The sequence below is a fragment of the Ovis canadensis genome, chromosome 8 (assembly GCF_042477335.2).
Source record: "Ovis canadensis isolate MfBH-ARS-UI-01 breed Bighorn chromosome 8, ARS-UI_OviCan_v2, whole genome shotgun sequence".
In the NCBI taxonomy this organism is placed as follows: Eukaryota; Metazoa; Chordata; class Mammalia; order Artiodactyla; family Bovidae; genus Ovis; species Ovis canadensis.
The window spans coordinates 67170378-67458735 of NC_091252.1; the positions used below are offsets into that span (position 1 = coordinate 67170378).

The 288358-nt window shown below is 39.6% G+C and overlaps 2 protein-coding genes, 1 non-coding gene and 1 pseudogene across 28 annotated transcripts; 3 read left to right on the forward strand and 1 right to left on the reverse strand.

Moving 5' to 3' along the window:
• The first annotated feature begins 9292 nt into the window (after positions 1-9292).
• SMLR1 (small leucine rich protein 1) lies at positions 9293-25387 on the forward strand. Of its 3 annotated transcripts, XR_011446627.1 has the most exons (4): positions 9293-9515; positions 16374-16538; positions 23870-23966; positions 24354-25387. XR_011446627.1 is itself a non-coding variant. In XM_069598444.2 (2 exons), exons 1-2 carry the CDS (start codon positions 9389-9391, stop codon positions 16457-16459), a joined length of 213 nt encoding a protein of 70 aa, XP_069454545.1. In that variant the 5' UTR covers positions 9293-9388; the 3' UTR covers positions 16460-18723. The 3 variants fall into 3 exon arrangements, 1 of the variants encoding a protein (XP_069454545.1); XR_011446628.1 differs by lacking the exon at positions 23870-23966; XM_069598444.2 differs by lacking the exons at positions 23870-23966; positions 24354-25387 and having other exon boundaries at positions 16374-18723.
• EPB41L2 (erythrocyte membrane protein band 4.1 like 2) lies at positions 22486-233307 on the reverse strand. 24 transcript variants are annotated; one of them, XM_069598409.1, is made up of 22 exons: positions 233106-233304; positions 127843-128306; positions 126886-127101; positions 104138-104242; positions 90884-90926; positions 84804-84879; positions 82729-82947; positions 81072-81159; positions 76704-76856; positions 76111-76208; positions 71593-71765; positions 66433-66605; positions 61659-61721; positions 59621-59767; positions 58184-58285; positions 51887-51940; positions 51112-51678; positions 49126-49248; positions 47267-47365; positions 45532-45612; positions 40940-41045; positions 22486-23742 (listed from the first exon to the last, which is right to left on the reverse strand). In XM_069598409.1, the coding sequence occupies exons 2-21, from the start codon at positions 128290-128292 to the stop codon at positions 40941-40943; spliced, it is 3135 nt and encodes a 1044-aa protein (XP_069454510.1). In that variant the 5' UTR covers positions 128293-128306; positions 233106-233304; the 3' UTR covers positions 22486-23742; position 40940. The 24 variants fall into 24 exon arrangements, with proteins under 24 accessions (XP_069454510.1, XP_069454519.1, XP_069454506.1 ...); XM_069598418.1 differs by having other exon boundaries at positions 51358-51678; positions 126886-127104; positions 233106-233268; XM_069598405.1 differs by having other exon boundaries at positions 126886-127104; positions 233106-233268.
• On the forward strand, positions 24415-25420 carry LOC138931581 (histone-lysine N-methyltransferase SETMAR-like; annotated as a pseudogene).
• Positions 233308-254753: 21446 nt separating the features above from the next.
• Positions 254754-254826, forward strand: TRNAE-CUC (transfer RNA glutamic acid (anticodon CUC)). The gene has a single exon. It is a non-coding gene; the product is annotated as a tRNA-Glu (tRNA).
• Positions 254827-288358: the final 33532 nt, after the last annotated feature.

The following is a 288358-nucleotide window of genomic DNA, read 5'->3' on the forward strand; positions in this document are numbered from 1 at the left end:
ATCCACTGTCTGGATGGCAATCTGCCCTGCATTCCCCAAGAGGAGGGCTGGGAACTCTGAGCAGCTGGATGGATGCCCATGAAAGACTGTCCCCATCTCTGCTTTTTTTTTTTTTTAGGGGCAGTGGGCAACGCAAAATAGGCCTGCCAGATGGCTACAACTCATTACTGCCTGGCAGCAGGCTGGGGGAAATGAGAGTAAATTAATCAGCATTCAGGAGGAATGAATGGCAAAGGGGTGATGTGTATTGATGCTATTTTAACGCAAGTCAAATTAAACCTGTAGAAATGACAACATGCATTAATCTCCCTATTGCCTCCAATAGCTGTGCAAATGAGCTCCTAGTTTCTTTATACAAACAGCTGTTATTTTCCTGTACCACCTTGGCCCAGAATTCTACTAATGACCTGATAGGTTAGCCTTAGTGATTAATACAGACTTGTGCATTATAACGACTCAGCTGCTAAGGAAAGAGCTTCACCTATGTTGTAACAGTGAATCTCTACACTGCAGCTCTCCAACAGAAAGCAGGGCTTGTGCAAAATGATAGATTTGTCAGTCAACTGCAAAGTCCTACACTTTAATGAACACTGGATTTACTGCTTGTATATTGCTGAAGTCACAAGGAATTTTCTTCTAAAGGGAATCAGAAATAAAATTTTTTTTTAAAAAAAAAGAAAATTTAGATTTATATATTAAAAGTTAGCTATAAAATCTGCGGAATGGCATTATGTTGGATTATCTTCTCTGGAATGTTTCTTTAAGTATAATACTATATTGCAGGAAAAGGATGACTCAAGCTAAAACAAATACATAAGATTGATTGACGATATCTGGGTTAAACTTCATTCTTGCTTGGGTAAAGCTCATCTCTGACATAGTCTGCAGTGTCACTTTCACCACCTCCCTCTAACTTACGAGGCCCGAATAGCCAGAAAGACCAAGGAGAAGGGGTCAGTATCCTGAAAAGATGGCAAGAAGCATAAACTAGAGAATTTAGAGCAAGGTCCTTCAGTACTTGTCTCAAGCTTTATTCTTTAGGAACATTTCTCTTCTTACCAGCAGCAGACCCAGATAATGCAGGTCTATAGCATATATGTTTTCAAAGTCCCCAGAGAAAAGAAGACAAAATTGCAAATACAAAATACTGGATGAAAGTGAATATTTACATAGATTGGGAAATGAAATAAATTACAGATTTTAAAAAGCTAACAAACTTTGTTTTATATATATATATATATTCTGAAGCTTCTGTCAACCCTTCATTTTTTTTTTTTTTTTAAATTTTGGCCTTCACTGGGAAGCTTCCTTTTCATCATATTTGACTTTTGGTATAATCCATCATTTTGAAACACACAAAAATAATCTGAAAATAAGGCTTTCCATGAGGAATTAAATGTGCTTTTAAATTGCCATTATAATGTGCTATATAGTCATATAATCAAATTTCCTTATATTACATACCCCAAACTTTCATGAATATATATTTTTGTTATTGGAACACGGGTTTCCTTAAATCCCAATTCAGGGGTCTCTTTTGACCCAAACTGCCACATTTTGTCAAGATAAGATCTATCGTACACCCTAAAATATAACCCAATGCTTTGGGATCTTTAAAATGTACAATATCACACAAAGATGCACTTACTATTTGTAGTACTACTGCAAACACAGGAGCTCTGGCAAATTCTACTCTACTCAATTAACATCAAAATGTAGCTGAATACATTGCAGGAGAAAACTTTCCTTTTGACAGAGCAGGAGTGAAATTCAATCTTGCACTTATAATTCTACATGCATGAGGTTTGGAAGAATCTTCCACAACAGAATCTGACTCCTAACATTTCAAATCTGATTGCTCTCCCACTTCCCACACACTGATGAAGTTGAATGCATAAGACACGTTTAAATTGTGATACGACATTTTGCCCCTGAAAATTTGGGTCACAAGGTGAATTATAGTACAGGCAGTGGTATGAGTATCCCTGAAAGTCATTGCTGCCCTAAGACAACTAGCTACCACTTAACTGTATACAGAAATGGCTGCAAAACACACAAATATTCCCCTAAATCAAAATTAAATGTCCCTATGCGAAGAGTTGACTCATTGGAAGAGACTTTGATGCTGGGAGGAATTGGGGGCAGGAGGAGAAGGGGACAACCCAGGATGAGGTGGCTGGATGGCATCACTGACTTGATGGACGTGAGTCTGAGTGAACTCCTGGAGTTGGTGATGGAGGCCTGATGTGCTGCGATTCATGGGGTCGCAAAGAGTAGGACACGGCTGAGCGACTGAACTGAACTGAACTCATCTTTTGGAGAAGGCAATGGCAACCCACTCCAGTACTCTTGCATGGAAAATCCCACGGACAGAGGAGCCTGGTAGGCTGCAGTCCATGGGGTCGCAAAGAGTTGGACATGACTGAGCAACTTCACTTTCACTTTTCACTTTCATGCATTGGAGAAGGAAATGGCAACCCACTCCAGTGTTCTTGCCTGGAGAATCCCAGGGATGGGGGAGCCTGGTCGGCTGTCATCTATGGGGTCGCACAGAGTTGGACACGACTGAAGTGACTTAGCAGCAGCAGCAGCAGCAACTCATCTTTTCCCTAGATCTGCCACCAAAATTTCCATGACTGCTCTGACACTCCCTGACACAGAGTTTGACAGACAGGAATTTGAAGTGGAAAGATATAAATTACAGTTAATATAACTTTCTTTTGCAAACTTGACAAAACATGCGACCACGTGTATATATTTTCAGTGTCCCTCCCTGGGTCTTGGAAGGATCCATGAAAATAAGGGCACTGAAATGTAAACTTCACTAGCTCTCAAATTAGCATAAATCACTCTCTATTCTTATCACTTATTTTATAATTGTGTTGATTGACCAAAACATAATGGATGAAGGGAAAGAAAAGCTGCATTGAACAAGAACTTCCATCTCTTATGCCCCAAATTTATTCAAGCAACAAGTAATTTGGGGTGTCAAAGTACCCTCTTCTCCCTGGAGACCCTGAGGTGCAAACATTCACCCTTAAACGATTCCCAGAGAGCCACCCACTCCTGTCATAGCCTGTTAGTGACCAGAAACATCAAATTGTTGTCACCATCCCAGATATGATGGGATTATAGGTAATCTGTTTTAAGTGGGTCTGTTCCAAGAACCATTTTCCTGTGGAACAAAATAACCTTGAAAAAAGTTCATGAATGAGATAAGAACATTTCCCTATCAACAAAATAACTATAAAGTGGGGTGGGCTCAGCTGATACTTGGAGAATTTAATGAATAAGACATTGTTGATGCTTCTTGAACTGCTGGGCTCAATCTGTACTGGTACCATCACAAAAACAAAAGCAAAAAAAAAAAATCCAACATACTTTTTCAGAATAATTTGATTCCTATCTGTTGTTCTGTACCTAAGGAAACCAATCCTATGTGATGATATTTGGGCTTTCCCAGTGGCTCAGCAGTAAAGAATCTGCCTGCAATGCAGGAAATGCAAGACACTGGTTCAATCCCTGAGTTGGAAAGGGTTCCCTGGAGGATGCCATGACAACCCACTCCAGTATCTTGCCTGGAGAATCCCATGGACAGGGGAGCCTGGCAGGCTACAGTCCATAGGGTCACAGAGAGTTGGACACTACTGAAGCAACTTAGAACATATGCACAACTGATACTTAGGGGAAGGCTTTATGTTCAGAGCACCTGGAAAAATCTCCTTACCTGGTTACCAATACCCAGAAGCATGTTCTGCAAGCCATAATCTCCTGAGATTCTTCTGGCAAAAAACCCTCAATGGTCCAGTAAGTCTGAAAAGACTCATACTGAATCCCTCTTGAAGATTCACAATGCACTCTAAGAAACCTTGCAATAATCTACTTACCCCAGTATTCTCTACATTTATCCATTTCCAAGCAATGTCTAATAATCCTGTGGGCACATTTTCTTGAGCTACCATCAATGTTGTCCCATTTCCAGATCAGAGTTTCTCAAAAGTGTGGTGGTGGTGGTTTAGTTGCTAAGTCATATCTGACTCTTGCAACCCCATGGACTGTAGCCTGCCAGGTTCCTCTGTCCATGGGATTTTTCAGGCAAGAATACTGGAGTGGATTGCCATTTCCTTCGCCAGGGGATCTCCCCAACCCAGGAATTGAACCCAGGTCTCCTGCATTGCAGGTAGATTCTTTACTGACTGAGCTATGAGGGAAGCCCCAAAAGTGTATCCTCTACCAATTTCCCCCTTTCTCAGTGTGACCCAGTCACAATGGGTCTACTTTTGCACTTCCTTTCAAGCTGAAAACAGTCCTAACTCAGGGATTTTGTACTCGATGTTCCCTCTGCCTAGAACTCCATGCTTTTACGTATGCACATGGGCTCCATCTTTCATTTCATTCAAGCCTCTGCTCAAAAGCCTGCATTCCAGAGAGATCTTCTATAATTGACTGAATTGAGTACCCACCTAAATTCATATGTTGAAGCCATAGCCCCCAGTGAGTTTATTTGAAGATAGGGTCTTTCAGGGAGGTAACTAAGGTTAAATGAGGTTGTAAGGGTGAGACCCTAATCCAATCCTTATAAGGAGAGGAAGAAACACGTGGGTTGTCTGAGCTCAGAGAAGAGGCCATGTGAGGATACAGCAAGAAGTCAGCCAGCCATCTACAGAGAGATCTCAAGAGAAACCAGCTCTGCTGGCACCTTGGTTTTGGATGTCCAGTCTTCAGAACTGAAAAGATTAATTTCTGTCATTTAAGCCACCCAGTCTGTAGGATTTTGTTACAGTAGCTCTAGAAGGCTAATACTCCTTCCCTGACCACCACCTAAAAGTAAAATTTCCAGTTATTCTCTTCTCTCCTTGTCCTGCCTTCTCTCTCTCTCTTTTTTTTTTTTCCTGCAGAGTGCTTATCATGACTTGACACTATATCTCTAGGAGGTTGAGAGGCAGTAGAGTATAGCAGATAAATGTTTGGGTTCTGGGTTCAAATTTCAACCCTACCACTTCATAGCTGTGTGATCATTGATGAGTTATGAAAGTTTCATGAGCTTTACAGAATTGATACCTGCTTCAAAGGCATTGTTATAAGACTGTAATGAGATAGAACATGGGAGGGAACTCCCTGGTGGTCCTAATGGACTCTAGGTTTCCACTGCAGAGGGCCTGGGTTCAATCCCTCATCTGGAAACTAAGATCCCACAAGCCATGCAGTGCAGCCAAGGGGGGGGGGGGGGAAGACAAAATAAAAGTAAAAAAAAAAGAGATAGAACATGGAACTACTATTCTCTGGAACAATTCACACGTTCAATAACTGTTACCTACTATTGCTTATGGTCTGTCTACCCCACTGGAATGTATAAGCACAGGGAGTTTGTCTTACCCATGGTTATATTCATAGTGCCTCCAAGGCACATGTTAAGCCCTCAATAAATATTTGTTACATGAAATATAAATAAATGAAGTCCTATGGACCTTGTCTCAAAGTTCACAAAGAATTTAAATTCTTTATTGTCACTTCCGCGTCTATCTTTTTTGCTGAATGAACACCTTATAACCTACTACTACCACATGATTTCAGAGTCCTTATTTTGTGTTGACTGTTGTACTGGTGCCAAGTGACACTAGTTTAATTGACATGCACTAATGAGCCAAGTTCAGAAGAGCAGTTAACAAGGGGCAGAGGCTATAGGCTTTCCAACCCAAAAGACTCACACTGAAGTAGTCGTGACTACATTTACAGTGAGCGATGCTTCATTAGCAAAACATCACCCATATAATCAAATCAGAGCACTTCATTTAAAGTGTGTCCATTTCATTTGTATTTAATTTTTTTTGTATTGGTTTTGCTGCTCTATGTAATTTGATTCTCCAGATATCAGCAATGGCACTTTGGCCTCTTCCATTGATGAACTTCAGAACCTTCACTGCCCTGTGGCATGTCGCTGAAATGAGTCATCCTTTATCACTTATTCAGATGAATGCAGAATTCAAGCCAGAGGCCTGGTAGGTTTGGTATCACCTTCAATAGGTCACAACTGTCTAAAAAAGGCTTTGTCCATCTGTCACTAAGGACATAATAGGATGTAAAAGTCATCCTCTAGAAATTTTATATCAACATCTGTAATCACTTGTGCCTTAAATTGTCATGGAAATCAACAATGGGCTCATTTACTACTAAGGAAATAACAGGAGAATTTAACCCCTAATGTAAGATGTCCCTCTATTTTCACAGATATACATCTTCCAATGACATTAATGATTATTCCCACCACATGTTGAAAAGAATTTTCAATTCTTTTGAATTGAAATGTAGGTAAAGAATTTGTTCTCGTTATGGTAGCAAATTGCACACTCTATTGAACCCCACTCCAGATTCTGGTCAATCAAATAGGCTGATTACCAGTGTTTCAATCTCCATCCTTCTATCTGCTAGACCTACTTAGCATAACACAAACAACCAGAGTGAATTTGGAAAATAGCCTCTATTGAAAAAGTTCTTAAGCTCTAAAGGATGTTTAACAAATCCTAATTTCTAATCTTCTAAAAGTTCCCAGTGACGTGGTATTTTTCATAGATGAAGAAAACTTTTAATACCAGCCACAACCAGGAATCAAAATTTTTAAAGCAATGTCCTTTATAATAAAATATGAAATATTCAGGGATAGGTTTGACAGTCTATTTACTGTTTACTGCTTAGGAAGCCAGCTAAGCAACCCAGAGACCCTCCCCATTCTACTGTTTTATAGATTAGGGTAAAAACTTCACAGCTGTGACAAAGACTCTGCATAGCCATGTGAAACCCTTGATGAGATAATTCCAGAGGCAGTGACAACAGCATATCCTTGGTAGAGTCTGCCAGCCACTCACTAAGGCAGGCCCCAAGTGGCCATGGGGAAGGTTAGAACATGAAAAGAGAAATCAACCCAAGGAGTGGCTACCAATCTCCCTCCCCAATTTTTCCACATCCTCTAGGAGACTTTTCATTATAGAAGTGACTTTTCTCCATTTTATATTCTTGCCTCCTTTGTCAAAGATAAGGTGTCCATAGGTGTGTGGATTTAACTCTGGGCCTTCTATTTTGTTCCATTGATCTATATTTCTGTCTTTGTGCCAGTACCATACTGTCTTGATGACTGTGGCTTTGTAGTAGAGCCTGAGGTCAGGCAGGTTGATTCCTCCAGTTCCATTCTTTTTTCTCAAGATTGCTTTGGTTATTCGAGGTTTTTTGTATTTCCATACAAATTGTGAAATTATTTGTTCTAGCCTTGTGAAAAATACCATTGGTAGCTTGATAGGGATTGCATTGAATCTATAGATTTCTTTGGGTAGTTTACTCATTTTCACTATATCAATTCATCTGATCCATGAACATGGTATATTTCTCCACCTATTAGTATCCTCTTTGCTTTCTTTCACCAGTGTTTTATAGTTTTTTATATATAGGTCTTTTGTTTCTTTAGGTAGATATATTCCTAAGTATTTTATTCTTTTCGTTGCAGTGGTGAATGGAATTGTTTCCTTAATTTCTCTTTCTATTTTCTCATTATTAGTGTATAGGAATGCAAGGGATTTCTGCGTGTTGATTTTATATCCTGCAACTTTACTATATTCATTGATTAGCTCTAGTAATTTTCTGGTGAGTCTTTAGGGTTTTCTATGTAGAGGATCATGTCATCTGTAAACAGTGAGAGTTTTACTTCTTCTTTTCCAATTTGGATTAGTTTTATTTCTTTTTCTGCTCTGACTGCTGTGGCCAAAACTTCCAAAACTGTAATGAGGTGGATGAAACTGGAGCCTATTATACAGAGTGAAGTAAGCCAGAAAGAAAAACACCAATACAGTATACTAACGCATATATATGGAATTTAGAAAGATGGTAATGATAAACCTGTATGTGAGACAGCAAAAGAGACACAGATGTATAGAACAGTCTTTTGGACTCTGTGGGAGAGGGCGATGGTGGGATGATATGGGAGAGTGGCATTGAAACATGTATAATATCATATATGAAATGAATCACCAGTCCAGGTTCGATGCAGGATACAGGATGCTTGGGGCTGGTGCACTGAGATGACCCAGAGGGATGGTATGGGGAGGGAGGTGGGAGGGGGGTTCAGGATGGGGAACACGTGCATACCAGTGGCGGATTCATGTTGATGTATGGCAAAACCAATACAATATTGTAAAGTAATTAGCCTCCAATTAAAATAAATAAATTTATTTTTTTAAAAGACGTGACTTTTTAGTTGCTTTTACTTTAGTAAATCAGTATCTTCAATTTTTTTTCTCTAAAGCTTAAGTGAATGGCAACTCAACTCAGTCTATGAGCCAATGTCAACACAGTCTCCTACCCTTGCCCTTTTAGTCTTTTCTGAGAAACTTGGTAGTTACCACATAAGCCACATCACTGTCATTCAGGGGGCACCTTCTACTGCCAATGAAGCACCACAGGAATGTGTGAGCAGAAGACTGGAGGGTGCCAGCTGCTAAAGCAGCAAGCACAAACTGATGCAGCAAGGGGAGAAGGCCAGGGACCGGGTTACCATCCATTCCATCATCGTGTCTTGCGGCCATTCTCTCTTTCTGTGTCCATCTCCACTCTCAGAGGGCAGCTACCATGATTTTTTCTTATACATCCAGCATCTAGTTAACAGGTTGGGTTATAGAAGAATTAAGTATTTGTCAAATAACTGAATAAATCAGTGTACTGCTTGGAAAAGCATTTGGAGCAGGACATACTAGGAAGAGTTTTTACAAATGGAAAGAACTGTGCATGAAGGAAATTTCAGGTTTTCTAGACCCAGGTACATTAACATGGTGATTTTTTTCTCTGAAATTTAGAAAATGTAGGAAAAGTTCTTTTCTACATCTGGGAATATATTGGTAGTGTAAGGAAATGGCAACCCGCTTCAGTATTCTTGCCTGGAGAATTCCATGGACAGAAGAGCCTGGCAGGCTACAGTGTAGGAGGTTGCAAAGAGTTGGACATGACTGAACAAACTAACACATACACACACACACCCCTATATATAACAAACAGGTTTGCTTGAAGTCAGGTACTTTTCAAATCATATAAACTGAATACAAATAAATTTAGGTCTCCTAGTGTCATTCCCAACCTCACCAAATAAACAGTCATCTCTGGAATGGCCTGGGAGAATCAATACTCAATTCCACTATACTTTGTAACTGAGTTACAGAGTAACCTGCCAGCAATCCTCTCAGAATTCATGGGGCTGTTTAAATAGAGCAAAGTCCACAAAAAGTTCCACCGAGATATGCTGAGCAAAGGCCAGAACCCCAGAAGAAAACAAGGTAGCCTCTAAGCGAAGCTGACCTCACCCGGAGTACAAACCCCACTGGCCCGGGGTAGGGGATCTATGTGACTGGCAATGAGCCCTGTGCTGTCAGAGCTCCTGAGAGAGCTTCCAGGCTGGTTCCTGTTCTCTGGCATCTTCTTGCCTGTGACTTTGCTGCTGCTCCTTCTCATTGCCTACTTCAGGATCAAGCTGATGGAGGGTAAGTGAGAAGCCACCCAGGGCCGGGGTTAGAGGTCCTTTCCCATGGCACACATCTGAAACAAGTCCATGGACTATCCGTCTTTCTGGGAGGCCTGGAATCACACATTTTTTGAGTGTGCAGGGACTCCTCAATAAATGCCTTCTTAAGATACCTTCACGGGGAAACATGACAAGTTTGATCTCACCAGCAGTGTGGATGGTACACTGGGCTCTGAAGACTTGATGCAGGGATACTTCACTGCAGCCCCCCAAAGACAGATGAACTGTGAATCAGCAATTTGGACACATGACTGCTTGTCTCTCTCAGGCCAATAGATTCACAAACATTACACAGTGTTACATGGTCTGCTATGTCTGCCTGGCAGGGGTGAATGTGTGTGTAAGTCCCTGTGAGTGTGTGCACATACACTTCTTTCTCAGCCATTAAACTTTTATTAAGGAAACATGCCATCATTGTGCTATCAGAGTGTTTGGTAAACATCAAGCTCTAATAGATATCTGATGGCTTGGTGTGAATTTACTATGAAACTGTGGTCTTAAGGTGGGGAGAAAAAAGAAACCTCAGGACGCTTAAAGTGGTTGGGCCACAGGCTACTGGGTCTCAGATTGAGACTATTTATTCTGCTGTAACTGGAAAGAATGAAAGTGCATTGTAGTTTGATTGACTAAGCATTAATAATGTACCCAAATGTTAGACTAATATAGAGGTTAATAGCTATTTTAGTAAAATCAACAAAAACCAGTAATATTCCTTAAGTTGGATAATGTCATATTAACCAAAAAACAAATCTGAAGTGTGTCTTCTCACCCTCCTTTGCTTCTCTCTGCTCCCATCTAGGATCTGCATATCCTTTTTTGGAGTCATTCCTGATTACATTTTCCAGTGTGAGCAGACAACCTTAGACAAGGCATGCCTTCATTTTTATGTGGATCCAATCCAATTCCAAATTTCCCTTTCTTATTTAAAAAAACCTCTGAGAACATGTAGCTTTTAAAATTATAGTTCTTTCTATAACTGTTTTCCTAAGGGCAAGTAGTTGTTTATCATCTCTCCAGTTTGAGGGCAAAAGAGATCACCTGGCCCCAAATAAAATATCACCAGTTTAAATCTCTATTTAGCAACTCCCACTTAAAAACTATAAACAGATGGTCAAACGTCATGTCATCAATCTTGCAACCAGGGTTATGGCAAGTGTAATCATTCCTATTTTGTCCTGTGAAGAAAGGGACATTGACAGATTAACTAGTGTGTTCACAGAACCCCAGAGTTTTGCATCCTGAAACAGAAACTTATCTTGCCTGCCTCATACATCCAAGTCCATCAGGCAACAGATGCATTTTAAGATGTGATGGAAAGCATGTGGAGGTATCGTAATCATTAATCCCACATTTCAAGCCTTAGGAGGTAACAGTGCATGAAAATTTAATTAGTATGTAGAGAACATCAGTTTTTTCACAAAGGAAGAAAGGAAATTCCCTAACATCCTGCACTCTTCAATCTGTTTCCATTGCCTTGAGTAAGCTCTTGAGGTGGAGGCCCGATTCTTGAACTTTCCATCACCAACCCTTCATCAGCCTCTGCCAGGGACATGTCACCTCTCCGTGGGTGAAAGTTTTGATGATCTTACCTCCCCAAGTCCTGAGATTTCTAAACTGCTACGTTCAGTGCCACTCGAAATACCATCACCCTGATCACAAACAAATTGCTTGCTAAAATAATCAACATTGCCAAAAGCAGACACTATGAAAAAACAAATTGTGTCTCTCGAAAGCCTGAAAGTTTTGTATGGAGTTAGATGTAAAATAAGGTCAGGAAAAGTGATCAGGTTCTGACCTTCAGCAACTGACATTCTCAAACAGGTAACTAAAGTATTGAAAATGTGCAGTGTGACTAGGCATCTCTCACTGAACTTTTTGGAGAAGGAACTGGCAACCCACTCCAGTGCTCTTGTCTGGAGAATCCCATGGACAAAGGAGCCTGGTGGGCTACTGTTCATGGGGTCACAAAGAGTCCGACATGACTGAGCGACTATATATATATGCTTTGGTGGTTAGCAATAAAAAAAAAAAAAAAAGGATTTAGAGAAATCAGAGTAAGTTAAGGGTTAACCAAGTGAAATTGTTAAGATCTCAGGCGAAAGGGTCAAACCAAATGGGAGTTTGAACTTCAGCTCTGTAACAATGGTAACACTACCTAACTTTTCTTTTTTTTTTAACATTTGCAATTCATCTTACAGGTTGGGCATTTAAAAATAAAACATATTTGATTACAATTAGTTGAAGAAAAATATAGCTAAAATTGAGGGCTTTAAAGAAAAATTATTAAGCATGTACTCTAATCTTCAATAGGTCATAACATATGGATTTGTCCACAGATTCCATTGAGGGAGCAGTGATTCTTGACTGGTCTGTCAAAGCATGACTAAATCAACTGTGTAAAAGCTCTCTTAACATATCAAACAATCTTTATAGAAAGTGATTAGAGTGCTCAGTCAGTCAGTTCAGTCACTCAGTCGTGTCCGACTCTTTACGACCCCATGAACTGCAGCACGCCAGGCCTCCCTGTCCATCACCAACTCCCAGATTTTACCCAAACTTGTGTTCATTGAGTCAGTGAAGCCATCTAACCATCTCATCCTCTGCTGTCCCATTCTCCTCCTGCCTTCAATCTTTCCCACCATCAGGGTCTTTTCAAATGAGTTAGCTCTTCACATCAGGTGGCCAAAATATTGGAGTTTCAGCTTCAACATCAGTCTTTCCAATGAACACCCAGGACTGATTTCCTTTAGGATGGACTGGTTGGATCTCCTTGCAGTCCAAGGGAATCTCAAGAATCTTCTCCAACACCACAGTTCAAAAGCATCAATTCTGCACTCAGCGTTCTTTATAGTCCAACTCTCACATCCATATATGACTACTGGTAAAACCATAGCCTTGATTAGACAGACCTTTGTTGACAAAGTAATATCTCTGCTTTTTAATATGCTGTCTAGGTTGGTCATAACTTTCCACTCAAGGAGTAAGTGTCTTTTAATTTCATGGGTGCAATCACCATTTGAAGTGATTTTGGAGCCCAGAAAAATAGTCAGCCACTGTTTCCCCATCTATTTGCCATGAAGTGATGGGACTGGATGCCATGATCTTCGTTTTCTGAATGTTGAGTTTTGAGCCAACTTTTTCACTCTCCTCTTTCACTTTCATCAAGAGGCTCTTTAGTTCTTCTTCCCTTTCTACTATAAGAGTGGTGTCATCTGCATATCTGAGGTTATTGATATTTCTCCTGGCAATCTTGATTCCAGCTTGTGTTTCCTCCAGCCCAGCGTTTCTCATGATGTACTCTGCATATAAGTTAAATAAGCAGGGTGACAATATACAGCCTTGACATACTCCTTTTCCCATTTGGAACCAGTCTGTTGTTCCATGTCCAGTTCTAACTGTTGTCCTTTGACCTGCATGCAGGTTCCTCAAGAGGCAGGTCAAGTGGTCTGGTATTCCCATCTCTTTCAGAATTTTCCACAGTTTATTGTGATCCACAGTCAAAGGCTTTGGCATAGTCAATAAAGCAGAAACAGATATTTTTCTGGAACTCTCACTGTTTTGATGATCCAGGGAATGTTGGCAACTTGATCTCTGGTTCCTCTGCCATTTCTAAAACCAGCTTGAACATCTGGAATTTCACAGTTCATGTATTGCTGAAGCCTGGCTTGGAAAATTTTGAGCATTACTTTACTAGCATATGAGATGAGTGCAATTGTGTGGTAGTTTGAGCATTCTTTGGCATTGCCTTTCCATAAAATAATCCATTTACATTCACTGTCCCATGGTGCTAGTGATAAAGAACCCGCCTGCCAATGTAGGAGACATAAGAGAAACTGGTTCAAAGGCAGGAAGAAGATCCCCTGGAGGAAGGCATGACAACCCACTCCAGTATTATTGCCTAGAGAATTCTGTGGATAGAGAAGCCTGGTGGGCTACAGTCCATGGGGTCACACAGAGTTGGACACAACTAAGGCTGCAGTCCATGGGGTCACTAAGAGTCAGATACAACACTTTCATGCATTGGAGAAGGAAATGGCAACCCACTCCAGTATTCTTGCCTGGAGAATCCCAGGGATGGGGGAGCCTAGTGGGCTGCCATCTACGGGGTTGCACAGAGCTGGACACGACTGAAGCGACTTAGCAGAACCAGCAGCAGCAGCAGCAATGTGACTTAGGATGCATGTCCAATTAAGTGGCATACTACCTAACCTCTTGAAGCTTCCGTTTCTTCACTTGTAAAATAGAATTAATAGCAGGATGTAGCTGTAGGGTTGCTGTGGAGATTAAGTGAGGTAATACATGTAAGGTTTTTAACAGTCCCTTTTCTGACCAACGTTCAGTCATGACCCCTGCTGATTTATTAATATGAATTCTCAGAAGAGAGTGTTTGTGTCATTATAACTATCATTAAAATATCCTACGTGCGCTAAAAATACTGGAGTGGGCTATCATATCCTCCCCCAGGGGATCTTCCTGACCCAGGGATCAAACCCATGTCTCTCATATCTCCTGCATTGGCAGGCGGGTTCTTTACCACCAGTGCCACCTGGGAAGCCAGTAGCCATAAACTTCAAGACAAAATTACCTTTACTTAAAAATAAGTTCTAAAAATTTTACTTAAAATTAAGTAAATTGCCCAAGGTCAGTCACTTAGAAAATGGTAGAGACAGGGTATCTGGCTCCAGAAATAGCCCTCTCAGCTAAAACACTACCCCTGGAGTATTGAACACAGGGTAGGTGTTCAGTGGGTATCTGCTGAATGAATACTTTCAGCCCAGGCAAATAAGCTCATCACCAACATGAGAGCCAATGGTGGGAGAATTTAAAGAAGGCAAGAATTTTACAAAAATCTTGAGGGGATGGACCAATCTCTTTAACAGGGTAATTATTGATGATGGTGATTCCTCAGCATGAAGATTTATCTCTGAATCAAGGAGATTACATTTCACCTGTGGCCCAACAGAGACAATGTCATTGCCTGCAGAATAATCTTCAATTACAAACTCTGATGTTCTCAGGGCCACTTGCCAATTCTCACCTGTCTAATCTCTCTATGCTCTCCTAAAAGTTCCATTAAAATGAAACAATGGCCAAATTACAAGCTCTTTCAGTATTACAAGCTATTTCTCTTGCTCTCTTCATTGAGCCTGACACAGACACTTGGTTTACAGGATAGATAGCTCATTGAGGAATGATGGGTTTCCTTTTGGTCTCTCCCCCCTAGTTTTCCATGCTTCTAGTTCTCTTCATTCAGTGTTATTATTCAGATCACCTATTCTCAGTTCTACAATTTGTATCCTGGCTCCTCATTCAAAGCATCTTTGGTAATGAAGAATGAGGGAAGAAATCACTCATATTGCAATGAGTCTATAACCTAAGGCATGGGCTATCTGAACTTTGAACTAGCAATAATCTATTTGGAAAGGCAGTGAAACTGAGTGGCTGAGAGTATGGGCTCCGGAGTCAAGACTGCCTGGGATCAAATCCTAAATCCATCAGTTTCTATGATCTTGGGCAAACTGCCTCATTTTGATTTCTCTATACCTTCATTTGTTCACCTGTAAATTAAGAGTAAGTGACTACAACATAAGAATTAAATAAGACCCACAAAGGTCTTTTCACAGTGTTTGGCACCAAAGTGACCAACAAACATTAGCTGTTAAAACTTGAGGCTTGTGTAACCTAAGACTTGATAGCCTCCAGTGTAAATGTACCCTCTCTCGACTAAGATGACAAGCAGTGTGGAATCACGGAAAGTCAGAGAGAGTGCTCATGTCCTGGGGTACATGGCATATAAAGTGCCTGGCAAGGAATAAATTGCTAGGATTTGACATGTGGGCCTAAAAGAATATTTTCAGGTTCAATGCTATAAACATGCATTACCTCCTATGAGATTATATAAACTCCTGTCTCTGGCTTTGATAATTTGATTAATTATAATTCTGAAAATAAACTTTTAAGAGTAACAATAGTTTCTGTTATGCATGTTGGTGGTAGTCAGAAAGAAGGCTGTATTTTTTGATCTATCAGGAAGATCTCAAAGGATAACTGTCAGGATTTCAGGGCTAAAGATCAAATTTATTATTGCAAGAGAGGTAACGGGTGAAAGTACCAGAGCAGATAAGGATATACAGAAGGATGCTACATAATAAAAGCCAAGGGGAGGAGCATGATCGGGTGGGGGTCACGGGAAGGGAGCTCATGTCAAATGCTACAGAGGGAGGAAACTGGGGATTAGACAATGACACCAGTTTGTAATTATGTCACTGATAAGTTTTAATATTTCAGTAGCTTTAAGTGAAGTTATATTTTAAAGGATTAAGTGAAAATTGGCATCTCAGTTTTCAGTCAAAGGTACCAAAAGGTAAAGAGGAGACAAATATGACTTGTCTAAAGACTAAATGCTGAAACACATTTTTGGTGGGGAGGAGCAGGACAGAAACCCTCTCTTACTCATTTCCATATCCCTAGGCCTTACATTAGACAGGCTTAATAAATGTTTATTGAATGTGGAAGTCTTAATACATTTAATCAACATTTAATCTACTGAATATAAAATATACTTAACACATAACGACTTTTATTACAGTGGTAATTTGCCCTGTCTAACCACGACCATCCTTTAGAAATAAGCATTTACATTTCTTTTGGGAGAGGTTGAGAAGCAAAGGAGAGATCCTGCAGTAGTAGTTGCTGTGACGTCTGTGACTTCTGTAACCACCAGGATAGAAGTGCTGGCCAATTACACCTTAGGAGCTGTGAATGACCAGCGGCACTCAGCTGCCTCTGAAGTATTAACTAGTATTTTTCCTTTCAGTTAATGAAGAACTGTCACAGACTCCTGATCACCAACACAGTCTCAACGCTGGCTCTCCCCACTACCAGAGAAAGAAGCGGATGTGACTGCCAGGGACTCATCAGTGGCCAAAGCACAGTGGATTTCCGCTGGTCAGAGAGTAACAGTCAATGGCTTAGCAATAAAGTAGGTTAATAAACCAGATCCACAGTGAGATAGAAAGAACACTAAGATGCTTGGTCTGAACTATATTGAAAAGTGGCAGCTATTGTCCAAGAGGACAGCTATGAGACTCAGCTTAACCAGCAGTTCTTTAGAGTCCCAAGATTGTGTTGGATGGTCTAGGGACTGGATACTTAAAAACTTTTCTAACAAACTTTTATAGAACCATGTCTACTCTGAAGGGCATTATTTTCAAACTAAAATTCGTCAGCATCATTATTACATAATTTTGTGGAAGCTGGCATTATTCTAACTTTGGAGGTGAAGAAACTCTGGTAGAGATAAAATGAATAGCAAAAGATGAGTGCCTGTGGATTTCCACTGTGGTTCCCACTTCCTCTTCTTGACATTCAGCAAGGCATAAATGTCACCTTTTCAGGCATTATTTCTGGCCCTTGGTTTGCTTCTTCCCTTTCCCAGTTGCTTTTGCAAATCACATCATCATGAGAACCCACAACAAGAGCCTCTCTTCACTGGGTATGGATCATCATGAAGGTAGCTTTCAGCATGACACCACTTGGAAATACTGGCCATTTGATGAGAAAAGTAAAGAACAGAATGTTCATGGAACTCATATGGAGAATAACTCAAGACCTTGCCTAAAAAACCAAACATCAGGGAGCATTTCTAAATGTGGAAAGAAGTCAACATTTCACTAGCAGCAACCATCAAGCTGAGCCCCTGTGCTATACAGCAGCTTCTCACTAGCTAGCTATTTTACACACGGCAGTGTATAAATGTCAGTGCTACTCTCTGTGATGATCTAGAGAGGTGGCATGGGGGTGGGATGGGGTGGGAGGCAGGCCAAAAAAAGAAAAAAAAAAAAGAGAGAGAGAGAAATTTCACTAGCAGGATTCTTTCAGTGAGAAACCCCAAAGAGCCAATCTAGGTAATTGAGAAGAAACATTCAATTCAAAGTAGTAGTTAAAATTAGTACCTTGCTCATCACAGTTTCCTAGTTAAAAGACATTTAACATGTCCTAAGTGTAAGTCTGGTTATATACCGATGTTTACATATGAATCCAACAGGCTATTAGACTGATTATAAAACAATAAATTTGTTCACCTGAAAGAAGTGCATTTATGTAGTGATATAGAAACATGCAAAAGATCATGTGGTTGACCCAAAGCAAGAATGCTATTCTCTGCTTCTCTCCCCTCTCCTCCCTCACTCTCCAATTCTTCATATGCATCCAATGAGTTATCGGTCTCCACTTGCACTTATGAAATTCACTGTTCAACTGGAGACACTCATTTCTGGGTTTTATTGTATTTGATTACAAGGAAAATGTCTGCTGGGGCTTCCAGGCTGAGGTAATTTAGCCTAAGTGTGCACGCCATATGGAAGGATTAACAATATTCCTTCAATTCTGGGAGGGATCTCATTATAGCCTCTAGCGGAAATCAGCTTATGTAAAAATGCCTTCTTTGACAAAAGGTGTAGAAGGTTTGGGCACCAAGGTTTGCTCCAACTCCTCTTAGAAACAGGCACTGCCGAAGCCTGACTGATGACTCTGGGGGATGTATTCCACCACCTTTGCCCTAGCAGAGAAAATGCATCTCAACTACTATGGTAACAGAGGAGCTCTAAACATACATATTTTTAGCATAACCCAGTTGTGCAATGCAGGACCTGATTTCTTTGTTGCTGTTGGGTAAGATGAGAGTACAAGGAATTTCTAATGAAATCATGAGTAGAGTCATGAATGCTTTTATATGTAGAGAGATAGAAACATTAGTCTTCTCTTGGAGATACCAAGTCCAAGGGTTTTACTACCACCTGCTTGAAGGCACTGTACTGGATTTCATGAGTCCCTCACAGACTGCAGTCAATCAGCTGCCCAGTCACAACTTTGCTCTCCACCTGCCAAGAGTCTAGCAGGTTCCTGCTCATGGCTGCTGTCACCGAGACCAGGCTGGTGGTCTTAATATTTCACCCTATATTGTTTCTTCCTATGCATCAAAGCATTTCATTAGGGGCCAAACATGCTCCTAAGTGGTCTCCCTTTAAGAGTTATTAAGCTTATTTCTAATGTTCTAGTACCTGAATGAACTCTCAATTCCGTTTCCCCGACAACAATGGGTGCTGTAAGTGCCGTTATATTGCCACCTATTCAACAACAACAAAAAATTTATTTTACAGAGCGAACCTAAAGCTGTTAATATCATCCATCTTGTTAACGGTGTTGGTAATTTGGAAATGTGGCATTGGGACACTACAAGTCCATGACTGTTTCTTCACATTCCAAGCTTAGACATGTTGATAAAACAGAAAATGGGGCAGGGAAGGGCACACATCATGTTCTCTAAAGTGTTATTCACAATCCTTTAAAGAAAAAACTTATTTATAAGTAGTTTGACCAGGTAACAACCTCCAGTATTTTCTGGATATAATAGCAACTGGAAAATAAAGAACAGATATACACTTTCACACACCAACAACAGTTTTTCTTTGAAATCTAAGTCCTTTGGCAAAACTATAGTTCAGAAATCAGTCATAACGGTTAAACACATTTTTGTAAATCAATTTTCTGACTTGTTTATAAAAAGTTAGAATTTTTCCAAACAAATGCTCCCGTCTTGCTTTTTTGAATTTATAATTAGTGTGCTCATCAGAAGCAGCCTCTCAGTTTATCAACATTTATGCAAAGGTGTTCACCCTGGCAAATGAGTCACAGAACATAAACAGGAAGTACATATCTAAAAATTTTTATTTATAATTAGGAGACAAAACCAGACGATCCTAAAGGACATCAACCCTGAATCTTCATTGGAAGGATTGGTGCTAAGGTGAAGTTCCAATACTTTGGCCACCTGATGCAAAGATCCGTGATGCTGGGAAAGGTTGAGGCCAAGAGGAGAAGGGGATGACAGAGAATGAGATGGTTGGATGGCATCACTAACTCAATGGACGTGAATTTGAGCAAACTCAGAGAAATAGTGAAGGACGGGGAAGACTGATGTGCTGCAGTTCATGGGGTTGCAAAGAGTCAGACACGACTTAGCAACTAAACAAAAACCACCACTACCAGATTGAAATTCTTTCTGTTAAGAAAATTCAAATCTATATTCCAAAACCCAGATTGTTAACAGCAGAGATGCCAAACCTTTATTGAGGTAATAAAGAGCCTTTTGAGAATTGAATGAGAGCCAGGAATAATTTTTTTTTAATCTCTAGGAGAAATGAGTATGCCTGTAAATTTGCATATGTTGGGAGAAAGCCTAGACCCTTGAAGTCCATCAAGGAGTCTGTGGTAAGGAAGCCTGTAGTCACACATCTTAGGAAAAAACTGTACTGCCTCTTACACTGGCCACCTTACTTACGATGGATGAGTAGACCATATCGGGTTCCTGGCATTGCGGGGCTCACAGGAAAGTTGGGTCTATACAATTTGAAGTCAAAATTTTCCCTACAGGATTCCCAAGTAACTTGGTTCGTAATGGTACAGAATTCTGTTCTGCAAAGTTCTCACAAGAACACAGCTCAGATTGGCAGAATCTCCCCTTACTTACCTTTGGAGGATTAATTCACGCAGTGCTGTTAATACTCGCAGTGGTAAACTTTTTGGAGGGCATTTCTGTGCCAGGAGCTCCACTAGGCACATTACACATTTTTACTTCATCTAACCATGAGAATATGCCTGGTGTGGGATGTATTACTACCCTCACTTCATAGATAAGTACCTTCATTGAAGTCACATGGTTCAGTTACTCAGCATAAGGCATTGCAATGCCCAGCTGTAGGAGTCTTAAGCCTGTGTTTCTGAAGCAAAACATTTTATACAACTTGAAGCTACTATAAACCCAATTTGGCATCATGACTATTCAGAAGTTTTGGGCCCTGGCCAAGGATCAGGAGTTGGGCACCTCAGATTTGCCAGCTGACTGTGTTCTTTTGAGGTCAACTCCCTGCTGTGGCCTGATCCCAGCACATACATGAACAGGTACATGCGAGGATCCATATGCAAGCCCACGTGGACTTCTGAAAATATAGTTAAGTCTATGCTCATTGTGTCAGCAGTGACATTCACATGTCCTGTGCAAGTGTGTAAGACTCTACTGGAAACTGACCACAGCACCATACTCAGAAGAGCAACGTTCTCATGACTGGACTTTGTTTTAAATTATGGGGCTTTTATGGGATTCCTTAGTCTTTCATCACAGAATATTTTAACAGAATGAAATAACCAACCCTTACTTACCACCTCCTGGCTTTAGCAATTATCAATTCACAGCCAATCTCGTTTCACCTAAAGCACAACTCACTCCTCCCTATCCTCATATTATTTTGAATTCTCAGATAATTATATGATGTTTCACAGATATCGTACAATTTTATCCGTAAGTAAGGGGAAAACTTAAAAGTCCACACTGGGCAGTAGTTATGCTAGTTTGCTTTATGACTGGGGTCCTGGTGATGACCACTCCATGAACTGTGGTTTATGCAGTGAGGAATGCTGTGCGCATCACAAAGGGAAACAGAAACTACTCACAACAGCAAAATGCCAAAAATTCACCAACTCTATGTGTTTTTTAAACAATATCATTTTTCATCCTGCTGTGGCCTGTGGAATATGCATTATTCTGTTTCCTGTGTTCCACATAAGATCACTGGGAGGTTTATGTGATAGAGTCATAAAAACCCTATATAACTAAAAGGAATTATTGCTTGTCACCCTCAAATTATATTGCTTTTTGACTTAAGATAAACAATTAGCACCTGGATGTCTCATAGCAGTGAACCCTGTTGACCTACATTCTTATTCTACCTCTTGGGATTTTGAAAGCTCAGTTCACACAATGAAATTTTAACATTCTGAGAAGAATTTTGCAAGAAACACAAAATACTAAAATAGAAGGTCTTGCTGCCATCATCACAGGTGGCATGATCAACATGATTCCCAGATGCTTCTTGGGTACCAAGCCCCCACAGATACTCTGAATATCTCTGGGACCCCAAAGTCTGTCCTTGCCACCTCAGCTGCTAAAACTGAGTCCTGACTGAACACGGCATTTCTGAAGCTGCCAGAGTCATACTTAGTCTCCTAACTCTGTAGCTATCATTAGAAATTTAGAAGGATGTGGTTCTCAAAAAACTCTGGCAAGATCAACCTCTGCTTTAAATAAAAATGCTACATATACACACTTTCTGATGCAAATTATATTTACAGAGTCATATTTGGTTCCATTATATCTCTATGGCTTGGCTTCCTGAGACAGGTTTCCCCAGACAGGAGTTGCTTATGTAAAAATTCTAGAGAAAGCAAGAAACATCTTTCACAAGGTGAGAGAGAATTCCGTGGGAACTGATCCCAAAGAAGACAGCCATGCAAATTATATTTAACGTGTTCACTTTAAACAACTAGGGAAAGACATTCTTCAGAATATTTTAAATGAAATATACCATACCCTGTCGGTCATTTACTGTATGATGCTTTTAACATTTGTAAGAAAATGAGTCTGGGCAAAAGCTTCACAGTGAACCATCCTGCTCAGACATGGGTGCAGCCCTCGGCAGAGCCCATTCTGCCTGATGCATTAAAGGTCAGTGGGCTGTTAAGCAAAATTGAAGCAGAGGACCAGATTTTAGATGGCGCAGCTAAAATATTTCCTGAAACAAAACAAAAAATACACAAAGAAAACAAGCAAAAATATGCCTTGGAGAACTTGTACAAGCTGGGGTGGATTATGTAACCAGGCAGAAGGAACTGGCATTCTAAAGAGTAGATTTACAAACATTTGACATTGTTTTAGCCATTTGAAACTGGTGAAGCTGGCAGCAGCATGAAATTATAAAATATTTGAATAACAGATTTAAAAAATGCTACATCCCACAAAATACTAGAACCTCTGACTGACAGGAGGACTCGAGCTTATTTTTTAAAACCTTCATAAAAAGAGAAGTGATGAGTTTAGAGAATAAACAAACTTTATTTTATAACAGTATTACAGAAAGCAAAATATCATTTAATACAACTTGAAGCTGCAAGAAATCTAATCTGGCATCATAACTATACATGGGGGCAAAGCAAAGGAAAGAATGTTCAATACAGTTAATACGTCCCTATCAGGTCTCTGGCATCAGCTTTACTGGTGTAACTTTCTTACAATTGTCAAAAAAACCCCCACCATGGCCCTACTCCTCCATCCCAGCATCCTCACACCTGTGAATCATCACGCTATCTGAAAGAGATAACACCTGCTTGATAAACAAAAGGTCAGTTTTTACATGGAGACAAGGGGGTTTAATACAAAGCCAAGTGTTCTACACAAGTGTTCAAATAATGGAAAGTATGGAAATTTGGACATGTTAAGAAAGAAAGCACTAAGGTTTTTAAGCTGCCTGAATATTTTAGTAGGAGGGAAGAAATCGCTGTCTCTCCCCTCCTGTTTCTGGAATGCTGCCGAAGAGCCCGTGTCTGAGAAGGATCGGCACTGTGGTGCGACAAGGGTCTCTGAACACAGTGCGTTGGTCAGTGAACGTCATCATAGTTCTCCAGTCTGCAGATTCCTGGACTTTCTGCCCCAAAGTAAAAAGTCACAGGACTGGAAAGTCAAAAGGGTTCATTATCAAAAAATAGCCCCAGTGAAATTTTCAAAACCTTAGAAAATTTTCATAATGTAAGAAACACTTTTAAATCTGCATTAACATTTTCTCATACAGTGTATTTACCGCAAACTGAAAACTCTGTAAATATTGACTTCTAAGAACCCAATGGGAAGCATCCGGAAGAAGGAAAGCCACTATCGAAATTAGTCACAGAGTCTCCTTTCCGCACAACAGCACCTGTTCCAGTGAACAGCACCGTACCAGCTGTGGCTGGCTTTGTTCACTATCATTTGATCAAAATGAGTCACAAAAAGCAGGTAGTTGTACACAAAGTAAACAAGAAACAAAAAACAAAACTCTCTAACTGAAAAAAAAAAAAGAAAAGAAATAATATTTAGAAGTGGTTATAAAACAAAACAATATATTAAAATGCGAGGGAATGGTATAGACCAGAGCTGTTAAGGTAAGGTTTGGTGTTGGCATTTTAATTCTTCAGGCTTCTGGCCATTGTAACCAGTCGTAGTATAAATTCGCTGGAGCAGTGGTGTGGCATTAAGACTTGGAATGGTCAAAATTCTTCAGGTTCACAAAGTTGAATGTTGTCTATAAAATGAATTTCTAGGAGGAAAATAAAAGAGAGAGAGAAGGTTTAAATATTCCAAAGACAGAAGCTTGGGGAAAAAATGTAAGATTCATTAAATTCCAAATGAACTAATAGACAATTCCTATCTGCCTGGTTCTATAGTAAATAGTACTTTACCAGAAGACAAGCATGAGAATCTAATTCGCTCTTGAGGGCCTTAAAATATCTGGAGGATTGACAAGCACACTGGAAACAAGTGGTAAGTAAGAATTTGACCAAAAATTTAACTATAAAACAGAGGTAATTCATATAGTAAAAATCTAAAAACTAGATTTTTAAAACCAATGTAGGTTTCAAAGCTAGCTTCAAGAAAGAAGGAAAAATAATTTTGACTTCATTGAAATGAATAAAAGGTGCCTCAGGCTGGGAGAACAGAATGAGGAAAGACATAAGAAAGGGAGACAGTATATGGTATTAGGTTGGTGCAAGAGTAATTGCAGTTTTGCATTGTTGAAATTTGCCATTTGATACTGGGATAGATCCTTAAATGAATGCAGTTATGTTATACATCTTTTTAATGTACACTTCTTGCTTTATGTTTTTTGGTAATGACTTATTACTTGCTGTTTATTTATATTTATTTTAGACTATAGAAATGATGCTAGACAAAAAGCAAATTCAAGCGATTTTTTTTATTCAAGTTCAAAATGGGTCATAAAGCAGCAGAGACAACTCACAATATCAACAATACATTTGGCCCAGGAACTGCTAATGAACATACACTGCAGTGGTGGTTCAAGAAGTTCTGCAAAGGAGACGAGAGCCTTGAAGATGAGAAGCACAGTGGCCAGCCATTGGAAGTTGACAAGGATCAATGGCGAGGATCATTGAAGCCAATCCTCTTACAACTACATGAGAAGCTGCCCAAGAACTCAACGTTGACCATTCTATGGTTGTTTGGCATTTGAAGCAAACTGGAAAGGTGAAAAAGCTCCACAGATGGGTGCCTCATGAGCTGACCAAAAATCAACAAAATCATCATTTTGAAGTCTTAATTGGGTTGGATTGCCACCACCCCAGTGGTGGCAAGTCTTAATTCTGTGCAACTGCAATGAACCATGTCTCCTCAATCCAGTTGTGAGATGAAATGAAAAGTGGACTGTATACCACTACTAGTGAATACCACCTCAGTGGTTGGACAGAGAAGAAGCTGCAAAGCACTTCCCAAAGCCAAACTTGCACTCCCCAAAAAGGTCATGGTCATTGTTTAGTGGTCTGCTGCCAGGCTGATCCACTACAGCTTTTTGAATCCTAGTGAAACCATTACATCTGAGAAATACGCTCAGCAGATTCATGAGATGAACCAAAAAGGCAATGCCTGCAGCCAGCACTGGTCAACAGAATAGGCCCAATTCTTCTCTACGACAATGCCCAACCATACATCGCACAACCAGTGCTTCAAAAGTTGAACAATTTGGGCTACCAAGTTCTGCCTCATCTGCCATATTCACCTGACCTCTTGCCAACTGACTACCACTTTTTCAAGTATCTTGACAACTTTTTGCAGGGAAAATGCTTCCACAACAAGGATACAGAAAATGATTCCAAGAGTCTGTAGAATCTGAAGGCACGAATTTTTATGCTATAGGAATAAACCATCTTATTTCTCATTGGCAAAAATGTGTTGATTGTAATGGTTCCTATTTTGATTAATGTGTTTCAGCCTAGTTATAACAATTTAAAATTCAGGGCCTGAAACCACATATTACTTTTGCACCAACATAACAGTCGAGTATACAGATTATGGGGTAGAGGACAGGAATGAATGAGGCGGGGGGCTGGGGAGGGGGGAGATAGGACAATGGAGAAATGGAAGTGATGGAGGCTAAGCATTGGTATGGTGGGTAATCGAAGGCAAAGAAAAAACACGAGCTCTACTTTTTAATAACAGACTGAGAAGTATGAGCTTGATTTACTGGGTTGGCGGCAAAGTTAGTTCGGGTTTTTCCAGAAAGGTTCTTTGTGGCCAACGCAATAAAACATAAAAATAATGAATTCACAAATAGCATTCAGACAAAAAATTAAAAAACAGTTAACTGTCCATCTACTGCAATGACTTCAGTATGAGTCAGGGAACCAGGGGTGGCCCAGTTGACATAAGGCATGATAAACCCAGAAGAGGAGGAGCTTGGATCTGACTGGAGATCCAAAAGAGACTAACAGGTGTGGAATCTGGGTCCTCAAAAATAGGAGAATGAGAGGCCTAGAGCCTGGGTGAGGTCACAGGATTAGGGATGTAGGTCAGCAAGTTGGCACCAATGGACACATGAGACCAACAGATGGAACTAGTCTCACGTGAGTATGTCTTGAGGAAGCCAACTATCAAAGGTAGGTAGGTGGGTAGGAGTGGACTAAAATAAAAGTGGACAGGGAGGCAGAAAAAAGGTGAGGATGGTGCATCGTCTCTATAAGAGAAAGGAGTTTAAGAAGGCAATTATTTCACTTTCTTTTTCAGCTTGGTTGAAATTTTTGGCAAATGGTAGGTGATTAGAGAGGGCAGTGGAGAGCAGTAATTAATGTCCTTTCCAAGAGGCATTGGTCCAAAGTCAATTAGATTGCACATTCTTTTGATTAGATAAAATTGCCTTGTTTTAATGAAAAAATTCCCCACCAATTAGATTTATCACAGATATTGGTATAGCCTCTTGATTATTCAGGACAGATTGCCTAATCGAATTTACTGTTTCCCACCTTGCTGTCTGCTCTAGGCTATTTCTTTACTCAATAGGACTTCTACTTGATTCTAGGCAGGAGGAAAAAAAAATCAATGGAGAAAACAGTCTTCTTTTTTTTAGGTTAGTAATCATGAACAGAAATGTGGGGGGTGGTAAAGGGGTCAGCTAAAACTATCAATCAAACTTATTGGAGCATAATGTGACCTTTAGTTGTGCTGTTTGTCTATTCCTATTTTCTTTCTTTTCTTTTTTTTGAGAGCTTGTAACTCTGTTTTGCTTAGCGAACATGTATCACTTGTTGAACACAACTTCCACTCTGCCTAGCTTATATTACAGAAAATGAACCCCTGACTTGACACTACTTGGAAATCTTCATAAAGAATGAGAAGTAGTATTATACTTTCCACTTCCTTCACACATTTACAGGACACTTTATTTCACTGAATCTGTTTTCACCAAAGATTAAATTTTTAATTTGTAAAAGAAAGCTAAAATTAAGTCTGCTTCAGTCATTAGCAGACAAATAAGAATCTAGGAATATGGAGAAACTGCATCAAAGAGATCTTGGTTTCAAAGAGCTTCAGCATTTCTTGAAATATATGTAGATAAAATTAGTTACCCATGTAAATCCAAATGTCATGTACTTTCATTTATCCACAATCAAACCATTAGAAAGCAAAATAAATCCATTTTTTTCTGGTTAATAAGTATTACAAATGACAGCCTTAATGCACTCTTAGGATTCCCAACAACTTTCAGAATCAAAGAAAATTATTTTTCTTGTAATTTTAATGTTCACTATATTTTTTCTCATTCTTTAAAAAACTATAAATTGAGTAACTCTGAGTTAATTAGATATTCAATGTGTCAGAACATCCCAGTTCCTTCCTGTTCTGGAAGAACAGGAAGTAATTTATAGTATGAAAGATTCTATTTACACCTTCACCTATCTTTTCAATAATTTTATTTATTTACTCATTTTTGCTGTGTCTTTGTTGCTGCTCGGGCTTCTCGTTGCAGTGGCTCCTCTTATCGCGGAGCGTGGGCTCCTGGGCTCTAGAGCACAGGCTCAGTGGCTATAGTGCACAGGGGCTTAGCTGCTCCATAGCATGTGGGATCTTCCCAGATTAGGGATCAAATCTGTGTCTCTTGCATTGGCAGGTGACTTCTTTACCACTGAGCCAATCAGGGAAGCCCTCGTTTATCTTTTTTTATTGTGTTTTGCATTTAAACACACAGAGAAATATATTCCCAAGTACTAAACATCCAGCTTTTGAGCTGGGAAGGAGAAAAAGTGGGGATCACCAACGCAATTAATACACAAGCATCTGACATTAAAAATTTTTCTGTCTTTTTAGCACGGGGGAAGAAAAACCAAAACCTTATTATTTGGCCATTTTAAACAAACTACATTTTAGGTCTAAATAATTTATTACATAGCCCAATCAATCGGAAACTAGGCATGGTTCTTCATGAAAATCTGTACAAGTTTTAAAAGCTTTCTTAAGTTTCGATTCTATCTCACAGACACAGAATTCTGGTTGTCAATGCAAACTGACACACATTAATTACAGCATTAATTCAACTTGCTTTCCCTTTTTGACAGTGTCATAAAATTCACCTTGAGTTTGGATATGGTCCTAACAGTTAAGTATGAGCTATACTTTATGTATTTGAATTTTGGTCAAGTACAGACAAAAAACCAAACTGCTATTTTCTTGCTTCAGTTTCCCACCCCTGGACTATACAATGTCAGTGAACATGTCTAACTAAGTCACATTCCCTAGCCTGTGTCCCCCTCTAGCAGTCAGTGAGAGAATAGATCAATGCAGCCTTTTCATCTGATTACAGGTCTAATTCTGCATCTCAATTTTTCAAGCATACACACTGGTTGCCTACTTTACCTTAAGCCTTCATGCAGGGTCTAGAGAATTCTTAAATTTATCTTTCTCAGTGTGCCTGATGAGTGTGGGCAATCAGTCAAGCACGGTGCTACAAAATTATCTGAAAAGCACAAACTTAAAGAGTTTCCAGAGATGGGGGTTCACATGGCCTCAGTCCTGAGCATCTTCTACTCCAGAAATGGATTCAGCACATAGCAAATATACACTTTAAAAGGATCATCCTAAATGACGAGTGGTAAAGCACTTATCCAGAGGGGAGTCTCAAGAAAAAGGCAAAACTGTGGCTTTTATCTAACACAAAATAATGCAAGAAAATATAAAACCTTTCAGGATAATGATGATTCAATTATTATACCACAGGGCAGTAATATAGCTGAGATTTTAAAAACATGAGTAAATTATTTCTGTAAGGTACATATGCAACTATTTCAATAAAAATGAGGTGCATGTACTTAAGTGTGAAACAGTTTTAAATATGATAGTCTATGAATTTCAGTTACTTCTAAAGTTTCATTTTTGTCTTCTTTGGCTCTCAATTTGCATTTTTAAATTTTAAAACAATTTTCATTGTAAGACTATAAAACCATAGAGCCAAAAAACACAAGTATGATAAATAATCTATTTGGTTAGACCAGGAAATAGTCACTTCTTACAATGCTTGTATTACCACTATAATTTAGACCCACCAGTTCTCAAAGTGTGGTCTGTAGACCTTGGGGGTCACCATGATTCTTTCAGAGGGTTATAAAGTCAAAGCTATTTCATAATCTAAGACACTATTTGCCCCTTTCACGGTGTGAACATTTTCACTGATGGCGCAGAAACAATGGTGAGTAAACCTGCCGACATCTTAACACAGATCAAGGGAGTGACACCAAACTGTACCCAAAGTCACTGCATTCTTTACCACCAAGCACTCACAGTGAAATAAAAAGCAAGCCAGTCAGTTTCTCTCAAGGATGTCCTTGGTGAAATGGGAAAAAAATATCATTTTTTCTTACATCTCCACCCCAGAGTACATCTTTTTAATATTCTGTGTGATGAAATGGGAAGTACACATAATACATTCCCTCTGCATACAAACGTGCAGCGGATGTCGAGAAGGAAACTGAATTCATATGAATGCATGAATTGTGAGCAGAAACCACTCTGGCATTGGATTTCTGGCACGCATTTTCTTGAAAATGAGATAAGCCTGTCACTTTACGGAAAACAGTTGACAGAACTTGATACCAATGATAAAATTCAAGTTTTCATGTGAAAATGGTAATTTTGGAAAACTGTACTTTGGGGCCCTTGAGCTTCATAGCTTCTCTATATTTAAAGACTCTTCTAATGAGATCAGCGGCAACCACAGACCTTTCTACTGTCTTAATCATTTTGCCTTTTCCAGGATGACATATAGTTAGAATCATACAGTACATGGTACCTTCTCAGACAGGCTTCTTTCACTAGGTGATTATTTTTAACTTAATATTTTGAAAACTATTTGATTTGTAAATGGCAAATTTTAATTAATAAAATTCACATAAAACACTCTTTGGACTACTTCAATAATTTTTGTGTGCTCCTGAGATCTTTGCTTGAGAACTACATCTATGGAATCTGCTTCCTGACCTACTGCTGTTTCCTCCTCTCACAGTTATTTGTGTGACTGCTGAACAGAAAAGGAGAAATGAAATCTAGTGTCTTTTCCTTTCCAGTCAAATGGCGCAAAATATCTCTTCCACAAATTATTCCGCAAAATACCTCTTCCACAAATAATTTGCATCTTTTGGTTTGCCTGAATACATTAATGCTGTGTGGAGGCCACTTTTCTCATGAGGCTTGCATGAGGGTTTTCTTCAAAGCTAACAGTAATCTTTCTGTTAGAGCCTCTGTGCACATTCCAGTCACTCTCCCTAAAGAATTAACTACACGTGGCAATTCTGGAATATCCTGTCAAATGAAAGCAACATCAATTCTACCTCATTTTTAAACATAATTATCCTGTAAAATCTATAAAAGTTTTACTTGTTCACTTAGCTACATATTGTAGCTGCAGCCTCAAAGACATTCTGTCCAAAATACATTTTTCTAAAATGAGGTGTGCTTCGATTACTGAATCGGCCAAAAGTTCATTCAGGTTTTCGTATGACATCCTACAGAAAACCTTGAACAAATTTTTTGGTCGATGCAATCCACTGATGGAAGTCTATATTTGAAAGATTCCCACTGTGAATCCCTCAGAGCAAAGCAATATGAAGTGTGGAGTTAAACTGACTGAAGATCAGCTCTGGCTTTGCCAGGTGCCGACGGTATGACTGGGTGAGGGACTACCTCTTTAGGCCTCAGTGTCGTCATCTACATCCAAGTGACTGTAAGAACTAACTGAAATAATACACAGTAAAGTCCTTCAATAAAGCTCAGCACAGAGTAGGCCCTCAGTAAATGTGAGCAATAATACTACTATGGGTTTTCACATATACCTTATTCCTGGTTTTACTTCCAAACTCAATTCAATTCTACTCTTAAAGACAAATGTCCAGTTCTGTTTTTCCATTAATAATTGCCTGAACCAATATAATGATTTCTGTACAGAGTACTTCATTCAGTCAAACGTTCATTCAATCTAATCCTGCACACCACTGATAAAGGATGGTGCTAAAAATGTTCTTCTTCTTTGCAAATGACTGACAGAGCAAAGTCTAAACTAAGATACTCACATGGAGTACCCTTGTCATTTGCCTTTGACAATCTGTCCAGCCTCCACTGGGAACTCAACCCCCAGCCACAATGCAGGATCTGCTTCTCCTGACGTCTGGCCCATGGTTTTCCTTTGTGCCCTTTCCTCTCTGCCCCATATGTGTGCCGATCCTCCCCATACTCAGCACATAGGAAGTTTCCTATTGCCCTCATGGGGAGGTCTTCCCTGACCTGCCAGTCAGAACCAGTTTCTCCTGTCAACTTTCACAGCCCTTTCTCAAGGCTTCTCTTAAAACACTTTAAAAAAAAAAAAAAAAAACAACCATGTATGTTATTTGTACACTTGTTCCTATGCACTTACTTTTCTCACAACTATCATAGTCCCTTGAATCTGGTATGTCCCCAATATACACTAATGAATCCATGAATGAAGTAACAGGGATGAACCCACAAGGCAAAGCTGAAAGGCAAGAGCTTGGGAGGGAAAACACAAACAGAATGGTATTATATCTCCAGGAACAGAGCATTACTGGCCTGTCCTCACCATCGGTTTCATCCGCTGATCTAAGTGGGAAAATTTCAGGCTCATTTTCCTGCTCTCTTTTGTTGAATAACTACTTCTGAGATACCCCAGGAGGACTCTTAGTTCTTTACAAAACTAGTTTTCCTGAATCTCTGAAGCTTTGACAAAGATTTCTAGGAGTAGTTAGTATTTGGCCCGAAAGTGAGAGGCAGGTCTTTTGGTTCACTCTGCTGACTTCAAATCTTGTAAGAACTTGATTTGAAAGCATTCCACAAAATCTTAAAGCCTCTTTTAAATAACAAGTGGACTATGGTAAGGTTACATTCAATATTGCCAATCTTAGGTTCACAAGTGGGGATGAGAAAAATTTCTCTAATCAAATCAAACAAAATAAAAGTTGTACTTAAAAAAAAACAGTAACAAAACTCTTTTATAGTTTAGAAAAACAGTTTTGAAATATATATGACTAAAATTCACTTAGTATTTGTTTTGTATTTTCCTTAAATAGAAATATTAATGGCAATCAAAAGAATTCATCTTTAGACTCAACTCCCTCATTTATTAACATTCTTTTTTCTTACCTTTTCAGCATTTAGTCTGTTATTTTACATTTACAGGACAGCTCAATTGGGAATAGCCACATTTCAAATGCTCAAGAGCCACATGTGCCCTACTGGACAGAACAAGACCAGATTCTCACTTTGCTCTAATGCTAACTAAAGTATTTTGATGTATGACAGTAAAATAAATGTAGGGCCAACATGTCCTGGGAATATAATCCTCAAGAACACAGGAATATCTTAAGAACATACAGAAACTTATTAATTTATCCCCCCAGCAAAATTTCCTCCTCATCCACCCACAAAATTACATTAAAATTTAAAATTTCTATTTAAAAACTAGTATCTGGGATGTCTAACATTAGATAAGTTCTTGAAACAAATGAAACTATACTCAGCTCTACACATGATGGTATTTTATGATTCTTGCCTAGAACTGACCTATGACAAATTACTTCAATTGCTAGGGCTGTGGGGGGAAAGATGCTCTATGTGAAGTTTTAAATTAAATATTCTTTTAATTTCCATCCTCTACAATACACCCCTGTACTCGGGTATAATAAAGTCACCACCTCCATATTCCTCAAAGGCCGGGTGGTGGTGGGGGTAACATATAAGTAGGGAGACAGGTACCAGGACCCCAAAATGAAGAGATGGGAAGGAGACTTGGAGGGCTTGTTCTTCCCCTGAAGTGGCAGCACCTACTGAGCCACTGTGGTCTTGAGAGAAAGCAGGCTCTGATGTTTTTAGAATCACTGGGTATCTTCCCATTTCAAGCATCAATAATTCAAGTTCTATAACATGCTAAACATTCAAGTTTGTTTGGGCTGAAAAACAAACCAAAACTCTGGATATGGTCTGTGTGTCTCCAATTTGTTAATTTTGTCTTGTCCTCGCCCTCTCTTTTTAGCCTCATTTAAAATTCTCAATTATAATGAAAAACTGGAGAAAACATGCAGCATTTGTGACTAAGGGATTAATATTCTTAACAATTCTGTAAGAGATCAAAGATGATAAACAATTGAATAGAAGGGAATGCCTATCCACTCCAGTATTCTAGCCTGGAGAATTCCATGGATAGAGGAGCCTGGTAGGCTACAGTTCATGGGGTCCTAAAAGGTTGGACAAAGGACACAAAATGGCAATTCAAAGAAATGCAAATTGTGTTCATGTGCACATATGTAAACATATATATGTGTGAATACGTGTATTCCCTAGTAATGAACAATAGTGATTTAAAAATACTCTAGCCTCACAGTTTAAAAAAGGGACGGGACAAATGCTCTTTTCTCACCAGGTTGTCAAAGAGTTTTTAAATGTCATACAATCTTTAGTGTTGGTGAGTGTGCAGGGAAACTGGGAGACTCAAGCCGCTAGTGGATGTCTAACTCTGCAGAACCTCTAAGGAAGACAGGTGGGAAATATGTCAAGAAGAAACTTGGTGTTGGGTGGCACACCAACTCTAATTTCTAAAAATTTGTCCTAGAGAAACAATGAAATTTATGGCCTCAAAATGTACATACAACTACAATCTTTGCAGCTGTGCATTAACTCGTGAAAACTGAGAAATTAGTCTAAGAGCCATTAATAAGGGTCAAGGAAGCCGTCCTGTGTCCACTCGATGGCTGTTGGAAATTGATCAGATAATGATGGGCAAAGTTACCTACAATGTACTGTGAAGACACTGTGTACCATGGAGAAAAACGCCAGATAGATAGAATAGATAGAATAGATAGATAGAATCAACAGGATCGACCTAAATGAACAGAGACGTGAAAACACACGTGCGAGTGCCTCTGGGTGTGTTCACACACGTATACACTGTGGAAAGGGATTATCTATCTCTAGGAGCAGAGTGATTTTACGGGCCACTTACATTTTCTACCATCTTTCCCTTTCAAAAAATTATGATTGCCTCTCCTTTTTTATTACCAGAAAAAACAGTTTCATTTGCAGAAACAACCGTCAATGATGATTCTGTCCTAGAGCAAACCCTGGGGAATCAGACTCCCAGGTGCTAATGTATGCACAACGGCAGAGGCATCCACGCCGCCTCTGTGGGGCAGTTCAAATATACTGGAAGTAACTCATTGGTAGCACCTGCCAGATTCACAAACGTTAAATGGAACATTCTACAGCATTCCCCAGTGAAAACTGGCAGTGCCTGAAACTCACTAAATCCAAACTGACTTTTCACTTCTGTGTAGAAGTCTTCACTTTAGGTTTAACTTGCACTGAAAACTAAACTGTAATAAAACGCTAATTTGGGGGTACAAGACTAGTATAACTTGGTAAACAGAATAAAATAAGAATGCAGTAAATACAATGGGAACTGATATGCCTGAAACATCCCTGGCTCCTGAACTGAAAAGAGTCATCTGGAAGCTAATAGGCTGGTGCTTCTCTTTCAAGGACAGCCAGACACTCACATGGAAATGAGTAGCTTGTGATCCATGGAAGCTCTGTTCAAGCCAACACTGTCTCTCTCTCTTGTCAAGGTAGTTAGACACTTGATGCTAATTTCTTGTTTGGCTTTTCAAGTTCATTTTGAAATCGTGAACATCACCCTGACTCTGAAATGCTGGTTGGAACACAACATCATCTTGCTTAGAAACTGGGGTTCATGCTAGCCAGAGAGCAACACCACTAACTCAAGATTTGTTATTTACTGTGGGTCGGTCGGGGCCTGGAACTCAGGGGCCATTGGACAGGCTCAAAGGAAGGAGGCCTGTGCCAGGTTTTCAGTGAGCACTGCACTAGCTTTGGTGGCTCTGTCAGACCGACACACTCCGGCTTCTCAGATGAAGGCAGGCAAGGTGGATGGAAAAGCAAAAGGCCCAATTACTGAGCTTTCCCGTTTCCGGAAGTCACTCTGTGTAAATCCTGTTTCCTCAACCTGTTATCGGCTCCCTCTCCACTATGTGAAGTAGTTCTGACAAAGCCCTCAGGCTGACTCTGGACCACCAATTCCAAAGGAACATGTATCTGGTTTCTTTAATGCCATATTTACGCTCTCCTTCTTGGAGTTAGCTTCTCTCGCAGCTTTTGTGGCACCCTTTCCTCCCTGTTTCTATCTTCTTGCCGTCTGACTCCTCCTCCTAGAGCTCCTCTGGTCCCCAGACCCCAACTCTCTGACCTGGTCCTGGGTAGTGACACTCAAACCAAAGGCTTCATCAGTGGACAACACGTTCAGATGTGTCCACCTCCTATTTTGAAGCCTGCAGTGGTCTCTCTCTCTCTGAAAGCTCTTGGCTACTTTTGGGACCTCTCCATGGAGATATTTCACATGCATCTCAAACTCAGCATCTCTGGGGTTGAGAATTCTAAATTTTTATTTGACTTTTTAAGAACAAAAGGGTTCATGGCTGGCTTTCAACGTTACAAAAGGTTCTTACAATGTGCCTTATTAACAAATTCTCTGTAACTTTTATTGTCTCCCCCAGTTTACAGACGGCAGAACTGAGACACAGTGAAATAAAATAAGCTGCCCACATCACACAGCTATGAAATGGATTTTAATCCTGCAAAACTGCTGTTACACTTTCTCTTGACACTCAGACTACCTGGCAAATTTCCAATTAAGCATATCCTATGTGTGTATGTGTAGGTCGGAGCCTTATATATTCACTTCCAAGCTTCCACTGTAATTCCCATGACAGTTGGCCTCTCCTACAGTACCAGACAATGACAACAGCAACATACGCTTTTGCTTTAAGATAACTACACTGAGAGAACCGGGCATATTACACATGACAAATGAAAAATAAAACTCGTGTGTTCTATGATTAAAATTACAGGTACCACCAACCACCCCTTTGCCCAAGAGAGAAACCTGGGCATTATCTGGGATTCTCTCCAGCTCCTGCATCCTCCCAACTCACTAACTTCCATATCCTCATGCAAACAGTCAACAAGTCACAAACTTTATCTCCTTACTGTTTCTCAAATACAAAGGAATACCCCATAGCTTTTCAGGATAAACTTCAGCCTCTTCTGATTGGCTACTACAACTATTTATAATCAGGCCTCTGCCTCTCTGCCCCGCTCATCTCCCATGACTCTCCTACAAGTGCCCTGCAAGGCTGCTGCACAGCATTTTGCACAATTCCTGGAGTGCTGGGTTCGCAGAATCAGATCATGCTGGCTCGTGGATGGCCCCCTTCCATTCCTTTCTTCATTGGGCCAATTCTGATTCACCATGACATTCAAGAGAAGCCATCTCTGATGCCCCATCCTGATTCTGAGATCTTGTCTCTGTTCCCACCAAATCCAGTCCAGAACCTATCAGAAAACTTGAGACTCTCCTCTGCTGTGAGTGCAGACCTTGTTTGACTTGAAATCTCCATGGTAAAACAGCAGTTAACACTAATGAGCCTTCCAGCATATCTGTGTAGTGAACAACGACAGAGAGAACAAAATGAGTGAGTAGGTGAGAGACGGCTCCATCATTTCATCCTTCGGCCATCCACTGCTGTCAGCAAAAAGGAGGCGTCATTCGCTTTTTCACCCTACATCAATGATTACTCAAGGAGTCCGAGAGGCTCATTTGAAGTCTGAGTTCACAGAGCTGATGGTGCCAGCTGAAGCAGGATTGGGAGCTACCCCTCCTGGGGCTCATTCTTTCTGAGTCCACACAGATCACCCCACCAAGCCTGGGTTCTTCTCCCTCCTCATTAGGACCAGTGTCGGATACCATTCTACCGGAGACAAGGTCAGTAGCATTGTGTATCCATCCAAAACCTCATAAATACGCAGTTAGGATAAGATGGTAAGGGACAGTAGTCCTTAAGAGGACATAAAAACAATGCAAAGATTTAGGGAAGCGCTCCTCTAACGTATTTTCTTGTTCACGGAGCTGCATTTAGCTCCTCGGCCGCAAACGTCCGGCTAGGGGAGGCAGACTGGGAGTTTTGTCAGCAAGTTGTTCTTTGACCATCTTTCCATCCTCCACACCCCATTTTCAATGCTTGATCAACAGGTCAGACTACTCCAAAGGAAGAGGTCAGGTTAAACCAGGAGGAGAGCTTTTCACACCTGAAAAGGGAGACGGGGCCAATATATCACAAACAATACTTTCCTCTTCTTCTCTGATGTTGAAATACTGTCTTGGTCCTGCTCTTTGTCTCCACTGACCTGCTGCCTCTGTGGGATTCTGGCAGGGCAGCCAGAGGGTAGCTGAAGCAGTGGAAACACATTCTTCCCAGCCCTGACAGTCATCAGCAAAGGAAATTGTTCAGGTGTGTGTGTGGCCAGTTGGGAATGGAGATGCTAAAATGACTTTGAGACACACTGAGGTAGCTCTCATTTGTCCTTCAGATTTCAACTCAAAACTGAGCTTCTCAAGTAATTGCCTAATCTGGTAACAGTTCAAACCCTCTACTTTTTTCCCTCATATTTTTTCCTTCAGAGCATCTGTGAGATATGCAATTACACCTTATTTGTTAATATTGACACCTCCCCTCCTGGAGTGGATTCTTCCAAAGGAAGGGGACCACGACTGTTGTTTACCAATTGACAATCTGAACTCTACTGCCTAAGCTATCCTAGCACCTTTTGGCACTTGTTAAATATCTTTTCGATGACTGAATGAATCTTCCTAAATTTGTCTAGCTTACCCACCTTATATGTGAATTATACTTTAACCGTCTAAATCTATTTAACAAGGATGCTTATAAAAGATTATCTCTGAGACTGGCATACTTCAAAGGCTATGTGTGTTCACTGCACAAGTGAATACAAGATGCCAAGAATAAACCAGAACAGCCAAGACATTCTTAAAGAAAAAGAACTAGGGCGGGGGGGTGTTATCCTACCAGACATAAATTCTAATTTTAAAGCTATATGGCATTGCAGTAGGGGTAGGCACAGACTGATGGAAATGAGTGTGCTCAGAAACACACCCATGCTTGTAAGAAACTTGCTCTCTGACCTGCAGACTACATGGGGTAAGGGTCGGCTCTTCAGTAGAGGGCTGGAACACTGGCTACAAACAAATCACTGTTTTCTAATCACACAGAAAAAATTTCAGATAGATTAAGGATTGATTCATGAAAGGAAACATTGAAATTTCTGAATTGAAAATATCTTTAACACCTCAGGGTATGGAAAAAGCATACACCATAAAGGAAAGTTTGATGGCTCAACTACATTAATGTATTAAATGCTACGTACAGTATATTAACATACTGACCTCTATTAATAACAAAAGATAAACCACAAACCTGAAGATTCTTGAACACATAAAACTGACAGAAGATTAGTATTCAGAATCTATCAAGAAGCAGTAAAACCAAGAAAGTTATAAGGCATTAAGTTACATGTCACTATATGTCGTAAGTTGTATACGTCATTTCATATCTATCTATCACATTGGCAGAAATGAGTTAAGTCAGAAGGGAGGCTGTGTTCTGGTAGGACCCCTCACTTCCCACAATGGGAGAGCACTTGGCCTTGCCACGATGAGGAAGACGTGGTCTGTGACACGCCCTTCCAGTGGGGACCTCTCTCTCAATTGATCAATGTATGGATCACTTTAATAAGAAAAATGCAATCTTAGTTATATGTGCTGTATAATAAAACCTGCTTTTCAAAATCCTCATACATACACAATTAGGAACACTTACCCCTTTTTAAAGAATTCTTTAACGCAGCTTTTAACGGCAATATGTATTTTTGTCATCACATGGAAGCAGCACAATGTATAACCACTCCCTACTGCTGGCCACTTAGATTGCTTCAAATTTCTTGCTAGCATGTATAAAAATGTGATTGTCCTGAAGATAAGTGTTTGGATACATCTCTGCTTATTTAAGAAACTCCTCACGGTAGTTCAAGTGCTAAGCAGGTTTAATATAAGGTTTTGTCAAATTGCCCTCCAGGAAATATTACTAATTTATACACCAGCGTAAATAGTTTCCCTCCCACAACCTCCACTCCAGTACTCTTGCCTGAAAAATCCCATGGGTGGAGGAGGCTGGTAGGCTGCAGTCCATGGGGTCGCTAAGAGTCGGCACGACTGAGCGACTTCACTTTCCCACGACCTCCCTAACTCTCACTGATATAAACTTGGCCACATTTACAAGTGAATCTTTCATGTGTACTGATTTAGGTAATAATGAGGCTAAACACTTTTTGCTTAAGTTTCTACATGGTTTACTTGCTTAATCCTCTTTTTTTTTTTAAATTTTTTTACTTTATTTTACTTTACAATACTGTATTGGTTTTGCCATACACTGACATGAATCCGCCGCGGGTGTACTTGAGTTCCCAATCCTGAATCCCCCTCCCACCTCCCACCCCATATCATCTCTCTGGATCATCCCCGTGCACCAGCCCCAAACATCCTGTATCCAACACAGACTGGCGATTTGTTTTTTACATGATAGTATACATGTTTCAATGCCATTCTCCCAAATCATCCCACCCTCTCCCTCTCCCTCTGAGTCCAAAAGTCCGTTCCATACATCTGTGTCTCTTTTGCTGTCTCGCATACAGGGTTATCATTACCATCTTTCTAAATTCCATATATATGTGTTAGTGTACTGTATTGGTGTTTTTCTTTCTGGCTTACTTCACTCTGTATAATTGGCTCCAGTTTCATCCATCTCATTAGAACTGATTCAAATGTATTCTTTTTAATGGCTGAGTAATACTCCATTGTGTATACATACCACAGCTTTCTTATCCATTCATCTGCTGATGGACATCTAGGTTGCTTCCATGTCCTGGCTATTATAAACAGCACTGCGATGAACATTGGGGTACACGTGTCTCTTTCAATTCTAGTTTCCTCAGTGTGTATGCCTAGCAGTGGGATTGCTGGGTCATAAGGCAGTTCTATTTGCAATTTTTTTAAGGAATTTCCACACTGTTCTCCATAGTGGCTGTACTAGTTTGCATTCCCACCAACAGTGTAAGAGGGTTCCCTTTTCTCCACACCCTCTCCAGCATTTATTGCTTGTAGACTTTTAGATCACAGCCATTCTGACTGGTGTGAACTGGCACCTCATTGTGGTCTTGATTTGCATTTCTCTGATGATGAGTGAAGTGAAAGTCGCTCAGTTGTGTCTAGCTCTTTGCAACCCCATGGATTATACAATCCATGGAATTCTCCAGGCCAGAATACTGGAGTGGAAAGCCATTCCCTTCTCCAGGGGATCTTCCCAACCCAGGGATCGAACCCAGGTCTCCCACATTGCAGGCGGATTCACCACCAGCCGAGCCACAAGGGAAAGCCTTTTTTTTTTTTTTCGCTTAAGTGTTTACATTTTTTGATAACACATAAATGACAATATATTCCTTTCTCTGACAAGCATACTGACTTTATCACTTACCCTTTAATTTTGTTTTTGTTGGTTTGGCTTAAATTGTAAATATTTCTATAGTCAAAGCAAGCTTTCCCTTTATGGTTCCTTCTCTGATACACAATTATTCTTAATGTCCACATTTAAAAGACTTAACTCATCTTGCCCTTGGGCCCCTACAATAAAAGTCCCTCATCTAAACAATGGCAATAGCATCTTTCTCAGAGGGTCACTGTGAACACTCAGATAACTTATACTAATGCGTTTTACAAAATAGGACAGAAACATATATATGTTGACTATCAGCAGCTCTCGACACATGGCAGTTATCAACACCACATGATGCCCATTGATCCCCAGAGTTTATAATTAACTGAATGCAGGTCACCTGAGCAGGTGAACTTGGGGACGATTAAGACTGAAAGATTGGACGGGCTGTAGGAGAAAGGTACCGTGATGCAGACATGCCTTTCAGATTACTCCGCAGGTTCAGGGACACAGCACAGATGACGGGGCTCTTACCTTACTCTTCCCCCTCCTCCAACTCGGTTTCTTTGTGCACCACCACCCTCGTGACCGACATGTCGGGGTGCTGCTCCCTGGCTTCCCTGATGGCCTGGGCCAGCGCCTGTGGGGTCAGGAGAGAGCATGGTGAGCAGAGAAAGACGTTCTTTTTCAGTGCGGCAATACACGAGCACACCCATCACCTGCGTTCCAGCCTCCAGCAAAAAGCAACGCTTTCATTGCTTTATCTGAGGAAGCAAGAAGATCTGAAATGGCCTCCTTGTTCATTTCAGAGAGTCCCTCTCATTTCCCCAGATTTCCCATTTCTCCCATCCATTTCCAGATAACAATTCATGGAGGAGAAACACTCTGGCCCTGAATTCCACCCAGCCTGACACTGATACATGATACATTGAGACATGGAGAAAACAGATCTTCTCTGACCTCAGAATTTTCATCCATTACCTGACACTGACGCTGAGATTGTAAAGATCATGTTAAGGCCTGCTGCATGGACTTAAGGAATGACCTAAAGCCTCCGGCATGCTGTCTGCCCTCCACACTTTAGTGATACTTGTAGTTATCTAGTTGCCTCACCCACCCACCCAACCCCCAGCACAGGACCAGGCTCAGCTCATCTTTTCCCTCTTAAGCTCTCAGTAACTGCTTGAGGAATGTTGCGGGAAAAATATCTATCAACTTCCAGGACACAGAACGGTGAAAACTGCAAGCAACAATGACGACAATCAGTTAAAAGCTAGAGAGGAGAGAGACTAATCTTTAGATAATAAAACACGGCTCCCTCTTTTCCATGGAAACAGCGAAGGTGCAAAGGTTAACGGGCTCGCTCAGGGCCACCCTCCTGGGGGGCTGCAGGGCCGGAGAAGGACCTGAGCCGCCACTCCTTTGGTTCATGGGCCCTTTTCTAGACCTGGCTATGAGAGAGCAGACAAGGTTTCTCTGTGCTTGATCAGAAAGTAAACTGTATATATAGATTATATACAAAGGGGAAAGATCCTATTTTTCAGAGGGAAAGAAGTCTTAGGGAGAAAGTAAAAGAAAACCCACACAGAACAGTACTCTTCTAGCACAGAACTGGAAAACAAAAAAGAAGTCCTACTAGGAGAGAGAGCGTTGTAGCTCATCAGGAAAACAGGCCTTTGAAAACAGCAGCAGAATTTCTTCTGACTCTGTCACCTGCCTTCAAGGACAACTGCATTTCTTGTTTGCAACACTGTTTCTGTCAGCTGGAAGGTTACAGAACAAAACCCTGAGCCTCGTTCCACAAAGAAAGATAAAGCTAACAAAAGATTATTTTTTACGCCGCAAGTTTTTTACTCAGCTTGGAAGGCACTTGAAGGTGCTTCAGTTCCTACTGGTGAACAAATTCTGGTGACTAACCTGTGTTGGGACAAGAGAGAATTTAGGGGATCAAGCTTCCATTTGAGCCGCAGCACAACTGCTTGTCACATGGGGAGAGAAGGCAGCCGGGAGGGTGGGAGTGGAGTGGGGACCTGGTCTCGGAGCAGGACAGAAAGTGCTGCCACATACCGACTGCAGCATGAATGGGGAAGGAGACCCAGTACAGCAGGGGGCCTCTAAGTCTGTGTGCCTGTGCAGAGGGAATGGGGAGACTCAACAATCAACACTTGATCTACTCCCAGCTGGTCTGTGGAATCCCATCTGAGAAAGCCCAACTCAGATGGGGGCCAACGTGGCTACAACCAACTTCTCAGACACTTTGAATTTATGTTCATTACAAAGGTCTGCCGGGGCTTCCCTGGTGGCTCAGATGGTAAAGAATCTGCCTGCAATGCAGGAAACCCAAGTTTGATCCCTGGGTCGGGAAGATCCCCTGGAGAAGGAAATGGCAACCCACTCCAGTATTCTTGCCAGGAGAATTCCATGGACAGAGAAGCCTGTAGGGCCTCAGTCCATGGGGTTGCAAAGAATCAGATGCAATTGAGCAACCAACACTTTCACTTTCTTTCACAAAAGTCTGCCTACATTAAACCAGTGTACTTGTTAAAGAGGAAATATACATGATACCCAAGAGAAAGTGGAATACATGAAACACGCTTTAATTAGCTGAAAAGTAGGGAAAATGGAAAACTGCTATTATCATCTTCAAATGCATTTGAAATCAGTCTTCCTTTAGTTCCTTTCCTTCCATAGCAAGCATCAGTACATACAATAAAATACTGTAAAATGTTAATGAATTATAGCAACAATCAAGACTGCGAGAAAGCTATCACATCACATTGCCAAGTTGAGAAGTTATTTTATTAGAGAGAGAACACTCTGGCATCTTGTTTCTCCCTCCCTGGTTCAGAGCTGGGAGCCATCAGGTGTAGAACTTGCAAAGTGAGTTTCTATAGAAGCATGCCTCTTTCATTTGCCAACACACACAAAAAAAAGATTCCTTTTTTTCCTATCTTGCTCAGATGAAGGATTTCCTTCCACTATTAAAATTCTTCTGATGTAGGCAAGGAACTGAAAAAGGTGCCAATGACAAGAAAGTCACTGCATGATCAACCTCAGTTTTGCCAGGGAAGTGATTTTCCTCCTTTACTTTTAAATAGTTTCATAGTCTCATTCACAGGCTTTAAGGGGAAAGCAAATAGACCATGAGCTTTGGATAACAAGCACAGCAGAAGCCACAGTTACATTTACTCAAAAAAATTTTAAGCTTTTAACTTTTTCATTAAAAGTTATGAAAAGGGTAAATTTCTCTTCATTTGGATACCTGACCTCATTTTTATTTTTTTTTAAACTGGAGTATATAGTTAGTTTCAGATGTACATAAAGTGATATATATCCATTTTTTTTCAGATTCTTTTCCAATTGCTTATTACAAGACACAGTATAGTTCCCTGTGCTATACAGTAGATCCTTGTTGTTTACCTGTTTATATAGAGTAGTGTGTGTGTCAATCCCAACCTAATTTATCCTCCCCCCTCCCTCCTCTGTTTCAAAATGGGCTAAAACAGAACATCATACACACAAGTTGTGTGTCCTCAGAGCAACAGCTAAAGCTATGATGCATCATCATGACTCTTTTTTAATGGAAGAGTTAGGACTGTGTATTATTTTGGAACTGACATTTCAGGCTGTGTTTTTAATATCTGCTGTTCAGAAGCAGTATCATCTAGATTTTAGTTTTCAGGTTAGAACAGGACAAAGAAACACACATAAAATAAAACCTGAGAGTAATCCAGCAAGAGAAAAAGTGGCATTTTAAAGTCTGAAAGGCCTAGTGCAGTGGAGAGAGAGCATGGAAGAAACAAAGGCTAGGAGAAGGCACTGATTCCCACCTTCCATCATGCCAAAGAATGCAGGCTCTTGCCCAGCACACATTCAGCAAAGGCTGAGTGGGAGTCCCAGAGGGAAACAGACTAAGCATAGGGTTTATTCAAACTTAAGGTCAGAGCAATTCAACACTTAGTGAAGAGAAGCGGAATAAGTCCTCTATATAGGAAACCAGAGGCTTGGTCTCCACACAGGTAATTCACTTCCTAGTAATGAAGAGACACATGTACGGTCATATACTAGGAATCCCTACTACTAAGTCAAAATAGAGTCAGGGCAACCCTTTACCTCTAAAAACTCTCATGGAATTAAAAAACTACATTATGAAATATGTAAGTAAAATTATGTATACAGTAATTTAAAAATAATAATAATTTTCTTTCTAGGCATAGAAGAAAACCTATTCCTCTTTGGCCACATAGAGTGAGCTCTTAAATGAGAAATTTTGTTCTCTAAAATTCTCTTTCCCAAGTCCAGTAGTGTTAAAAGCTGGGTTAACTATCATTTGTTTCTACTTCTCAGCTGAGATAGCCAAATGAACATTTCCTTTTCCTCAAATTATTGTAAAAGGAAAAAAGCTTGGTCTCCTTTAAAGTTGGGATAAAAATCACTCAGAATATAACAAGACAAAAAATTCTCATCACCACTTGGCACTGCAGTCTAAAAAGAAAACAACTCTCCAAGTCACAGGGGTTCCATTCATTGCCTGCTTTTTAAAGGCATCCATTCTGCTCAACAATAGGACGGAAGCACTGTGATTCTTTAAACAAATCTTTCCTGAATACATGTAAATTTTCACTTTGTAAGAGACCTTACATTACCTTCTCCTACCCCTCAATAATGGTAATGACTAGAGGTAAACAGCCCAACTTTTCTAATGCTATTAAAAAATGCTTGATAAGTCCCCAAAGACAGGCATAAGTCAAACTTAGCAGCTTTCCTTATTTTTTGAAGCCAAGGTCATGAAAATGCCATTTATTTTCTAATAACTGATGACTTACCGTTAAATCAGGCCCACATGAATGCCTGAAGGTTGCCAAAACTTTTTAATATTTACACACAAAGGTGTGTGTGTAAAGCTAGTGGAAAATGAAAAAGCAGCCCATGTTTTATGCAATTCAGTGTTAGGAAGGCTGAAAGGACAGCTGTGTGTCTAGGCTGTGAGGTGTCCTCAGGCCAGGCTCAGGAGGTGGGTTCATCCAGGAGGTACTGGGAGAAGGGATGTGACGCAGGAATGTGCCGTGACAGAAACTTAGAAAAAAAGCATGGTCAGTTTCAGAAACAGATGCTCTGATCTTTACCTGGTCATGGTCAATATCTGCATCTCCTGTGATCACGATGCGTTTCTCAATTCTTGTTTCAGATATTCCACCTTTTACAGTCTAGAGGTCATAAAGGAAAAGGGAGGGGGGTTAGCAATCACTCAAACATGTTTACACATAATCAGAGAAAACAAAAATGGAGCACACCTAGACCTGATAATCATTAGGCAATTGACACTGAGAAGGGAACACTGACACTCCAGAAATTTCTTTATTTATATGCTCAATGTAGAATTCTATTGTCCAATTTGAAAGCAACCTTAAAAACTCTCTTATCATAATTCAGGTGAGATCAGGATGCAATAGATGTCACTTAATCCAAACAGTTCCACTGGAACATTTCATTACAATTTCCTGAGTTTCTTCATTTCCGATTGGTCATTGTTTTGAAAAGAAGCAAGCAGGGAAGAAATAGTTGTTTGGTTTTTGTAGAATTTACAGGGACTCCTAATCATTTAGACATCTGGTTTAGTCAGGTTTGGAAAACTGCTTGATGTTATAGCTCTGAAAGTTCTACTAGCTTCATACAAATCCATTTAGCAATTTTGTTCATTTAGTTTAGTGCAATAACAGAAAGAGAACTTGGATTTGCTTTAAGAGACATAAGATGGGTGAAGGTGATAGAAAGACTTCCATCCAATGTTTGATTTGATTCCGCATGTGGTTGTGACACGAACGCAGAACGTGGATGAACAAAAGCTAGAGGGGACCAGGGAGCAGGAGCTTCTGGGTAAACTGCCGAACAGAGTCACTGGCTTGGAGCAAGGTGACAGAGCCTCGGGCATGATAGAGGCTGAGAGATCATATGCTCTGACACTCTAAACCATGAGTAAATACCACAGTCCTGAGAAAGCACAGACCCAACCTCTACAACACTGATAAATTTACACAGTCATGCGTGATTACACCTAAGTATAAGACACAGGGCTGACCACAGAGATCATTAGGTTTTAAGAGCTAGATATACTTTAAAATGAACACGAATACCATCATGCATTTTGGGGACTTTTTTTGTTGTTGAAATATCGAGTGAGGAGGGCAAAAGGGATACATTTGGGACCTTCAGTCTCTAGTAGAAGCAGCAGGCATTACTGGAAAATAATGCTTGGTTAAAAATAAGATGACCACAGCATACACTGGAATCACTTGGAGGGCTTCCTAAACACTCCTTGGGTTTCAGAAGACCTGGACCGGGGCCACAGTATTCACACTGCTAGCAAGCCCCTGGATGAGACTATTGCTGCAAGTGCAGAGACCACATTTTAAGAATCACTGGTTATCACATGTTAAACACTTAAGAGAATGATCTGGAAAAAATGCCCCAAATCCACATACTAGAACCTTAAATCAATGGGGGAAATTTACTTTATCTGAATAACTTGGTGAAAATTTCCAGTGGCGGTCTCCACTCATTTGCTTCAGTCAGGAGAGCTAACTGGTACTTACCAAACCTACGCTTCTGTTTTATTAAGTTCCTTCTGCTCTTATAGCTCTCTCAGGTATAGCTATTTTGAACATATTTTTACCCCATGTACTTTACAAATTTGCAATTTGGTTTAAATACAAATGTCAGTGGAGCCCAATTTCTTGCATACTTTAAATCTATGCATGTTTACTGAGGGCACTGTGTGTAAAAATTTGAAGGGTGAATAGGAACAAAGAAACAATTCAGAAAAGATTTTGTTGGCAATGTACAGAACCTGGATTGCTTTACCTTGGTGATGTGTGTGGTTGTTGTTGTCGACACGGACTCAGATGTGATGGTCTGTGCAGTCAGTAACGTGCCTGAGTCACCACCAGCCCCGCCATCAATCTTTGGAGATTTAGGGGGAAAATACAAAGTAATGCTTAACTTCCGTTCTGTTGTCAGAGAAGACCCCTCCCAGTCAAACACGTATCTTTTAAGATCTATGCAGTTGGCAGAAGATGCTAGCTGCCAATCCCCTGCATGTCTGTAATGGTGATTTACTGATCATAGATTGGCTAGCATTTAAAGAGTAAAGGCAAGGATTAAATGCATGAGCAGAGAGAAAAAAGGAAGGATGGAAGTAGAAGATGGGACCAAGACCTAGAGGGGAGTCATGAGAAAATCTGAGGGCCATTTGCAGAATCTAGAAGAAGAAACCAGAGAACCAAGCAGAGAAGTTTCCACAGTGACCAGAAGTACTGGGTTTGTTGTTTTTTAAGCACAGGTGGGTAAAAATAAATGTTTTCTCATATTACTAAGCAACAGAGCCTGCCTAGGATAGACCAAGCTTACATGATTTGGTTAATTGCTTATCTCTATTTCTTTTTTAAATGACACTGTTCCCGTAATAGTTTGTGCATATACACAGCCCCAATGCATATGGCACACACGCACACCTGTGCATGCACTCTCCTACATGTGTGTGTGCATATATCGCACATACATAAATCTTATATCTAGACATATGTCTACATATGGTTTAACTTCTTTGCTTTGATACTAGAAAGTTCTAGAGTTTACCAGGGGAAATAATGAAGCACATTAACGGCCACAAGTTTATGCTAAGACCACCAAACATATTTGTCTCCAGTTTCCTGATACTGACACAGGAAATAACTGGAAGGTTCAGAGTCTTTCTTACTATAAGTTAGGAGGAAATCTTTCGAGCTCAGGTCATGCTCCTGTATTTCTTTATGAGGGCACTTACCACACAGAAACACATGAAGACAGGCTCTCCCACCACACCCATTCATAAGAAACCTATTGTGCTTATGGGGGATCTATGCACATTCACAGACAGCATATCTTAAAAAAAATTTTTTAAGACTGTTTCACACATAAATGCATTACAGCTTGAAAAAACTATTTTGAGAGGACAATAATCTGCAATCCCCCACCATGGTGCCTGCTAGAACACTAAATCTCTCCGTTGAGAAAAGGGTTGTCAGGTTTCTAAACAGTTCCATTTTCAAATGATAACTATTTCCCCCTTTTTGTTACTCTTAAGGTTAAATATCTTAATTCTTACTTCAAATCTTTACAGAATCAATGTGTGAATACCAAAAATCAAACACACAAATGTGATAATTATTTAGATGCATAGTATATTTATGTAAGAATGGCGACATATGTTATTGGAAAATAATCAACTGTGAGGAGAAGCACAGATGCGTATGTGAATATGCAAACAAAAGTGAGTTGATCTGCTCTGTCTTCATGGAGTCGGGGGTAGGAGGGTGGCAGGGATAAAAGCCTAATTCTAGGAATCCACAAATTACATCAGATCCAATAAACGTTGTGAGATGATGTGTTCCCCAAGTATACATAAACATTCCTGGATATATCAAGCCAGAAATGGTTTATAAGAATAATAAGAACAACATTGGTACAGTCTGTCCTAAAAAAATCACATATACTCTTCCCCCATAATTACTGGGTCAGCAATTCAATTGCAGCAAGGTATGTGGCTAAAGTACAGTTACAAAATGAAAATACAAAAAGCTATGTCAAAGTCAGAAATGTAAACTAGGAGAAGACAGAATGAAAACAGAAACAAAGTAAGTAAAAAAAAGAACTCAAACTGTCCAAGTCTAGAGCTTCTGTACCTGTGGAGACTCATATGTGATGGTTTTGGTCTCCGTTTGGACAATAGGGACTTCCTTGGTGGAGATTTCTGTCCTTTGTGAGGCATCAGAAATTGTTACCATCTCTGTTTTTACCACTGGTGGCTGAAGTGAAAAGGAAGGGAAACATAAATTCTAGAGGTAATAAAATAAATGTGCTTAACGGAGCCTTCAAAAATAACTGAAATACATCCAAACACACACTCATACACAAACGAAAAGAGCAAAAGGAAATAATAATAAAGACACAAAAGAAAAACACTTTCCTTCAAAATCATATATATGTGTATAGATATATATATGAAGAATAAGCTAGCATAATGGCTCCTGAAATTGCGGTAGGTTTCAAATTACAATGGTCCCAAATTACTTACGTGTCAAGCCTGGCGTACAGTGATATAGAAACCTTAGCTTTAAGCAAGTAGTGATCAAATTGAAAAGAAAACAAAACAGAATTAATGATGAGAAGTGACCTGCCTCCATTTTTATTACAGTTTAAAGAACCACATGGTCTGTGTGAAGGCTCATGGTCTTTAATTGGCACACCTAGTCGGTAGGCTAAGCTGCACTCTTTCCCCAAAAAGCCCTTGCTGCCCTGCTGATACAGAGATTTCATTTTCAGAAAGAATATCTTCAAGCAGCATTGTTTTCAGTTATACTAATCTAAATCTTACAGTGTTTCTTCTGTATGACATAAGTTAAAATGTGATATATCTCTAGAGTTACTCCACCATTGATGCATTAATGCTCTGAACTATTTAAAACATCCAAACAGAGGGTCACAGGCTGTTAACACTGGAGTCTGCCAAGCATGTATGCTTAATACAGACTATACTGCTACCAAAACACTGCAGTGCTTTCCTTGAGAGAAAATTCCCAAGTGTAATAATTTAAAGAGGAAATCTCTGCAGAAAGCAATAGTTCAAAGCATTTAAAGACTTTCAAAATGTCATCTGCTGAAGTGAAATCAGAAATTTAAAAGTAACATAAATCCAGTTAATTATTTCAAGACAAAGTCAGTTCAAGATTTTCCACCCCATGAACGAGAGCAAACATGGAAAACCCTCACTTTCGGCATTTAACTTTAGAGTCAAGGAACATTCACATAGAAGTAAATCTTTCCTCAGCATAACTTTTAACTCCCAAATCAGGGACCCTGCACCTAAATGACCAAGACTTCATCTCAGAGGAGTGTGGAAAGTTCTGTTTCTTGAAGAGAAAAAGGGAAAGACTCATGCTTGATCGAGACAAGTCACAAAACATATAACCAAACTTGCAAATAATCCAGAATTGACTAGAGGACAGAATGCAAAGAGAAAGGTATCCTCTGCTTAGCTTCTCGCTGCCCAGAAGGAAAGCTAAGTCCCTTGACCAGACTGTACAATCCCTGGAATCTAAAACCTGAAATGCCAGTGGTATTCAAGATATAACGTTTTCATCACTGCTAGATGCTGAATTCTGAGCACCACGGTAATAGGAGCCTGCTGCCATTCCTGAAAATCTTGTATTGAAGAGAGAATGAGCCAGAAGGTCAAACCTAGTCATGACACCAGCAACACTCACACTGACCATTTTCCAACAATACACACACAATTTCCTAATGAAAAGAATTCAGGCATTTAGTATGAGGAGGCAGTGCAACTTAAAGATAAGCCTTGAAAAAAATCTGAAAACGTGCAAAGAAAAATTTCAGTGTGAAATGAGAAGGAAAAAAAAAAAAAAAAACAACGAAGTGGCTGCTGTGGGAAAGTTTACTCTATCAGGAGATCCAGTTGCAGTAAAGATGCCAGAAACTGTGACCCCAGAGGGCAGAAAAATCGACAGAGCAGGGCCATCCCCCTTCCTCCCCGGAGAGATCAAATTCAGAATCTTGCCGGAAAAGCTGAAGGAGAACGGGGAGGACAGGAGAGGAGGAGAGGCAGGCGTTCTCCACCTGAGAAACAGCTCTAGGGTTGAGCTCCCATTTACCTCTGAACAACAAATAATCTGTGGCAGAACATCAGTGTCAACATGAGCCACCTCTCCGTTAACCTGCAGCTCCTCCTCTGTTTCTTCGCCGGCGTCTTGCTTAACAGCGCCTTCGTTTACACTCTTCTCGGCAGGGATCTGGGGGGCCACTACCTCTTCCTGGGGCACTGTTTCTACTGGGCCGACACTGGCCCCTGCGTGTGTGACTGGGCTGGCTGCTGGCACTGGGTCCTCCCTGTCTACTACCTTGGCTGCTTGGCCGGGTGCCTCCTCCACCTCCTCTTCGTCCTCCTCCTGCTCCTCCCTGATGGTGCCCTCAGTCACCCGGTGGTGGGGCCGGTACTCCCCCACGTCCTCCTCCTCCTCGCTCTCGCTGCTGCTGCTGCTGCTCTCAGAAGACAGGGAGGTGGAGTCTTTCTGCATCCCTGGCTCCACCTTCCGCATCTCCCCAGGACCACGCCCAGGGGACAGCTCTTTACCGTTCATTTCTTCGGGGATTACTCTTTCGTCTTTCCCAACCTCTGCCTGCTTCTTCTCCTCCACTACATTCAGAGTCTCAAGTGAACTCTGCACAGAAACAAAAATGGATGAGGGGAAACAAAAATAGATGAATAAATAAAAAACGACGGCAACCCAAATTAACCGATGGCAGGTTTCATGTCATGGAGAAAAGCAAAGATGATGATGATGATGGCGGACTGAAAGGGAAGCAGGGGGAAACGTGAGCAGGATTGGAAACGTCGGGCAATGGTGTTAACATGGTAAAGGGGAGAACCTTAACAGCATCAGTGGCTCCGGCGCAAGGCCCTTCGGACTCAGGAGCACGTCTCTGCGGAACAAAAAGCAACCGAGGACACAAAATCAATAAAGGTTTACCTCGACACCCACCAAGACAAACATCTGACACTGCGAAGCAGAGCAGCAAGAATCAACAGCTATAAAAAACCTTTTGCTCAAGGTCACGTGAAGGACAATCCAGACAAATGCAAGAAGCTTAGGGAAGGAAACAAAAACACAAAAATAGCCAGCATCCTCCCAAAGAAATGAAATCCTTTTATTATACTTAGATCTATAAGCTCCTTCTTGTTGAAAAGGTGTGGGGGAGGGGTGGGGGTGGGGAATGGAATTATACCAAAGCTTACTGGTTATTTTAAAGTTTATATGTTAAGACTTTTAAAATCTATTGACAGCTTGATTTTAATCAGACTTGAGGAAAAAAAAAACAACAACACACACCAGCATGGCCTGAACACGATTCCTAAATGAATTTTCAATAAGATGATATTTTTATATTTTGCTGGCTTATTTAAAAATCAGTTTTAATTGGCAAAATTATACTTGGTCTCTGATAGTTATTAACACAAAAGTGTTGCCATTTCAGAAATGGTTATTAGCATCCCAAACTGTGTTACAGATTAGCAAAAAGGGGTATTATAACATTAGGGTGGATGTCAGTGATGGCTCCAAGTGTTTTCGCTTAGAATTTAGCTCCTCCATTTGAAAATTTAAATAAACCAAGTTTATTATTTGAGATGCTCATTGCTGCCCCCCTGCAGATATCTACTTTGGGGGTATAAATTTACTTTCGCTAAGTACAGCACCTAAATGTTCAAATAAATGCTTGAAGACCAAACACATTAGAAATATAACTTACTATACTACAGCATTGATAATGAGGGTAGAAACTTTCTTAAAAAGAAATCTGTTTTTAAAGATTAAAATTTTCCTTATTTTTTGAAAAGGCTAATTTATACTGATACAAATAATTCCTAGCCAAGTTTTTGGCATTCCAGTAGCACTAATGCCTTGTGCTCTGACTTTACAAATTCAGCTAGAGACAGTAGCCCTACTTATTTAGGAAGGTATCTCAATGCTAAATGAAGAGCACTGCACCTCTGAACCCTCTGGGCAGAAACAAACCACACTGTGAAGCTGCCAAGACGCTAACTGGACTGGAGCTGCTTCCTACAGTAAATAACACAAGCTCATGTTTATCTGCTCCAGCAACATGGAAAACTATGAGCAAAAGGTCCTAAAAGGACACCTATCAACATATACTCACAGACCATCTTTAACCTGCACTGTTATTCTTAAATGTATGGTAAGAGAACATTTTCAATGCTCAACATTAATACCATGTAAGTCATTTCACTGACAGAACAAGAGAGCCATCTCTCCAATGTTATTGAAAGCTGAGGTTTTGCACGTTAAACTAGAAACCTCTAAACTGAGTTTGCTACTTAGGCAACATTAAACTGTAAATCCTTACAAACTTCTTTATAAATAAAGATATCCAGTGATCAGAACATTTCTAAAGGAGATATTTCATTATTATTACTTTTATTACTATGGCCAGATGGATTCTGCCCAAGTTCAGGGAATCCCTCAGGGGTCACTCCCCCCAAAATTAAAATTGACTATGGGAAGCACTTCAATTTTTCCCTATGAGCAGAATTTTTAAAATACTAAGCCATCTGAAGATGTTTAAAAGACATTTTGGCTTTGAAAATTTCTGCAAAAAATGCCTCAGCTTCTACATGGTTGAAGGTTTCCCTCCACATAACACCCCAGACTCTGTACCTTTGTGACTGGTTTAAATGATTCTCTCAATTTAGGCAGACTGGAGAGGGGAGAATAGAAAGCAAGAGAAACATCCAATCGGTATCTTTTCCTCGTGTTCAAATTCACTCATTATTTCTTGAAGGTTTCTCCCAGGAAGAGTTAATTTCACCAATGAAAGCACTGGAGGAAAGGGTTCCTTAATACTCAAAAAATAAAAACCACTCTTAAATGTGACTTTTAAAGAATGGGAAACAAAGCAAAATGCACCTCAGGCAACCGTGAGAAGGGCGAGGAAAGCTTTTCAGAAGGTGCATTAGAGTTCACAACAGTGCCCTCTGCTGTCCAAGTGGTGGCTGAGCTGAAGGAGGCTTTCATGCTATCAGAAAAGCCCTTTTCACTAAACAAAATGGATGTTATCTCCTCTTCTAGGCTCTGGAGAGGTCAGAAAAGGAAGAGCAAAGAATTAGCAATGAGTCAGAACTGACAGCGGTGACCTATTGAAAGAAAGTGAAGGTTACGCAAGAAAGAATCACAGAGCAGCATACACTGAAAGAAAGGCGAGGATTCTGAAGATGCTGCAGCAGGCATCTGTGGCCATTTGCCTGGATGCTGGCTTTCCACCGTTTGAAGGTTGTTCATAGCTGTAGCCTTCAGAAATGCACTAAACTCTCTGGTTTCTCACTGAAACTTTATCACAAGCTGAGCATGACTGACCCACCTGCATATCAAATGCTACTTTGTATAATCTTGAGGGAGCTTCTGGGCCTGGGCCTTTCTGCATGTAACAGCCTCTTCCAGGGCCCCTCCACTTGCTACACTTATTTCAGTGTTAGACCTTATGTCCCTAACCCCCTGCCTCCAACACTCTTAACTAGGCACTCTGGGCCTTGCCAGTTCCGTCGTCACTCTGAGGTTCTGCATATGGCCTTCACTATTTCAGCTCCTATGATCTCTCCCTTCCCTATACCACTTTGTCCATACCACAAGCACTGTGACAGTAACCCACTGAAGTTCCCTCAGATATGCTAGATATGCTATGGAATAAAGAAATAGTGTCTCTTTTTCTTTCAGCAAGAAATGGGTAAAGGAAAAAATTCTAAACAGGAAGACAAACTTCAGAGGGTAAATGCTAAGCAATGTGAAAATCATCTGTCTCTGAAAAGCTACTAAGGTGAATTTAATCTTTGCCTTTCTAGCCCTTAAATGACGGTCCCTGGTGGTACATCAGGGAAGCTGGGGACTATCTCAGATATTATACCTAGAACACCAACGGTAAGGGATTATCAAGTAGCTCCCTCTCACGTTAGATGTGTGCAATAATATGTCCTAACAAACCCCACAGCTCCGGGATCTGAGACAAACGAATGAATAAATGAATGGCACTCTGGGGTGCCTTGTGGGACGGTACCCTAGCCAGGATGAGTGGTAGCTACAAGGAGATGCGGAGCATGCTAAGTTGCTTCAGAGATGAGGAGAGCAAGGTGCATAAGCAATTACAATAGTCAGGAGAGAAAAAAGCTTCTGGACAATTTCAGCTGAATTAAGTCTCCATGATTACATCATCCCCAGGGTCAGGTAGGTGGAGATGGTGTCCTACTAGGTAAAAGATCACTGAGGAATTCAAATAAGTGCCATGCATCTAAGTATTCAATAACATATGTCCAAAAGTATCTTAAAACTACAGTCTATGTAATCTCTACTAGACTCTTAAGAGAAATTTTATACAAGTTCAAAGAAAGAAAGTGAAGTCATTCAATCATTTCTGACTCTCTGCAACCCCATGGGCTGTACAGCCTGCCAGGCTCCTCCATCCATGGGATTTTCCAGGCAAGAATACTGGAGTGGGTTACCATTTCCTTCTCCAGGGGATCTTCCTGACCCAGGGATCGAACCTGGGTCTCCTGCACTGCAGACAGGCTCTTTACTGTCTGAGCCACCAGGGAAGCCCTATACAAGTTTAAGTATGTCATAATTCTCACAATATATAAGAGAATATATTGATACCAAAAAATTAATAATATTTAATAATAATAATTAGCCTATATGTATGTATGCCTGTCGCTCAGTCATGTCCACTCTTTGTAACCCCATGGACTGCAGCCCACCAGACTCCTCTGTCCATGGAATTCTTCAGGGAAGAAGGCTGGAGTGGGCTGCCATTCCCTTCTCCAGGGGATCTTCCTGACCCAGGGATTGAACCTGGGTCTAACTGCATCGTGGGCATCTTTACCATCTGAGCCGCCAGGGAAGCCCTAATTTGCCTATTAAAGACTAAGTAATTTTATTTCAAATTTTCTGCCCTATTCTCAAAATCATTCATAATATACTAAAGTCATTTTGTAAGTTTGATGTATCAATTTCTAAACAAGAAACAGTTATTTTTTTTAATCTATAAAATTCATTATGGACATTTGGAAATCTGGAGAAATTATACCTATGTTTAATTTTTATTTTGCATTTTATTAAGGACTGCAATTTAAAGAAAATCAAGAAACTGAAAAATTAAGTAGCAAAATGAAGTTGAAAGAAAGATAGCAATTTAAAAGATACTCTCTTAAAAGTCAAAATACTCCTGTAGACTTACTTAACTTTCAACTAATAGTGACGTGTTGAGGAGTGGGAGAGGAAGTACATTGTAAGTGGTCAAAAAATGTTTATTGGGTGAATGGATGATTGCAGTTATAACCACCCATACATGTGTCAAATAAGTACATATTTTCTAGCATGTGCTACAGAGGAGAAGAATAAGAAAAAAGCAATAACTTCAATTGCAGATAAACCATTTAGGAGTTTAAGAGTGGGTGAATTCCATATTTAAATTTCACATGACATCATTTTAATGTTAACTTCTACAATAATGAATGGATAGTTTTCACTGTACACGGTTTATATTGTACACTCCTAAATGATGACATCCAGAAAACATGATCATTTTAAACGTCTTCACCAAAATCCCAAAGTTTCCTACTTTAAGGACATCACTTTAAATTGGTCAAAAGATGTCATCTCACTCACTTCTCAGGAGGATAAATTTTCAAAACTATATAATATTTCAAAGCATATGATATTAAAATAATCATTTGATACAGTCTGATTTGCTTTGGATTTCAAACTAACCTTTCAAGTATATAAAGATGCTACTCAGTTTAACTTTATGATGTTATCTTTCACATCTGCAGTGTTCCAAAAATATTTCATCTCACCTAGACCTCCAATCCTTTTAGCGCAAAGCTTCATCTTCCACTTATTCTGCCTCCTCCACCACCCCAGTGTACGTTCTGATGAGTAATACTCTCTACTGATTAACAAAATCAGATGAGGTGGGAGGGAAACACTTTCTCCTCATTCCAATCTGTGCTCTCATTCACATCCCCTATAATCCATTCCTCATTCAGCACCAGAGGGATTTTCGTTAGACACGTGAGATTATACCACTACTCATCTTAAAGCTCTCCAATGGCTTCCCCCCACTCACTCCTATAACAATTCCAAATTGTTACTGTGCTCTTAAAGATCCTGCCAAGATCTGGGGTCTGACCTCTATGACTCTTCTAAGACCCTGTCATTTGGTCTTTCAGTCCTTTAAAGAAATTCCTGTCTTGGGGCTGTTGCATTTGCTCTTCCTTACACATGGAAGAAACTTCACATGTCCACCTTCTTTTTCATCATTAAGGCCTCAACTCAAATGTTCTCTTCTCATGCCTTCTCAGTCCTCCTATAATGTATAATAAGTATTTCATCTCCTTAATACTTCTCTGTACCCCAAATTTTCTACTCACTAATTTGCATGTCTGCTATCTTCCACACTAGACTATAGGCATTCTAGTCCCAAAAAACAGCAGGTTCATCAGCTGGCTAAAGTCAGAAACAGAGGAATAAGAATGGAAAAGCAACAGAAAACTAACTTTTTTAGAAATGCCAGATACTTAATATATGTAGGAGCACAGAGAGATCTGAGGGGCTGCTTGTGTGCACCAAAATCTTCTGTCCCATTAAAAATGAGTGTACCTATGGCTGATTATTGTCGATGTATAACAGAAAACCACAAAATTCTGTAAAGCAATTTTCCTTCAATTAAAAAAAATTTTTAAAAATCTGAAAAATACAAATTCAAAAGGATTCCAAATGTAATTAGTAAAACAGTAATCTAAATCACACACAGTTTGTTATTTTAACAAAACGACAGTGTGTATTGTGCAAACAGTGCATTTTCACATGAAATCATGGTTTCCCAACTGCCAGCCACATCCACTGAAATTAGGGGTCACTTATCACCTAAATCGGTTGAGATGTCTGCATTTCAAATTGTGGAGTTTCAATCAATACAGTGATTCTCATCTAATAATCCCATGTTTCTATCTTACATGGAGTTATCTTTTCAAGCACTCAAAAATTATTTTTAAAAATTCATGTTGATACACAAGGGAAAAGACGTATCTCATGGCTGTGGACAGAAATCAGGGGAAAGAGGAAAAAAGCAAGAGTAGATCCAAGGATGCAAGGTGAACACCTTGTCTGCCTCCTGGGTCTTTTCTTCAACTGTCCGCGCTGCCACCATCTGATGCTTCTCCTTCATGGATAAAACATCCTTGAAAAGATGGTCTCCTTTGCTCTATTGTTTTAAACAATAGACATAATCAACAAATAAGACAAACACATTATACCTACAGCAACACAAACACAAAACGACTGTGTGGGTCAGCGAAACAAACCAAACGAAGCGGCACATAAAAGGAGGAACCTAATCTCAGCGCATCATCAGTTTCCCCAGAAAACACAACACTCTAGGGTTGGTTCTGGAATATGGACATTAAAATATCTTCAGAAAAGCTGAAAATAAGAACTTAAAAGTAGTACAACTTCAGAAGACGCTGCTATGGTGTTTTAAATCTTAATATTGTCAAAAATCTTCACGGTTTACCAATTTTTATTTTGCTCATCTGCTTTAAAGAGATTTGTCCCTTCCACTGCCACACAGAAATTTAAAGCAAATAACAGCTTTGCTTTTAAGAAAAGGGTGAATAAAAAAGCATGAGAATAGTGAATTCAAATGCCTACAATTTGGCAACATTCAAGTCAGACTAGATGATGAATTTAAGGAAAAGAGAAGGGTGAAAGGAAAAGGAAAAAGAGAGAAACTGTAGGGTAACACCTGAACACACTTTTAAAATTGTGTATTAAACATAGGATGATTACTATTTCCTCAAGCAAAATAAATGAGCTAATGAAGTTTTTGGTTGACAAAAGGAGACACTTTGGAGCATCAGAAAAGAACAGATGCAGACACAAATGAAGAAATATTTTAAGAATGTATTTTAAAGGCAATGCGTATGTTGGTGGCGGAGAGAAATAAACCATGGAAAGAAAAAGGATGAGTTTGGAAAGACGGGTGAAAATATTTTAAAAACATTAATCTGGATTTCATTACTAAGAAGTTTCAATATAAGTTATATAATTAACATTTTGCCAGTTTTCAACAGAGCTCAGCAGTCTTCAAAGCTAAATTTAACTCTTTATCCTCACAGTAATAACCTTAAACCATTCTAACTACGGTCTATATTACTACATCCCTTTAATTACTAATTCTTTAATTATTAAACAAACTCTTACTTCAGATGCCAATAATTTAAAAACTTATTAAATACAGTATACATCAGTTTTTAAGTCACTTGATGTAACCATTTATTACTACCAATTTACTCAAGTAAAATAGTGAAATCATTCTGAAAGTATTTGAAAAGTATTTTGATAACTCATACAATTTACCCAAGAACTATGTCAATAAGTATTACACGCTGTTAATAAATATTTAGTATTTAAAAAATTGTTAGCAGTTACATTTAAAAAATGGGAATATTTTCTAACTTCTCATAAAAGTCAACATAATAGATTAACAACCTAAGTTTTAGGAGTGAGATATATAGCCAACAAACAGCTAGTCACATACCCCTTGTGTCTGTAGGGACAGAGGTGTGATACGTCGTTTTTCCCATTCATTAGGGCGTGGTTCAGGTGTGGATTCCATAAAATTGCGCTTGAGTTCACTAATGCTAGCCTGGTGTTTCAGTATTTCCTCCTGGGCCTTATCCAGGTCCTAGCAATATGTAACGTAATAAAAGGGAAAAAATCCAAAAGGGAAAAAAAAAAAAACCCAATAGGATAAAAATAAAAAATGAAACCAAAAATAAGACAAAGCAAACTTATGATTAAAAAAACATAATAAAGCAAGAAAAATGCCAAGTCTCAAAAGCCATATCACCACCTACAAATATGAGTTTGTCCAAATTTGAAAATTAAAGCCAATGTCTAATTTTTTTATGATTCACACCTTAAAGAGTTCTGATTTCTTTGTTCAGAGTTGTTTAAGAAATCATGAGGAGGCGGCCATGGAATTCAAGATGGCCAATAAACCCTCTTTCTCATAGTTGCATCTGCAAGGCACTTTGTTCCTGCAAATTCACCTTTCAGATTTGGGCTACTACTAGAGTTGCATTCTGTGAATATAATGAAGAGAGTAAAATCAGAGAAAGATGGACTCAGAGCATATGGGCCTGATGGGAAATCCAGTCCAGATCATACAAGGGGGAGAATGGTGGTGGGGAAACAACGGTTGACTTTTTTCAGGAAATTCCAGCAATGGTTTTTAATCCTTATGGAATAAACATAACAGCTGCCAGAAGCTGCTTCTGTTTGGTCTTTCTCTAAAATAAATGAACGTCATCTTGGTTTCACGTCCTTGCCAAGCATAAATGTGGGACCCAGCCACCCACATATCAAATGGTCCTTAAAAGAGGATGTGAGAAAAACTACCAGGTCAATTTTCATTGAAATAGGCCCTGACAAATGTTACTTGTGGGATTTTTTTTTTAGATTGGTCCTGATAAACGGTATTTGTAGAAATAAAAGGTAGTATTCAAAAAAGTTTTAACTGAACTTTAAGTGCTTTCTTACATTTCAAAAATCATGGGGCCACCTGTGGATTATAGCTTTCAATTACACTGCTCCCTGAGAAATAGGCCATGCATCTGAGTAAACGAAATATTCCATATGCATGCGCAAGCACAGTACGGAGAGCTCATCTAGGAGCTTCCACTGCCATTTGCAAAAACTCAGGAAAATCTAAAAATCTTTGCATGGCATGGGAAAATGACTGTGGCTTGAGATCAGGCACATTTCTTGCATTTGTTCAAAGCACTGTTATGTATTATTCTTTAGAGCATTTTAGTAAGTTATGCAAAAATACATTTCCAACAGTTATTAAAGCTGGCCAAAGCAACCCAACGGATTAGTCAAATTACTGAGGACCGGAGTTTTCCACTGAATACACTGCTATATCCTATCCTAAAAGAAGGGGGAAAAAGGAACAAAAAACCATTCTCGCGTGACATGGGGAATACATTTTACCTTCCTAATTGGGTGGCTAGGCTTCTTTTTCCTCTTTTCTTTCTCATTTTATTTCACTCTTTTTAATCAAAACAATCCCATTAATTAGCATTTTCTCAAAAGGAAGATTTTAAGTGGACCACATTCCTAATTGCAGGGATTTTGGTAATTCTTCACTTTACCAAAAAAAAAAAAAAAAAAAATCGTGGACACCTATCTAGGGCCAAATGAATTAATGCCAGATTGACAAATATTTTTTGCAGTTAATATACATTAAGGATGGATCATGTCCATTAGGATAAAATAGGTTTACTTGCAGAACTTCAAGATTAATGAATAAACACTTTACTCATTTGATTACACAGAATCTTTTCTTTTTTCCCAGGTGTCACTTTGAGAACTTCTCATAGACATATTCCTACCTAAGCCACTTTAACAGAACAAAGTCAGAATACTAACATGCACTCCCACGTTGAATTTTCCCCATGCATTTCGTGCACTGTGCTTGAAAGCTGCCAGCCAGCCAGCCTGTGCGTGACCCCCCCGTCCACATCAGCCTGGGCAGCCATTCGGACAGAGTTGTTTTCTTAAATTATACAAACCTCCAACATTAAATTGCTATGTCTGACATAAATATTATCTCCTTCTACTCTCAAGGAATTTTTCTGTGAAATTAAATCACACATAGGGAGGGAGGGGGAAGGCAAATAAACATAAGTGTGTCAATCAGCAAGCACCAGAAATGACTCAGAGTTGGACAGTCTAAGACATTAAAATGAAAGAGAAATAAAAATCTTAAGAACCTAAAGCCACAATGAGCAAAAGTCACAAATAAATCCTAAATATGCACCACCCAACCCCCGCGCAATCATAATGGCAGGCAGCAACTACCAGGAATTTTAACTTTGGGGGAACAGTATCCACCTCCTCCAGCTGTGTTTCGTCCTCTTCCATCTTCGCCTGAAGTCACCCAGCAAGCGGCCAGAGAGAAGGGGAGTATTATTGGAAACGCTATCACCGGTGCAAAGAAGCTGTATTTGAACTTAAATGGTGAACCAGCATTACCAACCTTTATTGTCTGGCCCTCAGAAGATGCAGAATATTAAGCCACTTTGGTCTTTCTTCACCTACAATGTTGTACAAATGATGGAAATGGTCCTTTGCAAAGGTGGAATAGAGAAGGGAAGCTTCACTCTTTCTCAGTCACCAGATACGTATTGCTTTTTAATATGTTTTGACTCAAGAATGAAAATATGAGAGTGTAAAAATGGCATAATTCAGTCTGTTCTAACCTGAAATATTTAAGTCAACTGGCTGTGAGGGCAAAGTGTAATGATGCAAATTTTAGCTTTCACTTTCTATCAGGGACAAATGTTCACTCTACATAGATTTCTTTCCTTGGGGAGGAACTGATTTATTTTGCTACTTTTATGTAAAAGGGTGGATAGTAAAAACTATTCTTGAGTTTTATAGTACTTTTCTTTCATAAAATTTTTCAAACAAGCATAGTTATTCATAGTTGGACAATTCTCAGTTATCTAATGATCCAAAGAATAAATCTGTGTATTTAAAACTAACAGAAACACTGATGACTACTGACTCATGGAAGGGAATAGCGTAAAAGAAAAATATTGATTCAGATACCAAAGAAAAATAGTTTAACCTTCACATCTTGATTTTGAACAGGATCATATACATTATTTTTCTTCTTGACTGTGCTTTTTTTCTTTTTGTAAACCATTCAAGCAGTTTTGAGGGGTAAACCGGGAACTCAGAGTATCTTTTGATCAAGAGAGAAAAATAGAATACAACCACTCAACAATCTTCTAATTCCTTGGTCAACATTTCTCTAAAATGTCAATCTCTGGCATCCCTTGGGTAACCTTCAGGAATCATGGATTCTCCCCCTATGCTTAATTATCTTCACATTTTTCCTGAGGTTTGCTCTAAATTTTGTGATTTATTCTATGTAGGAATATACCTATAGGATATGGGACCCTAGATCCCCAGACCACATTTAGCAAAACAATAAAAAAAAAACTACTGCACATGTAAGCACAGCTTAGCACTGCAGAGGTAACCTTATATGGTGCAGAAATCCTCAAACCAGATACTTAATTTTAAATAAAAGGACACTAAGAGGTCTGACCCAACCTTAGGGCTACAGAGTCTAAATTTTCAAAATGCTGTGGTTCATTTTTCATAAGTATTTTTTAAAGATAACAGAAGAGTATCTTCCTTAAAAATACCTGACAGTGACTCTCAGATATGATTCTGAGTAAAAAAAAAAAATTAAGTACATGAACTTCATCTGGGTCCCAAATGCTACGATAATAGGGAGACAACGAGTTTCTGAGATTAGACCTACACACACATCAGGAGTAACTGTCACAGGTGCATTCTCCTATGTGAAGAACAAGCTTGGCTTTCTAACAGTGAAATAGTAACACTAAGGAATTCTGCTAATACATATCGATCAGTTATGTCCACTGTATTCGAAGTTCTATACCAAAATAAAGTTTCCATCCTAAAGGAACAGCATTAACATTTATGTGCAAAATGGATAGACCCAAATCAGACTATTAAGGCCAATGGAGGGCTCCCTCTCCTTTCTTTGTGGCCTAGTATGGTTCAGATATTTATTTTAAAAATCTATAACTTTGCACTCAGTGTAGAATATGTGGACCTAGTCAATGGAAATCAGTGAAGGGGAACGCTTAATTACACTTATTTCTCATGCACTAAAGCTATGTGTATGTGTGAAAGTATGCAGATCATACTGTTTTGAGGGCAACCCATGATGAGATTTATGCACATGTTTACACTCTACATTAGGAAGGGTATTAGATGAAGTGGAGCTTTGTTGCCCGCACAGATTTAAAGCTTATGGAGGAGAGCCAGTAACTGCTTCCTCTTCCTCTGTTTTGTCACTCAAGTCACAGTCATAAGAAACAGTGAGGGAGGCAGCCTTCGCCTCCAGATAGCAGAGGGATAGAGCCAGAGGAAGGGAAAAGGTGAGAGAAAAAGGCACTGACTGAGAAGCAGAGAGAAGGAGCCCAAAGATGAGGATGAGAGAGGGAAAGAACGAAGGGGAGGTGATGGGAATGTAGTGCCGGACATCTGCAGGGAGGAAGGAGACCCAGACCTTGGGGAGGCTGGGAAAGGCAAGGTACCCATTGTCATCGAGGAGCGAGGGGAAGCGAGGCAGAAAGCACCTGCAGAAACTGAAAGAGAAGGACCCACACTCGGAATCCGTGTGGTCAGCCTCTTTTGGAGGCTTCTCAGGTGCAGGGGGGCAGTCAGGCTCAGGAGGGGCTTCAAGAGGACCCAAGCCAGGATCACAGGGCCCCTGCTCTGGCGTCTCGCCTGTGGAAAGGCGCTCTAAGCTGTCCAGAGTGATACAATCGGCCTCCCCAAAGGGGTCTTCCTCTGAAATGTCAGAAAGGAAGTCCATTTCAGGGACTGGCAATAGGTTTGGGGAAAGAGATGAAGCACAGCGGATGAATGGTGAAGGTGGGCACAAGGAAACAGGCTGTTCTCGAAAGCAAACCCATGGTTGAATGTGAAGTTACACAGCGGATACAGTCAAAGGAGAACCAAAGGTAAAAGAATGAAAGAGGAGAGAAGAAGAAAGTTAGTGAAAACTTTTGCTCAGAGGTAATGACTGTATTAACAGTATCATTAGAAAATTAATTAAATGATCCATTTTTAAAAGAGGAAAACTGGACTACTTTCATCACATACAACTTAACAGGTATAGCCTGATTCAATTAGTATTTCCTGACTGGTTGCAAATGGATCCTATGAAACTCAGATAGCATTCTTACTTTTAAACCTGGTTGCTGCCAAACATTGAAAGTATCAGTGAAAAGGCACACTAAGTCATTGGCCAAAAACAGGCAGAATTTCCCTTGGAATTTAAGAGAACTTTTCTTTTGTATCATATTAACCATGCAGAATGGAATAGAGGCTTCCCGTGATGCTGAGCTCTCCTGGTTCTGATGGAAGTAGCCACTCTACTGGGTACACTGGTACTGTGTTGCTGTTGTTCAGTCACTAAGTCGTGTCTGACTCATTGAGACTCCACAGACTGCAGCACGCCAGGCTTTCCTGCCCTTCACTATCTCCTGGAGTTTGCTAAAACTCATGTCCATTGAGTCGGTGATGCCATCCAATCATCTCATCCCCTGTCACCCCCTTGTCCTCCTGCCTTCCATCTTTCCCAGCATCAGGGTCTTTTCCAATGAGTTGGTAGCATAATCATAAACTCTCCTGACAACTGTTCAGTTTTTGATGGATATTGTTTGATGTGATATCCGTTATTTTTAGTCAATTTTTAACCAAATCCTTTGTAGAATATGATAGTTAAAGATTTTTTAACAAAGCAATGAAAAGGATTTAATGGCTCACTCTACCTGAAGCACTTGTCCCTGCAGCATAAGGCAGGGCCCCCATGGTGCCTGAGCCCTTCTCTCTGCTGGGGTTGGGAGCTATCACTGCAGGAATTCCTGAGACACTGGCAGTTATCTCTTCTAGCAGGTCCTTTGTAAATTCATGTTACACATCTTTAAAATTTTCAATGTTAAAATTTTGAAAACATTATAAATTTTCAAAGTTAAATTTCTAGAAATATTATAAACCCACAGGATGATTTTATTTCTTTTTCATGTTTACTTCCAATGTTACCTATTCAAAAGTTTCTCTGTGGGATATGATCTGAAGGACTCAAAGCCACTTCAGATCAACTTCTATGTGACTATACTTACACTTGCCCATGGTAATATAAAATAACCCAAACAAGCCTGAAAACACAATATAGGTTACTTCTCCATTCATTATGGCACACGCACCAAATAAGACTGAAAGCCACACTCCATCTTCTCACACAGTATTCACAAAACAATTACTTTTTGTTTAAGAATTTCTTTTTCAGTGACAGATTATTAATGAAAAACCATAAAGACCACCTTTCTTCATTTCAAAATATTCAAGTCAATATCATAATAAAATTATCAAGACAGGCTATATCTTAAAATTTACTTGAAACCAAATATGAATTTCAAATCATAGCTTTTGTAACTGGGGGGCTTAATGAAATAGGATGATTATAAAGATGGACAAAAGGTCAATAAATTACTTACTTGGATTAAAGTAATTTATGTTGAAATATTTTGCTTTGAACAACAACCAGAAAAAGGTTAGAGACTCAGTCCAAAACAGCAAGAGTCTACACACATATGAAAGGTGGAAATTTTTATCAACAGAGAAAACACAATGACTGGTTTTAAATGATACTTGAGTTCTGAAACAAATGCAATAGACAGCCTCTGATCTAAGTACACATTTAAAACCACGTATTCCACTAATTCACCATACCTTTCCTTCAATGAGCGGCATATGCGGGGCTTTAGCTGGGCTTCTCAGGTCCCTTCTGCCATTACCATCTTGTACCACGGCAGTGCTCACAACTCCAGGGCCTTGTGCTGAAACCTCCCCAGCAGGGCCAGGAATATCCTTCATAAGACTTTGGTCCACAGCATCAATCGGAGCTAGTGATGAGTGATTATAGGGATCACGTTAGGATGTTTAAATGAGAAAATGTTATGAAAACCTCCCTTTCCAGATAAGTAGGCAGCTTACAGACAATTAATAGAAACTGGAAGATTCTTTGATCATGAAAATAACAAATCAAATAAATTCATGATTATACTTAAAAAAGGAAAAAAAAAAAAAAAAAAACCTCTGAATTGTAACCCATTAAATTACACCAAGCTCTCAAGTCAGATTTTTGCAGGAGAGAGCCTGATCATGGAATTGGCCAGTAGGAGGAGCTCTAAGACCAGAGTCAGGGAAGTACGTCAGAATTACAATGTGAGCAGTACTTCATTTCTCTGGGGTTTCTTCTAGTTATTAAAATGGTTTGCTTTCATAAGTTTTAATAATTCCTCCATAAAGGAACCTTTAATTAGAACACTAGTCAAAATTGTGACAAGACAGGAAAAGTAGATTTTAGAGAATTAACTTCTGTATTTATTTTTGCTGTTTTTTATTTTTCTAACCTCCCTCCTGAATGCCTCAACTTGACGTGCAGCAAGCCTAATACATAGAAACCTTCTGCCTTAGCAAATCTGGCCTTTTGGGTCCCTTCATCTATCATACAGATGGGCAGAACATGTACTGTGTTGACATTTCCGTCATATGGCAGAGCAACCCAAGATGGCCTCGGATCTCAACAAGGCCAAGTGAGCAGCAACTGGCAAAAGCCTCCATCTATCTTTAGTTTCTCCCCCAAAGAGTGGGACAACCACTGCAGTCATTTCACCTGCATAAAAAGCATCTTCCTGACACAGTATGGTTGGCTCTGGTTCCAGGCTCCCAGGAAAGCACAATAAAGACAGGCCTTTAGGCTGCAAGCTCTTGAAGGGCAGGGACTGTGTGTGACCCACCATACCGAACTTGGGCAACATCTAGACTCCTAGTTCATGTGTTATAAGAGGCCTCTTAATCCATACTTCACATGCCCTGTCCAAACTGCCTTCTTTTCTAATCTCACCTTTCACCAAATTACTGCAGTCAGAAACCTGCAAGTCTTTTCCTTTACTCCTCAACAACCAGTACGTCCAATAGAGTCCTTGCATGTATTTCCAAACATGGCAAATTCCTTCCATCTCTATTTTACCATCCAGGTACCTTTTAAGAGTTTCATGGCTTTTAAACACTCATACTTTGGAAAGCCTGCACCAAATCCAATTAAACATTAAAACAAATTCACATCATACATTAAGTGTAATTATTTTCTAGAGGTTTTTTTGAACTTTTAAAAAGATTTTAATAATTTTTCCTAAAAAAGTATATGGCTTGAGTAACTCTTTAACCTAAGATTATGGTCCCTAAGCACTCACTGTGCATACTCAGAAACTTACTGCAAAATGAGAAACTCTGACCTAGAAATGGTTTTAAATGTAATGATATCAAATTTTAATGAATATCAAATTTAAAGTTACATAATGAAGTTGGCAAGATGTTGACACTGCGCACTTTTATTAAACAGCTGCAATTAACTTTTGTCAGGTCTTACACCTTTGTAGAACCCTGAGATTATAAGCCCAAGGAGCTGAACCTACAGTGCCAAATGCCTAACTGGTCTACTATCATCTGAGAGAAAACCACCATGACTCTCACCAGGACTATGCCTAACCAGTCAGCCTGAACTTCCTCCCTCATCGTCTCCAATTGTTCTAGACACGGCATTAATCAAGTGACTTTTTTTTAAAAAGACAGCACTGTACACTTCATGGCATGCCAAATAGATGGGGAAACAATGGAAACAGTGAGAGACTTTTCTTTTCTTGGGCTCCAAAATCACTGCAGATGGGGACCACAGCCATGAAATTCAAAGATGCTTGCTCCTTGGAAGAAAAGCTATGACCAATCTAGACAGTATTAAAAAGCAGACGTTACTTTGCTGACAAAGGTCCCTCTAGTCAAAGCTATGGCTTTTCCAGTAGTCATGTATGGGTGTGAGAGTTGGACTATAAAGAAACCTGAGCACCGGAGAACTGATGCTTTTGAACTGTGGTGTTGGAGAAGACTCTTCAGAGTCCCTTGGACTGCAAGGAGATTCAACCAGTCCGTCCTAAAGGAAATTAGTCCTAAATATTCATTGGAAGGACTGATGCTGAAGTTGAAACTCCAATACTTTTGATGTGAAGAACTGACTCATTGGAAAACACCCTGATGCTGGGAAAGACTGAAGGCAGGAGAAGAAGGGGATGACAGAGGATGAGAGAGTTGGATAGCATCACTGACTCAATGGACATGAGTCTGAATAAGCTCTGGGAGTTGGTGATGGACAGGGATCCTGGCATGCTGCAGTCCATGGGGTTGCAAAGAGCTGGACACAACTGAGTGACTGAACTGACCTGTACATTTATGTGCTGGCACAAGTGTGTACACGTGTGTACATATGAACACATACAGTCTTTAGTGGTTCCCTAGAATAAAAGCCACATTCCCCACAATAGCCTGCAAGGTCCTGTGTGATCTGTTCCCAGCCTATCTCTCCCCACCACTAATCAGCTCTGACTATATTTGCCTTCTTTCTGTTCCTGGAATGTATCAAGCTGTCCCCAAACTTATGATCTTCAGACTTGCTACTACTACTAGTGCTACCTGGAATCTTTATCTCCTGTTATACTCTTTCTCATCCTTTTAAGTCTCAACCCAAATGGTTCTTCCTCAGACAGAGCTAACCCAGTCTGTAATGTCCTTGATTACACTTTCCACTTTCAGGAAATCACAAGTTCCCTGTTCTCACATGCATCCTGGGTGGTAGCACTCTCAATGACTGATTTGTCTCATTTCAGGTTTTATTGTGCAATCCTAGAATCTCACTGTTCTAAAATAGCTATCTAGGTTGATTTTTATTTGATATTTCATCTTTATATATCACAAAGAAAGTAAAAATCAATGTAATCACTAGTAAATTTATTTTAATTTGACAAGCCTTAAATTGAAGAATATTTATATATCTAAATAGTCTGTTTAAAAACAGAAAAAAGAAACTACAATACATGTAAATAACAACAAAAAATGGTATATTGATGGTGTGGTGGGGAAAATAAAGCTCAGTACCAGGTTACAGCCTAGCTTTGCTCTGAAGGGGAAGGAAAAAAAAGAACATAAGCCCTAACCAAATAGTTCCCTAGCTGTCTGGTCATGTATTGGCATGAAAAGCCTCCTCTTTTTCACAATAACACAATAATCCTTTTGATGACTTGCCCATCTGATGAATTACAGTGTCCAAAACACAAAAGGAAAAATAATGGATTACTGTGCCATGTTTGTTGCTTTTACTTGTGAAAATCATTGTTTTCAGATACAGACCCACTATAACCCACTGCACTAACTGTCCATACAAGATGGTGGGTTTCCTTGAGCACAGTTTATATACCTCCAAGAAAAGGCACTGCCTTACTGCTCTTTTTCTAAAAACTCACAACATACGAGTTATAAAAACCTCATAGTTTACAAACAAAGGCTGTAACAGTGTTACAGAAAGAGGAATGGTTTCTCTAAAGGCATGAAACAACACTGATCGCATTTATTCAGCACTTGTATAAATTCTCTGTGGCAAGGGGCAAGGCTTGTGAAATATTTACACAAGCGGGCACATTCTTCGGATTTACTTGGAAAAAAGTGCTCAGTTGTTGATGAGCTGAAAGATACTCTGACAACTATCGTACAGCAATAATTTATTAAATGTAAATCACTACATTTGGGGATGTGGACATTTATTCAAACCACAATTTATGATCCCGTTGCACATTTTTTCTGTGGCCTCATAAATTATACGAAAGAATCTCCAGAAAATTCAGTAACTATATATACCAAAATGCCCACCAACAAATATTATTAACTATCTCTGTGTGTCTGCCCAGATCTGTTTCCTAAGTTTATTCCAGGAAAAATAGATCTAAGCCAATGAATGTCAATCCTTCATTAATGAGAGAAGATTTTTTATTAGCATATCTAGCCTGCTTTAGCTAATTATATGAAACATAAGCCATTCAAGTTTGTATTTCAGAATGATGAACAGCAATATTAATAATAATCAAAAATAGGTTTTTGCTGATAAACAGCAGTAAAATAGAACTTATCCAATTCAACACTAAAGGATCTTTTGTATATACGCTATGAGATTAAGCAACCAAAAAATGTTGGGAAACTACTTTTGGTAGAAAATCATCCACACCAGTTACTTGCTAGTAGGTAGAAAGGAAAAAAAAATTTTTTTTTAATATTGTAAAAAAAATAACCTCAGCTCTTTTATAGAAAACCTGCTATTAACCCAAAATTAGGGTAATAAGATATATATATATATATGTAAAATGAAGGGAGCAACATCAATTTATTTCCATGTGTAATTTATTTAAAAACTGCAAATATGTAGCTAATTAGAATTTTAATAGAAAAAATTTATACAAATTTGTAAATGTCTCTCCTGGGGTGTAAGAACAGATGAACACATAATATTTCCTTTCTTGTTGTTAGAACACTACTTAAACTAATCCTTGAAGCTGTGACTGGTTTCCTATATGCTAGAATGTCTGTTAAGCTTTAATAAGAGTTTTTAAACCTAAAACTGTGATGATGCAATGAATGTTTTGCATTCCTCTGAATAAAGGGTCTATATATGCTGCTACACCAAAACCCCAAGTTTGCCATTAATTAATAAGTTCAAGAAATTTAATCACATAAAATACATCAGAAGTCTGTCCAACATCTAACATCTGTGAGTTTTGACAGTGCCAAGAAAATTTAGGTTCAGAACGACAACTTCAAAACACTACAAAATTATTTTCATATAAGTGTAATTAATAGTATTTCATTTACTCAGGAAAAAAAAATATCTAGAGGCTATCCCTCTAGGTATTTCTAGGGGCCTTGTTAATAACTAGTTCAATATTTTCTAACCCCATTGGATTAGAAAAAGATGACTGGAATCCAGAATCCTAATACAATAAATGTGTTTACCTCCATCTAGACTCCTGGAGACCCGTTTACTAGAAGTGCGTTCGAAGTGTGGCGCCGGCCGGTCAATCAGGCTGCTGGCCTGGCGGGTCTGCGCCTGTGTACGGCCACTGTAGCGGAATTTGGACCCTAAGGTCAAGAACTTGGCCTTTGGTGGCTGCTCTGGAGACACAAGCCTATGAAGGTGGGGAAGGGGAACAAAATTAGACTTCATGGATTTTTTTTAACTTTCAAACTATGTATTTAATATCTCACTTCATTAAGTATGATTATTTGGTCCAAAACATGCTGCTTAAACTAATAAAAGTGAACACTGTTTATAAACCTTCTTATATGCAGAGCTTTATGATCATGATAAGATGAATAAATCCTCATTCACGTATTCGAGTAATATGTTTTCCTCAACCTGAGCAAAAACGCAGCTGTTCTTTGTGCATACCAAAGGTTATTTATTTGTATTAACTTAAATCATTTATATAAACACATATGCCTGAATTCTTGCTCCTAGCCTGAAGTGCCAAGCAGCACTCCATTACCATTAGCAATTCTTAATATTTATGTCTATTTCTCTGGGAAAGAACATCTAACTCAAGAATCTGTTCCATCAAGTGATGCTCTCCCGTGAAGCACACAACAGATCCGCAGAGATGACTAACACTCTATTGGCAGCATGACTCTACTGCTTAAACCCCGGGTCCGTAATGAATGAGGTAAAACTTTACTGATGTCAACTACTTCCAGACTTATGTGAAAACACATTTTTAGTAAATGAGCCAATCTTGTCTGGTATACAACCGAAACGATCTTGCTTTCATTGCCTGATGAAAAGCTGGCAAAGCATTTTAACAAAACGGATAATCCCAGAACTCTCAGAGGATGTATTAAATAAGACGACTTCAGTTGACAGTTTCAGAATATGGAGAACTCCACCAAAATTTTTCTTATTCTCCAGAGAAGCGTGATTTCTTAAAGGGTTCTTTACCATATCAAGTATGTCAGGCATTTCTGCTCAATATTTAGAAATTTTGTGCTTAACAAGCAATGAAGAGAAATTCAAGTCTAGGATAAAGCCACATATAGTAATTCAAGAGGTGGCTTCCCACAGATTCAGAATTCTCAATCGTATTACCCCAGAAGTACAACGTGTTAGAATGAAACTGATAAAGATAGAACTGATATATTCTTGGCTTGAGTCTTGTCGTGGGGGGTGGCAGAAGTGTTTCTTGAGAACATCCATTTTATGCCAACAGATCTTCAAAGGAGACACAGATGATACTGCTGAGAAAGCAAAATCTGAAGACGCCGGTGCCTCAAACTATACTTTGGAAAAAGCTCTATATCCTTAAATTAGAAAGCCAGAATGTTAAGACATTTAGACAGGAAATGAACTCTCATCTGTGCTCTGTATTCTCTTTCTCTACATGGAAGAAACTGAGGCGCTGAAAGCCTAAACCATGAGGACCAGGGGCAAAGTGAGAAAGGTGGTCATTTACCATGCACTGCCTTCTGATGGACTGAATATGGTAGGTTTCCCTCCCTTGCAATCCACCTAACTATGGTCAAAGAATGCTATGTAAGAAAGCAGTTATGTATAGAGAAAAGGGTCATTGACAAGCTCATCGGCGCAGTAATTAACAAATGCTCATTTTCCTTGAAAGACAAGTTGACTAAATCACATTTATTTTCATCATCTGTAGGTACTAAGAGACCAGTACCTACAAAAAAAGAGACATTTCTAAAAAATATCTCAAATGAGAAATATGCATTGATGACCCCAAAGGAAATATACCCTGCTCCACAAAAATTTTTAAACTAAAGACAATCAATGCTGGAGAGAATGTGGAAAAGCCAGGACCCCTGCATACTGTTGGTTAGAGTACAAAATGGTGCAGAAGCTGTGTAAGACAGTTGGGAGGCTCCTTAAAAAATTAAAAATAGAAATATCACATGATTCATCAATCCCATACATGAGTATTTTTCTAAAAGAACTGAACAGGATCTCAAAGAGGTATACGCATTCCCATATTCAATATAGCAACGGTCACGATAATTAAGATGTGGAAACAACCTAACCATCCATTGATAAGTAAATGGATAAAGGAAATACAGGATACACATAAAATGGAACACTATTCATTCTTAAAAAAAAAAGAAGGAAATTCTGCAATATGTGACAATAGGGATAGACCTTGAGAAAATTACGCTAAGGTGAAACAAGCCAGACACAGAAGACAAGTACTACATAATTCTGCCTATACAGGGTATCCAAAATAGTCTAATTCACAGACTCAAAGATTTGAATGGTGGTTCCCAGGGGGTGGGAGAGGGGGCAATGGGGAGTTGTTAATCACTAGAGAAAAACTTTCAACTAAATAGGATAACATTTGCTCAGTCATGTCCAACTCTTTGCGACCCCATGAACTATATAGTCCATGGAATTCTCCAGGCCAGAATACTAGAGTGGGTAGCCTATCCTTCTCCAGTGGATCTGCCTGACCCAGGAATCGAACCAGGGTCTCCTGCATTGCAGGCGAATTCTTTAACAGCTGAGTTACGAGGGAAGCCCCATTGTACCCACTGTCAGTAATAATACTTAAAATGTGTTAAGTGACCCTGCCACCATAAAATTATTTTAAAAGGAGAAAAAAAGACTAGAGGCAAAGAGGAGGGTGAGACTGGACTATCTGGCAGTCTCTGCAGATTCTCCTCTGCTGACTGTAACTCAACCACAGGCCACACCTTCCCAGAATGAGCAGCTCCATTTGAGCATTTTCTCTTATGTCCAGTTTGCAAAAAATATAAATCCAAGAAATACAAGAAAAATATTTTAAACCTAAGAAATACAAGCTATATGTCATAATGCAAAATGAGGAAGTCATTAACCAGAGGATTTTTATTTTATGTCACATTGAGATAAAAGGGATTTCTTTCCCAACTAACTGACAGTGGTGACCACATACGCAAAGTATTAGCTTACAGATGAGTTTCCTGATCACAAAGAAATCTTCAAGCAATTAAGCTACAATTAAACAGAAACAGGGATCAAAACAAAACAAAACAAAAAGGGTTGAACACAAGCATTTATAAGTCTTCTCCAAGAGAATTTTTTGGTGACTTAAGTCAGTGGTAATGTAACTCCTCTGAAATGAGTGTATTAGAGCAGTCTTGAAAGTAGATAAACAGCACACTATGCTACCAAACTAAGAATAATGATAAGAGTGACAAACATTACATACCAGAAATGGTTCTAAGTTTGTTTCATGTGGGCTATACCGTTCACTTTTCAAAGCAACCCTATAATGTAGGTAGTATTAATTACTACCACCACATGAATGATGAAATGGAGACTCACAAAGGTTGAGTAACTTACCCACAGTCACACACCTAGGATGTAAAGGGACAGTATTAGACCTTAAGAGTACAGAGCAGAAACTTTAAAGATGAAGGGTCTAGTACACAGCTGTCTAGACTGCAGAGATAGGAAGCTGAAGCAAGGGAGAAAAGACCAGCACAGCACACTTCGCTAAGAAAAGTGATGTTGAAAATCATGCCCATGAATAAAAGTATGACAGAAGACAGGATGAAAGCCACAGGAGGCTGCTAAGTCTAAGGAGATCTTCCGGTGTTTTTTTGTTTCTTTATTTTTAAGGGAACAAGACACGCACATACTTATTGTCCAAAAAAGATGTCAAAGGCACCCACTGAAGGGCATGATTTGCAGAATGCAATCCTACATGAGGCATGGGATGAAGGCAAAGGAATGACTCCTCTTCCTTGAGACAAGAGAAAAGTGAATGAAAGAGAGGGAAATGATGCTTAGTTATACACAAGAAGAGAAGATGCATGAAACCAGGAACACTCATGACCCACAGTGTCTACTATCAGCATACCCCATGATGGAGGGCATCTGAGCAGTGGGGCAGGGGGCCGAAGAAGACCATGCACATTTGTGATGGTGGCCCTGAGGATCCAGCCAATGCAGGGAACGATCGCTCGGCAACAGCATCAATCCACAGGGCTGTGCGAGTGTGTCTATGAGAGTAGTCATGCTATTGAAAGTACTGTGTGGCAGCACAGGTATAGAAATGATGAGATCAGGACACAGGATTAATCCAGAGCCAGGAGACTAGAGGCTGATGTACAACAATGACCAGGGTTAAGGAGGTTAGAACACTCCTGACAAACTAGCAAAGGGGCAGGTCCAGAGCTGGTTTTGTTGGGGAAGAAGTGAAAGCAGAGGGAGCTGGTAGGAGCAATTAAGTGAAACCTAAGGTGTGTGACAGCAGAACAGCCAAGGTGGGAGGGTAGAAGGAAGGGCAACTGGAGTTTTGGACCATGGCACAAGGTCAGTTCTAGGCCATGAGGAGCATGGCCAGGTGACAGAAACAGACACACAAATGGGGAGCTCGCAGAACCGTCAAGGTGTGGCTGTGTCTGCCACTCTATCCACGGCCACCGCCTCGGATCTCGAGGGTACCCAGAGCTGCTCACGTGAATCCCAAGCTGTCTTCTCAAAATTACCTGTAGAAAGTATGGTGTTCCACACACACCTTCCATAGCCTTTTTGCCGCCCGATGGTTTGGCAGCTTGAAGCCAATGGTGCTCTCGAACTGTTCCAGCTAGAATAAATCCATAAGACAAATCAGCATCAGCATGTTTCCTTAAGAACTGATTCGAAGCTACTAAAAATCATAGGCTCAGATATCTCACTAAAAACTAATTGTTCCTCTTGAAAAAAAGGCAAATATCAACCACTGACATAAACCAGCTATCCTTTAATGTCCGCTAAAATTCATCTTACCATCTGCCCATCCATGGATCTCACCCACTTAGCTGATTCTAAAGAAAAATGAATCCCCATGGTGCGGCAGGCACATAGTACTTTCTCTTTTCTGTGAAATTGTAGCTGATACTTGTTTTCTTACCAACAGGAATATATATGCAAGTTTATCATCAAAACCCTGACTTGATTTTTTTTTTTTAACCATGGAGGAATAAATAATAGTTCATTTTCTTAAAACTCAATGGAAAAGGATTCTGCTAGCTCACGGCCATAAAGGAGAACACTGACAAAGCCCAGTTAGATATGCCCAGGGCTACGTGACTTTGCTTACCTCTGCTGGCCTAACTTTAATGTAGAAGTTACTGCGCTTATAGGAGATTTTCAAGATTTTCGGCCAAGCGAAGCGATTGATTCTCAGCCTGTCTTTGTAGATGAGGAGTCCATTAGCACATACACCCAGCTTGATGTCCACGCCTTCTGAGTCCTGACAAGAGAAAGCCATTTGACCATGATTAAAGCTGTGAAAGTTATACAGGTTGGAAAACCTACAAACTCCCATGATCAAGAATGCCAATTTAACGGGTCTGTATTTCAATTTCAGCAACAGAACACGTGTTAATAGAAGCAGTAAGACACATCACACGTCTTAAATCTAGATACTTCACTTGAGGGGCCAGATTTTAGGTACAGCAACATGACTCCAGGATGCAGTATTCTTCAAAAGGCCTAACTCATATGTTCTCGACCTTGGCTGCAAAAAAACCCAAACTGGAGGAAACAGACCTTGATTTAGACATCCTGAAGCTAGGGAGATAAAACTTGTTTTGTGGGAGGCTATTTCAGCTCCGGACAGTGTGTCAGCCTGCCCTAAGGTGCAGTCAGCCATTTTACTGTAGGCACATTTATCTCAGATGGACTATGCCAGCTAATGGCTGTTAAATAACGCCTATATTCTGCAAAACATTAACCTCTCAGACAGTTTCTATTCTAGGCTGACAGTGTTGAAATCTCTGAATTCTTTCAAGCAGTTTTCCAATAACTCTTAAGTGCTGACATCTAGTTCTCATTACAACATTCCTTCAGCTGGCATATTTCAAAGGATGGTAGACTATTCTTAAAGTTATTAATACTGTTTTCTTCCCTCAGTGTTTTAATTTGAAAAAGATAACCATCTAGAATAATCTTCAGCCTGAAAGACATTTTTAAAAATCAAATAAATTTACAGACAAAAGTAAAAAAAAAATTGTCTCCTCACATTTCAAGCAGTGTTGGAAGACCTAATATATATAATACTCAAGGATCTTTAAGAACTAGATCTCACTCAAGATATGAAAAATCATTCAGAGATATTCACATATTCAGAAATCATTAATAACATAAAAAATTCTCACAAAATATGCTAAAACAAACCTCATACAGTCTAGGTTCAAGTCAATAAAGGTGTAACATTTCAACTGTCTTGTTACTGAGAACAATTAAATGCAATTTTTATCTGTTTTTTAAAAACAGAAGTACATTACTAGGTAGGGGTGTGTGTGTCTGTGTGTCTGTGTGTGTGTCTGTGTGTGTCTGTGTCTGTGTGTCTGTGTGTGTGTGTCTGTGTGTGTCTGTGTGTCTGTCGCTCAGTCATGTCCAACTCTTTGTGACCCCGTGGACTGTAGCCTGCCAGAGTCTTCTGTCCACGGAATTCTCCAGGTAAGAATACTGGAGTGGGTAGCCATTCCCTTCTTCAGGGGATCTTTACGACCTAGGGATTGAATCACGCTGCAAGCAGATTCTTTACCCTCCGAGCCACCAGGGAAGTCCACAGTGCTAGGTAGCTGATGCCAACTGTATTCACCACTGTGATATGTGAATAATTAATGTATATAAATAATGTCACATTAAACCATCTGAACAGGTTTAAAAATCTCATCTATCAGGTGCTTTTATTCACCAATATCCAGACAGTCACAGTTCTCTCTAGGAACAGAGTGAAAGCTGGAGTGAACCAGTCACAGGTACCCAAGCAACATGGCACAAGACACAGAAGATGCATTTGCTCAAAATATCACTGACCAAGGCCACAGGGAGCAGGCCGGAAGATTGCCCAAGACAGCATGTTCTCTGCACGAAGAGGGAGGCAACCTTCATTTGAAACATTCAACAAAGCCATCACTAGTGTGAGGTAATCTTTCAACAGGACACTGAAGCTATTTTATCTGACTTAAAAATAAACACAATCTGGATCCAAGTTAATCAGTTGATTTTCGATTATTCCACACATTGTTTTAGAATTATCAGTATCTGTATGAACAGAAATTACAGATAAAGAAGCTGAAGGGAAAAAAGTCCTAGTTCTCCATGGTTGACTTCTGCCACTCAGCAACAAAGTCAATAAAATAAACTAATAAAAAGGGAGCACTTTCCTTCCTTCCTTCCATCCGCTGTGCTTACTGCCTCAGGAAGCCGGCCTATGAGGGACATCAACAGGATCCCACGCCCACCGACTTCCAATGGGTTCAGCCAATAGGAAGTTCTCAGATAAAATCAGAGAGGAAGAAGTTGGAAAGGTCAGGGGTTTTAACACCCAGACTCCCTCCCTGTGTAGTCCCATCAGGGTGCCTCTGTCCTTGACAATCGCAGCTCCTGTCAAGCCCTCTTCACACAGATCTCTCCCCTGAGTTCTGACAGCTACTCTCTGCCTAACCAATCCACACCCAGAAGGTTAGGAGAGCTGCTGTTAACAGCTCACAGGTATCATTCTACTCTTGTGGTTTCTGTCTGTCTTTGTCAAGAGCCCTTTTATTCAACATCCTCACCTTGTCCTGACATAAGTGTGCTGTTAAAAACTCTTTTGACAGTAAAATATTAATTAAAAACTTTTAAACATGATCTCAAGGCAATGAAAAATGTATAAACACACAAAACTTTAAGCTACATGAAAAGTGTTTTTAAATTGCTACAGATTTTTTTTTCAATGAGCTACAAATATCTTGCTCATCAGGTATTATCTAACAAGTCCACTAGATTATATATTGAATAAATGCATGTTATTCTGACTTTTCTAAAGTGATCTACTACTAACCACACAGTAAGAAATGAAATTATAACAAAACCAGCAACTTTTTAACTTTTCTAACATCAGTTCAGTTCAGTTGCTCAGGCATGTCTGAATCTTTGAGACCCATGGACTGCAGCACGCCAGGCTTCCCTGTCCATCACCGGACTCCCAGTGCGTGCTCAAACTCATGTCCATCAAGTTGGTGATGCCATCCAGCCATCTCATCCTCTGACATCCCCTTCTCCATAACTTCAAAAACAAGAATCCTGAAACCTTCCAGGATTACCATCTAAAAACTGGTTTCTCACTAATGATCAACAAAAGCAGCAGATGGAAGATTCACGTGTGGCAAGAGTAACAGGGTTTAGAGGAGACATGGATCTGGGGGGCCTTTAGGATACCAAATCTGCTCTTTCCTCCCTCCCTTAGTTCTGTGTGTCTGCTGACTCTGCCTGTCCCCATCATACAGAGAAATGAAGACACTGACACAAGACACTGAAGTGTGGAAAAGATCTGTTTCAACTCCTAGCAGGATGTATCAGCACACATCACACAGATGGGACTACTTTACACTATGTGGCTGCAGGCAACAAGCCAGTTAGTGTAACAAGCCATCTGCATTCTGTTTTATGTAGTTTTTGTAAAAACAAAAACATCCAAACCATAAATAAGATAGTATATGTGGAAGTGCTTTTAAAAATTAAGAGTATACAGCATTTAGCAGTTAAAAATGTTACTGTCAGAGACTATTTACTAACATGGAGCAGTGTTTTCTAAGAGCAAGTTAAAAAAATTACAAAATAATACTCATAGTATAATCCCATTTTTAAAATGTGACATTGCTCAGATTTTTTTTAATAAAACAAGAAAATTTAAAAAAAATATTAACAGTGCTTGTTTCTGCATAAACTGATTTCAGTCTTTTGATATTCTGTTCACCTCTATTTTCTATGATGAATGTGTATTTCTCTCGTAATAACAAAAGACACAGAGGAAAAGCCAATTCTTTGCAAATATGAAGTACTATTAACACAAAAGGAAAAATTAATAATCTGAGGCCAAAAGAGAAAGAATATCTTTGAGTGAGGGGCTTTCCTAGAGATTTCTCAAATCCTGTAACTCCTATAACCTGCACTTTCTAACGTGGAAGGATTGGCAGGGTGTTTTAAAAGCAGGTAACAATAGGTTCCTGTCTCATGTTGAGTTGACACAGGACATATTGCTCAAAACCAAATACATCTTTCACCTTATCTTTTGTAACCCCAACCCCACTCTCCATCCTGACTCTCCCTACTACCTGATCATGAAAACTAGGATCATTAAGTAGATGTTTTTCAGACACGAGGCAGCACATGGCAGAGCAAAAGCTCAGAATAAAGACAGGATGGGCAGTAAAGAAGACTGATCAGGTGAGTCTTACAGTAAGTATATATGAAAAGGGATCAACTCATAACATTGAGAAAAGAAGGAAGAATACGGGGGAGAATGAATGGTCCTGCCCCACAACCAGAAACCCCAAGGAACTATTACAGAGCCCCTCAGGTGAGGAGGAGTAGCCTTTGCTAAAAGTGAAGTAGGCTCGTTTAAAACCAAAGCCCTCTCAGAACTTTGGTCAATAGACCAGGAAGAGGCACCTCCCCATCACACTCCCAGTACCTTAGCGTGGTGCAGGTCAACGCCGTACATGGAAAGCCTCTTGGCATTTTCTAAGAACTGAGAATCAGCTTGTGCTGGAGATAAGCCCCTAAGGATCAAAAGAAACAACATTATCTTATTGGTGGATGCAAAGCAAATATAGCCAAAACGGGGAAAGGAGTACCTAAGCTTAGAGTTTAGGATGAAGGGATTGGTCCAGCTAAATGCGCAGATAAGGAGGAAACAGGTAAGAAGGCTCAACCCTCAACCTCCAGCGATTCTTTCTTGTTGTTGTTCAGTCACCATATTATGTCCAACTCTTCAGGACCCCATGGACTGCAGTATGCCAGGCCTCCTTGCCCCTCACCATCTCCTGGAGTCTGCCCAAGTTCATGTCCATTGCACTGGTGATGCCAACCAACCATCTCATCCTCTGTCACCCCCTTCTCCTCCTGCCCTCAATCTTTCGCAGCATCAGGGTCTGTTCCAATGAGTTGGCTGTTCACATTCTCAATAGGAACCTACTCATTGCAAAGAGGTGGCCCTCCACCCTTCACCCTTTTTATCTTAGAAAGTTGCTTTCATTTTTTTTCTACCAGGGAAAAAAACCAGCTGTAATGGGTACAATATAAACTAACTTTAAAAATAAAAGAATATAAAGTCATTGTGTCTTTCTGAATAGACAAATTCTCTCCTAAATTTTATTTCACTAGGATTGATCATACTAAAGATCAGAAGTACCTGTACTTGATTTTATAGCTCACATACCCCAACTAAACAAATCTTAAGCTCCTAGAAAGCAGGCTTTCATTAATCTTCATTTTCCCAAGCACCTGATATTTCAGTTTCAAATTATATGATACATGTCTACTGAACAAAATTGGAATAAAGTTAAGAAAATATTTAAAGCCAAATATTGCATTTATTTTTTTAAAGACAAGTCAGTGAAGGTGGTCTGTTAAAAGCCTCTAATCTCTGAAATTTCCTTTCAAGTCATTTCAATCAAATTTTTTGAAAAATTCAATTTTGCAATATGGGACAAGTTAGAACTTGGTCACTGGGAGTTTTAAAAACTTGTGCTTAAGAAAGCCATTTGTTTTCACACAGAGGTAAACGTTCTCAAAGTGTAACATGGTATTTAAGTAATTAATAATCCTCAGCTAAACCAAAGTCATCTTCTGTGGACAGAGAAACCAACTGTAGATTCATTCCTTTTGGGCCCACTGCCACTCACATTGCTGATTCAAATCCTGATGCTTCATTATCTCCTTGGCTTTCACAAATATGGTGATGAAAACAATTAAAAGGCAGAAGAAACGCATAATAAACGCCAAACAAGTACACATGTTTGTGTCAAGGGTGCATGTGTGCACACGCACACGTATATGAAGGGAGAGGACTGGCAGAGGGCAAGGAGATGTCACAGGGAAATGTATATTTTTCTAATAAATGGAAACAGTTAAACCCATGAGCACAGTTCCTCGTATTATAGTCATGAAGACAATAAAAGGATATCTCAATGACTCAACTCAACTCAAGTTGTCTTGACCAGTCCTAGGTGAAGCTTCACAAGGGCAAAGTCAGTCCTGTCAGCTATACTCAAATGTCTAGCCAGTGCTAAGGGAAGCCATTTGAACCCAGCACAGCCACTGTCTCCCCAGTAAGCAGGCCTACAGACCTGTGGGTCTTATGCAGCTCTGCCACCTTCTCTTCCAGCTCTTTTGTCTGGGTGGGGGCAAACTGGAAGTCGCTGAGGTCATGACTGGCATGCTCTTCTGGGTCATAGTCCCCAAGTTCAGCCTGTAGCGTGTAAGATCCCAGGAGGGCATGAGTCACAAAAGAGCAGGGCAGGCGACCTGAGGCAATGTCCTGCCGGAGCTGAAGGCACAAGAAGTATCTGTGAAGAACAGGGAAGAAAAAGTAGAGAGAACAACTAGTCAAGATTGTAACACTCATAATTCCGATATTCCTTTGAAAAGAAATACACAATATGGCACTCTTCAAATCCAGAGCAAAAAGTCTTCTGTAATAAGAAGCCCGTCTTCCTCCACAGATTCCTAATTTTGTGACTTATTTACAGAAACTGAATCAGGAGGGCAAAGTAATAGATGGAAATTCTGAACTGCTACTTTGGCAACAGTGTATTTTTACTATTACAATAAAGAGTTTTGTGACTGCAGGTGAAATTCTAATCACTTAGTCTCCTTGGATTTAAAACTAATCAAAATTAGCATGCCCTTCAAAAGTTGTAGAGATTAATAAAATTTAAGAAATAGCTGCAGTTTTTAAGCATTTGTAAGAAAAGCTAAGGTCACCCACCCTTTATTCTCTCTACCCTTTTCATACTAATTTCTTTTCCTGAGATCCTTTAATAATAATTACAAATTAGTCTATACCTGGAAGCCTTCCCCTGCCCATTTACCCCATCCGAAGAGGCAACTAATTCAGTTTACAGTAGAAAGGGCATGAGTTTGAGAGTCAGGCAGAGCTATTAATTTACATGCCTAAGACTGACTACTGGTCTGTAAAATGGGAAGAACGTCAATTTCCCTTTGAAGGTAAGGGCAAAAAATTGGATAATATAAATAAAACATATGGCATGGTACCTGGGAATCAGTAACTAGTAGCCATAATCATAACATTATATCATTCCAGGTTCCAAGTGGATTATTATGCAGTTATAAAAAATACTGGCTTTTACTAAATAACATGCAGAAACGTTCTTTATACTCTGTGAGGATCTGGGTTGGGGAGGGAGGGTATCTTCCTATCAACTCTTTGTGGTAACATTTTAAGACCCAATTTCTACTCTTAAATGTAACTACTTGCAAAGGTTATCATCAACCCCATCCAACAAAATGACAGGATCCTCCCTCCTTCCTGAAGATGGTTGAGAGACTGCCATTCCTCAGGGCTGCCAGCTTCTTCCTGTGGATTCTTTTGCCTGGCATGAGTGTCACGGCCCTGCCCTCCTCTTGCCTCTACCCAATGCATTCAAACAGACAAGCCGCTTCTGGTCCAGGATTCTTGTTGAGTTAGAGAACATGGCCCAGTACATGCAATCAGCCATCCCCCAATTCAGTTACACCTGTATTACACCCTAATCTCCTGTCAGGCAGGGCAAGGACTCTGTTTATCATTATCATAATCCCATAGTAAATGAAGTACTTATGCTCCTCAATTTTCTAGCAACGACAAGTGCTCCACAATTTTCTTAAGGATGAAAGTCAGCTCACTATCACTGTAGGCATGGGGTTCAGGACAGGGTGGAGGGGGAAACTGGGCTGTCCAGGGAGGAGGGCGGGGTTGGGGGTGAGGTGAAAAAAAATCATAGTTCAATAGAGTTCCAAAAATAAATTGTAAAAAGTTTGTCATTTTTTTGCCTTTGCATCACCTTTGTAATATAAGATTATTACACAGGCACACATGGGTTACACAATAAAAACCATCTTAGTATTAAAATTTGAAATACTAAGTACCAGTAATTTTTGACAGTATAACATAGGAAACAAAACTGTTGCAATTAAAAAAAAAAATCCATTACTTGAATATAAGTGGGGAATTAAAGAAAAGTGAACAAAATTTTTGAAACTAGAAACATTTCAAAGTATTTTGGAATATTCACTTCCCAGGAAACTTCTAAAACTCAAAAATAAATATTTTTGTTTTAATGGTGAAATTACTACCATTCCCTCAGGGCATAGAAATGAGAGCTGTAAGTAAAGAATCATTTTTAATATAAACATAAAGTACCTGGTGATATCTTCAGTCAACTGAGAAGGATCAGGAGGATAAAACTTCACATTAAAGCTGAACAGCCAAGGAAGACCTGTGATTATTAAAGATTATGATTATTTATCTGACCAACACAATGACGATTTACAGATAAACCTTAAAGGTCAATCGGCATTCATATAGTATAGATCAGTCCCAGCATAAATCAGTTTGGAGAATTTTGGTTTTTAATTTAAAGAAAATATCACTGACAAAGCAAAACTGAAGTAAAAAATAAAAATCATTTCCATAAATAACCCATCATTAAAGAATAATAAGGTTCATTTTTTTATAAATGTTCACTGGTACCCTCACATGTGAGGTATCTTTACATGGTGAGCTAGAATGCAAAAATTTTAATATAACCTTCACATAATAGTTTAAGATCTGTTTTAACCACAGGATCTCTAGATGCCACACTTAAAAACAAAAAGAAATCTAGGATTTCTACATTGTTGGGGTTTCAGATGATCAATGTAACCATTCGAGAAATGATTAATGGGCTATTGGAGAGAGTAATAAAACATCATAATACTTTAAGATAATAAAAGTATTTCCCAGGTTTTATAAAGTAGGCTTAAAAATATGCATATATAACATATACTTTGCTGTAGTGTGCCTAAAGAGTAAATATAGTAAGCAACCATGTCATAATGACTAACAAAAGTTAAAACACTGCTATCTATATTACCAGTTAACTAATGTTTATCATGCTTCAGATGGCTTTAAAAACAAATCAACAACAAACAGACACACACAACTCTGGGGACAGGGCAGGTATTATTTGCCAAAAGGGATCAAAATAATTGCAGTGCCCTGAATTTAGAGTTATACTCAAAGTTCTGGTATTTCCAAATAAAACCCCAAAAAAAGGTGTGTGTCTGTGTGTTATTTCATACACTATTTGCAAGCTTTACAGTTGCTTTAACTTTGGACTTGAAGGAAAGTTCTCTTGCTCCAGGGGTCATTTTGTTCTTTTCAAATGTACAGAGAACAGATGTACAGACACAGGGAAAAGGAGCGGGTGGGACAAACTGAAGGAACAGCACTGAAATACAGGCATCACCATGCGTATAACAGGTAGCTAATGGGAAACTGCTGTAGAGCACAAGGAGCTCAGCCTGGCGCTTCTGCGGCAACCTAGAGCGGCAGGACGGGGTGCGAGGGAGGTTCACGAGGGAGGGGCACGTGTGTACCTATGGCTGATTCATGTTGATGTACAGCAGAAACTAACACAACATTGTAAAGCAACTATCCTCCAATTAAAAATAAATTTTTTAAAAAGTCAATGAATAGTTATTGAATGCCTACTGTGAACACACAGCACCACATAGCACCCTTGCTGAGTTTGGGCTGGATATATCATTATTCTACTAATAAAGTCAATCCTGCTGAATTTAAGGAACAGATTTTGCTTCCCTCTACACATTTAAAACATCATAAAAAAAGATATGGAACTATTTTGAGTATTAAGAAACATGCCATTTTTTGGCCAGCAGCACTAGGTTGGCCGTGATACATATGTACTTGTTTGAGGTCATTCTTAACCCATAATTAAGCAAAGTCATCACAGGATTATCATATCACTTTTTAATGGATCCTTATTTACTTATCTTCTAGGTATTAACACTAGCACATGCTAATCTGGACAGACAACAGGAATAAGTTTCTAATAAAACATATTTCAGGATCTATTTTCAATTTTATAGTTGATAAAATGCACTAATAATGGTAAATTTTTTGTTTAGTTATATACTATTGATATTATCATTTCTACTTAGCTACATAAACTGTATGTCTAGCTATGGATTATTTACATATTAATACAGGCAAGCCTAAGATACATACACATAGTCTTATGTATCTATATGGTCTTATTTGTGTACATTTGAGAAAATAAAGATTTTAAGGCAATTTTTACACGGGAACTGATAGGTTGTTGGTAGTTAGTGTTAGTTGCTCAGTTGTGTTCAACTCTTTGTGACCCCATGGGTTGTAGCCCCTAGACTCCTCTGGTCCATGGAATTCTCCAGGCAAGAATAATGGAGTGGGTTGCCATTTCCTTCTCCCGGGGATCTTCCCTACTCAGAGATCAAACTTGGGACTCCTGTATTGCAGGCTGATTCTTTACCATCACATAACCGAAAGAAAGGCAATGCCAAAGAATGCTCAAACTACAGCACAATTGCACTCATCTCACACACTAGTGAAGTAATGCTAAAATTCTCCAAGCCAGTCTTCAACAGTACGTGAACCATGAACTTCTAGAAGTTCAAACTGGATTTAGAAAAGGCAAAGGAACCAGAGAGCAGATTCCCAACATCTGCTGAATCATCGAAAAAGCAAGAGAGTTCCAGAAAAACATCTACTACTGCTTTATTGACTATGCCATAGCTTTTGACTGTGTGGACCACAATAAACTCAGGAAAATTCTTCAAGAGATGGGAATACCAGACCACCTGACTGCCACCACCTGACCTGCCTCTTGAGAAATCTGTATGCAGGTCAGGAAGCAACAGCTAGAACTGGACATGGAACAACAGACTGGTTCCAAACAGGGAAATAAGTACGTCAAGGCTGTATACTGTCACCCTGCTTATTTAACTTCTATGCAGAGTACATCATGAGAAACACTGGAATGGATAAAGTACAAGCTGGAATCAAGATTGTCAGGAGAAATATCAATAACCTGAGATATGCAGATGATATCACCCTTATGGCAGAAAGCAAAGAACTAAAGAGCCTCTTAATGGAAGTGAAAGAGGAGAGTGAAAAAGTTGGCTTAAAACTCAACATTCAGAAAACTAAGACTATGGCATCTGGTCCTATCACTTCATGGCAAATCGATGGGGAAACAGTGACAGACTTTATTTTCTTGGGCTCCAAAACCACTGCAGATGGTGACTGCAGTCATGAAATTAAAAGACCTTTGCTCCTTGAAAGAAGAGCTACGACCAACCTAGACAGCCTATTAAAAAGCAGAGACATTGCTTTGCCAACAAAGTTATGGTTTTTCCAGTAGTCATGTATGGATGTGAGAGTAGGACTATAGAGAAAGATGAGCGCCAAAGAATTGATACTTTTGAACTGTGGTGTTGGAGAAGACTCTTAAGAGTCCCTTGGACTGCAAGGAGACACAGCCCGTCCATCCTAAAGGAAATCAGTCCTGAATATTCATTGGAAGGACTGATGCTGAAACTCCAATACTTTGGCCACCTGATGTGAAGAACTGACTCATTGGAAAAGACCCTGACGCTGGGAAGGATTGAAGGTGGGAGGAGAAGGGGATAACAAAGGATGAGATGGTTGGATGGCATCACCGACTCAATGGATATGAGTTGAATAAACTCCAGGAGTTGGTAATAGACAGGGAGGCCTGGCATGCTGCAGTCCATGGGGTCGCAAATAATCGGACACAACTGAGCGACTGAATTGAACTCAAAAAAGATTAATGTTTACCTGTGTTAGTTGTCTCTTAACTGAATAAAAAATCATAGCAGAGACTGGCCTAAGATAGAATAAACAGTTCTTCTGTCCATTTTAACACAAGCAGAAAGAAAGAGGTAAAACTTCATTTCCTCAGCCTACTTTCATGCTCAGGACGGTACAGAATTTCATTCAGGAAACCAGCTCCAATAGTTTGGAAAAGCCAAATCCTATGTGTTACTATTATTCCTCTTGCTAAACCACAAGGGTAAGTTCTGAAATAACTCTTTAAAAGAAAAAAGAAAGGAAAAAAACCATCACAAATAATCAAAATGTAAGACTGTGATTCATAATCAGCAAGAAAGTCTTGCCCTCTGAAAGTTAGGATAGCTCCATGACTCTGAAATGAGTAGCACATAAAAATAATCCAACAAAAGCCAGAACAAACCATAGGAAACAAACTCAAAAGAACATCAATCATGTTTCACAGGTTATTCTGTTCTGTCCATGGTCTGGGTCACTTGGCAGGTCTAGCTTCATAGAAGTCAAAGAACCAAGCACCTGTATCTTTTGTGAATTCATGAACTTTGTCGAGTTTTAACAACTGTAGAAAGGACTAGAAAAAGCTCCAAAGCTTTCTGGTACAGTTTCTTACATAATGTAAGCATAATGTATCTATGTCTAATTACTTCTTTTCTTTATTCTCTCCCTTTTCTATTATGGACCAAACATAACTGTATAAAACATCAAGCTGATAAATGCAGGACAGAGGAATGGATGGAAAGCCAAGCGTGACAGTCAAAAGATGGGGTGACCCCAGATGACATTAAAAGCCCCACAGCCTGAGAAACCCATCAGGCCCTCAGTCCTGAGCAAATCAGGCAAGTTACTCTAACCAAAGATATTTTTAAAACATGAAAAGAAAGATGAGTATACAAGGAGAGGAAATGGGAAAAAATAAATTATACACTCAGAGTGGAAACGGAGAGTACAAAAGGAAAGAAATGACAGGGAAAACTAAGCAAATGATCAATAATTTGAGAGACAGAGAGAAAGGAATGAAGAAAACAAATGTGGAGAGTCAAAACTGAGACAGAAAGTAGATGGAAAGAAATAGAAGGGAAAAGCAGAGATGTGTTTCAGTGTTTTAATGCTGGGAAGAAATACGTAGGGAATAACAAACAAGAAGGGAAAGGAAACCAACAGTACCGAGGGCGCCCTGCAGGCCAGCACCCAGGGAAGCAGCTTCTGCCTGGACGACTCTGGGGCCTACCATCCAGAGGGCTAGGAAGAAAGCTGTTGTCCTGGTTAAACATTCCAGCTGTTCGTGGCTCCCTGCCTTTTCTGCTTCAGTCCCTCACAGACCCTGAAGTAAATGAAGCAGCCAGATCCTCTATCAGAGATTCCTGTGTGGTGCTAATGATTCCTGACGCAGATATCACGAAACCAGTCACGGGAGGGGACTGAAGCTGGTTAGAGAGAGACACATCAGTCACTTAGGGAGACGACAGCACAAACGGGAAAATGGAAGACAGGGACAAGCAGGACCAAGAACAAACCCAGACTCAGAGCACAACAAGCAGTCCAAGGAGGAGAGAAGGCAAACACCTCAGAGGGCTGGAAGGATGGCTCTATATGATCTTCACCCCTCAACCCCTCACTCCAGGACATCTAGAACAGGGTATCCACGTGCCTCTGGGGCCAGAGGTCGGCTTATCAATTACACTAACTTGCTGCTGCTGCTGCTGTTAAGTCACTTCAGTCATGTTCGACTCTTGTGCAACCCCAGACCCCATAGATGGCAGCCCACCAGGCTCTTCTGTCCCTGGGATCCTCCAAGCAAGAACACTGAGTGGGTTGCCATTTCCTTCTCCAATGCAGGCATGCATGCTAAGTTGCTTCAGTCGAGACAGACTCTGTACAACCCCATGGACAGCAGCCCACCAGGCTCCTCTGCCCATGGGATTCTCCAGGCAAAATATTGGAGTGGGTTGCCATTTCCGTCTCCGAAACTAACTGGACACACTACCAAAATCAAAGTAGACAAAGCAAGGGTAACATTAGGTACATTTTATATAAAAAGGGCAAGTTACAGAAGAGTGGCTTTCCCCAGAAATAAAGAACAGGTGTTGTTTCACAGTGGTAGACATTATGAGGAAATATTTAAGACTAGGGGTCTAGAACCTCTTGACCGGTAGAGGAGTCCCTAAACCACCACCAAAATAAATAGTCATAATTCTACAAAATATGAGTTTCAACTTGCCTGGCAAATCCCATGGACAGAGGAGCCTGGTAGGCTGCAGTAAAGTTGGACACGACTGAGCAACTTCCCTTTCACTGTTCACTTTCATGCCTTGGAGAAGGAAATGGCAACCCACTCCAGTGTCCTTGCCTGGAGGATCCCAGGGATGGGGGAGCCTGGTGGGTTGCCGCCTATAGGGTCGCACAGAGTCAGACACGACTGAAGTGACTTAGCAGCAGCAGCAACTTGCTATATGATATGAAAGCAAACTAGAGTCTATCATTCTATCACTATCTTATTCTAGCTTACATTCCTATGAATTTTACTAAAGACAAAAATAGACATCAATATTAACTTAATAACTTCAAAAGTATGATGATCTAATACTCACTTCGCAGCTGTCTCTTTATTTCTTTTGCAGGATCTAGCCAGTTCTGCAAGGGGAGAAAAAAAGGTTACTTAACCCATAAGAAACAGTCTCCATAGTCCAAAATGAAACAGTTGACAGTTCACGTACTTATTTAAGTATAAACTTATTTTAACAAAGTCCTATGCTATTAGCATTCCACTAGGTTTAGTATTGATTTGTTTTTGAAAGTGTATGTGTGTGTTATAAATAAAATATTGAAACAATTTAAGGTGGATCTCTTGGGCTTCATTTTCTAGGATGTGAAATCAAAACCTACCCAAATGAGGAGACATAATATATCTACATATAGTCTTTATTTTGCAGTAGAACAAACAGCAAACAGCGAGCAAACAGCCCCTGCAGACACTGAAATGATAGCTCAGTCAAGGACAATGATGAGCTCTTATTCATGAAGGGTAAAATGTGAATTGGAAACCAGTGATTGAAAGCACATATACCCCAATCAAACGCAGTCATCTCAACTCCTAGTGCCAACTCCTCCTTAGACTTTTGCTTTTCCCTGCCACTGTACAAGGCCATGGAGAAGCACGGTCAGACTGGAACTGGTATTTCCTGTCTGGTCTTCATGTAGTATCTTTTAAAACCTTCATTCCAAGTTAAGCGTCACAATCATAAGGAACTTCTTTCTACTTCTCCTTTATTTCCACACTTGAAGAAAATTTAATAAGATTCTAGGAAAACACTGTAATAGCTTAAAGGCAAAAAAGACCAAATTTGAACTAGTAGGTTCAAATCATTTAAGGACATTAAATATTTGTCTTTCAAATACACAGGTGAAAGGTGTATCCAAAAAGAATTATATATACATATATACACACATACATGTTTATATATGCTATATGTTTATTTTTTATGTCTTCTATTTTATCAAGTCATTATTAAAGTTTACTTTATCCTCACTAATAGAACAATTACATTTTATGAGATATATTAAAATGATTCAAATAAGTGGCTTTACAAAAAAATGTTTCATGCATTCTTAAAAGCATCTCAAATAATGTATTATAACATTAGTGTTTTAAATATTAATAGAATTTTATTTGCATATATAAAGCAAACAGTTAAAACATTTATCATTATAGAGAAAATTATAACCTACAATCTTAACAATACACTGAATGTGTGCAAGAGAACATCATCTTACACAGTATTAAGTAGTAGTAATAACAGGATGCTTTGAAAGCAAAAGCATGAGTCTTACTATGCCATTCAGGGCTTACACTTAGGGCAGCAAGGATCCAAGGTGTGCATGGCTCTGTTCAAACACTGGTTATATTCAACCCTCTCAACAAAGAGCTACCAAAGCTTGGGCTAAGTCTCACAGGACTGGTGGCCCAGCTGTGCAGCCTGCTGAAGTGAAGGGCTTGCGGGACCCCCTCATGGTACCTCCAGTGCTGTCTCAGGGGGCAGCTCTCATTCTGCCCGAGAAGACAGCCTGGCATTCAGCTTCCCAGCCCTGCAGCTGCTGTCCACTCAACAGCTGGCTCACAAATGGTGGGCTCTCATGAGGCACAAGAATGAGAAAACACATCACTCAGTCCCCAGCCCAGCCCGGGGAGCGGCTGGGGGAGAAGAGGGAAGGAGGCCTCAAAGTGTTGTGGCATTTCATCCAAGAAAGCAACCACCAGAGCGAGAAAAACTGAATCAGAGACAACTGGTGCCAAACTGAAAAGGAAAAATCCCTCAGAACACGAGCACAGAGAAAGAAGAGAAGGGGGAGGAAAAACGACTGGTCTCCCAGGCCTAAACAGACCCTTCCAAATCCCCAGCTTCACTGTGTGACAGTTGGCAGAGATGCCTCCCATGGAACAAAAAAAAAAAAAAAAAAAACCACCTCTGTTCTCAGAGGAAAATGGGGGAAGCAATACCATCTCCTGGGACTCCCAGGAGTAACCCTGTGCCCCAGCCATGTGGCACCGTCCACTCCCACCTGAAGCACCAAAGCCATGGAGAAATAACCTGACAGTTTCTGTACAGCATGGGGACAGTCAATACCAGCTCCACAGACCCAGGAGTATGGCTGACAAGCTTCAGCGCACCAGCCAGCCACTGTCAGACCGACTCACTCTTGGGCCACTTTCCACCACACTGTCAGGCACAATATTAAGGTCAAAGTGGCTTCTCTTTATTTCAGAGCCCATTCAGAGACTAAGTGGGCAGAGAGTTCCTCATGTGATCAAATAGGGGCAGCAGAGTGGACTCCTTGCATCCACCAACCTGGTTTGCCCCTTGCTCACCATCAATTAACCACGACTACTTCCACACTGTGAACTCCACTCCCACAAGGAGTAAGGAGGTCTCTGCAAGGCCAAGAGAGACCCCCCATTTCCTGTATCCTTCACAGGACTTGGCAGCTCCAGGCAACCAGTTTAAGTACTAAATTAAGACATTATTGACCAGAGACGTATTAACGTCTTCTGTTACCTGAATGTTACTCACTGGAAACGGTTCAATATTTACTTACACAACAAATCGCTGGCCACCGGTGTTAAGTTTCTGCAAAAATACCCCAGTCAACAATGAGCTAATACCTGCAGGTGAGTACCTGGCCTTTGTTGGCCTCCTCCTTCCTCATGCTATGGTCATCTTAAAAGACTACAGATTATTTTTCTTAGGTTCATTTTTATTTGAATAATTAGCTTCAATGAGTCCTTCAATCATGATGACAGGGATATAATTTTACTGCCTAGAATCATGAGTTCATAAAAAACCAAAGTAAAAACAAAGTAAAAAACCCCAAAATGCCTTAACATGACTTATTCTCTGCATTATCAATTACAAGGAAATAGCAGACATAAAACTCTTTAACAAAGAAATAATAAATTCTTGGTTTTGATACTTGAGAAGTGCTGGGTAGATCAAGAAGCAGATGCAAAAAGATGGGACAAGCCAGAGAAAGACAGGAATGCACACACGTGCACACACCATGACCGACTATGGTGCACCAGTCGCATTTTTTAAAGATTTGGCCGCCACATGGGTTTTCAAATCAGAACTACGTAGAGCAAAATTCTGGCCTCCCACCAACTCTGTGATCTTGGGCTTATTAGTCTTCTTCTTTAAGCCTCAATTTTCTAAACTTTAAGATGAAGATCACATCATCTACCTCTTGGGGTTCTTCTTTTCAAACATTCATTCAAATGTTTCCTGAAGAGTAAGGACACATGCAGACTTTATCCAATGCTTTTAACGTAGATGTTTTCTGGCAGTGATAAAATCAAATTGGCCTATCACCTTTCTGTGTATATCCCTTCTCACGTAATTTTTTATTTCCAAAGGTGATGTATTATATATATTAAAGAAGTTAATATTTATCTATTTCTACCCACAAAAAGTTAATAAATCAGACTCTGGATTAAAAAAAATATAGTCTCTGCAGTCATGGTCCAGATGAGATAAAAAAATCAGACCCCTCCCTCCTTAGAGAATCCTATCACAGGCTTCCAACAAAAGTAAATCAAAATTAAAATGTGGTCCTAGAATGTCTGTACTATTAAAATTACCTTAATGAAATCAAAAGTCTATGAATCAGGGGAAAAAGTGTTACATCTCTGTCTTCATTAACCTTTAGCTGAAATTTGACATTACAATCAGTTATGAATGTAGAGGGGAAAATTCTGGCTACTATCAGCAGTGTTCTTAGCTTTGTCACTCATAGGAATCAAAACTTTTTCCACAGCACATTAGAACAGTTGCAGATCTTAAAATATCATTTATGCTAATTAATATTTTGAAATCACAGTAAGGGTTAAATATTGATGATGACTTCATCTCAATTTTTAAATTAATATGTTAGAATATTATTTACTGCTTTCCTTCATAGACCTGTTACTTTATTATAATCATACATTTCAAACTGCTCTGAGAAGCACCCCATATACAATTTTACATAAAATTATTAATAGCTTAAATCATAAGTCTTATGATTGAAAGAGGCAGTAGACTGGAAAGAAATTCCAATTATTTGTCAATGTTAACCTCTCATTCAGTGTTTAAAACTTAAATTGTGAAACACGCTGAATTATGAGTAATGAATACCAAATATTTTGAAGTTGGCAATTAGCCCACTGAATAAAACTACTTCTTGAATATAAAAAGAAAAAAAAAGCAGTACATAGAATTCACTAGACTATCAAAGGACTCTAACACACACAAAAATGTTAAAACAAAAACGTACCTTGGAAGGTCATAAAAAAAACATTTTTTTTAAACTAAGCAGCACATAGCTATACACGTTCTTTTCTTTCACACTTAAGTCCTCCTGCCACTTAATTAGGAGAAGCTCCTTAATCCTTGTTGTTGTCGCTAAGCTATGTTTGACTCTTTTCAACCTCATGAACTGCAGCACAGCAGGCTTCCCTGTCCATCACTACCTCCCGGAGTTGGCTCAAATTCATGACCACTGAGTTGGTGATGCTATCCCAACCGTCTCATCCTCTGACATCCCTTTCTCCTTGCCTTCAATCTTTCCCTACTACTCTCTTATCCACTACAAATCTGAGGCTGTAGGACAGTTTTGATTAATACCAAGTCGTCTGTCATTTCCCTATAAGATTTTCAATACTGAGTCTCAGAAAAGTGTTAAATAAAGTGATTCTCATCTATTTTCTAACAGAAACACCTAGATCCCAGAGTGTTTCAAAATGGCTAGTCATGCCTTAAAAACTGGTGCTTGTCAATTCTGCCAGTGAGAGAGATTAAAGTTAACCCAACACACACCGTATCACCAGATGGTAAAGAGTAATTTTGTCTGAAATCTGCATTTTCCTTTAAGAATTTCTAGCACTGAAGCAGATCTACTTTACTGTACATACCTCTGTCTAAATTAAGTCTAATAGTACACTGCCATCATGCTGGTGTTAACAGAAACGTTACAGGCCTTCTAAGCTACAATGAAACACTCACTATGCATCTGGGAGAACGTGATTCCAACTCCTATCTGTGGTATTATAAGGTGTATCCAGATTGAATATAGAATTTTATTAAAGAACAGTTTGTATATGACAAATAGTTTAATACTAGAATTTTTAGTTCTAGTTTTGGTGGGGGGAAGGAAATGGTCTATCAGAGAAATGCATTAATCAATTTTCATAAATTTAGCTGTGGATATCAGCTACACTTCAAACAAGCTCCTCTTTCAATATAGCTGGAAGCAAAATGACAATAAAATCCCTGGGCCAGATGCCAAATTCTATTAACATCAAAAACTCAAGACAGTATTTTCCCTTTAAAGACAATCCAAAACTCTTAATGATGGTTCCACTTAGACATGAATACAAGAACTATATAGACTTGGAATTCTGTGTATAGAAGAATAACACATTGCTTGATTTCACATATTTTTAACAAATTTTCCACAATAAAGTTTATATGAGTTCTCTGCAGACATTAAAAAGTTCTAACATTAATAACGATAGATTTTTATAGTCAAGAGTGAAAAGAAAGGCTTCCAACCACAAGAGACACAGCACTACACTAAAACAAAGATTAGACTTTCCTCTCCTTGGAAAGTGTTCATACAAATAACCACAGCTTTACCTCCCCTTCTCGTTATAATATGTTACAATGATAAGTGACCGAAACATCTATAAACACAGATAATATTCAGCATAAAAAAAGTAGTTTAAATTCCTATATCCTGTAGCATCTCATTGTTAAAACTGCATGAGCTGAGTTAGTGCAACAGTCATAAGCTTCTGTGGGGGGGGGGGGGGGGGACATGATACAAATTTATATTGGGAAAAATAAAGATTCTCTTGCCCAGATATCTTAAGAACTGGATTTGAGCTATATAAGCAAGCAGGAATAAAAAAATTATACAACACAAAAGTTACATAGGAAAATCAGATAATATATGAAATAATTAAATATTGGCAGTGCCAATTACATGTGTGCATTCATTTTCTGCAAAGTATTTCAGAAAGGACACCCCACTGTCTATTCTCCCACTGTTCTATAGTTAAGGTCTAGATAACCAAGCGTGTGCCTAATTTTGTGGGCATTTTCATCCCACATTTTGGAAGAGAAACTATAGAGTTAAAAATATGAGATTGAGTTCTTCGTTTAACAGCTTTTCTTGTCCATTAGAACCCTATGGAGAACCCCTCCAAACTTAACCTGAACTTAATCCTGCTTTAATGACCTTAGTTTCTCTTTGATTTCAGCCAAGCCTTTTCATGGCTGAACACTCAGTCTTGTCACCACACAAGAGTTCTCCACCTCATTAGAAGTCATCATTCCATTCTCAGATGCAATCGTTTCTTCTCCTAAGTCTTCTCCGCATTTAATCTCACCACACCTGCCCTTCAGCTTACAGCTTTCATCCCTTGGTCCCAGCCATTTTCTCCCAGCCTATCAGCCCATTCCAGCTTCATGGATTTTCAGTTTATGTTCCTTCCAGTGATCTTATGAATCAATCAGCTTGATTACCTATGCTTCAGGATCTCTAGCTTTCTCAACCTTTTGCCCTCTTACCATAACCACTGTGAACATAATGCCCCATTTCTCCACTACTATGCCCAGGCTGCAGAGAGCAATTAGAGAAGTACAGTGTACTCTGCTGCCATCACAATTTCATGATCTCAGCTAGACACTTAAAAGCAAGCAATCCATATCTCTTTTAAATCATCTGCTTGTCTACTCTCACTACCATAACCTCAACTGAGGCTCCTTTTGTGCTTTGGGTGAACAGTCCTGCTCACACTCTCTCAGATCTTTGTCAAGGCAAAACTGGTTTTCTCATATCACTGCATCAGCTTATCAATGCCATCATTTCTCTGAGCATAAAGGAGATCTCCCAAGCCTTGATAAATAAATATACAGCCTACATAGCCCTACATAACCTGACCCCTATCAACACTCGGTCTCCCCTCACTAGCCACAAGAGACATCTTTTCATTTTGCAAGCGGTCAGCTGTTCCTACTCAGGGCCCTATGTGTGTGCTTCCTAAGTCCCTTGGCCCAGCCAAAGCCCACTCAAACTTCAGGTCTCTGCATAAGCATCATTCTCTCCTAGGAAGTCTTCCCTGTTAGTAACCTGAACTCTTCCTATAGAGCAGTAGTCAAAATTTATTAACAGAGTGAAAAAAAAAAAAAGAAAAAACCCAAATTACTCAATCTTCTCATCTTCTCAACTGGGACTAAGTGGGGACATTCGTGAAGGCGGAATTTAGGTCTTAATTATTCACTGCCAGAGTTGCAGATGCATACTAGTTTGCATACTGGTAGTAATGTTTTCTAATGTGGTAAAACAAAAATATCATAAAATTCATCCTCTTAACCAGTGTTTACTGTACAGTTTAGCAGAACTAAGTTTATCACATTGCTGTGCAACAGATTCTAGAACTTTTCATCTTGCAAAACAAACTCTATCCCCATTGAACAACAATTTTCCATTATCCCCTCCCCCTAATCCAGGTAACCACCATTTTACTCTGGTTTTCCATGGGCCTGACTAGGGAATACCTCAGACAAGGGGCTCACACAGAAACTGTCTTTCGTGACTCAACATTTCATGGACTGTCATATCCTCTAGGTTCACCCATGTTACAGGATTAACAAGACTTCCTTCTTTAATGCTCAAAAACACTCCATTCACTATATTCTGAATAAGCCACATTTTGTTCATCTAACTCATCCATCAAGAACATTTGGGCTGCTTCCACCTCTTGGCTATTGTGAGTAGTGATACAATGAACGTGAGTGTACAGACACCTCTTCAAGACCCTACTTTTTGATTCTTTGGGATATATACCCAAAACTGGGATTACTAGATCACTTGGCAATTCTATTTATAATTTTTTGACTACCCCCTATACTATTTCCCTAATAGCTGCACCATATTACTTTTCCATCACCAGTGTACAGGTTTTCTAATTTTCTCACCATCCTTCTTTGCCAACACTTGTTATTTTCTGCCTTTTTTTTTTTAATAGTGGCCATCTTAATGGGTGTGAGATGGCACACGGGGAGTATTTTTAAATATTTGATACTGTCTAGACATACAGAAGCCACACAGTTTCTAGAACAATGGGGAGAAAGACTGATAAATAAGATGTGTGCTAAATGTCTAGATGGATATTTGTGCTAAATGTTTAGATGTCTATTTGGAATCAAGATTACCAGGAGAAATATCAATAACCTCAGATATGCAGATGACACCACCCTTATGGCAGAAACCGAAGAAGAACTGAAGAGCCTCTTGATTAAAGTGAAAGAGGAGAGTGAAAAAGCAGGCTTAAAACTCAACATTCAGAAAACTAAGATCATGGCATCCTGTCCCATCACTTCATGGCAAATAGATGGGGAAATGATGGAAACAGTGACAGACTTTATTATTTTGGGCTCCAAAATCACTGCAAATGGTGACTGCAGCCATGAAATTAAAAGATGTTTGCTCCTTGGAAGGAAAGCTATGACAAACCTAGACAGCTTAAAAAATAAAGACATTACTTTACCAACAAAGGTCCGTCTAGTCAAGACTATGGTTTTTCCAGTAGTCATGTATGGATGTGAGAGTTGGCCTATAAAGAAAGCTGAGCACCGAAGAATTGGTGCTTTTGCACCATGGTGTTGGAGAAGACTCTTGAGAATTCCTTGGAATGCAAGGAGATCCAACCAGTCCATTCTAAAGGAGATCAGTCCTGAATATCCATTGGAAGGACTGAGGCTGAAGCCGAAACTCCAATACTTTGGCCACCTGATGTGAAGAACTGACTCACTGAAAATGACCCTATAGCTGGGAAAGGTTGAAGGCAGGAGGAGAAGGGGACAACAGAGGATGAGTTGGTAATGGACAGGGAAGCCTGACATGCTATAGTCCATGGGATCGCAAAGAGTCAGACACGAGTGAGTGACTGAACTGAACTGAAATGTCTAGATGACAGAACTATCAACTCTCCTTGAGTTGGGGCCAGGAAGAATGATGGTGGAAAACAACCAAGGAAAATCTCATAGAGTAGGGTACCTAAGCTGGATCTTCAGGAGTAATAGACATTCGGATTCAAAAAAAGAAAAATAATGAGAAGGATATTCCAAATACAAGGAATAGTATGTTCAAGCAGATATACTATGGACTGGCAAAGCTTCCCTTATGAGAGAAATATGGTGTGAACTGAATATGAGTTTTTGTGAAAAGTTACTGAGAAATGGAAGACAAAGAAGTGGATCACGGTCACTTGACCAAGAGCTTTGTAAACCACACTAAGAGGGTTAGATTGCATCCATTCAATGGTTTTAAGCAAGGAGTGCCAAGATGGGCTATGCCTTCCTGAAAGTTCGATCTAGCAGTAGGGAGAAGAATGATCACAGAGGTCTGGGACTGGGCAGTTAAACCAGTTAGGAGGCTAATCAAATATTAAAAGCAAGAGATGACAGGGGCCTAAACCAAATCAAGAACACTGGACAAAGAGAACCAGGATGTCAGCAGGTAGAAGACAGAACTTATTGACTGACAAGCAATGAAAAGAGGTATAAAAAGTGGAAGCAATCTATACCACTTTGGGGAATAGATGAAGCTGAAGTTCAGAAGACTAGCTGGCTTTTAGATGAGTGACTGTAGTGTCCAGTAGAGAGTGAAGTATATGAGTCTGAGATACAGGAGAAAGACATGGGTCAGGCACATATATGAAGAGTCAGCAAAATAAAAAAGAGAGACTCCTACTATCTAAATATCTTCATCATGCAAGTCTAGTGTTTCAGAAATACTGTATGTCTTAATATAGCACATCATGTTTCTAAAGAAGTTATTCTACATATTTTACAATATACTGATGGTTTTCCTTCTTAAGAAAGATTAAGTGCTCCTAGCCAAATTTCCATCACTTTCTCTTTTACAGCTTTGAGGGCCAACAAAAGGGCACATAGTTGGAAACATTATCAAGACTATCTTATAATTTAAAGTCTAAAAGAGCACCTAGTTTATTTAGTTGATGAATGTCTAATATGTTATTACTTCTAAGAAAAGTATTCTAAACAGAGTTCTAATAAGAACGCTTACACACTATTCAGTGGGTAGGCATGCAATTTAATTGTCATCGGTTTCAATGTGGAATTAAACCACAAATTAGGTATCAAGGATTTAAAATGTAGCAAGTTGAGAAAATTCAATTTATACATAATCATCACTGTTTGTATCCTGCATTTCATTACCAGGATGTATAAATACAAATAATGAAGGCCTGTGGATAAATAAAACTTACAGTCTATATTCACCTACCAACTGACTGAGATGAATATTAGATGTTGGGAGGTAACTGCAAAGGTCACACCATGACCAAGTGTTCTGGGCATCCTCAGAACCATCACAGTGAGTCTGCCCACAGCCACCATCTAACAGATTCCAAAAGGCTTCCCTTTAGAGCATGATCCTGGACCCAGCCTTTACTCTTCACCCTAAATCAGTATCTTCTCCACCAGAGTTAAGTCCCAATACTCAGAAAGTGAAGTAGAAAAAGAACTTCCTTAACAATGAGGAGAGTGACAGAAACTGAAGGCACGTGTCCTTCCCCAAAATGCACATGCTGAAACCTAATCCCCAATATGACAGTATTTGGAGTTGAGGCCTTTAGGGTGATTAGGTTATGAAGGTGGAGCCCACAAGAGTGCAATTAGCAACATTATAAAAGAGGCTTTGGAGAGCCCTCCTGCTCATCCACCATGTGAGGATACCACAGGAGCTCCATGAGCCAGGAAGGGGCCCTTATCACGTACTGAATCAGTGGGCACCTTGCTTGGCTTCCCAGGCTCCCAAACAATGAGAAATACAAGTCTACTGTTTATAAATCACTCAGCCTACAGCACTTTGTTAGAGAAACTCAAACTGACAAAGACAGAAGGCTAGAAGTTAAGTCTAGTTAATTGACAGAACTGGTGAATAGTTCTTTCTTTAATATGCTTAGGGAACAGGAGAAGCCCTGAAGGTCCCTGGAATTAGCATCAAGCATTAGAGTACTCTGATGGTCCTGCTTAGCGGCATCTCAAGAAAGTCCTGGAGCAGAAACCATCTCAGTACACTCTGGGATCATCAGGCAGATGTTCACAGAGTCCTGGCTGATCAAATCTACTACTTCAGGGGACTTCCCTGTTGGTCCAGTGGCTAAGACTCCCAATGGAGAGCACCTGGGTTGGACCCCTGGTCAGAGAACTAGATCACTCATGCAGCAAATGAGGAGTTCAAATGCAGCAATTAGGGATCCCTAACTGCTACAACAAAGGTCCATCTAGTCAAGGCTGTGGTTTTTCCAGTGGTCATGTAGGGATGTGAGAGTTGGACTGTGAAGACAGCTAAGCACCGAATTGCTGCCTTTAAACTGTGGTGTTGGAGAAGACTCTTGAGAGTTCCTTGGACTGCAAGCAGATCCAACCAGTCCATCCTAAAGGAGATCAGTCTTGGGTCTTCATTGGAAGGACTGCTGCTAAAACTGAAACTCCAGTACTTTGGCCACCTCATGCGAAGTGTTGACTCATTGGAAAAGACTCTGATGCTGGGAGGGATTGGGGGCAGGAGGAGAAGGGGACGACCGAGGATGAGACGGCAGGATGGCATCAGCGACTCGATGGATGTGAGTCTGAGTGAACTCACAGACACGTAAGAATAGGCTTTCCTTTTACCTGGAAGTAGGAGAACTAGGTTGTCATAAATCTCTTCCCTTCCTTGGAAGGTTCCTTCCAACCAGCAAAGACTGACTCTTATCACTGAGAGGAGAAGCCCTCAGCTAAACAGACACCGGCACAAAACTAGCCTGTCTCCCACCTGTTCTCCCACAGGACCCTCATCTTTCCTAAAAGTCACTCATTTTCCATAAGTGCCTTTTCCTACCTCTTTCCTCTGTTAAGATGCCCTAACCACTTCCTGCAGTCACAGTTTTCTGTGAACTCCCACTTACTCACATGAATAAAAGTCATCTTTTGTCATCTTTTGTTAATTTGCACACCTCCGGAAAACAACTTAAGAGGGTATATTAAAACATTTTCCTCTGACTCCACAGGAAAATATGAGAGTACCTGGGGAAAATTTGTATTCTTTTTTTCTCTTGCAGTTTGTACATATAAAAAGCAGGCTATTACGGGTTGTTTAATTCATTTACTAAATCAAACAGCTCAGACAACTGTGCTGAGACTCACAGCTCTAAACAGGTGAGAATAAACCCGTTTATATCATCATCCTGTGATAAAAAGATTCAGAAACAGCACGCTAGAAAAGCAGAAGTGCAACAAAATTACAGACAATAAACTGATCCCAAATCTACCCTGGTACAGCCCAAATCAATTACTCAATCAATCACTCTACCACTTGAGTCAAGCTGGACTCCGCCTTCTGTTTTGCTCCCAATGACCCACACAACAGGGTAAGGAATACCTTCATCCCTGCACAATCACTAATCTATTCGGCAAGGCAAACACTCTCCTGAACCTCCAGACAAGTACAGATGGGTACTCCTGATATTTCTTCCGATATTCCTCCTTCCCTGCTTTTTGGGCTTCCCTGGTCACTCAAACAGTAAAGAATCTGCCTGGAATGTGGGAGACCTGGGTTCAATCTCTGGGTTGGGAAGATCCCCTGGAGAAGGACATGGCAACCCACTCCAGTATCTTGCCTAGAGAATCCCCACGGACACCTGGTGTTTCTTCCAATATGCCTCCTTCCTTGCTTTTTAGGTAAGCTTAACTCCTAGAATACAGATGAATTCAAGAGCTAAAAATTCAAAATAAAAATTTTAAAACCAGTTCTTTCAATTTCTAATAATTCGTGTAGGATAAGCCATTCCATTCTGTTTAAAATAAAAATGGAAAAGCATACACATCCACAACAGCAAAAAGTTACACATGAAAACAAAAGTTTTCAACATTTCCAAATTCCTACAATGAACATTGGGGCTTCCCTCATAGCTCAGTTGGTAAATCATCTGCCTGCAATGCAGGAGACCAGGGTTCAATTCCTGGGTTGGGAAGATCCCCTGGAGAAGGAAGTGGCAACCCACTTCAGTATTCTTGCCTGGAGAATCCCATGGACAGAGGAGCCTGGCGGACTACAGTCCATGGGATCGCAAGAGTCGGACACAACTTAGTGACTAAACCACCACCACAATGAACATAAACTGTCATAATAAAAACATAAAATAAGTTATTTGAAAACTAAATTTTACACCAGTTAAGAGAAACACACAGTATTTTTTTTTAAGACAATATAAACAAACTTAAGATAACTTCACTTACTTTCTGCTCAGGGTTCTCCTGAAACACAAGTCCGAAGTAGTCCTTTTCCAAGAGATTGAGATGCTCACACACTTTGTCAAATAACACTTGCCCCTTCGCACGTTTCTGAGGAAAAAAAAGCATCTTTACTTTTCAAGCACTAAAGGTCCATGAGTGCTATAATCAAGGACATCATATCAGATAAAATTACCTGGCATAAATTAACACGGTATTTATTTTCCGATCCTTTATTAAAACAATACCCAAAAATGATTCATAACTTTTTCATTTTAAATTCCCCACTCCCACACAGAACCTAAATTCCAAAACGAAAGCATGATTAGCCAGATGGTCTAGACTTAACTGCTATTCCGTGTTAATATTTCAAAAACTAAAAAAAGGTAAAATGCTTAAAGAGTTCACTTGTTTTTAAAATAGTACAAAAGTACATCCAAGCTGCCTCCCTCAGTTCCTCAAAGTGGCTTGTGTACACTCTCCCCAGGAAAATCATTAAGCTCCGTGTACCCTAACATGAATCATCCCATCACTACGTAAGTGTGATTTTTATTCCAAAGTATCTGTAGAGTAGAAATTATGTTTTTCAATACAAAGTTACACTTTTTCTGGAGGATAATATGGCGTTCACTCCTTAGAACAAATCTTAAAAATAGAAGAGAATGAAGCTGAGACAGTAAATCAGCTGCCTCCAAGGATTTAATTTACTATCAACAAAGATATAAAAGCCTATGACAGCTTCAAAAGAAAATTTCACTATTTAATCAATGTCAAAACAAAGTGGTGACTCCAATTAAAAGTGGTGACTCCACAGCCCTGGGAACCAAGTGCAGAGTTGGGTCAGACACACACTCCTTCCCCTGCATGGATATAAACAACCCCTGTACTGCAAGTGAGAAAGGAACAAGCCAGAAGATACACATGTTCATCCTCGAGACAAATGCCTCACATTATCGAAATGTCTACTAGTTAGTTCATCCAGAGTATGAAAATGAATGCTTGCCACACAAACATCTTTAAAAATGGAGTAAGATATAAAAGACTTTTCAATTTCCAATTGGGACAACACTGATAAGGGTTTTCAAAAGATAAAGTCTTCACAGAAACTTGATTCAAGTGTGTGTTTCTTTTCTCTGCTTGTGGAAGCAGAGGTAAGAAATCCATGCCTGAAACACTTGTGAAGGAGAATCTGCAACCTTTATTATCAAATTTGTATAGTTAAACACTTCTTTTTTAGGAAAAGAATTACATTAAATAGTAGAGGGAAGAGGGAGAAGAGCCACACAGATTACGTGATTTCAACATTATAAGCAATGTGCTATCCACCTCGCTACAGATCCAAACGATGATAAAGTATACATGAAACAGATAAGCGTTTGTATGTCCACACATTACACAGATATAGTGTAATAAATGAGAGTACTGGGCTCCAGATTCCAAATTCCAAAGTTCTAAATGCCTTTCCACTATTTATAATCTACGTGACTACGGACAAGACACTTAACTATTTGTCTTAATCTGTACATCTACTAAATGATAATGGAATCTACCATACAGGATGTGGTTAAGTGCTAAATGACTTATAACACATGATAAGAGCTTAGAACAGCATGTGGATAGTGAGGGCTTAGTCAATATTGGTTCTTATTAAAAGCTGGAGAGTTTTTAAAACATGAAAAATAACTAATTTCACTTACATGAAATTTAGCATTAAGCTTCTAAATGGAAAGTTTCAGAATTTCATTATCTGCAAGCAATTATTAATCTATATAATTAAGACTCTGAGTTTGGAGGTATTTTAATTGACTTTATAAGGAGAAGGTGACTCATATCATGATAGTTCCTTTCTTAAATGTGCAGTAAAATCCATTATCTCTTCATAAGTGCCTGGAATAGATATGAGATTTGGTTGCAAACAATAGTGAAAAATATTTTAAAAGTAATCAATAATCTAAGATAGAATTCAATTTCTCTGACATTAATTTCAACAATATTGTTCAGTCTCTAGAGAGTAGATTGCCCAGCATAATAGATGCTTGTTGAATCAAATGAAAATACAATAATACAGCATATTCTATGTGACATACTTATTTTAAATGTAGTGACAGCTACCACTCACGCTCACAGTGACTGATCATAGTTGTATTGATAATTCCAGTGACTACTTTGTAATTAGGAAGTGTTCTTATCTAAGATAGCAAAAGGGAGAAAACTGTTACAGCTCTTGCCACATCTGTCTACTTGCTCATCACACACTATGCACTTATAAGGAGGTATAAAATAGGTCACAGAAGATTTCATCTACTATAAACAAGAGATCATCTTATTTAGAAAGACACTGAGAACTCAATGGATGCTTATATAGGCAGTCGGCCTTTAATCAGATATAGTTTCCAAGCAAAGGTGTTACTTCTAGGAAACCTCTGACAGAATGACAACTCCTTTCAAATCAGCTAACTACTGAAGTGGATTAGCCCTAAAAAATCATGGTGAAATGTGACAGCCTCAAAGGAGATTCATGCTATTTTATTTGGTTGGAATGTTATTTGAAATTAGGGTAAAAAGGATAGTTAAGACAACTGACATCTATAAATACTAACACATACCTCAGTTCAAAGAGAAAAACACATTCCAACATTGCCTTACCATCAATTTTTATTAATAAATCATACTTTCTCACTGCTTTCCATTTCAAAAATAGAAACATGCTCTCATGGACAGAATTCCCCTAAAAGATTAAGAGCAAAGTACCCACAAAGCTCACTGCCACAGTCTGGTGCTGGGCAGCACAGGGAGGCATTCACTCGGCGGTTGGAGTCAGACCCAGCCCTTCCCTCATTCAGCTTCTGTAAGCACTTTACTATTACTGGACAAGTCTAACAATGGATGAACCACTTCATCTCCTTAACTGTAAAATGAGATAGCAGCTCTCTCACAGCTCACTGTGAGGGCCAAATAAACCCAGGAAGATAGTGTATATTAAAGTGCCAAACCAAGTGCCTCTCTCAATCACAGTTGAATTGTATTCCCAACGGTCTTTCATTAGCCCACATCCAACAAACACCAAAATATCTTCTACATGCTCAGATTGCTTCTGCACGATTCTCTCCTTCCCTTCTCCAGGAAACAGATATTTTAAATGCTCGATAAGATCTTAATTGCAGACAAGTATTACTTAAGCTTTCATTCAGCATCTCCACCCTCAAGGAACTTAACTGGTTGGGAGGACAAAAAAGCAACCAAGCCAAGAGGCATGTGCTGAAAGATGCATATACAAAAGTGCATGGGAGAAGAGCCAAGAATGGATGAGCAAAAGCGGCTGAGAAATATCATAACCTCACCATGGTTGTGGCATCGGAATGATTCCTAAGGAAATGGAAAATGAATGGTTCTCATAGATAAAATCCCAACAAGTATAATCAGAAAGATTAAAGATACATAAGGAAACCAGCTACTATTATTGAGCATTAGATATGATATCAGTCAGAAATTCAGACAGTAGACAACGGAATTATCAAGTACAGAACACAAAATTAGCATTTTTATATTTAAAGAAATAAATATTTTAAAGGGAAATATCAGGAAAAAATAACAAGGAAAAAATAACTATCAAAAAGCAGAACTTCTGAAAAGAACCAATTAGAACATTTAAAAATAAAACTAGAATAATTAAATTATAATCCAAATGGGCATGGTTTGATACAGTTAAAAGGTGGAAGACAGATCTGAAAAAACTACCCAAAATGAAGCAAAAACAGATAAAGACTATGAAAGAATTTCAGACTTGTAAGCTAGAAGAGGGGATCTATTCTATACATACCTTCCCAGAATTCTAGATGAAGACAATAAAATAAGAAAGAGGCAATAGTAAGAGTAATGGATGATAAACGCTAAAATTCTCAAACTAAGGAAACCCAATGGATCTTTAGTCAGATAAAATAAAACCCATTAACCTACAATCACTTTATTCCATTAATTATTTATACACATTAACATTCAAAAGATTTTGACAAGTATTAAAAAAAAAATAGATACTACAAAGCCATCAAGATACGAGAGGGAGAAACAGGAGCTGGGGAATAAGGCGTAGAGAAAGAAAACTGTAATAGAAAACTCAAGAAGTTACTCTTAAAACACCTAAAACTGATCTGCCTTGGAATCTAATTTAAAAAGGCAAACAAATTAGCTTATTTCTTCTAATCTCATAAAGAAAGCATACCAAATTATCAGAGACATAGTAAATGATACATATTTACTGTACCAAGTTATTACATTTCATAAATATTAATTTATAATCAAACTTGCTTGAGTATGCTCTGACAGCAACACAACCCAGTGACTCACCACTTCTTTTTTGCTTTCATGCTGTTCACAACTCACTCCATAAGTAATAATCCTCATCATTTGGAGAGACTAATCAAGATACACTTCATAATACAAGTACATAAAAATGTTGAGGGTGGGATTCCCTGGGGGTCCAGGAATGGTTAGGAATCCACGCTTCCATTGCAGGGGGCAAGGGTTTGATCCCTGGTCTAGGCAACTAAGATGCCACATGCCACATGTGTAACCAAAAAAAAAAAAAATTGTGTTGGGGGCATGCAAAGTGAGATTGTTCCTTCTCCCCTCCTAGATTCTGGCAAGCACCACCATTCATGTGAATCATCCATCTCAATAGCATGATAGTAAGTGTTGACTCATTGGAAAAGACTCTGATGCTGGGAGGGACTGGGGGCAGGAGGAGAAGGGGACGACCCAGGATGAGATGGTTGGATGGCATCACTGACTCGATGGACGCGAGTCTGAGTGAACTCCGGGAGTTGGTGATGGACAGGGAGGCCTGGCGTGCTGCGATTCATGGGGTCGCAAAGAGTTGGACACGACTGAGCGACTGAACTGAACTGAACTGAAGAGCATCACCACCAGAGCAGAATGGGACATGGATTTGAACACCAGCCCAATCTCTTAACTGCTGTGTAACCTCAGGCATGTCTTGAGTCACCTTATGATGGTGATCAAAAAGTTAAATGTACTAAAGTACTTAATAAAATATTTGGCACATTATGTGAATGCATTAAAAGGCAGCTGAAAGCCCAGAAACTTTTTGAACTATTCTAAAATAATAACTGATTTTAAATATCATTATAAAGAGCTTTCAGTTACTACACTCAATCTCACTTCACAATGAGAAAACTGAGGTTATAGAGAGTTTAACTGATCTAACTTTTTCAGTCGGATTTCCTGAATTTCTTTTAAAGAATCGAATTCTTATTTGCGATGTCCATAAACATTAGTATTAGGCAATTTTCTCATATTATCATTGTTTTTATTTTTCTATAAACAACTTGAATTATGGTTCATGAAGGGACTACAAACACATTCTTCAACCAAGCGGAATACACAGATATTTTGCTTTACAATGTGTATTAAGATACAAGTATATGTGGCTGGTTCATTAGTTGTAGTAACTATGGGCAGGTGCTGCCAGTCCCACATAAAAAGGGCAGTTAACTTGCCAAGGCAAGCTCCAAATTTCTTTTCTATCTTAATTTCCAAATGTTAAATCCCTACCTCTAAGACAAAGCTCCAAATTCTCCTCCCTGAAGCCTATTCCAATCTTCTAATATTTATCTTTCTCCTTTAAGTACTTTATTTCACATCTACGGTACTTACTCTTTAGTCCTACTTCTTTTGATACTTTCTACTTCTGAAGACTGGGTTCTTTAAGCAATAGTGTGTCTCACTCACTTCAGTGTCTCCAATAGCAGCGCTTCATTGAGTAACTCAGCTCACGTGTAGGCCAAAAGATCCATTGAGGGCAATGGCTTGGCACTTAAGCTGGCAGAGTTGAGTCTAGAAGCAGGTCTTCTGGCTCTCAGTCTCACGCAAGCTCCTGGCTCTAGAGCTCATGGACTACCAACCCATAGATATTCAAGGAACTAAGCTAGACATACACTGCCAACTGGATTCTAGGAGAACAGCCACAGACCTACATTTTACTTTCACAGTTCTACACAGTACTTGACTCTTCCTTAGTAATTAGAGCTCTCCCAAATACTTCCTGGGAACTAAAGGAATGACGTCGGCAGAAAAATCAATGTGCTCCTTTCTCTTAAGAGCCTGCCATGCACCACCTTTATCCAAAAGGAGACAGTGGGGTTTTGCAGTCTTTACACATTCCTTCCCTAGGACATCAGTCGCTGTTATTTCTTCTTGCTATCTGAAGCGTGCTTTTGCTTTATATCTCTTCTTACACTAGAATCTTTATAGAGTACAAACTGTGTTCATCTCTATTCTGATAATGTAGCACCAGTTAACTAAACAATTAAAGCCATACAACAGTTAATCAACTTGCCAAGTACACTTCCAAAAGAAATCTTACTTCCTATATTAAATGCCAGCAAGCTTTACAATCAACTTTCCCCCCATCTACCTCTCCCTAACTCCAAGAATATCATTGAACAGAAGTATAAAATCAATGGCTTGAAAACTTAAACAAACAAACAAAAAATTTTAACAGTCCTTTGGTCTACATCCCAGGTATCAGGTTTTTTTTTTTTTCTTTAAAAGATGACATAACCCATGAGAGACATCCAAAGGACAGAGACAAAGCAAGACAATTCAGGTAGGTTTAAAATATATATTCTTCAAGGATTAGAAGACTAGCTTCCTTTGGGAGGGGTTGGGAAGGCCCAGCAATCTATAGCAAGCCCAGCTGAAGAAAGGCAGGCTGGAATCTGAGACACGGAGTTCCCCCATGCCTGCGCTGTTATTTATGGCATTCGCTCTTGAGGCCCAAACATGACATTTCTGGAGGCCTCTTGACTTGGAGGAATTTGCGCAACTGCTTACCCGGCACATTGCAGTTGATGCCACACGCCACCGGCGCTCTATAGAGCACCATCACTGCCTCCGTGTGGGCCCCTCCACACTGCAGTCATTGTGCGCCCAGCCGACAGTGCTGGGGAGCATACAATGCGAGCCATACACCGCAGCCTTGAGCTATGCATTTTGCGCTAGCTCACAACTACACTGTGCAAATACAAAAGGCCACGGGAAGAAAGGTACACACAGAGCAAACACAGCACCCGAGACACTGTCGCGGGCGTGGAGGACATCAAAGAGAACCACACAAAAGGGGAGAGGAGTGTCTGAGATAGTTTCAGGCCATCATTTTATCAGGTCATTCTTTCCCTACCCATCTAAATGACACACCTCAATCCCAAAGTTCACTCAAATCCTGGAAAAAAGGAAGAAATAACATCCAACAATTGTGTGTGTCTGAAAAATGTAATTCCAGAGTAAATATCATTATAATGAAGATTTTTAAGTTCCATTCATTCCCCTTATCATTAAACTTGAAAAAGTCTTTCTGACTGCTCAAAAAATAATGTGTATATATATTATACATATTTTATATATCATAAAATAAAATTTTTAATAAAACCTTCACATATGATAGGTTTTCTTATAAGACACTACCAAGGATAACAAGAAAAAAGAATCTACCTGCAATGAGGGAGACCTGTGTTCGATCCCTGGGTTGGGAAGATCCCTTGGAGAAGGGAAAGGCTACCCACTCCAGTATTCTGGCCTGGAGAATTCCATGGACTGTATAGTCCATGGGGTTGCAAAGAATCAGACACAATTGAGCGACTTTCACTTTCCCTACACAGTATTCCTTCAAGTGCATGAGTGCTCAGTAGCATCCAACTCTTTGTGACAATATGGACTGTAGCCGGCCACATTCCTCCGTCCATGATGTTCTCCAGGCAAGAATACTGGAGTGGGTTGCCATTTCCTCCTCCAGGGGATCTTCCCAACCCAGGGATCAAACCCACGTCTCCTGCACTGGTAGACAGATTCTTTACCACTGAGCCACCTGGAAAGCCCACAATTCCTTCAAGAACAGCCTCCAAGGGAGGAGGGAGGAAAAGTGAAAAATCTTCTCATAGGTCATTACAAAATCTCTATTTCTTTCCTTTCCACAGGATTCAAGGAATCGTGATTGAACACGGGAAATTCTGCAGTGCTGTTGACATGAATGCCATAAAACACTATCAGTGTAGTTTTAGGAACTAGAAATAAAAATTAAAAGGCTGCTACAAAACAAAGCATATGCTAGGCCAGAACACACTGAAAAATATGCTCAAGTAACTGTATCCTGCAATATTATTAAAGGAAATTCTAGTCTAGCTAGAAGCAGCATAGAGGCTCATCTTTAATAAAATCACATGCATGCCTTAATTAACTCCTCAAGAACAGAGGAGCTTGCCTTTCCCCTATGTTATAAAGCCCTATTTCATGATTCAGTGATTCCAAGTCTATCCAAGTCTACATGCAATACTGACATGGAATGCTTCTCTACTCCCATCTGTTGGGTTTTGAAATGTTTCATAATTCTTCACAGAGCACACAAATCATCTCATAAGCAATCAGATAAGCTTAGATGGCAAATAAGATAGAAAAATGTTTCACCTTTATGGTATATGGAAAATGGCAAATAAATGCTAATTTTTAGTTTTAATAAATGAAACAAACTTTAATCTTTGTCCATAGCCACATATCCTTTATCTCTAATCAACTAGTTCAACTACAGAAGAGGAACAACTGTGAGGGATCCGAAACATGGAGATTCAGCAAGAAAGTTAAGGAGTGTCAGGGCATGCCTCCCCAAAAGGACACCTCAAACACAGCCTTCTACCTCCTTCACAAACCGCTTTCATTTTTCATTTCCCTTGGCCTCATGAGTGAAATCCGACAACTTGTGAAGCTTTAGCGTGAACAGGTTTCTGTTAAAATGCTAATGTCTCCTAGAAGGCCATAGAAGCAATCATCCACACACTGGAGTCATTCACTCAGGCTGCTAATTCTCTCGTTACTTAGCTGAGAGATCTGCTAACATTTGGGGTTAGAAGAATTTTGATTCTGAATGGAGAGACAGTAGGCAGGTAGCATAGCACTTTTCTGTATTATAAACTACAAAACAGGACATCATCATGGAGCTAGCAACAACAAGAAAGTCTGGGTGGCCACAAGCACTAAGAAACAGAAAAACAAGATGGGAAAAAAAGGGACTTTAAATTTTGGCCTGAATTAGAAAAATGAGGTAGAAATTCTGTCCTTTTCCACCTGTTCTGAGATTTAGCACCCAGAACTCAGTTCAGAAACTTATATGTATACTTTTATAAATTGACTTGCAAGTCTAATTATTTGTACATTACTTCTGTGGCAAAACATACACTCCAGAAAAATAATTTTCTGAAATATGACATACATATATAACCTGTTCATAAGCTGGAAACGTCCTTTATAATACTTCTCTGCACACATGCAATCACATATTCAGATGGTCAACTCAAAGCCCTCCTATCTTACTTCTGCCCTAAAATGCAGAATGTGTGACATGTGACATCTGCTTGGAATTCAAAATCTTTTCCAACAGAAACAATATTTTTACATGGTAAGTGGGTTTCCAGTCAATTATTCCCTATCTTCAACTCCCATCCCCACCCCTGTGAGGTCTGTAACATGTCCAAATGTAAATACTTAAGCCCATCATAACTTTTCCAGGAGAATTTGCAGTCAGTTTAACATTTCCTGGGAAATCTTAAGTAAAAACAACATGTGATTGATGAAATAATCTAACTGCCGGAGACTCAGGAATAAAATGTCTAAAATGTTAGTGGAAGAAAGGGCAGGTGGACTGGTGCACGTATGTGTGTCCAGCAAATCTACAGATCCAATCAGGCTTCCTGAAGGGGGAAGAACAGGGATAACTAAAGTAAGCAGTATCACTAGGAAGAAGGATATCTGGCCTGAAAGCCTGTGGACAGATGCATTCACCCTCCAGGGTGGATCAAGCTACAGGAGGCTAAAGACGCCTGCTGTTACAATACTCCTTACTCTGCATTGCATGCTCATAAAGATCTCTTAAGAAATAGAATCTGAAATCATCTCATGGCTTTCTTATTATGAAGGAAATAAATCTAAATGTTTATTTTTCCTAGCAGTTATCTCTCACAGTAAATTCATTTCCTGGCAAAAGGCAGTTTTCCTCTGCCCCCCATCTCAGGCACAGTGAATGAAGAGTTACAGTGTATCTTACTGCCGACTACACAGTGAAATTCTCGGAAGTCCATTCTTGTTGAAGGACGCCCCCCACACCCAACACTGTCACCAATGTCCAGAAATGTTTGATGAACAAAGCCACAAACTTTATATAATAAGTACCTAATGACCCAAACCAAGTGAATAAAAATTAAATCATACCTGCTGCTACTGCTAAGTCACTTCAGACATGTCCGACTCTGTGCGACCCCACAGACGGCAGCCCACTAGGCTCCCCCATCCCTGGGATTCCCCAGGCAAGAACACTGGAGTGGGTTGCCATTTCCTTCTCCAATGCATGAAAGTGAAAAGTGAAAGTGAAGTCACTCAGTCATGTCCGACTCTTAGCGACCCCATGGACTGCAGCCCACCAGGCTCCTCCCCGTCCATGGGATTTTCCAGGCCAGAGTACTGGAGTGGGGTGCCATTGCCTTCTCCTATCAATTGCCAAAAAATAATGTATTTTAAGTGAAATAGCATTTCCATTCTTTTACCTTGACCCACCTCCGCTCTGCCCAATTGCAAACATACACACAATAAAATGGACTATCTAGACACCTGCGGGAAATAATGAGGCAAAAAAATGAAGACTAACAAAAAACACCTACACGGAAACCACAAACAGGATCAGAACCGATGCCACTAAAGCTGCTACAACCAATTCAAAGTCTTTTTATAATGAGATATCCAGAAAACTTCCTGGCAACTTTGATATGTGCTATTCTAAGGGGAAGAGCTCACTTCACTTTATCCGGGTGATAAAACAGGCTCATTGTTCAGATTTTCCTAAGCAGAAAATGGACTTCTAATTAGAGACTGTACACTGAAATACACATTTAGCTCTGCTCCCTATGGAAGCTATTCTAAAATGATGTGGTGTGTGCACACCGGGGCACACGCACATATTCTTCCCCTCTCCCCCGACAATGGAAAGGAGAAAAAGAATGGGATTGATGCCAACAAAATTTTGGAAAGTAGACTGGAAAAGGGTAAATGATAGTGTCCATGCATTTTTTTAATATATTTTATGTTTTCTTTGCAACCTCTCCTATGGGTGGAAGCCCACCTCTTAATATTTGGCAGAAGCTAAGAGATGAATCCATTTGAACACCAATGGTATTCGGGCTCTGCAAGATGAGAGAACTCTAGTGAAAGCCAATCCACAGAGAGCCCAGGCCAAAAATGAAGACGCTGGCCAGGCAAAGCATGTCTTGCCCTTAACAAAAGTTTAATTTTATTATGTTTTCTTGACATAGAAGGGAGTAAGCATTTAAGACTTTTCCTATAACCCCAAATTTCTGGTTGGCTTTTATTATTTAACCATTCTCAAGTGAAAAAATGTATTAGGCTAGGTATTGTTGAGATTTCCTAAATATTATTGTTGTTCAGTCACTAAGTCATGTCGGACTCTTCTGCAATCCCATGGACGGTAGCCCACCAGGCTCCTCTGTCCAAGGGATTTCTCAGGCAATAATACTGGAGTGTGATGCCATTTCCTTCTGCAGGTGATCTTCCCAATGCAGGGACTGAACCCGCCACTCTGCATTGGCAGGCGGCTTCTCTACCACTGAGCCAGCAGGGAAGCCCTTCCTAAACAACAACGTTGTTGTGCAGTCGCTAAGTTGTGTCCAGCTCTTTGCGACCCCGAGGAGTACTGCACACCAGGTTTCCTGTCCTTCACTATCTTTTGGAGTTTGCTCAAACTCATGTCCACTGAATCAGGGATGCTATCCAACAGTCTCATTCTCTGTCACCCCCTTCTCTTCCTACCCTAAATACTGGGCTGGGCCAAACAGTTCTGTTAACTTTTTGGCCAACCCAATACCTCATTCTTCAAAGAGTCTTTCTCCTCAATGTAAGATTTTCTTACCAACTCCAGCCCATAATAACTTGGCACTTCTGCACTTATATTTATCTAAACCAAAAACAGTACTTAAATCAACTATGTATGTATTTTTATTTCACATGAAAACTTTATCTCTGAAAGTAAAACCTATAGGCAATTTAAGAGGACAAGAAAAAAAAATCAATATTGGGGGACAAAAATTACTTCTAAACTCACAATATGTATTTAAATGAATACTACTCGAGACCAAATTCATAAACACTGTGGAAATATGACATCCTTGACTTTCTATTTTTCTTGAAAATTATATATCATCACTAATGGAGGTCCCTGGAGGAGGAAATGGCAACCCACTTCAGTATTCTTGCTGGGAGCATCCCACGGAGAGAGGAGCCTGGCAGGCTACAGACCACGGCATCACAAATAGTCAGACAGGACTAAGCAACTGAGCACACACAATGGAGGTCAGTAACCAGTCAGTAAAATAACTCTTAACAAGTGAAAGCTTAAAGATCTTTTTGTCCAGCTTTTCCTATTACTCACTTTGAATAGGTAACTTAGCAGAAATCTGTGAAAACTATAACCTCTTAAAAAACAACAGTGACTTAAACTGTTAGATTATAAAAAGAGGCTGGTCAGAGAAGCACACTACATTTTTCTAAGTATTATTTTAAGAAACTGCCAAGTACCGTTCGCATTCAAACTTATTTCAAAAAGTGTTTAAGCAGCAAACTTCTGTAGGCTAGCAGATTCTCTGTAAACTATTTGCCTTGAAATGAATTTTGACATTTGATTCAGACAGGCTTTCTGTGCTATAGAAAAAACAGCTTATTAGAGCATTCCTATTTGACTCAGTTTAAATTGCTGCTGACAGAAATATGAAAAGAGATCAATGGATATAACAAGCAGATCCTGGTAAGACTTAGATTAAGTTTCCTTCCTATGTTAATAACTAGATGGTGCACAAACTCAGACAACTTCAAAACAGGTTTAAAGGCCAGAATCCACAAATATAACACAGTTATGAAAAGTAGTTCAGCTGGTAGTTTTGAGGCTGTCTCTCCAGAGTTTAAAAAGAAAAAAAAAAAGAAAAATATTCTTAATCATAACTGTTCTAACAGAGTTTATGTAAAACTCTGCTACAGAATATAACAAATATAAAAATGGCAATCTGACAGATCACGTATAAGTACTTTAACCAGTTAGCCGCCCTGCCTGAAGAAACTGCTTTTCTGCCTGATTCAGTAGCTTTGCATAGGCCACATTTTATTATGTTCCATTGCCTTCACCCCCTTTAAGATCCAAATACCAGCATACTATATTGTGTGTGTGTGTGTGTGTGTGTGTGTGTGTGTGTTCACTCACTCAGTTCTGAATGCAGCCCACCTTTCCATGGAATCTTGCAGACAAGAATACTGGAGTGGGTTGCCATTTTCTGCCCCAGGGGATCTTCCCGACCCAGGGATTGAACCCATGTCTCCAGCTTGGCAGAAGGATTCTTTACCACTGAGTCTACCTGGGAAGCCCAGCGTACTATATTGCAGTGCTGTAAATAGTGATGATAAATTCTGCGCATGTTTCCCCTTAGTCACCGAGTCGTGATCCTGCTATGGAAAGGATGGATGGAAAGAACAGCCTCAGCTCGAGCTTCTGTGAAATACATTAAATGCTCACGGGTAAAGGCCAGATTCTCAAATCTCCGTTACCCTATTCAAGCTCCTGCACTCAATCTCCATCGAAATCTTAGTGGGAGTGGGAATAGGAAGATAGGATTAAGGAGGGGAATATTTGGCAAAATTTCCTAATGGCTAAGAAATAAAACTCTGTCAGAAACATCTTTAATTTGCTCAGGAAAACACTGGAAAAGAGATTGGAAATAAGAGTAGTGAAAACAGAGGGAATCTGAACAGAATAGGTTTAACAAAAGATACTTTGTTTTTTTGTTGAATGAGAAATAAAATTACCCCTCATTTGATGAACTCTGCAAAGGAGTTAACATTTTTTAAAACCTACTTACCTGAGGGAGCGAGAAAATGTATCTGAACAGATTTTAAAGTACAAAACTTATTCTGAAAATGATTTCCCCCACCATTTCAAATGTTATTCAACCTTCAAATAACTGTCATTCCAAAACAGGAAAAACAAAAAAATTTCAAAGATCTGTTGCCCGGTCTATTATCACCCTTAGGTGAAGGGATGAACTTATTAAGTAGTAAATTACCTGTGAGTCAGCTTGCGTGGCAGCATGTGTGAGAAAGGAGGCAGAAGTGGATGCTGCCCTCAAAATTACATCAGGCAGTTTGCTCATCGTGAGCGGTGAACTTCAAGTGTCAAGTTCAATGCTTTCAAAAACCACTGACACAAGGGCAAAAAAGGCAATCCCCTGATTTTGAAACCACAAGTGGGGAAGACAAAGGAGACAGCATGTGGTTGAATTCTTGACTACTGAGAAATTAAAACCATAACATTTTTTTTCAGTTTACTCAACAGGAAAGAGGAGCATTAGAGAAAGAGAGGCAGGGAGTAAGGTGTTAACTTTACTCTCCTCTTCAAGCCCAGGCTATACCCAGCCAGCCAGCCAGCCATCTGACCTACAGCAGTTCAGACGCACATGAAAGACTCTGGGAGTCTGCTTTCCCTCTAGGGCCAAGACCACTCCTTAGCCACTTCGGCATCGCTCTCACGCTCTCAGTCAGTTCATAGCCTTTATAGAAATTTGATAAATCATTTTCATTTATTTAAGCCCATGAAGTGTTTCTCCAAGAAGTTAGCCTACTGTTTCTAAGCACTTAAAAAGCAGTGCAGCTGTGGATAGAAGAAGTAATATGAGAGGATGGAGGATTATACATACATACAACAGTGATCTTTCTTTTCTAACTGGAGAGGATGGAGAGAAGAACTGGGAACAAGCAAAAACAATCATTTAGCTTAGATAAGAAGGATAAAAACTTTAAACAGTACAGGAAAGCAGAGAGAAACCAAAAATGAATGTTTTATGAGTAGTGCTAGAGGTGAAGTCCTGTGTTAATGCCCTATGGAGAGAGAAAAGAAAGTTCTTTTTCTCAAGGAATTAACAATACAGGTAAAGAAACAACACAGCGATGAAAAGAAATCAAAAAGTAACATAAAGAGTTTAACTGATGTTCAACACAACAATACAAGAGACTCTTTCACAAGGCAGCACATGATTAATTGCCCAATTATTGGTGCAAACAAGTTCAGAGGAAGAAAAAACATCCAGAAAGCTGGATTTAAGCTAGACATTAAAAGACAGGGAAGAAGCGTGTGGATGGGGAAGTCAAAATGGCAGAGATGATCTGGGTCAGAAACCAGAAGAAAGGGCAGACAATTCAGTGCCTGATTAGAAGATCAATTTGGCTCGAAGAGGAAAGCACAGAAAATCCTGTAGTAACAGATCTAAAGACAGTCTGAGGGCCTAACGGTGTCCTGAAGCCCAGCTAATGAGCCTGCTCTGCTCCTGTGAACCCCTTGTGTCCTTCAACCTGGACCAAAGCATTAAATTACTCTCATAGCATGGAAGCCTGTTCCCATTTACTAAACAAAATTACTAGATAGAATCATTGCCTTAAATTCCTTTTTTGAGCTAAAGGGATAAATGAATAGCTAGCCAGAGACATTCCATCTGGACCTATGTCACTGGAATTTCAAATTGCATACACTATATGCCAACTAAATTGTTCACGGTTCTATTTAAGTCATATTTAAATCCAATACTATTTTACAGGAGTTTAGAGAGGGATACAACTTCCAGTCTTCTCCAAGGATACAGACAGTTAAAACTGTTTAACTAGTAAACCGAATAAGGGTCAATTATAGAAATCTGAAAGAACAGCCTTGAAGGATGTCAGCAGACATAAACAATCAAGTAAATAAATAAAACACTCAAAACCAATGATATCAAATTGCATTTCTGAGGCCAGTACTCTACATAGGAAAGGCAAGAAGACCTTGACACCATTCTACTGCCTGATAAATAGTTTTTATCAACAGAACACTGACGAAGAGCGCCTACATTCTGATAGCTTTATTCACAGCACTGAGAAAAAATGGCATTGACATTCCTATGTGGGCAAGAACAATGCCCTCAATTCTTGGACAAAATCAACACGTGGGAACGAATTTCAGATGCCAGAGGAAAATGTGAGCAACTCGAACTCAGAATGCATATTCACTCATGCTTCCCAAGTATTACAGGACCTTTCACATTTATTTTCAGACTTCACACACACACACACACACAGACTTATCAGCTATAGTAAAGACAGTTCAATCCTAGAAATAGAGGAAACAAATATTTTCATTCTTAATCTGCAATCTTAGAATAGAAGAAAAAAGAGGAAGTGACTTCTCCAAGACATCCAAAGAGCCAAAAGGAAAGTAAACACCGATCTCCTGATTCTATACCCACAGCTCCAACTACATCTTATTGTATTTTTCCTTAGAGGAAAGAGCCCTGCTGTTTTAACACATCAAGTATGTAAATGACTTCAGTGGCAGTATCACAAGAGTCCTTCTATAGGGGTGTCTCTGGAACCAGAATGCAGAGTATAGGAGATACCCCAAAATTCTTACAATTTAAATTCTGATAACAAAGGAGTTTCTCACATAGCATTATATTTCTCAGTGAGATAAAAACAGACATATCAGAGGACAGAAATTATAAATTTTCTTCATGAAAAAATCATAATCTTCAATAAAAAGATTTTTTTTCAAAAAGTATTTCAGATAGTTTATCATCAAGATGGTAAACTAGTATAAAATGTAAATTGTAATTTTTACTAACTTTAATTTAAAAAAGACTTCACACAAAAATTTGGAACAAATGCACAGACTCAGCCTTGCGTCAAAATTAACACATGGCTTAGGCTGCAGAAATAACATTAATTGAAGTCAAGCCATTTCCATAGTGTTTTATACTTAAGTAAAATCATTCTCCAAAAACGCACCATTATCCAATAGTTATGCTCCAAATATTGCGTGTGAAGCATTTTTTTTTCACTTAGTATTAACACACACTCTCTTTCTTCAAAAGAGCACAGACTTCAAAGATAACAGTGTTTGAAAATGATGCTGCCACGGCTCTCTGGGTAGTCTTCACTTTCCTGAGGTTCGAGAATACATTTAGATGGCCCACAGGAAGAAGAATACAGAAGCAGTGAGCCAAGAAAGGAGTGGGCAGGGAGGATTAAAAAACATGCATATGTAGAAACTGAAGTTGCTCAGTTGTGTCCGACTCTTTGCAACCCCATGGACCGTAGCTTACCAGGCTCCTCTGCCCATGGGATTTTCCAGGCAAGAATACTGGAGTGGGTTACCATTTCCTTCTTCAGGGGATCTTCCCAACCCAGAGATCAAACCTGGGTCTCCCGCATTGCAGGCAGACGATTAACCATCTGAGCCACCAGGGAAGTCCTGGATATGTGGAGATCTCTCTATTTTAAGCAAATAATCTGAAGCAGATATGATATTAAGACACCAAACAAAAATATCCCCAAGAACTACGTTTCTTGATTTTACAAAATTATTCAGTTAATACAGTAACACTGACATTAAATGATATAACAGTGCTGCTTTCGTTAACCAACGGTACTGACAGATACAAAAACAGGAAACTGTCTAACTTTCCCAATGCTCTAATCACGTTGATTAAATCTATAAAGACTACTGGTATATATCATAACCAATGCAGTGGATAAAAAAGTCTCCCTTAAATTATTACAATCATATTCTAAAATCAAGTAGCATTCTTAATTTTGCTAGGTCTTATATACTAACAACTGTAAACCTCTGGTCCATTTCTTCTCAGCCCCTTTTCACTCTACTGGTCAGTTTAAATCCTCTTATCCTGACATTTGTGGCCTTGTAGAACCTCATCCTCCTCTACAAGGTCCTTATAAGTTAGGCTGTTTCAACTCAAGACTTCCTGAACAGGCCATGCTTTCCTCTACTGCTGTAGGTGCCCTAAGTGAGGACATTAAGGCCATCTTCAGTGGGTGTGCTATAATCAAAAATTCTAGTTGAAAATTAGATACATGTACATCCAGAAAGGAAAAAAAAAAAGCAAGCAATAACTATAGGCATCTAAAAAGCCATGAAAGACATAATTATCATCTTTAACGACAGTAAACAACTGGAAACAAATCTAATCTCCCCGGCCAAATAAAGTAAAAGTATCTATTTCCCACAATGTGTTCATTTCCTTAAGTACTTTCGAGTTCATTAATCGTTGCAGTTTCCCACAACATACTTCCCCCCCCAAGCAGTCCTCAGACACCAATTTCCGGTACAGAGCTACAGAACGAGATAAGCAGCATCAGCACATCACCCCATCCGTCTGAGGTCAGTGCTGGAACCCGGGAACAAGAGCATGCTCAAGCCACGTGACAGCTGCCTTCAGGCTCTGCTCCTGCAGAGGAAGTGACAGCAGTGTGATTCAGGATCAGACACATTCTAAGGATCCTAAGAACTCGCAAGAACCAAGATAGGAAAGAGAACTGGATAAAACAGAAATTAATCAAAAGAGGGAATACCACTTATAATGTTGGCATGGTTCCAACAACTACTGTGACGCTGATGAACTACACAGCCTCTGGTCACATACAAAGTTGCTGCCTAGGATTCCAGTGAACTGTCGGTACATAAAATCTGCTTGGGGGGGTCACATCACTGAAGTCTATTCAAATTCCATTTCCTTTGTACTTGACAGAACAAAAAAAAAGGGTACTCAACATTAATATGCTGTAAGCTTTTTCAGATTTATCTATTGTCCTCAAAAGCTCATTCTTATGATGGTATATTTACTAATCAGTTATTAGCTGAAAAGACAATCTGTAAATTAATACAGTCATTGAAATAAAGACTCCTCTACTTCACTAATCAATTAAGCTGACCCATAATGGGATGAGAAAATATTAGAAACTGAATGACAATTAAAAGTACAGTATTTTAAAACTTGTGCACCCAGCAAGAGATACCTGAAGGGAATATTAGAGCCCTGAAAACTTACATTTTTTTTTTTTTCAAATACTCAATTCAAGAAATTGGGCGTGAAAAAACAGAATAATTCCAAAGGAAAAAACAAAGAATAAAATTTACAAAACAGAAAAGAAACAAACAAAACCAAGCTGTTTCTTTGAAAGAAAAGATTTAAATAGTTAACTCTATATCAAAAATAATCAAGAAAATGCAAATAACACAAGAAATTAGAAAGAAAATCAAAAATACAAGAACACTATTAACAACTTCATAGGTTTGCAAGTTACATGAAATGGGCACTTTCCACTAAAAATATGAATTACTACAACTGATTAAACCAGAAATAGACTACTGGAAAATCAAATCAATGATTTAATAAAACAAAAAAACCTCCCAACTCCATTTTCCCCAGAAAAAGGTCACCAGCGCAAGACAGTTTTAAAGGCAAGTTCTACCAGATTTCCAAAGAACAGTTAAATCCCTAATTTATCAAAACTTCTTTTAGAGAATATTAAAGGAAAGCAACTCTAAAAGCTAGTACATAATCCAGATAACAAAATCTGATGAAGACAATTTGATAAAAGAAAGTTAAAAATAATATATGCAAAAAACATAGGTTAAAAGTACAAAATCAATGTCAAACGATCACAAGTATCTATATTAGGAATTCAAAGATAGCGTCACATTAGAAAACATTAATATAAATTACATTAACAGATTAAAAAAACACGATCCTCTCAGTTGATGCAGAAAATACATTAGAAAAGATTCACTACCTAGTCATGTCTTTGACCATCTATCTATTCATGAAACTTTCTAGTTTAATCTTAGAAACTAAGAAAAGAATATCCTGAATCTGAAAAAGAATGTCTTTTTTTTTTTTAAATCCTAGAGCAATCCTAGAAAACTACACTTACAAAAAGATGCTCAGGCTCTTGAGTAAATTGTAGGGTTATTTCCATGTTTTCAATTATGTACCAAGCTCTTCCTGTGATGGGCTCAGGCTTGCCCACCCACCTATTAACCACAGGACTTGCTTGGCCAATGAGATATAAGTAGTATATCTTATATCTATATATATTAAGATACACTACTTCCAGGCAGAAGATTCAAGGACCACAGTGTGGTTCCACTGTGTTTTCTTTTCCCTCTATTGTGAGAGCATTGTTTCCCATGTAGAGGATACACATTTAGTCTTGATTCAAAATTCAAGAAGACAGGGAGCAGAGCCCACACCCAACCCATCAAGGGCATGTAATGTGAGCAAGAGTAAACCATTGTCATCATACATTCAGAAGATCTGGAGGCTATTATTGTAGTATAACCTAGCAAAAGTTGACAGTAATCAAGCAAGTGCTAATAAAATTTTGAGATATTTCATATCATTATGATAGGTTGAAATTAATCTAATAACAAAAAGTGAAGATGACAATGTGGAAAAATCAAACAGCGGTTGCTGATTAGAATTTAAATTGGCACAACCCCTTTGCCAAATCTAGGAAAACTGAAGAAGTAAAACTACATCTTAATCAATTCTACTCCTAGGTGTTCTACCTGAACAAACTCTTGCACAAATAAATAAGGAAACATAGAAAATAATGTTCACCAAAGCACTGATTGCTAAAAATATATAAAAGAAATAGTTCCCCAGTGGAAATGGATAAACTGGGTTAGTCATTCAAAAGAACACAATGTAGCAGTTGAAAAGAATAAAGTAGATTTACACATAAGACGACAAATGCATAGTAACAAAGAGATGGGACACTTCAGCAGCATCTTTAGTGTTTTATTTATTTTTACAATATCTAAAACACATGGCTAAATGATGAATCTGGTGAATATACAACTATTATTACTATATTTTTGTATTTTTAAATATGTCATGACTTTTTAAAAAGACAGAACAAAAATAGATTTAAACCATAAAGCACACTGATCAATCACAAGGTTTGGTGATATAAAGCACTTCAGAGACGACAGGGGCCTTCTAGACTATCTAAGTAACATTATATTCTAAAGATGAAGTCAATTTCTGGGGCTCAGTTCGACACACAGAGATGGAGTAAACGATTCAAGGTCACAAAACAAGTTATCAACAAGTTCATTCTTAAAAGCTAGACTTCCTAACTTCTAGGATAGGTAGGAAAAACGAGGGACATGTGATCAAACAGTGCAACTGAGTCAAGTTCATAACACCATTCTTTTGTTTTCTGTTGTCCCTACGCCTACTCTTGAGACATACCATATTATTCTCTGTGTGAGTTCTAAGATTTTTAATCATCTGTTGCCATTCCTTTTCTCAAAACAACTAAAATATGAGAACAATTGTAGCTAAATGAGTAAAATAAGTTCTACCTAACTAAGACAAAGGTAAGTAAGGACTATGAAGCACTGATCTTAAGAGTTCAGTGGTCAGGTTCAAAACTTTCACAGTCAAGGTCTGGAATCCTGATTCAATCACTAGTTAGCTATGAAATTTGGGTAAGTTACTTAACCTCTTTGAAGTCTTGTATTCCTGATGTGAAGAGCTGACTCATTTGAAAAGAACCTGATGCTGGGAAAGACTGAGGGCAGGAAGAGAAGGGAACGATAGAGGATCAGATACTTGGATGACATCACCGACTCAGTGGGCATGAGTTTAAGTAAACTCCAGGAGTTGGTGATGGACAGGGAGGCCTGGTGGGCTGCAGTCCATGGGGTCACAAAGAGTCAGACACAACTGAGCAACTGAACTGAATGGAAGATAGGGAATATCCATAATAATACCTATCTCATATAGAGTCTTGTCAGCATTACATGAGAAAACCCATTTAAAGCTCTTGACATAATTCTTCAACAAACATTAGCTGTTAGTATATGCCATAGTATGCCCTGGTAGATCAGCTGGTAAAGAATAGGCCTGCAATGCAGGCAACCCCAGTTAGGCTCCTGAGTTGGGAAGATCCCTTGGAGAAGAGAATGGCTATCCACTCCAGTGTTCTTGGGTTTCCCTGGTGGCTCAGATGGTAAAGAATTCACCTACAATGAGGGAGACCTGAATTTGATCCCTGGGTTCGGGAAGATCCCTGGAGGAGACATGGCAACCTACTCCAGTACTCTTACCTGGAGAATCCCCATGGACAGAGGAGCCTGGCGGGCTACAGTCCCTGGGGTCACAAAGAGTTGGACACGACAGAGCAACTAAGCATAACACAGCAAAGTACACATCATGTAAATAAAGTAATTTAGCTATGAAAAGTAACAAACTTTGGATTATCATAAAATTATAGGCATTAAATGCTTTTTAAAAATTACATTGACTTTGGTCAGCATCAGTGCTAATCAACTATATGTTTTGCAAATCAAGAGTGTCTTTTAATTAAATGAGTTAGATTTTAAATCAATACCTGTCTCGGGATGAAAACACTTGAGGTTAAACTGCTGAAATTTCATTACCCTGAAATTTCAACCTACTGCAATGTTTCTCAAGTCAAACACTTATGGCCACAGGTAATTTCAAGCTATATAATGCCCTTTCAGAATGGACAACCAGCCAATACACATGATCAATACAGCCTGACAGAACATCGGTCCTGCTTATCTTAAAGGGTCAAGAACTACTGTTTCTAATAGAAATGATGTCCCTCTCCTGTGTTTTCTTTGGTTTTTTTTTTTTTTTTCCTTTTTAATGTTAAATTTTGACAAACTAGTTCATAGGAACACAAAACTCTATTCACAGTGCCAGGCCACAAATGAAGGCAGAGGATACTTTTGCTGTCATTCCACACAGCAAGACAGCTCTCCACCCAGCACCCTGGCTCACCTCGAGGTCGCAGCTGTACTCAGAGCCATCCAGGAGGGTCACTTTACACTGGACAGTTTTGGTCTTCTTGGGGGCTTTCAGAGAGGCCTTCTCTGCTTTTAGCTCATTGGTCTGCACTTCCTTTGTCTCCCTTTTTGCTGCTTCATCCAAAATTTCTGCTTCCTGTATTTCCTTCACCTTCTCTTCTTCTCTCTCCTTACTTACTTCTTCAACAAGCTGCTGAGGGGGAAAAAAAAAATTAAGTCCATAGTAAAGGTGACCAATTTGCAGAAGATGACACACACTAAAAAGAAGGATCTTTAGTAGGAACTGTGATTTATGGTAAACACTGTGAGCTTAAGATTTTAAAAGACTTTGAAACTTTCTCAGAAAGGGTATTTCCCACATCTCTCCCCCAATCCACTGCCAATTTTCTTATTTTGCCACTTTGGCAAAATCAGCATTAAATGAGTAAAAGAAACTATGTCCCAGCAATGATGTTTAAATATCATGTTAAATAATAAAACTCCTATTATAATTACATAACCATGGCAAAACTTAGGCTTCAATAGGCAACCAAAATGCATACACATACAAATCTACTTCTTCCTACCCCTTAAACACTGAAATAAATCAAAGATACAAAAGCATGTATTATTTAAGAAGCGAGATGATCCTTGCCTGAGAGTACTTGTCTAACCCTAAAATGAATAAATATGACTTTTTTATGATCTGCATATACAGGGGATTTTTCTTTTTTTTGCTTTATATTGAAAGCTTTAAAAGGAATAACAGGAGAATGTTGTGGTAGACCCTCCAAGATCCATATTCCAGATACAGTAAGCCAAAGCAGTATCTGAATACAAGAAATCTGGAAATGGTTCAAAACAAATCCTTTCTGTTAAACCTGGTTATGCCATCAAAGCCTTCACTTCCAGACAATCACTTCTCAAAATACTGTGTCTCCCGACTGCTCACCAGAGGTTTCTCTTCCTTGACGTCAACCTTAATCTCCTGTTGTTTTCTCTGAGCTGTTTCTTCAGCATCACCCTTGGCCTGCCTTTCTTCTTCAGGAAGAGATTCCTCCTTGTCTAAAACCTGTTCTTCCACAACAAGTTGGGTAGGCTCTTTTTTATCTCCTCCATCTTTGGCCACTACTAAGGTATAGGACTTTTGTTTCTTAAGCCAAGGGGGTATGAATCGAGAAATCCCCCGGCTCTCAGATGGATCTTTCTCTTTCTTCTGGCGGCGTGGGCTACTTTGGCTTTCAGCTGGAGGAGATGACTGGGAACCTTTTTCCTCCTCTGGATCAGATGTCTGATTCTGCTGATTTTCTGCTACTTCTTTCGGTTTCTCCTTGGTTGCGTCTGCTCCTAACTGGTCAGACTCTTTCTTCACTTCAGATGCGGAGCCCACTTCAGTAGTCATGGTCACAGCTTATTCTAAAAACAAAACAAAACCACCGAGAGTTATTTTATAAACTCTCCTCATTTTAGTTTGGAGGCAAGGGGCAGGGTCAAGAAGGGTGGGGAGGGGAATGGCAAAAAGATGACAAAGGAGAACACACATTTTTAAAAAAAGGTTCAGAGGCATACGAGAAAATGGAGACTGCTATCCTTAATGTTTAGAAATCTCTATCAGAATCGAAGAACCAAAACTACCATCACAATAGAATTAACTGTGGTTAATTCTACAGTACAGAGAAAACTTCAAATCATCAAGAGTTCTAGAAAAAGTAGTTACTGTTCAATTTCATCTAGGTATGAGAAACTAATCTACTCCCCAAATTTTTAGGGAAAATTACTTTTCTCTATACTTAGTTTTCCTCATTCACAATAGTAAAGCTACTGACATTAAGCTACAATATTAGGCTACTGATAATGCTAGGAAATCCTGAGACATATTTCATTGCAATTTCACAAATTAAAACCAATATCCAAAGAAATGTTAGGTATAATGAAAACAAATTTTAAGTACTGGGTACCTAATTGTGAGAAAATTAAGATGGCCACAAATATCTTTTTTGTTCCAATATTAAACCCCATAATTCACCATCACTATTCCAATGTAAGTTAGTCTTTAAGAAAGGCACTAAAACTATAATCAAAACTCCAAAACTCCATACCACCCAACCTCAGACACAATTTTCTTAGTATATGTGATTATAGAAAAATATCTAGGGGTCCCAATTTAAACCAAATGAAGACATCATAGGAGTGAAGGAAATGCATCTAATATTCAATCCTATCATAACTAATGAAAACAAAAATTAAAAACTGAAATTAAATCTAAAAGTAACACGTTGTCTAAAATTTACATAAAGAAAGAGGGACTTTCAAAGTATCATAGCAGCACTGATATTAAAAAAAAAAAAAGCAACAGGCAGGCACATGAAAAGATGCTCAACATCATTAATCAAAGAAGTGCAAACTAAAACCACAATATACCTGTCAGAATGGCTATCCTCAAAAAGAACACAAATAATGAATGTTGGCATGGATACTGAGAAAAAGGAACTCTCAAACACTGATAGAATGGAAATTGGTGCAACCACTGTGGAAAACAGTAGAGAGGTTTCTCAAAACTCTGAAAGAACTACTGTGTGATCCAGCAATGTCACTTCTGGGTATATATCAGAAACACACACACACACACACACACACACTAATTTGAAAAGATATACACACCCCAACGTTCATAGCAGCATTATTTACAATTACCAAGTCATGGAAGCAAACTCCATACCCATCAATAGAAGGATGGATAAAGATGCAGTGTATATAGCCCATAGAATACTCAGGCATAAAAAAGAATGAAGTTTTTCCATTTGCATCTGGAGGGTACTAAGCTAAATGAAATAAGTCAGACAGAGAAAGATAAATAATGTACGATATCACTCACATGCAGAATCTAAAAAATACATGGGTGAATATAACAAAATAGAAACAGATTCACAGATACAGAGAACAAATTAGTGGTTACCAGTGGTGAGTGTGAAGGGGGAACGGGCAGAATAGGGGTAAGGGATTAAGAAGTACAAACTGCAGAGTACAAAATAAATAAGCTACAAAGATACATTATACAACATAGGGAATATAGCCAGTATTTTATAATAACTGTTAATGGAGTATAAACTTTAAAAACAGTGAATCACTATGTTGTACACCTATAACTTACGTAATACTGTACATCAACTATGCTTCAATAAAAACATTTTTTAAATAAAACAATTAGGCAGGGACAGCAGACACAGCACACTCTCCTTGCTTGCCAATGATGACAGCACTCAAAGGCCTGGCACCCTAACCAATGGAAAATTTCACAGCTATCTTCAAAAGTGGTACAAACTTGAAAAGTTCAAAAAACAAAGTACAGTGGATTTTTATTTTTTTAAGATTTATTGAAGTATAATTCACATACCATAAAATTCACCCTTTTAAACTATACAGTTAATGATTCTAAGTATATTCAAAACATTGTACAATCATCGCCGCTCTCTAATCCTAGAACATTTTCATCATCCCAAAAAGAAGCCCTGTGTCATTAATAGTTACTCTCCAACCTCCTCTTCCTGCAGCCCATGGAGATCACTAAACTACTCTCACTTTGTACAGATTTGCCTATTTGACATTTCAAATAAATGGAATCATACACTATGTTGCATTTTCACTTAGCATAAGGTTTTAAGGTTCATCCATGTTGTAGTAAGTACCAGTACTATACTTGTTTTTTTAATTATTCACCTCTATTGCAAATTATATATCTGAGGAGTCCAATATCCAAAATAAACAAAGAACTTTTTTATATGCAAAATATTTGTATACAAAATATACAAACAGGAAAAGGAGTACGTCAAGGCTGCATATTGTCACCCTGCTTATTTAACTGATATGCAGAGTACATCATAAGAAATGCTGGACTGGAAGAAGCACAAGCTGGAATCAAGATTGCCAGGAGAAATATCAATAACCTTAGATACGCAGATGACACCACCTTTATGGCAGAAAGTGAAGAGGAACTAAAGAGCCTCTTGATGAAAGTGAAAGAGGAGAGTGAAAAAGTTGGCTTAAAGCTCAACATTCAGAAAACGAAGATCATGACATCCGGTCCCATCATTTCATGGCAAATGGATGGGGAAACAGTGCAAACACTGTTAGACTTTATTTTTCTGGGCTCCAAAATCACTGCAGATCATGACTGCAGCCATGAAATTAAAAGACGCATACTCCTTGGAAGGAAAGGTATGACCAATCTAGACAGCATATTAAAAAGCAGAGACATTACTTTGCCAACAAAGGTCTGTCTAGTCAAGGCTATGGTTTTTCCAGTGGTCATGTATGGATGTGAGAGTTGGACTATAAAGAAAGCTGAGCCCTGAAGAATTGACACTTTTGAACTGTGGTGTCGGAGAAGACTCTTGAGAGTCCCTTAGACTGCAAGGAGATCCAACTAGTCCATGCTAAGGGAGATCAGTCCTGAGTGTTCATTGGAAGGACTGATGTTGAAGCTGAAACTCCAATACTTTGGCCACCTGATGCAAAGAGCTGACTCATTTGAAAAGACCCCGATGCTGGGAAAGATTGAGGGCAGGAGGAGAAGGGGACGACAGAGGATAAGATGGTTGGATGGCATCATCGATTCAATGGACATGGGTTTGGGTGGACTCCAGGAGTTGGCGATGGACAGGGAGGCCTGGCGTGCTACAGTTCATAGGGTCACAAAGAGTCGGACACAACTGAGCAACTGAACTGAATTGAACAAAGAACTCTTACAACTCAACAGTAGAGAACAAAAAAGAATTATTTTTTAATGGGCAAAGGCTTTGAGTAGAATTCCTCCAAAGAAAAAATGACCAATAAGTACTTGAAATGATTCTGAACATTATTAGTCATTAGAGAAAAGCAAATCAAAACCACTATGAAATACCACTTTACATCCACTAGTACGGCTATAATCAAAGACAATAACACATACTGGTAAGGTTGTTGGAAAATTGGAACCCTCAACATTGCTGGAAAGAATGTAAAATGGTACAGCCACTTGGAAATCAGTTTGGCAATTCCTCAAAAAAGTAAACATGAAGTTACTGTATGACTCAGCGATCCTACTCCTGGGTATACACACAAAAGAAAAGAAAATATATGTTTACCCCAAAACTTGTAATGAACTTTTCTAACAGCATAATTCATAACCATCAAAAAAATGGAAACAACCCAAATGCCCACCAACTACCAGATGGATAAACAAAATGTGGTCCATCTATACAACAGAATTGAAGCAGTTTTGAAAAGGAATGAAGTACTGATACATGCTTCCATAAGAACCTTAAAATCATCATGGTAAGTGAAAGAAGCCAGATTGTAAAACAGCCATTTGTATATAATTTCCAGAATAGACAAATACTCGAGACGAGGAGTAAACTAGTGGTTGCAAAGGGCTAAAAGGAGTGGAGAATGGGGAGCAACTGTTAATAGGCACAGGGTTTCTTTTTGGGGTAATGAAAATATTTTGGAATTCGACGTGATAGTTGAACAACCTTGTGAATATACTCAAAACCACTGAACTGTAAACTTTAAAGGGGTGATATCTCAATTTAAAAATAACTTTTAAATTGTCATATACTTCTAATAGGTAGGCATAAAAACATTCACTTAGTCAGCCTATATTTCATGGGCATAGGGCTTCCCTGGTGGCTCAATGGTAAAGAATCCACCTGCTATGCAGGAGAACACCTACAATGCAGGAGATGCAAGTTCAGTCCCTGGGAGGGGAAGATACCCTGCAGAAGGAAATGGCAACCAACTCCAGTATTCTTGCCTGGAAAATCCCATGGGCAGAGGAGCCTGGCGGGCTACAGCCCACAGTGTTGCAAGAGTCAGACACAATATAGCGACTACACCACCAACAACCACCACAATGCGCCAAGTACTAAGCACATGAATGAAGACTACCTTCAAGGACAGTGGGTAAGTCAAAAGCATGCTGCTCAAAGAGCACAGGATGAACACTTAACCAGGATTAGGAAGAGAGAGTTATCAGACAAATCTTTCTGCAAAAGTCAACATTTGAGTTGCTTTAAAATAATGGGTCAAAATGGGAAACATGTGACAGACATAGGCAAGTGTGTAGAAATATGAGAATACTCCTCCCACAGGAAACTTAAAAGTACTGAACAATAACACACTGTACAAGTGAAGTGGGGGCTTGTGAGTGGAAGGAGGAAGGCGAATTGGTGATGATGAAGTAGGAGAAACAGGCTGAAGCCAGAACACAAAAGGTTTTGTGTGTCATGCTAAGAAAGGTCTGGAGGCTGATTTAAAAGCAATGAGAAGTCATATAAGAGTTTCAAGTAGAGGAGTAAAGTAATCAAATTCATATTTGGATAAAATGAGAGAAAAGAATGAGATGAGAGGATGAAATACAGGATGAGAGAAAAGAATGAAATAGAAGGGTATCTAGGAGGCTGATACTATAATCTAAGCATGAGAAGACAATAGTCTACACTATGGCAGAAGCAATTGGGTATAGGATAAGAAATGAATCTGATGGTCAAGACAAAGATGGAACATGACGTGTCATCTATCTGAAACCAGCAAGTCAATGAGAAGAAAGAGTCCAGGAAAAGTTCTAGCTCATGAGAGACTGAGATGCTGTTAGAACCATTCATGGAAATAGGGAACACAAGGAAAAGAAGGTCTGGTCGACACAGACTTGATTTTTAGCTTATTGTGACTAAGAAGTCTGTGGAGGTGTTCAGCTGGCCACTTGACACACAAGTCTTACAGGGAGACCACATACACACTAGAGATACAGATTTGGAAGCTGTCATCACATGAGAGATAACTGAAAGCACAAGTAACAGTGACATCACTGAGGGAAAAGGTATAGTTTGAGCTTCGAGGGCTCTGAAGAGAACCTTCTAACCACCGATATTTAAGGGACAGGTAGAGGCACAAAGGTGAGAAGAAACACACGGTAAAACAAGATTAGAGCACAGTAATGTCCTTGAGGGCAATGCTACAGAAGAGGGAATAGTTAGGTAACTATATTAAATATACGTCCATCCCGGACGAGCCACCCCCCCCCCCCCGGCAAAATAAATAAATAAATAAATAAACATATGTCCAATCTTACACCTTGTTTTTACATGCACGAAGTTCAAAATCATGTCTTCCAGTAAGACTCTTATGAGTACTTGAACTAGCTCCACATTGCACAGAAAATCTTTTTTCCTTCTTTAAGGTACCATTTTCCAGGTACCAATTAAGTGGAAAATACTATTTACACTGATCATGAAATGAGCAAAGCTGACTTTTGGCAATATTCTCTCATTACATTTGAAGAGACAAATCAATGCCCTGGTAAAAATTAAAACAAAAATGCCTCATACTTTTCTAAGCCAACCAAGATAATTGGCACTTCTCGAACTACTTTAGCTGTGAGAAACAATCTGGAGACTGATCAACGAAAGCTGATTTGGGTCAAAATATTTCAGAGGCAATGAAATATAAAACTGAAGTTTCCACTATTACATTAAAAGTGTTCAGTTCAGTTACTCTGTTGTGTCCGACTCTTTGCAACCCCATGGACCGCAGTACGCCCGCCAGGCTTCCCTGTCCAACACCAACTCCCAAGCCTTGCTCAAACTCATGTCTATCAAGTCAGTGATGCCATCCAACCATCTCACCCTCTGTCGTCCCCTTCTCCTCCTGCCCTCAATCTTTCCCAGCATCAGGGTCTTTCCCAATGAGTCAGTTCTTTGCATCAGGTGGCCAAAGTATTGGAGTTTCAGCTTCAGCATCAGTCCTTCCAATGAATATTCAGGACTGATTTCCTTTAGGATGGACTGGTTGGACCTCCTTGCAGTCCAAGGGACTCTCACGAGTCTTCTCCAACACCACAGTTCAAAAACATCAACTCTTTGGCACTCAGCTTTCTTTATATTTTCTTTATATTTAAAAGTATTAATATTTGCATTTTAATCATAAAATCTATCACTGCTTACCGGGTCAGACATCACATATATGATTTCTGCTTCTCACAACATCCCACAGGGTAGGTATTAGCCCCACTGTACAGTAATAAGTGGAAAAGTGACTTGTTAAGTTACTTGCTAAGTGACTTGTCTAAGGCCAATGAATGGAGGACCACACAGCTGTGTACACCTATATTTTGTTATGCAGTCACACCTCCATTGTATATCAAAGATTGAATCAACCAGAGCCAATGCCTTAGTCCTCAAAAGAAGATTCACATCAGTCTATCAAAACGACTACAGAATAACATGAATCTATTCTGTGATTTGCTATAATTAGCCCAGCGTACATGTTTGTGTGCTGTGTTGAGTCTGTCTCTTTGCAGCCCCATGGAATATAGCCCACCAGGCTCCTCTGTCAGTAGGATTTTCCAGGCAAGAACTCTGGAGTGGATTGCCATCTCTTTCTCCAGGAGATCTTCCCAATCAAGGAACTGAACCTGCATCCTGTGTGTCGGTAGGCAGATTCAGCTTCTTTACCACTACACCACATGCGAAGCCCTCCCCTCCCGCAAATAAGAAATGTACAGAGGCATTCTCACCACAAAGAAAACCATATCTGAAGGCTACTACCTGGCCATGCAGCCACCATTGAGCTGATGGATCAAAACCAAAGACAAGGTGCTACCACAGATACAAAGAGCACAGATAAGCCACACTGCAACACTGAGCCTCACAGAGCAGTCCTCTTCAAGCACAATGTACTCGCTAGACTTGTTTCAAGAATTTCAAAGCCGAGCAGTGTTGCCCATCAAAGGGAAATTACAACACAAATTACAATGGAAATGGCTAATTGGATTGTAAATATTCAACAATAAGGGTGGATATAATTTATGTAAATAAGTACCTTCTTAAAATAGTTTCAAGAGATCGTGTTTAGATCAAACCTAAACACTACCTTCTTTGTTGATAAAACAGTTTCTTGAACAAATTACCACCATCAAGAAAACATGATTATAGCACATCCATTCACCATAATTATCATGCCTGTACCACTCAGAGTTCCAAATGTGCATAAGTCTTTAAATACCACTGCCCACGAAAATGGAAACTCCTCCACTAAAATGAAAGCCCCCTGAGGGTTGAATCTTGGGATCTTTCTTTTATTTCACTGCTATGTTCCCAGCATCTAGACTGGCACAGAAGGGACATCAGATAAATATTTACTGAATGAGTGTTGTCTTCATTTTATCTTATCAACAAGGAAACTGAGGCTCAGCAAGACTAAGCTGAGCCTGAGACTCTGCCTGAGATTACAAAGCCAGGTGGGCAAAGCCAAAACCAGAAAGCACTCAAACTCAAGCAATGCTCATTCCACTAAGCTTTAATTACACATACCTAAAATCCATCATTAATATAGTTACATAACATACTAAGTAAAGACCACCCTACTTATCAGCAACCAAAGAGAACACTGCTGTGAACAGTCAGCCCATTAGACAGGCATGAGCTTTTGACACAATTACCATGTTGGCAAGCTCCATCTGGGTTGATAAAAGCATTCATTATTGTAATAGCTCCATGAGAAAAAGCACACATCATTTAACACAGAACCAAGCAGAAAACTATCATCAACAGAGGAGCAGCACAGGTTTGGTAAAGAGCTGTGTTACATGAAACTACTCTTTTTTCTGATGTTTAAAAGAGGAGGCAGGCTCCAAGGTGTTGTCACTACCTCTAGCCTAAACTATCTGCCCTGTAATATTATGCTAACACCATTAGCAAAACACCAGCCCATAAACAGAGGACAACAGTAAGCAAAGCCAAGCAAGAAGATACACAATCAGAACACTCCTACAAAGAACTTCAAGCAGAACTTCATGTTCATTATTGGGTCCAGATGTTTCCTTAAAACCAGCGCTACTCTAAGAGCCCTCACTATTAATAAAATCCCTGTCCAGGAGGAAGAGGGCAGGAGCTGCTGCCCACTGAGCAGCTCCCATCCTCGGCTGAGATCACAATCAACAGGAGGTCTTTGATTTCTAGCGTTATCCCATTCGCTAGGGAATTCGAGATTTACAGAATGGGGAACATCCATTTCTAAACTTAAAAATGGGGGTACAGGTATGGAAAGAGGTTTTCCTTTGAGACAGAAACAAAACTGTGCAAGAAAGACAATTAAACTTTAAAAATATTGGCAACGTGTACACAGTTCCAATTTGGTCACTTTCCAGTGTGACAAATCCTGTTTTTAATCCATCATTGTGCCTGGGCAGAGGATATGGGGAGCCACTTTCTGATACACACAATCACTTTCTTATGTTCTTCTCCCCAAACGGCCTGGATCCCAAGGAAAGGTCTTTTAATACACCTACTACCTTCCTTTAATGCATGGAATGTGAGAAAAACAAAACAGCAACCTCCAAAAATGAATGACTAAGCAGTTACCTAACTCTGCTTAGGAAGTAATAAGAGCGATGCTTCTCAAACAATTGTCAACATTTTTTTTAAGGGGAGGAGGGAAGATGAGGAGGAAGAAAGGGAGGAAAGAAGAAAAATATCTGGAGAGGGAGAAGGAATAACAAAAACAGGCAGGCTGAGGGCTGACTGAAAGTAATTCCTCTCCTTTGTAGGTTTATTTTTCTTCAGTGTCAAAAGGTCTAGAAAATACTATATCCCATATCCAAATACATACAACTATATTTCAAAGGGACTATTTGTTAAATTATCTATGCAGTGAGGGTAAACAACAGTTATTTTTTAAATAATTCAATGCTGCCCACCCTAGTTACCTTAATAACACATTACATCGTTTGTTTGGTTTCTTTTAAAGGGATAAAGGGCCTATAAGAGCGACAGAACTATTCCTATAAAGATATAAGTAAACATCTGGTTTAAATTAAACCCACATATACAAAAGATATGAACTGTAGCCCTTTGCTAACTCAAGTCTAGGCAGGATCGGATTACATTCAGAGCATGAATTTCCTCCAGCCTTTCCACTACTTTTTAACAGAACTCAAATTTTGTTCAGCTTTTCTCTCTTTTCCACATGCATGCCAGTAAAGGGTGGCTCCAGGTCAGGCCACAGGGTAATGGCATTCTGGTGTAGGGTAATCATGGTAGTTCCCCATCCCCTTGCCAGGAAAACATGTAAAAGTCTGTTGGTGGGCTCCTGGGGAAGGACGCTTCTTTCTAGAAAGAGCCACAAGAGGAGAAGGCCCCTCTCCTGCCTCTAAACATTGTGTATGTGATTCCCAGAAATGCTGTTACCATCTTGAATAATCCATGAGGGAGAAAGGCCTGGAGACAAACTGACGTATAGCAGAAGGCACTGCAAAAGTTACAGAGAAGAGGACCAGCCTACTATGCATGCTACCAGAGACCAGGCTCTGTATTCGAGCTTCCCATTACGTGAGATAACATACTGCCCCCTATGGTTTAAACAATTAAAGCATTGGAGTCACTATTAGTCTCTGCATATTCTGAGGCAAGAGAAACTAAGCCCTAAGAAACTAGGAATACATATAGTACCAGCTCAGACAATTAATACTCCCCACTGGGTTTTAGAGCCCTCCTGCCTAAAAGCCATGGTTGTCCAAATGTTCCACTTTTTCCACACGTTCAATTTTTTAAAACCTAGTATTAGAGTTAATGGTCTTCCCTGGTAGCTCAGCTGGTAAAGAATCTGCCTGCAATGCAGGAGACCCCAGTTCGATTCCTAGGTCAGGAAGATCCCCTGGAGAAGGGATAGGCTACCCACTCCAGTATTCTTGGGCGTCCCTGGTGGCTCAGATGGTAAAGAATCTGCCTGCAATGCAGGAGACCTGGATTTGATCCCTGGGTTGGGAAGATCCCTGGAGGAGGACATGGCAACCCATGCCAGTATTCTTGCCTGGAGAATCCCCATGAACAGAGGAGCCTGGCAAGTTACAGTCCAAGGGTCATAAAAAGTCAGACATGACTGAGCAGTTAAGCAAAGCAGAGCACATTGGAGTTAATATTAGAGAGATAAGCCATTAATTCGTCATTCTATCAACTTTAAATAAAAATGAAACAATCTATCTTAGAGTTCAAAGCATGATTCCCGTTATTCATACACTGGAGAGGAGGGTATGTAAAAATCAAGGCATTATTCTCCACAATGTCCAAGCCCCAAAACACCTAAGATAAGTGCTAAGAATCTGATTTCTTAAAAGCAAGTCTCTGCTGTTCTCATTAAGAATCAAGTCAAGAAAGAAATCTGAGCAAGGCAAAGTCTTTTCCGCAGGCAACTAGGGTCATCCTAGGAACAGCTGCCCTTTCCTGGAGCTCAGTATACCAGAGGCTGTGCATAAATCATTAAGGATCCCAAAGCTACATACCATCATTCTCATAATCAAAATGCACATAAACCTTGTCGTTTGGGGCGCTCCAGCCTCACACCCTCATCAAGGCGATAGAGACATTCAGAACGCTGTTGGCTCCTCGTTAATCAATTACGAACACTGAGTTGTGGGGTCAGAATTATCAATGAACTATGTTTGCTTCAATTCCTTCTCTCAGATGGAGCCCTGAATTTTTGTTAAGGCCAGAGCTGGAGCTACACTCTTTGTGTGCGAAACCAACTATAATCTTTGGATAAAATAACATGATGGTTTGAAGATCAAGTCTAGGAACTGAGAGACCAGGGTTAGGATTTCAGCTCTTGTCTCATACTAGCCACGGAACCACGGACAAGTTATTGAGACTCACTGAGTCTCAGTTTCCTCATCAGCAAAACAGAGATATTTATCCATACCCACTGGGTGACTCTAAGGGTTAAAGTTAGACTTCCCTAGCGTCTGCCTACAATGCAGGACACCCGGCTTCAATCCCTGGGTTGGGAAGATCTCCTGGAGAAGGAAATGGCAACCCACTCCAGTATTCTTGCCTGGAAAATCTCATGGACGGTGGAACCTGGTAGGCTACAGTCCATGGGGTCACAAAGAGTCAGACATGACTAAGCAACTTCACTTTCACTTTCAAGGGTTAAATTAGATGTATACATAAAGTGCCTGGCACAAAATAAATTCATAATAAATGCTAGGTCACGGTCATCATAGAAGGATTCTAAAAAAGAAGGGACAATATCTGTATCTTCACTAAGGATATTAATAGTAAGAACAGAAATAACAATAAATAATGATAATATCAGCTATTGGCTGAGCACTCTTCTAGAGATTTTACATGAAGCAATTCCTTTAATACTCACAACCGTTGTGGGAGAAACTAAAATGACTTCCATGCTGCAGATGAAGAAGGTAAACAAGGATCAAGAAGGTAAATGAGGATCCACGGCATGAGCAGAGCCACACAACCAGTAAGTAAATGGAAGAGGCAGGATCCAAACCCAGGCCATCCGGTTCCAAAGACTTCAGGCAATCCTGCCAGCAATCTCAAACAACTTCTCTGCAGTGTAACCAGCATCTAGCACAATTCCTTAAAGTTCATCACTTGTTGAAAAACAAAGATCCATAAACTATTACTACCATTTGGTGGTTTACAATCCAAAGCAACATGTTTTAACAGAGCCCCTGGTAAGTTTTACCCACTTTCAGGATGTGGGTTACATCAGCATCTTAGCCCCTTCTCTCGAACAAATGTTTTCTGAGGACTGTCATAATCTATGGACCAGACATCAGTAACACAGATGAAAGAAGCCTCTTCTCAGCCTCGTGGGGCACAGAAGTAGCGATATTAGCAATACATATTTAAACCACTCGCCATTAATTCAGAACTTTTGGTAATTTAAATTCAGAAATCACAACCAGTTTGAAAAGCTGACCATGGTTTTCTTTACAACCACCGCTGTCATCTCTTCAGGAAGTCACACATGGGAAATCTTGGTTAAAGACTCATAAAACACAAACAGGTATCATGCTTTTTAAAGAGCGCTTAATTCTCATTCTCAATTGTATTTGCTAGAAACATATTTGCTCTCTAGCAAAATTTAAGTAATTTGAATACAAAGCCTAATAAAATAGCCCTGGTTATAAATTTCTTCAACATCAAAACTCCAAAACAGGGAGTTTAAGGGAGATTGGACACAGGTATATTTATGGCTGAGTCCCTTCGCTCTTCATCTGAATCTATCACAACACTGTTAACAGCCTATACCCAACACAAAATAAAAAGTTTAAGAAAAAACTTCCAAAATAAATTGTCAGCTAGGCTGACCAACCGTCCAATAGGGAAAATAGTGACTGAAGGATGAGCAAAGAGTTAAGAGGAAAAAAAGAAATACAAAGGACCCATGAAATGTATGAACCCGTGAAAAGATGCTTACCACACTCATAGTAAAATAAATACAGGCTAAAATTTTAGCATGGAAAAATCCAAAAGCTTAATCATGTAATCACTGAGCAAGATTATGGGAACAGAGGCCATTCTCAGATAATTGCCAGTAAAAGAGTAAATTGGGACAGATCCAATGGGAGTCAGTTTGCCAACAGCTATCAAAGTTCCAAATGTGTACACATTCTAAACCAGTTACTCTGCTTGTGGAGATGGATCCTACAGATACATCTGAATATGTACAACACTTATGCACTGATGCTTCCCTATAACACTGCTTGTAACAGCAACAGATCGACGTCCACCAATAGGTGACACTATGCGACCTTCATACAACAGCATACTATGCAGCTATAAAGAAAGAGAGGAAGGTTCCCCCCATTACAGAAGTATCTCCCAGTTACACAAGTCCAAAAAGCAAGATTGGGATAGCACATGAGACATGCTGCACCTTATGTGCTCAAAGTAATGTGTGTGGGAGGTGTAAATATGTGAATCCACGTGCACATATCTGCCTATATAAACATAATGAAAACAGCAGTGATTATGGGGAATGGCTGACGATTGAGTAGATGAGGTGCAGAGATGCGGATATGGAGACAAAGACATCACTGAGTGGACGTTTGCAAACTGAAGACTTAAATACTTTTTTAGGAGGACAATACTTAACATTAAAATATCTTATGCATTAAGTGAACCCAGCACAATTGGTCGGCTTTCTTGGAGACAACCTGAATGCCACACTGCCACAAGTGAGGATGTCACCTTGACCTGTCACATAGCTCTGACCTCACACATGAACAGTCTGGGTGCAAAAGCCTTCCAATCTATTCCAGTTCAGCAGTAGCATTAAGACAGCCTAAAATAAAATTGATTTCTTAGCATATGACCTTTAAGATTATCTCTACATTCTCAAAAAGAATGATTTTTCCTAGCCTCTGATTCAGCATACTTTACAAACCCTCATCTTACCCTGCATAGCCTGTTCTTGAAAGCAGGAAAAGCTCAAACACCTAAGCTTCTAGAGCAGCCAGACAGACATCTTTTAAGAAGTACTTCAAGTATTCATTTCATAAAAATAGTAATAGCCCCTAGAGTTCCTTAGGAAACCTTGCCAACTTTTTATCCTTCTCAGAGTGAAGCTAAAACAAAAATCTGTCTTTTGCTAACAAAAATATTGGTGCCTACACAGGTAGGCAAAAAAAAAAAAAATTAGTATTCCTTATTCTCTGCTGGAGGAGTTGGAACAGAGAACTTGGAAATAATTTCTCTGAAAGTTGAGGAAATGTTTTCAAAGGACAGTAAAACAGCATGGGAAGATTCTTATTAAATTCCTAAGCTGGTCACACACAAACATCTCCAATCTTGGTCTGCAGCTTCTTCTTCATTTAGAGGGAAAGGCAGGAATAAAATTGGCTTGAGCAGCATGAGGATGTCGTGTTTCCTGTCCGCACCGCTTCCCCAGCCCGCATCTGCTCCTGTGTTTCCATGAAGGGGGTACTGTTGCGCAAATAAGTAACTGCATGTTCACAGTGCACTGGTAGGCAGCCGGTAGTTTATTGATAACGGTCTTTTGTGATGTTCCTAGCGTTCGGGGAACATTGCTTTGGACCACCATCATTAAACAGAACGTTCTATAGAGAAGAAAAATATACCTACTTGCAGTTTCCTCCAGTGATGTCATAACTAGGCTCCCAACAGCAAAAAACACCACCAAAATTCTCATCTTGTCATAAGAGATATCAGGGAATACACTTCTGAGTCATCCCACAACCACCTTCTGCGAGGGATCCTTACCCAGCCCCAACATAAAACTCACCTGGTATCAAGCAGTCATCTACAACCAGTCTAACATTATTTCTGTGTGAAGTAAACTCTAAATTCTTTAGCTAAAAAATAACAGTGGTTCAGGAGGCTTTTCCCAAATAAGCTAACAACAAATCCACCAAGGTTAGCTGCACAGGATAAATGCACAGGCTGCAGACGCTGCATTTTAATAGGTCATAAGACAAAAGCCTGTCAGACTCAATCAGCTCCCCACACTATGACAAGGCCACCAGGCTGGAGCCTACACTGATCTCGCACTTTCAAATCCTCTTCTCCATAAGCTTTGGAACGCTGTAGTTGACAGGCATAAATACCTAAACCTTGTCAAAAAACGGAATTCACTTTTTCAGTTTTGGTCGTTAGCTCCTCTATCATTTTAAAATATTTACAGCACTGCCAAAGAGTTACGTCAACGCATAGCATGTATTCTTAAAATATGAGACTATAAACGGAATGATTTTTCTAGCTTAGGTAAGCAGATCCCAATGTGAAGGCCAGTCCTCCAGTTGGTTGGCTGAAGGTGCTGTAGACCGTTAGTGTATGGACCCTCCAAAGCGTGATAAAAGCAACTTGCCCCAGGCGGGAAAAGCTGTAATTACAATGGAATTACAGACATGCCATCTGGAATGCTTAGAAACTTTTTCTTTTCCCCAAGTAGTTCTACTCTGAGCATTAGTACATTCAAAACTACTTAGTCAAAGTTTTAAACAACTACTTTTTAGGTCATGCTGGCTAGGGTTAAACTTTCACTTTGGCTAAATATATTTGTTTCTTTGGAGGTAAGATTCTCAAAATGCAACATCTGTAAACATGATTTGGGAGAGGAATCTACTGGAGAATATGCTAGGTATTCCAACCCTTGGAACCCATCAAAAATTTTAAGGCAACAAAATTTCAAAGTTTAAAATTTCCCTTTCCAACTTTCTTTGTGATCCAGCTATGATGTTAAACAACAGGTCATCAATATATCATACAACTTGTACTAGAACACTCCAAAAGAGACAGTCTATAGGGAAGGTGGGGGTCCTATGAATGACTGTCCAGGTCATCAGCATCAATTTCATAGACATTTATTTCCTCACCTGAGGTGTCAATAGTTTGAAGAGACAATTCTTTGCTAAACCTAAAAACAGAAAGCTTAAACTTCACAAGTATATATGCACCACCACCACCACCCCCTCAAACACTCAGTAATTTCCTCAAGGGTCTAAGAACATTCTGGGCAATGTCAACAGTAAAGAAGGAACTTACATTATGTAATCTGGTCATCACAATGGTACTGCTTTTCATTTTGTTAGAAAGAAGCAACGTGACAAGTTTCTTTTCGAAGGAAGGTTGTTAGGCAGGTAAATTATATCAAGAAGAAGCATGAAGAAGACTTTCTGAATTTGGAGGTTTGAATTTGGGCAACATGGTGGGTTTTCACATTTCTTCAATGTGACAACATATTAAATATTCAGTAAAAGAAGTTGACATCTATTATTCAATTAACATTTACTTAGGCCGTGACAGCATTAAAACAATATATAATTCTTGATAGCTCTTAATGACCATTCATCTGTAGATGTCAAAAGTAAAAAGCAAATTCAAACCTCTGCTAGCTGTAATGTTCTTTAATCAAAGGAGTTAATGTTTCATTTTCATGCTAATTGAAATCTATCATCTTTTAACATGCTAAAAAATAACTGTATGCTATTAACCTTACATAGTCCTCATTGTGCCTTAGGCATGATTCATTTTTGTACAGTATATAGTACCACTGAATAAATCAATTGTGAAACAGTAGAAGAAATATCTGAAACCAGCTGGCTTCACTATTCTCATAGGTCAAACCTAAAAAGGCAATTATGGTAAAGATAACTTGATGAACCTCAACATTTGCCTTAGAAAATGCAAACAAATAGTCTAAAAATACATACACATTTTTCACAGGGCTTGGTTCAAATATAACTGAACATATTCCCTTGCCAGATAGTGTACATAATCAGATTCCATCTACTCTGTACTCTCTGTACATGAGTACTGTCCAAATTTTCAGTCTCCTAGATACTGACAGTCCAAAAGGCAAACTTTTTTCAAAAGCAAAAACGAGTATCTACCCCCCAAAGCTAACTGCTACAACAGAAATTCCCTAACACTCCCCACCTCGAAATACATACGCAGTTTTACAGAAGTACATGGAGCCCGCTGTCTGCTGTTCCCTGTCATTAGAAGGCTGTGGAAAGAGGATGGAAATCCAGCTTCCAACTGCTTAATGAGCAAGACGAGCCCCACCCAGGCCGACCCCGCTGGAGAAGGGCATGCTCAGTAGAAAAGCCCAGCGTGGATCCAAGTCACTTCATTCCTCAGCTAGAAAGCCCACATGGGTCAAAGGAAAAGCCATCCTCCTGCTGTCTCTTCTCCCACTAAATGAAGAACACTTTACATAGAGAACAGTTTTAATGGCACAACTGTAATCCTATGATTATAACTGTTTACAATTCTACTACTGCTAGGAAATCTCTCCCTCGTTTTTTGTATCATTTTTACATTGCTTTGAATCTGCACCCCTCAACTTTGTTTTTATTTCTTGCTATTTTAATCCACCCTATAAATAAACACCAAAGGTACATGCATATAACATATAATCTACTCATCTTTCTTGATAAAACTGGTATATATATTTTGATATAGAAAAGCCATTCAAATACACATATATTTCATTTTTATATATTGAAAACAGGACTATTTGGATTGATTTGTAAGAAAATGTGCTTATTCATTCACACTGTATTTAAAGGAAGGCCCGTTTCAATCTAGATTTATAGATGCCATCATATTGTTACAAAGCTGATAAATTCTTGTTTTATTATTATATTGACATCCTAAATTGAGCAATGATGGATACAAAAAGTGAAATCCTACATCCATTTGTCATATGAATACAAATACATATGGAAGCAAGGTAAATTTATAGTCACTAAAGGGAAATACAATTATTCTAAGATTCAGGTCAGAGATCTTTGAAAAACACCAACCTTTCTTAATTTTACATTAGCATCCCCCTACTCCCTTACATTTCCACATTAAATTCTGGTTGGTTTTTCCCATAGTATAGATATTTACATTAACCAGTGAGGACCAAGATAGACTCTGCATCTAGGTATACATATTTACATCTTGACCCTGTTACTAGACCACACTGCTCTCCTACCAAACAGTTCTTAAGTCAATGAGGATTATATGTTCACATTCACCTACAGCAGTCTTTTTTTAAAAAGAATTATTACAAATAAAACATTAGAAAATTAAATGAACAAGATATCACTCATACAAACTAGGAGAAAAAAAATAAGTTTTCCTTTATAGGTACTTAATGAAAATATGTTTCAGTAGCAGCTCTGAAGAGATTAATCTCTGTCAAAATGAACAAACACAAACAAAAAAACTCATTCTATATAATGGAAGTAAACTTCACTATCCACCCACAAAGCTTTCAAAAGGGCAATATGGTGAGTTTTTTAGTAGAGCTTTATTGACTATGCCAAAGCCTTTGACTGTGTGGATCACAATCAACTGTGGAAAATTCTGAAGGAGATGGGAATACCAGACCATCTGACCTGCCTCTTGAAAAACCTGTATGCAGGTCAGGAAGCAACAGATAGAACTAGACATAGAACAACAGACTGGTTCCAAATAGGAAAAGGAGTACATCAAGGCTGTATATTGTCACCCTGCTTATTTAACTTTTATGCAGAGTACATCATGAGAAACACTGGACTGGAAGAAGCACAGGCTGGAATCAAGATTGCCGGGAGAAATACCAATCACCTCAGATACACAGATGACACCACCCTTATGGCAGAAAGTGAAGAGGAACTAAAAAGCCTCTTGATGAAAGTGAAAGAGGAGGGTTAAAAAGTTGGCTTAAAGCTCAACATTCAGAAAACGAAGATCATGGCATTCGGTCCCATCACTTCATGGCAAATAGATGGGCAACAATAGCTGACTTTATTTTTCTGGGCTCCAAAAATCACTGCAGATGGTGATTGCAACCATGAAATTAAAAGACGCTTACTCCTTGGAAAGAAAGTTATGACCAACCCAGACAGCATATTAAAAAGCAGAGACATTACTTTGCCAACAAAGGTCCATCTAGTCAAGGCTATGGTTTTTCCTATGGTCATGTATGGATGTGAGAGTTGGACTATAAAGAAAGCTGACTGCTGAAGAATTGATGCTTTTGAACTGTGGTGTTGGAGAAGACTCTTGAGTCCCTTGGACTGCAAGCAGATCTAGCCAGTCCATCCTAAAGGAGATCAGTCCTGGGTGTTCATTGGAAGGTCTGATGTTGAAGCTGAAACTCCAATACTTTGGCCACCTGATGCAAAGAGCTGATTCATTTGAAAAGACCCTGATGGTGGGAAAGACTGAGGGCAGGAGAAGGGGACGACAGAGGGTGAGATGGTTGGATGACATCACCAACTCAATGCACATGAGTTTGGGTGGGCTCCAGGAGTTGGTGTTGGACAGGGAGGCCAGGCATGCTGCAGCTCATGGGGTCACAAAAAGAGTCGGACACAACTGAGCGACTGAACTGAACTGAACTTAGTAGAGCCAAATTTGTTTAGCCTATCTTTTATTCAGATTGTGTTTTTCGCACACTTGTTAAATGTATTTTTAAAAACACAGAAACGGCAATAGAAACAGCAGAAGGATGGCAAATTTACTTTGGTATACTGACTTAAAAAAAATACTGGCTCCAAACCTTTTTTCTAAAATGTATTGCTCCATAGGGCTTCCCTGGTGGATCAGACAGTAAAGAAGCCACCTACAGTGTAGGAGACCTGGGTTCGATCCCTGGGTTAGGAAAACCCCCTGGAGGAGGTCGTGGCAACCCACTCAAGTATTCTTGCCTGGAGAGTCCCCATGGACAGGGGAACCTGGCAGGCCACGGTCCATGGGGTCGCAAAGAGTCAGACATGACTGAGCAACTAAGCACAGCACTGCTCCACAGAATTCAGAAGTCTCAGGACTACTGAGACTACAGCACTGGATCCAATGAGGCTGACATAGGTAGATCTTTACCATCTGTCCCAGTCAACTCTTGTCACCACTGTGCCTGCCTTACTTCCTAACTCCTCTACTTCCATCAACCGAATTATATCTCCCCAACATCCATATACTGAAGCACTAATCCCCAAAGTGATGGTATTAGGAGGTGGGACCTTTGAGAGAGAATGATTAGATTTAGGTGAGGTCATCAGGGTGGAACCATCATGATGGAATTAGTGGCTTTCTAAAAGGGACACCAGTGAGCTTGCTCATTCTCTCACATTCTCACTCTTGCTCGCTCTCTTACCTTGCTCTGTGAGGACACAGATTAGGCAGCCATCTACAATCTAAGAAGGGAATGTTCACCAAAAACTGACCATGCTGCCACTTGATCTTGGCCTTCTGGTCTCCAGAAGTGTGAGAAAAAAGACTTGCAGTTTAAGTAAACAAGTATACGGTATTTTGTTATGGAAGCCCAAGCTGACTAAGGCATCTACTTTCTTAATCATAGAACCCAATGCCACTGCTCATGCTCCTCTGCTTGCTTCAATCCTGCCCATGAGATATTGGATTCTCATTATTCAAATAAAGGTTAAGAGAATTAAGATAAGAGGTGAGTTTTGTGGCTCTCTGATTTGGAAGAACAAATCATTAAGAGAGCGGATAAAAGGAGAACCCAGAAAACGTAAAAAGTTTCCAAAACTCATATACTCAATAAGTGGTAGAGGTAGAAATTACACCAGTTTAGTCTGCTTCAAAACCAATACTAGTGGCATTGAAGGTATAGTGGACAGCAGCTTCCTTCAAAGCCAACACACTTTTCCACCAATGCTGCATTACCTCAATTTCAACACCCTTGTTTACTAGATGAGTAAACTAAACCCAAAGAAGCGAAGTAACTTATAGATAAGGGTACTCTGTGGGTTCTTGGCAGAGAAGTTACAAACTAGGTCCAGTATCATTTAAATCATTTCCAGTAAGGCTTTAAACACATTAAAATACATAAAATACATATGCTGTATGGTCTCAAATATAAAAAACTGCTCATATAAACGTGTATCTATTGCACCTGTCTTAGGAAGGTCCTAAACAGTCTTGCTTTGACACTGTTATTGTTTCACAAAAAGGGGAAATTAGTTTATCCTCAAAGTACTACTTCAGTATTCAAGGGAGTTGGTTGAGCATAGGGTGGGGGATATTGTTCCTATATTTGTATAGTTAAGTTGATGTATGACCAGTGCATTTTCTTGGCAAAACTCTATTAGTCTTTGCCCTGCTTCGTTCCGCATTCCAAGGCCAAATTTGCCTGTTACTCCAGGTGTTTCTTGACTTCCTACTTTTGCATTCCAGTCCCCTATAATGAAAAGGACATCTTTTTTGGGTGTTAGTTCTAAAAGGTCTTGTAGGTCTTCATAGAACCGTTCCACTTCAGTTTCTTCAGCATTACTGGGTGGGGCATAGACTTGGATAACTGTGATATTGAATGGTTTGCCTTGGAGACGAACAGAGATCATTCTGTCGTTTTGGGGATTGCATCCGAATACTGCATTTCGGACTCTTTTGTTGACCGTGATGGCTACTCCATTTCTTCTGAGGGATTCCTGCCCACAGTAGTAGATATAAAAAGGTCAGTTTTCATTCCAATTCCAAAAAAAAGACAATGCAAAAGAATGCTCAAACTACCGCACAATTGCACTCATCTCACATGCTAGTAAAGTAATGCTCTAAATTCTCCAAGCCAGGCTTCAGCAATACGTGAACCATGAACTTCCTGATGTTCAAGCTGGTTTTAGAAAAGGAAGAGGAACCAGAAATCAAATTGCGAACAACCACTGGATCATGGAAAAAGCAAGAGAGTTCCAGAAAAACATCTATTTCTGCTTTATTGACTATGCCAAAGCCTTTGACTGTGTGGATCAGAATCAACTATGGAAAATTCTTCAAGAGATGGGAACACTATACCACCTAACCTGCCTCTTGAGAAATCTGTATGCAGGTCAGGAAGCAACAGTTAGAACTGGACATGGAACAACAGACTGGTTCCAAATAGGAAAAGGAGTACATCAAGGCTGTATATTGTCACCCTGCTTATTTAACTTCTATGCAGAGTACATCATGAGAAACGCTGGACTGGAAGAAACACAAGCTGGAATCAAGATTGCCAGGAGAAATATCAATAACCTCAGATATGCAGATGACACCACCCTTATGGCAGAAAGTGAAGAGGAGCTTAAAAAGCCTCTTGATGAAAGTGAAAGAAGAGAGCGAAAAAGTTGGCTTAAAGCTCAACATTCAGAAAATGAAGGTCATGGCATCCGGGCCCATCACATCATGGGAACTAGATGGGGAAAAAGTGAAACAGTGGAAACAGTGTCAGACTTTCTTTTGGGGGGCTCCAAAATCACTGCAGATGGTGACTGCAGCCATGAAATTAAAAGACACTTACTCCTTGGAAGAAAAGTTATGACCAACCTAGATAGTATATTCAACAGCAGAGACATTATTTTGCTGACTAAGGTTCATCTAGCCAAGGCTATGGTTTTTGCTGTGGTCATGTATGGATGTGAGAGTTGGACTGTGAAGAAGGCTGAGTGCTGAAGAATTGATGCTTTTGAACTGTGGTGTTGGAGAAGACTCTTGAGAGTCCCTTGGACTGCAAGGAGATCCAACCATTCCATTCTGAAGGAGATCAGCCCTGGGATTTCTTTGAAGGGTATGATGCTAAAGCTGAAGCTCTAGCACTTTGGCCACCTCATGTGAAGAGCTGACTCATTTAGAAAAGACTCTGATGCTGGGAGGGATTGGGGGCAGGAGAAGAAGAGGACGACAGAGGATGAGATGGCTGGATGGCATCACGGACTCAATGGACATGAGTCTGAGTGAACTCCAGGAGATGATGATGGACAGGGAGGCCTGGCGTGCTGCGATTCATGGGGTCGCAAAGAGTCGGACACGACTGAGCAACTGAACTGCACTGAACTGAAGTTGATGTATAAATAAAATTAAACCCAGTAAAATGATTTCTTGACTTGTACAAAATGTCCTATTTCCTGACTTTGAGGAAAAGGAATATAACTGAATAGGATGCAAGGATGCAGCAACCTGATGGTGACTCAAAGCTCCAAGACCATACAGGACACAAACTCTGTGCAGAAAATAAAGTTCTCAGTGTCACAGAAAGACAGTGAGCAGAAGAGTTCCTTTCAGTCTCCCCTCTCCCCATTATTCATCTAGCCTCCATTGGAGAAGCATATATCATCTGTCAAACCAGAAAAAAATCAAGTACGATTTTCTAGCATAACCCTAAAATAACCTAAAAAGTATTCAAAAAAATAAAAAATAACCCCTCTGTTTTTGAACTTTACTGATTTCACAGAGAATCCAACTTTGCTATATACCAATCATCATGCAAGACTATCCTTCCTGAACAAAACATGGAGAAAGTTTTATGATTCTCTCAATCTGGATGAATTTCAACTTGTCTATAAAATCTTCTAACAGTCCACATTTCATAGGATCATTGCCATTTGATGTCGACAAAAAGAAAACAAACAAACAAAAAACAAAACAAAACAACTACTACACTAGTTCCACAGCCTCTGGCTAAGTTATCTTTTGACCACACACCACAGTTTAACTTTTCTCAGGCGCTGAACCCATAATAATTTACACAACTGCACATAAGTCACTTACAAAGTTTCTTTCCTACCATGGTTTGTAAAACGTAACATTAGAAAGTACTACAGATTTATGAGACTCTGGGCAAGAAAAATTCCATATGACCCCAGATTTTTACAGGGGGTTTGGAGAGAGAGAGCAGGAGCCGGTACAGGAGGGAAGCAAAAGAATAAAGGGATGGCAGTTGGGACTCTCTAAACAAAAAGTTAAATGTTCTGAAACCATCTAAGAAGTGTTAGGACAAAGCAGTAACAAATGCTCACCCACTCCCCTTTTTTTTTAAACTTCAAAAGTCAAAAGCATCATTATCAGAATTACACATTCAGACCAGTACAGTAATTCAGCATTTACTTTAAAATGTATTACTTTCATTTCACTTACATCTGTGAAAACTTTGCTGAGATCCACCTCTGCCCCAGACACTGGTCTAAGCCCTCAGGACTGGAAAGTTCTTCCCCATACCAGTCCTCAGGGATTTCACAGTCTAGCAGGGAAGACAGATGCATAAACAAATACTTATACCACATGGGACAAGGACTGTAACAGGTACAGTCAGGACACAGCCAAGTGGACAAGTTCCTTGGGGAGGACAAGGAAGGCATCATAGGCTTACAATGTTTACGCTCATTCCTCTGTCATTTGAGATGAACAAATGATTCTGCTAATATTGTGGTAATGACTCTCCTTCCCTTACAGATTAAAAAAAAAATTATCACAAAGCCCATCACATACAAAGCAGAAACAAAGATCTTGCTAGCATCTGGGCAATACCATCCACATGACCAAGCAAAATGGGATTCTTATAAAACAAGTATAGAATCAGAAGGGATCCCAGCTCTTATGTACCTCCTGTCCTTGCCTTTCACAGACGGGGAAACCCAGAAGTTAGGTCACTTGTCAAGTTACACAGTAAATCAGGAGTAGAACCCAGGCTGGATGTCAGATTCTGCCTAATAACTCTATTTGCCTTTCCCCACTGCAGACTGTATTGCCTGGATGTGAGGGTAAGGACCGAGACACTCTTGAGAAGATATCCAGCAACAGAGACCTTTTATGGCTGTCCAAGGGCCAGAAGAAACAAAGATCCCTGATGCTAGGCATCCAGCTGACCCCCCAAAAGCTCCCCAACTCTGCCCTATCCTCTGGATCCAAGAAAAACCCTACACCTTCCTGCTCGCCCAAAAAGTACATTTCCAAAATAAAGAAATCATTGTCAAGAAATGATCTAATCTCCCCAATCTGCAGTAACATTAAATTCACACGCGAACAGTCTGGACATTACTCCATGTGTCACTTAACTAAGTCTGTAAAACGAAGGTACCAGCAGATTAACTACCTATATAATGGGATTCTTGTGGGCATCACAGGAGAACCTACACGAGAGCTACTAGTCAAGTGCAAAATGTTACATGAATGCAAATGACTATTAAACACACAATTTCAACCATCAAAACAATCACCTAGGCTTTCTCCTCAAAATGGTTGAATATACCATTACACTTATTCTTAAGTCAAACATTAACCTACAGTAATCTACCACCATTTATTTTTTCCTCAACTTGTAGACAGAAAACTGCTCCCCTACCCTAAGCTACCCTCCATAGTTTCCCTTCTTTTCTTTCTTTCCCTTTAAAACAAGCACTACCATTTCCAAGACCCCTACTAGAACCACATAAACAGGAAACCTGCCAACATAAGGCTCTTGTCAAAAAACATGTTGTAGAAAGTTCACCACAGCAGACAAGCCACAGAAATGTTAAGGTGCATGCAACGTACAGTGCCCGGCTACTTGTCAGGCTCTGGGGACATAGAACCCCATCTGGGGTCCTCTCCTCATTTCGCTTGCATCACTATCTTCCTTTAGCCTGCCATCTGCATGGTTTGGGCACTTGTTTGAGGATCCAGTGTACTTCCAACCCTCCACATCTTTATTACCTCCATATTTTGAAACTGTCACTCCACTCACTTCTTTCTTTCATTTCTACAGAAACTTATCTCTCCAAATTTGAATTATGAAAGAAAACCCTAAGCACAAGTACTAATACATTCTCAATCCATAGCCCCTCCCCACCTGAAACAATAAATATCCAACATTAAGCTAGAGTGGGGCCTTCCCTGATAGCTCAGTTGGTAAAGAATCTGCCTGCAATGCAGGAGACCCCATTTCAATTCCTGGATCGGGAAGATCCACTGGAGAAGGGATAGGCTACCCACTCCACTATTCTTGGGCTTCCCTTGTGGCTCAGCTGATGAAGAATTCGTTTGCAACACGGGAGACCTGGGTTCTATCCCTGGGTTGGGAAGATCCCCTGGAGAAGGGAAAGTATACCCACTCCAGTATTCTGGCCTGGAGAATTCCATGGACTATAGCCCATGAGGTTGCAGAGAGTCGGACACAACTGAGTGACTTTCACAAGCTAGAGGACTCACTATTATCTGTATCTATGAGATCCTGAATTCCATAATTTTAGGCTTTGCTAAGATCCATTCATTCAACGAGGAACTACCCTTTTTGTCTACTGATAGCTGTTCAGGTTACACACCTGTATAAAACTTGGCTCCAGCAGTGCAAGAGAAGAGTATTTAAATAAATACACTACAAAGAGAACAGAGCTAAAATATAGGCATAAACATTTCAACAGTAACTGACTTGATATGGGAAGAATGCTTCCCAAGGTGACGCTGACGCTGACCTTGAAGGAGAAGGAGGGCTGATTGTAAGCGGGTTAAAGCACACTCCTCACCGTGGGAATAGAGAGTGAAGAAACAGAATCACCAGAGATAAAAGCATTGCTGAGAACAGCGAGTCCACACCTCATCTGCCCAGAATACAGGGTGGGGAATGGAGGAAATGGGACAAGGGAGGTAGTAGCCCAATAATGAGTGATGAGTACGCTAAGCTCAGATGTTTCAACTCTGTCCTGAAGGCAATGAAAAGTAAGATTCATTTTGCATTTCGGGAGGATGGCTTCGGCACTCACGTGATAACAAATGCCACAGTAAAAGGAAACTAGTTAAGCAGAGGCTCCGATGATCCAGAAAATAGCATCAAAAAATGACACGGAGGCAACAGGGAAGCAAATGAAGAGATAAAGTCAGTAAATATTTAGTAGTTAAAATGGACAGGATTTGATAAAAGAATTGAGCAGTGGGAGTCAGGGAGAACAAAGTTTCCAGGTTCTTGGCAGTCAAAGGTCAGACTGCGGGAACATGAACCTAGAGATAGATTTCCAAAAAGAATATGAAAGACGGATGAAAGAAGCCCAAGCTTCCACTTTTAACACATTTGGACTAAGTGACTGTGTAACATCTGGGTGGAAAATCAGGCCAGCTGGAGATATGTGTCTGAACCACAAAGCCTAGGTTTCCATGCTAAGATTTGGAACTGCTTGGTCAATCAGCGTAATTTGAAGCTATAGAAGAGATGAAACCCAAGGCAAGACAGAAGTCAAAAAAACAAAAATGCTCGTAGTAAATAACCAGGCAGGGAGCAAAGAACCTATGAAGGAGGGTGGGAAGGATCAGAATAAGATAAAGACATCTAACCAAGCAAGTGCTGCCCCAAGAGAAGAGCTGGGCTGGGAGCAATGGACAACAGGCGAAGGGCAGAGTGCTTCTAGTACCAAATAAGGCTTTGCAGGCATCATGAAAGACTGCTGATAACCTCAAAGAGCAAGTCCAGTGGACAGTAGCAGAAAAAGACAATTGGCTAACGGAAAAATGCTAAAGAGGGGGAGTATGAAAAAGGGGTAAACTAATCTCTGAAATTTAGTGCCAGAGAAGAGTCTGGAACAAGTGATAGCAATAACAACAAGAGGTATGGCTGCGAGGCAATCTACCTATACAGGAGATGTTTGGGTTATTTTATTTGGTGCAGGCTTTTGGTGGGAAAGACAAAGTAGGGAGAGGCTCAAGATACGAAAGAGAGAAAGGAAAATGAATGCCAGGAAGTCCAGAAGAGAGAAATGCATCTAATCTGGGACGGCACGAGGGACATGTCTAGCCCAGGGACCAAAGAGAAGGGAACTGGAAACATGCGTGGACTAGAAGAAGAAGTGGTGTAAGGAAAATGAAACCAGAGAGGAAATATGGTCCATCTCCTAGAATACAGTCAATGATAATCCTCTCAGCATTCATGTTAACACAGGATTCAAAATGGGTTAAACGTAACAATTCTCAATATGGAAAAATTATTGGTATTTTAAGTTTTTCAAAATTGGGGATGCCCTGCATAATCTTCTACCTTAACTAATTTGTAAATCAGTACCTATTAAATTATCAAGAATATCATAAAATGAGTGCCAGCTTCATATCACTATAGATGCCCAGAAAGAGAAGCTAAAAAATAAGTCACTGAAATTGCAAGGCTTGGAGGAGGGTATTTTGTTTTGCTTTAATCACAGCGTGTGCCAAGGGCTTGGTTAAATGTATTTACAAGATACAATAGCCGTAACTGTGATTCCTGTTCTCAAACTGTGAAGCCTGTGTCTCAATAAAATACCAGTTTAAAAGACAAGACAATAAAGACCACGGTCACCACCAGAACCCCATAAGAATATGTGAAAGGTTATAAAACAAAACTCCTTTTATAGAGTTGAATCCTTTCCAGGGTGGGCCTTTAAGACATTCTGACAGTACACACAAATACTATCTCTGGAACAAAACCAAAAAGGCACAGCTGCGAGACATCTTCCACTGAAGTTGTAACTGACTCAATGGCAGTCCTTCCTTTGAGCAAGAGAGTCTATAAAAACCAGAAGCAGAGCTATTTTCCCCTACAAACTGCTGAGTGGAATCACTTTCTCCTGACCCAAACTGCAGCTTTATTAAAAAGCTAAAATAGACAGCATGGCCAGTATAACTCCATAATAAATTTGTAAAAGAAAACATACCTAAAACTTGAAAAAAGTATATATACATAGATATATACACACACACATATATATGCTTTTCTTAATGAAAAACATATCTGTATGTAAATATACGAATGTATTTATAAATACAAAATATATTTATATGACATATAAATATATTTATGACATATAAATATTTGTAAATATAAAATATAATATTTATATGACATATAAATATATTTATAAATATAAAATATAAATATATTTATATGAAATATAAATATATAAATACAAAATACATTATACTTACATGAAATAAAAATATTTATAAATACAAAATATATTTACATGAAATACAAAATATATTTGTGTTTATATATGAAATATATAAATATATATATATGTGCATGTTTTTCATTAAGAAAAACCCCCAGCTAAACTGAAACTATAATACATGGATATACACATTTTTTAAATTACAGTCCATCACCATCACAAACAGGAAATTTGGATTTGCCTTAACAGAAATTTTTCCCCAAATGCCTTAATAGAAATTTTTCCCCAAACCTCTAAGGATTAGTACTAACCAAAAATATTTAGATGATTATTAGTGTTAATATCCTCAATACTGACTTGAACTTTTGATACCTAGATATTTGTGACTGAAAAGGAAAAAAAATGTCAAAAGACATTTTGAAATCAATTAGATATAACTCCAACATATGAAAAACAATTTAAGTAGCCAAATCAATACTTTATTCGTGATGTTTTCCAAGCTGGAGTTTTACTGTTTCTATAGCAATATCAACAAAATACTCATACACATACTTCTGCACCCAAGATGAAAACCAGTAACCACTTCTCTAGTTTGTTCTTACTACAGCTTCCAACCAAAAAAATTAAAAAAAAAAAAATCAGCCTTCCTAAACTTCACTCCAGAAACTTCAAAACCTAAGGTTTTAAATAAATAACAGTTGCAGTTAACCATAAATGTCAAATATTCTCAAATTCTTCAGAAGGGAGGTTAATGACAATTTTGGTACTTCTTTGACAATAACTCATTCGGAACAACAACAACAAAGATGAGAACGGAACAAATTGCTAACAAATGACTTACTTGGAAAATTATTTAAATTCTAGAGAAATAAAACACCAAAACTGTGCCAAGATGTACAGCAAGAGTTCAATATTCTAAAGCCAAGACATTAGCAACTTTCTGTGTCAGATATACTTTCAAAATCTCTTTTGTTGGAATTGTTTTGAAAGAACAAAATACTTTACTAGGATTAATAGGCTTGCCTATTTTGTGAGCAAGCTCTCTGCCTTATTCTTTACAAACATCCCTATTTATGTCTCAAAACATCTCTGCACGGTAAGTATTATCAAGCTCATTTAATGAGTAAATAAGGCTCAGAGAAATGAATTAACTTGCCTTAAAAAGCATGGAATGCAAAATACTAAAGTGGTTAACTGTCAATCTTGGAACCAGACAAACCTGAACCTGGATCCTGGCTTAACCTCCAACAACTATGTATGAGACAGATGTCTGAGGTTTGAAACTAATTCTATTTTATTTGAAACACGTTCTTTACATTTTACCACTTGCTTATGCAAATTCCCAGCTATACGTCACCACATGCCAAAACGCAGTCTTCACATAAACAGTCACTACCTATGCCTCACATTGCACATGGACTTCAGACACTGGGACTTACTGTAAATACATGTTATACTCTAATACATGTCTAGCGTTTAGGATTCCTGGTTTTCACCCAGACGGCCCGGGTTTGACTCCTGGTGTGGGGAAGGAGATTCTTTGGGCTTCCCTAGTGGCTCAGCTGGTAAAGAATCTACCCGCATTGTAGGAGATCTGGGTTTGATCCCTGGGTTGGGAAGTTCCCCTGGAGAAGGGAAAGGCTACCCACTCCTCCAGTATTCTAGCCTGGAGAATTCCAAAATGTGAAGTCAAGTGGGCCTTAGAAAGCATCACTACGAACAAAGCTAGTGGAGGTGATGGAATTCCAATTGAGCTGTTTCAAATCCTGAAAGATGATGCTGTGAAAGTGCCGCATTCAATATGCCATAAAATTTGGAAAGCTCAGCAGTGGCCACAGGACAGGAAAAGGTCAGTTTTCATTCCAATTCCAAAGAAAGGCAACGCAAAAGAATGCTCAAACTACCGCACAATTGCACTCATCTCACATGCTAGTAAAGTAACGCTCTAAATTCTCCAAGCCAGGCTTCAGCTATACGTGAACCATGAACTCCCTGATGTTCAAGCTGGTTTTAGAAAAGGCAGAGGAACCAGAGATCAAATTGCCAACAACCGCTGGATCATGGAAAAAGCAAGAGAGTTCAAAAAAAACATCTATTTCTGCTTTCTGACTATGCCAAAGCCTTTGACTGTGTGGATCACAATCAACTGTGGAAAATTCTGAAAGAGATGGGAATACCAGACCACCTGACCTGCCTCTTGAGAAATCTGTATGCAGGTCAGGAAGCACCAGTTAGAACTGGACATGGAACAACAGACTGGTTCCAAATAGGAAAAGGAGTACATCAAGGCTGTATATTGTCACCCTGCTTATTTAACTTCTATGCAGAGTACATCATGAGAAACGCTGGACTGGAAGAAACACAAGCTGGAATCAAGATTGCCGGGAGAAATATCAATAACCTCAGATATGCAGATGACACCACCCTTATGGCAGAAAGTGAAGAGGAACTCAAAAGCCTCTTGATGAAAGTGAAAGAGGAGAGCGAAAAAGTTGGCTTAAAGCTCAACATTCAGAAAATGAAGATCATGGCATCCGGTCCCATCACTTCATGGGAAATAGATGGGGAAACAGTGGAAACGGTGTCAGACTTTATTTTTTTGGGATCCAAAATCACTGCAGATGGTGACTGCAGCCATGAAATTAAAAGACGTTTACTCCTTGGAAGAAAAGTTATGACCAACCTAGACAGTATATTCAAAAGCAGAGACATTACTTTGCCAACTAAGGTCCGTCTCGTCAAGGCTATGGTTTTTCCTATGGTCATGTATGGATGTGAGAGTTGGACTGTGAAGAAGGCTTAGTGCCGAAGAATTGATGCGTTTGAACTGTGGTGTTGGAGAAGACTCTTGAGAGTCCCTTGGACTGCAAGGAAATCCAACCAGTCCATTCTGAAGGAGATCAACCCTGGGATTTCTTTGGAAGGAATAATGCTAAAGCTGAAACTCTAGTACTTTGGCCACCTCATGAGAAGAGTTGACTCATTGGAAAAAACTCTGATGCTAGGAGGGATTGGGGGCAGGAGGAGAAAGGGACGACCGAGGATGAGACGGCTGGATGGCATCACTGACTCGATGGATGTGAGTCTGAGTGAACTCAGGGAGATGGTGATGAACAGGGAGGCCTGGCGTGCTGCGATTCATGGGGTCACAAAGAGTCGGACACGACTCAGCGACTGAACTGAACTGTATAGTCCATGGGGTCGCAAAGAGTTGGACACAACTGAGCGACTTTCAGTTCACTCTAATACATGTTCTCAACAAATATTTTTTTTAGAAATACATAAAGTGAAAAGTGAAAGTGAAGTTGCTCAGTTGTATCCAACTCTTTGGGACCCCATGGACTGTAGCCTATCAGGCTCCTCTGTCCATGGGATTTTCCAGACAAGAGTGCTGGAGTGGACTGCCATTTCCTTCTCCAGGGGATCTTCCTGACCCAGGAATTGAACCTGGGTCTCCCACATTGCAGACGCTTTACTGTCTGAGCCACCAGGGAAGCCCAGAAATAACATAAGGAAAACTTCAAAGAACAAGTAAAAAGTCTTGATCTTTTTAATTTCCAAACATACATGTATATTTCAACAGATCCTTACCCATGTTAATGGCTAGGTCATGGGCTTCCCAGGTGGCTCAGTAGTAAAGAATCTGCCTGCAAAGCAGGAGACATAAGTTTGGTCCCTGGGTTGGAAAGACCCCCTGGAGGAGGAAATGGCAACCCACTCCAGTATTCTTGCCTGGGAAATTCCATGGAACAGAGGAGCCTGGTGGGCTACAGTCCATGGGGTCACAAAAGTGTTGGAAATGACTTAGTGACTAAACAACAACAAAAATACCACATCGTGCCTTTCTTCAAAACACTAGGAACCATTTGAGAAGACCAGGGAAGTGCAAATAAAAAGCCATCCATATAAACTTGTGAAAGGTGAAAGTTTAGTTGCTCAGTCGCGTCCAACTCTTTGCGACCCCATGGACTGTTGGCTACCAGGCTCCTCCATCCATGGGATTTTCCAGGCAAGAGTTCTGGAGTGGGTTGCCATCTCCTTCTCCAGAGGATCTTCCCAACCTAGGGATCAAACCCACGTCTCCCACATTGTAGGCAGACGCTTTACTGTCTGAGCCACCAGGAAGTCCTATAAACTTATGAGTTAACTATAAATGCATAAAATAAAGTGTATACCTACTGACACTACAAACACATATACAAGATTTCCCAAAATAGTTTTGATTTCAAACATTCCATCCTACTCTTTGCGTGAGCAAACTTACACATAATTCCAGATCACACATTACAATTTTTTAAGTGAGACGACAATCATCTGATGTAGGCATTTGGGACTAAGATAATTGCAGGCTAGAGTAGTAAGCAGAAGAAATTTGAACAGAACTTTGCAAGAAAGGATACATTGTTATTGGTGGGAAAGAGGGACAGTGATATTCAAGACAAACAGGAACAGTCTTTGGGCAGACTGAAGCAGCAAGATGCACAAGATGGTTTGGACGTCTGGCAAAGCAGGAAGCAGTGAGCAGGACAGTGGGCTGACCACTATCGCTGGATCAGTCACATACAAAGATAAGTCAGAAGCAATGCTGAAAAATGATAGCTGGAAAGAGTGTTGAGAGCTTTGAAGATGAAAAGGCCTCTGGGCTAAAAAAGATAGATCACCTTGCCTAAAGTTTTATGTTGGTGGGTTTTTTTTCCTGCAGAGTAAGGGTGCTAACAGCTTGTTGTTGTTGTTGTTTTTTAAATAACATACAAAATACCCACTTTAACCATAAAATTCAATGTTTTTTAGGGTTGCCAGTTGTGTAACCATTACCACAAACAATTTTAGAACATTTCATCAACTCAAAAATAAATCCCAAACATCCCAACTCATTCTACGAGGTCTGAAACCAAAGCCAAACAAAGATGTCACAAAAAAGGAAACTATAACCAATACCCCTAATTGAGGCAAAAGTCCTCAATAAAATATTAGCAAACCAAATCCAGCAAGGTATTAAAAAGATCTTATACCATGATCAAGTGTAATTTACTCTAGGAATATAAGGATGATTCCAAAAGTGAAATTCAATCAATATAATTATATTAATAGAAGAAAAATACATGATCATCTCAATAGAAAGATAAAGAATTTGACAAAATGCGACACCTTTTCAAGATAAACTAAAAATAATAAAAATAGAAGGAAATTTCCTCAACATGCAAAGAGCATCTGCAAAAGAGCATCTAACATCATACTAAATGACAAAGACTGAAAGCTTTCCCCCTAAGATCAGGAACAAGACAAGATGCCCCCTCTCACAACCTCTTATCATTCTATTCAATGTTGTGCTTAAGTTCAAGCCAGGGCAATTAAGAAAGAAAAATAAAAAGCACGCAAATAAGAAAGGGAGAAGTAAACTTCTCTACTTGCAGATGACATAATTGTAATAAATAAAAATCCTTTAAAATACATTTAAAAAGCTAATAGAGGGGTTCAGGAAAGTTGCAGGGTATAAAATGAATATGCAAACAGTTCTATTTCTATACATAAGCAATAAACACTCCAAAATAATAATAATATCTCACTTAGCATCAAAAAGAGTAAAATATATAGGGTAAATTTAGACAAGGAAGTATAAGGCTTGTACACTGAAAAGTATGTAACACTAGTCAAAAAAAATCAAAGGCTTAAGTAAATCCATGTTTATGGATTCAAACACTTAATATTGTAAAGAGCCCATTAACCATCAAACAGCTGTGATAACACAGACGTGATAACACAGACATAGAGAACAGACTTATGGACATGGGGTAGGGGGAGGAAGAAGAGGGTGAGAGCTATGGAGAGAAGAACACGGAAACTTACATGACCATATATAAAATAGACAGCCAATGGGAATTTGCTGTCTGACTCAGGGAACTCAAACAGGGGCTCTGTATCAACCGAGAGGGGTGGGAGGGGAAGGGAGATGGGAGGGAGGCTCAAGGGGGGGGACATACGTATACCTATATGACTGATTCATGCTGACATTGACAGAAACCAACAAAATTCTGTAAAGCAATTATCCTTCAATTAAAAAACAATGTTTTTAAAAAAAGAGACAAGTAAAGAATCAATTGGAGCGAGGTATATCTGACAGGGAGGAAAAGGCCCAGTGAAAAGAAGAACACAGAAGAAAAGATATCCAGAGGAAGTTATATCTAAATTGAGACCTGAGAGTAGCAACATGTACAAAGTCTAGACACGGCAGAAAACCTGATATATGAGCTAAATTCAGAGAGGCAACCTGACATCTGAAACTCAATAAGGAAGTTAAAGTCCAAAACAGCAAGCATAAAAGTGATGTTACAAAGTCGGAGGCGCTTCTGAAAAGTAAAGTGGTACCATGAAAGGATTTTAAGCTTAAAACTAAAAGACTTTAAAACTACAATTCTGACTATAATATGAAGAACAAAAATTTTTTAAACTGTGGGGGGAGGGGTGACAGGAAAACCAGACAGAACATTACATATCTATTACATAGACATTACATATCTAAGAAATGCTGCTGCTGCTGCTGTGAAGTCGCTTCAGTCGTGCCCAACCCTGTGAGACCCCATAGACAGCAGCCCACCAGGCTCCCCATCCCTGGGATTCTCCAGGCAAGAACACTGGAGTGAGTTGCCATTTCCTTCTCCAATGCATGAAAGTGAAAAGTGAAAGTGAAGTCGCTCAGTCGTGTCCGATTCTTCACAACCCCATGGACTGCAGCCTACCAGGCTCCTCCATCCATGGGATTCTCCAGGCAAGAGTATTGGAGTGGGGTGCCATTTGCCATTTCTTTCTCCATCTAAGAAATGATAGCTGCATTAATGTTTAAAAAATAAAATATTAGCAAACAGGTAGTCAGTCTCTGCTTCCTCACTGACAAAGAGAATTTTGCCATTGTAGCTTCAATTTTAAAAGCAACTTGACTGATTTATTGTGGAATGGGCTGAGTTACTAAAGAATAGACCCATAAAGAACACAGGTGAGACTCAAACTGAAACTGAGAAAGTTGATGTTCATAGTTTGGGAGGAGACTGGTTGAAAGGAAAGAGCATGAAAGCTGTTTTTAAACTGTCATGAGGAAAAGTAAGAAAAATTCATAAAGATACAGAGAATTTTTAAGTTTTGCCATTATTATAAAACCACATTCTGGTTTTTCAAGAGACCAGAGTAAAAACATAAGTGGTTTGTCAATTCTTTGTCAATTAAGACTTGTATTTCTTTGACTACCAAAGTTGAAACTGAACCCCAAAAGAGCTCAGCTTTGTGCAGGTTATAGTATCTGACTAGAGAAGTTATCAGTGGAAGGAATGGATAAATTCAAGTAATATTCAATTGGTAGAATGATAAGAATTTGGTAACACATAGAGTTAAGAGAGAAAGATAAAGAACAATTAATTGGGCAGCAAAGTCAGTCACTGAAATAGTTATAAAAGGAGGAACAGAGGGTTTGGAGACAAATTTAATGAGTTAAATTAGGTAACAAAGTTACCTAATGAGTTAAATTAGGTAATAAAAAAAAGAAAAAACAGAGCAAAACAAAAAAAACAAGGTATAGATGAATAAGCCAACAGTAAAGATAGAATGGCCTCAAAGAAAAATAACTCAATCCAGAGGAAGACAGAAAAACAAAGGGGAAAAAAAGAAAAAGAAAGAACAGATGGAACAAACAGAAAACAAAGAACAAAATGGTGCCCAGCAACAATTAATTAAATGTAAATGGCCTAAATGTACCAACTAAAAGAGAGATTGCCAGAGTAGGTAAATAATCCATTTCTAAATAAGTCATATACAAAAAAAATCTACTTTAAATATTAGGAATGGGAACAAGAAACGGCATGAAGAAGCAAACTGTGCTTTGTACAGAATCAATCATGATGGAAAATCAAAGAGATGGCCCTAGACAGCAGAAATGAGGTGTTTTATTTACTATAAGATTGAGGTGGGGAAAGGTCTAGAAAAAGAACTCATAATATTATAAATAACTGTGGTCTCTATACTATGTTAGGGTATAAGGAAGTGTCCTGAAGGTGCTTAAAATCTAATTATGTAAGCAAATTTTTGTTACTAAACTGTATAATCTTGGTTCAAAGTCCATGACATGGAACCACCAGAGGCTTTCAAACTAAAATACATCAATTTTAAGCCTGTGATACTTACTTGCTACTCTTATTTCCACCTTCCCTTTTTATTAGCTAACCTAGTAGAACGCGCACCACCATAACTGTGTCTTCTTCCACACCAACACAAACCACGAAGGCAGTCATATGGTAGGCAGGGGGGCTGCAGTTAAAGAAATTTGTGTACTATACCAAGTATTGTCACCAAATGCCAAACCTACAACACAGCACATTAAAAAGCAGAGACATTAGTGTGCCGACAAAGGACCGTATAGTCAAAGCTATGATTTTTCCAGCAGTCATGTATGGATGTGAGAGTTGGACCATAAAGAAAGCTGAGTGCCAAAGAACTGATGTTTTGCAACTGTGGCATTGGAAAAGACTATTGAGAGTCCCCTGGACTGCAAGGAGATCAAACCAGTCAATCCTAAAGGAAATCAGTCCTGAATATTCATTGGAAAGACTGATGCTAAAGCTGAGGCTTTAGCATACTTTGGCCACCTAATGCAAAGAACTGACTCATTGGAAAAGACCCTGATGCTGAGAAAGATTGAAGGCAGGAGGAGAAGGGGATGACACAGAACAAGATGATTGGATGGCATCACCAACTCAATGGACAGGAGTCTGAGTAGGCTCTGGGAGTTGGTGATGGACAGGGAAGCCTGCAGGACTGTGCTGCAGTCCATGGGGTCACAAAGATTTGGATGTAACTCAGCAACTGAACTGACTGACTGACACCAAATATGTATTTACAGGGGCCTTACAGTTTACAAAGCCTTTACTGCTTCCCAATTACACTCATATTTAAATTTAAGCTAAGAGACTTTTGATGCATCTAATTTATATTTTGTATAATAGAAAGCTCTTATTATTGCATACCCACATTCTATTTTGCTAGGCTTCAAAAATCTAATGCTATAGTAGTATTTTTATTCTTTGCCTCCCAAAACACCTACATTATTTAAAACAGCAATGTCCAAAGTTATTTGAACTTCACCACATATACAAACTGCAGCCATGAAATTAAAGGATGCTTACTCCTTGGAAGGAAAGCTTTGACCAACCTAAACAGCATATTAAAAAGCAGAGACATTACTTTGCCAACAAAGGTCCTCTAGTCAAGGCTATGGTTTTTCTAGTAGTCATGTATGGATGTGAGAGTTGGACTATAAAGAAAGCTGAGGGCCGAAGAATTGATGCTTTTGAACTGTGGTGTTGGAGAAGACTCTTGAGAGTCCCCTGGATTGCAAGGAGATCCAACCAGTCCATCCTAAAGGAGATCAGTCCTGGGTGTTCATTGGAAGGACTGATGTTGAAGCTGAAACTCCAATACTTTGGCCACCTCATGCGAAGAACTGACTGAAGAGTCAGAATAATCAGAAGCATTAGAAGAACCTGATGCTGGGAAAGATTGAAGGCGGGAGGAAAAGAGGACAACAGAGGATGAGATGGTTGGATGGCATCACCAACTCAATGGACATGAGTTTGGGTAAACTCCAGGAGTTGGTGATAGACAGGGAGGCCTGGCATGCTACAGTCCATGGGGTCGCAAAGAGTCAGACATGACTGAGTGACTGAACTGAACTGAACATATATACTTCTTTCTACCAAGTTCTAAGAAGCAAAATTACAGCCAAAAATTCTCAATGAACATTTTGAGGTGTGCTAACTACAAGGAAGGATGGGAACAATATGAATACCTAGTATACTCAACATGTTATCTTTGCTTTACTCCTCTTTAGAAAAGGATATTAGTATTTGCAAGAGAGATGCATAAAAATATCTTTTCAAGCTTTTACTTTGAGAAGACTGTGAAAAGTTCACATCCATGGTTATAATTTGTTTCTCTTGGATCTAAACATACACCCACCCATTGGCTTCAGAAAAGTGCTTGGCCAGGAACCCTAGGACAGTGATACTTCCTGGAAATTTCAGTTGGAAAGAAAAAGTATCCTGTCCATGAAGGGATCCGCCAGTAGCAAATAATGCAAATGTTCTTTTGTGTTAATCCCAATTTGTAAAAACCTATTCTTACACAAAAGATACATTCATTCATTCAACAAATATTTCCTATACAACTATTAAGAAGGTAATTTACAAAAAGATTCTCACTTACTTGATACATGATATGATTTTATTAATTATTAAGCAAAACAGTTAAAAAATGTTTTATTTATCCAGTTTTCAGGGGCAATTCCCAGTCCCCAAAATGCCTCTCTTTGCTATTGACTGGCTGTCTCTCCATGTGAACAATAGGTTCCCAGGAGCAAAGACTGCAGCCTTACATCTATATCCCCCACAACCCAATATAACACCTGTCATACAGCAAAGGAAGCCAAAGGAATGTTTGATGAATGAATGGACTGATGGTTCATACTCAATTAGTAGTACAAACAAAAATCCCAGTAAAAAATTAATAAATTCAGTACAACTGTCACTCCTGACCCTTTCCTCACTCTTCATCCAGGCTCATAGTGTTGTTCGTTTCTCTACAGGTATTTCTACTGCTAAAATGACCATTTTCGAATTCTGGGCATCAGTCTTCCTCACTGTGAAGTTATCTGCAACTCAGCCTTCATCCCCATCTTTGAATGCCCAGCCTGGCTCACAGTAAGACTGGGCACAAATCTGTCTCATAATAAAGAGCAACAAATACCAAAGACACCTACTTAAATCAGTACTGCCAAGCTTCAGGTTATTACTCTGTAGTAAAAACAAAGTACTTAACTGGTAACAGTGAGATTTACAATTAAAATTAAGTAAATATTTGATCCTAGTCATCGGTACAATAAATACCACCCAAAAACCTCAGCACCAGATTTTATTGCACAGAAATACAAAAGTGTTACTGGAGTTGGAAATTTCACCTAGAAGCCATAAATAAAAGAAATACAAAAGGATTCTTCCTTGGGTAGATGCCTTTAACTGAGGGTAAAATTCACCGGCACAGATACCCAGGGAAATCCAATAATTCCCCATAAAACCTGGCATGTAGTATTTCTGCAATACAGATATCTGCAATTATGCCTCTTCCTTCAAAGAAATAATAGCAATGAAAATTTCTGAGAGGCTTCCAGTGGCTCTGCGGGGAGTATGGAGACCGAACTGCTCAGTATAATCTCCCGGGTTCCACACTGCCTGACTCCAGTCCAGATATGAGGCTCATCTTCTGCTTATGCTCTCTCACACATGCCGAGCTCCAGCCACACCAGCCTCCTCAACAAGAAATGCTTCCGTGTCCTCATTAACGCTGACTCTCCTCTGTCTAGACTGTCCACTTCCCCTGTCTACACTTGAGGGAAAAAAAAGTCTAACCCCAGCTTCCAGGTATAAGGTTAAAAACAAGCAGTTTGTGACCAAACCTAACAATAGCTCTGTTACTGACTTTTAGAAAACAGAATAAAACATGGGGGCGGGGGAGGCAATCAAGTTATTTGTGAGTTTATGGTACATACACACTGTCACAAATCACAAGGCTCTCAAAGGGAAGTCTGGTAAACCAACCCAGCAGGGAGTGTCTACCACTCCAGGAGGACCCACTGGCAAAGGAAGCAGGAGGCCAAGAATGGCGAGGAAAGTTGAAGTGAAGTCGCTCAGTCGTGTCCAGCTCTTTGCGACCTGTGGACTGTAGCCCACCAAGCTCCTCCGTCCATGGTATTTTTCCAGGCAAGAATACTGGAGTGGGTTGCCATTTCCTTCTCCAGGGGATCTTCCCGACCCAGGGATTGAACCCAGGTCTCCCACGTTGCAGGCAGACGCTTTAACCTCTGCACCACCAGGGAAGCCCCAGGAATGGCGAAGTCAGACTTAAATGGAGAGTAACACAGCCCCTTCTCGGAGACGGCCCTGAGGTATACACAGTGAGTGAAGGCGATCCTCCAAATGGACAGACCCAGGGGCAGTAAGATCTGATCAGGAATTACACTTCAAGGACAAGCTATCCCCAGAGCAACCACTGCTCTTAACCTACCTAATCATACACCCCACAAACCACACAACTTGGTGATCCAAGAGGGTAATTTACAGCTACACGACAGGACAGGGCAGGGCAGAGCACTGCCCAAGGGGAAATCTCAACAATGCGGCTGATCGAGACATCTGATCTGGATGGAACTGAAGCCAGAGGGATGGACATCACCGGTACACCGTGTTCTATGAGACAATACTCTGCCTCTAGGTGCAGCAGGCCAACAGAACTTTATATGGTCTGTCCTTGGAAGAGGGAAGGACTGTATCTGCAGCTGACCTGTGTAAGCTGAACTAAAAGGATATACACACAATTATACGTTATACCTAAATGTATGGAACTGTGTGTATACATATATATATCAGACAAATGGTGGAATGTAGCACTCCTAAGAATCTATTTAGCAGCCACATCTAACTTCCCCCTCTGTCACCATCCCCCTGATATCTTCCTCCCACCAAAGAACTTGCCTGGATCTGTTCAAGCCATTTGGGTTCAGCCATAATTCAAGTGTCTCATATCTTCCTCAGTCCCTTTTTTATCTCCTCCCATTATCACCTATAATTCCATGTTAACCATACCAGAACATCTATCTCAATACATGCTGAATGAAACAACAGAACAGCACAGATATAACAAGATATAAATATTTTTCCCATTGGATCCTAGAGTAATCAGAGCCAGGCTTGAGATGCTTTTCTCTTCTGGAAGAAGACTGGTTGAAGTATCTACCAATCCCCTGGAGAGGATTTCCTCTCACCTCAACCTTTAATGTTGCTGTTGTTGTTTAGTTGATCAGTTGAGTCCAACTCCTTGTGACCCCATGGACTGCAGCCCACCAGGCTCCTCTGGCCACAGGATTCTCCAGGCAAGAGTACTGGCATGGATTACCATTTCCTCCTCCAGAGTATCTTACAGACTCAGGGATCGAACTGGAGTTTTCTGTGTCTCCTGCACTGTCAGGCAGATTCTTTACCACTGAGCCACCTGGGAAGTTTATTTCTGCCATGGAGTTTAGTGTAACAGGATCTGTCCCATACCAACTGTATATTTATCTTTAAAAGAAACAGATGGGATGGCATGACACAGGGTTTGGTATCATTGTCTAAAACCAGCCCAGCTGATGGCTAGACATATACAAACACCGTAATCCCTGGGTACCTCTGCCACAGACAACAGGAGTTGGGCCACCACAGAATCCGCTCTCATTGGAAATCAAGGAGCCAGCTGTCCAAGACGAGCCAGGGCTTATGTGATAGGATCTTTACTTGTTTAAAGGCTTCTTAACAGTTCTAATATAGACCTATTATGCTTTTATGATCCTGGAAAACATCCAAAATGATTAGCCTATCCTTTTCTGACTCATATATCTTTAGGCAATAAATGTACACACTTTCTACTAATTGAGAACTTTTTTTTTTTTTAATTTTTAGTTTTTTATTTTTTAAATTTTAAAATCTTTAATTCTTACATGCATTCCCAAACATGAACCCCCCTCCCACCTCCCTCCCCAGAACATCCCTCTGGGTCATCCCCATGCACCAGCCCCAAGCATGCTGCACCCTGCGTCAGACACAGACTGGCGACTCAATTCACATGATAGTATACATGTTAGAATGTCATTCTCCCAAATCATCCCACCCTCTCAAGTCCATCTAATGAATGAATGCCCTATGGAGTAACGTTTCTAAAATTAAGCACTACTATCTTAAGAATTTACAGATACAGAAAATAAACTCACAGTCACCAAAAGGAAAGGGAGGGAGGAATAAATTGGCACACTACCATATATCAAAGAGAAAAACAATAAGGCTTTACTATATAGGGCAGAGAATTATATTCAATATCCTGTAATGAACTCTACTTGAAAAATAATATATAATTGAATTACTTTGCTATACACCTGAAACTAACAATGTGCTGCTGATATGCTCAGTCTTTGTGACCCCATGGACTGTAGCCCACCAGGCTCTTCCATCCATGGAATTTACCGTGCCCTTCTCCAGACACTAATAATATTGTAAATCAACTATACTTCAATTTAAAGAAGAACAATTTAAATATACATTCGCCAAGGGCAAACAAGCATGTTTAAAAGGAAAATGCTGTTGTTCTACCTCATATGTAAATTCACAGATAAAACACTGGAAATGGTCAGCTGTAATGGTAACAATTGTTGTTCCTGAATGTGGACAATGGGAAATTTTGCTTTATTTGTATTTTTCTATATTAAGAAGCTTTTCCCACTAAACATATAATAATTAAGAAATGTTTTAATAAACTAAAATCCACTAAAACAAAGAAATATGAATTTTCCCCCTTCATTTCTGTACCCCTACTTTGGCAGTTTTAAAAGCAGTACAAAACAAGATGGCTAAGTCCCAGCAAAGTTATAATACACTGGTAGTGAGCCATGGGCTACAGATTTACCTGAAACACAGGGATACATTCATGCTATTCCTCTTTGAGCTTGGCACTATCTACAAGAAATTACTGGACTCTAAGAAGCACATGCTTGCCGACACTGTTACATCAGAGGCCTTCTTTAAAAGTTAAGATTTTAACTGGATTTAAAAGAATGAAAGGAATTTCCTGGGTTTTATCAGGGCAATTTCCCAAAAGATTTTTGCCCCCATTTCTTAGTACAAGGATTAAAGCCACTTAGCAAATTAGAGGGTATACTTGCCACTTAAAATGCTATTAAGAACATATAAATTAAGAGATCTTTAAAAAGCAGTACATGTTCGAAGAAGCTGTTTTAACAGTTTTCTATGAAGTTAGTCAAAAAGTATCAAATATCTGAATAAAGGAGGGACCTACTTTCTGACCACACAACGCTATGGAGAGATGGGGACCACATATCTACAGTCAAGAAAGAGCCTTTCTATGTTTTATCATCACGTGACAAGTTATCACTCTCAAGTTTTCACTACAACTTCATTAAAATACCGAGCCATACACACACGATGTAACTCAGCACGAGGAGGACAGCGACATATTTTTCCGAACTGCAAAATGGCATCTGCAGAATGTCTCAAAGGAACGACAAAGGCACTTCTTTAGCCCAAACAAAGAGAACAATGTTTCCACTAGGACACTACAGGACTATTGCATTTCAGGGGGGAAAGGCAGTAAAAATTAACACAAAACAGAGCTGAAAGTGCAGAATGACAGTCTGCGGGGAGGAATTAAAAGAAACTATTGAGAATACAAGTTTCATGTGTTATAGTACACAAAACTAAAAGAGGGCTTGAGGTTTTAAAAGTTGGGTGATTTCATTAAATCTGAAAAGAAAATTACCTTTAAAATTCAAAATGTAAAGTTACTTACGGGTGACTCAATTAAGTGTTTTAGATTCACAAACACCATGCATCTATGCTGTTTAGAGGACGACTCACAAACATTCCTGTGCCAGCACATGGATCATTTCACTTCATTTCCCATGACCACTCTGTTAGAAATGTGCTACCGATGCCTCCATTTTATAGATAAGGAAACTGAGGCTTGCAGATATAAAGATTCAGTAACAAGCATATCTGAGTTTCAACTGTAACTCTTTCACTTATTAGCTACAAGACTTTGACTTTCTTTCCAAGATACTTTGACTTGCAAGACTGTCAACACCAAATAATGTTCACAAGGATTAAAGACAAACTAGTGTCAAAAATAGGACAAGAAAATTCCTAAAATAGCATACTAAAATGGAACTAAACGCTTATTAAATGGAGGTGAAGGTGAAGCTGGGATATACCCACTCAATCATATAATGTCTTTAAAACACTGATATGAACAAGACTTAAGAAAAGCCTTCAGGGGGTAAAAAAAAAAAAAAGCTGTGAGAGAATGCCAAGAGTCAAGGTTAATTACAAAATACAGTAAATAGCTGAGTATATTTAATGGAAAAAGATCACAACAAAGACAAACTGATTGTTCCTCACTTTTACCTGAAGGGTATATGCTTATCTTCAGTGGAGAGTGCCCTAAAAAAGCAATTGGATGACTTTTGTACTGTAGGAAAAAAACAAGCAGTAGACTCTGATTCAAGTCAGTAAAACCAGTAAATAAGTTACCAACAGGTAAATTTTTCTCATAGCTAACATTTTCTCATAAATTTGTTAGCCCTACTGTGACTCTCTGGCTACTTCATCTTCCTACACTCCAGTTCTGATCACATCATTCACCTGTTTGGAAAACCTCAGTTAACTGCAGAAAGAAAACCCAAAACCCAAACCTGAAAAGCAGTGTTCTAGGCTCTGGCCACGCCCTCCTTTCTAACTTTTCTGCTCAGTAGGATGCATGATGATTTCTAGTCTTGAGGGAGGAAAAAGCCAAGAGTCTCCAGGCTTACTCCTCGAAGCATGCCCATCACAACCACCACCATCAGGCAAAAGCCAGTCACCGGCCATACCCTGTCCAAAGACTGCCATCCCTCTCTCCTCCAAGTGCCCACAACACTCCCTTACGCCCTTCCAGAGCTCTGCACTTTCTGCAGTACTGATCCTATGAGCACATCTTAGCCACCATACTTAACATGCCTGTCTTATCTCTGGATCCCCCAAAGCAAAACACACACTCCTTTGCACAAAGTCATGCTTAGTACATTTGAGGAGAAAGAGATGAGATTACAAGAAAACACTTTTTAAAAAAACAAACTGTGCACCTGTTTTTTCAGACAATTCCTGGCACTGTCATCTTATTTTTCTATTATCCAAGATAATCACCTTAACGATTCAATAAAGTAAGCCTAATATTAAATTAAATGGCCCTCCAATGGAATAAACACTATTTTGGCACATTTATGAAAAGAAATGTCACGCCATCTTTTAAGATTCATACAAGGAAAATGTGAGGAGTGTGAAACAACTATCTTCACCTATATGACTGGTTCTCGTGGGTTAAAACTGACCTAAAGGATCACCACCTTCAGAAAGGTACTGAATTCTAAGAGAAGCAAGAAGAAAACAGAAGTGGCTCTGAAATAAGTCCTACAACAATACGTTTGGGGATATACAGTCCTCCTGAATCATGAGTCTGGGAGGGGCCTGAAAAATTAATGTAGCCAATCCTTTGCATCACAGACACAAGAGAATCTAAAAAATTCTGAGCTAAGTGAAGGAATTATTATTTTTTTAAAGAATATTGTAAGAAAAGGCAGAAACCTAACTTCCCAGCCAGGTTTGTTTTTCCAAAACACATTTTCCTCTTGTTTTTTCTTTTCCCAGTGTACCTCACACTTCAAAACTTCCAATTCCCCACAGGTGTGAAAACAGTACGAAAATGCAGACTGGTGGCTGTTTTTTTTTTAACCGCAGCATTTCTACAATCTCTCCTTCATGCAAAGCATTCACCAGAGACAAGTATGGATGATTTTGCTCCTTTCTCCACTCAGGGTAACACAGAAGATCACAGGAGAAAGCAGGAACAAGGGAAAGGTGCTGGGGAACGTGCAGGAAAGCAGCAGCTATGGCTCTCAGAGCCAAAGCCACAGACAGGAGATGTACTATTTTATTCTCTGCAACACTCAAATACAATACAACTGTATAATTATACAGAACTTTCAGGATGTATCTATGTAAATACAATATAAGCTTATCTTCCAGGAAAGCTGGCCAACCCAAACACCCCAATCAGGACAATACCGCAACCAGCTCCACAGCTGGCACCTCCCTGGCCATCATCCTCTACTTACTTTAGCTGCATACAGGGCCCCGTGAGACACAATTCAGGGCTATTCAGTCCATCCCAGGAGAATGACACAGAAGTAACTTAAATACCATGACCCCTCTTAGATCAAAATAGAGCATCTAAAGAAAAACACCAACTCACGGTCACCGGGACTGGACTCACAGGGTGATCACTGAGCTCCTCGGAGCTCACACCAGCAGCCCAGCTCTGCGATCACTGCCACCACTGTGTGCTCGTGGGCACAATCCAAGGACGCCTGGATTAAGATAAACGCCTTAAGGAGCAGTGCTGACACAATTCAGTTCCTAACGCTTATGTCAGGCGCAGCCCAGCCTTGGGTCAGGAAATAATGCGACTGATACTAGAACCCAACGGTAAACATAAATATCTTTTAGGAGGCAGTGTTCCTTTTCCAATCATAAAATTCATCCCAAAATTATTTTCCTCTTTTCACTGACCCGAACAGAAACACATGGAAAAACAATTCCCCACAGCCTGGAGAGTATTCCCCACAGCCATTATTACTTAAAAATAATGAATTTTAAAAAAGAAGACTTCAAAAGAAATAAGATCACATTCTAGTATCACGAGACTTCTTTAAGGGAAAAGAACACAGGTGTGTGCCCACAAACATCACACATGTGTAGTGGGTCCCTAGAACGATGTGGCTGCTGTCCTGCGGTCAACTCTTGGAATCTGTCTTCTTTTGCAGCATATCTTCTATGTCCTGACAGTTTTCCACAGTGAACAAGCTGAAAGAGGGGGAGAGCTCAACACCTATTCTAAGACAAGCAACCCCACAGGAAAAAAAGGAGTTGACCAAAAATGAGACTCTTTATACGATACTGAAAAACTTTTTGGAATAAATGAAGCACAGTGTTATAAGAAATGTAGAGTACTGCCAGGGGAAAAAAAAAAAAAGTTTCTTAATTCTGTTTCTTCCTACTTCCGTCACTCAAGCTATTTCTGTCATATTCCTCATCCAACACTTAACCTGTCATCTCTAGTGGAGTTTCCCCACCCACTACAATCATTTGAAAAACTTTCGGGAAGAAACCAAAAGTATAAGCATCTTTGCCAAATGACATTCAGATTTTTGTCTCCACCCTAATAGTTGGCTGTTTATCCTTATTTCTCGATCTCTTTCCATTCTTACTCTTTCCTTCTTCCTCTACCTACAAATGTATCCCAGCCGTTATTCCCTTTCATCTCCACTTCCTACTCCCGAGATTTCAACACTAAGTTTCTTCACGCCCCTCATCCCATCTTCCATTTCTTCCCTCAAGATACAGCAAGTTCAGAAATGTACAAAATCTTAAGTTCTTCAAGATGCAGAATTTAAAATATGCTGAAGACTTCCTGTGGAAGAATTTCTCCAAGAAAAACAAAAACTGAGGATTCTCCGTCACCTGTTTTTCAGACAGCCCTGCAGAAGCCCACCCATCAGCTGCTTTATACAGTTCCTTCTAGCCTAAGTTCAGGGAGCCTGGCAGGCTGCCGTCTATGGGGTCACACAGAGTCGGACACGACTGAAGTGACTTAGCAGCAGCAGCTTAAGTTCAAATAGAGGCGAGGGGGAGTCTGAGGCTATGTGCGCCAGTACATTGCATGAATCCGTAACAACTGCCTCAGAAAGGACATCCAGCTACTCGCTGACCAAGACAATGTGCAAATCATTCTAGACGTGCTTTTCCTGCAGATACTCCTGAAATCGGCGGCACCCGCAGGACAGCCAAACTCAGAGAGGAGGCCATGTTCTCCGATTCGCCCTAAACATGCTCAGACCCTTTTTTTAACAAGTTACGATAATAAGAGAGTGAGCCCACAGGTGCTCTGCTAGTACTATGGAGAGGAGGTAAAGTGAAGCGGAGAGAAGTGGAAGGAAGGAAAATGACAAGACAACATCCTGTCCTTAAGGGGCCAAGGGTCTCATGCACACAACCTCATGGAAAGTTAACATTCATAAAATGTTACTGTTTTCAAGACAACAGTAAAAGAAATGCAGGCACACAACCTCATGGAAAGTTAACCTTCATAAAATGTTACTGTTTCAAGACAAGGGTAGAAGAAAGACTACCTGAGCAGTTGCCAAAGGAATTATACAGCCAAGAACTCCTAATGGGAATTCAGGAAAATAGAATTCCAGAGAAGAGGAAATTTGGCAAAGGAGATGATAATTAACAGTTTGGCAAGACCACTAAAAAGTTTGAAGAGATTTATTGGTTTTAACATGACAGAAAGAAACACTTCAAATATGCTTGTGCTAAGTGTAAAGCACACATTTTCTAACTTCACTTCTTTAAGGTTCACATCAAATAACCCTAAAATAGCAACAATCCAGCCATCTCATAATGGTTTCTAACATCTCCAAATCACTTGGGGCAAATTAATTTAACTACACAGGTGTGTGTGAGTAGTCTCAAAGTTTCAATTTTTTTTCATATTCAAAGTTAAGAGTGAGATGGATTAAATTACCTGGGGCAACAATCTCTAATTTATCCTAGAGATAATTATTCACAAATTTTTGCCAGTACATAAAGTAAAATAGGCAGAATGGGATAGTTAAAAGTATACTGGAATAGATGGAACCAGTTCTAATTCCAGTTCTGAAAGTAACGGGAATTTAGAGCAAGTCATTTAACTTCATTTTATTAAATTGCCTAATCTATTAAATATAGGGAGGATTCATTACCTCTTAAAGTACCCCATAGTTCTAAAATTCTGCATTCTAAAAAAAAAAAAACTACTTGGCATGGCAAACGTGACACAAAGTTAAATGAAAATAAACCATCAAATGATGGTCAAAACCATCGTATGAGCCCTTTCTTGTGAAATGTACATAAATATGCATTTACTGAAGTATTTATCCTATAACCTCTGAATGTATTCTAACACCACCAAATGCATTTTTTACAAAATAAAAATATGAATTATGTCTTAAAGTGGGAATGAGGATGGCTTTTACTATTTATGTTTCTCTGTATTGCAAATTTTATTCAACAAACACATAAATTTATCATTTTAAAAAAAAAATCCAATCCCTGAATCCAAGCTTGACATTTGGAATCAGAGCTCTTCAGCCTCTGTGAAATACACTGGAAATCAGAGTTCTCTTGGAAACACTCCAGGCCAATCTTGGATAAGAGGGAAGGTAGAGGGAGGAAGCCCCTCATCCTTTTTCTTTCACAGCTACTTTTCTCTTCTAGTCTGAACACCCTCCTCCGTCCCACCCCTTCCCATCAAAATCTCTTGGGAGTGATTGAACGCAAGTAACCTAAAACTGGAATTTCTGGGACTGCGTGATCTTCCAAAAGCACTTTATTTTCTTCTCTCTACCTACACACATACACACACACACCCCCAAAACTGGATTTCATACTTATTCTGCAACAAATCCTCACAGTAGTACTTAAATGTCCTTTAAGAAAAAAAGGCATGGGCAGGCTATATTGGGAAAAAAAAAAAAAAAAAAGGGATGATCTGGCACCTGCGGTGGTGATGTCATTACCAGCCATGGCTCTGAACTGTCTCTGGAATGCAGCTGTGGCTAGAATCCCTTAGGCCACCCAATGCTATTTAACATAAAAACACAGTCTTTCCTGGCACAAGAAAACCTCACAGTCACACGTGACTGTACTCTGCTTAGGAATCCTACACTCAGAACTTTACAGCTTTAAACACATTGTGTAGAGCACAGCCATCACTGGCAGGACCCTCCCTGAAGGTCAAACTTCAGCAGCTCTAAACTGTTAACTTCCAGCAGGCTTGAGAAGGACTAATTCTGCACTCCTGTCTATACGCAGTCCAGAAAGAACTGACTCATTGGAAAAGACCGTGATGCTGGGAAAGACTGAAGGCATGAGGAGAAGGGGACGACAGAGGATGAGATGGTTGGATGGCATCACCGACTCGAGGGACGTGGGTTTGAGCAAACTCCGGGAGTTGGTGATGGACAGGGAAGCCTGGTGTGCTGCCGTCCATGGGGTCGCAAACAGTCGACACGACTGAGGGACTGAACTGAACTGACTCATGACAGGCCAGATTTTGAGTCACTGCCTTGGAAACAGGAAAAAACAGACATACACCCCAACCCCAGATGAAGTGAGGACTTTGTTGGGGAAGGAGTGAGCACAGGGGGGAATGAGATAAGAATGACAAAAGCGAAGCTGCGGATGGGAGTCCATGGGGTCACAGAATCGGACATGACTTGGCAACTGAACAACAACAAACTCTAAGTAAGTAAATGTCAGCTCTTATTATTTCTTCCCCACAGAAAACAGCCACTAAAGGGAGTAGTAACTCCCCAAGCCTACTTAAGATGGTCCAATTAATCCATAAAGCTTAACTGCAAATTTTAAGGAAAACACACATAAGGAGTTCCCCTAACACACATTTGCTCCCCAGAACAATGAGTGGGGGCTGACCCTTTCTGTCACCCTTCATTCACACTAAGCCAGTCCAGTGAAGATTCCCAACTCCACTACTTCTCCAGCAGGGACCACCCCAGAGATGTGGTACCTGACCAGGGGGTTGACACGGCAACTCTTGGCAACTGGAGATGAAGAGCCACAGGAACCTGGGCCTCTACCCAAACTGCCTAACTCTCCACTCCACATGCTTTGATCCCTTTTTTAAAAGCCATGGAACTGTGGCCTGCTTGCCACCACCAACACCTGACCAACATGGCCCCATAGGAAGCGAAACGAAACTCTCCACCTCTCAAGTTCAGACTAGAAAGCTATAGAAGGTCTTACAATTTACTGTTGAGCTTTTACTCCTCAGAGCACGGGAAGAGGGACAAGGAACGTCCAGATGTGTTTGTCCATTCTTACTTACATTCCAAAGGCAGAGCCAAGATCACACAGGGATGCTAATGCTCATTTATTGTTTTTTTAAGTCAACGAGACAGTCAAAAAAGAAAGAAGCCAGAACTTCTAACTCACAATCCCCATGACTGTCCACATAAACTTTTACAGAGCTTTGTCGCCCTCACAACCCTCTAAAAATCAATTTTCAATTTTCTACAACTGACTACATGTTATGTGGTAAACCCATGACTCTAAGTTGCAGAAAGCTCTCTCCCTATGACCCAGAACACATCAAAAGCCACCTCTCCTCACCACTTAGCTTTTACGGAATCACAGGATCTTGACTGTGACCCACACTTTGACTTTTTCCTAGTCTATTTCCCTCAGTCGGACAGTAAAGCTCCCCAGACCCAGGGTTGAGCGAGAAGCTCAACTAGTGTCTGAACCATGCTTCCCCACCACCCGACCGCGTATAAAGCCTCTGCTGTAAGAGAGGGGGCTGAATCCCAAACCTAGGATGCATTCCACCCTGATCCTGCCCTCTGTACCCTCTGTTACCCGTTCCCACGGTTCCCAAACACTGTCTTGCAATTTTTTTCTGTGACCCACAGTATAAGAGTAAAACATTTTACATCCCAACCCACTTCGCAACTACACAGCAAACACACCCGGTTTTAATGGAAACACAGTTTTCAAGTGGCCACTCCAATCAGGCCTAAAGCCTAAGCGTTTTGTGCTAAATCCAGCCCCAGTCCCAGTGAGCCTTCTCCCTGCTAGCGGGCTGCCTCAGCCAGGAAAGGGGGCACTTTTTTCCTCCCACCTCCCTTTCTCTACCCCTTCCCCAAGGGGAAGCTCTGCGCAGTGGCAAAGCTTTACTCTAGTCAGTGAGGTTTGTCTGAGGTGTGATGATTGCTAATGGAAAGCTTTCCCAAAAGGGGAAGTCTTTTTGAAATTCACATAAAATTCTGTATAGACTAGATAAGGCCCCAACTCTCATGTTGTTTATGCCATTTCACTTTCTAAATGCCAGTTGTGGGCTTCTAAAATGATTTCTTGAAAAATCCTGCCCTAGACCTACCATTATCTCATTTTCATTCATCCCAACCTCTGATTATCTTCTGTCTTTCCTTGTGAACCACAACTCCAACAACTCTGTGACCCTGAGCAGCCTGTGCCCCCAGCCCCTCCCCACGGCTCCATCTTCACAACCCTCTCACAGCAGCCTGACTTTCGTGGGCCACCAGCAGACCTTTAATTCCCAGCCCCTCTCTCCTCCAGCATGTCCACATACTCTCTGGCTCCACCTCAGGTACAGTCTTACTTCAGACTTGCACCCAAGCCACGGACAAAAATAAGTAACGATGGTAACTTTTCTCAATTCAAATTCATGGCCACAAACTTTAACTGGACTCTGAGAGAGCTCCAGAAATCCTAAGACAGTTCCCTAGTCAGCCCACACCCCCACTCTCCCAGACATAGATTTCACAGTTGTGCATAAAGCCCCAAAAATGACAGACCAAAAATATATGACACTGGATACTGGTTCTTCCTATGATCTCAGCCACAATCTAACTGTATTCGTCCTCCAATAGGGAAAACCAGATAGTGCTCAACACACTCAATGGTGTAAGTAAATTTAAAAAGTTACTAGCCATTCAATAAAACAAACAAACAAAAAAATCTGCCTGGTACAAGACTGACTTACTATAAGTTTAAGGGCATTTAACTGGCAAAGAATAAAAAGTCTTTTTGCTTTCTCTTAAAAAATGTTTGGTAATACTCTCTCCTCAATTCTCTTACCAAAGTAATTCATGTGCAACTCTGCCCTGCCTTTCTAATCGCTGTCAGGCATAACAGTTTATTGTCCAAATATAATTTGTTCAACCATGCAAACACCTGTGCAATCAGGCATGTTCAATTTGCAAGGGACAAGTCCAACGACATGGCCACAGTGGTAAGCACTGGTGCCTGGCTAGTGAGCCTTTCACTGAAAGAGACAGCTTTTCTCATAATTATCTCTATTTTGAATCAAAATGTCTAATGCTTTTATGTAATTCAATAGAAAAACAAAACACATGCATTACAGGGATGCTATTTATTCCAACCCAGGCCACTAATGGTGACACTCAGGCACATAATAAACCCCAGAGTAAAATAAAGCTGTGGCTCTTGAAATTCAAGGGCCAGAAGAGAAAGCAAAGGAAGCAAATCTGCCCAAGGAGACAATAAAAGGTTAAGGCCAGAACTCTATGTGCCCTAAGAGAACAGCCACAGCGAAATCACCGCCCGGTTTCAGGGGTCATTTCTATCATTTTAATACTCAGTTCTTCCTGGAGGGGGGCCGGACATGACCTAACGCAGTTGAGAAATCCAGATTGAAATAACATATGCCAGCAAACAGGCAGATTTGAGAACATGCAAAAGCTATAAAAGCCCTTCAGAGCAAGAGGGTAATATAGCCTGGAGGAACTTCAGGTAAAAGACATGGACACCACTTATACCAGCAGATATGCAGAAAGGGCCAAGGCCACAGACTAGCCTTCCTGCCTCAGCTACCTAGACTGCTAACGTTTAAAAAAGAAAAAAATGGCCCAGCACAAAAACACCAACAAGGTGATGCTAATACAATTCCTACTCTTCACTTACTTAGGCTCCTTTCCTAGCACCCTGAGTTTCAAAAGCTCTACCAACTGTTTTGTTACTCAGTTTTAAGATTAAGGTGTTTCCTCCTGACTCTGCCTCCTCCATTCATCCACTCCATGAGGAGGCGATAGCCACTATATACCCAGCACTGTGCTAGGACACATAACCCAGTAAGGGAGCAGGGGAGGAAGCCAATGATTACAATCCACTCTGAGAAATACCTACTTACAGTCATCTGCAAAACAGTAGATGAGCAGAGAATGATAATGTAAAATTAGAACCATCTCTGAAACTGTGGTGCTGGAGAAGACTCTTGAGAGTCCCCTGGACTGCAAGGAGATCAAACCAGTTAATCCTAAAGGAAATCAACCCTGAATAATCATTTAAGGACTGATGCTGAAGCTCCAATACTTTGGCCACTGATGCAAAGTGGTCAAAGTGCACTTTGGCCACTCACTGGAAAAGACTCTGATGATGAGAAAGACTGAAGGCAACAGGAGAAGGGGGCAGCAGAGGATGAGATGGTTAGAGTGCATCACCAACTCAGTGGACGTGAATCTGAGCAAACTCGGAGATAGTGAAGGACAGGGAAGCCTGGCATGCTATGGTCCATGGGGTCACAAAGAGTCAGACACCATTTGGCAGCTAAACTGAAGGATGAAGATGCAAAGAAAGGATCCCAAGTATTTGCAAAGACATCAAGAGACTGGTACAGGTTGCTCCTTTCAACTTGTTACGTTTAATCAAAATCACAAAGGTTAGACCCAAGATTTCACAAGGCAATAAAATAAAAAAGTCAATTTCCCTACTAATATGGTAGGCTAAGTGATAGTTATTGGACCTAGAGATTGCTTCTTTTTTAACCTATCTGAAAATTTCTTTCATCCCTTGTATTTGTTCTCAGTTTACAAAAGCTAATCAATAGTTGCCACTGTAGTAATGTGTGGACCTGTGAAGATCACTCATAGTTGCATCACCTGAACTAATATGTTGGCAAGAGGCACGCGACGACCTTCATCCCAGTCCAAACATTGGTGCATATTCCTTTCATTCTTGTGCTTTTCTCCCACCTCAAGTCAAGGTATTTCATGTACCATTCTTAACAGTCAACTAATTGTGACTAAGACAATGGCAGGTAATAATCGAATGTGTGATTCATCTAGGTCAGGAGAGGGGATGAAGGTAGAAGAGAGTTAAAAGAATCCAGTGTAAGTCAATTGGTGTCATCTGGCTTAGGGCTGGGTGAGCAGGCTGAGAGCCTCTTCCTTGACCTCTAGAATGGAGAATAAAAACCTGCCTAGTTACCAGAGTTGTTTTGTTATTTTAAAAACACAAAATCTTACAAAGAAACAGTTTCCAATTAATATGATTTGGTTTGGTCTATGCCCTGTGTTAGCTGGGGTTACTTGTAAACAGTAAAGAATCTGCCTACAATGCAGGAGACCCAGGTTTGATCCCTGGGTCAGGAAGATCCCCTGGAGAATGGAATGGCAACCCACTCCAGTATTCCTGCCTGAAGAATTCCATGGACAGAGGAGCCTGGTGGGCTACACTCCATGGGATTGCAAAGAGTCTGACACAACTGAATGATGAACACTTTCACTTTTTCTTTCTGTGTTAGCTAGGTCAGGGTTTTTCAACCTCTGTATTCCTGACACTGTGGCCAAATAATTCTGTGTCATCCAAGAAGCTGTCCTGTGCATTATAGGATTTTAAGCAGCATTCCCTACTTTTACACAGAAATACTAGTAGCAGGTCCTTAAGTCATGGCAACCAAGAAACCAAATCTCCAGACATTGCTAAATGTTTCCTAGGAGACAATACTCACCCATCCACCCTCATCTCAGTAAAGAATCATTGTGCTAAATTATGAGCACCAGCCTATTTACTAAATAAAGAAGACACTGATGTTGATGAACAGGGCAAAATCTTAAGAAAAGGGTCATGCCTAAATTCACTATTGTCTGTAGTTTAATGAAAAGCTAACAGATATCCCCAACAGAAGAGGAAGGTCAAAATTAAGGTCAAAAAAAGTAAAGCCTGGAGCATTTAAGCAATAAGTATATAGATGCTCAGGAGTGGTGAAAGCTGGAACCGAAAAAGAGCTTAGTGAAAACACTGAAACTAAATCAAATCAAGTCTATATTTACCTAAAACGTGTTAGTTGCTCAGTCATATCTGACTCTTTGCGACCGAATGGACTGTAGCCTTCCAGGCTCCTCTGTCCGTGGAATTCTTCAGGCAAGAATACTGGAGTGGGTAGCCCATTCCCTTCTCCAGGGATCGAATCCATGTCTCCTGCCTTGCAGGCAGATTCTTTACTGTCTGAGCCACCAGGGAAGCCCGTTAATCTTTATACAAGCCCAACCAAAAAAAAAAAAAAACAGATTTTAATTCTACATATTAAGATCTGAAATAGTAACTATTTTGATATCATTAAGAAAGCACAAACCAGACTCCAAATCCTGGCCCGTTCCAACCATTTTCTAGCTACCTGACACTTACCCTAAGCTTTTGCCCTCTTCTAGAGAAGTAAACAGAGAAAGCAATGGCACCCCACTCCAGTGCTCTTGCCTGGAGAATCCCATGGACAGAGGAGCCTGGTAGGCTGCAGTCCACGGGGTCTCAAAGAGTCGGACACGACTGAGCGACTTCACTTTCACTTTTCACTCTCATGCATTGGAGAAGGAAATGGCAGCCCACTCCAGTGTTCTTGCCTGGAGAATCCCAGGGACGGCAGAGCCTGGTGGGCTGCCGTCTATGGGGTTGCACAGAGTTGGACACAACTGAAGCGACTTAGCAGCAGCAGCGAAGTAAACAACACAGCCAATACAAGAACATAAGCATGGCACCTGGCACACTGTCAGTACCATGAAGTGACAATTGCCAAAAGTTTCACATGGATATTTCATAAACATACATCTAATACAAAATGGAACACGACACCCAAGTTAACTAAGAAAACACACTCCTAATATGTTAACTAAAAAAAAAAAAAAAATCCATTACTATAGAAACACACTCCATAGATGCCAAGATTTACCTACACTTAAGGCAGGAGACAAATGGGTAACCCTCTCCAGACCCACGGCTACAATAAAAGCAAAATATAAATGATGCCCTTTTGTAAGTACCAAATTATGCACCACTTGGGCTACCTCCAAATATATTTCCCCAGGTTTTTATGCAAACCAGCCAAAACACCATTTTAAGCGTTTGAGCTTGAAAATTCACTGTATAAAATTTCTATAAAGCCAAACAATCAAGTAGGAAAGAAGAGCATTTTCTCACACATACCCAGAGCCAGTTTGCAGTTGCTGTTTTTGTCTCACAGAAGTTGTTTTCTAGCCACAAGCTACTACAAATTGTTCAGACCTTTTGGCAGCAACACAGGAAACTGCCCTTTTCACCCGTTCTCCCACAAAAATGTAGTCAATTTCTAGGCAGGCCCATCTCTCAAGGCTACTTGCTTTATGGAGCCAAATGCACACCATTTTTCATTTAGCAATATGAAAGGGCCCCAAATATTTTGCATTTTTGTGAAGAAAGCTGAAAGCAAGTCACCAGAAGACCTGTGGGCAAAGCTCTCTATTAAGTCAGCTCATAAACTGTGCTGACACCGCGCTTTACACCAGCATTTGAAATTCATAGGGCATTTGGCATTACAGCTGTTTCTGTTTTATCCAAATCATCCAGGACACAACAGGCAACATGTGAAGCCATTTCCTGACGCTTAATTGTCCTTGGCTTCCCACTATTCTCAACTTGTCATGTTAGAAATAAGTATTAAAAGTAGGCACATCTGCCTTTTGATTAAAAAAAAAAATCTATCTTCTCTTTGACTCTAGGCTTTTCTACAGTCTTAAGGATCACATACAGGTACTTGGGCAAGCTACAAAGATGAAGTTGAATATTCAGCTTTATATTCAGGTATACAAAATCAATCTGTATTTTTCTCCTTCAATTATTTAAGCAGAGGTGAGGACAGGAGGTGGTGAATTACTCAATAGCTGTAACATATTTAACTTCTGAAAATAAAGGCAAAATTGCCCTTATTTTTAAATTTAAAATTTTTAAATTTTAAATTGCAAAATTAAAGAAGAACCTTTGAAAACTAGGAATTCCTTTGTATCCCATTTGGCTTAAAATTTCACAGACAGATCATTTATAAATAAACAAACAAACCCAAATGGCAAAAAGGCAACTGCAGTTACTCACAGAATAAAGCTGGACACTACTCTGCTCTGGAGAGTCAAGTTCCAAAATGCAGTCTGGTGAACCAAGCTCATAATTCACAAACTTAAAATCAGTCGAGTATTTTCCAGGGAACACTTCTGTCTCCCCAAAACGACATACAACCTCAAACAAGTTCCAATCATGACTCAAAGGTAACAAAACGGTACAACGTCAAGAAACTCCAGAAACCACACAGACAAAAATGATAAGTCAAGGAAACTCCATTCAATTACATACACTCATTACTTTGATTTAACAACAGATAATTTTATTTTTCAGAGTCCAATACTGACACTAATTTAAAATATTTCAAGTTCAGAACCCCTTTCCAAAGGCACCTGAATTTTTCCAGCAAATAAATCCTATACACTGGGAGAAAACTAGATGGCAAACCAGGGAATCAAAATTGAAAATTCAAAGGCAAAATCTTCCATGTTGAGTTGGTAAAGGGACCTGGCTTGCCTGAAACTAGTAAGCACAGAAGGCATGCTCTGTTACTGTAATCTTTCCAATTTAAATAGATAAATTGCACATATCAAACAAGCGCTAACTGCAAGCATGCTTCATTTGCTGCTTGCCTTAAAATTAACCAGTAATAAACCATCTTTCATCTCCTTCAACAGAATATCAAAAAGATTTCACATTACTGTTTATCAGCTTAACAGCATCTTCAAAGTAAATATAATTGTTAATATTTCTGAGAAAGGGTCTATATAAGGAGCAGGAAGATATGGCCTCCTTGTTAGACTTCTTTACTCCGGGTTGGGGGTGAGGGGGTGTCCTGAGATAGTCAGCATCAACGTGAAATAGCCTATAAGACAATCACCAACGAAAGAAGTGTTACTTAACTGTCCATATCTTCACATGACTTACTTTCAAATAAGGAAATAACAACAGAGGAACAGCTGCCCAAGGTTATCCAGAGGTCTGGCATGAGAAGTCAGAGCACTCAAGTTCACTGTTCAAACATGGGTTTTCTGGCCCAGGTTAGACAAGCTCAGCCTGGGAAAGTTTACTTCAAATTTGAGCTAAATGGGTAATTAAAGAACCTCTTTGCTACTGTTACATTTTTACATTTCTCACACCACTAGAAAAACTCATCTTAAGGACTTTTTTAAACAACAAAAGAGATGAAAAGTGTAGATTTGGTTCTCATTTCTGTTGGTTTGCATCCTCCTTTCACTGTGTTCAATTAGTATTTATTCTGCAATTACAGCGTTAAAAAGCACAGCTAACACTGCGACGGACGGGTAAAGAATGCACAAGACAGAGGTGTATTCCTTACCAAATAGGTGACGTCTGCATGTGTACTGATACACAGTAAGTTGAGGGTGTTTTGTTCGTGTGTTTTTGTTTTTTTCAAGTATCTCTATGTGGTTTACTTTCTCTATGGCAAGAGTGCTGGAGGCCCTTCATGTGTCTAAATGAAAAACTCTATACACATTTGGCTTCAATAAAGCCAGCAGTCTCTTGAAGATAGGTTCCAGCCATGAATCGTCTACGTTTGTGTTCTGGAAAGGGTGAAAAGGGCAGTTTTCTGTGTTGCTGCCAATGGGCTGAACAATTCCCAGTAGCTTGTTAGAGAACAACTTCTCTAAGGAGAAAACTTTCAAGCTGGCTTGCTATACTTGTGCAAAATAACATGATTTTTCTCCACTTACTCTTATTTTGTTACAACTTTTCCAGTAAAAGCCTTCCCTCACCTTTTATAGTCATGTTTTTAAATGATCTTGCTAAGGAAAAGTGTGTTTGAAAATAGTACTTAACAGGTTACCTGAAAACCAATTTCAGCACACACCTAACTTCTGAGTATTAAAATTCTTTCTAGTCTTCTCCATCCACAATTAATACAGTATTAACTTTGTCCAGGTATTCACTTTTGGCAAGTGCTTCCCAATTCATCCTACAATTATTTATTAAGCACTTAATAAGGAAAGATACTGTGGAAAATTCTGAAAGAGATGGGAATACCAGACCACCTGACCTGCCTCTTGAGAAACTTATATGCAGGTCAGGAAGCAACAGTTAGAACTGGACATGGAACAACAGACTGGTTCCAAATAGGAAAAGGAGTATGTCAAGGCTGTATATTGTCACCCTGCTTATTTAACTTCTATGCAGAGTACATCCTGAGAAACGCTGGGCTGGAAGAAGCACAAGCTGGAATCAAGATTGCCGAAAGAAGTATCAATAACCTCAGATATGCAGATGACACCACCCTTGTGGCAGAAAGTAAAGAGGAACTAAAAAGCCTCTTGATGAAAGCGAAAGAGGAGAGTTGGCTTAAAGCTCAACATTCAGAAAACTAAGATCATGGCATCTGAAGGAATCTTCATGGCAAATAGATGGGGAAACAGTGTCAGACTTTATTTTGGGGGGCTCCAAAATCACTGCAGATGGTGATTGCAGCCATGATATTAAAAGATGCTTACTCCTTGGAAGGAAAGTTATGACCAACCTAAACAGCATATTCAAAAGCAGAGACATTACTTTGCCAACAAAGGTCCATCTAGTCAAGGCTATGGCTTTTCCAGTGGTCCTGTATGGATGTGAGAGTTGGACTGTGAAGAAAGCTGAGCACTGAAGAATTGATGCTTTTGAACTGTGGTGTTGGAGAAGACTCTTTGAGAGTCCCTTGCACTGCAAGGAGATCCAACCAGTCCATCCTAAAGGAGATCAGTCCTGGGTGTTCACTGGAAGGACTGATGTTGAAGCTGAAACTTCAATACTTTGGCCACCTGATGCAAAGAGTTGACTCATTGGAAAAGACCCTGATGCTGGGAGGGACTGGGGGCAGGACAAGAAGGGGATGACAGAGGATGAGATGGCTGGAGGCATCACTGACTCGATGGACATGAGTTTGGGTGGGCTCCGGAAGTTGGTGTTGGACAGGGAGGCCTGGTGTACTGTGATTCATGGGGTCGCAAAGAGTCGGACACGACTGAACGACTGAACTGAACTGAAGGAAAGATACACGGGTTTTCCTGGTGGCTCAGCCGGTAAAGAATCCACCTGCAATGTGGAAGACCTGGGTTTGATCCCTGGGTTGGGACTCCCTTCTTGAGAAGGGAATGGCTACCCACTCCAATATTCTAGCTTGGAGAATTCCATGGACAGAGGAGCCTGGCAGACTACAATCCATGGGGTTGAAGAGAATCGGACACGACTGAGTGTCTCTCACTTTCTTTTCATGGGAAGACACACAACCCCCCACAGGCTGTTCATGCACCAAGATGAATGAGAACAGCCCTTAAGAAACTAATCTAGTAATGGAGAGAAAGAGAAAGGGCAGAATTCTGAGGCTCGGGGCAAGGAGGGAGGTTGTCAAAGAATTTCTGTAAATTTACTGTAAATTTTCTGTAAATTCTTGTGTATATTAAGATTTAAGAACTAAGGTTTAAGAACTGTATCAGCCCCCAAAAAGCAATAAATCAGCAAGTCATTATTTACTTAAGAAAAGAAAGAAGACTCTACACTAGATCACTTCAATTAGTCATTACAGTTATATTTAAAATATCACTTGTTATGCTGCATAACTGAAATACACCTAGATATTAAATTATATATTGGAAAAACTATAAAACTATGATAAAAAGAACTAAACTGAAAGACAGGAAGCTAAGACCAATTAATGCCACTTAATTTGAATAAGAATTAAAATCCTGCCCATTATCTCAGAAAGCAATTACTACAATTGAGTGAAAATACACATGCAAATATTTTGCAAAGCGCTTTAAAAGCTTAACAATGTATCATATCATAGGTCAAGGAGCAGCTCTGCTCATAATATCCTCAGTAAAGAAGACCCTGTCGGGAATAAAAGAGGCAATGAACTGATAAATTGGTTGGATTTTAAAATTTTATTTAAAAAAAATTTTTTTAGGCATCCAGAACCTTTACTGATGAGTAGAAAATATTTGCCAGGGTTTGCATCTTTCAGTAGCCAGGTGGTGACATTATTTGGCATAGTTTCAATGAGAGAGAGAGTGTGTGTGTGTGGTGACATTATTTGGCATAATTTCAATGAGAGAGAGAGTGTGTGTGTGTATGTGTGTGTGTGTGTCATAATTTCAATGAGAGAGAGAGTGTGTGTGTGTGTGTCATAATTTCAATGAGAGAGAGAGAGTGTGTGTGTGTGTGTGTGTATATGTGTGTACACGCGTGCGCGCTCAGTGATGTCCAACTCTTTGCGACCCCGTGAACTACAATGGAATTTTTAGATTACCATTTCCTACTCCAGGGGATCTTCCAACCCAGGGATCAAACTCGCATCTCTTGTGTCTCCTGAATTAGCAGCAGGGTTCTTACCACCAACGCCACCTGGGAAGCCCATAGTTTTAATACTGCTCTCATACGTTACATATTATCACCATATTCATAGTCATTTGCATTTTTAGTTCAAGACTACATTTTCAGATTTATCTGTGCTCATATATGTAACTTTACACTCACATTTGTAAGTCATAACATCAAGGACCACTTCGTTTGCATCTCTGTGCAAAGGTACAAGAATCTCAAGGATACCCATCTAGCGCAATGCTGGCTAGTGTGACATAGCCGGTTTACCTGATACCGCCAAAATGTTTTCCCAGGATGGTTCTCCCAATTTATATTCTCATCAACAGTGACTGATGATAACAATTTCTCTACATGTTTGCCAACATTTAATATTTTTAGTCTTACAGTTGTGGTTATGGAAAAGCCTCTGTTTTAACTTGCACTTCGTAACTGTTAGTGAGATTCATATGCTTACTAGCCATTTGGTTTCCAGTTCTGTGAAATGCCTACAGTTGCCCTCAATTTTTCTGTTAGGTTGTCTTCCTTTTTCTTATTGATTTATAGGAATTGTTCACATACATTAGCTTTTAATCCTTGCAGGATACAGGCTATTTTCAGTAATCCTACCTGAAAGCCCAACTACAACGGCTAGATTAGACCATTTTTTCTCATATTACTAAAAGTATGGGAATAGGCGGTTCATGGCTGACATGTCTAGCTGAGAATGTCATCAATGAACCAGCCTTTTAACCTACTGCTCTGCCATCCTTAACCAGTACCTTCAGCTTCTTCGCTGCAAGACAGGTGCTGAAGCTCCAGACGTTATATCCACATTCCAGGCAAAAGGAGTGGGGGGGGGGGGAAAGGAAAGAGAAAAACTAGACCCCCATATTCAGGGAGTAAAGCTTTCTTAGAAATTTTTAGCTTAAATTTCATTGCTCACAACTGATGACTTTTGAAGGACATCAGAGAAGACAGTCATTTTTAAATGGGTACAAAATTAGTAAAGTTAGAAAGAATAAACAAGCTAGGCAACTAGTAACGTCTTTCACACATCCATTTAAAACATATTTGTAGCCTTGTCTTTCTTCTGCAGTACACTTCCCTGGTGGCTCAGATGGTAAAGAATATGTCTGCAAAGAAAGGAGACCCAAATTTGATCCCTGAATCAAGAAGATCCCCTGGAGAAGGAAATGGCAACCCACTCCAGTATTCTTGCCTGGAGAATTCCACGGAGAAGCCTGGTGGGCTACACAGTCCATGGGGTCACTTAAGAGTTGGACATAACTGAGTGACTAACACACGTCACATACTTTATGGAGATTTAAATAGAGTAAACTTCTCAATCATTTTCTTTATCACATGTACTTTGTTTCCTACTCCCAAACAATGCTTACATCTTCTAAGAATTTTGTTAAAGACTGACGTTCAACCTTTGAGCCTATCTATAATGCATCTATAATGAATTTGGGGTATGAAGTAATGAAACTTCATTTTTTCCATATAAACAAATAAACATACCAATTCTTTCTTTCATCTCTCCACACTGATTGAGACCATCTCTATAACAAATTCCCTTATACTGGTTTATATGGAGTTTCCAGTTTCTATCAGATCTAATTATTACTGGCCTAATTATCTATCCTTGCCACAGGAGTGTGGTAAGGCAAGTCCTCCCAACGTTTTAAGATTATTTTGACTATTCTTGAACACCTGATCACTTCCACATGAATTTTCCAATCAACTGTTCCATAAAAACCTTGCCTGGATTTTGAGTGGATTTTCACTAAAATTACAGATGTATTCAGGGAAAACTGCTAGGTTTATAATAATAAGCATTCCCATCCATGGACAATGAACAACTCTCCATTCATTTGGCAGCCATTCTTTTACATCCTTCCGTATTCCATAATTTACCCAATACACATCTTGTTCAATTTGTTCATAGATAATTTGCATTATTAGGAACTAGAAATAAGATCTTTTCATAGCATTTTTAAATTGGCAATCCGTGATTCAACTGAGTTCTGCACACAGAATATTATATAAACCATGAAAAATAATGTTGATTCTTTTCTAATACTTATATTCATTTTTTTCCTTATCATATTGTATTGTTGAATTTCAAGAACCACATAAATGACTAAAAGTAATGATTTTTTACTTTGAACTTAAAAGACTGTTATATCATACTGTTAAGTATAAAGTCCAATATTATTTTGAAACAATAGGGCTTATTCTTGGTTCTTTTTCTATTGTCTTAAGTGTAATGCTTAGTTCATTTCAAGGTTTTTTTTTTTTTCTTTTCCCATTGAATATGACAGTAATTTAAAGCCATTAATTTCCGGTTAGAGCTTTGGTGGTCTCTCTCAAATTCTGCTCTGTAGTGCTTTGCTCATTACTATGTTCTAAAAAGTTTGTAATTCTAGCTTTTATATTCTCCTTAACCCAAGGTGGTTTCCTCTCCCTATCTGTTGCTTACACATATTCCAAGATGTTACCAACACTGGAGTTTCATTCACAGTTGAATGAAATGACAGCAAAGAGACCAGTGAATTGATTTTCCATGCTAAATATCTCTAGTATATTTGAGAGATGACAACAATTTAGGCTCACTTTGGAAATCAGTCCTCAATATTCACTGGAAGGACTGATGCTGAAGCTGAAACTCCAATACTTTGGCCACCTGATACGAAGCACTGACTCACTGGAAAAGACCGTGATGCTGGCAAAGATTGAGGGCAGGTGGAGAAAGGGACGACAGAACATGAGATGGCTGGATGGCAGCACTGACTCGATGGATATGAGATTTGAACAAGCTCTGAGAGTTGGTGATGGACAGGGAAGCCTGGTTTGCTGCAGTCCATGGGGTTGCAAAGAGTTGGACAAGACTAAGCGACTGAACTGAACTGAATATATGGTATCAACTAGGCCATCAATGATGATTATAATCAAAATTGCTCAGATTACTGACAGGATTTCCATTAGCCTGTTGCGATTCAGCTCTCACTGTGCTGCTCACACTCTTGAAACAATTTTTGAGCTTACCTCAACCCCTGCCTTTCTCACCACCGCATGTACTTTAGTGAAGTTGGAAGCAACAGTTAGAACTGGACGTGGAACAACAGATTGGTTCCAAATAGGAAAAGGAGTACGTCAAGTCTGTATATTGTCACCCTGCTTATTTAACTGATATGCAGAGTACATCCTGAGAAACGCTGGGCTGGAAGAAGCACAAGCTGGAATCAAGATCGCTGGGAGAAATGTCCATAACCTCAGATATGCAGATGACACCACCCTTATGGCAGAAAGTGAAGAGGAGCTAAAAAGCCTCTTGATGAAAGTGAAAGAGGAGAGTGAAAAAGTTGGCTTAAAGCTCAACATTCAGAAAACGAAGATCATGGCATCTGGTCCCATCACTTCATGGGAAATAGATGGGGAAACAGTGGAAACAGTGTCAGACTTTATTTTGGGGGGCTCCAAAATCACTGCAGATGGTGACTGCAGCCATAAAATTAAAAGACGCTTACTCCTTGGAAGGAAAGTTATGACCAACAGACAGCATATTTAAAAGCAGAGACATTACTTTGCCGACTAAGGTCCGTCTAGTCAAGGCTATGGTTTTTCCAGTGGTCCTGTATGGATGTGAGAGTTGGACTGTGAAGAAAGCTGAGCGCCAAAGAATTGATGCTTTTGAACTGTGGTGTTGGAGAAGACTCTTGAGAGTCCCTTGGATTGCAAGCAGATCCAACCAGTCCATTCTGAAGGAGATCAGCCCTGGGATTTCTTTGGAAGGAATGATGCTGAAACTGAAACTCCAGTACTTTGGCCACATCATGTGAAGAGTTGACTCACTGGAAAAGAGATTGATGCTGGGAGGGATTGGGGGCAGGAGGAGAAGGGGACGACAGAGGATAAGATGGCTGGATAGCATCACTGACTCGATGGACGTGAGTCTGAGTGAACTCTGGGAGTTGGTGATGGACAGGGAGGCCTGGCATGCTGCGATTCATGGGGTCGCAAAGAGTCGGACACAACTGAGCGACTGAACTGAACTAAAGCTGGAAAACTACCCTTGCATTAGTGAAGCTCACCTGAAAGAATATCACTTCAGCAAGCATCCTCTCAAGACTGGAGGACTATAATACACTGATGGTTCAAACTGTCTGTTAGAAGGGAGAGCAAGCAAGAATAAATGAAAAACACTAAAAACCCTACACAGACTCAAAGAACCACATTCAATACCCTCGTAAGCAAAACCCCGGTGAAAACCACCAAACTGATACAAAACAAACAAATCAGGAATGTACGGATGACACGCACTCAAATATAGTGCAACTTTTTTTTCTAAAAGAAAACCAACCAACCCACTCTCACGAAACAGGGAATAACCGTTAAAAATGGTAATAAGAGCATCAACTAATATGTCCACGCACCACGCATTCTACTGAGAGTTTTTGCATACACGAATGGGCAAATAAGCAGGACTGGCCAAGGCACTCATGTCAACTATGAGCACACAACAACTTATTAATGCTTTAATAACCAAGTTCCCAGACTAGATTGAGAGGTCTCTGATGTCTTATTACAGCTTATATCCCAAATATCTACTGCTGCAATTCCTTTACTTAACAGACATTAAAGGCCTATAATGCAATAGAAATTATAATAAGCACTGGATACTCATCCCAACTAATCTCAGGACTTCTCTGAGAAAGTGATATTTCAGACGATACCCAAGAATGAGAAAAAGCCAGGCTGTAGGATTTTTTCAGTTCCTATCCTCTACTTATATCCTCTGCTCATGTTCAACAGTAAATCATCTCCTTATGAATACACTTCTGTTTGGATTCAAAGCCATGTTGGAATTCTCCAGTTTCTTGGTCCACTTTCTCTATATTCCTAAAATGAGATATTATTCTAAAACCTCAATCCAAATCATTTCCTTCGCCATTTCCTTCTCCACTGGTGGTCTTATTCTACTCTGCTTATCTCAACTTTGTTTTGTTTTGAAAGCCGTACGCTTTTTTGATTGCTTTCATATAAATTATCTAATTAAGAGGCAATATGATATAGTGGTTAAGACTGTAAGCTCAGCAGTTAAACACCTACAAGTTCCAACTCCACCTTTGCAATGATTTTAGGTGACTCTCTATGCCCATTTCCCACCCCCACCCCCCACCCCCGCCTATATGATAGGGATAAGTATCTAATTCCTACTTGTTTTGAAGATTACATGAGATACTGTACAAGGTAAGTAGTATTATACCACAGTTAGAGATAACATTAACATTGTTAATCACTAACCAACATTCTAAAGAACTTAAGGAGCTTTCTGAAAGTTCAGGGTAAGACAGACATTTCTAATGGAGATTGCCCAAATGTACATTTCTGACCTTAATCAATCACTAGAGTCACAATATCAAACCACCGACCCATGCTCATCTCCACCTGGATGATCCACAGTGGCTTTGTCAAAAATCAATCATCTTCCCACAAAATCAACCCCTTCTTAGGTTTTCACTTCTAACTCCACCTTCTCCTTCACTCATGTTTGTCATCATCAGAATATGCCATTTATTCTTTGCAAAGGTCAGTAGCCTCATCCCTTTGTCTTCATTCCCACAGCCAACCCTCTCTTCAAGCCCTCTAGGTTGTGTGAAATACTGTATAAGCAGCAACGTAGCTCACGGCCGGAATATCACTGTGAGTAGAAGCTGAACCCAAGATGACCTCCTGGTTGACTTCCCTGGCAGCAATCTTGGCATATTTCATACTGTATGTAGTTCATGGGAGCTAAAGGAGACCTAAATATAAGACTTTCCTTAAACAGCACACACACACAAAAAAAATTATCATAAAATGAATCAAAGCTGTGCAAAGTCACCTAAAAGGTACCAAACAGCCCCCAGGTCACTAAGACTTGAGTATGACAAGTCTTGACAAAGCAAAATGAATTCAGAGGGAGAGAGTATGTGATCAGACTGACCCACATACTTAGTCCCTCCTGGCAAGAATAGCTTTATTGTGAGGATGGATGAGCGCAGGGACTGGATCCATTCTGTTGACGCTGTATGAGTAAGACAGCATCTAGCCCAGAAACAGGAAATATTAATGAATTCCCTGTAAGCCTTCTCTTATCATTATAACCAACCTTCCAGTTCTTTCTCCACACTCACCACTTACTACCTGACAGTTGCATGACCAACAAGTAGAAACTCACATTAGACAGAATGATGTAAATTATTCCTCTTGTCCATTATATTTCCTTCTATAAGTTAATAAATAGGCATTCTCATAATCCAGAACCTCACATCTCTTAAAAAAAAAAAGTTCACTATTTACTCGTTTGTAGGTACTAGGTTTGGGATTTTTAGTTTTCTTGGTTGGCCAGGGGAAGGACGAAAAGCCTGGTTCCTCTTTCCCAAGCCCCGTTTCATTAACAAGATACTGACTGACAAGATCAAATTTGTTTCCTAAGGCAGAGAATCAAACTCTAAGCTAAAGAGAACTGAACAACATAAATGTCACGCCATGAGGGAGGCCCTGTGCATCAATAGACTTGTTTCTCTTGGTGTTTAACACGAATGCAGGACTTTCACACAAACCACCCAGCACATCTCTGCCAAGTCCTATTCATCTTTTATAAATTTTATTTACATCTTGCCACAGTTTAGCAGCTACAATGGATCCCTACTGTCTTTCAGATCAAATTTTAACTCCTCCAGTTGCACTGAAGGCCTCTCCCGGTCCTCTGGCCATAGTCTGGCCTGTCTGCTGCATTCAGCCCAGTCTCAGCGCAGGTCGTACCCCTTTCACCTCCATTCTTCTCCGCTCCTCCCTTATAATCTGATTTATAATCTCTTCCCAAACCTCCTCCCTTACTATCAGTTCCTTAAGATACCTTATGTAACATATAATGCTGGTCTTAAAATTACTATCAGACTTCCCTGGTGGCCCAATGGATGGAATCTGCCTGCCAATGCAGGGGATTCAGGTTTGATCCCTGGTCCAGGAAGATTCCACATGCCTCAGAGGAACTCGGCCTGTGCATCACAACTACTGAAGCCCAAGCTCCTGCAGCCTGTGCTCCATAACACACAGGAGCCACCACGGTGTTAAGTCCACACACTACAACAGAGTTGCTCCTGCTCAGTGCAACTAAAGAAAGGCCCAGGAGCAGCAAAGAAGAATGACCCAATGCAGCCAAAATGGAATATATAAATTTTTTTTAAATTACTGTCTTATTTTATCTAATTAGCTCATTGTTAATGCATAAGTTCAAGTATAAGAATTCTTATCGCTTTTATATCCCTCATTCAAAGTATGTATGGGCTAAAATACATAGGAAAAATGCATGTTTTCCTAATGAATTAAAATACTTGATAATAACCAAATTCTAAAAAGTTAAATTTCTTGTCTGTATCAGGTTTGGGTTTGAAATTTATTTTTTCTTCCCTCTGTAAGCCAGAACCATTAGGTGTAAATGAGTTTTTTTTAATCTGAGATACACTTAACGTGAAGGCCTACAATGCAGATTCTCATCTAAGTGTGTATCACTTACATTCAAATATGTATTTTAATACAACAAAAGTTGACAATAAGGCAAATACGCTGCCTCCTTCCCACACAGCCAGGCTATAACCATCATAGCTCCCTCTGGAACATGACACTGCGTCTGAGCAGGCTGTTGCCTAGGAAGTCAAACAATTATTACCCATTACCTCACCAACCTGCAGAGATGCAAACGGTTGCCAAAAAGACACAAGGCCAATGGCGAATGCAGCCAACGACTAATGGTGGCTCCAAGAGCCAAACGTCACAGCAGAAGAACTGGCATCACTCTGAGAAGTTTACATGGACGCTTTATGTCAGCAAAAATGAAATTCCAATGTTTATCTCAAGATAATACTTCACTAAGGATAGCACATTGTTCACACTTTTAAAATAAATGAAGCATAATCTCTGGGGCCCATTAGCCCTTATTTTGTTTCCAGGCCCTATAGTGACCAATCATTTGTCCATCAGATCAGGAAACCATGTAATACAACTCTGACGATTTCTCATAATAATTGTTTACAAAAGCTGTGTCTATACATGCAATTTCCTGGGTAAATGTACATTTAAAATCGTCATTGCCTTCAGATAGTCCTCAAAATGGGAAAACATCAACTTATTAAGCCTCCCAACAACAACAACCAAAAAACCATTCATTCAACAAAAAAAGTACAAAGTTCCTAACCTAAGAATTAGAAATTTAATGATGCCCATGATCTTGAGTTCCTTAAAAATTTAAAGAAGAACTACCTAAAAAGCATGTTTCTAAGAGTCTCATATTTCAAGGCCAATTCAACTTTCTACTGAATTTTAAACAGCCTATCCAAAACTGCCAGGATCTGAAGCATTTCCAAGGAAGGCAAAGTGAAACTTCTACATTGTTTATGTCATACGTGCCTAAGCAAAATACAAGCATCCACCATGTTGTATATTTATTTGGTGGCTGCTGAGATAACTTCAAAAGATCGGACAAAAAAACTGGTAAGGGTAAACAGAAAGCCAGCATTCCAACATGTTTTTATAAATCAGGTATCTGAGTTTAAAAACTCTTATTCACAAAGTAAATTTGTCCTTCATTACTACCATGAAAAGAGATCATATCAAATCGCCAACTCATGTAACCAATCACTCTAGAGTTAACATCAGACTTATTGACACCTTTTGAAAATTAATAATCCTTTTAAAAGAGAAAAAGCAATTATGAGGCCCCTAAGAAAAGTAAAAGCCAAACAAGTCCTTCGTGAAAGGCACAGCACGGCTTTCTGTTCTGTGGGCAGCACTCATTTCCCCCTTCTGAGATTACCCTTCTGAGTCATGTGCTATTCGTCACTAATGGATTGCGTCATCCCTCAGTGTGACGCTTTTGCTCTCTAGAGAATAAGGCAATGAATTAAAAATATCCCATTGTCTGATGCTCATGACTTACCAGACTACACAAGTTGACTCTACTAATCTATTATTTAAAAAGGGAAAATATTTACTATAAATGTATGACAGAATCCTCATGTCTGATCCAGTACTCTGAACATTAAAACATTATCTCATCTAAAGTACATGTCCCTTCTCAAAGTCACCCTCAGACAATGAGTTTTTTATTTTTATGTCTCCATAATCAGAAAAACAGAAAAGAAGATCATGCAATCTCTAAATCATACACCAAATTATCCAAAGGGATCGAACCTGGGTCTCCCGCATTGCAGGCTGATTCTTTACCATACCAGGGAAGCTCAAATTATCCAAATCAGATACTAAATTATATCAGTTTCATGGAAAAGTCTTCAGGGTACATTACCTACTACAGATAAATACATACTTACATATATATTTTTATCTTCATTACTGCTCTCCAATCATCCTTGAGTAATCAGATGACTCAAATATTATAAATAATTACTGAGAGTAAGTTTCTCACTCTGAAATAATCTGAACTTGTCAGGTCTTTGTTCCTCGTGGCCCCACTTGTCCAACCATCTGGAAAAAGTCTTGTCACATTTGTGAATGCTAGAATTACTGAGAAGACACCATAATGACTGCTCAGCTTGGCTGAAGAGGACTGCAAAGCAGAGAGATCTCCTTGTCAGGAGGAGCAAGCTCTCCCTGGAAGTTTTGAGGATCAGTTGCTTTCGTTGCTGCTGCCGTTTCATGCACTCAGTCAAGTCCGATCTTTGTGACGCCATGGACTGTAGCCTGCCAGACTCCTCAGTCCATGGAATTTCTCCAGGCAAGAAGACTGAAATGGACTGCCATTTCCTCCTCCAGGGGATCTTCCCCACCCAGATAGGGTCTGGGCCAAACCGGCGTCTCTTCCATCTCCTGCATTGGCAGGCAGATTCTTTAACACTGCACCACCTGAGAAGCCCTTAGTTGCTTTTATCAAAGAGCAAACGTTTCAACCTTCCAATCTGCCACTCAGTATTCTCAAATGAGAATATTAAAAGGAAAAAGAAAATCCTAAACATTCCATATTTACATGGGAATTTTCTTCCCTAGAAGTTTTCCTTTCCAAAATTCTGATAAGGGCATATAAAACTTTATCTCCTTAAAATTTACTTCCCTCTTTGGTGGTCTATATTTGGGAAAAGCATCCAGTGAATGCTGAGGGCTGTTGTTTAGGACTGGAAAAGCTTAAAAGTTTAGTGATTACTTTGCCAAAATCTGAAAATATCACCACACCCCACTCCTCACTTGAGCATTTGTGTAAAGGCATTTTTAGTAAATTCTACTAATCAAATTCTAAAGAGTCACCTGGGTAAATAGCACATTAATCATGTTTTTCAAACTTTAAATTTACATTCTATAATTTCATTCTACGCAAATTTTTTTTAAACATGCAGAAAGGATTAGTTATCATAGCTCTATTTTTAAATTGCCAAATTAATTCTAAAAGTTAAAAGGGCATTTCCTTCCATGGAATCCTGACTGTGAGTCCCATGTCAAAGAACAACTTAGATTTTATACATTTACTCTGGAAAATCTGAGATGCCTGTCAAATTACAAAGCAAGTGCATAAACATTCCGGTGACATTTAACTGCTACCAAAACTGCTGAAAGTTGATCTTTAATAGGCCACAGCTGTTGGTGGCCACGCTGCCTAAAAGTCTGAACCAAGCTTTGACTGTTCAGAGCCCTTTATCCAACACTGAAATCCTCAGGGGAGGATTTGCTTTGTTTTGTTTTTCCCACAGAGCACCCGGAACCCAATGAGGAGAACATGTGGACTGCAGTCATCGACAAATACACACACACACACACACACACACACAACATGTGGACTGCAGCCATCGACAAAGACACACACACGCTATTCAGAACCACTGTTTGCGGTTCCTCAACCACCTTAACAAAAACTATTTCTCCCTTAACTAAACAGCCAGGAGTTACTTGCATAACACTCTGCTATATCTCATATCAACAGAAAGCGGAAAGTAAGTGGCAAGTAATTTGTTTTCTATAAGCTTTTTTTGTACAGCAATAACATCAGAGTAAAGTACACAGCCTCCCCTGCATATCTTAGATCCACAGATATCAACAGTGTCACTTTAAAATGCACTGCCTTTCTAAACAGGCAATTTCTCAAGCACTTACCTCAGTGGTCAATAATTTTCTTAATCTGGATCATTTATACAATGACTCTACCAGACTCATCTTATAAAACTGCACTTGCAGTCAAATACAATCACATGTATATAGCAACAGCTGCTAAGAAATTAAATGACATCCTTCGCCTAGAGGCACCAAATGCTCTGATTCAAGTTTACAAAGAGTGATAGAGAATACTGAAATGTAGCATAGTCTTAAATATCTACTGGACAACTCAAAAAAAAAAAAGGCAAAAATGATTGAACTGTCAGTGTAAGTACTTCAAAAGCAATATTACCCAACTGTTCATTTAGACTACTAGGTAGAAAAGTAAAAAAGTAAGATGAGAAAGAATGCAAAGATCAAACATAGAAGGTACAACGGTTAAACAAATTTTAACCAACAACAATGAACAAAATAAATTAATTCCATAGAGCTGACTAGGTAACCAAAGTGGCTCCAAAATAATCGAAAATACAGGCAGCAAATTCAATATGTTTTGCCAATAAGCAGGCTGAAAGAATAGATGCTAAATTCTAAGCATTAGAATCATCTGCTTTAATTTATTGGAAATCTTACTAGTCACAAATTATATCCAACTTATGGCCAATGTCAAACTTTCTAATTTCTTCATTCAGTTCTTCCATTATATGAATTACCACCAAAAAAAAAGAAAATAATTTATAAACATACTGAAAATTCAGTAGAATTATAAATATTCATAATCAAAAGAGTGAAGAATCCAACCCATGAGTTATTAATTACATAAGCTCTAAAATGAACCATGGAAATTACGGATGTATTTTCCAGAATTCTGACAATGACAGTGTAATAAGACATCTTCTATCGCAACCTTTCTCCAACTCTGAGGGCAGCATTTAATAAAATGTACCAGTGAGAATCAGGAAAAAAAAATCCTGTTTTAATATTCACATTGAAAGGTCTATTTTCCTCTTTGCTGTTGCTGCACTGCACAGTCCCGTCTGACTCTATGTGACCCTGCAGACTGTAGCCCACCAGGCTCCTCTGTCCATGGGATTCCCAGCAAGAATGCTGGAGTGAGTCGCCATTTCCTACTCCACAGGATCTTCTTGACCCAGGGATTGAATCCACATATGATTTCTTGAGGAAGAAGAGGGCGTAACCACATCCACAAATGACAAGGTCATTGACCCCAAGAGAATAATGTGTACAGGGGAAGAGGAAACCAGCATCTGTTTAAACTATGCAGCAAATCTCAAAACAGCTTCAACTCTGAGAAAGATGTCCCTAAAAACACATCTGAAAAAGAAAACCACTCAAAGAAATGTTGACCAGATAAACTCATGATCAAATGGTTTTGTGTATGTGATCACATTAGGAACAACAGGAGAGGTGGTGCCTTAAGACAGCACTATGAAGTCTTGCTTAAAGAGAGTTGAGCACCAGTGGTTTAGAAAGCTGTGGAACAGCACATGGGATTTATCCTTCCTTTGCTTTCTTTTACGCATCAAAATACACTAGTGTTCATCTCCTTTCAGCTCCTGAGAGTGTGAGGGGAATAAAGAAAGTAATTTGGGATCCTTTGAAGAAACTGCTTAGCTACCTTCATTTTTTTTCCTCTCGTGCTTCAAAAACTGGCTTCCACAGATTGCAGAGTCTCAATGGGCCAAAAGTAAAAACTCATCAATGGAAGTATCCACTTTACAAAGTACATTCAGATTCATACTTCAGTCTCAAGGACCAGTAGTGAGGTAGCACAACCCTTCAACTCAGCTGGTCCTCTTGCCAGGCTAACTGGCCCAAGGCAAGGACTCTGGTCCTGAACTCTAAAGCTCAAGTTCTGTTTACTTATTATCACTTAAGATCCCAAAGCACAAAGAATTTGTATTTGTGAGAAACTGTATGAAAGAGGATGCTTTCTTATCTACTAGCCAGGGCAAAATAATAACAGTAAGGTAACAACCTAACATTACCAATATTGAGATAAGTATCACCATCACCATGCTTGGTCATTCAGTCATGTCCGACTCATCGCAACCCCGTGGACTGTAGCCCTCCAGGCTCCTGCGTCCATTGGATTCTCCAGGTAAGAATACTGGAGTGGGCTGCCATTTCAACGGTGGCTTCCATATTCATATTAGATTTAAAAGTCAAGGTCTAACGACTCAACAACTACAACAGCAAAAAATTAAAAACAGGCAAAGGTATGGAATGGAAATTTCTCCAAAGATGCTCAACATCACTCAGTCCTTAGGGAAATGCAAGTTAAAACTACACTGAGACCCATTAGCACGGCAGTTATAATTTTTTAAATGGAAAAAAATATGCGGAGAAACTGAACCCTTTGAGAATTGCTAGTGAGGGCATGTAAAATGGTACAGTCACTGGAAAAAAACAGTGTGATGGTTCCTCAAAAGTTTTAAGAATTACCACCTGACTCAGCAAGTCTTGAGGTATACACCCAAAATAATCAAAAACAAGGACTCAAAAAAATATCTGCATATAAATATTCACAGCAGTGTTAGGCATGATAGCCAATGGGTAGAAACAACACAAATGTCCATCAATCAATCAATGGACAAATAAACGTGGCATAATTTCTAGAATAAAATTGCAACCTTAAAACACAATGGAATTCTGTCATGACACAACATAGATGAACTATGAAAACATGCTAAGTGAAATAAGCCAGGCACAAAAACACAAATATTGTATGATTCCACACACATGAAGTACCTAGAACAGGCAAACTCAGAGACAAAGTAGAGTAAGAGTTTCCTGGGGCTAGGAAAAGGGGAGGAGGAGGAGCTACTATTTAATGGATATGGAGACACTGCTTGGGAAGACTTAAGAGTTCCAGAAATACATGGCTGTGATACCGACAACATCGTGAATACACTCAATGCTACTGAATTACACACTAAAAAGTGGTTACAGTGGTAAATTTATGTACATTTTTATGTATTTTAATGTGTATTTTACCACAATAAAAACTCAAGGGCTAAATTTATACTCAGCAACCATTACTTGAAGACGTAAGCACAGAAAGGACTCATACCATCAAATCACCCCCTAATGAATATGGGGAACCATAAAGCCAGATTTCCAGCTTCTGAATACAAGTCAGGATTAATACTGTTGCAAATTGACACTAGAGTCATATTTTCCGAAATAAATATTACTTATGGTTTCATATCTATCAGAAACAAACTGTGAATCTGACATCTGAAGTGAACGAACATGATGGGGGTAGGTGGTATAAACTCCAACTCATTAAAAACAAGAACAAAATGAAGCTCAGAGTTACTTTTCCAAAATCGTACCACTGGTTAATGATAAAATAAAGACTGGAACAAGTCAGGTGTCCCATCTATAGCGCTCTTTCTACACTTGGTTTAGCTTATTTTACTTATCCTCCCTCTCAAGATATGGATATGCATGCATTTTAAATAAGGTTATTCAAATGTCCTGAAAATTATACTTCACTTTTACACCCTGTAACCCTTAAATCTACCTCCCTTAACTGAAAGCAGTTCATTCCCATACTCCTGATCACTAATGAATTAAGCTGGCACATTTTTCTATGGGAGAGGGGAACAGTATTTCAAAAGAACAAAGACAACCAATAACCTCAAACACTAAAAAATGGAAAGCCAATATGCCTGAAAGCTTAAGGGTGTCACTTTGCTAATAGGAAGAAGGCGCGAAAGATTTTTCACACCTAACTGCCTGACTACAAAAGGGCAGTCATTCATGTAACCCACATCCATAATCAAAACGTACCTGCACAGTTTAAGGATCCCACAAGTTCGGAAGTTCTCAGTTGAGAAGACAAAGTTCAAGAAATTCTTTGAAAGAAGAGCCAGAGACCTCTCTTTTTTTAAAAAAACAAAAACAAAAAAAACTCATATTTGGAAAGATATTTGCTCATACCCTGGTTGAGAGAGAAATTCAAGACTATTCAAGAAGGCAACACCCAATACAAAGAACAAAGCCAGAGAAAACAATACGCCACTGAGATGCTTTTGCAAAATCTCACAGGTAGATAAAGGTATAATATCTCATTACAGCCACTAAACATGGAAAGTTATAGAGCTCTCTTGTCCTCATCATTCCATAGAACCTTCAGTTAACCCCACACCTACATCCCCTTCTTAGATCTGGGGCTTAAACTTGAGAAAAGTTTCACAGGTCACCTGTTCCTCCCCACAGCACATAAACACTTTGACCTTCAGAACACAGCCACCAAGTTATGATCCTCCCAACTGAAATCAGTATTTACTGAATTTTTCTATGATAGATGTTATAGGAAATACAGGAAAAACAAAGACATTAATGACTTGTTCCTTATTATCAAGAAATTTACGATCCAGTGAAAAATAAAAGATGTTTACCACTCAAGAAAAAACAAAAGATGTTTACCAGTAAAAAAGACTAGAAACACCACAGATGGGCTTGGCTTTGCGATAAAACCCATCTGAGCTCAAACCTAATCCTGGACCCTTTCATGAGATGGTTGGATGGAATCACCGACTTGACGAACATGAGTCTGAGCAAGCTCCAGGAGTTGGTGATGGACAGGGAAGCCTGGCACGCTGCGGTCCACGAGGTCGCAAAGAGTTGGACACGACTGAGCGACTGACCTGAACTGATACCTCAGTCTCTATAAGTGGATAACAATACCTACCCTGTCGTGTGGTTGTAAAGTAAAGTAAAAATGAAATAAGCACTGAATTAACAAGTTGACTAGTGTTCACAGTTCTTCAACTAGTAAGCACTAGTAAGTAAGCACTCAAAGGTCAGTAATGTCATTGTTAATTATTATGAACACGGAAGCACAAATGCTGCCATGAGACAATAAATAGCACTAAAGACTGGAGGCCAGAACAGACTCTCTAACTCAGGTGATCAGAGAAAGTCTGAGAAATGCTAGAATGAGCTGCATCTTAGGAAAAGGTCTTGAGAAAAGTGAAAAGGTCTTGAGAAGAAGCCTGAAATATAACCCAGGTCTGAGGCTGATTTGTTGTGTGCCCTGGGTGGTGGCAGTAATTGAACGTTTCAGAGTCTCAGTTTCCTTATCTACAAATTAAAGATCTGAATCAAATGACTGCTGAAATATTCTGAAACAAAGATTATATGATTTGGTGTAGGAACCAATGGGCAAAATGAAAGAAGTACATAAGTCTGCTGCTGCTGCTAAGTCGCTGCAGTCATGTCCGACTCTGTGTGACCCCATAGACAGCAGCCCACCAGGCTCCGCCCTCCCTGGGATTCTCCAGGCAAGAACACTGGAGTGGGTTGCCATTTCCTTCACCAATGCATGAAAGTGAAAAGTGAAAGTGAGGTTGCTCAGTCGTGTCTGACTTTTCGAGACCCCATGGACTGGAGCCTACCAGGCTCCTCCGTCCATGGGATTTTCCAGGCAAGAGTACTGGAGTGGGATGCCATCACCTTCTCCAATAAATAAGTCTAGGTACCGTTTATGGAATTTTCTTTTAAAAAGTCAGATATGTGACTGTACAAAAGACAGGGAAGAATCCTCTGGCTAGAGCATACGATCCAAAGAAGCAGGGTGGTGGGGTTGAAAAACTGCTAATTTCAACTTCGCTTATAGCAAAAGGGAACTAATAGAGGTGCCTGAGCAGGAGAGCAGCATAAGAACAATGAATAGTAAAAGAACACGGGAAAATAAAGGACAGAATAAACTGGGAATTGGAGATTAAGGGTACAAAATCCAATTAGGAGACTGAAAGTCAAAGTGTTAGTAGCTTAGTCATGTTCGACTCTTAGGGACCCCATGGACTGTAGTCCATCAGGCTTCTCTGTCCATGGGTTTCTCCAGGCAAGAATACTGGAGTGGGTAGCCATTCCCTTCTCCAGGGAATCTTCTCAACCCAGGGATCGAAGCTGGGTTTCCCACAGTGCAGGTGGATTCTTTACCATCTGAGCCACCAGGGAAGTCCTTAATTAAGAGACTAAATAGATGGAATTCAATGATTCTGGGGTGGAGAGATGGAAAATGGCAGCCAAGGAAAGGATTTACAAATCCCTGAGTTCTTGCCTTATCTTTAATTAGAAGTATTGGGCTAATTAATGAAAGTAAAACAAAACTTTTATTTCTTTCAACTCTACAATTCTAGGATTCAAAGATTCTAATACAATTTATCTCTGTTGGAGCCCAGGCTTTTTTTTCCTACAGGTCCCTAGGTGGCATTAATGTACAGCCAAGGTTGAGAACCACTGTCTAGAAGAAGGGAAAACAGACACAGAACAGGTTAGCAGTTAATTCATAGAAGGGTATCTCTGAGACAGCCAAAAGTGATGCAGATAGGATTCTAGGGTGCAACTTGGAGCTTCCTTATTCACAGAATAAAAGGAGGCTATCCTTTCCACTGAGGGGCAGGAAAGAGGAAAGGATGGGTAAGTCAGTGCTTGATAGAAAAGCAGTTGTTACCAGCTGACCATCTTCATCTTCTCCATATAAGAATCTGTTTCAAATTCTCTATAAGTCAATTCACATTACTATTGGCACTTCAGAGTTTTCTCTTAGAAAGATTACCAAACTCAGTCAAAATATTCACTTCTTCCAAAACAAGCAAAGTATTTAATAGTATAAACTCTATTAAAACTTTAATTTCACTTACTGGTCTTCATTCAGTCCACAAACATCTATATAATGCTTTCCTCTATGTCAGTCACTGGGAATACACAAATAATATAGGGTTGTTGCCCAGGAAAAATTTATATAAGAAAAACTGACCTTTTTAGGATTTTGAAATCCAACCTGGTAATTGCCAACAGATTTCTTAGGAGAGACAGGAAAAAGAGATATTATTAACTGTACTTGTGGAATTAGAAAAGACTTCACAGAAAATGTGACATATGAGCTGTACCTTGGAAGAAATGACTCACTTTCACACAGGGACCAGGGTTTAAAAGAACTGTCTCCTAAGAACATAAATGCTTGTCATTTTTTAAAAACTTAAAAAATATCAGGTTCAACTATTAAGTATCATGACTCCTTTTTTCAAAAATGTTATTCATCTTTATACTTTAAAATGCCAAAACATTTAAAGATAATATTCATGGAAAAGAATCTTCAATAATTTCCAGTAGACATTTCAGAGAAGAGTAATGACTTTATCATTATATTCTTTAAAAATACTTGCGTAAAAACAAAACATATATAAATATACACAAAAACAAAACATCAATAAAAATGTATGCCTGTTGTTGCTGTTTAGTCACTGAGTCCTATCAGACTCTTTTACGACCCCATGGACTGCAGCCTCCCAGGATCCTCTGTCCATGGGATCTCCTAAGCAAGAATACTGGAGATGGGTTGCCATTTCTTTCCCCAAGGGATCTTTCCCACCCAGCGATGGAACCCACATCTCCTGCATTAGCTGGCAGATTCCTTACCACTGAGCCACCAGGGATAGCGACAGGAATAGGAGGTGTGTGGAGGGTAGATTTAAAAACACACACACACTTTTTATTTTGTATTGGAGTACAGCCGATTAACAATGTTGTGACGGTTTCAGGTGAACTGCAAAGGGACTCAGCCATACATATTTTTCATTTTGACATTTTCTTTTTATTTCTCATTTACCAGACTTCAATTTGTTTTTTACTTCAGCAATTTAATCATACATACTCCATATAAGATATCTCAAATCCAGTTACAGTGGGGGAGAAAATAACTAAATCTAAATACATACACTGGGTATTTCTCATGCAAGCCTCTATGGTCTTATACAGACAATCCAGTACAGATTACAACCGCACTAATTCACAATTCATTAATATTACGAATGAGAAGAAATGTGTCAAATTCTTCCAGTTGCTTTCATCATCTGGAAAATTCACAGAATGAACTTAATTTACTAGATATAACAATATTCATAGTCTCTGCAATTAAAGCAACTTAACACATTTTTAAAGGGTTGGCTTTCTTTGAAAAAGTTAATGATCTTCTCATACATATAAAAATTATCTTAGAGGGTTATTGTACAGACCAACCACGCCTAACACTGAAAAGAAATATTTCTAACTAAAATACAGTATAGTCCTTTATTTACATAAAAACTAAACTCATTGATGAATAAATACAGAATCCCATAATACTTCTTTCTAGGAGAAGAAACTGTTTTTCAAGGCAAAACATTTTGTTTTTATTAGTATGGTATGCAGCTGTATTATTTGTACTTCTGCCCAACATTCAGTATGTGTTCAAAGTATTCAAAAAAAACTGGCAATTCATATCCAATTCCTAACCAAAAGTCGTCATAGTGTACTGGGGGCATAAGGATAAAACTGAGCCACACTTATTCTGAAAAAGAAAACTGAATGGAAAAGAATGACTGCTTATGGGATGACCATTACTCACATTACACTGGAAAAAGTCAATTTTCAAAACCAAAAAGTTTTTTTTTTAATGTCAGATGGTATCTTCCAGAGGTTTGAAAACATGATACAAGTATTATGATGCTGGTCCTCACAAATTCAGTTATACATTTAAACTCTTGATAAAACCTCTTCTGTTTACTCAAATGAGAGGAAATAAAGCTGTCTGCAGGAAACAAGACAGCAGCTTATTGATGGAGCGTTATAAGGTTGACCTTCTCTATGTGGAATGTTTAGCCACGTTTTATCGGAATAAAAGGCAAAGGTTAGGATGCAAATCCCTTCATGCTTCCTCTGACGATGGACTTTATAACTGTGAAACATGTGTGTGAAACCCTCACATTTCCAATTTACAGTCCTTCAATCCAAGGCCCAGGAAGCTGACTTATCAGAATAGGAAGAAACTCATAAAGATGTTATTTAAGGAAAAACCTAACAACATTCAAACTCTTGAAATATTTTGTTCCAATAATAACAAAATGGTAAAACAACCTTATAGATGGTAAAAGATCACACAATATAAAATGAGAAGAGGCCTTAAGAGGTCTTCTAACTTCACCTTATTTCTCCTTAGGTTGATGAATTAGGACCTTGGTATTTTACTCTGTTCTATGGCACTTTTCTATAATAAGGATGTTATCTGTGCTTTGGCTAATACAGGTTTGACCCTATTCTCCAAAGAAAATTTTAGTGCCTTTAAACAAACATATCCCTTACTTTCAAAGCCTGATAGGGTCATGCCGAAAGGATTTAAGAGCCAACTTGAAGGGACTCCCACTGGCCAAGCTTGGAACAATTTGAACATCAAAAAGAATGACTGTACTTGATGGGAATACATTGAATATATAAAAATCCACAAACCAACTAAAAAACCTTGAGATTACTATTACATATTAATGGCTCATTTTAAAATTTGATAAAGGAAAAAATTAAGTTTTTAATTGTTTACTCCTACATTTTAAATTAAAAACTACTTCATGGTAATCAAATAGCCTACCTTGATGAGAAAAAGCTATTTTTCACAGAAAATTGCAAGCTTACAAAGCTGAAAGCATGAGAAAACTCTTAGGGTAAAGAGTTCCAGTTTTGCAAAATGAAAACAGTTCTGGAGATTAGTTGTGCAACAGTGTCAATGTATTAACACTACTGAAATATACACTTCAAAATGGTTAAGATAGTATATTTTCATTATGTGTATTTTACCATAATATTTTTAATCCCATTTTATCACCATTTTGCAAGTCCCCATCATATAATTGATTCAGGACCATCAACAGTATTGACATCATTAGATGAACAACTGATGAAGAACTAAAATATTTGTATGGTGCTAAAGTCTCACTCCCTCGGGATTATCTGCCTGCAACAAAGGGGAAAATATAACTCTAAATGAGGAATTTAGTCACTGTCTTAATCTTAGCTTCACTAGTAGTGGGATAACTATATTATGTGGGTCTTGATTTGATGTGATATGAAATATATAACTTGGCTATTAAGTACTCTTACCAAAATGTTTATTCTGAATCTAATCATGCCTTTAGATTTAAATTCTACTTTGCAGAAAATAAAGAGTACTTTCAGTTCAGTCGCTCAGTCGTGTCCGACTCTTCACGACTAGACTGAGGTAAATATCACCACATGGAAACTGGACAAACCCAGAAAAACAAAGATTCTACAAGACCTTAGGCAGCCATCCTGCATCTTTCATTGTCAGAAAAAGACAGTGAAAAGAGAAAGGAAGAGGACTGTTTTAAATCATGAGGCTTAAGTGACGTAACTGTATACATGCTCCTTCAGCATCCTAGTTTGATAAATGAGCTATAAAAGAAGTCATACGGATGATGGGAGAGATTTTCATATAAACTCAATATCAGATAATATTAGAGAACTATTGGCAATTGTTATATACGATAGTAATGTCCCAGTTAAATGCGAAAACTTTCATTTTTAACAAATATATAATTTAGAAATTGGGGCAAAATGTTATGAGTTCCATAATTTAAGTAATTCAGAGGAAAATATACATGGTTAGAAGTTAATGCAATGAAACAACGTATCTAGGCAAAGATTATCAGTGGCAACTAAAAAGCACTAGGCAAAAGCTCCATAAGAAACTACCATGGATGGACTGAGCTGGCTGACAATATCTGAGCCCACTGATCAACCTTCATCTCAGAAAGCAAGCCAACAATCTACGGCCATACCACGCTGAACGTGCCCTGATCTCAGAAGCTAAATAGGGTTGGGCCTGGTTAGTAACTTGGGTGGGAGAAAGTGGGCCAACCATATATTGCCATACATCTTGAAGCAGTGCAATAAGAAATAAATACCGACAACTATGATGGATTCTCCAAACCACTACCATCAAAAATCAACTTTGAGTCTTATTAAGCATCAGATCTAGCTAACAATTTACAGAAAACTCAGACAAGAGAAACAAATTAAGCACTATCACAGGAACGCAATCAACAAAATTCAGAAGGTGGGAAATTCTAAAGAAACAACCCAGTTTCTTCAACAAATGAACTGAAAAAGAGGAGAAAGAAACTACATATTGAGACATTTAAGAGACATTATCAACCATATGTGGACCTTATCTGGGTCCTAACTTGAAGAAACCAACAAGAAAAACATTTATAAAATAAATGGGAAGATAAGAACAGTCACTGAATATATGATGTTAAAGAAGTGTTAAATTTTTTAGATGTGACAATGGAATTGTGGGTTTGGTCTTTTTTTCAAAATGCTTACCAGACATACAAAAAAGCATTTATGAGTAAAGTAATATAATATCTGGGATCAGCTTTAAAACAATCCAGCGTGACAGGGTAGGAACACAGAGATTTGTGGGTACATAAATGAGACAAAACTGACCATATGTTGATAATTGCCTAGAAGATGGGCACATGGGAATTCATTATTCTACTCTCTCCATCTCTCTACATTTACGTTAGCTTCCATTATAAAAAAAATTTAAAACAGAAGGCAGTGAATAAAGCCTAATCACAGCCTCTTCATCAAATATTATCTTCTTCACCTACCACCTAACATAATAAACATGAACCTAAATAAAATACAATCCAGCAAAAGATTTACCAACACAACCAAAACAAAGAAGAAAAGACAGAAAGTCTATGCTACAAGTCTTACAACAAATGAAACAAAGATTCTGCTGAATTACAGCATGACTCCCTACCCAATTTTGGAAAACATGCTGAACATGAGAGGGGGGAAAAAACTATGTAATGGAAACATGGATACTCATTATACTATCTTCTCTATTTGTACATTTGAAATTTTCCATAATAAAAAAAATAGGAAGAAGATTACCAATATCCTTCAAAAGGATCACCAAAGAACACGGTTATTTGATTCCTCGCATACACACCAACTCATTGGAAAAGACCCTGATGCTGGGAAGGACTGAGGGCAGGAGAAGAAGGGGATGGATGGCAGAGGATGAGATGGCTGGATGGCATCACCAACTCAATGGACATGAGTCTGAGCAAGCTCCAGGGGATGGTGAAGGAAAGACACAGGAGCCTGGTGTGCTGCAGCCCATGGAGTCACAGCGAGTAAGACACGACTTGGCAACTGAACCACGATACACTCCTTTCTGACCTGCCATCTTCCCATTTTCATTCTTTTACTTCCAACCACCAAGGAAGAAGGGATGGGGAGTAACCACTGACAATACTTGCTTACTGAGTGGGAAATTTAACCAACAAAACTGCAAGGTCTCCACAGTGTGCTACAATAATCAAGACTGACTTTACTGTAAAATGTCTCACTTTAGCTGAAAACCTGATTTGTGGTCTGTAGTAATTACCAAGGCATCTGCTTTCTCCCTTTCTTTTTTGGAAATGAAGCTGGACAAGAAACTTGTAATTTGTATTTGGATGTGGTGTTTGCAAGAGTATCATGTTCCCAAACTTCTAAGTGGTTCCATCTGTTTTTATGGGGAAGTGGGCTTAGGATGACTTTGAAAAATGAAGAACTAAGAAACCAAACCAATCATCCTTACAATTAAATCTGGTATACCCTGAGCAATTTTAAAAAAGAACAGAACTAATGAAATATTCATGCCAAAAAATATTTTAAAATTTGAACCTCTAGCTGATAAAAGCTTCTGGATATGACTACCAATTTATGGGACAGAGTAACAGGTCAAACTAAACCACAAGGATAGAATCCGCAAAATCAAAACTGTAGGGAATGAGAGGGACAAACAACCCAATTTCTTCAAAAAACTAGATTACAAGGAAATACAAAAGAGACAATCTATTGATTAAAAAGAATCACTAATTGCAATGTGTGATTCCTAACTTGGATCCCCACTTCAGCGAAAACAAAAACAAAAAAAACTATGAAAGAAAATGAGAACAAATGGAAACTTGGAGTTAGTATTTGATATTGAAGATTTGCTGTTAACTTAAGTATAATAATGGTATTGTGATTTTTCTAAAAGTCTTATATTTGAATGATCAGATGCCTGGGATTTGCTTCAGGATAATACAGTTGGGGCGAAGGCAACAGAAACGTAGATCAAACAAGGCTGGCCATGAGTGATCAACTGTTAAAGCTGAGTGATAAGAGTACACGGGTTAGGATGAGGGGTGTCATTATACTATTCAGTTTACTTCTGTATATATTTAAAACTTCCCAAATAAAGCTCTTTGTTGAAAAAACATGGAATAAAGTTAGCTTATCAAATAAAAAATTTTATCAAAATGGGAACCAGAAAATCTTAGACTTGGGGGACACCTTAATGGTGTCACAAAATCCCATCCCTCACCCAATGACTCTTTCCCACACCCTTTAAGAGGTGACTATCAGCCCTGGAGGCTTTCTTTTTATTTATTTATTTATTTATTTATTATTGACAGATAATTGCTTTACAGAATTTTGCTGTTTTCTGTCAAACCTCAATATGAATCAGCCATAGCCCTGGGGTCTTTCAAACCTCTTCCTATGGCAATCCATTCCATTCTCTGCCTGCTTCAACTGTTAAAAAGTTCTTACAGTGGATCGGAAACTTCTCTTCCCCGAATCTCTTATTTTATCCATGTAAAAAGGATAAACAGATCACAGGCCACTGGTGAGTTGTGAAATCTAGTCAGTGGTTTGTTAACTGACATTTTATCATCATTATTTAGAAAAGAAAATCTGAGCATACAGCACATAAGTAAGGCTAAGAACTAAATCTATAAAACATGTCTGTTATTCACATATATACACACACAGACTTCCACACTGAATAAACAGTCAAGGTACAAAATCTATTTTTAAAGTTGATTTTGTCCTAAGAAAGTTAGAAAGCCAATGCTCAAAAGACAGTCTCAACATGCTGCCCACCCCAGCGAGTCTTGCTCTTTCAGCTGTTTCAAGATCTAGTTCCCCACATGTTATGTTTTCTCCTAACTGCATCATTCCAGGAACGCCCCCATGGACATGGACTCAGTATGTCTATGCTTCCATTCATTCTTACTGAACAAATACATACTTACTGCATACAACATATCCCTTAAAATGTAGTATCTAAAAATGAACAAATTATTCCAAGTTAAACACAAGATGGAGAAGGCAATGGCACCCCACTCCAGTACTCTTGCCTGGAAAATCCCATGGGCGGAAGAGCCTGGTGGGCTGCGGTCCATGGGGTTGCTAAGAGTCGGACACAACTGAGCGACTTCATTTTCACTTTTCACTTTTATGCATTGGAGAAGGAAATGGCAACCCACTCCAGTGTTCTTGCCTGGAGAATCCCAGGGACGGGGGAGCATGGTGGGCTGCCGTCTACGGGGTCGCAGAGTCGGACACGACTGAAGCGACTTAGCAGCAAACACAAGATATTTCACATAATCAGTAAAAAAAAAGAAAAAAAACTTTGAGATACTGGTAGATTCCTGTAAGTTATATAAGAATTCAGAGCTGAAAAGAAAGACAGCCTGGTGAGAGACTTGAGTTAACAAATTATGATTGCAGGTGAAGTCATGGGTGATACGAAATTAGTCAAGGCTAAGAATCAAAGACTGAGAACACTGGGAAACAGAAAATAAATGAAGGGGTAGTCAGAAGAAAAGAAAGAACAGAAAGAATATATAAATCTTGCAAAGAACAGAAGGACTATAGAAAAAGAGCCCTAACATGTCAGGAGAGAATTTCAAAGACAATATGGTTGGTCACCAATATCAAAAATAATATAAGGAAAATGTGTTCAATGGACTTGACGACAGAGCAATCTCTGTTGTTTCCAGAGCAACATGGAAAAGAACAATTCCACTGGAGTGGTGAGGCCAGAAGTCAATAAAAGGAATAACAAGATATCTACTACTTTTCAAGTAGAAGTATTGAAAAGAAGGTCAAGCTATCCTGTTTCTCTTTCAAAAACCTTATAACAGACAACCTTTACTTTCAACAACTTTCATCTTCTTTATTTCAACCCATTTTGTAGCTAATAAGACAATCTATATAAGCCTTATTTGGTTTCCCTACAACACGTCCATGAAATCTGTAAATCTGATTAGCAGTCCTTGTCTGTCATCAGGAAGATTATAGGCAAAAATATTTTGGATAGAAGATGACAAAGATTAAAATGTCAGTAACACCACCACAGATTCCCCCTAACACACAGTTTTTCCCTAATGCTGCCATTCAGACAGCATGAAAACATTACCAAATGTTTTGCCAAAATTCTATGTCTATGTTTTTCCTATATGGAAAGGCATCTTAAATTACTTTCTCTACAAACGGAGACGAATGAATGAGCCACAGACAATACCTTAAGTGGATTTGGACCTATGACAACTGAACCACTTAAAGAGAAAAAGAGACACAAGAACAATGTCACTTGCCCAATGTCACACTTAGTAACTGGTGAACTATTTTCTTTCTATCCTCTGCTACTTTCAGAAGAGGAAAAAAAAGTGGAGGGAGAGGGGGAAGAATATCAGATACCTGGTCTGTTAAACTTCCAGTCACTGTAGACCCAGGACAAACCCGACAAAAGTCTACACGTTTCAGGACAGCCCAACGAAGACCAACGTTCCAACAATATACCTACACTTCAAGGTACTCAACTGAGGGTTCAGCGGTACTCTGAAGTACTGGCCTCAACAGCTCCTTTGTGACCTGTCAGCATTCCAGATGGCTCGGCGTTCTACTGGGGGTGGGGGGTGGGGGAGGAAGCCACTTCAGTGGTCACCACCTTACCTTCCACATGCTTCCACTTCTTCTCCCTTCTCCTCTATAACTAAAGCCAGGAAAGGAACATGAGTAGAACCTCATTAACTGCTTTCAAGTTTCTCAATGAAAAACACCCACCCAGTAATTAAATTATAATCTCATACAATGGTGTAGCATTGGCTTTGGTTCAAAATGGCTCCTCTGGGGAGGGGAATGCAAGCACAAATAGGGTACGAAGAGGAATTTACATATTCTCAGGGATAATGCAGGACAGTAGTTATGACTTTGGACTCAGATGGCGTGGGTCAGATCCCTACTCTGCCATTAATTAGCTGAGTGACCTTGAGCAAATTGGTTAATCTTATGGTGCCTCAGTTTTCTTAAGAGGCAAACCTAGAATAACAGTACCAACCACACAAGACCTCTGTGAGGATTAAATGAATATGTGTAAAAGTACCTATAGGGTAGTGTCTGACACATACTAAGTATTCAAGAAATGTTATCTATTATCTATCATTATCAGCATTTTCTAATTCAATAAGTGATATCTTTACAAAATATATATTAAACTAAGTCCTAATTTAAAACAATTAAAATATAAAGTAAACTATCTCCAACATAAAAGGCATGCTTATTAATTAGGAAAAGTACTTCAACTATTAAGTGAGTGTCAGCTTTGGCTATTATGCCAGTCAATGTTTTACAAGTGATTTCTCAATGAATATACGACCATTGTTTAAGGCATATACTTTCCCCGTTGTGCTGCCAGACGGAACTACACATATGGCAAGTTGCTATGATTTTATAACCGCATAGTCCCATTAAATTTCAGTCAGCTAAAAAAAAAAAAATGTTTCACCTGGTCTTATTCCAACATATTGCCACAAAACTATGCTAAGCAAAAGAATGAAAGGCAGGAAAAAAAACTCAGAGAGGGAAAGAAAAAAGAAAATCTAAAAACAAAATCATTGAATCACTTTGCTGTACACCTAAAATACAACACTGTAAATCAGTCATATTTCAATTAAATAAATAAAACATAGAAATAAAAATAAGTAAGAACATTAAAATCTAGCATTAACACAGACAGGAGCCATGGAAAAACAATTCATAGAAGATCAATATTACCTTGAGAATGCACTAGAATTTAAAAATCCATTCAGATTTTGGTTTAGAAATTACGTTTTTGAACACTGGCTAAAGCATTTCCTTTATGTCCACAGCACTGCATTTAGATGAAATGGCTCCCATTGGTTAAAACTCACATGAAATTGCTTTTACTGATCAAAACAATATTCAGATACTTATTCCAAAAACATGACAAGTGAATATGATGTAAATGAACTAATTTCTGTAATTCTACAAAATCAGTAATAAACATGAACTTTATTTTGGAGACCAGAGAGCACATTCCAATGGAGGGGGAGGGTGGGAATCTTACCTACTTACAAAAGAAATTATATAGTATCCGGAATTTGCTTCCAAGTCATGAGAGTGGGGTGTATCAACAAGACTAGCTGGCCCTGTAATTGTCAAAGCGGGGTGAGGCTTCTCTATACTTCTGAATATTTTTAATTTTTTCCATAATAAAAAATTTAAAAAAGAAAAATACTTTTCTATTGCTGACAATGGTACATTTTTTCTCAAAAAAAAAAAAAAAAAACCACTTCAAAACATAATCAGATACAGTAAAAACATGACTTTAAAAAAACCTAACAGCAGCAACAACAAAAAGAGAAAGTCTTAAAGAGCCACACTGGGGAGTGGAGGGGAAAAAAAAAAAGAGCCATCTTATCCTTCACTGTTCCATGTGTGCTACGCAGAGCAAGCAACACCGATCACAGATCTATAGAATGCTCTAGACGCCACCCTCAAGTCTTTCCATTTAAGTCAGCCGCACCGAGGATGAAAGTGGACTGGCCTCAATTAGGAGAAAAGTTGGAGCCACGTCTGCACTACATACGCTCCCCACAGCAGCCGCTCACTGCAGAGCTGCTCTTGCGGAGACTATCTTCCCTGCACCTTTATTTTTCTGTTTGGGGGTGGGGAGAGAGGGCAGAAGGAAGAAAAATGTTCACGTTCCCTTCTGTGCATAATTTAAAACAGACAATCTTAGCATTAAGGAAATTAGGACTCCGGCTTTACTGATGTTGATTTTAATGGCTAAGATCCAAAAACAGTTCTGGTTACAAGCCCATGGATAAACTCTTGATTCCTTTGTCAGTGGAGAGACCCAACTCATTACTTGGCACTCTAACCTTTCCCATACACAATTTGGACTCATTTTATTAAGAAAAAAGATGTCTGCCTTTTTCTCCCTAAGAGAAGTGAATTAAAGAACACCTTTTAAGAAAGATGTTCATTTAGCAGCTTTCCTCCCAAAGTCTAAAAGCGATTAAACAGAGAGTACTGGGGAAAAGTAAAAGATTATCATATAAAAATGGGCTCCAAAATGAAGGCTGAATATGCACCATTGTCTAGCATATGACCACCGGGCCACATTTGCTTTTCAAATTCTTGTGAAAGCATTTGGCACCGTTTTCCAATAATCCCATAGGACTTCTACTTCCTTGTTTTTTCAATAGTATTTCAAAACGTTGACACATTTATTGAACTATTTTTGGAAGACCTAGCTCTGTCTACCTTCAGGGCTCAAGATACAAATATATAAAAGCTACAGACAGCTATAAAACTTGGCAGGCTTCCTAAGTTCTCCAAGAAAACTTCAATTGGCAACTCCATTAACATCAAAAGAACACACACACTAGAGGGAACAACTCTGGACACAGGGAGACCTTGGCTGTGCCTGAAGCTCCATTACTAAATTGCTGAATGCCTTTGAGAATGTTTAACTCCTTCCGAACTCACTTTCCTTACCCAAAAAAGAAGTTTATGCCACAGTCAGCATACACAGTTTTATGTTGTTATCTATTAGGAGAAATCTTATTACCTGCCCGAAGTTTATCAACCTTTAGTAATCAGACCAACTTTATAATTCTTACCAAATCCAAACAGCCACTGTATTATTATTGATGTGACATTTATCCTTATATCGTCACTTTAAAATACCTACTTTAGCCTTATAGTACATAATATCAATGAAATCATAGTTTTGAGTACTTGGGTATTTTTCTGATAAACACTAACGTGTATTTAACAATTAAAAGAAAAGATTCATCGTGTACCACCTCAAATCATTTTAACATACCACCACATTTTAGGGAGATACTGCCCTGATTTATTTGCCTATAATATCCTCTACATTAATGTATAAAGTATTTAAATTAATAAACTGCTAAAACCCACTCGGCAACTTAACCAACACGAATCACATGTACTCATGAGCCCTGGGATCATCCTAGAGCTTCTCAGACCTTTCAGCCACTACCTTATTCAGAACCTCCATTTTTGTTTCACTTTTCCCAAAAGTCACACACAAAAACCCCTAATGTGTGTGTCTTTCCATTAGAATAAGTCCCACTCTCTATTTATGCTCTAGTAATAAAAATTTTCACCCTTATTTAACAGAACTCCCATGAGTTCAAAGTTTCCTCTAGTAACCAAAGAATATTCAAATAGTCAAAGAATATTCAAATTTATGTATGCCAATCATGTGTCAGTCTAAAGACAGACAAACTAAGATATTCAGTAAATTCCATAAGGTTGCCAATTATGATACACATACATCAAATTGGTTTCTATTGTGTATTTTTAAATCTAGATTCAAATATATAAGTGTGTGTACTGAATTAATCCTTGAAATACCACAAGAAAAAAATACAGTACATTTTCTGAGCTCTTCCTAAGAAGCACTTTCTTATTTAATGACATATCAGTCATCCACTCCCACCCACCCTGGAGGTTGACTCAATCGCGTGACTTTTCTGTTTTTCTCACTATATATAACTGAAGTTCAACTCAGTTACTGGTGTGAAAAAAAAAGGACAATTTTATTATGGCTGCAGTTCTTACCAACTGTGAGTACCACAATAATCTTGGAAATTTATTTTTATCAGTTGAAAACTCTAAAACCAGTGGGTTGAACATGAGTTAATTTCTGCTCACTCCCAAAACCACACTAAATGACAGAAGGAAAATTAAAGAGAAAAAAAAAAAAGGTACAAACCCACAAAAAGAAAAAAAAAGGGAGGGGACAGGCCAGCAGATGAGATATATCAATAGAATTTTAGAAGATGGAAAACAGATGCACAAAGTAACTGACTTAGCAGAGCAGAGAAAGTCTAAGCTTGAATTGCTATTCTGGTGGGAACCTACCAAAAACAATGTGATTGTTGGAGAAGCCCTGAGAGCCTTAGGAACTGGAACTTCCAGAAACTTCTGAGGGCTGAGATATGAGAGAGAGTTGAAGACAGGGACCTGTTGGAAATAAGGGCAAGGAATGTTTAAATCACACATACACTCTCATCAAACCTTGGCAGCCAGAAGACAAGAGGTTCACTCTACAGAACTTAAAGAAGAAAAGCTTTGCATTCAGAGGGCAGAGGTGAGGTTCTATACAGTAAAACAGGGAGGTCCAGTCACTCAGTCAACAAATATTTACCAAGTGCCTACTCTGCACAGGCACTGTTGTAGGTACCAGAAATACTGGACAAAAGAAGACAGAAAGATTTGCCTTCATCCAGCTTACATTCTGCTGCTGCTGCTGCTAAGTCACTTCAGTAGTGTCCGACTCTGTGTGACCCCATAGATGGCAGCCCACTAGGCTCCTCTGTCCCTGGGATTCTCCAGGCAAGAATACATTCTAGTGAGAGGAGAGTCAATAAACAAAAAGGAAAATATAAGGGTATCTGATGACAGCAATACACACTGCAGAAGAAAGAAAGAAAACACATGGGATTCAGGACACACTGGGGTAAAGGAGGCGGGAGCTGGGTTGTAGTTTCAAATAAATGATCATGGAAGCCAAACTCTGATGGAGCTAAGGCAGTGAGCTGTGCAGGCATCTGCGGGAAGAACATTTCAGACAGAGAGAAAGCAAGGGGGGACATCAAGATGGGCAGGACTGGAGAAACCATATACACACAAAAAAAGAATTGGACATTATCAGAAAGAATATTTACCAGCCAAGGAGCAGCTTTGAAAATAGGAAAGCAAAAAAGTTCAGTAGAGAGATTAGAAGAAAACACTGAAGTAATTTCCGAAAAGAGGGAACAAAAGGACAAAGAGATGACATCAGAGAGAAAAAAGTAACAAAACTGAAGGCACTGCAGGAAATTCAACATCCAAATTAACAGGAGTTCCAGAAAGAACAGAGAACAAAGAGGCAGTCATTATCATAGTGGAATATTTCTGAAAGACAAGAGTTTCCAAGCTGAAAGGGCCCAGTGAGTGCTCAGCACAATGAGTAAAAGACTCCCAAATCATAGCACATCACCATGAAATTTCCAAACACCAAGTTCAAAGATAAAAATCCTGAAAACTTCTAAAGAAAGCAAACTAGGCACATACACAGAATCAGAAACTAGAATCTAGTCAGTCTTCTCAAGAGAACATTGGAATGCTCTAAAATAGTAATACGATGAAGCAACACCTTCAAAATCCAGAGGGAAAGTAACCACTAACTTAGAATTCTATACCCAGCCACACTATAAATGCATTCAAATTAAGAGTACAAAAAGGCATTTTAAGAGCGGGAAAAGTTGCTTTAAAATAACAAGGTCACAAGAAATTCACCTTTTTTGCACTTTGTTGGGAAACTACTGGAGGATGTACTCCAGTACATGTACATGTACTGTACATGAGTACATGTACTCATGTAAAATAAGAGATAAAGAATAAGTCTGGCATCTTGAAGTTAGGAAGAAAGGAAAAGAGAAATTTCAATGATCCCATGCAGGAAAGCACGGCAACCCACTCCAGTATTTTTGCCTGGAAAATCCCAAGGATAGAGGAGCCTGGCGGGCTACAGTCCATTGGGTTGCAAAGAGTTGGACATGACTGAAGTGACAGCACACACACAGGCACAGAATACAACTGCAAAGCAGTTCTAGAAATAAACCAGCCCAGGGAAAATGAAAATGGTTTGCAATATAGTTTTCAACACAGTTTAGAGCTAAATTAAGGATAGCAACAAAGAAAACTATACAAATGAGGAAGAAGTAGGCAATTAACTTCAAGATGAAGCAAAAAGTTGTAAAGAAAGTATATGCAGCCAAAGCAGGATACACAGCTTGGCTGCTGACTGTATGCGTTGTAGAAAGAGAGAAAAGTGTGTATCTGTGTTGGGGAGGAGGGAGTCAGTAAAGGAGAATAACTCCATCCAAGGTGGAAAGTCAATAGCTACTACTGTCTAAAATTGAAAAAGCAAGAAAATCATGGTTTTAAACAAAACACAGATAATAAAACCAAAACAACTGAAAGTAGTTGCCTCTAAGGAGCAGAAATCTGTCATGAAGGGACATGAAAAGCAGGTGTCTGCTGCTTTTCTTTATAATCCCTACACTAGTACCTGACTTTCTAAATTATATACTAGCCCCCTGGGGAATGCCATTTGTACTGTGAATGAAGTAGCAAAAAGTGTAAAACTGCTTGAAAAATAAAAACTGACAAGGAAGGAGGCACACATTTTATTCTGATGTGTTTTATACTCTGGGCCATTTTTCTTACATTGAAACATCAGCCTGCCAACATTACACTAATGTGAAAAACAAGATGAAGGAGGGCTCTCGCCATTCCAGCTTGAGTCAAGAATCATGCAGCTAGAAGCAGGACTCTGCTTCATAACCACACCATAACAAAAGAAACTAGAAGGCGGAAAACCAGTTAGGAAAACAAGTTTCCCTTTTGTTAAGTCAGATACTGTAGATGCCAATAAATTTCTGAAATCTTCAAGTTCTACAGAGTAATAAGCATTAATCAATTAAAGCAAGTAACTCACCCTCCCCTGCAGAAGAAACAGAAGTTTTAGCAGCACACAAGCTGGGTGCCCTTGAGCAAATTATTCTGGTTTTAAGCCTCAATTTTTCATCTGTAAAATGAGCATACCAGCTATTTCAAGGTGTTGTTATAAGAAGGATTGGGGATATTAACATGTATAAAGCACCAACTACAGTAGCTGGCTGTTGTTCAGTCTGTGCTCCAAAGGTTAATTTTCTTCCTTTTTCACCTGTTTATTATCAATGCTTCCAGCCTTATCAGATGACATACAATGAAACCTAGAACAAGGCTAAGCCACAAGGATAAAATGCACTTGTCCAGCACAGACAAAGAAGACAACCCAGCTGATGGGACAGCACCTCCAGCCAGGATGAAGGCTGGATGGAAGGCAAGCAAGAAGTGTCAAACAGAAGCCTACATCATGGAGGAATAGTATAAAAACAGGAAGAAAGAAAATAAAGAAATTGAATTAGACCAATTTCATATATCCAACTACGTATTTAAAGAAAATACAAAGGAAAAGGAACAGGTTAATTACACTGCTGCTGCTGCTGCTGCTGCTAAGGCGCTTCAGTCATGTCCGACTCTGTGCGACCCCATGGACAGCAGCCCACCAGGCTCCCCTGTCCCCAGGATTCTCCAGGCAAGAACACTGGAGTGGGTTGCCATTTCCTTCTCCAATGCGTGAAAGTGAGGTCCCTCAGTCGTGTCTGACTCTTCACGACCTCATGGACTGCAGCCTACCAGGCTCCTCCGTCCATGGGATTTTCCAGGCAGGAGTACTGGAGTGGGGTGCCATTGCCTTCTCCACTAGAGGGTTGAAATCAGCAAAATTCACACTGTGAGAAACCACATAAAACAACTAATCAAATTTCTTCAACATACAAACTACTGCAGGGAGAAACAGAGAAAGGGGAAACTAGAGCTTATCAGTCTTAGAAGATACACTAACCAAACAACCTAAATGGGAAAAGAATTTGAAAAAGAAGATACATGCATATGTATAACTGAATCACTCTGTCGTACACCAGAGCTAACACACATTGTTAACCAACTATACTCCTACATAAAATGCTAAAAAAGATGTACCAACCAATCATAACATGAGGATCTTAACCTAATCTGGATTCAAACAAGCTTTTTCAAAAATTGATACTTTAGATAATTAGAGCTTTGAATATCAAAAATTGAATATTTGATGAAATTAAATAATTTTCAGTGTGATGATGGTATACCAGTCGTGTCTACCAAAGAGTTATCTTCCTAGATATATACACCAAAATATTGAATGATGACATGAAAAAAAAAAGGTCCTCTAAAGAACCTGAATAACATACAAATAAGGTACAGCTATGGGGTACAGCAGTGTCACACGAGGCTTCAGAGAACCAGGCAATCTGCTTCTGAGAAGGAGTGACGGACTCTGGGAAGAACCTCGAAAGAGAATACTTTCCACATCTGACTGAGGATCTACTGCATGCTAGGCTCCAGAAACCATGACTGACTGTGAGCCAGAGGTCAGCCTTTGCTAAGGGAGAGGTGGGGAATGACCTCTGGCCCTAAAGGTAGAAAAGCCCCACTGCCCGGGACACCTTCTTGAAGGTCACAGAGATGTATCTTCCAAAATTGCTATTTAGTAAAAAGAGATTCATCTCATTTTACTGAATTTACATCTCATTTACTGAAATTCATTTCACTTACACAATGAAAACTCATTGAGTTGTCAAGTTTTCAACTCAATAGCGTAAAGGAGCCAGGTATTTGATGCAAATGAATGAAAAGGTCCAGCGGTAATCTGAAGGAAAATGGGAGGGACTTGGGCAAAGTACGGAGAGCATGATCTGTGCTAGATGGGGCAGGAACTCAGCACTCCAAGAGAGGAGTGTGGGCCCAGTTTTGCCAAGGTCCTCCAATTTCCCCAGAGAAACCTAAAATGAAGATATATCTGTGACTTTCCTGGTGGTCCAGTGGCTAAGACTCCATGCTCCCAATGTAGGGGGCCGAGGTCAGAGTCCTGGTGTGGGAACTACAACCTACGCGCCACAACTGAGTTGGCATGCCACAACTAAGACCTTGCACAGCCCAATAAATAAATAAATAGATTTCTTTTTTAAAAAAGATATTTCTGTGAAACCTCCTGATTTCTTAATGTTGTCGACTAACTGAAAGTTAAAACACTGTTTCGGGGAAAATATGTCTGCAGATCTACTTCATGTACAAAAAGATGTACTGGATGTAAAAAGGTCATATTTTAATGCCATATGTAGAGGTTTAAACACTATCAATAAAAATTTCATGAACAACTTTCTTGCACCAAGCTCACTGCAGTTACAGAGGAAGTTATAATACGATAGCATATACATACAAATTTTACACTCCAAATCAGTTACCTCCAGCAACATAATAAAAAAGACTGCAATCTGTCTGTGATACTGAAATTAGATCCAAATAGTTTTGCCACCTGTATGCTTTTTAAACACTGCCAAAAGCAGTGGGTAGTTTGTTAAAAAAAATTCTAGAGATAACCGTACTGAAATTGTGAAAAAAGTGGTTTTAACTTGTGATCACCATAGGAAATTACAGTTTCATATCAAAGACTGTACTTCCACACAGATAATTATTCCTGATCACTGCAAAAAAAAGAAGAAAAAAACCTGCTTACACGTACTCACATGAAACCCACTAGATCTTTTCCTAACCTAACAATTTCACAGAGGCCAGGCCCTGTGTGAAGCGTTTTATAAGCACTAGTTCATTTAGTCCTCTTCTAACTTTCTGAGGCAGGTTATGATTATTAATCCCCACAGTGAAGATAAGGAAACTGAGGCCTTGAAAAGTATTTTACCTAACGTTCCACTGGCATAAACGGCAGTCTAACCAACGCCAGAGTGTGGACTTGTCACTGATCTCTTCTAATTAATATTTTCACCAAAGAAATTTGTAAGGAAATAACGGCACATTAAGTTCAAGGTAAGAAAATGAGAGGTCAATATTATATCAGAATTTAGTTTAACCTTGACAATGGGCTAAAATGGGACAACTAAAAGAATTCAACTGAAAGGAAATAAGCACAATAGTGGGGGCATGAAAGTGCAATGGGGTAACACACACACACAAAAAGGAAATCTCTTAAGACTTTGATTCTCTAATCTCAAAAATAAGAACAGAACTACATCAGCAGTTTTTATTTCCCAAAACCCTTTCAAAATCTCCTCCCGAAAATCCCTCTCTCTCTGACACACACACACACACACACACACACACACACACACACACACACACACACTTTACTTAACAGTCTCAGGCAGTTCATGAACCCATGGGGCCCACTCACCCTGGGCAACACCTTCCCCACTAAACCCATACTTCTCACCTCAAGGTCAAGAATCTAAACTAAATGATTCTCACCCTCCCTTCTGGTACCTTAGGGAGATGAAGTGAAGGTGAAAAACAAGTAGACTAACTAGACAAATTGGAAAAGATGTAAGAATTATAGCAAAGTGTAAATACATATTAATTTAGTAGTTTCAGGATGCTGGGATGTGTACATATATGAATAGACTCCAGAAAACTCAAAAACACGATTAAACTTGGCACTTTTTTATCATGGTGGTAGGTCCAGCTCCAACTCTCATCAGGAGGTCAAGAAACCTGAATTCAGAGCTTGGAAAAAAATGATTAGTGAGTTGGTAATCAGACTTATGTGCAAAGTTTTTTAAATCACAATTTTCTTGGGAAAAGGCAATGAGAGGGTAACATAAGTCTTCAAGTATTGAAAATTCTTTCACAGAGTAGACATAAAGGCCAAAAAAGAGCAAAGCAAGAGGAGGCTGGCTTTTTGGTAAAAATATGAACAATTTAGTTTAAATATCAATACCATGAACTCCCCTAACTGACCTAGATAAGGCACTACAGATAACATGTGACAAAATCACTTTGGAACTCTTTCCATGCCCTCTGGTTCTTAACCTGGAAAGAACTAAAACCATCCCCATGACACCCAACTTAGTTACAAAGGTGAAATGTCCGCTGGGCTACTAAAGCAAATCTTGCTTATGATAGTTCTCAGAGCAAATAAAAAGATAATTCTTATTCTTCAAATTGATTTCATATTACTATAAAGATTATTTCTGAGGCAATCTATATACATTTAGACCTTTATGGCTCTATCTAATACACTAGATATCGGGCTTCCAAGGTGCCACTAGTGGTAAAAGAACCTACCTATCAATGCAGGAGACATAAGAGATGCAGGTTCAATCCCCAGGAAGATCCTCTAGGGGAAGAAATGGCAACCCACTCCAGTATTCTCGCCTGGAGAATCCCCATGGACTGAGGAGCCTGGCAGGCTACAGTCCACAGGGTCACAAAGAGTCGAATACAACTAAAGCTACTTAGCACACATGCACAATACACTGGAGTAAAAAATAATAATACCAAAATGCAGAGCATATGTGATATGAAAACATATTTCTATTTTTAAAGTAACTAAGTATATGAAATTAGTCCAAATTCAATCTTTGCGGGGGAAACAAAAAGCAGAAGGGACTTAACCACTGGTAGTCCAGTGGTTAAGAATCTGCCAGCCAATGCAGGGGACACGGGTTCCGGGAAGACTCCACGTGCTTCAGAGCAGCTAAGCCCACAGACCGCAACTACTGAGCCTAAACTCTAGAGCCTGTGCTCCACAACAGAAGCCACTGCGATGCCTGTGCACCACAGCTAGAGAAAGCCCACAGACAGTAACAAAGCCCCAGCACAACCATTTAATAATTATTTTTAAAAAGCAGAAGCAGTATGGATGTACTCATAAGCCACCTGAGGTCTACCCCATACAAAGGGAAAAGCAACATCACTTTAAAAAAAAAAATGAGAAAATTGAGAAAAATCACTAACATTCTCATTTGAATCAATTTAAATCAATATTTAGGAAAATAAAGTACAGGTTGTCTACCCTCCTAGACATGAAAAACATGCATCTAAGAAACCCATATAGATTAAGCCAACCACAGAACAAGAGGAAATAATAAGAGTAAAAAAACCAAATCCTCTACATGAAATATAACCTACATAACATTTCTACATGCAACCGTACCAGATTCTACAATGTTAATTCCAACTTTCAAAAAACCCTCACTAAATGCACTTCCAATATATTACATAAAGTTTCAATAAATTAATTCATCAAATTATTAAGTACCAACAATGTTATAGGCACTTCACATAACTCTACAAATGGACTCCCTTTCTCATATAAAATATACATACTTTATGGAAAAAAATTTTCAAAACATTAACCATTACCATTTATTTTTAGTTGATATTAGAAATTATTTCCTTCCTTTTTGGCTTACCTGTAACATCTAAGTAACAACAGTATTTACACTTGGAAGCCATTCCCCTATACTTAAGGATACCAGGCACCGACTCCATTTTAGATTTTAATCTGGGGCACTGCTCTGTCAGAGGAATGATAGAAATCTTATGAGTATCAGGTTGCTGGTTTATGCCAAAACATGGCATTCCCAAAGGGCACTCTGTCTGGAATCTGTGAGGGAATCACATACAAATCTTCTATGTACTGAGGCCTTCCAAAGAGGCTGGAAATGTTTGTGTGTTGAGGGGAAAGGGCTGAGAGTGGATCTGCTGACTCCTAAAGGTCCGGCCCTGAGATTCCAAGATTCTATAAACGGGCAGTAAATTAGAGTTTGGCTAGTATTTGCTGAGTACTGAAGCCAGCATAAACATTTACTTGTGGCTTTTAAATGTGTAAGGGTAGCCGGTGGTTAGGTACAGTAATTCTGAATCTGAAAAAAACAAGGCCACTGGATGTGTTTCTAAATAAAGGTTGGGGGGGGGGGGGGAGGTCAGCATATTTCCTTTGTTTTCTCCGAGTAAACAATATAGACGTTCAGAAATGCAAAACTGGATCCTCAGCAATATTGATCCCTATAAACTATATTAATGCCTTATACAGATACTAGCAATTCATACTTCTTCAGAAAGTCCACACATATGTCAGTTCAAAAAACAAAAGAAGAAGGCCTATGCTTTCCTGTGGAAACAGAAACAAAACCAAATCTTCAAAAATATTTAGCATTCGGCTATATAAAACATAAACCCCACATTCCTAAATAAAATGACAAAGACAGAACCTTTGTAGTTCTCTAGTCAGTTATATGGGAGTGGTGATTCAGGGCAAAACCCGAACTTAAACATAACTATACAATATTACTAAATCACAGAGTAATTTTACCAATAAATATTCCAGTTAAGGACTGCTTTGTCATCTTTGCAAGTATTTTTAGTTGAAAGCAAGTGGTTGGGAAGTCCACGTGGACATGGTTCTGATTTTTAAAAAATCTATTTTTAAGATCTGGTGACTGGATAGGTTTTCTAAACTCAGTTCTTTCGAACGGGTAATTTGGAAAGGGTAAACCACAAGAACGTTACTTAAGAAGCAAAGGACCTAACAAGCTTACCAACTCAGATCCACACAAAACAAACTTAGAAACCTCCAAATCTAATGATGGGCCCAGTCATTAAAGCCTGTATGTACACAAAACTGAACTGAAAGGTACCTCTCCAAATACAGCAAGGGCTATCTGAATTCTCTTATTTTATATTTCTATAGTTGTTTGAGGGTGGGCTTCTCTTCGCATTTGTCTCCTAAATCTGCTCCTTTTCACTTGGAATTAATTTTCAGATTTTAATATACATACCCAGTTTTATATATATATATATACATACACCCAGTTTAATATACATACCCAGTTGAGAATACTATATAGCAGTTTAAATTTTTTTATTGAAGTTAGTAATAATTTTACTGAAATTCATTAAATGATTTTTTTAAATCACTTTTAATTGTTTTAGGCAATCCCCATCCAATTTAGATATCAAGAATCTGAAGTTGAGGACTCCACTCAAACACTTATTTTCTCTGGAAGGTCTAACTTTGACTAGAAATAAAAGATTAAAGCACTGTTATGACTAGGTCTTTCTTAAAGAGGGGTGTTTTTAAAGGGAAGAAACTGTCCCCTCCTGTTACTCTAAATGAGCAGCCTCTTGTTCTCAGCAGGCCTTCTGCACACAAGACCACTACTGACTTCAGTGGGAATTCTGCCCAAGAAGTGAGGAAGACAGGGTAGGATTAAATTAGCCCTAAATCCACCCCATTGTTCCAAGTCATTACCACTTGTACAGTTCTCCAATAACCTCTATAAAGTAGACATCTGAGATTTGACAGTGATTTCTTCAATTGAATTTTAGGACTGACCCTTGGAGCTCTGACAGGTGACACAACCTAGCTCTTTAAAAGCTGTGTCAGCCTGATGGATGTACTCAGCTGGCCCTTATCACAATCCAAGATTGTGATTTCTCACAGCAGAGTCCCGCAAACGGAAACTGAATAGGATTAAGTACTATTCGTTTCCGAATAAAACCTGTTCACAGACAGAATTTTAAATCCCAGTTCCTGCGGCCAAGGAACTGACTCAGTTTCCCTCAAGTGCTAAACCCAAGAGGAAATGTGATAGGACGCGAGTTAAAACTCAAATTCTCCATACAGTATTATAAATCGAGAATACAGAAATAGCTGATTCCGGTGAAAGAAGGAAAAAACAAGGGAAAAATAAAAAGAGAACTGGAAAAAAAAAAAGCAAGAATAAAGGATAAACTGTTAAGATTCATTTTTAAAAAAAGCTTAAATAACAGTAACAAGAACAAGACGCCTGGCATACACGTGCCATTTCAGATGTGAGAAGTTCAAAAAAACTGAGGAAAGGATGTGATTCAGAAAAGAGAACCTATATTCACAGATCCTCTAGGTTCCTCCTTCCCTCTCACCCCACTAGAGCTCTTAAAAACGGCCAGCTGTGCTGTTCATGGGGAATGCAATTTAACCGTCCTAAGTCAGAAGGAAGGATCCACACAGACCTCCTCCCCAAAATAATAGACTAGGCAAGGGCTCTTCTAACCTCGCCAAAACACCCTGACCTCAAGAAAGATGAGAGATCTCAGAAATTACGACCGACGTCTTCCCGAGCTGCCCGGAGCAGGGACTCCTGCTGGGGATTTAGACTCTGATTCCAATCCTGCTCGCTGCTGGTCCTTACCCCAGCAGCGCAACTAAAAATGCTCCCAATTCTGCCGTCAAACAGAGGAGAAAAATAAGCCATCGCTGGTGAGATGACCCGGGTGCCGGGACTACAAGGATCAGAGAGCAAAACGTGCGTTTCTCTCCACTTTGGTCGGGAGGTCCGCGTCTGGAGGGACCGAGCGAGTGACGCCGCCCGAACCCAGCTACACTGAGCGCCCAGGCGCGCGGCCCGCCCCGGGACGCGTGGCGTCCTCGGCTCGCGTTTCCTCTTCCAAAACCATCCTGCTGAAGGGCAATGCTGCCGCCGCCGCGTGCCCCCGGCCCCGAAGGAGGGGGCCGCTCCGCATCGGAACAGACTCGCGCGCCGCGGCCCGCGCCCAGGATGGAGCCGGATCCCTCTTGCAGCCGCGCCGCGGGGCCCGGGACGCGTGACCCTGAGCCCACGGCACCCCCGCGGGGCAGGCGCAGTCCTCACCGTGCCCCCACCTCTCTCGGCGCCGACCAGACGCGGCCCCCGCTCTCACGAAGGGAGAAGCAGGGGGACCGCAGTGGAGCGGGGAAGCGGAGATCCGGCCTGTAGTAACAGGACCGGTCTCCGGGTCGGGAATCGGGAGGAGGGCAGACAGGGAGCCGCAGAAAACCCCAACACCGGCAGCCCTCCCCCTCCCGGTGGGACCGTCCCGCCACCGCTTCCTGCCCGGGATCAGCTTCCCAGCTGCAGCCACAGGAAAAATCCGAGCCGCCCCTGCAGATCCGCAGAGACCAGACGCTCGGCCCCGGGATTCCCCCGTCCCGGGCCAGCCATTCCGCGGCTCCGCACGCCTCCTTACCCGGACGCCGTACTCAGGAGCTCGCTAGCCGCCGGGACCAGTCCCGCTTCAGCCCCAGTCGCCGGCCCGCCGCGCCCGCCTCCTCCCTCCGCTAGGTTTCAAATTGAAATTCCCTGGCTGGGGCCGTCAGAGGACTAGCGCCCCAGCCCCGCCCCCTCGCGGCGGAAGCTCCTCCCGCATCCCCGCCGGACGCGCCCCTGGTGCGGAAACCCCCGCGGGCCACGACACGCCCCCTACGCCCAGGCCACGCCCCCGCCCCCGCTAGTCCGACCGACTCTTTCAGCGGGATTAGCGGCTCGCAGTCGCCGGGTACCCAGCGCGGAAAGGACGCGACTCGCCCTGGGAGCTACCCTAGATAATGACTGCTGATGCCTGTGTTCAAGCCGCTCTTAGCCCGTGCATCCAGATATTAAATGCCCTTTTATCAACTTCCAAAGTTATTTCTTAAAAGTGAATCCACTGACTAAACCTTGCTTGAGCACCTCTTCGGTGGCAGACCCCAAGCTAGGCCCTGGTGAAACAGAAATAAGGAAAACTAGGTTCTCCTCTGTCTAGAGTGGAAGTGCTTTCACAGAGAGGACAGTGAAAGGGAACCGTTTATTCCTCCTGTATGAGGCACAGGAGGGATTGGGGAAGCCCCCTGGAAGAGGGGCTTTTATACTGAACCCAAAGTGTGGGTAGATCTCCAGGCAGGGTCCTAGGAGCCTGGACTGCAGAGCAGACTGTGGCAGGGGAAAAAAAGCTAGAAACCCGAGGTTCAGGCCAGTTGTGGAAAGACACACAGACGATTTCTTCCGATTCTTTTGTATAATTAGATCGCTTTCTCTCAGATTCTACTCCTTTCTTCTTCTCTGAAAGTTGGCATGTCGGTCGGGCTTGTCCTGGTCATTGCCTCCAGCGTCTGCCACACATGTACCTCTTGTTCTTTGCCTCCTCCCACCTCAACTGAGATCTTTAAAGACTCCACCTCGGCCAAAGTAAAATCTTTTCTTTCCTTAACAGTCTTTTCTGAAATTACCAATGTCAAATGAAACACCAGTTACAATACCTTTCACGTGTATGATATTTTCAGTTAACAAAGCGTATTAACATTTTATCTTTTGATCCTCACAGGAATTTTATGAAAAAGGCAGGGCAAGTGTTATCTTCATTACATCAAAGAAAATAAGAGTCAGGAAGATAAGTTACTTGCTAAGATCCTGCCAATGAATAATAAAAATAATAAAATCTAACATTTATTGCATACTTTGTGTGCCAGGGATTGTTCTCTGTCCCACACATGAGTTAACTTACTTAATGCCCTCTATGCTAAGTACTCAAGTAAAACTTAATAGGGTATGTTAACTACCACAGAGAGGAAGTCTGACTAGAAAGCAGTTCTGGTAAAGAAGACCAGGAAATATTATGAGACAATACTATTATAAACTTTCAGGCAGATTTACAATGAAATGAGGACTTGAAACTACACAGGTCTTGAAACTATGCAGACCTTGAAACTAACTTCACATGTGTTGTTTTATTCTTTTAAAGAATCTCTAAAATTATATAAGATTTAGGACCCATGGAACCTTAATCTACCTGTGATGAAACCCTTTTAAAATGTTAATGCAATATAATAAATTAAATGTAGGCATAATTTATAAAACATAATGTCCTTAATAGAGGAAATTAAGTTCCCTGCTATATCATCTGTTGAAGTCTGCAAATCACTTCTGTATACCACTTTTTAAAAAAATTATTTTATTTGTTTATTTTTGGCTATTCTGGGCCTTTGTTGCTGCACCGGTTTTTCTGTAGTTGCAGTGAGTAGTGGCTGTTCTTCGTTGCAGTGTGCAGGCTTCTCATTACAGTGGCTTCTCTTGTTGCAGAGCACACGGGCATGTGGGCTTCGGTAGTTGCAGCACATGGGCTCATTAGCTGCAGAGCCAGAGCATAGGCTCAAGAGCAGTGGCACACAGTTGATCTGTGGCACAAGGGATCTTCCCAGACCAGGGATCTAACCTGTGTCTCCTGCATTGGCAGGCAGATTCTTTACCACTGGGCCACCAGGGAAGCCCTGCACACCACCTTTTAAGAGGGATATTGACACGTTAAATTATATCCATAGATGGGTAACCTTGATAATGTGGGAACCAGCAAATCTTAGCCTAAAGAGACAATTAAAGGTGATGGAAAGGTTGTTATCAAATATCTAAAGGCTACTATGTAGAAGAATTATACTCTGTTTTGGACACAGCCTTACTTGGCCCCAACATCTGAATGGAATGAAGCAAATTTAGCAAAGACCTAACAGGAAGTGAAGGTAGGAAGATCACAAAGTGGGAGCTATAAGGAAGTAAAGAAAACAGGTGGAACATTACCATACAGATGTCAGTAAACAACAGGTGGTAGTCCAGGCAAACAGAGAAGTCCTAACAGGGCAAGAAGAAGGGACTGGACGGACAGCAGGACAAGGTCCTGAACAGGTGATATGCAGAGATGTAAGCAGGCTGGAACACTGGCTACACAGACAAGCTGATAATATTAATCCCTCAGAAAACAGACTGATAAGAGCAAGTCTGGGTTTTCCCATTAGACAGATGGGAGTAACAGGCGAGACTGACACTGAGAACAAGACAGGAGTAGATACCAGATCTGAGATTCATACTACATCCAAATTTAGCATCACAGCCTTAATTCTGGGCACCATCTGCAAGCAAAGCCAGTCTGGCAATTTGGGCTATAAATTTACCCAGGACTTCGTTGCTGTTCTTTATTTACCCACTCACTCACACAGGCATGCTCCTGAGAAATCTTGATCTCACTATGCTGGTGATTCATTCTTTTATCTTTTGCCTTCTGGGTACCAAGCCCAACCAGGTGGAAGTATCTGGGTGACTCTGGATTTGAAACCTGCCCTTCTTTCCATGATGCACAGGCAAGAAGACCCGGCACTGCCCTAGCATGCTGTCTGATGGAGACAATTGCAGGCTTCCCTGTGAATGCATCCATCCCAGTTCCACTGCCAGAAGCTACAAGGACACCATGCAAATGCCAAGAGGAGTCACTCTATCACTTGGCCGCTCACTGGAGCAGTTTCAGCTATCTGTGACTCCATAACTCCAAATTTTAACGACAACCATTTTATTGCTTCTGATTCTTTGGGGCTGCCATTCAAGCAAGGCTCAGCAAGATGGCTCATCTCTGCTCCATGTGGTGTCAGCTTGGGAGGCTCATCCATGAATGAAGGATCCAAGATGGCCTCACCCCATGTCTGGCAGTTGGTGCTGCCTGTCACACGGGGAGCTTAATTTCTCCTTTACATCAACTCTCATCTTCCAGAGCCTCTCTCTCTCCATGCAATCTCTTAGCTGGATAACCCAGGCTTCCTTACATGACACCTGGCTTCTGAGACGGTAGAAGCAAAAACTTCAAGGCGTTGCAGGCCTAGGCCCAGAAGTCCTACAGCCTCACATATGTTCCATTCTGTTAATCAAAGCAAGTCACAATTTCAGAAGACTTCTTTCATAGACTTCATCTCTTCTTCATAGACTTCATCTCTTGCTAGGAGGAGTGGGAGGGGTATACAGTGATAGGAAGAACTGTTGGCAGTCATCCTGGTAAACAATTCATCACAGAAGCCAGGTTTTTTAAGCAACCATTCTCCTTTCCATGTATAGTAAAATTTCCCACAGGTTTTTCCTCAAAAGCAACACAAGGCCCCTTTTCCATCTAAGACACATTGTGAGATGATAATCTCCTTTTGAAAGGCCATTCCCAGCTATTACTAATAATGCAAACAAGCATATCAAGACTGTTAGATCACAAGGAACACAACTAATACTAATGGAGAAGACTGCCCATTTCCCAGAGATCCTGGACATTGTGCAGGATTCCATGACAGAATGAGACTTTGCATTGTTTCCCTCGTGGAGGAAAGATATATGTTCTTTGTGTGGAAAGAAGGATGAAACAGGTATTTGCTGACAGAATCAATAATGGCAGAGACAAGGCTATGTGGTTACCAAACCATATTCTCTTTTCCTCTGGAGCACAAAACTATCTGCATCTTTGAGCCTCCTTTGCAGTTAACCGTGGCCATGTAAGTGGGTTCTGGCTAACAGAATGTGGTTAGAGTTGATGTAAAGTGCCTCTAGGAATAGTTCCTATTAAAAAATCCCCTGCATGATCTTTCATGCTGCTTCTCTCTCTTCCTTTATTTGCCAGATGCAGAGGACCCAGAAAACTCTGAGCCCTGAGATGATAGATTCTCTAGTAAGTAAAGCCAAGATCCCTGAATGACTGTATGGAGCAGAGTCCTTCCTCATCCCCATCCATAACACACATTGGATTATGGGCAAGAAGTAGATGCAGAATAAAACTTTATCATGGTTGCACCAATACAATTTTGAGGTTGATTTTTTAAAACAGCAATTAGCCTATCTACAGGACTTTCCCAGTGACTCAGTGGTTAAGAATCCACCTGCAGTGCAGGAGATAGGAGTTGGATCCCTGAGTCAGGAAGATCCCCAGGAGGAGGGCATGGCAACCCACTCCAGTATTCTTGTATAGAAAATTCCATGAATAGAGGAGCCTGGTGGGTTACACTCCACAGGGTCACTAAGAGTCAGACACAATTGAAACGACTGAGCACAGGCCTATCCTGAAATTATAGCAATGCTAAACTAATTCTTCCAGAAAATAGGAAAAGAAGTAACATGCTTTAAGTCATTGTAAAAAACCAAAATTCACTGAGAATGGTACAATAGGGAAGATCTTGAGATTAATCTCAAAAAAAAGGCAGAATAGTTCTAATAGTCCTAACTGAAGATACTAGTAATATAAGGAAAAGAATGATAAATTCTCATTAAGGGTATTCATGGAAATTGGACAAAGTGGGTAGGTAGCTTTTAGGAGGAAACACATGAAAAAAGGCATTAAGACTTTAAAAAGGAGCTTGAGTTAGGATTCACTGCAGGTTTTCATAAGATTGTTAGTTTATTAAATGTTTTATCCATTTATTATTTTAAACTTTACTTTCCCAGAACGTCTTAGCTAAGTAAAAACCCCGAAGCATGCCAATTCGATTTATTTAAATTCAAACTCAGTCAAACTGAGCTAATATTTTCATCTGGTGCACCATATGCTAAGTAGACTGGCAAGCCACCCCATCCCTACCCCACCCCCAAAAAGAGAGTAGCACTTGGCTTACAACTGTTTAACCCATTTTTCAATGACACCTAAGCAAGTAGTTGCTTAGTGAAAGTATTATATATAAAAAACAATGCATACTTCATCTGAGACCCTCATATACCCTTTGTAAGAGTATAACATTCATCCTAGTGGGTTGTAAATGTCCAGTACTTAATCAGGGAAAAAATGTAGATGAACTAAAAGAGTGTGACTGAGTAGAATCTTCCAAAGGTGGATGGACATGAGACTTTGAGGTAAGATCTGATTATTTGTTTGAGCTCAGGGGTGCCAAGCAAAGCTGTCTTGTCAAGTTAAACTGGGTGCTCCATTGAGTGGAGTGGAGTAAGGACTCGCAGGAAGAATTCCAGACACATGGGAGTTTTTCAGAGAACGAAAGTTTAAGATGTGAGAATAGTCTGATTGGGACACCTACTAATTAAACCACCAACCTTGATAAAGCTTATCAAGCAACCTGGTCAAGCAGCTTTCCTGTTTCTGCACTGACACCTGTTTGGACTTCCAGAAACTCTGTGACCTCAGAGTACAGGTTTCCCAGTTGGTTTCAGTTATAGCTTTAATAGAAAAAAAAAAAAAAGGTTTTTGGTATGTCTTAGAAAACACAAACAGACAAGGATAGACTTTGAAAATAAGAGTAGTGTCTAATCTTTACACCACAGAGAAAATTAATAAGGTTGTCTTGTTGTCCAGAGTTAACCAAGGCGTGGTGGAGGAGTGCGGGGAGGGGTAAAGAAAACCCACAGTGAAAAATTAAAATTTCCCCAAGGGAAGACTCATCTATAATATATATGCAAATAAGACAGAGTGAAAGAAATCTATCAATCTGTGTCATTCTTTTTAACAGGTAAATGTTTAGGTTAAAATATATGGAACTTGTCTCTTACCAATAAACATGTATATATTTAAAAATTTTGCTTCTATATGCAATACCTACAACAAAACTAATATCCCTGTACCTATGTCTATGAGTACATGTAGGAGTCTTTTGGTCAATATCCTTTGTCAAATTAAAAACTTTTTAATCTTAAATTGCCAAGACTTTGCTTTTTCTCTTTTTAAATCATGAACACTTGTTGAATCAAATAATTTTTTCTTGTTTTATTAATATGATCATAAATAATTTCTTTCCATTATCTGGTTGTGGCATAAATTACATTGTATGATTTTGAAACATTAAATCAATTTTGCCTTCCAATAATAAAACTTGATTTTGAACTCGTCTCCTTTGTATACACTGATCTGACGCATTCAGTTTGCTAGTATTGTAGCTAAAATATTTAACTTTTCATTCATGAGAGAAATTGGACTGTAATAATTTCTTTTTAAAAATACCCTTTCAGACTTTGACATCAGTGTGAAATGAAATGAAGTGAAAATTGCTCAGTCATGTACAACTCTTTCAGACTCCATGGACTATAAAGTCCATGGAATTCTCCAGGCCAGAATACTGGAGTGGGTATCCTTACCCTGAATTTGGCAATAAGGAGTTTATGATCTGAGCCACAGTCAGCTCCTGGTCTTGTTTTTGCTGACTGTATAAAGCTTCTCCACATTGGCTGCAAAGAATATAATGAATCTGATTTCAGTATTGACCATCTGGTGATGTCCATGTGTAGGGTCTTCTCTTGTGTTGTTGGAAGAGGATGTTTGCTATGACAAGAACGTTCTCTTGGCAAAACTCTGTTAGCCTTTGACCTGCTTCGTTTTGTACTCCAAGATCAAATGTGCCTGTTACTCCAGGTATCTCTTGACATCCTACTTTTGCATTCCAGTCTCTCATAATGAAAAGGACATAATTTTTTGGTATTAGTTCTAGAAGGTCTTGTAGGTCTTCGTAGAACCATTCAACTTCAGCTTCTTCAAAATTACTGGTCAGGACATAGACTTGGATTACTGTGATACTGAATGGTTTGCTTGGAAATGAACAGAGATCACTCTGTTGTTTTTGAAATGGCATCCAAGTACTGCATTTTGGTATTCTTGCCTTGAGAACCCCATGAACAGTATGAAAAGGCAAAATGATAGGATACCAAAAGAGGAACTCCCCAGGTTATTAGGTGCCCAATATGCTACTGGAGATCAGTGCAGAAATAACTCCAGAAAGAATGAAGGGATGGAGCCAAAGCAAAAACAATACCCAGTTGTGGATGCAACTGGTGATAGAAACAAGATCCAATGCTGTAAAGAGCAATATTGCATAGGAACCTGGAATGTCAGGTCCATGAATCAAGGCAAATTGGAAGTGGTAAAACAAGAGATGGCAAGGGTGAACGGCGACATTCTAGGACTCAAAGAACTAAAATGGACTGAATGGGTGAATTTACCTCAGATGACCATTATACCTACTACTGCGGGCAGGAATCCCTCAGAAGAAATGGAGTAGCCATCACGGTCAAAAAAGAGTCTGAAATGCAGTACTTGGATGCAATCTCAAAAACGACAGAATGATCTCTGTTCGTCTCCAAGGCAAACCATTTAATATCACAGTTATCCAAGTCTATGCCCCAACCAGTAACGCTGAAGAAGCTGAAGTGGAACGGTGTTATGAAGACCTACAAGACCTTTTAGAACTAACACCCAAAAAAGATGTCCTTTTCAATATAGGGGACTGGAATGCAAAAGCAGGAAGTCAAGAAACACCTGGAGTAACAGCCAAATCTGGCCTTGGAATGCGGAATGAAGCAGGGCAAAGACTAATACAGTTTTGCCAAGAAAATGCACTGGTCATAGCAAACACCTCTTCCAACAACACAAGAGAAGACTCTACACATGGACATCACCAGATGGTCAAAACCGAAATCAGATTGATTATATCTTTTGCAGCCAAAGATGGAGAAGCTCTATACAGTCAACAAAAACAAGACCAGGAGCTGACTGTGGCTCAGATCATGAACTCCTTATTACCAAATTCAGACTGAAATCAAAGAAAGTAGGGAAAACCACTAGACCATTCAGGTATGACCTAAATCAAATCCCTTATGATTATACAGTGGAAGTGAGAAATAGATTTAAGGGCCTAGATCTGATAGATAGAGTGCCTGATGAACTATGGAATGAGGTTTGTGACATTGTACAGGAGACAGGGATCAAGACCATCCCCATGAAAAAGAAATGCAAAAAAGCAAAATGGCTGTTTTATGAGGCCTTACAAATAGCTGTGAAAAGAAGAGAGCTGAAAAGCAAAGGAGAAAAGAAAAGATATAAGCATCTGAATGCAGAGTTCCAAAGAATAGCAAGAAGAGATAAGAAAGCTTTCTTCAGCAATCAATGCAAAGAAATAGAGGAAAAGAACAGAATGGGAAAGACTAGAGATCTCTTCAAGAAAATCAGAGATACCAAGGGAACATTTCCTGCAAAGATGGGCTTGATAAAGGTCAGAAATTGTATGGACCTAACAGAAGCAGAAGATATTAAAGAGGTGGCAAGAATACACTGAAGAACTGTACAAAAAAGATGTTCATGACCCAGATAATCACGATGGGGTGATCACTCATCTAGAGCCAGACATTTTGGAATATGAAGTCATGGGGACCTTAGATAGCATCATTACAAACAAAGCTAGTGGAGGTGATGGAATTCCAGTTGAGCTGTTTCAAATCCTGAAAGATGATGCTGTGAAAGTGCCGCATTCAATATGCCATAAAATTTTGAAAACTCAGCAGTGGCCACAGGACAGGAAAAGGTTAGTTTTCATTCCAATCCCAAAGAAAGGTAATGCAAAAGAATGCTCAAACTACCACACAATTGCACTCATCTCACATGCTAGTAAAGTAATGCTCAAAATTCTCCAAGCCAGGCTTCAGTAATACGTGAACTGTGAACTCCCTGGTGTTCTAGCTGGTTTTAGAAAAGGCAGAGGAACCAGAGATCAAATTGCCAACATCTGCTGGATCATGGAAAAAGCAAGAGAGTTCCAGAAAAACATCTATTTCTGTTTTATTGACTATGCCAAAGCCTTTGACTGTGTGGATCACAACAAACTGTGGAAAATTCTGAAAGAGATGGGAATACCAGACCACCTGACCTGCCTCTTGAGAAATCTGTATGCAGGTCAGGAAGCAACAGTTAGAACTGGACATGGAACAACAGACTGGTTCCAAATAGGAAAAGGAGTACGTCAAGGCTATATATTGTCACCCTGCTTATTTAACTTCTATGCAGAGTACATCATGAGAAACGCTGGACTGGAAGAAACACAAGCTGGAATCAAGATTGCTGGGAGAAATATCAATAACCTCAGATATGCAGATGACACCACCCTTATGGCAAAAAGTGAAGAGGAGCTAAAAAGTCTCTTGATGAAAGTGAAAGAGGAGAGTGAAAAAGTTGGCTTAAAGCTCAACATTCAGAAAACGAAGATCATGGCATCCGGTCCCATCACTTCATGGGAAATAGATGGGGAAACAGTGGAAACAGTGTCAGACTTTATTTTTGGGGGCTCCCAAATCACTGCAGATGGTGACTGCAGCCATGAAATTAAAAGACACTTACTCCTTGGAAGAAAAGTTACGAGCAACCTAGATAGCATATTGAAAAGCAGAGACATTACTTTGCCGACTAAGGTCCGTCTAGTCAAGGCTATGGTTTTTCCTGTGGTCATATATGGATGTGATAGTTGGACTGTGAAGAAGGCTGAGCGCCGAAGAATTGATGCTTTTGAACTGTGGTGTTGGAGAAGACTCTTGAGAGTCCCTTGGGCTGCAAGGAGATCCAACCAGTCCATTCTGAAGGAGATCAACCCTGGGATTTCTTTGGAAGGAATGATGCTAAAGCTGAAGCCCCAGTACTTTGGCCACCTCATGAAAGAGTTGACTCATTGGAAAAAACTCTGATGCTGGGAGGGATTGGGGGCAGGAGGAGAAGAGGACGACCGAGGATGAGACAGCTGGATGGCATCATGAAGTCAATGGGCGTGAGTCTGAGTGAACTCCAGGAGATGGTGATGGACAGGGAGGCCTGGCGTGCTGCGATTCATAGGGTCACAAAGAGTCGGACACGACTGAGCGACTGAACTGAACTGAACTGAACTACATTTTGGACTCTTGTTGACTATGATGGCTACTCCATTTCTTCTAAGGGATTCTTGCCCACAGTAGTAGATATAATGGTCATCTGAGTTAAATTCGCCCACTCCAGTCCATTTTAGTTCACTGATTCCTAAAATGTCAGTGTTCACTCTTGCCATTCCTTGTTTGACCATTACCAATTTGCCTTGATTCATGGGCCTAACATTCCAGGTTCCTATGCAATATTGCTCTTTACAGCGTCAGACTTTACTTCTATCCCCACTCATATCCACAACCGGGTGTTGTTTTTGCTTTGGCTCTGTCTTTTCATTCTTTTTGCAGTTATTTCTCCATTGATCTCCAGTAGCATATTGGGCATCTACCAACCTGGAGAGTTCATCTTTCAGTGTCCTATCTTTTGCCTTTTCATACTGTTCATGGGGTTCTCAAGGCAGGAATACTGAAACGGTTTGCCATTCCCTTCTCCAGTGAACCATGTTTTGTCAGAACTCTCCACCATGACCCATTCATCTTGGGTGGCCCTACATGGCATGGCTCATAGTTTCATTGAGTTGGACAAGACTGTGGTCCATGTGATCAGTTTGGTTAGTTTTCTGTGATTGTGGTTTTCATTCTGTCTGCCCTCTGACAATAAGAATAAGAGGCTTATGGAAGCTTCCTGATGGGAGAGACTGACTGTAGGGGAAACTGGGTCATGTTCTGATGGGCGGGGCCATGCTTAGTAAACCTTTAATCCAATTTCTGTTAATGGGCAGGGCTGTGTTCCCTCCATATTGTTTGACCTGAGGCCAAACGATGGTGGAGGTAATGAGGATAATGGCAACTTCCTTCAAAAAGTCTCATGCATGCACTGGTGCTCTCAGTGCCCCCGACCCTGCAGCAGGCCACTACTGACCCATGCCTCTGCTGGACACTCCTGGACACTCACAGGCAAGTCTGGATCAGTCTATTGTGGAGTCACTGCTCCTTTCTTCTGAGTCCTGGTGTGCACAAGGTTTTGTTTGTGCCCTCCAAGAGTCTGTTTCCCCAGTCCTGTGTAAGTTCTGGTGGCTCTATGGTGGGGTTGAAGGTGACCGCCTCAAGACAGCTTATGTCATACCCAGTTCTACTCCTGCCCCTGCAGCAGGCCACTGCTGACCTGTACCTCTGCAGGAGACACTCAAGCACACTTCTGGCTCCGTGTCTTTGGAACCTCTGGGTCCTGGTGCACACAAGATTTGAGCCCTCCGAGCATCTCTGGTGGGTATGGGTTTGATCCTAAATGTGATTTTGCCCCTTCTACCATCTTGCTGGGGCTTCTCCTTTGCCGTTGGATGAGGGATATCTTTTCTTGGTGGGATCCAACATTCTCCTGTTGATGGTTGTTCAGCAGCAAGTTGTAATTTTGGAACTCTTGCAGTTCTCCACCATCTTTTGGTAAATATGGCAATTTTGAAAACTCAGCAGTGGCCACAGGACTGGAAAAGGTCAGTTTTCATTCCAATCCCAAAGAAAGGCAATGCCAAAGAACGTTCAAACTACCACACAATTGCACTCATCTCACACACTAGTAGAGTAATGCTCAAAATTCTCCAAGCCAAACTTCAAAAGTGAACCATGAACTTCCAGAAGCTCAAACTGGATTTAGAAAAGACAGAGGGATCAGAGATCAAATTGCCAACATCCATTGGGTCATAGAAAAAGCAAGAGAGTTCCAGAAAAACATCTATTTCTGCTTTATTGACTACGCCAAAGCCTTTGACTGTGTGGATCACAACAAACTGTGGAAAATTCTTAAAGAGATGGGAATACCAGACCACCTTACCTCCCTCCTGAGAAATCTGTATGCAGGTCAAGAAGCAACAGTTAGAACTGGACATGGAAAAACATACTGGTTCCAAATAGGGAAAGAAGTATGTCAAGGCTGTATAATGTCACCCTGCTTATTTAAATTATATGCAGAGTATATCCTGTGAAATGTTGGGCTAGATGAAGCACAAGCTGGAATCAAGATTGCTGGGGAAAATATCAATAACCTCAGATATGCATATGACACTACCCTTATGGCAGAAAGTGAAGAAGAACTAAAGAGCCTCTTGATGAAAGTGAAAAAGGAAATTGAAGAAGTTGGCTTAAAACTCAACATTCAGAAAACTAAGATCACAGCATCTGGTCACATCACTTCATGGCAAATAGATTGGGAAACAATGGAAACAGTGAGAGACTATTTTTTTAGGCTCCAAAATCATTGCAGATGGTGACTGCAGCCATGAAATTAAAATCACTTGCTGCTTGGAAGAAAGATCATGACCCACTTGGACAGCATATAAAAAAACAGAGACATTACTTTGCCAACAAAGGTCTGTCTAGTCAAAGCTTTGGTTTTTCCAGTAGTCATGTATGGAAGTGACAGTTGGACTATAAAGGAAGCTGAGTGCCAAAGAATTGATGCTTTTGAACTGTGGTTTGGAGAAGACTCTTGAGAATCCCTTGGACAGCAAGGAGATCCAACCAGTCCATTTTAAAGGAAATCAGTCCTGAATATTCACTGGAAGGACTGATGCTGAAGTTGAAACTCCAGTGCTTTGGCCACCTGATGCAAAGAACTGACTCATTGGAAAAGACCCTAGTGCTGGGAAAGATTGAAGGTTGGAGGAGAAGGGGAAGACAGAGGATGCGATGGTTGGATGCCATCACCGACCTGATGGATATGAATCTGAGCAAGCTCTAGTAGTTGGTGATGGACAGGAAAACCTCATGTGCTGCAGTCCATGGGGATGCAAAGAGTCAGACATGACTGAGCAACTGAACTAAGCTAAACCTTTTCCTTCTTCAGTGGAAGTTCCCAGCCTGGGGATCGAGCCCAGGTTTCCTACACTGCAGGCAGATTCTTTCTGGCTGAGCCACAAATTATGTTGACCTTATAAAACAAAATAAAAAGTTTATATTCATCTTTTTACTTTCTGAAAAAGGTTGTATAACACTGGAGTTATTTTTTCCTTAAAATAGGTAATTCACTGGTAAAGCCATACGAGCTTAGAGTTTTCTTTGTGGAAAGAATTATTATGGGTTCATAATTGTATTAGATAATGTTTTGGTAAGTAACATTTTCCAAGGAATTTTAAATTTTCATCTAAATTTTCAAATTTACTAACATTCATAGTTTATAATGCTTTTAATTACTCTTTGCATATCAAATTGTAGTGCTACAATTCTTTCCTGATCCAGGTCATTGTGCCTATCTTTTTTTTTCTCTTGGTTCATCTTCCCAGAGGCTTATTTTATTTATTTTAAAGAAAAACTTTTTATTTTATTGGTTTTTCTAATATGCAAGTATTTTCTATCTTATTAGTATTTGCAACTATTATTTCTTTAGTTTGCTTGTCTTTTTTTTTTCCAAAAATCTTGAAAAAGTCACTCAGATAATTGATTTTTGGTACTTTTTCTCTAATATAACTATAAAATTCTCTTGAAATATTCTGCACATTTTCCTGTTACATTTTTGGTTTTATTCATTTAAAAATATTCTTTTAGAGGTTTTTTTTTTTTTTTTTACAGTATTTGATGTCAAGATTTATTGCAAAGCTATAGGATGTGTGATAATTCTAGAAAGATAGAAAAATAGACCACTGGAACACAATAAAATTCCCCAAAACAGTCCTACACATATATGGTCATTTATTCATGAGAAAGGAACCACTGTAGGGAAATGGAGAAAGGATGGTCTGTCAATATATGATATCGAGTCTACTGAATAACCACACAGGGAAAGAAATAAATCTTGACCCATATTTCCCTCCATACATAAAAACCAGTTGCAGGACTTTCCTGGTGGTGCAGTGGATAAGAATCTGCCTGTCAGTTCAGGGGATACTGGTTCAGTCCTTGATCTAGGAAGATACCACATGCCGTGGAGGAACTAAGCCCATGTGTCAGAACTACAGAATCCATGCTCTAGAGCCCACACTCAACAACGGCTGAAGCTGGCATGTCTAGAGCCTGTGTTCTGCAATAAGAGAAGTCACCTCAATGAGAAGCCTGAGCACGGAAATGAAGAGTAACACCCCTGCTCTCCACAACTAGAGAAAGCCCACGTGCAGCCAGGAAGACCCAGCCCAGCCAAAACGAATAAATAATTTAAAAAAAAAATAGCTGTAGCTGGATTGTCAGTCAGTCAGTCAGTTCAGTCACTCAGTCATGTCCGACTCTGTGACCCCAATGAATTGCAGCACGCCAGGCCTCCCTGTCCATCACCAATTCCCAGAGTTTACCCAAACTCATGTCCATCGAGTCTGTGATGCCATCCAGCCATCTCATCCTCTGTCGTCCCCTTCTCCTCCTGCCCCCAATCCCTCCCAGCATCAGGGTCTTTTCCAATGAGTCAACTCTTCACATGAGGTGGCCAAAGTACTGGAGTTTCAGCTTTAGCATCAGTCCTTTCAATGAACACCCAGGACTGATCTCCTTTAGGATGGACTGGTTGGATCTCCTTGCAGTCCAAAGGCCTCTCAAGAGTCTTTTCCAACACCACAGTTCAAAAGCATCAATTCTTCAGTGCTCAGCTTTCTTCACAGTCCAACTCTCACATCCATACATGACCACTGGAAAAACCATAGCCTTGACTAGATGGACCTTTGTTGGCAAAGTAATGTCTCTGCTTTTGAATATGCTATCTAAGTTGGTCATAACTTTCCTTCCAAGGAATAAGCATCTTTTAATTTCATGGCTGCAATCACCATCTGCAGTGATTTTGGAGCCCCCCAAAATAAAGTCTGACACTGTTTCCCCATCTATTTGCCATGAAGTGATGGGACCCGGTGCCATGATCTTATTTTTTTCAATTTTGAGCCCATGTGTAAATGGTAAAAACAATCAAACTTCTATCTACAAAATACTATAAAATAATGTCTTCCTCATATTGGAATAAGCAACAGTGTCTCACAGCACACTTACACACACACACACACCACTAACCATAAAGAAACAAATTGATCAGCTACATGAATATTAGGAATGTTTGGGACTTCCTTGATAGTCCAGTGGTTTAGAATCAGACTGCCAGTTCAGGGGACACGGGTTCCATCCTACATGCAGCAGAGCTCAGACTAAGCCAGTGCGTTGCAACTACTGAGCCTGTGGTCTAGAGCCTGAAAGCTGCAACTACTGAACCCCTGAGCTGCAGCTACTGAAGCGTGCATGCCTAGAGCCCGTGCTCTGCAACAAGAGAAATAACGGCAAGGAGAAGCCCAATCACCACCGCTAGAGAGTATCCTCTGTTCTCAGCAACTAGAGAAAGCCCATGAGGAGACCCAGCACATCAAAAATAAATAAACTTTTAAAAGTATATATTAGGAACGTTTGGGGGACTTCCCTGGTGGTCCACTGGTTAAGACTCCAGGCTTCCATTGCAGGGCGTTGGGGAACTAAGATCGCAGGTGCCTCATGGTGAGGCTTCTGGAGTAGCTCAGTCAATAAAGCATCTGCCTGCAATGTGGGAGTGAAAGTGAAAGTCGCTCAGTCCTGTCAAACTCTTTGCAACTCCATGGACTATACAGTCCTTAGAATTCTCCAGGCCAGAATACTGGAGTGGTTAGCCTTTCCCCTTCTCCTGGGGATCTTCCCAGGAGCTCAGAGACACCTGAGTGCAAGAGAAACTGGTTCAATTCCCGGGTCAGGAAGATCTGCTGGAGAAGGAAATGGCATCCCACTCCAGTGTTCTGGCCTGCAGAATCCCATGGACAGAGGAGCCTGGCAAGCTACAGTCCATGGGATCACAAGAGTTGGACACAACTTAGCACTATCTTTCTTCTTCTATGCCTCATGGCATAGCAAAAGAGAAAAATAAAAACATTAATTCATCAGAAGGCACCATGATAAGACAGGCAAGTCTGCAAAGTGGAAGTATTGGAACTCATATATCTCACAGAGTATCCTTATCTAGAATATACAATACCCACAAATCAGTAAAATAAGCAAGAAAAACCAGAGAAATTGGACAAAAAACGTGGAAACCTCATAAAAACAGGATACTCAAGTCATCAACAAATATATGAAAAGATGCTCAACATCATTAATCATAACCTTGTAGGAGCTGGAGCAGTCGTGTCCAACTGCAACACCATGGACAGTAGTCCACCAACCTCCTCAGATCATGGAATTTTCCAGACAAGAATACTTAAATGGGTTGCCATTTTCTTCTCCAGAAGATCTTCCGGATTCAGGGATAGAACTCATGTCTCTTCCATCTCCTGCATTGTCAGATAGATTTTTTACTACTGCACCACCCGGGAAGCCCATTAACCACGAAGTGAAGTGAAGTGAAGTTGCGCAGTCGTGTCTGACTCTTTGTGACCCCATGGATTTAGGAGCCTGCCAGGCTCCTCCGTCCATGGGATTTTCCAGGCAAGAGTACTGGACTGGGTTGCCATTTCCTTCTTCAGGGGATCTTCCCAACCCAGGGGTTGAACCCAGGTCCCCCACATTGCAGGCAGATGCTTTACCATCTGAGCCACCAAGAAAGCCCCAAACACAAGGGGAATGCAAATTTAAATCACAGTGTTATACCACTATATGCCCCATCAGAGTGACTAAAATTAAAAGAATAACATCAGATGTTAAGAATGGTGAGAGTTGGTAAAAGCATTTCGTAAAGCCATTTGGCAGTATGTAGTAAAACTGGACATATGCATATAGTATGCATTCAAAAGTTTACTCCAAGAAGTATATTCTAAAGGAATGTTTACATAAAAATAAGACATGTATGCATCTGTGCACAGCAGCATTTTTTGTAACAGCCCAGGTAACAGAATATCCACAAAGAATAAAATTATGGTATATTCATAAAATCAGTTATAATACAACAATAAAAATGAATTAATGATAGCTACAAGCAAACCTTGGTGTACCTCAAAAATATGATGCTGAATAAAAAAAAATGCCAGATACAAAAGAATATATACAGTGCAATTCTATTTAACTAATGTTCAGAAAAAGGAATGTCTATGATGATAGCAATCAAAGATGATTTAATTTTATTGGTGGAGTAATGACCAAGAGAGGGTTCTGGGTACTAGCAGTGATTTATTTCCTGATGTGGGTAGTGGTTACCCAGGTGTGTTAACCTTGGAAAAATTCACTGAATGATGAACTTAAGTTAAGAACGCACACTTTCCTATATGAACATTATACTCCAAGTTCAAAAAATTTTAATTTAAACAAATTCTGAGAAAAAATGTGTATCTGTATGATCTCTCTGGTGTCTCTCTGCTTTTATCTTAGGCCTTCATAGCCGAGAGAATTACGTAATTCCTCACTTGGTGAATGTGCTTCAAATTGTCTTAACAATATTAAAACCAGCTTTAAAATAGCATAGATATTACCCTTAACATTTGATTGAATAGGATTCATTTGTCTCCTTAATGCCAACCTGTTATTTATCAAGTGAATAATTGCCAGCTTTTATTTTTATTTCTGAAAAAATTTTTAAAGGAGCATGGTTGTCAAAATTAAATATGCTTCTGTCCCTCAAAATTGTAGATAATTTTAGGCCTCTTGCTTAAATAAGTATGTTTAATATTTATTTCTCAGTTTTGCTTTCTATTCAGGAATATCAATTGCTGACTTTAAAATAAGTACATGGTAGACTTCCCCAGTGGTCCAGTGGCTCAGATTCTGAGCTTTTGCTGTAGGGAGCAAGGGTTTGATCTCTGGTCTGGGAAGTTCCACATGGGGCAACCAAAAAACAACAACAACACACACACACACATATATATATATATATACATACACATACACACACACGGTATAAATTTATTTCTCCCTATATGACCTTGATTCCCAAGGTATGTACTCATTTTTTTTTAAACAACATAACAATGTGAATTAGATGGGATTGTTCTTTTCAAGAAATTAGGGCAGTATTATAATAATGCTTGTGAACAGGTGCTCATTTGAAGAAATACATCCCCCATCACATATAGGTTCCAAAGGGAGAAGTGTTTTTTAAAAAAATCACAGAATATAGGACACATAGGTTGTGGGAGTATTTATTTAGGCAAAGAAAGGCTTGCCTTACTGTAATCTTGTTTTCCATCAAAACCCAAAAAAGGATAAAGACAAATCAAGACAAAAAAATAATAGGCTAAGTAAACAGTTAATGTTTTCCCAGTTTGCGGCATGGTTCCTTTGTTGGATTACAAAACAATTTCAGCAAAGAGAATTCCCAGGGGAAAGGATGTGAAAGAAGAGCCAGAAAACAGTGCAATAAAAGCAACTGAAAACCACTTCTAAACAAGTATTTCACCAATTGTTTGGGATACAATGGGGTTAATTCTAAGCAGGTGGACTTTTCCACTACAATAATATGTACAATATATGCCTCCTTCAAAGTTCTTTAAGCTACACTCTAAAAGTGAATTTACTAAAACGGACTTAGTGCTATCTTGTAAATCCTTCCGTAAAAGAACTGTGTGTTTTCGTACTCACACCAGTTCAGATGGAAAGGATGGTGATGATCAGTAGAGAGAAGCAAGCAATCCAACAAAACTCTATCAGAAGTGTGAAAGTAATGCTAGTTCACCCCACACATGAAATGACAGTGGCTACATGTCACCTCTCTACTGTATTATCACTTGTTTAAATTTCAAGTCTTTTTTTTGTTACTGTCTTCAGCCTTAAAATATTGTCTATCTTTAAAACAAAGAAATCAAACTGTCCGAAGCCTTTTTTGCTTTTATTTTTAAAATCAGCACTATTTTTCTAAACTTCGGACTCCTTGAGATTTGGAGTTTAACCATAGTAGCTAACTAAGCGTCTCATTAATATTTCTCCCTGGAGGCTCAGATGGTAAAGAATCGACCTGTAATGCAGGAGACACAGGAGACACAGGACATGTGGGTTCGATCCCTGTGTCCAGAAGATTCCCCCAGAGAAGGACACGGCAACCCACTGCAGTATGCTTGCCTGAAGAATTCTATGGACAGAGGAGCCTGGTGAGCTATAGCCCATGGAGTCCCAAAGAGTCCTACAAGACTGAGCGACTAACACGTTCAGTTCACTTTCACCATTTTCCCAATTGATTCCTCACATTCACTAACTCCTTAGTATTCACATCTCCAGCCTACAGATCTACGCTTTTTACTCCCCACTGTACACACTGTCATTCGCTTTAACGTTATCTTAAGTAAACTGTTTAACTCTGTTACCAGTGGTCTGTGGGTTGACCAGGCGCTGCACTTGACCCTTTGTACTAGGGAAAATATCCTTTGATGTCAATAAGACTTTTCAACATATCAACTTTGCTGGCCAATTGGTAAACATTGAAAGACAGAGATATGAACATGGGAAGTCATTTTGTCATTATTTCTATTTCATTTCCTTTATAATCTTACAGAAAAGTCTATAATCCTGTATTTATTATGAGACTATAACCATGTAAACGACTTTGAAGTTAGGACTTCAAAAACGTTTTCAACATCATGAGGTCCAACAGGGTAGAGAAGACATGCTTTATTATAAGTCTTATTTAATCAGTGAAAAACTTTGATAATAGACAAAGTTTCTAAACAAAATTATCTAAACATCTGGAAGCTATTAAAGAACTGAGGAAGTTAGGCCACAGTTAAATTTAGGAAGGTATTTCTATTATAAATTCCTTATAAAGTGAGCCTATGAAAAAAAAAGTAAATTACCATTACCATTTGACCTAAATTTCTCATATTCATTAAGCCTAGACATTTAAGAATATTGTGAATAAAATAAAAAATTACCCTTTGGGAGAGCAATGACTTAGTGTTCATCTTATGATAGGTATGTAAATGCTGATTTTAGTAATCATGTTAAGGTACTATTTGTACCCATTTTGATGTGCATTAAACGTATTGAAATATTATGGACTTAAGAGTTCAGAGTTAGCTTTAAATTCTAGCTCCACCACACATTAGTTGCATAAACTTAGGCAAGATTTGTTAACTTGGAGCCATGATGTTCTTCTCTGTAGAGAACAGAAATATTTTTTGAGTGAAGTATAATTGATTTACAACGTTATATTAGTTTTAGGTGTATAGAAAAGCATTTCAGTTATGCATATATATATATACAATTTTTTAAGATTCTCTCCCCTTAAAGGTTATTTAAAAATATTCAGTACAGTCCCTGTGCTATTCAATAAGACTTTGTTGTTTACAGTAGTGTGTATATGTTAATCTCAAACTCCTAATTCATCCCTCCCCTTCTCTTACTCTTTGTTAACCATACATTTGTTTTCTATGTTTATAAGTCCGTGTCTGTTTTGTACATAAGTGCATCTGTATCTTTTTTTTTTTCCAGATTCCACGTACAAACAATATCGTATGCTATTTGTCTTTCTCTGGCTTACTTCACTTAGCATGATGACCTGTATGTCCGTCCGTGTTGCTGCTAATGGCATCGTTTCATTCTTTTTAAAGTCCAAGATGATTAAGTACATAATACCTGGAAGAGCCTAGCACAGTGCCTCACACTGAGTTCGTGCTCAATAAATGTTTCCTGCCTTTCCCCCATCTCTGCTATCTTGCTTCCTCCTCTTTCACCACCGTTGCTAGTATGTTATACTGACTTTCCTCTTCAGAGTCTAAGGGGATGTTGCATAAATGTTTTTATAAACTTCCACATATTTCATACTTTTCCATTGTTACCAACAGTTTGAAACACTAGAGCTCCTTGGGGACATGAGTGTAGTGGGGAAAGTTGTGAGTATATATTTTGTTTGGCAGTGAGTCACAGATAAAAGAAGAAAACTCGAATCTATTGAGCCCGATGCCAAGCGTGTATGTGTTAATTTGCTTCAGTCATGTCCCACTTTGTGACCCTATGGACCATGGCCTGCCAGCCTCTTCTGTCCATGGGATTCTCCAGGCAAGAATACTAGAGTGGATTGCCATGAACCCAAGTTGCTTACATCTCATGCATTGGCAGGAGGGCTCTTTACCACTAGCGCCACCTGGGGAGCCCAATAATACTTTACATTTTATAGTATTTTCTCATTTTTATCCCCATAATAGTCACATCTGCCTGCCTCTAAAGCTCATGCTCTTTTTGCTCAAAAATGCTGTCACCTGCTTTTACAGATGTGTCTGAGGGACAGTTTTTCAGTGTTAACAGAAAATGCATTTTGAGTTTAAATCACTGGCTTATGAATAGATGTAGATGGTCAGGACAGATCTGGGTGGGAATGCTACTGAAAAACAAAAAAACATGTTCATGGGGAACTTCGTGCTAAACCATTTGTAGATGACCTCCTTCTGGGTTGGGGTTTCATATGTAGCAGAGCAGCTCCCTGGCTGTGATCTATTGAAAGTCAGCCCTCGACAGAAGGGTTTGTAAAAAAGGAAAGAAAAAGAAGCGGGGGGAGGGAGAAAAATAAAAAATAAATAATAAATAATAGAAAGAAGAAAAAAAAAGAAAACAGAAGGCATTTCTGGTGGTCCAGTGGTTAGGACTCTGCACTCTCATTGCGGAGGATCCAGGTTCAAACCCTGGTTGGAAAGCTAAGATTCTACAAGCTGTGTGGTGTGGTAAAAAAAACAAAGCAAGCAAACAAAACACAGAAGGGGGAGTACACAGGACATATAAATAAATCAAGAGCAACATTACCTGAGAAAATGCAGATACCCTGAACTCTAGAAAAGAAACAAAAATAATAGCTGAGAATCAAAGCAAGGCCTGAGGCCAGAATGTACCAAAACACAGGGCAAACTGGATCAGCTTAGGCTGAACTGTCCATGGAGAATGAATTGAAAACAGTTGAAAATACATCAAAGAGCAGAGTGTGGGGTGGATGAAGCCTGTTGATTCATGATTTAAAATCTCAGAATACAGCACACCTCCCCAGACTGGGGACAGCTTCTTAAAGATCATTTATCAGGCTGTACAAATTAAACTAAAAGGAAGACATTGTCTTACCTATAGTCAGTTCCCAGCCAGGTCCATTTTCTGTAAGGAGTGTTCCTACTCTTAAAAGCTCTGCCTATAAACTGGTCCCACTTTATTATGTGGTCATTTTATGAATGATGATAGGAAATGGAGCAGATTTATTACTCAGTGTGATAGCTTTCTTTCTCTTGCTTATACCTTTACAATGACACTTGCTACTTTAAAAAATTCTTTTAAGGTAGATAGTTAAGTTAAATTAAAATATTGTTCTTATGTTTGTCTAAAAGGTATATTACTAAATAGTGATGGTTAAAATGATGGATTCTGATCAGACAGATCTGGGTTTAAGCCTTGGTTCTTTCCCTTACAAACTGTGTGACTTTAGGCAAATTATCTACTCTCCTTAACTTCATTTCTTCACCTGTAAATACTGGCATTATTGATAGCATCTATTTCAATTGGAGAGGAACAAACTGAGATGTCAGTATCTTGCAGAATATTTTAGTCAGACAGAATCATCTCAACTCATCACATTTTTGCTCACCCTATATTAGATCCATAGGCATTGGCTTACTGACTATATTCACAATATTTTCAGATAGATTTCCTCTCATCACCTCCACTGCTCTTGTCTTGGGCCAAATTCCATCACCTTTCCTTGGATTATTGCACTCTCCTAACTGGTTTCACTATTTCTGCTCTTACCTCCTTCAGACTTAATATGTATCCAGGATCAGCCTTTTCAAATAAAAATCAGTTCATGTCAGTTATCTGCTCAAGCCCTCACCCTCCCCATCATTTTCCATGTTACTTAGAAAAGAACCACAAAGTCCTTGCCATGTTCTCCAAGGACTCGTGGCACTTGGCCAGCCTCTCTGTCATCATCCCTTGATGCCCTCCCATTTTCTTACTCCACTGCAGCCTCATGGTCTTCCTGTTCCTTCTGGAACACACTTTCACAACTACCTCAGGTAGATACTTCGCACTTGTTGAACTCTCTGTCTGGAATGTTCTTCCCTCGGATACATGCAAGACTTGTTCTTTCTCCTCCTTCAGATCTTTATTCAGGTGCTACCTCCTCAGAAAGGTCTTCTCTCGCTACTTTAATACTGTGCATTCTCTCTCTCTCTTCTCTGCTTTGTTATTTTTTTGCTTGGTTCTTATCACCATCTAACATCCTTTATGTTCTTTACATTTTACTTGTTGATTTGTTACCTGTTTCTATTTCTATTCTATTCATGTAGAATATGAGTTCCACAAGAGCAACAATTCCCACCTGGTTTACATCTAGCCTGTAAAACACTGCCTGGCATATAGCAGCCATTCAGTAAATAAACACAGAAGTATACACTGAACCAACAAATGAATGATTGGGTCATATGACTGCAACGTGGCTCAATCATTGGACACAGCTCCTTGTGGATGGCATTGCTTCTAAGCCAAAACCCATTCGTGACATTCAACTCTGACCAGTAGGAAAATACCTCCCCAGAATGTAGCCCCAGCTACTCGGGTGAAGATTTTCCAAGGCCCAAAGGAAGCAAGAAAGAAAAGGGAAGCTTCTAAAATTCCTTAGTTATGTTAGAAGAGAGGAACAGAGAGAGAAGGTCACTCACAAAAGCCTTTGAGCTCTGAGGCAAGCTACCTTGATGCGGGAGAGAGATGCGGAAGGGAATTTAACCATGGGAGGGCAGGACTCTAAGACATCCTGTAGAAGTCTTATAAACCTGAATGTTTTTGACTATTTCCATTTCTTCCCACATTCACTCAGTCAACTCTAAACTTTTAACACAGCAAAAAATCCCACCTGCAGGTGGGGTTTGGTAAACAGCTTGAAGAAGCGCTTTCTAATGCCCTGTTAACCTGCACTCGATTGCCTCATACTGCTGATCTATAGCCAAAGACGTGTTGGCAAAAGCAAACGTTGAAATCATGAGTTACTTTTTTATTCCATTACATTCATTATGATTTCTGGGAATATGTTACCTTGAGAAAAGATTTCATATGGGAAAGAGGCAGAGAAATACGAGAGAGAGAGAGAGAGAGAGCTGGAGCTGTGAGAAAGGGATTAATCAAGTTAATAGCAAGCAAAGAAAGACACGTTATCTGAATTTGAGTAACATTTTGCATTCATTGTCATGGAATAAAAAGGGAGCTGGTGACGGTTGATTTATAAGAAGGACATTATCTTATTACAAGCACTTCTTAATATCACTCAAATAACTAATTATCTGATTTTCTTTGGTCTGAACAAATCCCTTTTTATACTGCCCTTTATGGCAGACTATATAGCATGAGTCAGAAATTTCAAAAGCATGATAATCTTCATCCTTTATAGCACCTGTTCCAACATTACGCTAATCATTGGTTGATAACCTTTAAGGCTGAGAACAATACACTTAATACTGTTGTGTCTAAAACTGTAGTGATGCCAAATTTAGTTGGAGACATTGTCATTGCTTTCATTTTCAAACGTTAATTTTGACTTCAAATTTTTTCAGAAAAAATACATTCTAAACAGAAAAAGCATTATTTTTCTTTTAAAAGGCTTGGACACACATACTGATATTTAAAAGATTGAAAAATGTCATGTAAAGATATCATTTCCTAGTGACTTCAGGCTGTTGATAACATTCTAAAAAACCCTTTTTAAATGGGATTTCTCTTTCACTGTTGCTGATTCTTTTTACTATTTATACTAATTATACAGCAGCTTCCATTTTCATTTAGAAGTATCACACCCATAAAGAAGAGGTTTTATTTCATCTTGTTTTATTGTGATAAAATATACATAATAAAAAAATGTACCATGTAAACCTTTTCAAGTGCCCAATTTGGGCTTCGCAGGTGGCTCAGTAGTAAAAGAATCCACCTGCCAATGCTGGACATGCAGGTCCAAGCCCCGGTTTGAGAAGATTCCCTGAAGGAGAAAGTGGCAACTCACTCCAGTATTCTTGCCTGGACAATCCCATGGACAGAGGAGCCTAATAGGCTACAGTCCATGGAGTCACAAAAAGTCAAACATGATTGAGCGACTGAGCATGCACACAAATATCCAATTCATTGACATTAAGTATCAATATATTCACAGTGTTGTATAACCATTACCACAATCCATTTCTAGGACTTTTCCATCATCCCTAACAGAAAATCTGTTAAATACTCATTAAATACCAACTAACCATTCCCCCAAATCTATTTTCTTTTCTCTATGAATATACAATATTTGTCCTTTTGTGTCTGGCTTATTTTACTCAGCATATTTTTTGAGGTTCATTCATTTTTGTAGCATATATCAGAATTTCATTATTTTTTAAGGCTGAATGTGTGTCCGTTTTGTATATATACCACAATTTGTTTATCCATTTATCTGTTGATGGACCTTTGCATTGCTTCCACCTTTGGCTATGGTCAAAAATGCTGCTATGCACATTGGTGTACACTGTTTTGTTTTTAAATATGATCGTGTTTATTTTCTCTAGAGAGTCAAAGAGCTCTTCTAATTAACTATTGCTTGTCCCCTTGCTATACAGCCACACATTAAACCTTAAAATTCACAGCAGGTAGTGGACAATTTTGCATAGGCCAATGTAGGATGGTAGGACCATAGTCTGCATCTCTGAGGCTGCACATTACAATTTTAAAATACTGAAGCTTCAGTCCTTGAACCAAAGCAACCAAATTAGACTCAGGAGGTGGGCTAACGCATTGGTATTTTTCACCCTTTCTCATGCCCTACTCCCGCTCTATGATTCCATTGTGTAGACAGGGCTGAGAAACCCTGATCTACAGCAATCTGATATTAGTCATTGGCACAGCTATCTAAGCTAGACTCCTACTAGAGTCCTCAGAGAACTGAGAGGAGATCTTATTTTACAATCCATGTCCTCTACAATTAACCACAATAATATTACTCAGCTTCTACAAAGTGGTCAATAGATAAATTCATTTCGCTACTTATGCTACCAGTTGAGGTTTGGATCAGAGCATTAAAGGATGAATGGTGGCCTCTGAAGCCAGGATAACTGTGTGAGTAAAAATAAGCAGCAACTCCCCAGGGGAAAGGTAAATGTTTTACCCTATGTTACAGACTAAATATTCGCATCCTCCCCAAATTCATATATTGAAGCTCCAACCCCTAGTGTGAGTTTTTGGAGATGGGACCTTTGGGAGGTAATTAGGTTGAGGTGAGGTCATGCAGTTGGGGCCTGGGCCAATGGGATTAATGCCTATATAAAAGAAGGTGATTACACTCCCTCTCAGTACACACACCAGGGAAAGGCCATGTGAGGACACAGCAATAAGGAGACTATCTACAAGCCAGGAAAAGAGCTCTCACTAGGAACCAACCCTACCAGACTTTTATCTGGGACTTCCAGTCTCTAGAACTACAAGGAAATTAACTTATGTTGTTTAAATTACACAGTCTACTGTGTTTTGATATGACAACCCAAGCAGACTAAGACGCTGACTTGCTGACTGCTTCTTGATACTGTCTATATATATATATATAATTTCCCTATTGCTTCTGTTACTCTAGGAAACCCTGATTAATATACAGGTCAGTTACTTAAACAACAATAACAATAACAAAAAATAGAAGCCAAGTATAGACAGTTGTCGGAGAAGGCAATGGCAACCCACTCCAGTACTCTTGCCTGGAAAATCCCATGGATGGAGGAGCCTGGTAGGCTGCAGTCCATGGGGTCACTAAGAGTCGGGCACGACTGAGAGACTTCACTTTCACTTTTCACTTTCATGCATTGGAGAAGGAAATGGCAACCCACTCCAGTGTTCTTGCCTGGAGAATCCCGGGGACGGCGGAGGCTGGTGGGCTGCCGTCTATGGGGTCGCACAGAGTCGGACACGGCTGGAGAGACTTAGCAGCAGCAGCAGCATAGACAGTTGTATGGGAAACAATTCAACTTCCAGACAACATAAGGCTAAGAACTATGACAAACCTGAAGGGATCATGTCTTTATTTTTCATCTTTTCATACTCAGTCGTTCAGATTCCTCATCTACCAATTGCTGAAATTACCTATCTAAGGAGAGCTAGGTGTGTTTCATTTAGATACACTGTATCATCTTCCCAATATTTAACATTTGAAACTGAAAGTTGTTCAGTCATGCCTGACTCTTTGGGACCCCATGGACTATAGTCCATGGAATTCTCTGGGCCTGAATACTAGAGTGGGTAGCCTTTTCCTTCTCCAAGGGATCTTCCCAAGCCAGGGATTGAACCCAGGTCTCTGGCATTGCAGGCAGATTCTTTCCCAGCTGAGCCACAAGGGAAGCCCAAGAATATTGGAATGCATAGCCTATCCCTTCTCCTGGGGATCTTCCCTACTCAGGAATTGAACTGGGGTCTCCTGCATTGCAGACGGATTCTTTATCAACTGAGCTATCTGAGAAGCCCTATTTAACATTTAGTTTTATATTTATTTTAATATTATATTGCCTGCATCTTTTGTAATTATCTACAATTGTAACTTCTTTCATCAATACTAATTTCACTGGTCAGAGATTGACAAATTACAGTCCATAGCCTGTTTTTGCATGGTATGCAAGCTAAGTAAGGTTTTTATATTTTAAACAGTTTTTAACAAATAAAAAAGATAGTATTCTGTGACACATAAAAATTATGTGAAATTCATGTTTCAAAGTCCATAAATAAAATTTTATTAGCACACACTTCAGTAGGGTCCAACTCTGTATGAATCTATAGACCGTAGCCTGCCAGGCTCCTCTGTCCATGGGATTCTCCATGGACTGCAAGAATACTGGAGTGGTTTGCCATGCTCTCCTCCAGGAGATCTTCTTGACCCAGAGATCAAACCCATGTCTCTTATGTCTCCTGGATTGGCAGGCAAGTTCTTTACCAATAGCACCCCTGGGATGCCCTTATTGGAACACAGCCACATTCATTAATTTATCTATTATCAGTGGCTGCTTTCACATTATAATGGAGAGTTAAGTAGTTGCAACAAAATACATTTAAAAAAGTGAAAGTTGCTCAGTCATGTCTGACTCTTTGCAACTCTATAGATTGTTGCCTGCCAGGCTCCTCTGTCCGTGGAATGCTCCCGGTAAGAGTATTGGAATAGGTAACCATTCCCTTCTCCAGGGGATTTTCCTGATCCAGAGATAGAACCTGGGTCTCCCACATTATAGGCAGATTCTTTACCGTCTGAGCTACTAGGGAAGTAGTTGCAACAAAGACCATATGGCCCTGAGAAGCTGAAAATATTTACAATCTGGTTGGTTTTATAGAAAAAAATCTGCTGACCCTTGTCCCAGATGGCAAAAGGATGCTTTAGTTTTTTGTGTGTATTATCTATCCTTTCTCATCAAGGTTATGTGCCACTACTGTTGCTTTTGACTAGGCCACTCAAAATCTGTTATATAGGAAAAGATTTAATAAGTTATTTCGTATTCTTCACAAATCTAGCACATAGTATATATATAATAAAGGTTTATCAGACAAATTAGTAAGTAACTCCAATGAATCTGGAAGCATGAAGCCTTAGCAAGAAGTTAAAGAAAGGCATACTTATTCTTGCTGCATATGTGAACAGAGCTTGATGATGGATAGTTGCAAGAAGCATGTCTATATCTGATATTATAACTCCTTCCCACCAGATTTATAAGATGTTAAAGTTGGGGAAATAAATATCCTGTTATTAGAGACAGTATCATAGAATAACAGAACTGTTACCTGAAAACTGGATTTGTCTTTTCACGAGTACTGAGCCAAAAGACATAACCAGGGACTTCCCAGGTGGTCCAGTGGGTAAGACTCTGCATTACCAGTGCAAAGGGTCCAGGTTCTATCTCTGGCTGGGGAACTAGATCCCGCATCCATGCCACAAATAAGATTCCAAGAGACATAGCTAAGAATTGTTCACGCTAATTCACTTCATTCATGTCTGACTCTTTGTGACTCCATGGACTGTAGCCTGCCATGGGATTCTCCAGGCAAGAATATGGGAGTGGGTTGCCACCCTTTCCTCTGGGGCATCTTCCTGACCCAGGGATTGAACGTGCAACTCATGTCCTTAGCGCCACCTGATTTGGCCACCTGAGGCAAACAGCTGACTCACTGGAAAAGACCCTGATGCTGGAAAGATTGAGGGCAGGAGAAGAAGGGGGTGACAGAGGATGAGATGGTTGGATGGCACTACCAACCCAATGGCCATGAATTTGAGCAAACTCCTGGAGATATGAAGGGACAGGAAAGCCTAGCCTGCTGCAATCCATGGAGTTGCAAAGAATCTGACATGACTTAGCAACTGAACAACAACAAAGTGCCCCCCCAGGAAGCCCCAAATAAATAATAAATTAATATTTAAAAAACAAACAAAAAAACCCCCTAGGACACATCCAAACAAAAGACTGGGTGAAGGATGGGTTTATTATTCGCAGCAAGCAAGGAAAACACTGGGAATCTTTCTTAAAACAGTGTCTCCCCAAACAGGAAAACTGAGGAAGTTTTAAACTAAGAATATTAGCATATTCTGGAAGAAGCAATGGCACCCCACTCCAGTACTCTTGCCTGGAAAATCTCATGGACGGAGGAGCCTGGTGGGCTGCAGTCCATGAGGTCGCTAAGAGTCAGACACGACTGAGCGACTTCACTTTCACTTTTCACTTTCCACTTTCATGCATTGGAAAAGGAAATGGCAACCCACTCCAGTGTTCTGGTCTGGAGAATCCCAGGGATGGGGGAGCCTGGTGGGCTGCCATCTATGGGGTCGCACAGAGTCGAACACGACTGAAGTGACTTAGCAGCAGCAGAAGCAGTATTTGCATATTCATGAGGGGACTTGAGCAGAGGAAAATTCAGAAAATAATTGGGGCACAGGTCAATAGGTCCAAGCTGTAGCAGACGGAACTCTGGAGGGTCACTGTTATTCTGTCCTCCACTGGGTAGGGGGTCTTAGTTCCTCCAGAACTCAAAAACAGTATCAGATTGTTATGTTCCTCCTCCTTTGAGGAGGAACTAGGACTTGTGTTTTAAGGCTCAACTATTGTTTCTTGACTGCTATTCCTTTGTTCTTGCATGCCCTTACTTTCCTTAAGATCTGTGATTTCTGAGACCTGTTTAAGGGCAAGCATTCTGAGTGACTTGAGTACAAACCACATTGCAGCCAAGCCTCAGTTCAGTTCAGTCGCTCAGTCGTGTCCAACTCTTTGCGATCCCAATGAACTGCAGCACACCAGGCCTCCCTGTCCATCACCAACTTCCAGAGTTTACTCAAGCTCACGTCCACTGAGTCGGTGATGCCATCCAACCATCTCATTCTCTGTCATCTGCTTCTCCTCTCACCTTCAATCTTTCCCAGCATCAGGGTCTTTTCCAATGAGTCAGTACTTCACATCAGGTGGCCAAAGTATTGGAGTTTCAGCTTCAGCATCAGTCCTTCCACTGAATGTTCAGGACTGATTGCCTTTAGGATGGACTGGTTGGATCTCCCTGCAGTCCAAGGGACTCTCAAAAGTCTTCGCCAACAGCACAGTTCAAAAGCATCAATTCTTCAGCACTTAGCTTTCTTTATAATCCAACTCTCCCATCCATAGATGACTATTGGAAAAACCACAGCTTTGACTAGATGGACCTTAGTTGGCAAAGTAATGTCTGCTTTTTAATATGCTGTCTAGGTTGGTCATAGCTTTTCTTCCAGGGAGCAAGTGATTTTAATTTCATGGCTGCAGTCACTATCTGCAGTCATTTTGGAGCCCCCAAAATAAAGTCAGCCACACTGTTCCCACTGTTTCCCCATCTATTTGCCATTAAGTGATGGGACTGGATGCCATGATCTTCGTTTTCTGAATGTTGAGCTTTAAGCCAACTTTTTCACTCTCCTCTTTCATTTTATCAAGAGGCTCTTCAGTTCTTCTTCACTTTCTGCCACAAGGATGGTGTCATCTGCATATCTGAGGTTTTTGATATTTATCCCAGCAATCTCGATTCCAGGTTGTGCTTCATCCAGCTCAGTGTTTCTCATGATGTACTCTGCATAGAAGTTAAATAAGCAGGGTGACAATATACAGCCTTGATGTACTTCTTTCCCTATTTGGAACCAGTCTGTTGTTTCATGTCCAGTTCTAACTGTTCCTTCCTGATCTGCATACAGATTTCTCCAGAGGCAGGTCAAGTGGTCTGGTATTCCCATCTCTCGAAGAATTTTCCACCATTTGTTGTGATCCACACAGTCAAAGGCTTTGGCGTAGTTAATAAAGCAGAAGCAGATATTTTTCTGGAACTCTCTTGCTTTTTCCATGATCCAACGGATGTTGGCAATTTGATCTCTGGTTCCTCTGGCTTTTCTAAATCCAGCTTGAACATCTGAAAGTTTTCAGTTCACGTATTGCTGAAGCCTGGCTTGGGAAATTTTGAGCATTACTTTACTAGTGTGTGAGATGAGTGCAATTGTGCAGTAGTTTTAGCATTCTTTGGCATTGCCTTTCTTTGGGATTGGAATGAAAACTGACCTTTTCCTGTCTTGTGGCCGCTGCTGAGTTTTCCAAATTTGCTGGCATCTGAGTACAGCACTTTCACAGCATCATCTTTCAGGATTTGAATAGCTCAACTGGAATTTCATCACCTCTGCTAGCTTTGTTCCTAGTGATGCTTCCTAAGGCCCACTTGACTTCACATTTCAGGATGTTTGGCTCTAGGTGAGTGATCACATCATCATGATTATTTGGGTCGTGAAGATCTCTTTTGTATAGTTCTGTGTATTCTTGCCACCTCTTCTTAATATCTTCTGCTTCTGTTAGGTCCATACCATCCCTGTCCTTTATTGTGCCCATCTTTGCATGAACTATTCCCTTGGAATCTCTAATTTTCTTGAAGAGATTGCTGCTGCTGCTGCTAAGTTACTTCAGTCGTGTCCGACTCTGTGCAACCCCACAGATGGCAGCCCACCAGGCTCCCCCGTCCTTGGGACTCTCCAGGCAAGAACACTGGAGTGGGTTGCCATTTCCTTCTCCAATGCATGAAAGTGAAAAGTGAAAGGGAAGTCACTCGGTCGTGTCCGACTCTTTGCGACCCCGTGGACTGCAGCCTACCAGGTCCCTCCATGCTAGCCTTTCCCATTCTATTCTTTTCCTCTTTTTGCATTGATCACTGAGGAAGGCTTTCTTATATCTCCTTACTATTCTTTGGAACTCTGCATTCTAATGGGTATATCTTTCCTTTTCACTTCTCTTCTTTTCACAACTATTTGTAAGGCCTCTTCAAACAACCATTTGGTCTTTTTGCTTTTCTTTCTCTTGGGGATGTTCTTGATCTCTGCCTCCTGTACAATGTTATGAACCTCTGTCCATAGTTCTTCAGGCACTCTGTCTATCAGATCTGATTCCTTCAATCTATTTGTCACTTCCACTGTATAATCATAAGAGATTTGATTTAGGTCATGCCTGAATGCTTTTCCCTACTTTCTTCAATTTAAGTCTGAATTTGGCAATAAGGAGTTCATGATCTGAGCCACAGTCAGCTCCCGGTCTTGTTCTTTGCTGACTGTATAGAGCTTCTCCATCTTTGGCTGCAAAGAATATAATCAATCTGATTTCAGTATTGACCATCTGATGATGTCCACGTGTAGCGTTATCTCTTGTGTTGTTGAAAGAGGGTGTTTGCTGTGATCAGTGCATTCTCTTGGCAGAACTCTATTAGCCTTTGCCCTGCTTCATTCTGTACTCCAAGGTCAAATTTGTCTGTTACTCCAGGTATTTCTTAACTTCCTACTTTTGCACTCCAGTCCCCTACAGATCACAAAATGACTTAGGCTTAAGCCAAAACTGAGTTCTCTTATGTCAAGAAGCCATTCTGCTTCTCTTTCTTCAGGGACTCTCTAACCATCTGCTTACAGATCTAGAAGGCAAACATGTCATACAGCTTCTGACTATACACAAGGCTGTATTTAAATCATTCTCAAAAGATGTCTGATCTATAGTAATCATAATTCATAGACACTTTACAGCTTCCTGTGGTTAGGTATTTCAGAATGCTACAAATAAACTCTTATAAAGTACTTCCTTTTCTTCAGCTTTATTCTTCATGTATAATAGCAACTTTTTCTTTGCCATAAAGTTTATATATATATATAATTTTATTTCTTTATTTATTTTTTACTGTACTGGGTCTGGTTGCTGCTCGGGCTTTTCTCTAGCTGCAGTGGTCACGGAGCGGGAGCTACTGTCTAGTTGTGAAACCATTAACTACAGATTGGGACTTGAACCCATGTGCTGGGACTCGAACCCAGCCAAAACCCAGTTTGGGACTCAAACCCACGTGGCTGAGACTCAAACCCAGTCAAAACCCATGGTACCTGGTTTCAGAACCTAATGAAGCTCAAGTCCTGATGTCTCATTACAGAAAGAATTCAGGTTATTCCACAAAGTGATAGGCAAGAAGTGGATTTAATCAGATACAGAGAGAAGCACATTCCACAGACAAGAGTGTGGGCCATTGCAAAGGGCGAGTGCAGCCCTGAAATGTGAGTGTTAGTTTTTATAGGCTGGGTAATTTAATATGCTAATGAGTGGGCAGGTTATTCCAACTGTTTTGGGGAAGGGTCAGAGATTTCCAGGATTTGGGCCACTTCCCATTCCTTGGTATTTTAACAGTGCTTTGAAAACAGAAGCAGAAGATATTAAGAAGTGGCAAGAATACACAGAAGAATTGTACAAAAAAGATCTTCACGACCCAGATAATCACGATGGTGTGATCACGCACCTAGAGCCAGACATCTTAGAATGTGAAGTCAAGTGGGCCTTAGAAAGCATTGCTAGGAACAAAGCTAGTGGAGGTGATAGAATTCCAGTTGAGCTATTTCAAATCCTGAAAGATGATGCTGTGAAAGTGCTGCACTCAATATGCCAGCAAATGTGGAAAACTCAGCAGTGGCCACAGGACTGGAAAAGGTCAGTTTTCATTCCAATCCCAAAGAAAGGCAATGCCAAAGAATGCTCACACTACCGCACAATTGCACTCATCTCACATGCTAGTAAAGTAATGCTCAAAATTCTCCAAGCCAGGCTCCAGCAATACGTGAACCATGAACTTCCAGATGTTCAAGCTGGTTTTAGAAAAGCCAGAGGAACCAGAGATCAAATTGCCAACATCCGTTGGATCATGGAAAAAGCAAGAGAGTTCCAGAAAAATATCTGCTTCTGCTTTATTAACTACGCCAAAGCCTTTGACTGTGTGGATCACAACAAATGGTGGAAAATTCTTCGAGAGATGGGAATACCAGACCACTTGACCTGCCTCTGGAGAAATCTGTATGCAGATCAGGAAGGAACAGTTAGAACTGGACATGAAACAACAGACTGGTTCCAAATAGGGAAAGAAGTACATCAAGGCTGTATATTGTCACCCTGCTTATTTAACTTCTATGCAGAGTACATCATGAGAAACACTGAGCTGGATGAAGCACAACCTGGAATCGAGATTGCTGGGATAAATATCAAAAACCTCAGATATGCAGATGACACCATCCTTGTGGCAGAAAGTGAAGAAGAACTGAAGAGCCTCTTGATAAAATGAAAGAGGAGAGTGAAAAAGTTGGCTTAAAGCTCAACATTCAGAAAACGAAGATCATGGCATCCAGTCCCATCACTTAATGGCAAATAGATGGGGAAACAGTGGGAACAGTGTGGCTGACTTTATTTTGGGGGCTCCAAAATGACTGCAGATAGTGACTGCAGCCATGAAATTAAAATCACTTGCTCCCTGGAAGAAAAGCTATGACCAACCTAGATAGCATATTCAAAAGCAGAGACATTATTTTGCCGACTAAGGTCCGTCTTGTCAAGGCTATGGTTTTTCCTGTGGTCACATATGGATGAGAGAGTTGGACTGTGAAGAAGGCTGAGCGCCGAAGAATTGATGCTTTTGAACTGTGGTGTTGGAGAAGGCTCTTGAGAATCTCTTGGACTGCAAGGAGATCCAACCAGTCTATTCTGAAGGAGATCAACCCTGGGATTTCTTTGGAAGGACTGATGCTGAAGCTGAAACTCCAGTACTTTGGCCACCTCATGTGAAGAGTTGACTCATTGGAAAAGACTCTGATGCTGGGAAGGATTGGGGGCAGGGGGAGAAGGGGACGACCGAGGATGAGATGGCTGGATGGCATCACGGACTCGATGGACGTGAGTCTGAGTGAACCCTGGGAGTTGGTGATGGACAGGGAGGCCAGGCGTGCTGTGATTCATGGGGTCGCAAAGAGTAGGACACGACTGAGCAACTGAACTGAACTGAACTGAAACTGTCATGGCACTTCTGGGTGTGTCATTTCAGTTGCTGATTGAGGATCAAGATCTAGATCTCCCATCTTGGTCCCATTTGATTCTAATCAGTTTATGTTGTGTCCTTGGGCTATATCATTTTTTCAAAAGTTGTGCCCTGTCCCTTCCCTCCTGTTACAGTTGTGGTGTGGGGGCTTCTCATTGTGGTGGCTTCTCTTGTTTCCGAGCACAGGCTCTGAGGCACATGGTCTTCCATAGTTGTGGCACATAAGCTCAGTAGTTGTGGCTCATGGGCTTAGTAGCTCCCCGGCATGTGGGATCTTCCTGGGTCAGAGATGAAACCTATGTCTTTGGCATTGGCAGGCAGATTTTTTGCCACTGACCCATCAGGGACTCCCTGGCCACAAAGTTTTATAGTTGTGTCTCCCTTCTCCTCGCCATCTTATTATCAGTTTGGGGGCAGGGCTTGGCATACTTCTATGTGTTAAAGGTTATCACCACCACCACATAGCCATCCCCAATATTCATAATGATGGGACTTAATAAATTGTCTAGTAAAAATAGTAGACTTGGCATCTAAAAATCAAGATGTGTTCTGGTTTAAGGTGGTGTCTATAATAGAGTGGATGCTTGGTAAATATTTGTTCTCTTAGTTCCTTTTCTCTGTGAGGCTGGTGATTTACTGACTCAGCCTCAGTTTGCTTTACTATAAAATGTGAGAAGAAAATACTTTCTGGGATAATATGGATATTGAAAACACTAACCCTATGAAACATTACAAAATTGCAAATTATATGAGGAAATAAGGATTTAAATATATATTTTAAAAGTACAAATGACTGTACAAATTAAAAGATCAGAGAATCAACATCTGCAATTTTCTTTTCACCACCTACATCTAGATTTTGGAGCAGAAGTGTTAACTCTACTTAATAAACACAGACCCCAAGGTCTCTACTGAAGACCAGCTTCTCTTCATTCAAGTCAAAAGGCATTTCAGCAGTGACCTCCAGTGAATTCTAAATGAGGGTCCTGACGTGCTGAAATTTGCATTGGAGCTTTTTCAAAATAGGCAAACAAAAAACTTTTTTAATGTGCTTCATTATAAATACTATTTGGCTGTCAATCAAATATTGTGAGTAACTTTGCTCAACTGTGTAGAGACTATACATAGATTTTTTTGCCCCAGGCATTAAAATTTATTTATTTATATTTATGAATATATATATGTATGTATGTATGTATATTATTTATTTACTTTGGCAGCACCGGGTCTTAGTTGTGGCACTCAGGATCTTTTAGTTACAGCATGAAGAATCTTTAGTTGCGACATGTGGGATCTAGTTCCCTGACCAGGAATCGAACCCAGATCCCTACATTGGGATCATGGAGTCTTAGCCGTTGGACCACGACGAAAGTCCCCAGGCTTTTTAATTTAATTTAAATGTTATTTTATTTTTTATCAGTGGTTGAAAGCAGCACAGCTCTATTTTATATTAGAATCTGAAGACTGAAAGTTCACTTAAATAGTTATTATTTCAAATCTCAGAGAAAAAGTATTTGGCTTTAATTAGTACAAATACATTTTAGTATTTACTTTTAGAAGTAAACTCAATAAATACTTTGCTGTTGTCTTTAACGGCAATATTTTGACTGATCAGTAATGTCCCTGTTTTATTTTTTCAGTTTGCTGTTGGAAGGGCAAAGCAGCCACAGATGATGTGTTAATCAGTGGGAACTGGAAGGGATCCCATCAAACTTTGTTTACAAAACAGAAACATGGCCAGCCTGCAAGCTCTTGTTTTCTCTGATTCCTGTTTCAAGCTATGTAAGTGAAGACCAGAAACAGCTTAGTTTTACCCAAAAGTACACAAGAGTCCTGTCCCAGGGCAATATGGAATCTCTAGCTCTCTGTCTTACTCTGTACTGTACTCAGTGCTCAGTCGTGTCCAACTCTTTGTGATCCTCTGGACTATAGCCCACCAAGCTCCTGTGTCCATGGGATTTTCCAGGCAAGAATACTGGTGTAGGTTGCCATTTCCTATTCCAGGGGAATAATCCCAACCCTCTGAGAAATCTGTATGCAGGTCAAGAGGCAACAGATAGAACTGTACATGGAACAAAAGACTGGTTCCAAATCGGGAAAGGAATATGTCAAGGCTGTATATTGTCACCTTGCTTATTTAACTTATATGCAGAGTACATCATGTGAAATGCCAGGCTGGATGAAGCACAAGCTGGAATCAAGATTGCTGGGAGAAATATCAATAACCTCAGATATGCAGATGACACCACCCTTATGGCAGAAAGCAAAGAACTGAAGAGCCTCTTGATGAAAGTGAAAGAGGAGAGTGGAAAAGTTTGCTTAAAACTCAATATTCAGAAAACTGAGATCATGGTATCTGGTCCCATCATTTCATGGCAAATAGATGGGGAAACAATGGAAACAGTGAGAGACTTTATTTTCTTGGGCTCCAAAAATCACTGCAGATGGTGACTGCAGCTGTGAAATTAAAAGATGCTTGCTCCTTGGAAGAAAAGCTATGACCAACCTAGACAGCATATTAAAAAGCAGAGACATTACTTTGCCAACAAAGGTCTGTCTAGTCAAAGCTATGGTTTTTCCAGTAGTCATGTACGGATTTGAGAGTTGTATATAAAGAAAGCTAAGTGCTGAAGAATTGATGGTTTTGAACTGTGATGTTGGAGAAGACTCTTGAGAGTCTCTTGGACTGCAGGGAGATCCAACCAGTCAATCCTAAAGGAAAGCATTTCTGAATATTCATTGGAAGGACTGATGCTGAAGCTGAAACTCCAATACTTTGGTCACCTCATGTGAAGAACTGACTGTGGAAAAGACTCTGATGCTGGGGAAGATTGAAGGCGGGAGAAGGGGACAACAGAGGATCAGATGACTGAATGGCATCACCGACTCAATAGACATGAGTTTGAGTAAGCTCTAGGAGTTGGTGAAAAACATGGAAGCCTGGCATGCTGCAGTCCATGGGTTGCAATGAGTCAGACATGACTGAGCAACTGAACTGAACTGATTCCCAACCCAGGGATCAAACCCGAGTCTCCTGTGTCTCCTGCATTGGCAGGAGGATTCTTTACCACTACATCACCTGGGAAGCCTAATCTAGTCCACAGGAAACTTTCTAGTCTTGCCTCCCCACAGGACTTCACACTGGTCCACTATATATTAGTAATGTAATGATCAGAACAAGTGAGAGGAATTCACAAGTACCTTTATGTCTCTTAAGGCCTAAGCCAGAGTGTGGGAGATAAACTAAAATTTCAGGGCCTGCTAACTTGGTTAAGTATCTGTGAGTGCAGTGGCTCAAGGGATGGAAAGTTACCCAAGGGAAAGATTAAATTTCTGCAATTTAGAACCCAATCACTAAAAAACAATCGTGAACTCATGCTACATTCAGTCTCAGAGAATTAATCGACTGCCCTTAGGGTAATGAGTCATATCTCATTTTGCTGTTATTTAGCACCATTTCCACTCCCTTTGATTCTCTCCCTTTCTTTCATTGCAGGTATCAGATGAATGAGAGCTACATTTTCTTCATTTTTGCTTGCCAGAAGGCTTCCAAGTAGAGCTTAGGTTCTGTCAATGAGATGTACAAGTGCATGAATTAGAAGGTATAAGAGAGATAGAAGCCGTTCCTCCTTCTCCAGCAGTGGTGGTGAACATGTGAGTTTAAGATGGGGCTCTTTACAACACCTTCCATATTTCCTGTCCTCCCAGTCACCCCAGTGTGTGGGGTGGGTGGTGGGGGGCGGGAGCAACCACAATGATTGATTTCAGACCTTTTATCTTCTTGTTTCTGCATGAAAGCAAGAACTTTCAGATTCAGGTTTTCAGATGTTTTTTGTTGTTGATGTGGACCATTTTTAAAGTCTTTACTGAATTTGTTGCAATATTGCTTCTGTTTTTTATGTTTTGTGTTTTTGGCCATGAGGCATGTCAGATCTTAGTTACCCGACCAGGGATGGAACCGGTACTGCCTGCACTGGAAGGCGAGGTCCTAACCACTGGACTGCCAGGGAGGTCTTCCCTCAGATTCGCTTTCAGCGAATCTGAAAACTGGTGGTAGTGCCTCTGACTTTCACTCCTTAAACCCTTTCACAAGTTTATAAGTACTACCTACTTCTTGGTATTAAATACCTTTAGCTTTAATATTTAAATTGCTTTCTATTTGAGGGACTTCCCTATTGCTCAGATGGTAAAGAATCTGCCTGCAATGCAGGAGACCCAGGTTCAATCCCTGGGTCAGGAAGATTTCCTGGAGAAGGAAATGGCAACCCACTCCAGTATTCCTGTCTGGAGAATCCCAGAGACAGAGGAACCTGGCAGGATACAGTCCATGGGGGTTACAAAGAGTTGGACACAACTAAGCAACTAACACATACTATGTTCTTAACTGAGCCTCGACTGCATATAGAAATAGGATCTAATTCAGCTTTGTATTTTCTGTAATTCTCAACAAGTATTTGTCAATAGAGTGAGCAGGATGATTGAAGAGATCTTATTTATGTACCATATTCTAATAATTTTATTTGTCATAAAGTCCTTTCTGGTATCACGGTATTTCTTACAATGGTGCACATCATTATTTTCACATCTAAAGCTCAAGCAAAAGAGTCTTCCTAAGGGATTAGTACAGAGTATTATCACTCACTGCCATCTGGCTGTCTGAGATAAACAAGATCTTAGTTGAGATAAACAGCCCTTGCCAGTTTAACATCATGTACAATGGAGCACTTGGGTAACATCTCTTAGTAAATAATTTCAAGAGCATAGGTAAACTAAAATAATCAGAAAATAGTGTGTTTTGAATATTTACTATCATTTTTTCAACTAAAAAGCTTATTGAGATATAACTCACATACCATACCATTCATCCATTTAAAGGATACAATTCAATGATTTTTAGTATATTCATAGAGTTGGGCAACCATCACCACAATCTAATTTTAGAACATTCTCAACATTCCAAAAAGAAACCCTGAAACCACCATCCCTTCCCCTGCCTCCCAGCCACAAATCTACTTTATATTTCTATGGATATGCATATTCTGGACATTCCTAATTTCTCCACATCCTCACCAATATTTGGTTTTGTTTGTATTTTGATTACAGCCATCCTAGTCGGTATCTCATTGTGGTTCTGATTTGCATTTTCTTAATGATTAATGATGTTGAAGAGCTTTTCACTCGCTTATTGGCCATTTGTATATCTATTTTGGTGAAGTGTCTGTTCAAATTATTTATCCTTTAATTGTTTATTTTTGTTGTTGTTTTCATTATTATCGAGTTATAAGAGTTTTAAAAAAATATATTCCAGATACAAGTCCCTACCAGATATATGATTTGCAAATATTTTGTTTCACTGTATAGCTTGCATTTTCACCTTCTTAGACGTGTCTGTGATACAGTCCAATTTTGATACTTTTCTCTTCTATCATTTTTGTTTTTCATTTTATATTTAAGAAATCATTGCCTACCCAAGGCATAAAGATTGATCCTTACATTTTCTTTCTAAGAGTTTTATACTTACTATCATTTTAAATTTAATTTATTTGACTATCATTTCTATTATTTTTAATAGTAGCTGGACTCAATCACCACCTTTCAAAATTCCCTGAAGTTCAACAATTGGCTACTGCAATTTGGTATAAGCCAGCTCCAGCACACCATTAGTACCAAGAATGTGCCTTACTGGGTGGTCCTAGAAAAAAAGACAAATTAAAATTCTGATAAAACTCACCCATGAAGGCAGGGGTGCCCAGGTAAATCTAACTCTGCTCTGAAAACTAGTCTTCCTAAAGGTAACTAGAAAAATAATCTAAGGCTAATTCCATGAGAAGTCTTGGAATTCTGTAGTCTTAACTACAGAAGCTGTAGTTAATAAGAATGGGATTCCTTTGGACTAACTGGGAAGACAAGTTGGGGTGGTGGTGATGGCAGCATTAGATCAACCTGTATTTTATAAAATTCCTCAAGAGGTTAGGAGACAGGAAAGTAGGTTTTAACTGTAGAGAAAGGGCACTGACTGGTAGGAAATAGATGTGGCAGGGAGCCCAAGTCATTAAATAGAGTTCAGAGCCAGCTTCCACACTTTGTCACTGGATAGATCACCAGTCTGTGCAGAGTATGAAATCAAAGTCAAATGATACTAGATATTCTAAATTACATACACTGACTGGCAAGGAATATGAAAAACTGGAGGAGATACCAAGAATACCAGATTTCAGAGTTAACAAGAAAAAGGACTGAAGGACATCTGGTTCTGATAGAATATCATTTGAGATACTCTGGATGACTCCCCTTCACAACATCAACTCCTTGATCCCCTGCTGCCAAAAACAACTAGACTTACTGCATGAACTGCCTAGAAATATTTTCAATATTTCACGGAGCTGGCAAGACAGCAAGGAATCTATAGAAACAACAACAAAGAAAGAAAAAAGAAAAGACTCTGAAAAGGTAACTGATCTGTAAGACTGATTTTTACAGTAAGAATCAACTTAAGGGACCTTGAATTTACATTTTGAAAATTACACGCTGAGCAAAGGATAGCAGATAAAGCCAAGGATCTATGGGAAATCACTGCAGAGATCTGAGACTCTAATGAACAATACCATCATTATAAGAATGAGCAAAGGAATTCTCTGGTGGCTCAGTGGTAAAGAAACTGCCTGCCAGTGCAGGAGACACATTTTGATCCCTGGTCTGGAAAGATCCCACATGTCACAGAGCAACTAAGACCGTGGGCCTCAACTATTATGCCTGTGCCCTACATCCCCGGAGCCACAGCTATGGAGCTTATGAGACACAGCTACTGAAGCCTGTCCTCTACAACAAGATAAACCACCACAATGAGAAGCCCGTGCTCTGCAACCAGAGAGTACCTTTGCTTGCCACAGCTAGAGAAAAGCCCATTCAGCAGCATAGATCCAGTGCAGCCAAAAATAAAATAAATAAATAGATAGAATTAAAAAAAAAAAAGAATGAGCAAGAAATAAATCAACCTTAAAGAACCTGAAGCAAGCCCTAACGTGAGTTTGAAGCCAATTTCAAGCTACTTATGTGTATGGTTGCTGGACATAGCAAATAAAAATAGAGGATGCCCAGTTAAATTTAAATTTCAGTTAAATGAACAGTTTGTTAGTATATGTTCCAAATATTTCACTAAAAAGTATTTGTTATCTGAAATCTAGACTTAACTATGTGTCCTGTGTTTTGTTTGGCAACCATACCTACTTGGTATGAAGCATCCAGTAGCAAATGTAAACTGTTCCTGATTAATAGTGCCCCCTGGTGACATAGAAACAAACTCATATCCTTTTAGGAGGACTGTAACTTCAATGAACTTCAAGACTGTAACTTCGACTGTACAAAAAAGATCTTAATGACCCAGATAACCACAATACAGCCAGGCATCTTGGAGAGTGAAGTCAAGTGAGCTTTAGGAGCATCTCTACGAACAAAGCTAGTAGAGGTAATGGAATCCCAGCTGAGCTATTTCGAGTCCTAAAAGATGATGCTGTGAAAGTGCTGTACGCAATATACCAGCAAACTTAGCAGTAGCCTCAGGACTGGAAAAGGTCAGTTTTCATTCCAATCCCAAAGAAAGGCAATGCCAAAGAATGCTCAAACTACTGCACAATTGCACTCATCTCACAAGCTAGTAAAGTAATGCTCGGAATTCTCCAAGCCAGGCTTCAACAGAACATGAACTGAAAACTTTAATATGTTCAAGCTGGATTTAGAAAAACTAGAGGAACCAGAGATCAAATTCCCAACATCCACTGGATCATTGAAAAAGCAAGAAAGTTCCAGAAAAACATTTACTTCTGCTTTATTGATTTATTATTTTTTAGCCTTTGACTGTGTGAATCACAACAAATGGTGGAAAATTCTTAAAGAGATGAGAACACTAGATCACCTGACTACCCCCTGAGAAATCTGTATGCAGGTTAGTAAGCAACAGTTAGAACCAGACATGAAACAATGAACTGGTTCCAAGTTGGGAAAGGAGTACAGCAAGGCTGTATATTGTCACCTTGCTTATTTAACTTATATGCAGAGTACATCATGAGAAATGGCGGACTGGATAAAGCACAAGCTGGAATCAAGATTGCTGGGATAAATATCAATAACCTCAGATGTGCAGATGACACCACCCTTATGGCAGAAAGCAAAGAGGAACTGAAGAGCTTCTTGATGAAAGTGAAAGAGGAGAGTGGAAAAGTTTGCTTAAAACTCAACATTCAGAAAACTAAGATCATGCTATCTGGTCCCATCATTTCATGGCAAATAGATGGGGAAACAATGGAAATGGTGAGAGACTTTATTTTCTTGGGCTCCAAAAATCACTGCAGATGGTGACTGCAGCCATGAAATTAAAAGATGCTTGCTCCTTGGAAGAAAAGCTATGACCAACCTAGACAGCATATTAAAAAACAGAGACATTACTTTGCCAACAAAGGAAAGCTATGGTTTTTCTAGTAGTCATGTATGGATTTGAGAGTTGGGCCATAAAGAAAGCTGAGCCCCAAAGAACTGGTGCTTTTGAGCTGTGGTGTTGGAGAAGACTCTTGAGAGTCTCTTCGACTACAAGGAGATCCAATCAGTCCATTGTAAAGGAAATCATTTCTGAATATTCACTGGAAGAACTGATGCTGAAGCTGAAGCTCCAATACTTTGGCCATCTGATGGGAAGAACTGACTCACTGGAAAAGACCCTGATGCTGGGAAAGATTGAAGGCAGGAGGAGAAGGGGACAACAGAGGGTGAGATGGTTGGATGCATCACTGACTAGATGGACAAGAGTTTGAGCAAGCTCCTGGAGTTGGTGATGGACAGCGAAGCCTGGTGCGCTATAGTCCATGGGGTCGCAAAGAGTCGGACACGACCTGACTGAACTGAACTTCAAGCCAGGTTTCTAAGAATTTACTTAGACTAAAATCTAACACAAGCTCATAATTTTTCTAAAAAATCACAAAATATGTAAGAATAAAAAGGAAATATAAGTATGAATCAGAAAAAAGCCAGGAAGTATAATCAAATCCACAAAGGCTTTAGAAATTATAATTACCACATTTAGAATATAAATAACATGATTAATATGTCTAAAGAATTAAAGAGACCTGAAAACATGAGCAACAACCTAGAAAAAATATGAGTAGATGTGAAAGAAAAACAAATAGAGGTCTATGAAAGAATGAAAAATATAATGCCTGAGATTCAAAACTCAACGGCTGGGTAAATGACCTAGTAGACGAAGCTGTAGGAAGGGTTAGTGAACTGGAGTAAACCTTTGAAGAACCTATCCAAAATGAAGCCCAGAGAGACCAAGAGATGAAGAGTAATATACAGAGGTTAAAATTAATTGAAGACAAGCAGGATTTCTAACACAAGTCAATTAGAGTTCTAGAAGAAGGAAAGAGGATGAGGAATAGGCAATAATACAGGAAACAATGGTTGGATAGCTTCTTAAATTGTTGAGAGATATCAATTCTCAGATTCAGGAAGACCCATGTTTCCTAGAAGATAAGGACAATAAACTCATGTCTAGATCCAGAAAAGCAAAACTATAGTACTCCAAAGACAAAGAGATGATTTTTTGAAACTGTTGGAGAAAAGAAAGATTATTAAGCAATAATGATAGCATGTAATTGAGGTAAAGTTGCTGGTAAATTTCTTGATTTTGTTAAGATTCGCTCAAAATCTTGGGGTCCGTTACTTTAAGATTCAACCATAGGAATTATGGAAGGCAAATCTCTCTAATGGACACAAGGCAAATATCAAGAAAAAGTATAACTACTCAAAGGTTTTGGTGAGGAAATCACTGCATTGTCAACTCAAAAATATTGCTTAAAATTAGCTGGGGGGCTTCCCTGGAGGTCCAGTGGTTAAGATCCCAGGATTCCAGCACAGAGGGTGTGGGTTTGATCCCTGGTCAGGGAGTTAAGATTCCATATACCTTTAAAGACTTTAAAAATGGTTCATGTAAAAAAATCTTTAAAAATAAAAAATAATATTACCTGGAAATTGCCTAGATTTTCCATTTTTATAGCATAGATGAGATAAGGCTTTGGTGTGTCAGTGTGGATCAGTCAACTTGTCATTTATTTTGGAAGAAAAAACAATTAAGTCTGTCTTAAGTATTAAGCAAAGTGCTCAGCTTCCTTAAGGTGCTAACTATCTATCATGGAAGGTAGAAAATTTTACTACTGCAGAAGAAAATAAATTTCAGAGTATTTTTAGCGTAGAAAATATTCCTATTTGGTTGGAAAGATCAGATAAAGGAGACATATGAGATGGACATTTAAGGAAGAACTGAAATAATTTTTACAGGTAACGAAGAAGACATTTTAGGTGAAGTTTACATCATACACAAGAAAATAGTTGTTGGAAGTCTTCAAGGACACTTAGAGAATAGCCAATTATTACTTCACTGGATGTATTTGAAAGACTTTTAAACTTTCTTTTTTTATTATTTCTTGTATCATCTAATTCTTACATTAGTCATAGAAAATCTCATACTGTCGATTATACTCTGATTGGCATGCAAATAAGATTAGTCTTGCTAGTGAAGTCTTAGGCAATGTTGTTTTAAATATCAATTATGCAGCTAAAACCGAGAAATACTTATATCAAGTATGCCATAAGATGACTAAATTTAGAAAGATGCGAAATCTGCTAAGACAGAATATAATATATATTAATATCTTCCTGAAAATAATTATAGCACACATTTAAAGTCAAAAATAACAAATTTAAACATCAACTACATTAATACTTTCTAGCACATTAACAGGGCTTCCTGGGTAGCTCAGCTGGTAAAGAATCCCCCTGCAACAGGGCAATGAAACCAACAAATAATAATATATATACAGCCCTTGTTGATACACGGCAGAAGCCAATACAATATTGTAAAGCAATCGTCCTTCAATTAAAAAAAAATACAGCCTTGATGACCCTGGAAAGTAGAAATTGACATAGTTCTTAACATTTTCCCTTTAGTATTTAGGAGGTCTTACTGGCAAGTAACAACAAATTAATGCAGAATGTTCTATTGAAAAGTAAAATGGTAGCTTACATGATGTGTATGATACCAAAAATAGCCAAGGAAACATACAGTTTCAAGCTAAGAAATCTTATAAACTATCAAATGAGAAACTAATCCCCAGCACTAATCAAATTCAGGAAGCACAATTAGAGCTGTTAAGTCTAATCTTCCAATTTGGCTTGTGCCCAAAATGTGGTCAGGAGCACTAACTACTTTAGGGTATAAAAATAGACATGGTCTCAAAATCAATAATTTAAGAGCATCATTATTTCTGAGAAATGATACAAACTAGCATATTCATTATAAGTAAATGTTTCCTTTTCACTTGACTGAAGAAGAATCATGATCTTAAATTCCTTCTTACAGTGATTCTTTCTTATCCTTCAGTTCAGTTCAGTCGCTCAGTCGTGTCCGACTCTTTGCGACCCCATGAATCGCAGCACACCAGGCCTCCCTGTCCATTACCAACTCCTGGAGTTCACTCAGACTCACGTCCATAGAGTCCGTGATGCCATCCAGCCATCTCATCCTCTGTCATCCCCTTCCCCTCCTGCCCCCAATCCTTCCCAGCATCAGAGTCTTTCCCAGTGAGTTAACTCTTCGCATGAGGTGGCCAGAATGAAAGAAATGTAGTAACTTGGGCTTCCCTGATAGCTCCATTGGTAAAGAATCTACCTGCAATGCAGGAGACCTGGGTTTGATTCCTAGGTCAGGAAGATCTGCCGGAGAAAGGATAGTATTCTCCAGTATCCTGGCCTGGAGAATCCCATGGACTATATTGTCCGAAGAGTCAGATGTGACTTTCACTTTTTTACTTCCATGTAATAATCCAGGCAGTTGATGAAATTTTTTAAAAAAAATTTTTAATCATTATCACAAAGATGGTGAAAGTGTTTCAGCCATAGTTCCCCAAGTCCATACACTCTTCCTGAATGAATAAACCCATAATTTCAATGACATCTATAAAACTTCCAAATCACCAAGATTCTTCCTTCAGTGTCATCTTCTCCTTCCAGCAAATAACTTCACCTATTTTCATTAGGAAAACTGACATCTTTAGAGAGTTGTTTCCTTAACTACATTCTCATCCAAATACCTACCTACCTATACCAAATACCTACCCACCTACATGAACTTGCTTCACACCTATCTCTCTTATCTAAGATCAGTGCCTTCATTTTGTTCTGACTTTATACTCCTAATGTTACTCAATTGAATTTTGTCTTTATTGCTTTTTAAATTAATTTTTATTGGAGTATAATTGATTTAATGTTGTGTTAGTTTCTGCTGTATAGCAAAATGAATCAGCTATGCATGGAAGCTAAGTCGTTTCAGTTGTGTCTAACTCTATGCAACCCTATGGACTGTAGCCTGTCAGGTTTCTCTGTCCATGGGATTCACCAGACAAGAATAATGGAGTGGATTGCTCTGCCCTCCTCCAGGGGATTATTCAGAACTCAGGGATCGAACTCACATCTCTTCCATCTCCTGAATTGGCAGGCAGGTTCTTTACCACTAGGACTACATGGGAAGCCCACATATCTCCTTTATTGTATCTCTCTCTTTCCATAAGCATTTAAATGGAACCCAGTTGAATGTCACTCCTACTCCTTAAGATTCAGTGAAACTGGCTTTCACATGAAGGCATGTTTGAGAGTTCAAATTCTTAGGTGCTTGCAGCCATTGGACCAACCCTTCCAGCCTCTGAGCCCAGGAATCCTTGCGTGCTTTCTGTTCCTCAGCCTTTTCTTTAGTTTCACAACAAACTCACTCACACTTAAGATCAGTGAACTCAATTACTGACTCTCCTGGGGATGTCTGAGAGATGCAGGACAGGTCCCATCAGCCAGCGCACACTTGCTGCCGTCTTGCTCACTCAACTCACCTCTGTGTCCATCATCTCACTGCATGTCCTTTTCTGGGTTGCTTGGGAGCACCCAGTTCACCTCACTTCTACATCTTTGTGCCAGCCAATCAATTTTCTCTTTCTCCACATTGCTGATTGCTAAGTTTCACCAACTATTGTCTTGAAATCTCTTAAATCTATGACTTTTGATTTTATTTCTAGGACATCACCTTAGGTTGGATTTCTGACCCTCACACGTGGATTACTGGAACTCCTCAGTGAACTAATGACATGGGGTTTGGACTCTGCTCTCCCTCGTAAATCCTGCACAGACCTTAATGATGTGTCTTTCTAAAGTCACACTTCACCAAGTCACTTCCAAGGGCAATTCTTTAACAAACCCCAATTCTTATGTAATAAAAATCCCAATTGCTTAGTCTGGCAAATAATTTAAGACCTTCAATAATATGGTCCTAAACTAACTTTCTCACCTTATCTCCCAGTCCTCTGACACCTGATCCAGTCACACTGGTAGACCCACTGTCTTTTGCATCTATTTCTATCATCTTGCCTCCCAAACATTGAATGTGTTACTCACACCACCCCTCCATACTCCAGTTTTCTTAATCCACTCATTTTCAGATCTGGTTTCAAATATTGCTTCGTCTTTCAAGACTTTCCCGGTTCTCTAAGCCCATAGAAATCGTTGAACATATGATCTCATTTCTTTCCACTTGTATGAGAATGATAATTGTTTCTGTTTGCCGGGGCTGAGTGGTTTCCCAGGACATGGGACTTTTCAGTGCTAAAAGTGAATGGTCCTGGGTACACTGGACAGTTGGTCACTCTACCTGTAATTATTATGGTGCTTGCAATATATGTGGCAAGGGGCCTGGGGCAGGAAAGGAAGGCCATGCTTTTTGTACATGCCTCCTATGGAAATTTAGATGGCAGGGCTAGCCACAGAAAACTCCAGGGAGGGAAAAAGAAGGTGGTAAGGACACTTTTCTCTTTTCAGAGCATATATTTTTTGGCCATGCCCACCACGCAGCATGTGGGGCCTTAGTTCCCTGACCAGAGATCAAACTTGCACCATGTGCTTTGGAAGCTTGGAGCCTTAACTGCTGGGCCACAAGGGAGGTCCCTGATAAGAACATATTTTGGATCTAAGGATAGGCCAAGTGGGCTGAGACCTTCAGATAAACACATAGCCAAAGGGACTCCACTGCTGCAGTTTTCCTCATTCTCTCTCTCTCTCTTTTTAAGGAATTAAGAAAAACAAAGAGGAATAAAAAGATACATTCTGAGTAAACAAGTTTTAATAAGGCGCCAACTGGGTGGGAAAATCACAAATCTTAGAACTGAAGGGAAAATTTAAACAGGTAAACAACTTTTTCCTTTTATTGTTTCCTTGGAAACAGAATCAGAGCTATTCACTACCAGGAGAATTAAATGAAACCTAGAAGTTAAGGTCAGACTTTCTGGAGGTTTTCTGATGCCAAGTTGAAATCCAAGGTGAGTTATGAAGGTTTGGTAATACAGCAGCATATTAACCAGTCAGAGAATTGGGTTAGAGATTTCTAATATGTTCATGTTGTATTTTTTGAGAATATTCAGATCTATTACAAAACAATTACAATATAATCATTTCCTCTGTTACAGAAGAAAAGATGGAATGAATGAATAAAGATGTATTATGTACAGATCAGTGATTAGCAAGTGAAGCTGCTGCTGCTGCTGCTGCTGCTGCTGCTAAGTCGCTTCAGTTGTGTCCAACTCTGTGCGACCCCATGGATGGCAGCCTACCACGTTTCCCCATCCCTGGGATTTTCCAGGCAAGAACACTGGAGTGGGTTGCCATTTCCTTCTCCAAGCAAGCAAAGCATGTACATGTTAAATGTAGATGCCTTTTAAAAGGAATGGAAGAACCAACAAGTATCTAAAAATCATGAGGTATTAGATGTATACCAGGAACCTGTGGCCAGGAATACTTGTCCCTGTATCTTTCTATCAGAGCAGGTGTGTCAGTGGCTTAAGGAATATGCTAGAGATTCCTCGATCCTCAATTCTGGTTCTCATAAGAAGAGAAACCACACCATAAGGAGAGAAAGCTGATGGAGCAGCAGAGAGAGACAGCGTGCATGAATATTGCACTCTCTAAGACGCAGGTAGGGCAGCCCATCACCCAAGTCACATCCAACTCTAAGTCTATTAAGGTACTCCTTTTCTTTCCCCTTTTTCCTTACTGTAGTTTTAAACTGATTAGATAAACTCTGTGACATGAGCATTTTAATTTGGTTTGGAAATGTTTCTGTTCCATGACCTCTGTGCTAGCTTGCCTAGTAGAAGACTTGAAGGCCACTTTGCATCAAGATAATTTCCTGTATGACACAATTTTGGAAAAACATGCATCTTTCACAAAGGTGTCCTTCTTCAGTTGGCATTCTGTTACTAAACAAGTATTTACTTTAATAAATAAATTCTATTTCTGCACAAATTTGAAGCTTGAGACAGTATATAATTATTTTGGTCAACAGATTTGTGGCATATTATTGGTTGCCCAGATTATATACAACTTGTGACAATAGTTTTAATGGGATTTGCTTATTTTCTTTTCTTTTTTTTTTTTGGTTGGGAAGAAGCAGAGTGCCAATCATTAGTACTTGAAATTACTAATTACTTACTGTATTCCTGTGTTTCAGAAATCATGCTTTGGAGATGAATTAGCCATGTGAATGCAGACTTAATATCCAAAAATGTAGTAACTTTATGATGATTGAAATAAATGTCCACAGGCATTGCTAATCTTATGAGTGGGCAAAACAGCAGGCAAAGGCTGTCAGACCTCCTAAATCTCCACCCTTGACTCCCGTTATTTATCTCCTTAGGATCAAGTTCAATCTTTAGTCAATTCACCAAATAAATAACTCATTCAGTGAGTATGTATTTGGATATGTCTGTGTGCTAGACTCTTGAGTGAGCACTACAAAATCCTTACTCTCATGGAATTTGCATTCTAGTAGGAAAGACAGATGAAAAGTGAGTAGCTGAATAATACAATTTAGATAATGATAATTGTTAAATAGAAATTAAGCAGTTAAATGACACTAAAGTAGCTGTGGTGTATATAGTATTTTCACAAAATAATTCATAGAGAATTATTAATACATTAGCACAATTTAGCTGTGAGATTAATTGACTGAAAGTATGACCTGACAAGATGTGACAAAAAAAGGATGTTTTGTGTGGGGAAAGGACCTGGAAGTGCTTGACTGTGGATTTTTGGTCAAAAAATAGCAATGGAGTGGCTTCCCTGGTACCCCAGTGCCTAAAACTCTGTGCTCCCAATGCAGGGGGCCCAGGTTCTATCGTTGGTCAGTGAACTAGATCCTACATTCTGCAACTAAGAGTTCTCATGCTGCAACTAAAGATCATGCATGCTGCAGCTAAGACCTGGCACAACCACAAAGCAAATAAATATAAAAAAAGAAATGACAATGGAGCAGCTGGAGACTTTGGAGGGAAAAAAGTACTTATGGAATTAATAACATATGTTCCAGATTCATAAAGAAATAAAGATGGAGAAGTCTCCATAAACAGTCCCGAGAAAGGAAAATATTTTAATTGTTACAGCAGAGAAATATAATCACTAAGGAAAATTAATACATAAGACTATACGCAAACTTTCAAATTCTCCATGCTAAAAACCACTGCACACAAATTAAAATGCAAATAAAAAATTGGAGAAAATGTTTTCAATATATATGACAAAGGCTTTAAAATCATTAAAAGAATCTTTAATAGGGAATTCCCTGATGGTCCAGTGGTTAGGACTTGGCAGTTTCACTGCTGGGGCCGAGGTTCAATCCCTGGTCAGGGAATTAGGATCATGAAAGCCACACAGCATGGCCCCCCCCCAAAAAAAAAAAAATCACCAATAAATACCCAGGTTTTTATGATATAGTCAAAAAAGATAAACAACCTGGAAGAAAAATAAGCAAAACTCTTTTTAATAAAAGACAGCAAATGGTTATTAAATACATAAAACAATATCCAAATTCATTTACAATGAAAAAAATTCAAGTTAAAATAACAAGCCTACCTTTCAAATGAAAAATGAGGAAATAATTAGAATTTCATAAACTGCTTGTAAGCATGAAAATTGGTGGATAATTTGGCAATATATATTTCAAAAACCTTACAATGATTTATAATATTTTACCTATCAAGTCCGGAGAAGGCAATGGCAACTCACTCCAGTACTCTTGCCTGGAAAATCCCATGGGCGGAGGAGCCTGGTAGGCTGCAGTCCATGGGGCTGCACAGAGTCGGACATGACTGAGCGACTTCACTTTCACTTTTCACTTTCATGCACTGGAGAAGGAAATGGCAACCCACTCCAGTGTTCTTGCCTGGAGAATCCCAGGGATGGGGGAGCCTAATGGGCTACCGTCTCTGGGGTTGCACAGAGTCGGACACGACTGAAGCGACTTAGCAGCAGCAGCAGCAGCACCTATCAAGTCTCTTTCTGGAAATTTATTTTAAGGAAATAATAAAAAATATATATATAGATACAAAGATTTATAGAATAAAGTTTTATCATAGAGCTACTTTTAGTAATAAAAAAACTGAGATGTGTTTAAATGAAGCTGAACAATGATAATCAATAGGCAATTGATCAAATACATTGGGTACATTTATATAAAGATTCAATATGCAGTCATTGAAAATACAGAATTTAATGACATGAAATATTTGTCATAATACGTTGCAAGAAACAAAGCAAGCTACAAAGCAATATACAATATAATTCTATTTTTATAAATATATACTATAGTGGTGTGTGTATGCATATATGTATCTAGAAAGATAGACTTCTGGTTGATATATTATAGATAATTTTAGTTATTCCATGAATTGAAAAATTGCATAAAGCAATACAATTTATTTACATAAATTAGAAATTTGAAGTCAGAAATATTTAAAATAATTTAAAATGTTCATCCTGATACTTAATATTATCCAATCCTTTAACTGTATTTGGCTACTGAAATAAAACTATTATGAAATAGAGATGTTAAGTCACTTCAGTCATGTCTGACTCTTTGCGATCCTTGGACTGTAATCTGCCAGGCTCTTTTGTCCACGGGATTCTCTAAGCAAAAATCCTGGAGAGGGTTGCCATTTCCTTCTCCAGAGGATCTTCACAACCTAAGGATCGAACCCCCGTCTCTTATGTCTCCTGCATTTGTGGGCTTGTTCTTTACCCCTAGCACCACCTAGGAAGCCCTTATGAAACAGGGGTAGTGATTTCTTCTTCTTTTTTTTTTTTAATGTAATAAACATGGCCTCCCTTTGCCCCATTATTATTATTTTAAAAAAATTATTTATTTTAAACTGAAGGATAATTGCTTTACAATATTGTGTTAGTTTCTGGCATACATCAACATGTATCAGCCATAGGTTTACATATATACCCTCTCTCTTGAACCTCCCTCCTATCTCCCATCCCTGCCACTTTATTATTTTTTAATGTACTAAAAAGTAATTTCTTAAATTCTACGCTCAAACATTAGTTGAAAAGCATACAAGTTTTATTAAGCATATGTCCCTCTTCCAACAAAATGAAATGTCATCCGGAGTCACTGTGGGTCACCAAAAGTCTCAGTTGACTTTCTATTGGGTGGTGCAGGTGGTAAAGAATCTGCCTGCAATGTGGGAGACCTGGGTTCCATCCCTGGGTCAGGAAGATTCCCTGGAGAAGGAAATGGCAACCCACTTCAGTATTCTTGCCTGGAAAAATCACATGGACGCAGGAGGCTGGTGGGCTACAGTCCATAGGGTCACAAAGAGTTGGACATGATTGAGTGATTTCACTTGCACTTTTCTATAGAACTGCGTGACTTCATTCTCCTGTTATCAAATGCAAGTTCATGTGCCTGATGCAGAGTGAGGCCAGACAAACCAAAACATCAGAGTTAAGAGCAGGGAAAGGATTATTGAAGGGCCAAGCAAGGAGAATGGTGGCCCAAGGTCTAGTGGAAGTCAACTTGTCCACCATCTTGGTTTTAATTTGGTTTTAATCAGTTTATATGTCCTTGGGCTATGCCATTCTTTTAAAGGTTGTGCCTACCCTCTTCTGTCCTGTTTCAGCATCACAAAAGAGAATGAGGGAAATAAAGAGAGAACTCACCACATGGAAGAAGACGTGCAGAACAAATATGCCAATTTAACAGCCAGTCTTGAAGGTCAGAGGTCAGAGGTGGGTGCAGGTACAGGAAAAGTGTGGCAGCTTGAACTGGAACTCTTCCAATCTAGTTATCTTGACAGTGTACACTGTTATCTGGGGGAGAAAAAGAACTGTTTAAAGATAAACTAAGATAAACTAAGATAAACTAAGATAAACTAAGGCATATTACAAATTTTGATTTTTTTGAGCAAAAATTGATTCAAATCTAGCAACAACTAACCTAGCAGTTAGAAAGGAGCACCAAGGAATGGTACGAAATGAAAGGTTTTTACAGGTAGAAGGAATGTGAACGAGAAAGTTATACTACACAAAAAACTGAGTTGGTTATTGCAAGGTTGGGCTTCCCTGAGGGCTCAGTGATAAAGAATCTGCCTGCCAATGGAGGAGATGTGAGTTTGATTCCCTGGAGAAGGAAATGGCAACCCACTCCAGTATTCTTACCTGGGAAATCCCATGGACCAAGGAGCCTGGCGAGATATAGTCCATGGTGACACAACTTAGTGACTAAACAACAATCACAAATTGCAAGGTTACTTTCCTTTAGGGGACAGCAGGGATTTATCAGGCAGATTACCTACCTAGTGCTGATCAGACAGTTCCTAATTGACTGGTTTAATATTCCATTTCTGGGAGAGCAGAAACTCTAAATCTCTGGTAATATGGGGCTTAATATAAGCAACTCCATTCTGGGCTTGTTGTTTTAACAAA

What these genes read in the sequence shown, in the direction of transcription:
- EPB41L2 (XM_069598405.1), bottom strand. Translation starts at nt 128,292, where the DNA reads ATGACTACTGAAGTGGGCTCCGCATCTGAAGTGAAGAAAGAGTCTGAC. An exon ending in AATAAAGAGACAGCTGCGAA is followed by an intron (nt 84,880 to 90,883) that starts GTGAGTATTAGA and finishes TAATAATCACAG; the next exon opens with GTCTTCCTTGGCTGTTCAGC. An exon ending in AGATTATTTGTTGTTCAGAG is followed by an intron (nt 49,249 to 51,111) that starts GTAAATGGGAGC and finishes TTTTCACTTCAG; the next exon opens with CCACCAGTGGTAAAAACAGA.
- SMLR1 (XM_069598444.2), top strand. Translation starts at nt 9,389, where the DNA reads ATGAGCCCTGTGCTGTCAGAGCTCCTGAGAGAGCTTCCAGGCTGGTTC. An exon ending in CAGGATCAAGCTGATGGAGG is followed by an intron (nt 9,516 to 16,373) that starts GTAAGTGAGAAG and finishes TTTTCCTTTCAG; the next exon opens with TTAATGAAGAACTGTCACAG.